Source organism: Panthera uncia, chromosome B4 (genome assembly GCF_023721935.1).
Source record: "Panthera uncia isolate 11264 chromosome B4, Puncia_PCG_1.0, whole genome shotgun sequence".
Taxonomy (NCBI): domain Eukaryota; kingdom Metazoa; phylum Chordata; class Mammalia; order Carnivora; family Felidae; genus Panthera; species Panthera uncia.
Window position 1 is genome coordinate 53,790,394 of NC_064809.1, and position 240,523 is coordinate 54,030,916.

The 240,523-nt window shown below is 36.5% G+C and overlaps 2 protein-coding genes and 1 pseudogene across 3 annotated transcripts; 1 reads left to right on the plus strand and 2 right to left on the minus strand.

Annotated features, from left to right (window-relative positions):
• Window positions 1-16,760: 16,760 nt before the first annotated feature.
• KCNJ8 (potassium inwardly rectifying channel subfamily J member 8) lies at window positions 16,761-24,441 on the minus strand. 2 transcript variants are annotated; one of them, XM_049625178.1, is made up of 3 exons: window positions 23,928-24,441; window positions 22,638-23,079; window positions 16,761-18,455 (listed from the first exon to the last, which is right to left on the minus strand). In XM_049625178.1, exons 2-3 carry the CDS (start codon window positions 23,009-23,011, stop codon window positions 17,555-17,557), a joined length of 1,275 nt encoding a protein of 424 aa, XP_049481135.1. In that variant the 5' UTR covers window positions 23,012-23,079; window positions 23,928-24,441; the 3' UTR covers window positions 16,761-17,554. The 2 variants fall into 2 exon arrangements, with proteins under 2 accessions (XP_049481135.1, XP_049481134.1); XM_049625177.1 differs by having other exon boundaries at window positions 22,638-24,441.
• A 15,748-nt stretch (window positions 24,442-40,189) lies between these two features.
• Window positions 40,190-169,223, minus strand: ABCC9 (ATP binding cassette subfamily C member 9). The gene is made up of 41 exons (XM_049625176.1): window positions 168,238-169,223; window positions 167,783-167,897; window positions 165,215-165,275; window positions 163,507-163,668; window positions 160,993-161,134; window positions 155,078-155,199; window positions 146,290-146,456; window positions 145,053-145,295; window positions 142,959-143,153; window positions 140,958-141,110; window positions 140,328-140,483; window positions 137,144-137,278; window positions 134,941-135,103; window positions 130,518-130,558; window positions 129,477-129,619; window positions 120,468-120,576; window positions 115,665-115,772; window positions 109,768-109,840; window positions 108,770-108,875; window positions 100,696-100,734; window positions 99,214-99,315; window positions 97,457-97,541; window positions 96,167-96,247; window positions 85,635-85,772; window positions 85,175-85,300; window positions 81,239-81,335; window positions 78,928-79,157; window positions 78,116-78,264; window positions 77,813-77,882; window positions 75,631-75,788; window positions 71,678-71,770; window positions 66,984-67,086; window positions 57,625-57,726; window positions 56,927-57,047; window positions 55,489-55,619; window positions 54,688-54,766; window positions 52,686-52,794; window positions 50,623-50,726; window positions 47,886-48,019; window positions 45,838-45,900; window positions 40,190-40,856 (listed from the first exon to the last, which is right to left on the minus strand). Exons 4-41 carry the CDS (start codon window positions 163,646-163,648, stop codon window positions 40,719-40,721), a joined length of 4,650 nt encoding a protein of 1,549 aa, XP_049481133.1. The 5' UTR covers window positions 163,649-163,668; window positions 165,215-165,275; window positions 167,783-167,897; window positions 168,238-169,223; the 3' UTR covers window positions 40,190-40,718.
• Window positions 169,224-181,914: 12,691 nt separating this feature from the next.
• On the plus strand, window positions 181,915-226,636 carry LOC125919822 (cytochrome c oxidase subunit 1-like; annotated as a pseudogene).
• The last annotated feature ends 13,887 nt before the right edge of the window (window positions 226,637-240,523 follow it).

Here is a 240,523-nt window from a genome sequence, read left to right on the forward strand (position 1 = left end):
AAAATCAATGATAAAGAATTTTCCTTTTTGTTCTTGGAGTCAAATAAATGGTTCCATGCATGTGAGTATCTAAGAGGTCTAAAAGGACCATAGTGTGAACTTGACTTGAATTTAAAAAGTAGAAAGTGGTAAATAGTATCTATCTAAAATTAGCAAAATATCAAATTATATTCAAGTATAATTTGTGAAAATCCCATTAGTGCCTGTTTCCAGAAGCATCTCTTTTACATTGATATAATTCATCTTATTTCTGCCATTTCCCACTCTCTGTTTTATGTATTTATTTTTTGTATTCTTGACTTTAACTGGATTTGTTTAGTCTTTTCTATGTTTATTTATTCATTTTGAGACAGAGACAGAGAGAACATGTGAGTAGGGGGAGAGGCAGAGAGAGAGGAGAGAGAGAGCATCCGAGGCCCTGTGCTGTCAGCATGCTGTCCAATGTGGGGCTCCATCTCACAAACCACAAAGATCATGACTGAGCTGAAGTCAAGAGTCAGATGCTTTACCGACTGAGCTACCCAGGTGCCCCTCCTTGGCTAGTCTCTACCACTTATGGTCTCTTGATGGGCTAGATATTCTATACCCTGCCTAATAATTCTAATCTTGTTGCTACCTTGTAGTGTTATCGAATATATATAAACTTTTCTGTCAGTTTTTATTTCTAATTGCCACTGAAGATAAGCATTACCCTGGCTGTGGCAATGCTAATTTTGGAGCATGCTGATGACATGAAGACATTGTTGTTAGTTTTGTTCTGGGTGTGATAATTGCTTGTACAGATTCCATATCTTTTTAAAGTTTGTTTATTTATTTTTGAGAGAGAGAGAGAGAGAGAGAGAATCTCAAACAGACTACGTGCTGTCAGTGAGGAATTCATGAACAGTGAGATCATGACTTGACCCAAAATTGAGTTGGACTACTTAACCTACTGAGCCACCCAGGAGCCCTCCATATCTTTTTAGATATGTAGTAAAATATTTATAGATAAAAGTATATGATGCTGGGAGTCCTTCAAACAATGAGAGAAGGAAAGAAGGAAGCATAGGAAGGTAAAAGAGGAAAAAATGATTGGTCCGTTAGTCATTACTGAGGTGACTGATGAATAAGTGTAGTTCATTATATTATTCTCTCCACTTCCACATATGTTTGAAATTTTCTCTACTAAGTTAAAAAGAAAAAAGAGTCACAATTTCCCCCAATGAAGTATAATTGACTTTACCGGTAATTTGCAAAAGGAAATCGGAGACAAAATAATTTTATTTTGAATAAGCACACAGAAAATCTTTGATTCAAATGCCAGAAATTTTATTTAAATTTGATAAATTCTGTGTGTTAACTGAACAGTTGTTCTTTGTTGTATTTATGATATTTGCCATTCCAGCATTCCAGATTAAGCTCTCTATATGTGTTTCTCCGTAACGTTGCTTCTATCATGACGCACATTTCCATGGCTACTGCAGTGTCCTGCACAGCTTAGTTTTAGTCTTGAAATCATCTTGCGATTTCTCCAAAATGCAGGGTAATACCATTCAACTGCAAAAGAGCAAAGTTACCCCAGAAATCCTTTCTGCCTAATGTAGATCCACCTAGAATGGAAATATAGTAACTTGAGTTATGTTCCTGGGTAATTGTTTAAAAAGGTTTAATGTCTGTACCAAATGTAGTTTCTTTAGAAAATGCCAAAATTGTGATCCGTCAAAAAGTGTATCAACATACATAACCTTTAAACATAAGTTGTGACCAAATGTTAGGAAACTTCAAAGGGCATTGAATAAAACTTTTAATCCTTGGATTAAAAAGATCCTCTTTCTCTCCGTATCACTTGCGATGGCCTAGGTTATCTGCAGGCTGAAAGCCCCTGTGGCCTCACTTGAAATTTACCTGAGGGTAACGGATGCCTAGTTACTTGCAGGACCAATCAATCATCACTGTCTGTCTGCAGAGCATCACGCATCTGCACAGCCCCGCACTGTCCCCACATCATTGTCTGCTCCTGCTTCTGCTCCCAGCCCTACGGTCTATGAACTTTGGATATTTCCTGACCTTTGTGAAAAACTACTTGTCTAGAGACTCTCTACCTTCTTTTTGGTGAATCTGGGTAATATGACTCAGCTCTGACTGATTTTTGCAGCAAGTCCGTTTCATCTTCTTTACATTTTCCAGGGATTCCTCGGGGTTTCTCTCCCACTGATAAAAAGATCTCTTATTTATGGGACTTCAATAAATTACTTATGATTTAAAAAATTTTTTGGTTTTCTTATGTCAGTGACAAGAGGACAAGCTTTAGGCATAGCTTATTGTTTTTCCCTAAACATCCTACTTGTACGCACTCAGTGTTTTCATGCTTCTCTGATCCTAAGCCACTTAACCTCTGTATGTGCCTGTTACCTATGACATAAAGATGGAGATTAATATGAGAAGAGAGTTTTGATAGCCTCTTTCTTTCCTTTCTCTGCTTTTAAACACTCATGTCTAAGATATGTCTGTTTGTGAAATTAGACACACAACTTGGGGAGGAGGAGGGACTTTAGGAGTTGATAGCCTGGTAGCAATTTTCAGTGTCTTTGGTCGAAGATGGGATTTACCCTTCATCGTATTCCTGTGCAGTCACAGTGGATATTTTAAGAGCTTGGGAGATGATCTAGAATAAATCTACTGGTCTTCCCTTTTCATGGTTTCTTATTGCCTTTTCTGCTAGATATTCTTTTTTCATTTCTGCCTTTTGGTTAACACTACTGTGGGAGCATCACACCATTCCAGTTACTGCCAAAATAATAGTAATTATAATGATATGCTTAAGATTTACTGAGGGTTGGGGCATCTGGGTGGCTTAGTCAATTAAGTGTTTGACTCTTGATCTCAGCTCAGGTCATGACCTCATGGCTGTGAGATGGAGTCTTATGTCAAGCCCCATGTTGACCGCGGAGCCTGGTTAAGATTCTCTTTCCCTCTCCCTCTGCCCTTGCCCTGCTCATGCACCTGCACACATGTGCACTCTCTCTCTCTCTAAGTAAATAAACAAGAAAATAAATGATTCATTGAGGACATAAACTGTGTTGAACACAGTTGAGTGTTCTAACTCCTCAAAATATTAAATATGTTATATAAAATAAATAATTGCTATATTGTAACTATATATAATGGTATATATGATATAATTACTACATATAACTATATATACTATACAGCATTATAATACATATGCATTATGTGTCTTATATGTTATATGTATTCTATATGTTAAATATGTTATATAAAATTATATATAATATATACATAATGTATGTGTTATATGTGTATTATATACACAATAACATAGAAATAATATAATTAAATGTAATCCGTTAGACTGTAGGCATCTTGCGATGACTTTGTTATCATTTGTGTTCCCACAGTTTAACACAGTGTCTGACACTGAGTAGTTGATAAATAAATAATAAACGAATGATTGTATTCAGGCTTTAGCATGAGCTGTAAATCTAATAGATTGTGATACCAATGGAGTTAAGTGAATTTTAAATAACATTAATTTTATAGGATCTTTTGATAGTCAATTTAGAAAAATTCAGTGCATTTATCACATAATTAGAAAAGTAGAATTCTATCAGTGTTGATTAGTTTTAAGAGATTCGTTTTTTGCCTCTCATTCTTTTTCTCTTTAATGTATTTTGTGTGCTGAAATTCTTTTAAATTTCATTCAATGGAACTGTGGTTATAAAAAAGTGCACAAGGGATGATGTACAGCTCAATAAATTTTCCCAAGGTAAATATACCTAAGTAATTAGCACACTGTTCAAGAAACAAAACCTTAACAGAACCATGGAAGCCCCCCCATGCTGTCTTCCAGGTACGATCCTTTGCCCTTTGCCTTCTGAAGGTAAATGACATCCTGACTTGTAAACACCGTGGAGTTGTGTTGGCTGTTTTTAACTCTTTTGATTTGCTCAACATTGTTTATGAGATATCTTCCAATGTGAGTAGTTGTAAGTTTTTTATTCTCATTGTGCTATAGAATTTTATCATATAACTGTACTGCAATTTACATATCCATCTTATAGATAAACATTTGCGTTGTTTTCCTATTTGAGGCTGTAATACTGATACTATAAACATTCGTACACAAGCCTTATGAGAATATACCCAAAGTGGAATTGCTGAATCGTAAAGTTTGTTATATTTAGTTTTAGAAGATCCTATGAAACAGTCCTTTAAGGTGCTAATGGCATAATCGCCTTCGACTAGTAGTATATGAAATTCCTCATCTTCCCCAACACTTGTTTTTTGTTTTGATATATATTTACTAGTTTTTATATAATAAAGGCTCCAATAAAGGATACAGATGAGTGGCTAGATGAAGGGTTGTATTATATAGGGTAAGGACTTAAAGGGTCCTCAGGAGCTTCTGTCCCTGTGAAGTTGGGATACATACCTCTCCAGCACATGGATGTATTCACCATCCTGGAAACTCTTCTAGCACTGAGCCCGATACTAACAGAATTTTGGGGGGAATTTGCATATCACTCATTTAAAAAAATTTTTTAAAGTTTTATTTATTTTTTTTTTGAGAGAGAGAGAGCATAAGTGGGGGAGGGGCAGAGAGAGGGGGGAAGAGGATCCAAAGCAGGCTCTGCGCTGACAGCAGCAAGCCTGATGTTGGGCTTGAACTCATGAACTGCGAGATCACGACTCGAGCTAAAGTTGGACACTCAACCGACTGAAACACCCAGGTGCCCCGCATAGCACACATTTTTAAAAACATTTCTTCCAGTTTTATTGAGAAATAATTGACAGAGCCTACTGTATATGTTTAAGGTATATAGCGTGATGGTTTGATTTACATATATTGTTAAATGATTACCACAATAGGTTTAGCTAACATCATCTTTGCATCTAGATAATTAAAAGAAAGAAAAAAGAACAAAGAAAGAAACTCTCAACTTGTGATAAGAATTCTTAGGACTTACTCTCTTAATAACTTTCCTATATATCATACAACAGTATTAACTATATGTTATACATGACAACCCTAGTATTTATCTTATAACTGGAAGTTTGTACCTTTTGACTACCTCCCTTCACCCCTGCCTCTGGTAACCACAAGTCTGACCTCTTTTTCTGTGAATTCGCTTTTTTGTTTTTTAAAGATTCCATATATAAATAAGATCATACAGTGTCTGTCTTTCTCGGTCTGACTTATTCACTGAGTGTGATGCCTTCAAGGTCCAACAATGTTGTCACAAACGGTAGCATTTCCTCATTTTCTATGGCTGAATACCATTCTATTGAATGTATTTACCATAACTTCTTTACCCATTCATCCATCATTGGACATTTAGATTGTTTCTGTGTCTTGTCTGTTATAAATAATGCTCTTTGATCATGGAGATGCAGATATCTTTTCAAGTTAGTATTTTCATCACCTTTGGATATATTTCCAGAAGTGGAATTGCTGGATGACATGGTAGTTCTATTTTTAATTTTTTGAGGCTCCTCCTACTGTTTTCCATAGTGGCTGCACCAGTTTATAATCCTACCAACAGTGCATGAGAGTTTCCTTTTCTCTACATCTACTCCAGCATTTATTATCTATTGTCTTTTTGATGATGGCTGTTCTAAAAGGTGTGAGGTGAAATCTCATTGTGATTTCAATTTGCATTTCTCTAATAACTAGTCATGTTGAGCATCTTTTCATGTACCTGTTGATTTTTTGTATTTCTTTGGAGAAATGTCTACTCAGGTACTTTTCCCATTTTTTAAATTGGGTTATTTGTTTGTTTTCTACTGAACTGTATGAGGTCTTATCCAAAAAAATCACTACAAAGACCCATGTCAAGAAACTTTCTTCCTATGTTTTCTTCTATGAGTTTCATAGTTTCAGCTCTTTTACTTAAGTATTTAATCCACTTTGAGTTAATTTTTGTGAGTGGTATAAGATATGGATCCAGTTTCATTCTTTTACATGTGACTATCCAATTATCTCAGAACCATTTATTGAAAAGACTGTCTTTGCTCCATTGAGTATTCTTGGGTCCTTTTCAAATATTAGTTGACTGGGTTTATAGTGGGTTTATTTCTGGGTTCTTGATTCTGTTCCATTTGTCTATTTTTCTGTTTTTGTGCTAGTGTGATATTGTTTTGATGACTAGAACTTTATAGTAAAGCTTGATATCAGGAAGTATGATACCTCCTGCATTGTTCCTTTTTTTCCCCCAGGATTTCTTTGGCTATGCAGGAAACTTTTGTGGTTCCATATTGATTTTAGGGATTTTTTTTCTTCTGTAAAAATTGCCATTGGAATCGTGATAGGGAATGCATTGCATCTACATATGACTTTCTGTAGTATTGACATTTTTATAATATTAATTCTTCCAATCCATGAACACAGGATACCTTTCCCTTTATTTGTGACTTCTTCGATTTCTTTCATCAATGTCTTATAGTTTTCAGCATGATATTTTTTGCCTCCTTAGTTAAATTTATTCCTAAGTATTTGATTGTTTTTGATGCTATTGTAAATTGATTCAATTTATTTATTTATTTTTCAGAAATTTTGTTTTTAGTATATAGAAATACCACTGATTTTTGTATGTTGATTTTGTATCTTGCAACTTTATGTAAGTCATGGCTACATATAACAGGTATTTTTTGGGGGTGGAGTGAGACTTAAGATTTTGTATACATATTCTTTATATACGGATTTTTTAATAATTTATTGTCAAATTGGTTTCCATACAACACCCAGTGCTCATCCCAGCAGGTGCCTCCTCAATGCCCATCACCCACTTTCCCCTCTCCCCCACCCCTCATCAACTCTTGGTTTGTTCTCAGTATTTAAGAGTCTCTTATGGTATGCCTCCTTCCCACTCTGTAACCTTTTTCCCCATATGGATTTTTTATATATAAAAAGATTTTAAAGATTTTTCTGTATATAAAATCATTTTGTCTTCTAATAGTGACAGTTTTACTTCTTCCTCTTTGATTCTGATACATTTTATTTCTTTTTCTTTACTGATTGTCCTAGCTAGGACTTCCAGTATTATGTTGACTAGGAGTGGTTAAGAGTGAGCACCTTGTTTTCTCCCTGATCTTAGAAGAAAAACTTTCATCCTTTCACTATTGAGTATGATGTTAGCTGTGGACTTGTCATATATGGCCTTTATTATGTTGAGATATGTTCCTTCTATGCCTAATTTGTTGAGTTTTTATCATGAATGAATGTTGAATTTTTTCAAATGCTTTTCTCTGTTTATTGCTTATTGAGATAATCATGATTCTTTTCTTTCTTTCTGTTATTAATTTGATGTATCACATTGATTGACTTGTGTATGTTGAACCATTCTTGCATCCCAGGGAGAAATCCTACTTGATCATGGTGAATGATCCTTATAATATGCTGCTGAATTCAGTTTGCTGTATTTTATTGATAACTTTTGCATCTACATTCATCAAGGGTGTTGGCTTATAGTTTTCTTCTCTAGTACAGTCCTTTTTTTGGTTTTGGTATCAGAATAATGCTGGCCTTGGAAAATGAATTTTAATTTTTTTAAGTTTATTTATTTATTTTGAGACAGACAGAGACAGCATGAGAGGGGGAGAGGCAGGGAGAGAAGGAGAGAGAGAAAGAATCCGAAGCAGTCTCCTTACTATCAGCACAGAGCCTGATGTAGGGCTTGAAATCATGAAACTGTGAGATCATGACCTGAGCTGAAACCTAGAGTCTGACGCTTAACCAACTGAGCCACCCAGGTGCCCCAGAAAATGAATTTTAGAGTGTTCTCTCTTCTTTGATTCTTTGGAAGAGTTTGATAAGGAGTGGTGTTAATTTTTTTTTAATATTTGCTAAAATTCGCCAGTGAAGCCATTTGGTGCTGGGTTTTTCTTTGTTGAGAGATTTTTGATTACTGATTCAATCTCTTTACTAGTAATTTGTATTTAGATTTTTAATTTCTTCCTCATTCAGTATTGATAAGTCTGCATATATATGTATGTATGTGAATATATATATATATATATATCAGAGAGAGAGCACAAGTGGGGGAAAGTGGCAAAGGGAGAGAGAGAGAGAATCTTAAGCAGACTCCACTCTCAGTGTGGAGCCCAATACAGGGCTCAGTCCCACAATCCTGGGATCATGATCTGAGCTGAAATCAAGAGTCAGACATTCAATCAACTGAGGTACCCAGATGCCCTTATAAGTTATATATTCCTAAAAATTTTTCCATTACTTCCAAGTTGTCCAGTTTGTTGGCATATAGTTGTTCAGAGTGGCCTCTTCTGATCCTTTGATTTTATGTGGTATAAGTTGTAATGTCTTCTCTTGCATTTACAATTTTATTAATTGGGGTCCTTTGTCTTTTTTTCCTTGGTTAGTCTGGCTAAGGGTTTGTCAGTTTTGTTCATCTTTTCCAAGAACCAACTCTTAGTTTGGTTAACCTTTTCTATTGCTTTTCTTTTCTCTATTTTTATTTATTTTGCCTCTCATCTTTATTATTTATTTCCTTCTGCCTACTTTGGACTCAGTTTGTTTTTCTTTTTCTAGGTCCTTAAGGGGTAGAATTAAATTGTTTATTTGAAACTTTTTTGTTTCTTTTTTTTTTTAACTTTTTTTTTTTTTAACGTTTATTTATTTTTGAGACAGAGAGAGACAGAGCATGAACGAGGGAGGGTCAGAGAGAGGGAGACACAGAATCTGAAACAGGCTCCAGGCTCTGAGCTGTCAGCACAGAGCCCGACGCGGGGCTCGAACCCATGGACCGCGAGATCATGACCTGAGCTGAAGTCAGCCGCCCAACCGACTGAGCCACCCAGGCGCCCCGAAACTTTTTTGTTTCTTAATATAGATGTTTGTTGCTATGAACTTCCCTCTTACAACTGCTTTTGCTGTATCCTATAATTTCTTCTATGTTGTGTTTCCATTTTCATTTGTATCAAGAAACTTTTATTTCTGGGGCACCTGGGTGGCTCAGTCGGTTGTGTCACTTTGGCTCAGGTCGTGATCTCATGGCTAGTGAGTTTGAACCCTGTGTCAGGCTCTGTGCTGACAGCTCAGAGCCTGGAGCTGCTTCAGATTCTTGTCTCCCTCTCTCTCTGCCCCTCCCCTACCTCACGCTCTGTCTCTCTCAAAAATAAACAGTAAAATTTTTTTTAATTAAAAAAAGAAATTTTTACTTCATTTTAAATTTCTTCTTTGATCCATTAGTTTAGGATATTGTTGTTTAATTTATATGTGTTTGTGAATTTTCCAGTTTTCCTCTTGTTATTTCTATTTTCATGCCACTGTGATAAGAAAAGTCTGCATCAGTTTGCATTCCCATCAGCAGTGCAAGAGGGTTTCCCTGTCCCCACATGCTTACCAACTTGGTATGATTTCAGTCTTCTTAAACTTGCTAAGAGTTGTTTTTGACCTAACATGTAGATTATCCTCAAAAATGTTCAATGTATGCTTGAGAAGAATGTGTATTGCTGTTGTTGGATAGAATGTTTTGTATATGTCTTAGGACTGTGATGTTCAAATGCTGTTTCCTTATTGGTTCTTTACCTGTATAATCTATCCATTGTTGAGAGTGGGGTATTAAAGTTTCTAACCATTATTATATTACTGTTTGCTTCTCCTTTTAGCTCTGTCTGTTGTTGCTTTATATATTATATATTTATATTACATTTATATATTATAAACTTATATACCCAATGTTGGGCACATAAATATTTACAGTTGTTTTACTTCTTGATATACTGACCCTTTTATTGTTACATAATAACGATTTTGGTGTCTAACACTTGCTTTTAGGTTTTTAAGATTAAAATTTCTGTTGATATAAAATGGTATTGAATTGTGGCTATTTGCATTTTTTAGTTACTAGTGAAATTGCACATGTTTTGATATATATGTTGGCACTTTAGACTCTCTTTTGTGATATGCTTTTTCATGTTGCTTGCCAATTATTGCTGTTTGGCTGTTTTTTACTTTTTATTGTACTTTTTTATTGATTTGTGAGAGTTCTATATAAATGACAGATATGACCTTTTGTAGCATATGAGGATGACAAATGTCTTTTGCTATTCTGTGGGTTGTGAGTCCATTTGATCTAATTTAGCATTGTAGTATTTAGGATAAAATTTAAGCTTGAGTGTAGTAGTAAAATATACAAACAAGCAAATTTTGAAAAACTAAAAATACCCCACTAAAATTATATATATATTGGGGCGCCTGGGTGGCTCAGTTGGTTGAGCATCCGACATTGTCTCAGGGAATGATTTTGCAGTTTGTGAGTTCGAGCCCTGCGTTGGGCTCTGTGTTGTCAGCTTGGAGCCTGGAGCCTGCTTTGGATTCTGTGTCTCCCTCTCTTTACCCTTCCCCACTCATGCTCTGTCTCTCTCTGTTTCTCAAAGATAAATACATGTTAAAAAATTTAATATTATATATAATATTAAATATATATTTTTATATATTAAAAAATATATATTTAATATTATATATGTGTAATATATATATATATTTCTTTATTGCTCATGTAACTAACTGTCTAAAGGTAGACAGTCCAGGCTAGTGTGACTCTATTCCACAAAGTCATTTAGTGTCACAGGTTTTTCCATCTTTTTGCTCCTTGGGTTTTGTCATCATTAGCCTGGTGAAAGCTGACCTCCACCACATACGTGTCTGGTCCATGGGAGGGAAAAAGAAGGTGCAGAAATATAAGCTCAGGACATTTTCTTATTATTTATTTAGCTATTCATTTGAACATTAAAAATATTTACATTTCAATTAGTTAATGTACAGTACAATATTGGTTTCAGGAGTAGAATTCAGTGGTTCATCACTTACACACAGCACTCAGTGCTCCTCATGACAAGTGCCCTCCTTAATACCCATCACTCATCTAGCCCACCGCCGTCTACCTCCATCTTTCAACCTTCAATTTTTTCTCTATCTTGAAGAGTTTCTTGTGTTTTTCTTCTCTCTATTCTCTTTTTCCACCTTCCCATATGTTCATCTGTTGTGTTTCTTAAATTCCACATGTGAGTGAAATCATATGGTATTTGTTTTTCTCTGACTGACTTATTTTGCTTAGCATAATATATTCTAGCTCCATCCAGATTGTTGCAAATGGCAAGATTTCATTCTTTTTGATGGCTGAGTAGTATTCCATTGTGTGTGTGTGTGTGTGTGTATACATATATATATATATATACCACCTCTTCTTTATCCGTTCATTGATTGATGGACATTAGGGCTCTCTCCATAGTTTGGCAATTTTTGACAATGCTGCTGTAAACTTTGGGATGCATATACTCCTTTGAATCTGTATTTTTGTATCCTTTGGGTAAGTACCTAATAGTGAAATTGCTGGATTATAGAGTAGTTCTATTTAGTGTTTTGAAGAACCTCCATACTGTTCTCCAGATTGGCTGCATCAGTTGCATTCCCATCAGCAGTGCAAGAGGGTTTCCCTGTCCCCACATGCTTACCAACACCTGTTGTTTCTTGTGTTGTTAATTTTATAAGCTCAGAATTTTTAAAAGATTTATTTATTTTTGAGAGAGAAAGAGAGAAAGAGCAAGTGGGGAAGGGACAGAGAGAGAGAGGAGGACAGAAGATCCAAAGCAGGCTCTGTGCTTACAGCAGCAGCAAGCTTGATGTGGGGCTGGAACTCATGAACTGTGAGATCATGACCTGAACCAAAGTTGGACGCTTAATCTACTGAGCCACCCAGGTGCCCCTAAGCTCAGAAATTTTAAAGTCAAGAAAGGGAAGACATCCATTGACCTCTGTCCATGGGCTGTTGACCCCAATTAAGCATGTGACCACAACTAACAGCAACAGAGTCTGGGGAAGGTAGTATCACTAGCTAAACAAATTTGTTGCTGTGAAAGGAAGAATAGATTTGGGGGAAGGTAACTATCAATTTGCTGTTACCATTTATTTGTGGTAAGTAGTTTGGGAACAGACAGACTTTTAATCTAGTTAGGAATATGAAAATATGATATCAAAACATTATATAGTACCAGTTATTATGAAATGACCAATAAACAGGTACACATTATGGGAATGAAGAAGTACTTAAGGTGGAGGATTTGAAAAGGCTTTGTAAAAGCTATAGTTATGGTGGATAGAAAAAGCACAGATTTCAACCTCAGAGACTTGCAGAATTGTGTGAGAGACTGAATGGAGCATTCAATAAACTTGAAGCAGTATAAGGTATTGAGGAGAGGGGCAGGATTGCGGACGGAAGCTGGGAGGTGAGGCTGGAAAGATGTGTTGGAATCAGACCACAAAGAGCCTTGAGTATCATGCTTAAAGAATGTGGGCTTTTATCAACAGTCAATGAGAAATAACTGAAGCCTTTTTTTTCATGAAAAGTCTATTTTAACTTCAGTTTTACAGATAGCTATTTTGTCTTCTACATTTTCAAAATTTATTTAATGCAAACCAAAGTAATCCAATAGTATATAGAAATCCAGCCTTAATATTTTTGCTTTTTCAAGTGATTAAAATAAACACTGTGCAAAGTAATAGTTTCATTTAAATTACCCCAGAGAGTATTAGAGTTGGGGGGAAGGGTGTCATACTGTACTGCCAAGAAAATCTTCATGAGAACTGGGGCAACAATCAAAAAAGAGTGCTAATGAATATGTGAATAATCTGACATGAAATTTGGCTCCAATGTGATATTTTGATCTGAAGTTAAAGACTGATTAAGATTTTCATGAACTTAAACTTGAATCTGTGCAGTAAATTATCAAGGGGTGTAATTAGAGTCACTTCCTTCCTAGGTCTACGGGGAAATTCCCATCACCATTGATGAGAATTGTGCGTAAAGATCATGGGAAGAGCATGGCCCTTGGGTTTCCTCTTAAACAGCCTGTAGGATTTGTTATGGTTATTTTAATGCACTGGTCCTTAGAGACACTAATTTCAGATCTGCCTCTACCTTCGACATGCTGAAAATGACAAAAGTTGGAAGTGCGAACCCCAAGAGACATAGATAACTTGTCATTCTTCTTCATCTATAATTAATTTACTTGTAAAGAGGAAACTTCTTGTTTCTTAAATGCCAAATTATTAAACAACAACAACAACAAAAATGATTCATATCAATGGAGGGGAAAGAATACTGCCTCGTGTTGACTAAGTGGCTAGCAACTTCTCTGGGAGTTAGACTCTGGGAACTGAGGTTATTTCTTTAAGTCACTGCTGGTTCTGAGACACTTATGTGCCAAAACACTTGGCCAGGGGTATTTAGAAATGTTTGTGGCTTGGGAAACAGGATTTTTACTCAGGAAAAGTCTTGAGACAAATGGCAAATGATGAGAAATTATAGAATAAAACTGATATTGGGATAAGGTAAAGCAGGAAAACAATGGTAGTTCTAAGGATTAACAATGTTCTGGTTTCTCATGCAGCTCTCAGCAAAACCATATGTGCAATGGCCCTGGATCTTCTGTTGTCTTCCCATGCCCTCTTAGTACTAAGGGTAGGTCTTAACTTTGATTTTGAGATGGAAGTGTCTTTTTGGTAATTCTTTTTTTAATGTTTATTTATTTATTTTGAGAAAGAGAGAGCAAGTGTGAGGGGGAGAGAGGCAAAGAGAGAGAGAGAGAGAGAGAGAGAGAGAGAGAAGGAGAGACAGAATCCTAACCAGGCACGCAACCAGGACAGAGGCCAGTGTGGGACTCGGTCTTATAACTAACTGTGAGATCATGACCTGAGCTGAAACCAAGAGTCAGACACTTAACTGACTGAGCCACCCAGGCACCCCTCTTTTCTGTAATTCTGATACACAAGCCAGTGTTTCTTCATACTTTCCATCTTAGATTACTTAAGAGCAGAATCAGCACCTACCTTGCCTATAAATATCTGGTCCTTTTTCATAAAGCGAAACACACCTAGCTATTTTTTGCCAGATGGTAAATGTCAGACATTGAAAATATATTACCAGATGAATAAACGAATGATAGATATGTAAAACCAGAAATATCCTCTGTATATAAAATGTTTCCTTTTATACATTATAGTGTTTTATACATTATACTAGTTGATGATAGGCAAGTGGCAGGTATCAAAGAATCAAGAAACATAATAACTGGAAGTGGGCAGATATAAGGTCTCTGGTGCAGATTTAAGAGATTAGATTTACACTGCAAAGATCTTTTGTCTCTGTCTTAGAGAACAAATGTAATGCATTGAGTTACTCATTTACTAAGAGTGCAACTAATTTCAAGGCAGTCCTTCATTTCAAGCTTTTGTTCTGGGCAAAGAAATTAAATTCTTCTGAGCCCTTTATACATGTTAACTCACTCTTTACAAAATCTTATGAGGTAGGTACCATAATCATTCTGCTTTTATGCATGGGGAAAATGAGGTGCAAAAATTAATTTGTCAAGACCTCACAGATGCTAAGTACGGCTGCAGTCTATTTCCTTAACCATAATATTGTATTGTCTTATGAGACGGCACTCCAGTCACTAACTAATGACAGGAGAGGCCCGTGAGGCTTTCTGGGGATAATGCTCCAGGTACAAGCAAATCCATGATATAAGAAAGTATGTATGGTTCCTTTTCAAAGAACACCAAGGCCAGTGTGGTAGAGAAGGGAAAGAGTGATGAGACGTAGTGGCTTACGGGCTTTGGGAAAGATTTGGTTTTCATTGTTAGAAAACCGGAAAGCCACGGGAGGGTGTTAAGCAGAGGTGCGATGTAGTATTACTGCGATGTAGTATTACTTAAAACAATATTGAGGCTCAGGGTGTTTGGGTGGCTCAGTTGGATAAGCATCTGACTTTGACTCAGGTCACGTGATCTCATGGTTCGTGGGTTCAAGCCCCGCATCAGACTCTGTTGAGAGCTCAGAGCCTGGATCCTGCTTCCGATTCTGTGTCTCCCTCTCTCCCTCTCTCTATGCCCCCTCTCCCACTCGTACTCCGTCTCTCTCTCTCTTAAAAATAAACATTAAAAAAATTAAAAAAAAAGAATATTGTGGCTGCTGTATGAAGATTAGGGTGGGAGTAGAGACTAAATATTTGATATAAAATAATACTTAAATTCAATACATAAGTCAAAATTACCCCCCCCACACACACACACATACACACAGAGTCTTCCTGTTTTCTAAAACTAAATAGTTCCTGAAACTTTTTAGCCAGTTAAATATATTTAAAAAAAAACATAGGTTCTCAAATTCTTGTAGTATTCTAAAACGTTTGTATATTTTTAGGAATTATTACTGTGATCTTTTCTTTAATGTGGACGTCACCAGCAAAATGATGTCCCTGCCTGAGCCATGACTTGACATAGGAGGCCCCATCGAACTTTTTGATTGACTTCCCCATTGAACTGATGGTCGTTAGGTGTTTGGCATTTAGTATTTGGTTGCAGCTGGAAGGGGGATGGAGGAATTGCTCATGCTCCATAGCTAAATTTGCCCCGGTGCCAGGGAATTCTGTATCACTTGGACTCAAAAATCCTGCATTTCAGTCCCACTGACTGTACCCAACACTACCTACCCTGTAGCCTGTGTCACCTCCGCTAACATTGGCTTGTTATGGGGCAGCAGGCAGGCATTATACACAGTCTTACTGTTGGTGTGGCAGCTGCCTTTCTAGGGTCTGCTCAGCTGCCCCGGGGTGAGAGTGGGGGACCTGCACCTGTACCAGAACTGCTACGAAGTCTGATACCAACCTCTGAAACCTCCGTTGGGTGGTCTTAAGATCTATTTTTTTCTTTGGCATCCTTTTCCAAAGATGGTTTAATATTCTAACAATTGGTAGAGCTGCATCTATATATTCTGGGTAATGAGCACCCAGCTTGAACTATGGAGGGAGAGGTAGAGAGAATTGGTCATACTCTGGATGTATTTCCACCGCAGACCTAACAGGTTTTGCTAATGCATGGCATGTGAGGTATGAAAGAGAGGTGTCAAGTATGATTCCCAGGTTTTGGCCTGATTGGAAGAAAGCGTGGGGATAAGGGGTAGGTTTTGTTAGTGAAAATGGAGTGTTTGGTTTCAGGCACGTTTTAAACGCATATGGGGTAACCAGGTGCAGCTTCAAGTACCTGCTTGCTACATGAGTCTGGAGTTCAAAGGAGTGGTTAGAACTGTTCAGAAATGATTAACTCAGTAACTCAACAAACAATTTCCATTCATCGATTAGAATCATGAGTCTTTTGTTTAATTTAGGATTTTAATATATTCGTGATTATCTGCCTATTTCAAATGTTCATAAATGAAGTAAAATAAAATCTCCAAATCTGTGTAAAAGGCTGTACAAGAGCTCAGCTTTCTGATGTTTCTGATGTGAAACAGAGCAAACCCAGAGCCTCTCAACTAAGTGCTTGTCTTTGTGCCCTCATCCCTTCCTTGAAGAAACAGGAGCTCAGGATGATTAACTCAAGCTTTGATAGAAAATATCACTTTAGCAAGTGAAATAAAGCTAAACTTATGTATGGTAGGCCTGAATTCAGGAAGGAAGTATAGTTTTAAGACGGAAGGTTGAAGATTCAAAGAAAAAAGGTTGTAAGATTTCCATGATACACCAGGCTCAGAAAGAAGAGCTAAGAAAACATCTCAAATCTTGGAAGGAAATAAAACCAAAATGAAAGAAAAAGATGTAGTGCCCTTGGAATAACCAATTGCAAAGGCAAGAAGATCTGAGAGGTATCATCACTGTATATCTCTTTCACATGCCTCTAAAAATGCTTTTTTTTCCCCTTGAGCTTTGACTAGGGATACTATTGTGAAAGAGAAATCACAAAACTACAGTGAATACAAAGAAAATATTTTAATAAAATATTCAATACAGTATTTCCCTATGGGGCCTTGTAAGAAGTGAGAAGCCAAAAAAGTAACTGTCACTTTTGGCAATCCAGTCCTAAATGAGACAGGAATGCTCTTACTTTTCTCTAAAGCTCCTTGCCCAGTTCCACCAATAGGCTGCCATCAGGAGGATGAGGAAACCTGCAAAGGTCATTGTGAAGAAGTGACTGAACAGAACCTGTTTAGAAGCAACTAGAGACCAGCAGGTTTTGCCTCAGGCCTCTCACCAGGTACAGTATCTGGGAAAAAAAACAAAAAGAAGGCAACATAACATACTGGTTGATATACAGAAGGTGTTAACAACAAAATTTTGGGTTTCCGCCCTTCATCCTATTCGCATTTCCAGAGTGACCAACAGAAACAGAGAAATCTGTTTTAACCTCTTTTAGTGGTTTTAACCTCTAAGCATTTTGAACAAATCATTCCTTGGCCAACTTTTATATTCAAGGTCTATTATGCAATTCTTGGGTTTCAAATGGAGAAAAATGAGAACATACTGTTTCCTATACATAATATAGCTGCAAATACTGCATGTATGAAACAAGTGTCAGCCATGAATCCTCTGCCTTGTGTGTTACTGTTTATTGACACAGAAAGTGCTGTTGCTTGAATATGAGTATCATCTAGTGCATGAAGATATAGAAGGACAAATTACTGTGTTTCCATTCTGGAATAGTCTGACAGTGCTTTGCACAAACTATCAAAACTTGATAAAAGACTTTCTTGAGGTTGTCTTGCTGTCATGATTCCGATGTGTTTTGATTTCCTTCAGGAGTCATAAATTGCACCTTTGGCACAATGAGGGATGAGTTGTTCCTTCGGATAGAGTTGTTTCTCCTCATAGAATTGTTTCTTCTCATGGAATTGCGCTTCCTCAGAGAATTTTGATGGGATAGTTCACTCTTTTGGAGAGTCTGAATAAGGATGGAAGGCTTCTCATCCAGCTCTCGGGCACTGCACCTTGGAGCAGCTACTTTAACAGTGTTGCCAAATTTGGAGTAATCCACAGAATACACTCCTTCCTCCTCAGTAACAATGGACACAAAGCGATGGCCCCATTGTATCTCCTCGGCGATATAGGAGGTTCTTGCTTGTGTGGTAATGCCAGTAGTCTCGACCACTCCTTCGAGAATCACTATGACCTCTAGGTCTTGGTTGGCAAGATCAGTTGCTGAGATATCATACAAGGGGCTGCGCTTGTCAATCACATGGCAGATGATCAAAGGGGCTACCAGAAAAATGTTATTGCTCTCAATTGGGTTATCAACAGGAATGTCCAGCTGGTGAATAGGCACCACCTCCCCTTCAGGTGTGGTTGTTTTCTTGACCACCTGGATGCGCACTGAGGCACTAATGATCATACTTTTCCTTAGGTCACCCACTCGGAACATGAAGCACAGCTTGCCATTTCTAACGGCAATCACAGCATGGCGGCTGAAAATCAAGGTTTCCGCCCTTCTGTGAGCCTGAGCTGTTTTCATGAAAATGCAACCCAACATGACTGCGTTGATTATCAAACCCACAATGTTCTGGAGAATCAAAACTGTGATGGCCAGGGGACATTCCTCTGTCATCATTCTCCCTCCAAATCCAATTGTCACTTGAACTTCAATGGAGAAGAGGAAAGCAGAGGTGAAAGACCTGTAAGGAGTGATATCAGAAAACGGTGCCATCAGATCAAATTTTGAATAATGAAATAACATGCTAAGCTGAATTTTCCATTTTCTTCCTCCAAAAGCTATTCAATACTTTTGGAAACACCTGGCAACTTAACTTGTCAAATGTCTGATTCTAAACACAAGCACTTTCTCTCTCCCCCTCTCTCATCATAATGCCTCCACTTTCATACTTCTGGGATACAATTCTGTTATTTTCTACATCACATAATGATGGGCCTACTTACATGAAAGCATTAAAAGAATAAGTTAAAATAATAAATACATATTTGTATCTACAGGCATATTTTACTTTGTGAAATACTTTCACAAAGGCATAGTTTACTTGGTGAAACTTTCTATGTTTATTATTTATTGCATATCTGTGTTTAAGTGACTTGAGTCATATGGGAAGGTATTGAGTAATAAATGAACATTTTATTATTTACAACCCTTAAAATCATATTCATTGGCTAACACTTATTGTATACCTTATACAGACAAAGCATGGTGCTTAAAGGTGGTACAAAACACATGACTCAAAAATATTAGTATTTTTAATAAAAAAAGAATGTCTTGCCATTCGGAAAGAAAACTTTTTTTAAATTGATTGTCCCATTTTGTTCTCTAATTCTAGTGAATACTGAAGCCATTAAAGGAAAAATTTGAGAAAGAGATTTGTAAGTGGCTATGTCAAGATCACATAATTAATGAGAACTTGAATTCTGTCACTTCTAGCTTAGTGATCTTTTGAAAGAAGCAAAAGGAAAGAGTGGACAAGTGTCAGTATTTTCTTGGGAAGTTCTTTCAAATTGTACCTCTCTTCCATATCTAGTGCAAACACTGATTTGGTAAGTTCAAAGTTGACTGGGCAAAACTTACAAAAAGCTCTCAGGTAAGTCTGATTTGTTCCCCTGGTTAAGATACACCACATTTGGTTATTCTTAAGGTTAATTTATTCACTTACCCACATAACCTATATTGCCATGGCTTCTTTACATAAACAAGGTTAGTCCTATGTGTGCCCCCAATGCCAATTCCAAAGTCCTCTAATTTTATAGATTAACCATGCGTAGGCTATCTTCCAGAGTATTATCTATCTATAAATGCCATGCACAATGAGTGGGCAAAATGCTTAAACATTTGAATACTGAGTATCCGCACTGCCCTTTGGTGCAACACCATGAGGGGTAAGCATATATGATGCTGTTGATTAGCTTTCCAGTGGAACGTGAAAAATTGCCCTTTTACCCCTTTTGCTGCTAAAAAGATTCATGGAAACCACAATAATTGCTTTGTGCACTAGCTACACAGAAGATGTGTTGTATGATACAAAAACTCGTAAAGATTAAGAATGGACCCCAGGGGAGGAACTTGGATACAGCACTGATTTCTAATTATGTATATGTACTTCATGGAGCAGACTGACGGTGAATATTCCCACGTTTCATTTTAATGGCTTGGGAGATTATTCATATGCTGTATTTTATGTATTGTTTATTTTATGAAAGAATTTAATTCTAAATATTACGTGGTACAAGACCCAGCCTTTTATGGACACCTGTCATGCTAAACACCCTCAGAAGATGAAAGTGTTCAGCTGTTCATTTGTTCTGGTACAGAGGGAGTTAGGCTGAATGAAAGAAAACATGTTGGTTTATTTTCTGACTCATGTTGGAAAGTCATCCACATGAAAGAGAAAGTGAGCCATCCTAAAATGAGAATGGTAGAATGTTATTTGGACATACTGGTGAGTAACCATCACTCTAAGTTGTTTCTAATTTTGATGACATGGTGGGACATTTAACTTACGAAAGGTAAGGAAATGTAAAGAATAAGAAATATTATCAGACATCTTTTAATCCCCTTTGGGAGAGAATGGAGATTTTCCAGTTCTATATTTTTGGTGAAAAAATTTTTATTATGTGCGGTTGGTTATGATTAAACTAAATGTTGAGATGAAGTATAAACAGTAGGAAAATGTTAAAAATAAAATTAGTAAGATTTTAACCTTAAAAGATTTCAAGTTATTTTTTTAGGTAAGAAGCAAAACTAAAAATCAAAAATTGTCATGCTGAGGAGATCAACTTTGTCTCACTGTATTTGAGACGTCATTTCTCACAGTAAATGGAATATTCCTACCAGCAGGAATACATCAGGGTAATGAAAATGCTTCAGAACACATCTTGTGAAAAATAAAAGCTAGCAGTAAAACAGCTTTTAGCAACCAGTGCACTCTATAAAGTTCTTTTTAAAAAATCATCAAAAGGATGTTAGTTTTGATGCTATATCTTTCTAAAATTTTTTTTAACATTTATTTATTATTAAGAGTCAAAGATAGAGCATGAGCATGGGAGGGGCAGAGAGAGGGGGAGACACAGAATCCGAAGCAGGCTCCAGGCTCTGAGCTGCTAGCACAGAGCCAGACGCGGGGCTCAAACTCACAAACCGCTAGATTATTGACCTGAGCCAAAGTCGGGCGCTCAACCAACTGACCCACCCAGGCGCCCCAATGCTATATCTCTAATAAGCTGCTTCATGACTTCTTTTTCACAGGAAAAGCCAAAATATTTGTCTTGTAAATAAAATCTGCCATTTATTTTTGAGGTTTATTGTTTTTTAATCTCTTTTTATGAGTATCTACTGCATGTTTGTTAAAAATTTATCTTGATATGAAATTGGTTCACCAATATCAGTGTCCATAAATTTCTTAAAGAGAAATATTATAGAAAATGATACTTGGCCTACAAATACCTGTTAAACACAATGTTTTGTTTCTTTTATATCCGGTACACTGATGATCACCGACATTTTTCACCTATATTTTCTTTCAGAGAAAAGTTTGTGAAAAGTTCAAGACACAATAATATCTACTTGATGATAAAGGCAATGGATCAATTCAGTATATTTTTCTCTTCTCAAAATCTGAGCTGAAATCTGTGATGTGTGATCTCTGCACACAAATGTTGCATCTCTTCCTGATACGCTGGCATTGAAGGTACTTAGGAAATGGAAGGACGGACAAGGACAAGTTCAAAGTGGGTTTCCGCTTCTGGCAATGGTATGCTAAGTTCAGAAGATTTCAGGGTCAGCAAAGGTCTCATTCTTTACAGCTGCCTGGCAGAATGGTGCTTGTTCAAGTTGCTTTGCTTTGTACACTACGCGAATTTGTAATATTACTCAGAAAATGTCCTGGCAAAGTTTCCAGTATTATTGCCATTGTTTCGCTTCAGAGTGACTATTTTTGCAATCGATATACATGATCTCTTTGCACCTTCCAACAAAAATTAAAGGACAGATCACCCCATCTAATTGTTCTTAGGCCATGTGAAAATATGTTCTTAGGCCAAGTGAAATGAAATTCACTTTACTTACCATTGAAACACTTACAAGAGAAAGAAGCAAAAGCTAGGCAGTCTGAGGAAGGTCTTGTTTTTACTCTATTAAAACTTGTAAAGAAAATCACAACATTAAGGTACTTCTGTATAATCCCTTCCATGAAAAACTTGGATCAATTTCCATTAAAAGTTAATTTTTTTCTAGTTCTGCATCTTAGCATAACCAATGCTAGCAACCAGCTACTATATAAGATACTCTTGATAAAGAAGGGCTTGTAGCTACTTATTTCAATTTTAGTGGATTTTTAACCTAGGACACCTCTCTGCCAGTGTTTTCCCATTTCCCTCACTATTGCTGGAAATGTCATGGGCAAGAGAAATATTGGAACAATATTGCTAGCATTGACACAATATTTTTTGTTGTTCAGAGATATTTACCCGTGGACACTAGAACTATAGCCAGCAGCTTTTTCATACTGAAAACTAAATATGTGCTTTTTCTGAGTGAGGCATTCTGGAATCCTCTGAATCATAACCATTTTTATAATAACCAGTGCAGTATTTTTAAAGCTAGCCAGAGGGATTGAAGCTCCACGTTTGCAGAGACTCCTCATCCATAAAGCTTCCTTTAAAACGATTTTAATGTGTCAGATTAGTTTTTTGTTTGTTTGTTTGTTTGTTTTTGTTTTTTTACTTCTTTGTGCCCAAAGGTACTAAAGGAATGCTTTATTTCACTTTCCACAAAAATAACTGTAAGAAGAGAGCAAGGGCAGTTTCCTATTTTTTCCCACACCGTTTTCAATCCCTGCCTCATCCCACTGCATTCTTACCTGACGTTAGTCACACAAACAGTGGACTCCAAACCACTTTTCTCCATTCCGCTTTTCTCCATGTAAGCGTAGATGTCCCCATGGGCAAAGGCCACGAGCCACCACATGATGGCGAAGAGCAGCCAACTGCAGAGGAACGACATGGTAAAGATGACCAGCGTGTGGCGCCATTTCAGGTCCACCAAGGTAGTGAAGATGTCCTGAAGGAATCGCCCTTGCTCGCGGATGTTCTTGTGCGCCAGGTTGCATGCCCCGCTCTTGGCGATGAAGCGGGCTTTGGGGAGGCGGTCTCGGACGCGCGGCTTGCGCAGATTCTCCGCGGCGATGCGCGCCAGCACATACTCCTCGGGGATGATGCTCTTTCTGGCCAACATCGTCCTGTCACCATAGCCAGCTTATTCACCTGTCTCTGACCTGACTCCTCTTCCCTCGGGACGTCCTCCTGCATAAGGCAAACGACGATTTTAAAACTCCCCCCTCCCCCATTTTCTCACCTCTTCAGTTCTTGCATTCAGGGATATGTGTATACGTTCCAGGTGACCTGCAAAGCTAAGGTATGATTTTATCAATCCCAACACGATTCTAGTTTTTGCGCTTGAGTTCTGGAGTCGCGGAAAAATTATTTGGTACGAATCGGAAGTGTTTCAATTTTCCGTATCGTTATGAACACGGGCAGAGCCTTAGTTAAACAAAACCAGGAGCCGTCCTGTAAACAGCAGGCTCAATGATAATTCCGAGATAAACCGCGTCTGTAGATTAGTGCAAAGATACAAACACGCGGCGTCTATGGTGGAAATTAAAACCAGCTGGGTATTACGATCCACTTATTATTTAGACGATATAGCAATATGAAAAGTACAGAGAGGAAATTCTTCCTCCGTTATTTTTAGAAGTAGGCAGAGAAAAGGCCGTGGCCTCTTGCGCAGTATAAATAACATGTTTAGTGAAATTTGACAAAATAATAATAAGCGATGTGCTATGTAACTTGAAAACGATGAAGAAGTATTTTAAATGTTAAACAAGTATGAACTGCATTAAAAAAAGAGAAAAAAAATCCCATTGGAATTCATAATATTGTAAATTGAAAACTTTACAGCGAAGGCTTCAAACATACAAGCCGCAGGAAAAACCCGGACAATAACCTGCGGATTGCAAGATAGAGTTAGAAGAGTGTGCCCCGAAAAGTCTCTCTAATACTGTAAAACTTGTGCTGTGTTTGGCATTTTAAATCATTTGCGGGGGTGCGAGCAGCCTCCCCCTCCCCTCCCCGGGAGGAGCGTTGAAACTTACAGACTCTGGGCAGCGGGTGCGGCAGCTGCACCTCCCTACACAGGCCGGCCGACCGCGGGCAGGTCCCTCGTTCTCCCATCCCGGCGCGCGGGTGCGGGGACCGCGAATGCCGGAGGGACAAATCCGGGGACCGCGTGTCCTAAGGAGAAGAGTTAAAATAATAAAAGGTGCAACTGAGTCTGAACGCGGGAAGGCTAGAGGAAGGGGGATGGGTGTAGATCTTCCCCTCCCCCGGTTCAGCGCTACTCCCCTGGCCGTTGCAGTGCAAGGAGGAGGGGCTGGGGGAAGAGAACCTTGGGGCTGATGCTCTACAAATCAGCCTCCCGGTTCAGGCTTTGACGCGCGCCAGATCTATGAGGCCGCCGGAGTTGGCGAGATAGAGAAGGGAGGGGAGTGGGGGAAGGCGCAACCCGCGGAGGTAGGGAGCTGGCCAGGGGAGGGGCAACCGGGAGGGGGGGTAGGGAGGGCGGAACCTGTAGGGCCAGTTCTCTTCCTGTAGCGGCGACCCCCCGGGCCTCCAGTTTGACACGCAAGTCTTTAAAAGGCTCCCTGCTCAGGAGGGAGAACTTGCTGAGTCCAAGTTCACTGACGTAAAGAGAATTTATTTTTTATTTTGTAATGTGGGTAGATAACTGGGCTACTTAAGATTGAATAAAACCAGGTATAGAAATCAGAAAACAGTTTTCCGAGGTGTTCACGCTGTGTGCACACATAATGTGCACACACATTAAATTTCGAACTAGTGGGGATGATACAGGTGGAAGATGTTCTGAAACCCAGTAAACTGTTTCTTCACCAGCCAAAGCTAGTTCTCAGGAAGTTAAACGCGCACGTGCACACAGGCACACTAAGACACCCGCCCCCACCCCACCCCCCAACCTACAAAAACAAAAACAAAAAAACATTTGGGGTTCCTTCCAGTGAGAAAGTTTACCCCCAACAAAAAATCGCTGTCAACACTTAGAACTCAGATGGCCATTTTTCAGTAATTGGTTGCTTTCTGAAATGTTGCAGCTTCTCTATCTTGTCTAGATGGTCTGAAAGATAAAACAGAGCAATTGCGCACAAGAAAGATTATACAGTGAATATCTTTCTATAGCTTTTTGAATAGGAGCCAGCAAAGACAAATGTGCTTTGTCCCATAGATCAGGCCTCCTGATTTGGCACTTGTGTTAATGGAAACTTTAATTCTTGGAAATTTCACGTATTTTCCAAGACTCAGGACACAAAGTGTATGGAGAATAAACAGTATGTTCACTTAATTTCCAAAAGACCTAAAATTAGTGTTTAATAATGGCAGTGAAGAACTTTTTCCCATTGTGGATAGATCTTAGCGTCTTTCAGCCTGGGGATGCTGGTCTGTTAGTGGTAGCTCTCCTCTCTACTGATGTTAATTTTTCCAGTAATTTATGTCATAGATTTACTACAAGTGTGTGGGGATCTATTTGTATAGTTAATCCCCTCATTGTTCTATTTTACAATTGAGTTTGGTGTACAACTTTTTCCCTATTATGATTTTAGCTCAGGGAATATTCATTGAACACCTATTTTGTAAAGATTTTTTGGTTTTTTTTTTTTTGTGTATATATATATATATATATATACACAATCATAGTTGCTGTCTGAAGAGGCAAATGGTTGTAGTGAGAGAAATGGGAGTTTGATAATAAATTCCAATACAAGCAAGGATGTGAACCAAATGAGAAAAAGAAATACAACCAAATTGCTATAGGAATTCAAATGAGAGATAGTAAGACAAAGACAATAAGGAAAGCTTCATGGATGAATTGACGTCTGATCCAGTCTTCAGACAACGTATATTTGGGGTATGCAGAAAGGCAAAGATAAGACATTCCACAGAGAGGAAACATCATGAACAAAATTATGAAGTACTGGCAGGAGTGGGCTATGATTTAGTAACAGAAGCTAAATGAATTACCATCGATGAAGCAAGGTCAACAAGATGGCAGGATTAGACACTTGGCGTTCAGTGTTGCCTGGGCAGCCGTGGTCACCACTCTTCTCAACACATGGGTTATTCATGTACTTGTCTCCATGCCACTCCCCCCCCCCCCCCCCCTTAAATGAGAGTTACTAGAGGGCAGGGCTGGGAGTCCTTTACCTCTGGGTCCTAACTAAGCCTCTAGCTTACCACAGCTCAAATGACAGAGGTGCTAACAAAATACTTTGGAATCAATATGTGGAAAAGGTAAGGCTGAAAACCGTATTGGGGACTTGAAAATAAATGCATTGATGGCCTTAAATGCTCAACAAAGGAGTCTGGGCAGTTTTCAATGCATAAGGGTAAGCCATGGAAAGATTTTGATTAGAAAAAACACAGTAAGAGTCTGATTTAGTAGGGTTGATCAGGAAGCAGGGGCTATGATGGCTTTGGGAAGTGCATTTCTGAGTAGAGTCCCTTGGGCTCCAAAACTCTGTGATTGGCAGAGGGAGATACTGGAAACTATTATATTAATTAAAAAAGGAATTGCGGTCTGGGGCTGCTAAGCAAATATATACAAAAAGAATGTTACATAGAATCAGTAGTGGGAGAGGGAAAAGTCAGAGCTGACTGTGATATTTACTGTGGTGACAGAAAAATACAATTGACACTTGAACTGCATGGGTTTGAACCACACAGGTCCACTTCTAGGCAGTTTTTTCCCGATAAATACAATACAGTACTGTAAATGTATTTTTCTTAATAACATTATTATTATTTTCTTAATAACAATTTATTTTCTCTAGTTTACTTTATTGTAAGAATACAGTATATAATGCATATAATATACAAAATACACGCTGTTTGTTATCGGTGAGGCTTCTAGTCAAAGTAAGTGATTAGTAAAGTTTTTGGGGGTGTCAGAAGTTATATGTGAATTTTCAACTATACATGGGGCCGGCACTTCTAACCCCCAAGTTGTTCAAGAGTCAGCTGTATTTATTATTGATCGATATCTAGTTTCTCTCCTTTTTGATCTTCCTATTCTCATATTATGGCCCAAATAGTGAACATTTAAATTTACCTTTGAGAAGCTTGTTAAAGAAATCAATGTTTTAAGAACACATTTACTACTTAAGGCTTATTTTATTGGTCTACTTGTTTAATCATTATTTTGCTGTCATCCACTAACAGTTACATGTGTTTTCTTTACTCTTCAATAATTTTCCTATTTGTTCTTCGATTAGTGAAGACTAATTTGTGCTCCACTCTTGAGGAGACCAGTAATAAGTTTAGAACAGAGCTAACTTTTAAAATCTTGTGATTTTCTTGACTTTAAGATGTTAAAAATTCTGTTAGAATCTGCTCATGTTGCATACCAGAGGAATTTATGTGACTGGGAAGCAATTCAAGGATATCTGTTCACTTTTAAGTAAACATCTGTTAGGTTCCTTTTAGACCCTATGAGCATTTTATTTGTGAATAAAGAAGTTTATGCAATTCCTAATTTTTCTGAAAAAAAAAGTTTGTCAGGTGCCTTCAAACAAGTGGAGAAAGTATTAGGTTGATGCTTTTCCCAGTTGTCTATGGCTTTGATTATCAAATATAAATCGGTGAAATCCTTGAAAGTACTCTCTAGATAAAGGGTGAAGTCCTTGCATTTAATGTGCTTGCCTTTGACTAGACTTGTGAATATCAAACTCTTGGATTTCCTGAGCCATATTAGACGTAAGAATTTGGAGAGTCTTCAACATGACAATGGAAAGGATTCATGTTAGCAGCCCAAGTAACAGTTGGTCTATTTGCTTGGTATGCTGCCTTATTAGTGTCCTCATATAAACCACTTTGGAACACATTGCTTGGGAATCAGCTTAATAAAACTCTTACATAAACTAGTAATCAAAACAGCATGTTATAAACTCACTTTTTTTTGAGTTATCATGAAATGGCAATGACAGTATAACTCTTCTTACTTATCTGTTCCAATGAGTTTAGAGACCATTTCTTTTTGAGATGTGTATCTATTTATGTACAAAAAAGTCTCCCTGTCCTTGAAATTAGGTCACCCCATTTCTTCAAGGATATCCATCAGCACCATTCATGAAAAAGAATCCACCCAGCTTGCATGCTCAGCTCCTCAAACTTAAGGCAGCTCAAGGTGTGGATCCACAAGTCAGGAAGGGAGGCATTCGTAGTAATCACTACCTTTTAGTACACATCTAGGTGAACAAAACAGCCTCTGTGCCAAGGCATTCTTGGGGAGGAAGCTGTTAGCAAACAAGTAACTGAGTAATACATTGTGTAGTTATCAATGGTGTCAAGATTTATAAGGAGAATAAAACAGAAAAGTATTGAAAGTAACTGGAGCCAGAAATGGACAATTTTACATACGGCTCAGAAAAAGCCACTTTAAGAAGGGGGAATTTGAAGGAAGGATTAGCCAGCTGATCAACAGGGGGAAAGAGTGCTTCAGGCAGCTCAAGAGCAAGTATAAAGGAAATGGTTTGGTGTATTCAAAGAACAGGAACAAGATCAAATATAGAAAGGAGAAGAGGAAAAACAGACAAGTGGGGGGAAAGTGGCAAGAATATTCACTTATCTATCCACCCCTCCATTTACCCAAAGCATAGAGAGTCTGCATATACTAGGCTCTGAAAAACATTGACCTAATCCTTTATACAGCTATGCTGGGTTGTTTTCTTCCTTTCACACACAACTCTATTAAAGTATGGCTAAATAACTTACCCCATATCAAATACTTAGTAGATGAAAAGCTGCAACAAACTCAAAACATCTGAACCCAAATCCTGTGCTTTTCTCACTGGACAGTATCTCAAAGGGATGGTTGTTATTCCATCATCCAGCTACATGAGAAATACCTGGTTAACATTATTTTATGCCCCTCTAGGTTTTTGTTGAGCAAGAATAGAATAAGATATAAAATCTTAGGCCCCCACATGAAAATATCTTTAATGAGAATGCTTAAATACTCTAATAAAATAGAGCCTATTTAAAGGTTCCCCTGGAGATTCTCTTGCCCACTCAGGTATAAGAAGCTCACAGAATTGTTATGAGGGCAAGATGACACAATCCATATCAAGCACTCAGATAGTGACTAGCCTGTTAAAAGTACATATTAAATGTCGGTTCTTATTAATGTAGCAATGCTGATTTTGGTTTGGTGATGGTTGAAAGATCTCAGAGCTGGGTGTGGAGGTGGGAAGGGGGGAAGGTATAGACCCACAGATTCCTAATAGTTAACTACTAGTTAACTATCTTCCCTAACCTAAGACTGAGAAAAAAAGACATGACCCGTGTCATTTTATAGACTTGAGTATTATTTTTGAGAACTCACTGACCTTCGGAGTGTTCACTAACCAACACTTGCAATGGTGTCTCCTCAACTCTTGAATTTAATCAAGACACCAGGAACTGAAAAGAAGCCAGCCAAGACACTAATAAAATAAGGACCCAGGAAATCAACATGTCTGCTTTACTATAATAGTGTTTCCAAGAGAAAAATGTTTCCTTCAGTCAAGTGGAGAGTACCTGTGGTAATTATTTTCTGCTGGTAGGGCACAAAATTCTAGTACTAAATAAAACGGGTAGGGTCTTTTCCAAGAGAAGATGAAGAATAGTGACCTTGAAATTATGCTTTGATATTCTTGTGCCAAGAAAGACAAGTTTGCATGAGCCTGGGATCTGTCTTGCTATAGGAACTCTTTGCAGGCTTCTCTGAAGCTCTTAGGGAAAGAGCAATTCCCAACAATGTCCTGATCTGTTGCTAAGCTTTCACGTCACAATGTTTTGAAAAATCAGTGACTCATATGGTGCTTGGAAAGGGAAATCTGACATTTTCCAGAACTCTCAGTAGGGTGACTCCTTATTGCCACCTTTCATAAATGCCAGTTGCAGAAGGGATTATAGAAGTTGAAAGTTTTAAAATGATATTTAGACTCCACGATTATTTGCCACGATTTTTTTCCCTGCTACTAAATGACCTGGATTTTCCTTTAGGTAAAAATTATCTGTGCCAGAAAAGCTTTCACAAAGTCATTTTTCTAAACAGGTTCATATCAGAATTAAATAGTTGGTATTTGTTACTAATTTAAAATGCCAAGTTACCTCATTTATTGTTAGAATAAATGGGGTAAGGGGTGGCTGGGTCAGTCGGTTAAGTGTCTGACTCTTGGTTTCAGCTCAGGTCATGATCTCATTCATGGTTTGTGGGTTTGAACCCCGCATCTGGCTCTGTGCTGACAGCACAGACCCTGTTTGAGATTCTCTGTCTCTCCCTCTCTTTCTGCCCCTCCTATGTTAGCTTTGTCTGTCTCTCTTTCAAAATGAATAAGTAAGCTTAAAAAAATTAAAATAAATGGGGTAATGATATAATCTTTCTGTAAACCTACAGAAATTTATTAGGCAGTTGGGTAAATCTTTTTTTAATAAATTTTTAATGTTTATCTATTTTTGAGAGAGAGAGCATGAGGAAGGGAGGGGAAGAGAGAGAGGGGGGGAGAGAGAGAATCCCAAGCAGGCCCTGCACTGTCAGTGCAGAGCCTGATGTGAGGCTTGAACCCATGAACCGTGAGAACGTGACCTCAGTTGAAATCAAGAGTCAGATGCTTAACTGAGCCACCAAGGCGCCCCTGGGTCAATCTTTTTTTTTTAAAAAGTGAAGAACTGGGGAAGACGCATGAAATATACTGTAACCTTTTGTTTAAGTTCACATAGTTTTAGAGTCAGAAAGATGTGGGATCAGTTGTCAGTTTTGCCTCTTCCTTAGTTGGTGGCTTTGAGCAACATACTCTATCACTCTGAACCTCATTTCCTGTTCTGTAAAATGGAGACACTAACGTCTGCCTCTCAGAGTTGTGGAGCTGAAACTAGGTGAGGATGTAAGGGATTTAGCACACACCAATATACTTAAAATGTAATGTGTTCTAAAAAAATCATAACTTTGAGACAGCTTCCTTAATTAGTATTTAATTATCACTATAACTATTTTAATATTTTCTTAACCTGCATTTGTTAATATTTTTGGATCAATAGTGGATAATAATGATGGTAACAGGCATGGTCTTCTCCTTAGTGATTTTGAGACAATGCTTCCAGAATATGTAATTTACATAGTTATCATTTCAAGGTAGATAGGTGTTCTTTCTACTTTTCTAGGTTTTTAAAAATTAATAATGGCTGGTGAATTACATAAAATGCCTTTTTAGCAAATGTCAAAGTTATTTTTTTTTGTTTCTTCCTTGGCCAATTAACTTAGTGAATTAAGTCACTAGATTAAAAAATGTTGAATTATTTTTACATTCCTGAGATAAACTGCACGTGGTCATGGTGAATTATTATTTTAATATAATGCTGAATTGCATATACTTATTTAGGATTTTTGCATAAATATTTATAAGTGAGACTGGTCTGTATTATTCTCTTTGTGTTCTCTCTGCCTGGTTTTGGATGAATGTTATGAGTCTTTGTAAAATTAACTGATGCATTTTCCTTCTCTCTGGATCAGAATAGTTTAAATAGAATAGGGATTAGTTCCTCCTTGAAAGTGCAATAATTTTGAAATCATCTGAGTCTGATTTTTTTTTAGGAATAGTTCTTGGCTCTTTAAATCCTCTTCATTCTTTGTTTGTTTGTTTCCCCTCTGAGACACCTGTTTCAGAACTTCTAATACGTTCTCCATATTTTCTTATTATGCTTCATATTTTTTATCTGCTTGTTCTGTGCTGCATTCTGGGTACCTTCTAGATCTGTGTCCAATGGAAAAAAGTCCCTCATCATCTAAGCTTAATTACTATTTAATTTGTCCATTGAGTTTTTAATTTAATTCAATTTTATTAAAAAATTTATTTAATGTTTATTCATTTTTGAGAGACAGAAAGAGAGCGTGAGCAGGGGAGGGGCAGAGAGAGAGGGACACACAGAATCCGAAGCAGGCTCCAAGCTCTAAGCTGTCATCACAGAGCCCAGCGTGGGGCTCAAACTCAAGAACTGTGAGATCATGACCTGAGCCAAAGTCAGACACTTAACCGACTGAGCCACCCAGGCACCCAGAGTTTTTAATTTTAATGGCTCTTTTTTCTTTGCTAGTTCTATTTGGCTATTCTAAATTAATCTACTTTCTCTCACCTTGTAAAAACCTGTGCATACCACCATTTAACCACTGCATGGATCACAGATCAAGACATAAAATATACCTATCACTCTAGAAGATGTCCTGCTGCTCCTTTCCAGACTGTCATTGCTCCCTACCAGAGCTAGCACTATTATGACTTATTTCATCATTAGTTTGTTTTGTTTGCTGTTGAGCTTTGTATATGTGGACTCATAGAGTAGGTACTCTTCAGTACCTGCCTTCCTTTACTTAATTTTGTGTGAGATTTGGCTGTGTGGTTTTACATGTATTTCAAAGTGCTACTAAACCACCATTTATTTACCCATAAATAAATTTTTGGGGTTTTCTTTCTTTTTTTTTTTTTGTTTTGGGTTTTGTTTTTTTTTTTACTATTATGAATAAAGTTGCTATGAACGTTTCTGTACAAGTCTTTTTGTAGACAGAAGCACTCATTTCTCTTGGATATACGCCCAGGAGTGGAACTGTAAGTCCTGGTATAGGCACATATTTAGCCTTAGTAGAAAAAGCCCATTTTCCATACAAGTTGTGCCATTTATACTTCCTTAAGCGGTGTATGAAAGTTGTAACTTCACCAACACCTGCTACGGTTTGTAGTTTTAGTCTTTTTATTGCTAGTCTTTGTAGTTTTAGCTGTCTTTATTTGCATTCCTGATGAAGAATGATGTTGAGTACATTTTCACATCCTCATTGGCAAACATACATATTTTTAAATCTCTTATAGATTGTTTTAATATTTTTAGTTCTTAGGGCCCCTGGGTGGCTCAGTTAGTTAAGCATCTGACTCTTGATTTCCACTCAGGTCATGATCTCACAGTTCATTGGTTGAACCCCGAATCAGACTCTGCACTGAAGGTGTGAAGCCTGCTTGGGATTCTCTCTGCTCTTCCCCTGCTTGTGCTCTCTCTCGAAAGAAATAAATTAAAAAAAATAGTTTAAAAAGTATTTCTAGTTCTTGTGCTAATATTTCTATTTGTTGTGTCTCTTGCTTCTCCTCATGGTGGTTCACTTTCTCATGTGGTTTTAATTTTGAGTGTGAATTAATTTTATTGTTTGTTTTTAATTTCCAGGAGATCTAGGTTATACCCCAACAGACTGATTTTGCATTTGCTCTTTCCAGAACCCCATGGCTATCAATATTCTAGAGCTATTTTTATATAATATCTCAGCTTGACTATATCATCTCACCATTGTAAAGTTGGAAGCATATCAATTTTTTAAGAGGGAAAAAGCTTATTTTGTGACTTAAAAAATAATCCCACATCATACTATTAAGATATGGTATATGTAGTGGATTCTCAAGACTAATATCATATCAGAATGTGCTTTTCAAATCATTAAATCCTTTTACCACCATTTAATCAGAGATTCACAAAAACTTGATGAAGCCGACAGAGCAGTTATCATGCCTTTTTGTGTTTTTTGTTTTTGTTTTTGTTTTTGTTTTGTTCTGTTTTGTTTTGTTTTTTGTGAATGAATACTTGGAAACTCAGGCTTAAAATGGTTAATCCAAGTCCACACATCCAATATGTGATAGACCCAAGACTAGAACTCAGGTTTTCTAATTCCTGATCCAATTCTTTTCAATATATTCTCCATAGGCTAACATATTATTCTTTTATGTATCATAGATCATATAAATCATTTATTTCCAAGAGAAGTTCATAGATTCACTAAGTGAATCCTCAGTCTAGTATAGTGCATGGCCAGGAGTGTGGGCCTTGAGGTCAGATTGCCTGAATCTCTGTTCCACTAAACCTGGGCAAATTAGCCAATCTGAACCTCAATTATAAAATAGTGATAATGTTTACCTTGTAGAATTGTTGTCAAGATTAAATGAGATGATACTAAAAGGCTCACGTCATATCTGCTCAACCTGTTCATTGTAATTATCCTTTCATCAAATTTTTAATGAAATGGTTTATGCGATACGCATTCTACTGATATCCTAATTGATTTTACATTGCTCTTTTCTTCTTTCCCCCAGGGATTTTGCTTCTCTCGTGTTGTTTGATACAAGATGGTACTAGACATTACAGAGATATGATGTTTAAATCATAAGTCATTATGTCATCTCTCTGCTTTATTGGCACACATAGCTAAGCTTTATTAAAATATTCTTTAAGCCAAGAATTTCTCATGAAATATTAGGCTTGCTAATTTTTTCCCTACGTTTCTGGCCAAAAGCCTAGATGCCTTGTGTTTCCAATATAATATTTTACTGAATTTAATATATGCTAGAAGTCCAGTGAAGTGGGAACAAAGAAAAGGAGCTCCTATTTTCAGGTGAAATCTTGTCCCAAGTCATAGTCTTTTGCTACCTCTCTTTTCCAGTTTGCCAATGACATAGCAAATTCAGTGCCTGGGCCAAGTGCTTGGCATTTGTAAGTGTCTGAGAGTGACAGGTCACTGGGAGGACTTGGTGCCTCTATCTAAAATATGCTAGTAATTGTCATATGTGTTGAGGATCCTAAAATGGATGAGAGAGTGCAATTCTAGGTGGGTGTTACTGCTTGTTTTGAATGGGTGGTTGTGAGAAAGCGTCTCACAGGCTGTGAGCTATGCAGTCATTCCCACAGGGAAATAAAACTTGGGCTTAAAAAGTCAATGTTTGGAGGTGATTACTTATGGCAGGAGATTTTGTTTTGTTTTCTTGGTTAAAAGAAAATTACATTCTTTTTTGGACTTTCCCTCTCTCTCTGGAGCAAAGGTAGGGTGTGGGACCATGTAAAGAATGTCCAAAGGGTTTAGTCAACCAGCTCACTCTGCTGCTCATGTGATAGAAGAATGGGTCTCCCTCCCTTCAGTTTTTTCTTTTATTCCAAAGGAAAATAATCAGTAGCCAGCTTGGTATCATCACTCTTTTTCTGAAACTACTGGTTGTGATTTTGGTTTGTATTCTTGCTTTCATGTCACTCTCCAGACTGTGTTAAATTTTCCTCAGCATAAGCTATTACTTCCAATTGGCATATACTGCCTGGCTACAGCTTTTTAGGTCAGAGGTCAATCCCTGACCCAAAGTGAAGTAGTACAAAGTGGGCTGGTCATGTGTAAGATAGAAAGATGAGCTGGACAAAGGAGATTCCTTGCTTGATACTTTGAAACTGACAATCTGAGAAGTGGAGATAGTTGTGGGCCCCGGTGCTAGAAGCCTTCATCTGAGATAGGAGTGGTTGGTAAAGGCTACATGCAAAGTGAGAAAGAAGTGGACAGAAGGATAGAATGCACAGAAGGGTAGAAGGAAGCTGAGAAGCTTGAGACAGAGAGATGGAATTAAGGGAGTGGACTGTCTTTAGACAGGCCATTAGACCTGGCCTAGTCGTCACTTCTGAGATCTGACAATTCTGCTTTCCTTAGATTCCAATGCAGAAGTGTGTTTTCAACACATCCCTGTCTCCCACTCCCATCCCCTGGTGCTTGAAGTGCCATCTCTGGAGATAGATCAGTGATTTGGGGGTGATACACTTAAAATTTAACCTCAGATCCTTACCTGTAAAATAAGTAAAATAAAGATAGTTATTTCAGAAGATTTTATACTATTTTTAGGGGCACCTTGGTTAAGCGTCTAACTTCAGCTCAGGTCATGATCTCTCAGTTTGTGGGTTCCAACCCTGCAGTGGGCTCTGTGCTGACACCTAGGAGCCTGGGGCCTGCTTTGGATTCTGGGTCTCCCTCTCTCTCTCTGGCCCTCCCCTGCTCACTCTCTGTCTCTGTCTCTTTGTCTGTCTTTCTCAAAAATAAACATTAAAAAATTAAAAAAAAGATTTTATACTATCTTAATATACAGTAAAGCTTTGTGTTACTCTGAAAAATAATCTCCTTGAATAATAGTTTTTTTACTCAAAGGTGAACACATAGCAGATATTCATAACAGTATTACTCAAGATGAAAAACCAAAGTTTGTTTTCATGTAGCATCCCTTAATAAGGAGATAGCCACCTTTCTTTCATAGATGCCCTGCTCAGTTCATTACCCTTATGACAACCATTATCATCTCTTTGTTGAACTAAAAAAAGCCCACTCAACATAACCCAACAATATGTTGCCATTGTTATTTTTTAAAATAATAGAAAAAAAAGTTGAATTTCATATCACTGGAAACACATTTTATGATCTATCCGTAAGTGAAATGTCCTCCTAAGGTGGCCTTAGGGCTAGAAGATACACTTATAGATTATTGTGATTATAAGAATTTCTCTTTATGCTAGCCATTGTACGCTTATCTATGCATTTGTATTAATATGTGATGCAAAGGTTAATTCAACTTTATTCTTCTTTAGGACAGCAAGATAAAATGTGAACATATATGTGCATGTGGAGGGTGGCATGCACATGTACTGAGGAGTTGGAGGATAGGATGTAACCTTTGAAAGAGGGTTAACAGTACACCTTAAGAATTTAAACAGTTGAGAATTCTATTTATGTCTACATTCAGACTTGATAAATATTTTGGGTGTCTGAAAGATTAATTTTTTTTAATTGCTCCTTAAACTAGTGTTGGAACAAAGCCCCGATTACTATGGGTCAAAGAGCAAATACCTAGATATGGAAGAGCTGGTCTAAATCCACTTGACTCTGATAATATTAAAGGTCAATAGTCTTTCACTTAACAATAACTGATAATGTGTATAAAAAGTGCATAATGTGGCTCTAAGAGAAAAATGGGAATGGAATGGCATTAAGTAGCGTTGTACTATTGCTGCATATAAACACATTACTTATTTTATGCATTGGGCAGATTAGGTAGGTGATAAAAAAAAATGGTCAGAAAACAAAGCTCTTTGTCATTAGTGTGTAGTGTATAATTGGACATGATCTGTGATGGTTGGTGGCACGAAGTTCACAGAGAGCATTCTCCTTAGAGTCAGCTAACTTATTTAGCCAGGTATGACTCCTTTGACTTTTTGTCAATTTAGGAAGAAGGCACTGGTGACCATGGTGTGAACGGCAAAGGGAAATTTGCTACTGCCTGTAGAAAAAGAAATAATTTAAATCCTATGTAGTAGATATATAGAATGAATATATCAACATTTATGTATCAGTGATGATGACAAACACCTGTAGAAAAAAATGTGAAGATGGAAAGGTGAATAATCATCGCAGATAACTCACCTTCATTCCACAGTGTGAGGTATCGACAGTGAAACTTACCCAAACCCCTCACATTTATGGACTGTGAACATTTGGAAATATGATTCCAAATTCATCAGAATAACATACAAATGATTCAACACCTAACTCAGATGTGGGCAGGGGAAGCTTTGTATTTTTGTGAAGACATTTTCCCCTTAGATTCCATATTGCTGATTAAACCACAAAACAAAAGAAAATACATTCAGAACCCATCTTCTTGGGTAACATTCAGTTCATTTAACTATATGTTTCAATGATGGAACTAAGGGGTTCACTCAATGACACTGAAAGGCTTGTTTTAGACATCTGGAGTAAGGTAATGTCAGGAAAGAGAGCAAACATGTGAAAATCACCTTCACTATTCTCTGACTTCACATTATGCATAACAAAAGGAAACTACAGTGATGAGTGAGGTGGGTCAGTGATTCCCAAACTTGCCTAGTTATGAATCTCATCTGGAGACACTTGCCAGAACAGAAGCCCTTTCACTGGAAAGTTTGACCCAGGTGATCCTTACTAGTGCTTGAGAAAAACCATTGTGAATGATGTGTAATTACTAAAGAAGAAATCAAACTTAAGTTATAGGATCCATCCTCTTGACTACTGTTTCTTATGCTAAAATGCTAAGGTTAGAAGATTGCCTTTAACTTTAGATAAATCAATAGGGATTTATCATAGTACTATAAATCACAGAACTCCAAAGAATGTAGTACAAAATAAGTGATAAAAGATACATTGGAAGACAGCTATAAAAATTGATCAATAAACCTTAGGGAAAAGTCCAGACATCTAGCCATTTCATTAGAGATGTCATAAAATTTATCCATATAGCTGTTTCACTTAATGGAAACTTCCACATAGGACCTATATATAAAACTAATGAAGTGCATGACTGTGGCAAATGTGAAACAAAATTGTCAAAGCAGGGTATTATCTCAGCAATTGGTGTTAATTTACATCTATTGATCACCTTGGTTGATACCCAATGATACTGTAAGTGAATGAATAATAACCCTATTTAATCAAGCAAAGAAAAAGAGTAATTTATGATATAATACCAAGTCAGTATAATTTCACAGTAGAATAAACATAACACAGAAGGTGAAGGGAATAATCCATAATACTAGGCACATGGCTAGTGGTAAGATAATCAGTGGATCAATAATCTACACTTATTAGGGCCTACTGCAAGCTAGACACCATTAAATGCAAAGGGCAGAAAGACAAAACAGACATGGTCCCAGATCTCAAATATCAGTTACTTGAACTCAAATACCAGTCTTCTGGTATCTAATCTAGCGCTAAGCTGACTTTTAAATGGATGATGAGTAGTAGCATAAAAATAGAGGATGCACAACCCTTTAAGAGAAATTTTTTTTTACCTCTCAGTGATATTAGTTATCTTGTTGGTTTTCACATAAATTTTTATGCATTAATTGATTTTATCAAATATTAAGGAATTAAAATTTATAAAATTAAGTTTGGTTAGTTAAATGTAAAATTTGTGAGTGTAAAATTTGATTTGGTTAAGTCTCATCTTTTATAGATATGCACCTATTTAGTAAAGAATTATTTCAAGATGAGTCATTTCTATATTCAGTAGATCAAACATGTGATATAATAAATGATTAAACAGTTAAAAAATCATCCCTGACTTTATTCAGTCAGTTTAGTTTTGTAAACAAACACTCAACTTAAGTGACTAAAAGTTATGAGGGAACCAGTGACCACTCGGGTGTTAGAATGATAAACGTGATTCTAGGTTTAGTGTAATTAGCTGCGGATCTGTTGACATTGCTGGTACAGAAGTATAACTTACAAATATTGTGAGGAATCACTCTTATGGGTAAGTCCCCATTTCTCTGTGAGAATGAGCTATAAGTTGATAACAAGCGTCATGTAAATGCAGCCTTGTAAAACATTCGCATGCCAGAAATACTTGGAGGAGATTGGTAGAAATTTTAGAAAATATTTTCAAGATTGATTTAATAGTTATTGATCCCATTTTGTTTAGCTTTTGGGGAACAGTAAGAGGATTTTTCTCCCAATGAAGTTCTTTATATGCAACAAAGAGTGACAATTCAAGCAAAATAACATAGGACATTGTGTCCGTCCTCGTGGAACTTACTAGGTAAACATCAGGACTCTATATTCAGGTAAAGGCCCAGTCATATATTTTGGATAAATAAGTATTACATATTTCCCAAGAGTGAGTACATAATATAATAAATGGAACACAAGAACTATATGGAGGAAGCATAAATTCTCTTTTTCCATCAGTCATAATTCTTCAAAATCTAACAATGCATATGGATCCTCATATGAGAATCAATGGTATTTATACAACGTGGGCACAGAATTATAGTAGAATGCTTTGGCTGCTAGCATGACAAGTGCAGATAAATTTGGTATTTTAAAATTTGTTAATTTATATTTAAGCAAAATAGCATTAATATTCCATACATTTTTGATGCACTCCTAACACACATAGTAATACTAAAATAACATTTTGATTCCTTTTTACATGTACGTTAAAATTAGAGCAAAATGGATACATGTGTGACACCACTGTGCATAAAAAGAGGTATACTCTCCCATCTTGAAATAGACACTTGTTATATACATACTTATATAGGCAAATATAAATTTGAATCTTGAATAATGTGGAATTTTAGGGCTCAAAATCATAAACACATCTAATGATGAGTTAAATCACAGAGAGCATTAGCTGGCCTGCCACTGAAGGATTGAATCTATTTATTCTTTGAACTTTAGTCTGGAAAAACCACATTATGCCTGATACCTTAAGAACTCTTTCCTTACTAGACAGGGAAAAACAGAAGCTTGAGTATACTTTTTCAAATATCCAAACTCTTTTTATGATCTTTCCAGTTAAGGCTTTGGCTTTACAAAGCTACTATAAATGTGGTGACTTCTTGGTAACAGAAAACAATTTAGATGAGGGAAAAAAAAACCGGTTAAGGAAGCATCAGTATTACTAATACTAATGAACACAGAACATTCACATTCAGTAGATAATGAATTTGAGTGTTTTATTTTCTCACTGATTAGAAAACCTGTCCTTTTAATCCTCTTCCAATAACAACTGGAGACACCAACAAAAAGGAAAATATATTCTTACAAATAAGAGTACAACAATACTGAATACTCATGATAACCTCTATACCTGAGAGCTATTTAACAGACTTAAAATTATGAGAAAATATAGCTGTTGACTTACCACTTAAAGTAGCTTACATGTTTTAATGCAACCTGCTATTCTTAAAGGTAAAGTGGCTTAATCATTAGAAAAACATCAGTAATGAACCTATTTAAGCAGTAGAGTCTAGGAAAGAAAAACAAAAAGGAAGTATCCATATAGGAAATACAGTAAAGTGTCATCGGTAAAGTGACATTGTTGCTAAGTACAAAGTCCCACAACACAACAAATAAGCTTTACGAAAGAGTAAAAATTTAAGAAGCCACTTTATGAAGGTCAAGCTGATGATCCATTAAGTAGGTTATGACTGCATTATTTTAAATCCATGTATTGTTTCAAGACATCCCTTCACATGTCTGCACGGACAAAAGAAGCAAAAACTCCATCTTCTCTAGCCAAGAGGCTTTCTGGAGTGTCATATTCTAAAATATTTCCTCGCTTCATCACAATAACTAGGTCTGCCGTCAGAATAGTGTGAACCCGATGCTGTGAGTGAAAAAAAAAAAGCATGTATTTGTTACAGATTTCAAGGTACAGGCAAAGCTATGGAATATGCATATTTCATCGATTATTCAGGGACAATTCTTTATCTCAGGGCACTAGGAGGTGCACAAAACACAGCCTCTTTTTTTTATTTAACATATCATTATTTACATACTTTTAAATGCTGGCCAGTGTAACTGGGTTTGGGATGGGCTGTATTAAATTGAGTGTAGCTAATATAGTAGTTTCAGTACTGTCATGGATGTGTAAGGAGGCTAATTTTGTTTGTCAAATAATTAAATGATAAGAAGAACTATCATGGACCAGTTGGGTTATCATTTAGTCTAGACTAAAACGATCTCTTGTGTGGAGTCAACTAATTTGTGGGCTAACACACATCTGAAGAACCTTGGAAGGTGGTTCAATTCTGGGAACACAATATGAGGAAATCCATTCTGGCATGCAGTATTAGAATGAATTATCCGGGACTTTAGACACGCCATGTTTTAGTCTTTAGACATCACTGCCACACACTTATTCTCTCTTTCCACCTAGTACCCTTTGGAGAGAAGCTTTGGGATTAGTAACTAATAATAATAAAAACTATCACTTACTGAGCATATGCTATACATTAAGTGCTCCACACACATACTTGTTAATCATCAAAACATTCCTCAAATGTGGGTGTTATCTCTCTCTGCTTTGTTTGCAAGACCACTGTGGCTCACAGAGATAAAGCAAAATCAGGAGATCACATAGATAATAAGTAGCAGAACCAGGATTAAAACCAGACTTATTAACTTCAAAGCATGAGATATTTCCACCCTGCTATCAAACTGTTTTGTAGGGAGTATCTGGTACCTTAGAGGATTGTTCGCCTACCATTATTAGTGTTATGGTTAAGAGCATGGACTTTGAGGTTAGACTGGACTTGTATTTTGGTTTCATCATGTTTGGTTGTGCGATCCTGATCAACAAACTAAATTTTTGTATGTCTCAAGTTCCACATCTGTAAAATGATGGTAATAATATAGTACCTGCCTCACAGAATGGTGGTGAGGATCAAATGAGATTATCCATGTAAAAAAAAAATCAGCATCTTGTCTGACACATACAAGCAAATACTAAATGTCAGACACTATTATTTTTTTTTTATTTTTAAAATTTACAAGGGAAAAGTCTGTGCTGTGGGCTTTTCACTTCTCTTGGTAAGATAAGTGCTGAGAAATAGAAATATAATGTGAACCCCAAATGTGAGACACATGTAATTTTAAATTTCTTAAAAGCCACATTTTAAACCACAAGTACACAGGTGAGATCTATTTGAAGTTACATTAAATCCAGTTGATTTTTTTAAGTAAGCTCTACACCCAGTGTGGGGTTTGAACTCATAACCTTGACATCAAGAGTTGCATGCTCTACAGATTGAGCCAGCAAGGCATCCCATGAAATCCATTCTAATGATATATTTTAGCCATTAAAATATTTCAATATATAATCAATTTAAAAATTATTAATGATATCTTTTACATTTTTCTGTAAGTACTAAGTTCTTGAAATCCTGTGTGTTTCACACTTACAGTATCTCTTAATTTCGACTACTCACATTTTGAATGTTCAATAGCCACGTATGGTTCAGGGCTACCATACTGGATGTGGACTATGCAGGTCAAAACATCAGAATGCTGATGGGAGTGACGGACCCAGAAAAACCATCTGTTTATCTGATACACAATTTTCCAAAGTTCCTTCTCCTTACAACCCAGCATCCAACCTAAAACCATCCCCGGGACAAAGGCCTATCTTCTTCCCTGGGCCATGTAGATGGAGTAGTCTCAATGCTTATGCTCTCAGAAAAGCAAAGAGACATAGGTGGACAGCTAAAGGTGAAAAGAAAGACATATACGGAGTATAATAAAGATGCCAGCTTAGAACATGTACCAGTATTTCCAATATCCATAACAAACCTATCATTTACTGACTAGTAATGAATGATATAGGGGCACCTGGGTGGTTTAGTCTGTTAGCATCTGACTTCAGCTCAGGTCATGATCTCGCAGTTTGTGCGTTTGAGCCACGTGTCTGGCTCTGTGCTGACAGCTCAGAGCCTGGAGCCTGCTTCAGATTCTGTGTCACCTCTGCTCTCTGCCCCTCCCCCGCTCTGTTTCTGTCTCTCAATAATAAATGTTGAATGATATATATTTAGGAATTACCAAAATTTGTAGGATACTGCTTATTTATTTTTGAGAGAAGATCAGAATCACTTGTATACCCATGCATTTAGAAAAAAAAAAACCTTAAGTTTAATGAATTGTTTAATATCTGCTGTGTATTTTCCCTCCAAAAAAGATTATTCTTCAATCATCATATCATAGATGCTAAAAAAGGAATTTGGCCTTTAAATCCATAAATAGAATATAATAAACATTGCCTTGTTTTACTAAAATAACATTTACTTAAAAAATAAAAATAAAAACATGGAAAAATCTTGGCCAATGAAATATGTACGTGGTGTCTATTCAATTAATCAAAAATATTTTTTGCTTGAGAAACTGTGGTGTCAATTATAATAGCATTGATGCAATTTTTGAAATGCTCTAGAGAAATTAATTAAGAGTGAAGAATAAATCACTTTCATAAATAAATGCCATGCACTATTTTCGTGCATGAAGGCTTACTTTCAGAACCCAAAGACATTTGTCTTTTGAAGTTCTTTCACTATTTTCAGTTTCAGTCAACAAAATTAACAGAACAGCTTTTAGCAGGGAAGAAAGAATAGTAACTGTTAACATAGCTGAGAATCATTCTACAAGGGTTCTGTCACAAGTTGGTGGTTTTCTCTTTCTGTTAAGAGCCTGTTAAGAGAAGTTGGTCCCACGGTAATTCATCCTACCCATGGCTTTCTGTGTTCCAATGGGGAGGTATCCTAGTGACTACATTAGTGGTCTTGAAATGAAGAATGGGTGAAAGATACAGAAGTCTATGAAAAGTATTCAGTGAATGTAGGCAGATAAGAAAGAGAACATAATTTTTTTGTTAAAAATAGAAATTTTGCTATGGGGTGCCTGGGTGGCTAGTAGGTTGAGTGTCCGACTTTGACTCAGATCATGATATCGCGCTTTGTGAGTTCCAGCCCCATGTTGGGCTCTGTGCTGACAGCTCAGAGCCTGGAGCCTGCTTCGGATTCTGTGTCTCCCTCTCCCTCTGCCCCACCCCTGCTCACACTCTATCTCTCTCTCTCTCTCAGAAATAAATAAAGATTAAAAACAAATTTAAAGACATACAAATTATGCTCAAGTAATCTAGGTGTGGACTAAATGGGGCTACTCAGCAATACCATGCTTCATGCAGAAGACAGAAAACTAGTCTTTTGAGTAGGCAAGGGTCTGCTTCCCCCACCCCTTTACCTGCTCATTTAGGGGCAACAGGAAGTTCTTTCTCCCCCCAAGTATCTCCCTACCTCCCTACCTTCTCCAGGGAGAAAATTCTTGAAAATATTAGAGAACTGTTTTTCAAGTTAGCTAATTCTCTCACCCATTAAATCCTTCACACTCCAGTGTGAATGACTTAATCAGGTAACTCTCCTCCAGGACAGAGTTCATTGGGAAAGTGAGAAAAAAGTGGCTTTTTCTTTACCTAGGCCCAGTGTATAAAAGGTGGGCCCTGATGGGAGTCATTTCCTACCACTTTAAGAAAAGCTGCACTTCAAAAGGTGCTCTTTCCCCATGTATCAGTCACAAAAATGGAAGCATACAAGCACTTCATACATAGCTCCCAGTACTCAGCGGTTAAACATAAATAATTCTGTAAATTAAATAATGAAATCTTCAGGGCACATAAGGAACATGTACAGTGTTTTTAAGGACACTTACAATATATCCTCAAAGAATAGTGAAATTGGTCCATAGGACAGAGGTAAATCTGATTCTCGGGTTTTCGTAAATACTACCTCCTGCATATATACGTACTTAAAATTATGCATGTGCTTCATTAAGTATTGAACATAACTGAAGCAGCAGGTTGAGCTGGTTTGCATGAGAATACCCCATAGGCAGTTCCTTCACCATATCCCCATCCCCTTTAATCCCTGCATTAGTCCTGCCTGACTGAGGGGATGCCACTAGATAACTACCAGAGAATGGGCTAGTTGGCAGAGGAGCTGATGACGGTCTACTTGTTGGTCATCACCAAAGTGGAAAAGAGGCCATTCTTGTGGGCGAGCAAGTTTGGAACATTATCACACTCCACTAAAATACCCTCAGAGAAGACTAAAACAAGACCTGCATCCAAAATAGAAGAGACACGGTGCTGGAGAGAAAAGAGAAATGGAAAGACAAGAGTCAGCAAGACGGAAAATGTCCAGGTGATTCATTTAAAAAAGTTATTGTTAAACATTAAGCCTAAATGCGAGCAAGAAACCATCCATCTGCAGACAGGAAGAAGAAAACCATGGCCTACATTAAGTAAGCTATGACAAATACAAAGATGTGAGCGATCCTTCAATTTGGTGCTCAGAGAAAGTATCTGCCTCAGCTGTATCTCATTGATTTCTTTCTTGTTTAAACAGTTAAATGAATAGAGACATAGAAATTAAGTGTAAGTAGTAGCAGAATTGGTAGTCATTTTGAAGAATTTTGCTTCTGAAACTGCTCATCAGATGATCAGATTATCAAAAAGAGAATTACCCCATGTGAATTACCATCTGTGTCTGGTGAAAAAACACAGGCATTCCTGCTGGAATCCTTAGATTTAGGATATCACATCATTAGGGGAGGTAGGCAGAACAGACAGTTTGGGGAAAAACAATATAAAGACTTTTAGAGCATAGCTGTGTGTATGTGTGTGTGTGTTTCACACACACAGAAGCACTGGCAGAGAAATATATCATTCAACGTGCGTATACTTGAATTGCCCAAAAGTTAAGATTATTGAATCTTGGAACAAAACCCAAAGAGGAATAAATAACCCTGTCTCCAATACTTACAGCTATTGTAACAACAGTGCGGTCTGCAAAAGCCGTCATTACCACTTTCTGCAAAATGTTTTCCTGTCAAAAAATAAATAAATTAAGTCTGAATTTTCTCTGGACTTCTTTTTCTTGCCATACTATTCCTCCCTAAGACCAAAGACCCCCAGGCTTCTGAGAATTCCCGGCTCTTGTCTTCTGAGGAAGGTATGACAGCGGGCAGTGCCAGCAGCAAGCTTATGCTGGGTTCTGTATGTGTCTTCAAAAGGCCAATAAAACTCAGTGATCAACCCAGAATGACTGATAGACTTGTTAACCAGGGAACTGGAAGGGGAAAATGAAATTAAATGGGCATGGAAATGCTCACTTGAGTTATACCGAACAGTATGTATTCAAAACTAATAAAACCCTAAAATGGTGTTAATCTTTGGGTTAGAAAAGGGAAAAAGTAAAAATACATGCCCCAATTCAGATTTTGACCCATAAAAGAAGAACCATCTAGGCAAAAACCATTTTTATCCTCACTACAAACTGTTACCATTATACCCTGAAAGATGTTTTGGGTAATGATTCTCTCTCTCCTAGAGGAAAACTTGATTCCTAAGTCTTCTTAAGTTTATTTATTTATTTTGAGAGAGGGAGAGAGCGAGCGATCAGGGAAGGGCAGAGAAAGAATCCCAAGCAGGCTCCATGCTGTCAGTGCAGAGCCTCATGAGGCTCGATCCCACAAATCATGAGATCATGACCTGAGCCCAAATCAAGAGTCAGACACTTAACCGACTGAGCCACCCAGGCAACCTGATTCCTAAGACTCCTAAGTCTTAATATGAAGACTTCCTTCCAGTTAAGGTGGCCTATCGCCCATTAATTCATTCTCCCCTTCTCTCTCATCTCTTTTAAGGCTATATTATACTTACGATAATCCCCAATATTATAAGTCATTAGTAATTAATACTAATTTTGATGTAGTTATGTTTATTTAGTGAATTGGCTTAATTAGAAACTATTTTATATGCTTCAAATTATGTTAACTTTGAGAAGGAGATACAACTTTCTGTAATTGATTAGAATTACTAGAAAGAACTGATGTCAAATTAGCATCTCCATGTATAATTGACTCTTAATAATCATGAAACTGTTTCATATGTCTGGATATTTTTTACCCAACCTAAAGTGTGCAGCAAGAGAATACCGTATGTTTGTGGATGTTTTTTATTTTTGTCCTTTCTGATGCCAAATGTATAATATCAAGTTAACTTGTAAAAGAACAACATTAATTGCTAGCTCATACAGTTTGTGGTTTAATGTGACATTTTCTCCACTCCATCACATTCTTCTAGACAGATCCTTCTTGGGTGTATTTAACAGTTTTAAATAATTTCTTTCAAAAGCTAAAGTTTCTGGCTTGTTCCTGTGATCACACTGAGAAGACCACTGTCAGTTCTAGTGAATCCTTCTTCTTCAAATTGCTTTAGAAAATAATGATTGATTTTGTTTATCAATTTCTATTAAATAGAAATTTGCATACTTTATTTTACAACTTCCATGGCATAAGACTTGAACACTTGAATACAGTACAGTACTGTTGTCAACTGAGCATTGGAATTTTACTGCTTTAAGAATTTATCAAAAACTGGGGTGTCTGGGTGGCTCAGGTGGTGAAGTGTCCGACTTCAGTTCAAGTCATGATCTCATGGTTTGTGAGTTTGAGCCCCACATCGGTGTTGATAGCAGAGAGCCACTTCAGATCCTCTGTCCCCTTCTCTCTCTGCTCCTTCTCTGCTCTCTCTCTCTCAAAAATAATTTTTTTTAAAAAAAGAATTTATCAAAAAGTGATGGCAAGTTTATTTTATGTTTACCGGTCGTAGGAATTGCTTTAAAAGTGTCATGTCTCCTTTATCATAATTTTCAATGTGCTATCATCCGTTGATTAAAGAAATGAATGAGAAGACACTCAAAACAACAGTACTGAGGATTCTGAACCCAGTTGGGGAAAAATAAGTTGTAATTTTTACGTGTGTCTCTCCAACTCTTCAATTTAAAAAGCGAGCACATTATCTACTCACTGTGGCCATGTCAATGGAAGCTGTTGCTTCGTCCATGATGAGAATGCTGCTTTTGCGGACAAAGGCCCTAGCAAGGCAAAACAGCTGTCTCTGTCCAACGCTAAAGTTCTCCCCACCTTCAGTGACAACTGCATCTACATCAGAGAGAGAAGCAAGGATTTCACTAAAGAAATGCTACTAACATTTTCCTTGAGCAAAGTAGGGGAAAATAGTTATGTCCTACAAGAGCACGCTGGACCTCAGTGTACTGCTGCGAAGATTTCATAGTGGGAGGGCAAAGAGGAATTTTACTTTGGGAAAATGAAGATGATCCTGGGCCATCCTATTTTTGACAACAGATTGTAAATTACCTCCTTATACTAGGATATAAAATACATTCGGCATCTTGAAGACTGGAAGACCTTAGAGGTCATTTAATTACTGAACATAATTATCTAAGGAGATTATTTATTATAATTATCTAAGGCCCAGAGAAATGAAGTGGCTTGCCCGTAATCACATAGCTAATTTGTAGTAGATGAGATGAATGAGAAACAGAGTAGAGAGTAGATGATGAGAAACAGAACATTCTTGACTCTAGTATCCATTCTTTTTTCATTATACCATCCCACTGGACTGTAAGGTCCATGTGGTTAAGGACTGGGTTTTGTTTTTGTCCATCAGTGTGTCCATCTGACATAGTGGCTGAATAAAACATTGTATGGATAGATGAATGTTACATCCTCATTATCATTTTTGTTTGCTTTCATCCATATGTCATAAACTGTCCTACTATGAAGTTAAGATAAATTCTGTTTCCAAAACATCTCTTTTATTAGGTTTCAAACACTTCTTCTTAGGGTCCTGGAGGTAAATTTCTATTGATCATATTCTCATTGCATCAAATTTTTTATAATTTTTCATGCTTGGGGGCTATGCCTTTATTCTCCAAATTTTAATTTACATAATAAATAAGGAGGGTGATGGAGGTGATGAATATTCTTCATCAGAGTTGGCCTGAACCAGATCTTTATCAAGCAGTTGATATAATCTTTATGGGGACAATGAGCATAAACAACACTCAATTACATTGTGTAAATACAATCTCCTGTTGCTTACACTGTACCATAACCCTTGAACACCATGCCCATGATTCAAAACAGGTGCATGCATCTTTCATGTGAGTGAAGAGGACTATAAAGTTTTCATTGCCTGTATTCCAACTACTAACGGTGTGAGTGTCTCTACCACAAGAAGGGTATATATGCATTATCAATTTCTCAAGTAGACTTATTGGGCTTACCATGAGAGACGTCAAAAATTATGATAGGAAAGTTCTTCCAGACCTCTGGAATTGCTCCCACGGTCTAACACTGGCAAGGTCAATAAAACTACCCTTAAAGACATGCTATCTCAATTTCTCTTTGTGGGATGCCTTCGCCTTGGAACCTAATTAAAATCATATTGTTTTTGAGTAGGTCCTCCTAACCAAATAAACTAATAATAAACATGGTTTTATTTTGGAGGCTGATTTTCTTTCTAGATGCCAATATAACACAACCAATATGGGAACTACATGTTATTTATTAAAATTAAAATTTATTAAAACAATTTTATTGAAATTAAAATAAAATAAAATTTATTTATTATTCATTAAAACAATTAAAATTATTTATTAAAATCTAATTTAATAAATGTTTAATTTATTAATACTTAATAATTAAATTAAATTAATATTTAATTTATTACTATTTAATTTAATCAACCAGCTCTGATCTTTCTGATTACTTTCTTAAATGAGTTCAGATTTTTTAAAAATGTTTATTTATTCTTGAGACAGAGACAGAGCATGAACAGGGGAGGGACAGAGACAGAGGGAGAAACAGAATTTGAAATAGGCTCCAGGCTCCGAGCTGTCAGCACAGAGCCTGACGCAGCCCTCGAACCCACGAACTGTGAGATAGTGACCTGAGCTGAAGTCGGATGCTTAACCAACTGAGCCACCCAGGCACCCCATAAATGAGTTCAGATTTTAAGTCCAAAACAATAATTCATTTTTATGAGTTGAAGACTGCATTGTACACTTTGTTGTTTTGGTTTGTTAATCACTTTCTTTCATTATTCAAGTTGTTGTTTTATTCTGTCATCAGTTATTTGCCAGAAGTTGTCCACCTTACTCTTGAGCTAAATTTATATCAGTGATTGTTTGAGTACGTGTTTTATCCTTTACACAGGTGGCTAAAACTGATACTGCAGCAAGGTCATAGAAAATGATGTCTTCACAAAATTATGTTACATAAATATAAGAAACAGTCCCTCCTGGGAACAAAGAAAATGGTTGCCAATGTGGAGAACTGCCTGCTCCTAAATGGTACCTCCACTTTGAACTTAGTAGCCTCTTCAATCCTTTTACTCATTTACTGAGGGTTAGAGGTCATGTATATCATGTGAGTAGAATGATCACAAGGAAATATTCTGATTAAAATGACCTGTACCACTAAAGGTGAAAAGACTGAAGAGTTAAGTGTATTAAGAGGAATATTTTAGAGTGTTCATATAGAACAGAATTTGTTATAAGGTTCATCCTTTTGCATCCCATGCAAATCATTAGATTTTAAGTGTACTAATGACCTTTTGGAAATTATTTTAAATATAAGGGGATTTAATATGAATTATGTAATTCTAGCATAAAATATAGATAGAGATATATAGAATTAATTGCATATATTAAAATAAATGTATTCTTTAGAAAATATACCTAGACCTCCTGGCAGGGATTTGACCATATTCTTCAGCTGAGCAATTTCTAGAGCTTCCCAGAGTCTGTCATCTGTGCATTTACACTCTGGATCTAAATTAAATCTGTAGGGGAAGAAATAAGTTATTTAGTCAATAAATAAAAATAAAGGAATTTTTACATATGCTTGCTTATTGTTATTCTTTCCTGAAAATGTAAATCCTGGGGTACCCGGGTGGCTCAGTTGGTTAAGCATCCAACTCTTGAAATCAGCTTAGGTCATGATCTCAGGGTCGTGAGATGGAGTCCCTTGTTGGCTCTGTGCTGGGCATGGAGCCTGCTTAAGATTCTCTCTCTCTCTCTCTCTCTCTCTCTCTCTCTCTCTCTCTCTCTTTCATTCTACCCCCGGCCCCCTGCACTCACATACGTGTGGTTTCTCTTTTTCAAAAAAAATCTTAAGTCCTGTTTGTTTTGGTTATTATTATATCCCTGGTACCTAGAACAGTGCTCAGGATAGAGCAGGCATTCAATTCATGTTTGATGAATAAATGAATGACCTCAATGTTATGAACAATGTTTTTTGATGATACAGTTAGTATATTTATATGTGAGACATGACATGGTAAAATTCATTATGTGGATTTATCCTGTTTCATATTATATTTAATGTAACTTGAATAATGTCTAGCAAAGTGTTTCCACAGAACTGATGATTATATGGGAACATATAATGATATCTTAGATGAGCTGTGCTGCACCAACCACAATAGTAGTATTCATCATAAATATATTCAGAGATAGAAATTCACTATGGTATCACTAAATAACTTGATACATCCACAACTTTTATTTATTTTCTTAAAATTCTTTTTTTTTAGAGAGTGTGAGTGGGGGAGGGGCAGAGAGAGAGGGAGACACAGAATCTGAAGCAGGCTCTGAGCTGTCAGCACAGAGCCCAACGTGGAGTTCTAACTCACAAACCATGAGATCATGACCTGAGCCAAAGTTGGACTCTTAACCCACTGAGCCACCAAGGTACCCCTACACAACTTTTAATTAAAATGATTTTACAGCTGAATATTGAGCAACCTTAGATACATTTTCTCTTCAAGACAAAAAGAAGTGGCAAATACTTCTTTGTAATTAAGGTAGAGGAGGGGAGCCAGAGAGAACAAAGGTTGTATGGAATGAGAGACATGACCCGGCAGATAATGCCATGGTGGGGTTTGGAGTCAGACGAACATTATTTGGAATTGGAGTTCTACCACTTACTAAGTGTATAAACATGGACAAATTAGAGCTTCTCTGAGGTTTAAAATTCTCGTATGTAAAATAAGGATAATAACATGTATACTAGAGCAATGCTTTGAAGATTTAATGAGACAATATATTCAAAGCACTTAGCAGATAGTAGATACCTAGATACTGCCATTCTTTCTTTCTTTCGTTTTCTTTTTTTACTGTGGGAAACCATAAACTAGGTATTGAGAAGATTGTAGCGGCTTCTTAAAAGCAATTTTGGCTGAAAGAGTAATTGTGAGGGATAGGGGAGCCAAGGGATTCACTGAACTTAATATCTGCTGAGCCCAGGCCAGACGCATAAGCAATAGGCAGGATATCTGTAAAGGCAGAACACCTTAGAAATGTCTGTCAACAATCGCTGCTCCAAGTACAGAAGAAAAAGTAGCTTTTGTGGAGTCAAACTTAAAGAGCAGAGCTCCTAGAAATATATAAGGGACTGGCTTCTATAGGTTAATTCAGCAACTCTAGGGTTTCCCAATCCAAACTGTTGGTCAGAATATTTGATCTTATCATCCTTATTTTGTTTGTTTGATTGCTTTTTTATTTTTAATTAAAAACAAAATTGTATTTTAAGTAGGGCCACACCCAATGTGGGGCTTGAATTCACAGCCCTGAGATCAAGTGGCTTGCTCTATCCACTGAGACAGCCAGGTACCTCTCTGATCTTATCATCCTGATAACATCATTCACACCTACCTGAAAAACAGTTCTGAGTAAAACCCTCCCATGAGCCAAAAGGTAAATCCTGAGGCATACAGGTTTCTGTTGAATACATCACCTACCTAATAGAACCACTGAATAGTATTGGATCCTGCAAAATGATTGAAAGTCTAGAACGTAGTGTGTGCAGTGGTAGTTTTGATATGTCTATCCCATCAATGACAATCTTTCCTGTTAAAGAGAAACAAAAATTATAAGCACGTAGGAAAATCAAAAGAAAAACAATATTATTTACAAATTGAAAGTACTTGCCGGGTTCAGGGTTGAAACTCAGAAGATAAAGCTTTCCATTTAAGTATTAAAAACATCATTATGCATCTCTAAGAAAAATATACATTTTGGTGATATTTTATCTTATGTATTTTCCCTTAAAGAGATTCTCAGTTTCTATTCAATTTCTGTGGTTCATACAAACCAAAAGTACTTTTTCTCCTTAATGGGTCTTCTTTCTTCTGATATTCCTTTACCCTCCTTCCCTGTTTATTTTCCTTCACAAGATATTCTATATACATTTACCTATCTGTTTTAATTGTCTTTTTCTCCTAACCACAATGATAACTCCTTGAAGACAGTGATTTTTATCTAAATTATTTACTCTTGTATTGATTGAACAGAACATTGCTTTGCAAATAAGAAAGGAAATTCTATGACATACAAATCAAATTTTAATGAATTTCTCCATACTGTGTTTAGACTTATCAGAGACTTGTGCAATCTTGATGTTTTTTCCTCAAATTGATAAGCTATTTTATCATATCACTTTGTGTAAAGACAGTATTGCCCTATGAAATGAGTGGCCAGGTGAAAAATGGCAGGTGGGAGTCTCTTTTCCAGCTAGATTTAGATTCAAGAAGAAGCAAAGTGATCAACTTAAACTTTCTTTTGGGAGTACCACATTATCTATTAAAATCTTAATAGCTTAATGCTAAATAAGAGAATCAGTCATTGAAAGTACACATGGAGCCTAAAATCATGTTTCTGGATTCGTGAGGAAGGAAAAGGCTAATCTAATATGTACAGTTACAGCCACAGGTTTTTTGTTTTTGTTTTTGTTTTTTGAATGAAAAGTGTCAATCAATTGTCTTTGGATTATGTCATTGACTTACAATGCAAAGCCACTGAAAGTCCTCAAAGTACCTGTGTATTATTACTTGCCATGGAAGGGCAGGCTGCTAACCCAGTGGCTGATGCCTACTCTGCTTCTGAGTCTAAACCCTGAAGAGACTTCAATTCCTGTTCATCTGCGCTGTTCATAAACTGACCTCTTTATCTCACAAAGCTGTTGTGTAGATTACATTAAGTAATATAAACTGTCAAGTATAATAAAAATGTGAAGTACTATAATTGTCAGCATAATCATTTCAGATAATAATAGGAAGCACTTCCTTGAGCTCATGATCAAGCACATTGCTGGATCCCCTTTTATTCAAGATTGCTTATGTGCTGGGCTATTTATAGGCCACTTGATAGACTAAATAATGTGACATATTTTTTCTAAAGCAAAGATTAAATTATTTCCACGTATCATATTATTAGTAATTTTGTGGATGCATAAATATTTTTGTATGTTTTCAACATGTGCTTGGCAGTTTGCAGCTTTGCTGCCTCACAAAATGTTCAACATCATTAAACCATGTTACTAAGATGATAGTAAGAGTCATGCAGCAAAATTAATAATGTAGATTACTTATCTCCTTGCATTTTTTTCCTTTGATGGGAATGGATATATTTTTAGTTTCCCCTATTCCTTTCTCTTAAAATGCGACCTGAATCTACTGCTGTTCAAAATGGATGGTACTGTTTTCGTTTTACCAGTTTATTAGAATTCTTCAATAACAGTCTCTAGAGTTGAGTTCAAGGCTAATAATTTTATTAGCAATTCTATGTTCATTCTTTACTTCTAGAGTGTTTATCTGGGACACCTACCTCAAGCCATGGGTTGCAGGACACAAAGTCCTTATAAATATTCGCTTGTTATTTCTGCAGGATTAGGTAAGTTGATGTTGCATTTTTTTAAGGAAAATCACCACATAGTCATGAAAAAAAACTGAGTTAGTAACTCACCATCAAATATATCAACCATTCTGAAGAAAGCCAGAGATAATGATGATTTCCCACTGCCAGTTCGGCCACATATGCCCACCTAAAAAAGCAAATGTCACCCAAAGAGAAGAGGACACAGAAAATGGGCAAAAGTAGTTTTAATTTAGACAAGATACCATGGTGAAACTGCATTTCTATTTAAATAGTTATAATAAATCATTATTCTTTTCCTAGGGTTCCTTTATGTATTATCATTAAGATGAAAACATAGAATCCTCACCAATCTTCAATGACTTCATTCTAGCTCTTTTTATGTGTATGTGGTTGTGTTGTTTTTCCTTTATGGCTTAATTTTTGTGTTTAGTGTATTGTTGGTCTAATAAGTAAGTATTCAACTTTATCTTAGAAGTGATGATATTATAACAAACAAGACTGATTCAATTTTTTTCTGCACATTTTCTCTTTTTAAAGTAACTAAAACAAACCATTTTGGGACTAGAGCTAGTACAAATGCAAAATTTCTCAAGGGGATGTCCAATATGGCTTTGAGCCAGAAGCCAAAAATTTAGAAAAACACATGTATTGTTGATTTCCCTGATCTTCGTGGGAGACTAATGAATGGCAATATAACTTAGAGAACATGTATTTTATCCTGATCCTATCTCCCCTCTCTTTTATGTAGATAATTTGATCTGTAAAGTACCAGGAGTGTTACATGAGCCCAGTGAGAATGTACTTGGCTGGATGTCTGAAGAGTTTAGGTAGTGATAAAATGGCTCCATCAAAGGTTTTGTATGAAACAAATGGCAATGAATTCCATACCTTTTGCCCAGGTTTGATGTAAGCCTTGACGTGTTTAAGAACAGGTTTCAGATTATTTTCGTATCTGACACACAGATCATGAATCTTGATCTCCCCTTCCTGTGGCCAATGTTCTGGAACTTGAGAAGGGTCTGGGGGGTGAGGGTGGAGTAGGGGAAGTCAGAGAGAGAGGAAGAGAGAGTGGAATGGAGGGAGGGAGAAAGGGACAGAGAGAGAGAGAAAAGGAAGGAGAGAGTGACAGAAAGAAACATACGCATACTGATATACATTTATACATACAAACATATACTTTTTTGGTAAATTTAAAGTAATACTGAACCAAATGCTATGTCTTTTTAAAATTAAAATTACATTCAGAGTAAAGGCCTATTGATTAAGAACTTCCAAAATAGTTATTTTGTGTTTGTTTTGGAGCATGAACTATCATGTTTTTTCTGCATTCCATAACTTGATTCTCTTTAAGATAGTTATTCATTCCTTTGTTCAGTCAGTCAGTCATGAAACATCTGAGTACTTAAAATGTGAGAGGTATTGTGCAATGTGTTGGAAATATGGAGATGAAAGACACACCTCATGGTGCTCACTGTGTCCTGGGGGAAGCATACAAGTAAGTTGGTGTCTGCAACACTGCAAGGAGAGTCAGTGACGGAGGCCAACCCAAGGTGCTCTGGGAGCACAGATGGTGGTAACCTGAGAGTTCCGGGAGGGTTTCCAGAGGAGATGGTGGCTGAGATGAGTCTTACAAGGATAAGGGGTGGTGAAATTTGTTTCAAATATATATAAAGAGAAAAAAAGATAAAAAGAAAACCATAGAAAGGAACCATAGTATGTTGGTATGGCCAGAGTAAAAGGTGTGTAGATAGATGATGAGAGATGAGACTAGGGTAGGTGGGTAAGGATCGACTAATGAGGAGTCTAGTGATCTTAGCTTAACTTATCTGGGTTCTGTCCTTGAAGATCTGGATAGCTATTGAAGTATTTAGGCAGAAGAATGCATTTTAAGCATGAAATTAAGAAAGATCATTCCGTCTTCAGTATTGAATTTCCTGCCAATTTTATTCTAGCAAAGCTGAGAATCTCAGTGAGTAGTTTTAAGATCCAAGTTTCTTGACATCTAAGTTAAATTGATCTTGAGAAAGAAAACACAATAGTACATAGTTTAGGCTGGTAACTAATGTAATAAAGTCCAAATACTTTTTATAATTCTCTTTAAATATTACTAAGTAATATCTATTTGGATTCTGGTTGTATCCAAAACTTTTCAGGCCTAAGTAGTCATATTATTTCAGGTATACCTTATAAAGCAAAGTCAAGATGAGAAGGGATTCTCTGGATATTAAAGTGGAAAACAAAAGCAAAAAAGACAGTGTCTGACACACAACTATCATTTATATAAAATAAACACTTAAGTGAAACAAAATAATATTCAGAACAATACCCATGGTGCCTTCATAGTTCTCAGACTCCATAGTTAAGAAACTGTTCACTTTCTTCACTGCCCCCATTTGGACCTCCAGGTCAGCCAAGTTCCTCACAACCCAATTCAAATAATTGGTTATCTGTGTCAGGTGACAAAAAAGTTAACACGTTTAAAATAAAGTAGCAATCTTTGTAATCACTGGATATTTTAGGATAGGATGACTTGGACAGTTAGTGTACATCATGTGCTATGACTTATAAGTGCTGCAAGATATCAGAGACCAGGGAGGGTATCATGGGATAAAGCAGGCAAAGAAAGTGTCCACTCTTCTTCAAGTGTCCTCAAATGTCAGTGTTGTGTAAACTTGTGCTTCCCTGCACAAGTTGTATTACCTGTTTGTACTTCTCTCATTTATATTCATATTCATTTTAGTTTCTCAGAATGGGTTGTGAACGACTTAGGACAGGGACTTCACACCTCGGGAGTGCTATCACCATAGAGTTTGAGCAGTTTCTAAAAACTGACTCACAGTATAAGAACTGAATCCACACTGTCCTAAAATGCTGAGCTTGTGCCCCATCCTACCATTATTTGCAAGATGTCATTTCATTATGAATTTCAAACTGCTCCTCTAACATCCATGAATAAGAACTGACGATGACTATAGAAAGCACCTCCAACACTACATGAAAAGAGACATTTTCATCCATACCTACCGTAAGTGCATACAGAAGACCCAAGCCCACCAATCCAGAATTGGAAGACCCGCTGATGGATGCAATGGAAGCAGTGAGGACAATGCAAGCTCCCAAATAATCCTAAAAAGGAGCAAGTAAAAAAAAATGCTAAAAGATTTTCGTCGAGTTCTCAAACAAAAGGTACCAATCAATTTAGAGAGGTGGGTACTAAGACAGTACACATAAATTTCAGGGGAAGGTTACCTAAGATGTGGATGAATGACAACTCACAATATTAGGGCTGGAGTGGGAGTAATTCAGCACTCTCATTGCATCTGTGCAGAAATGGATTCATACAAGTTAACTTGCCGGAAATTAAGCTGCAGTTGGTGGCACCACCAGGATCAGACATAGGGTTTCTTTTTCTCCTCCCCCACCCTTGCTATAGCATTGTGTTGCCGGACAAGTAATTATTTCGAAACTTGATTTACTACCTTCAATTTCATGTGTGCTTATGTCAGGGTTGTGATCTAGCTCCCTTGTGCTATATAGTAAGGGCTTGGCAGAAATTTGCATCTGGTTAACTTTAGATTCTTGTCTAAACTGTTTGTCAAATATCTAGGCTTAGAGTTTGGGACATTAAGTCTCCAGATTCCATGTAAATAAGGATAAGGGTTTATATTTGTTCTTAAATGGGAAGTGTGGGCCTGTCTTAGAGCATCTGGATGAGCTATGACTCAATGGTAAACTCTTTTGTGAAATTTTTAAAAGTTCACTGAGGCCAGTCTTTATCTCAAATAAGAAACAGGGCACAACCATCCATTTTCAAACACCTTGTTCCTTCCCATTTCCCAGCACTCTTAGTCATTGTTATGTCTTATCATTTGTAAAAGAAATCTTCCAAACTTTTCATGCTGATGAGTCACATGTTCCAGAAGCAGGTAGCATTTCAGGCATGAGCACTTCTACAGTTATTTTAAGTCTCATCTCACTTGTGACCTTTCAAGTTGAGATATGTCTCTGATCCCTCAAAAAAAAAAAGCCAAATAACTAGATGCTAAGACATTAATGACAGCAAAAAAAAAAAAGACTTTAATGACAGTAATGGACTGCTTAACATGCTGGAGTAACAAGTGAAGTTACTCAAATCATCTCCCATGTGAGCTTTCCTAACTCTTTTTAAAACAGTTCCAAAGACCTAGTTCTTGAGGAGCAATCAGTAATCCCAGCCTTGAAATCAGAGATCTGGGCTCAGACCCTGACTTTGCCAATTACCAGACAAATAATTTAAACCCCTTTAAAACTCAGTTTCTGTGGAAAATAGAAATGATACCTAATTCAAAGACTTTGAAAGGACTAAAAAAGATTAAATGCCCGTTAGATTTCACCACCTCCATGTATCAGGATGTCTTTTTTCCTCTGGATGATTTTCAAACGTTTGAAGCAAGCTTAGAAGTTTATGTGCATCATAAAACATCAAAGGTTAAAAGAGGCACTAAAATTTAATTCCATAATGATTCCCATGATCTTTATAAAGAATAAAGAAAGAAATCATGCAGAGTTACTCTCTTGAGGCAGTAAACTCCAAAGAGGTAGTAAATGCTCCTTGGATTGCTTCTTCCAATGGGACCATGTGTTAACAACTTGTCACATCCCAATTAGACAGTTCTTCTTCATTTTCCCTTTAGTTGAAGCAACAACTACATGGATGCATAATCTAACCAGTCTGGGCCACTCTTACATCTTACAAATGCCAACATGCTCCCAAAATACTTCTAAAATATTTACAGCAATATGAATTTTTCCTTCCAGCCCTCTGTCTAAAGTTAGTACTTTTGAAGTTATGCTGTAAATTTGTAATTTCTATATTATCTTTTTAAAAAGGACTTATAAAAAGTTTCTGTGATAAGTACCAGAAAGCAAGTTAGTATCAGGGGATACTTTGAGCAAGGTCCTCCTTCTCAGTTTGATATAAATAAATACACCATTCAGCTTCTGAGAAATTTCTGTGGGTAATGTACACATTAAGGCTTTGAAACAAGGCACATTTTTATTAATTTCTATTCTCTACTTTCTCCCAGCTGGCCTTATTGGGAAGAAGAGCCTCATTCATTCATCTATTGATTTATTCATACATTCATTCATTTATTTTCAAGTCTTAAATTCCATTTAGTTAACATATAGTATAATATTAGTTTCGGGAATAGAATTTAGTCATTCATCACTTACATACAACACCCAGTGCTCATTACAAGTGTCCTCCTTAATGCCCATCACCCATTTAACCCATCCCCCCAACCTTCTCTCCAGCCACCCTGTTTGTTCTTTATAGTTTACAGTCCGTTTTATGGTTTGCCTCTCTCTTTCCCCCACCCCTACCATATTCATCTGCTTCATTTCTGAAAATCCACATATGTGTGAAATCATATATGGTATGTGTCTTTCTCTGATTGACTTAATTCAGTTAACATGATACACTCTAGCTTCATCCATGTTGTTGCAAATGGCAAGATTTCATTCTTTTTTATGGCTGAGTAATATTCCATTATATATGTCTACTACAACTTCTTTATCCATTCATCAGTTGATGGAAATTTGGGCTTTTTCCATAGTTTGGCTCTTGTTGATAATGCTGCTAAAAACATCTGGATGCATTTGTCCCTTCGAATCAGTATTTTTGTATCTTTTAGGTAAATATCTAGTAGTATAATTGCTGGATCATAGGGTGGTTCTATTTTTAATTTTTTGAGGAACCTCCATATTGTTTCCCAGGATGGTTGCACCAGTTTGTATTGCCACCAGCAGTGTAAGGGGGCTCCCTTTTCTCCACATCTTCGCCAACATCTGTTGTTTCCTGTGTTGTTAATTTTAGCCATTCTGAAGGTATGAGATGGTATCTCGTGGTTTTGATTTGTATTTCCCTGATGATGAATGAAACTGAGCATCTTTTCATGTGTCTTTAGCCATCTGGATGTCTTCTTTGGAAAAGTGTCTATTCATGTCTTCTGCCCATGCCTTAACTGGATTATTTGGTTTTTAGGTGTTGAGTTCGATAAGTTCTTTATAGATTTTGGATACTAACCCTTTATCTTTCTGCTGTGCAGAAGCCTTTTATCTTAATGAGGTCCCAACATTCATGTTTGCTTTTGTTTCCCTTGCATCCCTAGACATATCTAGTAAGAAGTTGCTATGGCTGATGTCAAAGAGGTTGCTGCCTCTGTTCTCCTCAAGGATTTTGACAGTTTCCTGTCTTATATTTAGGTGTTTCATCCATTTTGAATATATTCTTGTGTGTGATGTAAGAAAGTGGTCCAGTTTCATTCTTCTGCGTGTTGCTGTCCAGTTTTTCCAATACCTTTGTGGAAGAGACTTTTTCCATTGGATATTTTTTCTTGCTTTGTCAAAGATGAGTTGACCATATGGTTGTGGGTCCATTTCTGGGTTTTCTATTCTGTTCCATTGATCTGTGTGTCTGTTTTTATACCAGTACCATACTGTCTTGATCACTACAGCTTTATCCAGAATTGTGATGCCTCCAGCTTTGCTTTTCTTTTTCAAAATTGCATACATTCTTTTAAAAATATAACAACAAAATAATCACTGAGTCTCAACAATGGAAATTAGACAGTAGCCCTAATATAAACATTATAAAGGAAATGCAAAACATTATGTACTCAATCGCTCTGTCTCCTTCTCTCTCTTTTTCTCTTTCTCTCACCCCTCTCCCCTTCCATTAAAATGACTATGGAATCGTTATACTTTATATTGGGGCTTAGATTCACTTGTTATAGAACTAAATGGTAAATGCAATTAGATGATTATTTAAATTATTTTCTATTACATTAAAATGGTAATTCTGGTAATAGATAGTTTACCCTGGCAATAAAGCCAGCAAGAGAAGTAAAAACAGATGAAGGAGGGAAAGGAAAAGGCTGATCAATAAGTTTGAGTTAATATATATTTTCTGGCTCTCTTTCATATGGCTAATGTTTTTAAAACTGCTTGTAAGGTTTCCAGTATGATAATTAGACACTATTATTTTAATTATTATCACAGTAAATAAAATATACCAAAATTTACTTATAAGAGATAATGTTTTTGGTTTTTTGGTTTTAAGAGATAATGTTTTTGACATCTCAGTGATAAGGCATAGCTTCTTAAAGTACATTTATAGCACATTTTCAGTGGATGAACCCATTTTCAAAATCTACAGTCCACTAAATTCGAATAGATATGAGGGCTTAAAAGCCAGGATGTCTGTACCTATATCAAAGCTATATCAAAGTTATTTTATTTATAATAAAAATATTCTTTATCTTTTTTTTTTTAGAAAGTACTATCCATGTTGTCTTCTGGTTAGACCAAACTAGATATTTTCAGTTCACTCCTAGATTATTTCCACTGCTCAAAGAAATTTTTTTGTAATGAATTTGGAATTTTTTGGAGGCATTTGATCAGAATTTTACCTTGATCTGCATAAGAAAGGAAGCTGCTTTGTGCACAATGTTTATAATGAGAACTCATAGCAAAAATACTAAATTCTATTAACTTCCCTTCAAATAGGACAAGAGTATAGATGTGTGAAATTGGTGGATAATGTAAGAGTTTATGCTAGCTCCCTACTTTTTGTTTCTTTACCATTAAACTTAAGCAATGTAATGAATTACAAAGTGATTGTACAGTTAATACCTTCTTTCCTTTCTTCGCAAATATGTGAACAACAAAATGGCTTCAAGGCAATTAATTAAGAAAGGAGAAGCAGCTGGTCTGAATAACTCACACAGGAGATCAAATACTTAGCACTTAGTGGTCACTAGGCAGCATTTATTCTACTGCTAAGTCCTTACACATACTAATCAATCAATTCACTGAATAAAAGCACCTGTGGTCAAAACGATACAATGGAATGACAAATTCAGTTTAGGAAATAGAAGCTACTGCTTATGTGAACTGCCAGTTCTCAAAGAGGTCCCCACCAGAGGACCTTTTATCTATCTAGTGATAAATTATAACTTCCATCGAGTTTGTGAATTCAACACTTCCCTCCAGAAGAGAAGCCTTTGATTTTCAAAGCTAAAAGAGAGGCCTCTTCTTGGATTTCCAGTGATTCAATGGCATCTATCTATCTTTTCTATAGTGAAAACTATAATTCTATAAAACAGACTTGCAAATAGTTAATAGAGATTCAATCTCTTTCCTTTTGTAGCCCTCAGAAGTACTGGTCTATGGCACCACTGAGTATCTGGGGGAATATATCAGGGCCTCCAAAGTATAAGATCAGTGCACACCTGTCTGTTGTGGAGTTATGAACACACAAAACAGCTCTGTGCTGCTTCATAAAACAGGCTCTCGTGCAAGCTCACCCTGAATACTATTTTCACTTCAGTCTGTTGATTCTAAAGACTTTCTTTTTGGCTTCCTGATGTGAATTTTCTTTTATCCTTTCACCACACAGCAAGACAAAGCCTTGGAAAGACAGCCTTTAGATAGAGTTACACAATTTTCGCAAGTGGAAACACCGGTGCCAAAGAACTGGAAGTGTTTAGTGCAGAGGGCTGAAGAGAAAACGCCATGTCGAACCAGAGAACATAAGCAGCATTCAAAGGTTAGGCTGTAGTGACACTCTGCACGTGATTGTGGCCCCCTCCACTTGGCACCCACAGGAAAAGTGCTCCCCTGTCTGCCAAAGCAACCTGGGTGGTCACGGTCTTGCTAGTTTTCCTCCAGCCAATTATTTTCTTTTAGACTCTTGTCCTTTTTCGATGTGAGTGTATGGTGACCTTTATCTATTTTTGCTAATTCGGAAGGAGTATGAAATGAATACAGTGGTCAGGGCTACATCTTCCATAGGGAAAGCTGTTCACTCAGAGAAGGGGAATAACTTGTGATTGTCTTAACTCTCACTTAAGTTGATGAGGGAAAGAAATGAGAGCCATATATTTAAAATAAATTAGAGAATGGACAAAAATTGGATGGGGCTCATGGATCTTCCCGAATCCCACAAAAGGTGGTTTTCTCTGGTTTCCCTTCCTTTCTTCTTGAGATTTTCCGTCCAGGGAATCCAGTGACATTGCTTTTGAAAGCTCAAATTGAGAATGAAGAGAAAGGGAGGCAAAAATAGCCACAGAAGACCACAATAAATTTTCTCCCCTTTCTCTTCATTAAGGTGATGAGTGAATTAGAGTTGGTGAAATCCCTAGATCTGCATCAGGATCTCCCCTCACACAGGAGAGCAAACACTTGCTTCTTCTGATTCATGCCCAATGCCCCAACCTTCCTTGTACCACTTTAGTTGTGTTTCTGCTCTGAGAACTCCAAGAATATTTGCTATAAGCAAATATTTTTCTTAATTTGCTGAGTAATATGGCAAAGAATAGAGAAAGGAGGAGTTATGTCAATACTGTGGGTTAAGTAAGATCAAAGCAGATTCACTGCAACAAATAGAAGTTTTCATTACTTATTTTTTTTTTTAACGTTTATTTATTTTTGAGACAGAGAGAGACACAGCATGAACGGGGGAGGGGCAGAGAGAGAGGGAAACACAGAATCGGAAGCAGGCTCCAGGCTCTGAGCCATCAGCCCAGAGCCCGACGCGGGGCTCGAACTCACGGACCGCGAGATCGTGACCTGGCTGAAGTCGGACGCTTAACCGACTGAGCCACCCAGGCGCCCCTCATTACTTATTTTTTTAATGACTTACAAGAATATGTCCACAGCTGTCAGGGTCAGAGAAGAGTTCACACCCTAGTCTCCAAGGTCCTATATCTCAACATTCATGTTTCTGACAAAAGGTCCATTTATTTCAAGCTGAAATTGTGTCTCCAGTGATGTGGACATGTCCACAGGAGGACAGTAGTAATGAGTTCTTTATATGTATACAATTCAGAGAAAGGTTATTTCCTAATAGGAGTTATCTAGTTAATTTATTCAATACTCCTACTGTAGCACATGTTCTTGGATTACAGCATTTATATTCAAATAAATATTCTGATATTTACATACTCTAAATAACATCCTGGTTCTAACGAACACTCTCAATGTACTCAGAGAAAAAAAACAGAAAGAGAGTGAATCTGACTAGTTTTAAGTTGGATCACTGAGGGCTGTCTAGAGGGGTGTGTGTGTGTGTGTGTGTGTGTGCGTGCACACCTATATAAACCTATATAATCCTATATAAACTTATTGACACACACAATTAGGCAAAAGAGACAAATCATATACAAAAGACTGTGGAACTTGATTTCTGTCTGCAGATATGCCTGGAAGTTTGCAATGAATCAACAAGTTCCTTACAAAATTTACTTTTATCCATAAGAAATAGAAGCCAAAGATTCCTTATTTATTTTTGTATTGGTTTTTAAGGGAGAGCTCTGGTAATGAGATTAGACAGCAAATGTTGGAAGGATTATAATACACAGAAAACAAAGACAAGACATACTAACAAATGTATTATAAAGGAACAAAATAGATAGCAAAGTCTGCCCTTCCTGTTTCAAATACCAGTATTTTCTTTCAGTTTCTACAGTTGGAACTAGAATTCTTTTACATTCAGGTTGGTCTGCTGCCTTTTCACTTGGGGGTTAAAGTAACGGGCCATGAGTCAAACTGAACTAAGCCATTCTGAATCTGGCCACTCTTCCTCTCTAATTTTTCCTGACTTCCCCTTTTTTGGCAGTCTGAAGGCTCTAATATCTTGTCTTCTGGCTATGAGAGTAGAACATACGGTTTGCTTGAAGATTCTTGTTAAACACTTGTCCATTAACCTGACAGTAGGAAGTGCGAAAGAGCAGAAACAGGAGTCGAGTCACACATTCACCTCAAATCCAAAGCAAACACACTTGCCCCTTAAAAAACATGCTTGATCTCCAAGTTAAGAAAATCAGATAACAAAGGTAACTACTGATATTTTCCCTTGTGGTTTGGGGACATTCTTTCATTAAGCTATTTCATGATTAATTCTGTTATTCAGATATGATTGGGTTTTTTTCTTCCTTAGAGAAAACAAATTTAAACAAACAAATAGAAGCTTAAAACGAGGAATTAGGGTCTGGATAGGATCTAGAAATAAGGTCTTAGTCTGGTTATAAATCCTAAGCAATACTTCATCTGCTTTCATGCTATCTATATATAGGTAATTCAGGAGACATTTTGTCCTGCCCCCAGAGCTACCTGGAAGGAATTTCTTACCAACAACCAATCTAAAATTTGTAAAATATAATTGTCTTATGTCACTGAATAATTTCTATATTATTACCAATATAGTGGAAAAGAATCTCTAAACCAGCGGAAAATCATGACAACTAAAGCTCACAGGGGGCTCTAAGAATCTATATCAATTTGTATCCGTCTATCAACAACTCACGATTATAACCTAGCTTCCTTCATTTTAACCTCATCAAATTCCTTTCACTATCTGCCCTCTCTGGTCTGTTGAGTTTTGAAAGCCTGCATACAGTAGGGATGCTTAATTAGTAGACGTGATGTCCTTACAATAGCACAGATAAACTTACTTTTCCTTTTGACAAATGGACAAGTAATTATTTTTTTAAAAGTTTACAGACAACTCATCATTACCACAAAAATAGCTTATTTATAGTGCTGATTATGCAGACTAGTCTGCAAACTACATTTCCTTCCTTTTTGGAATTTGTATCTCATTCGTCTCCTGGTTCATACTCCAGCCGGTTGGCTTATGAACCACTTACCAGGGTAGGTGCTGTTTCCACTCATTTATTTATTCATCCATTCATTCAAAAGTCATCTGTCGAGTGCATTTGCTAATCAGTGAACTAGGGGACTTATATTATTATTTTTCATCGCAACACCCCCATATTCTTGTTTCTATTTTACAGATGGGAAACAGGACTCAAATAAATTAATTAACTTGCTAGATTCAAGTCTGTATGATGCCAAAGCATGTGCCTGTTCTCCTACTTCATAAAGGAAAGAAGAAGGCAACAGATGATTAATTGCAGTTTTTTATGTTTTGTGCAAACGTGATCCTCCACTGGCTTAAAACATAGAAAGTCACCATCTCTTCCAGGCTTGTCCTGCTCAATGAAGGAAAATGAGTACATCTGTTCACTTGTCAAATTTGCTTTTTTGAAAAAAAAAACCTGAAGTTATACAAACATTTGCCATTCCATTAACTTATGTAATCTAGAGACTAAAGAACACAAAATGAATTTTTGCTTTTTGGGCTATTTGTCTTGCCATTAGCTAAAACATTATGACAAATTTCATCTGTAACATAAACAAACCTGAGCTATTTTAATGTCTGGAAAAGTGAAGTTAGTGCTGAATCTCAGCGCAAGACTAATTTTTACAACTGTCTCCCTCTTTGCATCAGCCCCCTTTTTTTGTTTGGTTTCCATTTCGAAATCATGAAATGAACGTACCGTTCTGACCTCTAGCCATCTGTTGGCTGCTGAGAGAAATAAGTAGGCAATGTTGTTTGTGTCTGTCAGTTCCAGCATACGTTGCTTAAATCTGGTTTCGTGCCTGTAGAAAACAAAATTATTATCATGCTAGCCACACAACAGGAGAAATAATAAGAAACAGTCACACTTACTACTACACTATTTACTCGACAGTGACAAACTGATGGGATGGAATGACTAGTAAATGGACTCTGACTTCAAAATAAAGGCCAGCTGCTACTGCTTTGCTGTATGCTTGCTGGAGAGGGTGTGGTTCGGTGTTTCCTCCTTTCTCAGACCTCCGCTATGAAAAAGAAGCTTTTGGATAACAAATTCCTATTAAAGATCATTTCATAAATTTCCACATAATTTTGTAGCCACAAAGACAAGGCATGGCCTATGTTGCAAGGGCCTTACAAAAACCAGAGTAAGCTGTACAGAAATGCAGTATGCCTACTTTTTATTGCATATTTTACTTTTCCCAATGACACAGAGTTGGGTGGGAGGTGCTGGATGAGGACCAGGAAAGACAGGAAACTATGCACGTGTAACAGGAAAATACATACTTTTAAATATCTACTGCTGCCCGGTGTTTCTGGGAACCAAAGAAGGAAACTGGGTGGCAAGAAGTGGAGGATGGAGGTCCTTGGAGATGGCAAATGTTCTTGCTAGATGTGGTATCTTACGCTCAAGATTCTAAAATATTTGTAAGGATGGCCATTGCATGGAAGGAACTCTTAGTCTATGGTACCTACAGGGTTTTATGACATATACAGTTTAGATATTGTTTCCTGACCAAATTAAGTTCATTCTTGGCAACCAATGCCATCAGACCAAATTCTGTGTAATCCATGTTATAAATGAAACTTCTAAGAAAAATCTTATCCATTTCAACATGTGAGCTACTCTCTCACAGAACTCATGCTACATGGTGATAAATCTAAATAACAGAAATAGTCTCTTTTCATTTTCAATTATTTTTCCCTGAATAACCGAAACAATGGAAAGCTGGATAATATAATCAAAATAACTGGTTTGAAGGTTGGAGGAAATGCCAAATCAAAATGTGGTCTATCTACCCTCTGTTCTTATATGGACTGCTTGACTACATGTTGCATTTGTGAGGAATAGCCAAATTTCATTTGACAGCCCAGCAATGATTCCTGTTTGATAACAGATTTCCCAAAGTTTCCCCAAATCTGCAAATCAAGTTGCAAAACTTTATATTAAACCATCACTATATCAAAGAATGAAAAAGTCCTGGATGGGGTGTTCCCTTGGCCCATGAAGCCATCTATACAGGCCAATATAAAGCAGATACTTGATATTTGTCCAATTGATCTGATCATTCCAATATGCCAAACCAGATAAATCAGATAACTGAGTCAAACAGCAACATCTGATCTACAGTAATCAAAGGATTTGGCAATCAGAGCCAAATAATTACCTCACTTTGAGTTATGAGTTTGCAGCCTTGATCTAAATGCCATGTACAGGGGGACCTGCCCTGAACAGCAACACATTTGAAGGGGACTGAGCAGTCAGAGAAACATGGCTACCTTGTCCTGTGATGACCCTTTTAGAGATGAATAGAGTGAATAATGAAAAGGTAGAATGGCTCACAGGATTATAGGATTTACTGAGATAGTGGATATGAATTGTAAAGAGATCTATCCATGTAAGGGCCAATCTTTCTGTGTGCAGTGTTATGTCGATTTTTCATCCACTCATTCAGAAGCACTTAGGAAGCACCAACTCTAAATGAGACATTAGAATACCTACATGAACGAGACATAACCTCTCCCTTGAGGAGCCCATTCTTTAGTGAAGGAGGTAAACGTGGTATTAACAAACAAGGATGGCACAGCACAGAATCTAGTCATAATGACTCCGTGCACAAAATGTTACTTGAACATTAAGGAAGGGGGTGATTTGTATTGATCAGAGGGTCGGGATGGCAGGGAATGAGGTGAGGAACAGGGGGAGAAGGAGGATTAAGCAAAGTTTCAAAGAGCACTGTGGGGATGGTGCGAGTGAAGTTTTAAAGGATGAGCTGAATTCTTCAGGTGAACAAGGGAGGACAAACCACTGGAAGCAGTAGGAACAACATGAGCAAAGGAACAGAAATGAAAAAACTCATGTTCTGGGGCTCAAGACAGTGTTCTCTCTGTAGAGGACAGTGGTAGTGGAGAGATTGGAGGTGGGGCCCATTGGACCAAAGCCACTGGGCTACATTTGAGATAAACATCAAACACTTTATTCTGACAAAGTGCTTTGTCTGGGACTCTTCTTACTCCTCATTTAGTTTTGGGATATTGTTTCAGATACACTCTTAAAGAGTTTGTAAATGGAATTGGCAATGGTCTGAAGCAGCAGCGAGAGGGGAGGGGTGGAAATGCAGTGAACATTCTTTCTGTGTGTTTCTATTTGGCAAGAAACCTTCTGTTTTCCTAATGGAAACTTTGACACACTCAGTCTGTATCTTTTCATCCACATCCAGCTCATCTTCTGAACATTCTTAGACCTTTATTCTGTTGGACAAAAAAAAAAAAAAAAAAAAAGGAAAGGTCCCTGAAATCTCAGTCTAATTTAACTGTGATGCTTTCGTGGTAAACTACTTGAGGGAGTACACTGCTGTGTGTGAGTACACCATGATCCCTGAATGCAGGGGAGGAAAAGCAGCCTAATCAGTAAATAATAACTTTCCAAAAGAGCTGAAGACTCTGGGGATCCAGGGAGCCTGAAAGGAAGGAAGAAATGGAGGGAAAAGAACATGTTTGATTCTTGACCACAAGCACCAAATGTAAAGACTCTAGAATTTTATTCATGGCAGCAGGACTAGCCCCACATTTTGAAACTCCCTTTGGCTTAAAAATGCTGATACTTGTGGTATTTAATATTTACTTTAGAAAGGAACCCTGGAAGATGTAAATCTGGGTGATTATGATGCAGATACTTCTACCCAAAAGTTGTCTTTTGTTTCTTTCAATCATAATTCAAGCGTGAAGGTTTAACACGTAATATTTGGTTCTTTTTACAACTACCTAGACTTCTCCTCATGTAAAATTAGGAATAGTCATGCTAAATTCTGTCCTTGTGTCTAGTGACAAACGTAAATGAAAAGCCTAAACCTTGACTCTTGGTCAAGTTTCTCTCATTTTGAACTGTCATTTCCTTCATGACAATTTACCTGATTCTAGTCCTCTCTCTCTTAGAAAATAATCTCAACTTGTTCAGAGAGAAAACAGAGCAGGGGCTATTATATGTCGAACCCATCAGTATTCTGTTGTCCCATTGACCAGCTTGACTGAATCCAGTAACTTCTTGCCCCTCACTTGCCATACTATCTTGTTTTCTTTGTGGTTTTTATCTGGGATGGAAGTGGAAGGCCATGTCTTTTTCATCTTTAAATATCCACATCAAGAGTAGTACCTAGCATATATGCAATACTCAAATAAATAACTTGAAAGGACTTATTTGGTAAAAAATGTAATCTTTAATATGATGCACTTATGACTACCAGTGGTCATTGCTGGCTACAATGTCAATAAATAATTTTACCATCTCCAATAAGAGGCACTCTGATGGGAAAACACACCACTGCAGAAAATGTGAATGTTTCATGATGAAGTCTATGTAGACTTTATGTAGAAATTCTGTGATACACGTTGTGGATGGTTATATCTCTATATCTCTATATTCTACTTTTTTAAAGTTTATTTATTTATTTTGAGAAAGACAGAGAGAGAGAGAGAGAGAGAGAGAGAGAGAGTGTGTGTCTGTGTGAGCGAAGGGAGGGGCAGAGAGAGAGGTAGAGAATCCCAAGTAGGTTCCACACCATCAGCACAGAGCCTGATGCGGGACTCAAACTCACGAACCATGAGATCACAACCTGAGCCAAAGTCAGACACTTAACCAACTGAGCCACCCAGGTGCCCCTCTATATTCTTTTTAATTCAAGTTTATATATGTAAAATAATATAAATATGTCTTAGGTTAGAAAAATCTCTAGTTGAAATCATTACATATTTGCATTTAGGGTTGCGAGAAGACTTAATACTTTAATATGTCAATTTCCAAGATTAAATGAAATATTCAGTGGTACCACCTTCTTTAGTGAGTTTACTTCAACAGGGTAAATAGGGCAGATAATTTTTTAAGTGTTAAGCAAACACTCTTGATCAAAAGCTTGGATTATCACTATTTACCAACATTGAAGAAAATGGATTAAATCCTGAAATAACCTTGATTTAATATTTCTTTTATTATTATCAATAATACATTCATTTTAACTTGTTTATTGGGTGTTTCTTCACTAATCACTGTGGTTAATACTTCACACGCATTTTTCAATTAGCCCAAGGACCTAAGAAGCACAGTTGATTTCTCCATTTCACAGATGAGTAAACCGGGGCTAGGGTTTGCAAAGCATGGTCTACATTATACAGCTAGTGTCTTCTCAATATGCTGTTTCATTCTTTCTTTATTTTTGTTAAAATTTTAGGTAATTAACTCTGAACATTTATTGCCATATTTTTCATTCTTGTAGTTTAGAACATTGCCATGCACACAGTGGGCATACAAAAAATGGTAGCAGTTATCAGTTATTTGTAGATAAATATTTGTTGATGATGTAATGGCTTAATCCACAAAATGAAAACATGTTTACTCGCCTAAATGCCCGAATGGTGGTGAGTCCTTCAGCTGTTTCTGAGAAGTGGCAAAGCAGAGGGAGCTGGGTACTGTCATCAAGTTCCTGGAGGTCCCTAGAGCAGAGAGAAGTGCAAAATTAATTTCCTATGCATTCATGCTCAGAGACTACTGTATTCATCCTCAGGTAGGTTTTTATTTGTCGTTGCAACTTATTTTTCTAGAATCCAGTTAACAAAAACTTTAACAGCTTATAATCTAAAGAAGAAGAGAAATATGGGTACATAATGAATTTCTGTCCAAGCCAAATATATGTGTTGTTAAAAAAAAAACTACTCATAGGGCAACTGGGTGGCTTAGTCGGTTAAGCATCTGACTCTTGATTTCGGCTTTGGTCGATCTCAGGGTTGTGAGATGGAGACCAGCATTGAGTTCCATGCTGGGCACGGAGCCTGCTTAAGATTCTCTCTCTCCCTCTTCCTTTGCCCTTCCTTGCCTGCACATCCATGTGTTCTCTCTCTCTCTCTCTCTCTCTCAACAAACAAACAAACAAACAAACATTTGCTTGATAAAACAACTAAAGTGCTGTAGGGACACAGAGGAATGGATGATTATTTCATACCTAGAAGATGGGTAATATTTTTTTTTGAGGAGGTAGAATTTAGGCCAAATCTCATCAAGCTTTGAGGAGGGCTTCAACCAAACAGTCAAGAAGAAGTACATTCCAGCTAATGGGAACAAGAGCAAACACAGGAGACTAAAGAACCTAGCAAGTTCAGTCTGGCTGGGGTCCAGAGTCCTTTGTGAGTGCTAAGGTGGAGAAAGTTTGTATAAAGGAGAGGTGGGACTAGACAGTAGAAGATCTCGGGTGGACTGGACAAAGTCACTGAAGACTAGAAATCATCAGGCTGTGCTTAAGCAACATAACTTGGGAGGCTATAATGGATGAAAGAGAAAAGTGAGTTTGGAGAGTCTATCTCAGAGATTTTTAAAAGTTCTGAATTACTGTGATACTAGTGGGGTTTAAAATAGGGGGAGGATTGTGAGATAGTCTTCCAGAAGTAGGCTTCTAAACTATAACAATCAGCAAGTTGTAGCAGGGTGAGTAAAAGAAAAGAGTCAAATATGGCTTAGCAGACTTGACAGATGACAGTGTTATTTGTCAGGGTGAGGGACACGGAACAAAGCAATTTGAGGAAAAAGACAATGAGTTTGCCTTTGGCCACAATGAGTTTGAATCTCTGCCTTCATGGAACTTTTATTCATAGGTTCTCCAAGGACCTATATAATATCCAATGTATGTTTGGTAGACAAACGCCTGATCATCCCTTTCACAAAGATGCACACTACTCATGAAAACATTTCCTTAAACCATGTAAGCTAGCATTTCTCGAAAATAGGCTAAGAGTTATACTATATGTTTCAAAACATCCTTCTTTTTTCTTTCAGTCTTTTTTTCTACTTTTTTTTTGTTTGTTTTTAGGTTTGGGGGATTGAGGATTTAGAGTTGTGGCATCAACTGTCACCTTCCAGAGTCAACTGAATTATACTGTTACTTTAATCTTCAACAATTAACTTGGGCCATACTGGGCAGCCTGTCTCGTTCCAAACAAATGCAAATTTATTTCGAGTTTCTACAATGGATTTATTCACTTTAGAAAATGCAGAGGAGGGAAGAAAAAGAAAGAGGGAAGGAGGAAAATGAATATGAAGGAATGTGAGTCATTTGCTACTTTTTAAACATAAAACTAAGTGGCTATTTGTAAATTTGACACAACAACAGGTGGTCACTACATTTGAGGTTTGTTGTGAAGGGAAAAAATTAGGAAGGAGAAATATTTGTTTATAGGACTACATTTTGTGAAACCAAACAGGTGACGATATAACTTGACCTTGTATTCTTGTAAGAAACACTTCCTTACAGAGCTAACCACACATTAGATCTTTGATTTCAGATATTCTAAATTCCATGACATTTCCTGTCTCCCACTTTAATTCCTTGTGGTGTTTAGAAAGCAGTCTGTTAAGCTGCTTGAGCTTTTCAACATGAGTGAGTCTGGTGGAGCCTCAACATCTAGAAGGGATTTTTTTTTTTTGTCTGTGAAATTGAATGTCATGTGGCCATATTTACTCACTTTCAAAGAATTTCAAATAAGTATGGTTCATAATCCATTATTAGTGTTAATTCTTTAAAAGTGATCATCTCCTCTATATTTTGGTCACTTACTACCAATGCTAATAACAGATTATTCCTTCTTAAAATAAACAGAATTCACAATTCCAATTTATAAATGACTAGGAATATTTGCCTGGCCTTTGCACTCAATTTGTATTGTGAAGGGGCAATAATAAGGCCAAATGAATATGTGACTGAAGTAAGACATGACTGTAATATTTAATTTAATAGTGAGAAGATAAGGACAGATTTGGAAATAGTCAGCAGAAATGCAGTAATTAAACTTTTTGCCCCTCTAGGAAGCAGCATCCGCAATAGTACTGTAAGAAATGAAAGAGTGAACTGATGACTAACTTCGCCCTTTCGGTCTAAATTTGCTACAGGAAAATAGGATGAGGCTGGTAATGAAAAAATACTTAATACAGATCTATAACATTTGAAGAACCCTAACTCATAACCCCTAGGGAGAAATAACTATATTTTTTAAATTAAAAAATGTTATATGATATATTGAGAGCCAACTATAATCTTTTTTTTTTAATTTTTTTTTTAACGTTTATTTATTTTTGAGACAGAGAGAGACAGAGCATGAACGGGGGAGGGGCAGAGAGAGAGGGAGACACAGAATCTGAAACAGGCTCCAGGCTCTGAGCTGTCAGCACAGAGCCTGACGCGGGGCTCGAACCCACGGACCGTGAGATCATGACCTGAGCCGAAGTCGGACGCTTAACCGACTGAGCCACCCAGGCACCCCAAGAGCCAACTATAATCTTGGCTTTCTTGTTGCTTTCCCCAAATTTTCATCATCATCCTTGCACTCAAGTCTTATTAAATATTTTCATTTTACTGAATAAACTCAATATCTACCTTCTTATTCCAGCACTTAATCCACATACAAGGATTAATATATATATATATATATATATATATATATATATATACAAATTTTCTTCTCCAGATTCTAAGTTTCTCAAGAACAGGTTCTTGTCAGGTGGATCTCTTCATCTGCCACATGGCTTACACAATTATTTTTCAACACAAAAATGCTTGATAAGTGTTTGTTGAAATAAAGTGATTATTGCAATGATATAAAATTTACTATTTATAGCAAGACTTCAAAACTAAACTGGAAATTTTAAAACAACTGGTACTACATTTCATTTAACTATGATGCATCTCAGCAAGTGATAAATCTTACATTAATAGAAGAATTTAAGATTCATGGCTACTTTTATTTATATTCAGCTGGGTGCTCAAGTACATGTTAAATGATCCAATTTGAAAAGTTCCAATCTCTTAAAGTTATAGCCCTTCTATCAGACACTCAGGGTTATCTACTTTTCTGGTCATCACTCTGACTTACCACTTTAACCTTTTAAAATTCTTCTAGTTTTTTACAGAATGCATTTTAGCATTTTACAATATTTTATCCCTTTTTTCCCACTTGTGGAATAGAACAATATTAAATCACTTACCCTTGATCTTACAGGTTTTCTGTCAATGCTATGTTAAGCAAAAGGACCATATAATGAAAAATTTGGCGTAGTTTGTGGATTCAAAACTCAACAGGTCAAATCCACATGTTAATATATATCCAGAGCTATGGAAGGTTTACACAACCAATTATAGAAACAATTGTAATAGATCTCCAAATGAAGCATAATATAGGTTTCATCATGTTAAAAATAGGTTGCATTTCCAAATTCCATACCTAATCTTGAAAAACACTACAGCAAATCTGGATCACAGTAAATCAAATGTATAGGTTTTTGAAAATGAACAGAACTTTGTTTTACTTACTTGGAGGCCACTCGAAAGTATTTCTGGATAAAATAAAAGGCGACCCCAAGAGGCACAAGAGCAACCAGGAACACAGGGGTAGCATAAGAAATCATGCCAATGGCAGACAGGCAGAGCAGCGTTGAGCGAGTTAGAGATTCCAAAGTTGGAGGGATGTGCTATTAAGAAGGTAGTTTGAAAGGAAAATGTTTTAGCTCAAAGAAAATTTTGGTTACAATGCAATAAAATATTCATTTTATATTAATGTTATGTAACTAGTTACAAAAGTAGTATATGAATCTTTTCATTGTAAGCAAGTCTTCACTCCAACTTCACTAACTTCCCATAGTTTAGTATCCATTTATCTACCTATCTACTTATCAGTCAGTGTATCAGTCTATTTATCTTGGGAATTTCATGTAAATGGCACTATACTATAAATCTTATTTGTCCATGTGTTCTTGTTTTATTTTACTGGACAAGATAGATTATAAATCTTCCCACATAACCATATACAAATCTCTTTCTTTAGAATGGCTGATACTTTTAAAAAAAACAGCTATTTCTCTCCAGTAAGACATTTACATTAATTTTCTGTAACTGCTTGTTCATATCCTTTGCATGTTTTTGATTGGATTATTTACCTTCCTTTTGATTTTTAGATACTCTTTATAGATTACGGATGTTTTCCTCTTGCTTTATATATGTTACCAGCTTTCTCCCACTTAATCTATTATATTTTAAATTTGTCTTTGATGCTTTTAGCTCAATAGAAATTTAAAATTTTATATAGTCATTTCTGTTGGCCTTTTTCCTTATTCAGAGTTTTGTGTCTTACTTAAAAAGCCCTTTTGTACCCCAAAACTCTAAAACTACTCTCCCACGTTTTATTTATAGCTTTATGTTTTTATATGGGTATCTTTATTCCACATGTCTTTGCTTTGTATTTTATGGATAGCTAATTGTCCCAACATCCTTTATTGAAAAAAAAACAATCCTTTCTTACTGATTCCAGATACCACACTTATCCTATGTTAAATCTCTCCATATGCTGGTGTTTCTGAGTTCTCCATTTTGTTCTTTTGATCTATTTGTTTTCTGTGATCACCAGAGTATTTTATTTTTATACTGTTTTCTGGGTATCTGAAATGGAAATTCTCTTTCTCTATATAGGATTTTTAGGATTTCCGGGATTGTTGGATCTCTTTTGTTCATTTAAGGTTTCTAATTTTGTTTTTGTCATTAGTATGAATAGAATTTATTTTTCACTTAATTTTTCACTTAGTGTAGAGAAAGTTACTGAATTTTATTATACACCTTATGTAGACACTCTTCTGAACTTTCAAATTGGGTTTTCATTGTACCCATTGTCTTGGACTCTCCAAGTGGCAAAATCATGTCCAAATAAGGACTATTTTATCTCTTCTTTCCCCATATTCATTCCTTATGAAGAATTTTAGATGCATTGTGACTGACACCAACGAAACATGAAACATTTTCAACATACTTATAGTCAGCTGCATGCATCAAGCATTCTTTTTCTAAATTGAGGATAATTTAGTTATTCCTAAAGCAACTCTGAAAAATCAGAAAAGACAAGTGCTAGATTTGATGGGTTCTTTTGTCCAGTTAACCTAAGAGGTCTCTTCTTGGAGTGATCCAGTTTTAGAGATTAAGGACTTTAATTTCTGGACCAACTTCTAGAGACATAAGGATCTAAAACTAAACTAGGTATCTCTGCAATATTTTCTAAAATATCACACCATTGCCTCATGCAAGAGCCCATCTAATTGAAATAAAGTACCTCTAAGACGCCTTGGCATTCTATCCTTTGCTTATGGAAGACACTCTGCATCAATATTAAACTCTTAAGAACTTTACTATGAATGGAGATACAACACTGACAAAATTATTCCTTTTTTAATAAAAAATTATATGTTAGTTTATTCTTTGCTATTTTTCTTTATTTCATTCTGATCCCCTAAGTATCCTCTTCCCACATAAATTATTTTGAATTAAGGTTTCCTTTAAGTTTTGATTCTAGAAATCATTTATGCATATAATATTGATATAGATACATATAGGCTTTCATTTAAGTTTTAGATGTTCTCTATGGCTAACAAGAAACATGGTTTATCTTAAATGTTACTTTGCTTATACTGAAAAAATTATTTTTGAACTTGGAAGTAACTCAGGCACTTACCTGATCGATGATATTTGTATCAGCTGAGAAGCGATTGAGAATCAGTCCCAGGGGGGTGGTATCAAAGAATCTAGGCAATAAACAACACACTGGAATGTATAATACACATACATTGGGATGTATAATAATACTAAGCTATCTGGAACCTAAGCAACTAATGGACATCTTGGAGTCAAGTAAATGAGAAGGTCCCTATTCACTTATTTAAAGACTGAACAAACTCACTAAAATTTCACATTTCACTTAAAGATGCATGTTTTTATGATTTTATGTGGGGAAGTAAGAAATTAGTTACTTTTTTACCTTATTGGTCCAAGAATTATCTTATTGAGGAGATTGTGGTGAAGATTTTTGGCAGCTGTGAGACCCATCCATTCTACAGTGAGAGATGTCACAAGGCAGAGGAAAATACCTGCTCCGCAAAGTATGCTAAATCCAGCCACATAGTAGGTCTAAAAACAACCAACACACAAAAAGACACAGCTTTTTCTTACTAGAATGCCAAATATCGAAGTCAGACACTATCTTTAACTTCATTATCTTGAGTCAATTTAAGCAGTTGAAGGAGAGCGGTTTTTGGAGAACTAAAGATAGTACTGCAACCGTAGCCCTAAAGCCAAGTCCCCCACCTATTTCCTTCACTCTCTTCCAAGGGCAGATGAGACATTAGAATCTGTTTTCAGGTTTGAAATATTCTTGGCTTTCTACACTGTAGAGCTCCTCCTTCCTATCCCTAATCTCAGAATGACCAGCTAATATATTGGCATAGGTAGTTAAAATCAATACCATCAAAACAACAACAAAAGTGCTGTGTATAAGTTACACACACACACACACACACACACACACACACACACGAGTGCATATACCTCCCCTAATCCAAAACCAAACATTATCATTAAATGTTTCTTACAGTAAACTTTGAAACACAAAAGTTATCATAATAAATTCCATTTTGACAGTTCATTCTATTTCAGGTCCTGTTCTAATTAACTTACTGAGTCATTATAAAAATCCTATGGCATTTGGGATTCTAATATCAAACTAAATAAAAGGGTGTCACTGTTAATCTCAGCATTATTTCCTTGATGATTTAAAAACAGAATTCATTATACCTGATCAGCTTTTCCAGTATTATTTATACTGTACTCTGAAGTCCATGTGGCCAGCCAGTAGTCTATAGCCACAATGACTGAATGTTTCAAAAGCTTAGAAAAAATCATCAGGAAGAGCAAGAAGAATCCTCCAGAAGTAAGGTACCGCCAGCAGGTTTTCCACGGCATTTTAGTCCTGAGCCTCATTACAGTGGACATATTATCATCCTCATCTTCCTCCTCTTCTTCCTCTGCAAATAAAGTATTAGTTTAAGCTTTATTCAGTCAACAGTAGATAGAATATGTATCATCCTACAAAAAAAAGCATACAAAAATATGCCTCAAAATTCTAGAAATACAAATGTTAGTCTTAGAAATTGTGAATGCTCTTAGCAGGGAAAAACTTCATTTAAAAATGGTGAAGAATGAATGAATGGGCAAGGCAATAAACAACATCTATATCTAGATGAGATAATTTGCCAATTTATTACACACCAAATTGTCAGAAGTGTAGACTAGAAGTTTATAAGGTTACTGAAACAATTGTGTTGCCAATAAAACCACAGCCCTGTTATGCAAACACAATTTTTTGTACTCTAAATTTCTGGATTCATAAAACTTCACCAGAAGGAAACAGACTCTGAAATTTGTAGATACCCAAAAGGGCATAATCTATAGTCTCTATGGCCCATTTTAGATGCAGTCATGGAGGAGCATGAGCAAGAAGAAACCTTCCAGAGGGCAGAGGACAGTAGGCAAGGAGTTCCTCTCAGATGTTTAAACCACCTGGCAACTCCAAGATGGCTGTCCTAAGAACACACTTCATTATGAAGACAGGGAATTTTGGCATTTCCTGATTGGCAAAATGTGATTATTTGTGTGGTCCAGGGGCTGTTGTGCATTGCCCATCACTTCCTTTTCCAGAGATAGTTTTCATTGCAGTTGTCTGTTTATATATTCCACTACTGTATATTGAGCAGGTTGTGGGTAGGAAAGATGGATAACCTGTCTTTGGTTTATAGGTTCAGACCACACAGATCTAAAAATGGACACTATGGGAAGACTGAGCATCACCAAAGATCCTAATATTTTGAGCTGGATGCAGTAAATGAACAGATCTCAGATAATCTGTCCTTTGGTAGAGGTAGATTCAATGTGTGGTGGCTGGAATGGACATACTGACCAGGACCTGGAACAGCAACCTAGTGGGAAATATGTACCATACAGGGCTTTTGAATATTCATTACCTCATTTTATTCTGTAAGAAAGTAGTACTGTCTTCTTTTATCCTTGAGAGAATGGATTAACACAGGAAGCCCAGGGTACAGTACCCAGCCATATACCCACCCCTGGAACACTGGAGAGAGTAACATGGCATGACTCCACATTTAGAGTGCATTAGAAATAACTGGTTTAAAATTCTAGAGGCTGATGTCTGTTTACAGCACCATACATTCTTTAAAAATATTTTTAAATCTAAGGAATTGAAGTGCAAAATCAATTTATTCATTGTTCATTCATTCATTCTCTCCATGAGTATTTGCTGAAATACTAAATAGTTCTCATCTGAAATGTAAAGGTAGCACATTTTGGTGTTCTTTGGCCTGAAATTACAATTTTCTCTGTTTCTTAATTGGCCTGTAAAAATGCAGTCTTAAGCAAAAACTGTATAGGAAACATGAAGTATAGTGTATTTACCTTAAGGACTTAAGTGCAATTTATCTTATAAACTTCTTGGCAACAAATGTCAAGGCAATGTAATTATTTCATCTCATTCCTCAATTTTCCTGGAACTCATTTTTTTTCTCTACTGTACCTTATTGGTCCAGACAACTGAAACATAACAAACGGCTTTTGTGGAATTCTCTTATTCTTCATTGTTGTATTGTCATGAAAACTCCACAAAGACTTACTGAATGATTCAAATATAAGGATTTCAAAATGGTACTTTCTTCCTATTCCCTATTTATTGTTTATTTCTGAAGGACTGACATTTTATTAATAGCTTGATTTGGTCATTCTACTAGACCTTTCCAACTTCTATGAACAAGGGCCTAGATCTATTTACAAATACTGCCTTTTCCTTTCTGCTCTCTCTCATACAGCACAAACACCCTGAGACACACTTAGAAACCGCTCATGATGCCTGTTGATGGATTATGTACACCTTTCCTTTGCTCCTTTTCTTTTCATTTTCAGTATTATGTATTTGGTTTAGGTCTTTCCCCCCTGGAAAGTGGCTCATTATTCTTCACAGCCACACTCGTGCTTCAGTTCAAGGAAGAACAGTCACATCCCACTTAAATGTTTCAGATACAAAAGAAAGATCTACCTTCATCTTCATCCTCCATTTGGGCTTTGGCCTCTCTCGAATACATGGCTCTTCGGAGGGTTTTCCTCTCTAAAGTTGTTTGGTCCGCTTCCATATCCTACAGCAAACATTGTACTGTCATTCAAGAAGCTCACAACCACAGGAAGATCTTGACGTACCAGTCAGTGACCCACAGGTACCAGTCGTTCGTTACCTTTGTCAGTCTCGGGCTCTCTGTAGAAGAGCCACAACTCCTAACACAGGAGTACTTGTGAGTACTTCGTAAAGCTTCAGAGCTTAGAGGTGTTGGGCAGTAAGAAGCCAGGAAAAGTAGCAACAACACAATGGAGCTGACCCCAGAAAGAGGGACACCTCCTCCCACCTTAAAGCGCAATTCCACCAGTGCTACTTCTTCTATCTCTACATCATTTTCATATACTCCCTGTAATTCTCTAACTAAAGATTTATTCATGGTAAAAAATATCTTCCTTTAAAAATGCATGCAGTTCTAGACTGGTTCAAGTACTATCACTCATCCCCTCTTATTATAAATTATTAAATCAGAGTGAGTTTCTTTAGCATCTCACTAAGGTAGCTGCACAAAAGAAAAGGACTTCAATAGGCATTGAAGGAAGGTAGGTAATTTTGAAGCAAATGAAAAATGAGGGTAGTTAGGTGCCTAGAAGTTTAGGAGGAAGCCCCAGGAGGAGAAAATACACAGAAAGAGAAAGGAAATGTGCACTGAACAGACTTTGTCAATTTTTCAGGGTTGCTTCAGACTTGTTCTGTGTTCAAGAAAGGGAGGAGAATTTCATTTTCTCCACTCCTCTGCCTCGAACACCCTCGTCCCTGTGGCTTTGGAACTGGACTAGTGGTATCTTTCTGATACACTGTGGGTTAAGTCAGCTGCTGCTGGACAGTTTGGGAAACTAACCATATCCTTGTTTCTACGGGAAAATGCATTCTGAGTTCCAAAAAACTGACCCACAGACTTTTGGAATCTGGTAAATTGAGGGCTTTCTGTATATGTGCTTCCTCCCCCTCTCTGACACCCACACACACCCACACACACAAATTGCAGTTTGACTGTTACATCAATAAACTAATAAACCCTTACTGGTCAGTCTCTAGGTAGTGATCATGGTTGTTGTTGTTATTGTTTTGGCCTCTTACACAACATGTGTGATACAGGATACTTGCTAGAAGGCTCTATTGCCTCCAGATTCTTGGTTAAAAAAGAATGAAAACTAAAGTGTCTCTTGAATAGTGTTTCTTCTTTCGGAGACAATTTCATATCAGCTTTAATTCTGCCTAATGATATGAAAACTAATGCTTACAAATGTGATTAAACACAAAAATAAAGATGACTTGTTCCTTCATGTGTAACGTGATCAAATTGGGAAACAGAAGATGTGGTTCTTGTTCAACTCTCCATGCTGTGTGAGTAAAAGATTTAACATCTAAGATGCTTTAAAAAAAATCTTTACTCATTTCTCTTATAAGTAAATGCACGTATTAAGCTCATTACAAGTTAAATATTTTAAATTATGTTGATATTTGGTTTAAGTATATGTGAATTTAGTTTAATTTATCTAATAAATATTTATTGAATACTTGTTAAGGATCAGATCAGGGTGAGGGCTGGAGACTGGGGGAGGAAACATCAAATGATGCTAGTTTATTTTGCTTAATATTATGATGAAGATAATGGTTGTCATCCAAGCTAGAATTTTTGATAACATTTAAGTCAGCTAAAAGTGTTAACTCCTTCTCCTTGTTGTAGTTTTCATTGCTATCCTTTTAACATATTCTTTTGTTTCCCCCTTACCCCTTATTAAACTGACAGTTCTGTCCAAAGCTCAGTGACAGGATACTTTGTTTTGCCATCCTTCTCTGCCTGCTTGATCTGCTTTGGCTCTAGGTTTGTCTTTCTCAACCGTGGCACTATTTACATTTTGACTAGACAACTCTTTGTTGTGGGGGCTGCACTGCAGGATGCTAAGCAGTATCCTTGTCTTCTACCCACTAGATGCCAGAGGCACCTGCCCCTCCACTGTGACAACCAAAAACATTTTTAAATGTTGCCAAATGTCCCCCAGAAAGCAAACTGGGCCCTGGTTGAGAACTGGTGCTCTAGGCAAACACTCGATCCTGCCACACAACAAAGTGAACAAGAGACTGTTTTCCCCATAGTGTGATTCTCCCTGCTTTTGGATGAATTTCAGGTGCCTGCCCTTCCTTAGGTGGCGGTAACCACCCTCTATCACCAGGTGACGATTCTGGACAGGTGCATGGTTCATACTGGCTTTTACTGGCCACTGTTCAACCTCACAACTGCATTTGCTCTGTCCACACTCTAACTTGCTCCATATCTCCACCAGCTGATTTATAACCCTGTAATGTGTCTTTAATTATAGAGCTATGCTATCTCAAGTGATCTCTTCATTTCTAAATACAACTTAATGGACTTTCTTCCTGGCTTGTTTAATAGTCAGTATTACTATAAAATCAAGCCAACAACTTTCTCCCTCTTTTTTTTTCCAGATCTTTTTTCCAAAGTAAACCATAAGTGGCCCCACTCCTTAAGTTTACGTCATATCCTTTTGTCCCTGGCATCTAGGTCACCATAAAAAAAATGTCATTTGGAGCCATCCCAGTAAGTTTATAATCAAGTTTCTCACAGTATAATTCTTAAGTGGGCTCTTGCTGATTGTACCTTATATATAGTTTTTGATGAATATCTCCATTGGAATGGTTCTGTGATTTTTCCTATTCTACTTAAAGATTTTTACTTGCATCTTTTCTTCCTTAGGTAATTTGTTTTTGAGATCTTTGGCAAATCCGGAGAAGACAGACAAATGCTAGGGTCTGTCTGACTTTTTATCTTCCTCTCTCTATGGAAACATAGATCCTTTTATTCTTTTATAAAATAAGTCATTTTAATTTCTGGATATTCTCAGAAATTTGCTGATGTAAAAATTTCATTTTATAATGCTCATTCCATGCCAGGAGTAACAAATTCTGGACACTTCCTAGGCTCGACTCAAAAGACACTTCAAAAATTTACTAATGTAATTTATAATTTCACCTTTCAAGTACAAGTTGTTCTTTCATTGTAATCAGTCTGGTTTCTGACTCTGTTATCATCTCATTCAATGTAATATAACATCATACATAACACTATACTGGAATTACATTGACTACGGACTTGGGTTTAAATCCAACTAGTACCACTTATATGTACTACCCAACTTACAAGTTATGTAACCTTTCCGGGCTTCAGTTTTCTCATCTCTAAAAGTGAGATCATATTTTCTTTACTTATTTCCCATATTGTATTTGCTTTTTTTCTGGGGATTTGTGAAAATTAAATGAGATTGTGGACTTGAAAAACTACATCCACGTAAAAGTTAATTGTTATTTCCTCCTGATCACCTTCCTTCACTTCCCAGCCCTATTCCAGACATGCTTGGCAATTTCACCTACAGCTCACAGTTCTTCCTTCTTTCAAAATCATCTTGGATTTTGTTTTGATCACTGCCCTCCATTTGTAGGTGGTGAGTGAAAATTTCCTCATATTACAGATGAAGAAAATGAGATACACAGAAGGAAAAATAAGATAAAATAATGATATGCCATGCTTTAGAAAATTGTTTTTTTAGACGCATAATTGTAATATCATTCAAATTCAAATCAAAATCCTCTAAAAACCTGAGACTACTTCATCCAAAAATATCATTAGAATTTTATAGTTTCAAAGTAACCTATTTATTAACTATATTATTAATTACATACATATACATATACACATACAATTACTTTGGGTTTCAAATGAGGACCATTATATCATCAATATTAAATAATAATACTTCTTTAGAAGAATTTTTGATAATTATACAGTATATTTATGACTTTTCTGGAGTGGATTCTGAACTCTTCTGAACTATGAGCAGTTACCTTTTCTAATTCTTGATCTTGCCGATTCATAAGTGTTTTCCAGTGTTCATAAAGCTCAACATCTTTGGTTTGAATGTCCTTCAAAGTCCCTTCTCTTAGTACACTTCCATCCTTCATGGCTATGATCTAAGCAAAGCACATATTAGCAGAACTGTGACAAAAAGCCCTAATTGGCCAAATGAATTACTTTTACCTCAGACAGGATTTCTTAATGTGCCTATTTACTTATATGACTATAATATTAAAATTAATGGTTTTTATTTTCTTTTCTTTCTTTATTTAAATTTATTTATTTTTAATTTACATCCAAGTTAGTTAGCGTATAGTGCAACAATGATTTCAGCAGTAGATTCCTTAATGCCCTTTACCCATTTAGCCCATGCCCCCTCTTACAACCCCTCCAGCAACCCTCTGTTTGTTCTCTGTATTTAAGAGTATGACACTTCTTTTAAATTCTTACCCAGTCAGCATGTGTTAGATACTGTAATTTGTGAGTTACAAGAACAAGTGTCCTTTTGTCATCTTGGAGAAATTTCAAAATCCCTTCCTGCATTAAGTGATCACTCAAGTGAATGTCCAGGGCAGAGAATGGATCATCCTACAATCAGTAAAATGGAGAGAATATGAAACATTTTCTATATTCTGGATGTAATTCAATTTCTCTAGAAAGTAGAAATACAAATAACTAAGAGCAAATTATCCTTAAAATATTTATAAAAAAACAGACTGTATATGTTTAAATTGTTGGGAAAAAGTATTAAATTAAAAATGAAGCTTTTATTTTCTCTTTTACCTTAAAAATTATTCAAAAAGTGAATAATAATATCCAAAGTGGTTTACATTATTATATCTAGAATCTTCAAGCTCAAAAAACAACACTTCATGACAACCTTTAGCAATAGACCAAACAGGGGTGCCTAGGTGGCTCAGTTGGTTGAGTGTCTGACTCTTGATTTCAGCCCAGGTCATATATCACAGTTTGTGGGATCAAGCTCCACATAAGACTCTATGCTGACAGCATGGAGCCTGCTTGGGCTTCTCTCTCTCCCTCTCTTTCTCTGTCCTTCCCCCACTCACATACACTCTCTTTCTCTCAAAATAAATAAATAAACTTAAAAAAAACAAAAACCCCACAATAGACTTAACAAAAAATAATTCTACAGTTGAAATTTAGATAATAAAAATAGGCATAGACTCCACATCAAGATGGCGACATAGGAGGCTCCTAAATTTCCCTCCTCCCATGGATGCTTTGACTATGCAGCTACACACAGAACAATTCCTTCTGAGAGAAATCCAGAAACTAGTTGAGTGACTTCTACACATTGGAAAACTGAGAAAATACCCATTTAAAAGACAGTAAAGGCTGAGACGACTCTCACCACAAACCTTACCCTCTGCGCAGCACCATACAATTGGAGAGAATCCCCAACTCCCAACTTCTCTTTGAGGAGTGAAGGGTTGGGACCACACAGCTAGTGCCTCAAATTTTATGGCTGCTATCCAAGGGGCAGGCCCCCAAGTCACTTAGCTTTGAAAGCCAGTGGGGCTTGCATTGATAAGTCCCACAGAAATACAGGAAGCAAAAAAGCAGTTGTTAACACACATGTGAGCACTTACTACATCTATCCCTCCAGGGCTCAGAGCCAAAGGGGCAGGCAAAAAACAAACAAACAAACAAAGAAAAAACAAAAAACAAACCCAGTCTTTTCCTGAGCAGAGTTTGCATACTTTACAAGCTACTACCTGAGGGCACAGCTTCTAATTAGCATGAATGTGGGTGCTGATTGTGATCCTCCCAGTAGACTGAAAGAGCTATTGGAAGATTGCTCAGGTCATGATGTCATGGTTCGTAAGTTCAAGCCCCCCACATCAGGCTCACTGCTGTCAGCACCGAAGTTATCAAGGCAGAGCCCTCTTTGGAGGCTCTGACCCCTCTCTCTCTGCCCCCCTCCTGCTTGTGCTGTCTCTCTCAAAAATAAATAAACATTAAAAAAAAAAAGAATGAACTATAGAAAGGTAAATTAAGAAAAAAAATCCCATTTACAATCACTCAAAAAAATTAAAATACCCAGAGTGAATTTAACCAAAGAGGTGACTATCCATCCATATACTGAGGACGTTGGTGGAAAAATTAAAGAGATGAACAAATGGAAAGATACTCTGTGTTCATGAACTGGAAGAATTAATATTAATAATAAAATGTCCAGCTAGTTAAATCCTTAGCAAAATTCCAATAATATTTTTCTAAGAAATAGAAAAAAATCTTAAAATTTATATGGAACTACAAAAGACCCCAAATAGCCAAAAAAAAAAAAAAAAAAAAGAAAAAAGAAAAGGAAAAAATCTTGAGGAAGAACAAGGGTAAAGACATCACATTTCTTGATTGCAAACTATGTTACAAAGCTGTAGTAATCAAAAGTATGATATTCGCATAAAAAGTGACACATAATTAATGGAACAGAATAAAGAGCTTAGAAGTAAACCCATGTGTATATGGCCAATTAATTTTTGACAAAGGAGCCAAGAATATACAATGACGAAAAGATAGTTTCTTCAATAAGCTGTATTGGGAAAATCACAAAAGACTTGACGAAACTGGACAACTTACACAGCACACAAAAATCAACTTAAAATAGATTAAAGACTTAAATAAAAATCTGAAACCGTAATAGTCTTAGAAGAAATTATAGGAGGCAAGCTGACATTGGTCTTGGCAATGGTTTTTTTGGATTTGACACCAAAAGCAAAGGCAACAAAAGCAAAAATAAACAAGTGAGATTACATCAAATTTAAAAGCTCTGCACAGCAATGGAAACCATCAACAAAATGAAAAGGCCACCTATAGAATGAGATAAAATATTTGCAAACTACATATTCAGTAAGGGGTTAATATTCAAAACATATAAGGGACTCATACAACTCAATAGCAAAAAAGCCCAAATAACCCAATTTAAAAATAGACAAAGGACCTGAACTGACATTTTCCAAAGACATAAAAATGGCCGACAGGTATATGCAAATGTGCTCAACATCACTAGTCATCAAGAAAGTGCAAATCAAAACCACAATAAGGTATCACCTCACACCTCTTAGGACGTCTATTATCAAAAAGACAAGAGATGACAAAAGCTGGTGAGGATATGAAGCAAAAGGGAACTTTTGATGGGAATATAACTGGTGTAGCCACTATAGAAAACAGTATGTAGATTCCTCAAACATTTTAAAATACAGCTACAATACCATCCCACGTCTTCATATATGTCCAAAGGAAATGAAATCATTCTCTCAAAGAGATACCTGTTCCATGTTCTTAGCAGCATTATTCACAATAGCCAAGGTATGGGAGCAACCTAAGTTTCTGTCAAAGATGGATAAGATGTATGAAGAAAGAAAATGTTTCTCTCTCTTTCTCTGTCTCTCTCTTTCTCACACACACACACACACACACACACACACACACACACACAGATACACACTTGAGTATTATTCAGCCATGAGAAAGAATACCCTGACAGGTGCAATAACATGTATAAACCTGTAGCGTATTACGCTAAGAGAAATAAGACAGACAGAGAAAGATAAATACTGCATGCTATCACTTCTATGTGGAATCTAAATTAAACAAAAAAAGAGTCAAACTCACAGAATCAGGGTAGAATGGTGGTTGTCGGGCTGGGCCTGGGAGTAATAGGTAAAGTTGGTAAAAGAATATAAACTTTTAGTTATGAGATGAAAAAGGTCTGAGGATCTAATGTATAACATGGTGACTATAGTTCATAACACTGTATTATAAAATTGAAATTTTCTAAGAGAGCAGAACTTAAGTGCTTTCATCCTGCCTTGTCCAAAAATGTAAAGATGTGAGGTAATGGATGTGTTGATTAACTCAATGATAGGAATCCTCTCACAATGTATACATATAACAAATTATCATGCTGTACATTTTAAATATGTTACAAATTATTTGTCAAATATACTTCGATTAAAAAAGAAATTTCAGGTGGCATCTGACTCTAGCTAAGTTAACTTCCTTTGCTAGAATAAATCAACACTCATCATAGGAAACTACTAAGAATGTAGAGTCTCTACAATATACCACTTACAATATCCAGGATACAGAAAACAATTAACACATATATAAAGTAACAGGAAAGTTTGAACCAGAGTAAAGAGAAAAAGCAGTCAGTAGAAATTGACTCTGGCTCAATATGGCTCAGATGTAAGAATTAGTGGCCTTTTGAACAGTTATTACAGATATATTCAAGGACTTAAAAATATATGGTAAGGGGTGTCTGGGTGGCTCAGTCAGTTGAGCGTCCGACTTCAGCTCAGATCATGATCTCACAGTTTGTGAGTTTGAGACCCGCACCAGGCTCTCTGCTGTCATTGCAGAGCCTGCTTTGGATCCTCTGTCCCCCTCTTTATCTGCCTCTCCAGTGCTTACTCTCCCTCTTTCTCTCTCAAAAATAAAATAAACATAAAAAAAGAAAAAAATATGGTAAAACAGGCATAAAAATATTAATTGGATTAAATGAGATAATACAAATCATGTACTTAGTATATTACCAGCTAAATAATAGACACTAGGTAAATGATAGCTTTATTATATTATTGGTAGTAATAGTAGTAATGACAAGAATACCATACCTACCACTGACCTGACAATTGTCTTGGGAAGAAAGGAAGCTTTCATGTACCAAGTGATTAAGTCACTTAGAAAATGATTTAGGGAATTATATTAATTGGCTGGTGATGACATTCCTATTATTTATTTTAACATACATTTTATTTCTATAATGTTACATACAGCATCAAAGTAGATGCTTGACATTTTGGAATTCTTAAAAGAAGAAAACTAGAAACTATTAGAGAAAACTGGAATCTTTCCAGAAAATAATGAATTATAAAGCAAAGTTACCTGCAGAGAGCATGGTGAGCAGATAATGTAATTACCAGTTGGAAGTGCTACTCATGGCAGGGGACTGAGAGAAACTCAGGGAGTGCTAAAGGGACAAGCAGTAGAAAACAGTAGAGGTTTCTGGTAAAGAATTGGGAAGAGCGATTGGAACAGGGAAAAAGGAATTTCATAAATGTCTTCTTCATCACACTTATTTCTTTTCTGTTCTTGCATATTGCACTTGCATGCAATATGAAACAAATTTGTACTTTGTCTTTTAGGACCAAAAAAGAAGTCTACTCATTCTACTACACATATGCTACATAGCGAAATAGTTAAAAACTGTAACTGGGGAAAATTTTCTAAACAATTGAGAAAGCATGGTTATAGTATATATACAGATAAATTGTATTGGATAATTATCTGGACAATGAAAAGTAAAAGCAATTTCTATTGAGATAGAAATTGTTATCTGGAAGTTAGAATAAATGCATGTATGTGATCATTATACCAGTGATATGATTACTCAATAATTTCACAAAAGTCTCCACCAATCTCTGCCTGCATCAACAGAAGCTATAAGCAAGATGGCTTTATTATAGTATTTAGGAGTAGCCTGTATGAAAAAGAAATATTAACAAGGCATTTAGATAGCTAAAGGGTGATTTAAAATTATAACAGTTTTTAAAAAATCAGTTTACTGATTTCATAATTACGAATAAAGAGGTGATGTAATTAATGTCCTCAAACAGCTTTTATAGGAATACATTTAACAGGGGAGACATGCTTACTGTAATCTCATTTGTTTAGATCATTTAAATAATGCAACATTTTGAACAATGTAATAAGTTGACAAAGTGATATCAACACACACGTATATACACATATACATACATATATTAATGTGAGTATATATATTTTAAACACGGTAACTAAACACAATGCACTTAATGACACAATTATCTTGACTGTCCTGAAATTTCTCTGGATGACATAGGAGATTTTTCAAAATCTTTCAGAACCTATGGATCATCCTAATGAACATTAATTATTTCTGAAATGTTCCAAGATGTATGCATAGGAGATTGAATTAGCTTTCTACTACTGTCCAGTGAGTTTCTTTTTTGAATCATCACAGACATCAGCTTTTTGTCACTTAGCTTCTTTTAGTAACAAGAAGAAAATCTCTTATTTGAATTTTCTAATTGTTAGATTTTGGGTAAGTGATAGAAAGATCAATTACTATTATATGGAATTTCTTTTAACATAGAGAAGTTCTGATGGCACTTAAGAATTACTTTAAAAAGGAGAGTTCAGGTATCAGTATAAAGTGATGTAGAATAGGGGCACCTGGGTGGCTCAGTTGGTTAAGCGTCTGACTTTGGCTCAAGTCATGATCTCATGGTGTGTGAGTTTAAGCCCTGCATTGGGCTCTGTGCTGACAGCTCCTAACCTGGACCCTGCTTCAGATTCTGGGTCTCCTTTTCTCTCTGTCCCTCCCCCACTTGTGCTCTGTCTCTCTCTGTTTCTCAGAAATATATAAATGTAAAAAAAAAAAAATTAAGTGATGTGGGATAAAGCAATGTTTCCACAGCAGTGGAAAAAATACCATTAGTATCAGGGTTATACTGGTGAAGTTTTCTCTATCTCCATTTCCAATAAGGTAGCAAGGATATAATACCAAGACTTAGCTACCAGCATATCACTGATTTTCCAAAATCAGATAATGATTATAGAGGTAATCTGATTGTTTCTGAGACAACCTCCTGCCTCTGATTCCAATAAGAACCGTAAGACTCCCTTGTGATACAAACTATTCCAAATGATTCTGAGAAGTTTTCACGTAGAAATAGCACATGAACTGGAAACAAGTTATTAATAATAATTCAGCTTGGTTTTCTATAAAATTCTGACTTTAAACGTATAAGATAGTAAGCCATAATGTAAAGTCCATTATCTCTAAATTAAGAGCCTCAAATTTTAGTCATGACTCCACCTCTCTGACGCTGGGTAATTTTCCAAACTCAATTATTTCATTTGCAAAATGGGGGTAATAAAGAGACTTTTCAGAGAGCATATAAACTTTTTGCAAAGATCAAATAAAGTAGCATGGGAAAAGTTTCTGCGGAGTGTTGTAGAAGTGTTATTTTATTATTACTTTCTTATAAATAGATTATAAATACTTTCTTATAAATAGATTCTATACTTTCTTATAAATAGATTAATACTTTGCTAATCCCTTTCAAGCATCACAATGAGAGTTTATTGACTTCTAAGAATCTCTTAATAAGGAAGGTGGTTAAAAACATAGGCTATGAAATCAGGTTATCTGGGTTTGTAACCTTGCTCCACTATTACTATCTATATGACCTTAGATAAATTATCCCCCAAAGCCTCAGTATCCTCAACCATAAATAGCAGTAGTAATAACGATAACGATAATAATAATAATAATCGTAATAATGCTAAACCTAATAGGGTTATTCTGAGAATTAAGTGAGCTAATATGTATAAAGTACTTAGAATCATGCCTACATCACAGAGATCCCTTAAGAATGGTTGCTATCATTTATATGCCATAGCTTCATTAAGGAGCATCTTGGTGTTACAGTCAAGTGTAATCTTTTATACAACTTAATAAAAATCTAGGTTATATGGGTTGGGAATCATTTCTCAAGATTCAGTTTGTATATTGACATTTTGGATTTAGGGGAGATACTTTTTTAAAAAAATTATTTATTTATTTTTGAGTGGGGTGGGGAAGAGCAGAGAGAGGGAGACAGAGAATCCTAAGCAGGCTCCACATTGTTAGCGCAGAACCCAGTGAAGGGCTCGATCTCACGAACCTGAGATCATGACCTGAGCCGAAATCAAGAGTCTGACGCTTAACTGACTGAGCCACCCAGGCGCCCCAAGGGAGATACTTCTTTTAAAGAAAGTAAAACAATTTGTCAAAAGCCAATTCAATGAATAAACGATTCTTCCTTTTTTCAAGAGCATATTATTATTTTTTATATATGTACATACAGTTCTCACTAGTGTATTCTTATTATATTCAAAGAATATCTATAAATAGTATGAATTTTTTGTATGGATGTATTTTTGGAAATAACTTGTAAGTATATTCACTGATACAGCACATTTGTATATGCCATAAAGCTTCAAAAATAACTAGTATACTTCATACACCATTAAGATGTTTCCATTTGGCTTTGATATTATGTAAAGGCTAATGTGATAAAGTTTAATTAGAGTAAAACAAAACATCATCTAAGTAATTATTTGTACAAGTAAGATCCTGAAAGATAGGGGAAAAGTCTTTTTCTCCTTTGTTTCTTCTGTCTAACACAGAAGTTGGCACTGAGGACATTCACTAAATATTAATGGATGGGAAGATGGAAGGAAAAAAGGGTGGAAGGGAGGAAGGGGAAGGGTTTGGGAAAGGGAAGAGAGGGATGGGGAAGGGAAAAGAGGAAGGAAGGAAGGTAGGGAGATATTGGGAAAAGGCAAAAGGAAGGGGAAAAAAGGACAATACAGGTGCTAACTTGACAGTAATAATTTTTTTTTAATACTAGAGATTCTTAGCTGATCAGAAAACAATACTCAAAAGGCATGCAGCTCTAGCCCAGACACTGCCAATCACTAGTCATTAGTCCTTGGGTAAGGCACTCTATGCATATGTTTCTTCATCTAACATGAGGATACCATCTACACTCACAGCACAGTCATAAGATCAAATGGGATAACACTGTGGTTCAGAGTACCTTGTGAATTTTTCTACAAAGAAATTATAGGATATAATTCTGAGGTAATTATTAAAACACATCAATAATATTTTTTGCTGCTAAAATATTCAATTTCAGGTTGCAATGAAGTAAATATTTAGATCATAAGATCCAATAGTTGTAAGGTTATCTAAGCTGATCAGAGTGCATCTAGAACACACTTTTTCAAAGGGACTCTGACAAATACTATTATACCCAGGATTAAGAGAAGTTATCAAAATTATATTATTGTGGAAGAATTAAAAATACTAAGCTTGCTTAGCTTAAAGTAAATTAAGACAAGTTATGAAAATAATATTAAAATGTTGAATATGACTGCATAAAAGAAATATATTTGCTGCTGTAGAAGCAGAAGGAAAACAAATTAATGAAAAATCCAAGGAAGTAGATTTTAATCACTTAATAACTTCCTGATAAGAGCTATCTGTGGTAGGCAGAATAAAGGCCCCCAAACATGTCCATGTCCTAATTCCCAGAACCTGTAAATGTTACCTTATATGGCAAGTGGGACTTTGCACATATGATTAAGATTAAAAACCTCTAGATTGGAAGATTGTCCTGAATAATCCAAATAGGTTCAAACTAATTACATGAATCCTTGAGAGAAGAGAACTTTCCTAGCTGTGAAGAGAGGAAGATGTGACTAGTAAAAATGGTCAGAGATAGAAAGTTACTGGCTTTGAAGATGAAGGAAGGCAGCCATGAGCCAAGGAATGTGGGCAGCCTCTACAAGTTGGAAAAGGCAAGGAAATGGATTGTCCCCTAGAGCCTCCAGAAGGGAACACAGCCCTAACGACACTGATTTTAGTTCAGTGAGATTCATTTTAGACTTCTAACCTACAGAACCATCAGATTATTTAAACCACAAAATATAGCAATTTGGTATGGCAGCAATAGGAAACGTATACAGTGACCAAAAAGGCCACCTGGAAGTGAAGCAATCTGTCTTCAGAGTCATCAAAAAGCTGTTGAGGCAATATGAAAAGTAATCCTATAATGAATGGATGGGAATCTACAATAAGTTAACCCTATGAATTCTTTGAATAAGTTAACCAGACACCAATCTGGATATCCCAACTCTCAACACCCCAACTCTCAACAACTCTCAACTGATTCTACAATTGTAATAAGTAACAGTCACTAAATTGAAGGCAGTGGAATGAACAGGGATAGAATACTAGACCCATAAGACCTTGGTCTCTTTCAGATTTCCAAGTCACTTCGTCTTCAGGTGGTTCAGCTATTAACTGATCCTAAAATTCAAGAAGTCATTTCCAGTTGTAGGTCCATCCACTATGGAAGGGATTTACAAGTACATAAGTTACTGCTAGATCTTGCTATGGTTTTTGTGGTGTAGTTTTTCTGGAGAATTTTGGTGACAGGTACTCTTAGGGAGATTCACCTGAAGTGAATTTCCAGTATGTCCAAATTCTACTCCTATCCCCAGCAATAGATCCACATTTCGTGAGAGACTTCAAAACCAACCCACTTTTTGAAGAGCTTATAGATTTTAGATGGAATGAAAATTATAAAGAAGTCTGGAAACCAGAATTACAGATGGTTAATAATTGCACAGAAGGAGAAGGCAGGGGAAGGATGCATTTACATACTCTGCTGGTGTCTAATATACTACTTAAAAGTTCAGTTATTTTGGCTACCTCCTGCTAGAGGAACCAAACTAGGGCAAAATTCATAATCAATATAATCATCAAAATCTGTTTGTGGATCCATAGGTAGAACAAGATTTTTTACCCAGTATATACAGGAGGGTCATCCATGTAGCTTTTTTTTAAGACCCAGGCTCTAGACTCTGCCCTTATAAATTATGATTCAGTAGGTCAAGGGTGGTACCAAAATTTCTATAGCTTTAGAAAGCTTCTCAGTCAAAGCTTATGCACAGTCTGAGCTGCACACCACTGTAATGGAGTACTATGCTTACTTCCCCCTATATCCACCAAGAGTGCATTTTCTAGCCTTTCTTTCTTTGTCATCCAACATAAATGAGAAGGCATATGATCCTGTCCAGTTGATCCAACACTATACAGACTTTTCCATTAATGATACTCATGGTTAAGAAACTCACATAAGCAACAATTTAGGGCACCTAAGTCACTTGGACACCAATCTGGATACTCCAACTCTCAGCCTTATGGGTTGATCTGATTTGTACTTTGAGATTTTGTTTCCCTTATGTTCTTTATTATTTCAGAAGTTAACCCATCTTTCCTTGAGTAACCTGACTTGAATCTTTAAAGTCTCATTTGTCCAGAGGGAAACATGAAGTAGAAACAAAGATCATATTCTCACCAAAAAGACAATGTTGGTATTTTGATAGAGAGCTCGTGCCACACAGATTCTTTGCCTCTGACCTCCACTCAGGTTGATGCCCTAGAGAAGAATAACCGTAAATATCCAACCTTTCCAAAAGCAAATGATCTGACGGTGAAGAATTCTCTTTAAAATACAAACTTGTTTTTCAAAAATTTTAAAGTAATGGTAATTTATTGATTAAACTGTGATAGCACTAGTAAGATAAAATCAAAATTGTCTATTAGTCAATACTTGAATCATAGTTAAGAGAATTTTTGAGTGGTAACATGAATTCTTCTTTCACTCTGATAGACAGCTCTGCTGTACAAAAGCTTTAATAACCAAACACATGGTTAGCACTAAACACTGGCAGCAATTCCAAAATTTTTACTAGTTTTGCAAATTGTATCTCTAGTTTACTTAACATATACCTCTTAAAATTTATATTGCCAATTATGTTCAACAGTCTATACAACAATATGTTTTTATAAACAAGTACCAATTATAACAACTTTTAAACTAGTATTTATTGACCACTTAGTATGTGAAGACTTGTGTAAATGCTTTTACATTCCTTATTTCTTTTATTCCTTATAGCAATTCCAATGTCTAGGCATTATTCCCTTTACTTTACACACGAGGAAACTAAGGCTCAGAGAAGTCCATGCTCTTAAACAGTATATTATGCTGCAAATAAGAACAGCCATTAAGAACACTGACTATAGGAGTGCCTGGGTGGCTTAGTCAGTTAAATTTCAGATTCCTGATTTCAGTTCAGGTCATGATCTCATGACCATTGAGTGCTCTCTCTCTGTCTCAAAATAAATAAACTTAAAAAATTTAGCCAAAATTGTTTTAAAGATTGTATGCAGGCATAAATATTTTTTAGCTGCTCAGAACAGTATGACATCACCACTAAACATGTTTACACAAAGAAAAAAGGATACTTTAACAAGAATAAATAGATGTTGACAAGAATGGAAGAAGTCGGAAGCAATCTCAATTTCAACTCCAAGTATGTAAAAATACATTTGATCAAAGGCAGGAACTGCTTTATTTTCCTTGAGAACTCTCTAGTAGCTAGCACAATGTTAAGTATATGGTGGTTACCCAACAGATACTGAAGACTGGCATTAAAGCTCCTGTGCTCCTATTTCCGGAACCTGCCACTAGGACAATGCACAGCCCCTAAGCTCTCAGATTTCATTGTGCTCCATTAAAGGTTAAAGACAACCAGAAGACTTTTTTAGATGTTTGTTTTATTTAATTAAACTATACATAGCTCACCCTCTCTCCAATTTCAGTTTGGTCTCCAAAAGGTAGTAAGTCAATATCTGGCTGAAGAGAACAGGCATCCGTAACTGCTTTGTACCTTTGGGAGAAATTGTTTTCAATTTTTAGATCACTATTAATATACTACCCATAAAGTAAGTCCCAACTTCAATATCTTGGAAGCCAAAATACAACATTTGTTGAACAACTTGGTATATATTCGCCTCTACATTGGGTTTGTGGAAACCAAGATAAATAGATTTTGGTTTCCACTCTTATAAAACTAGTAAATGGAGAAGGCTGATAAAGAAACATATAATAAAATGGATCTTATTAGGTGCTACAGCTGATGTAGGTGGAAAATGCTTCTAACATACATAGAAAGAAATGGTTGACCACTCTAAGAAGTCTTTGCAAAGGAGGCAACATGTAAGCTGTATCTGGAAGATGGGTTGTAACTTGTTAGGAAGAAAATGATGGAAAGGAGGGAGACTTCAGGAGCTGCATGAAGGTGAAAAGGCCATGGTGCATCTCAGGGACAACAGGAGGCTCACAAGAGCTAAAACACAGGTTGTGGGTGGGTGTCTGTGCATATTATCATGCATGCTGAAGGGAAAAGAAATGGAAGGTGTTGAGGATTGATGATACTCAAACAGATTTAACGCCTGGACTGGAAATGATAAATTGCAAGTATAGGAGACAGGAGCACTAGGGAAAATATCAATAATTTCATTTTCTCAATCACCTAGTCTTAAAATATTAAAAAGTCATTATTGATTCTTCCCTCTTCTTCTCCCTGCTCTTATTTTTCCATTCTTATTCAAGAATTGTTTTTTTGTCAGCCGTCTCTTCTTTTCTATTTCTGCAGTCACCCCCAAGGGCAGGCAATGAACACTGCATGCCTGGATAATTATTCCAACAAATGTCTAAATGTCTCCTTGCTCCTAGCGCAGATTCATCCCTATGTATCTATCATTACACTTTCAGATTAATCATCACAGTTACTTCATTATTCCCCTTTCTCAAACTTGCTGTGCCTCCCCAGAATGCATAGAATTATATCAAATTGGCTTTTAAGACATCCGCTACCTCATCTCAGCTTTCATTTAAATCCATTTTGCCACTGTGAATATACATAAATCCTTTTCTGTCTGGTTTGTTCCCAGGGTCCCAAATGATCCCATGTAACTTAAGTTCTTCCTCCCACACTATCTGATTTCCTCTTCCCTCCCTTCCCTGTGCCTCCCCCTTGAACTAATTCTCCTTAACTTTCAAGGTTTGGCTTAGGGTTTTAAGACCTAGCCTTCTGAGGCTGGCTTAAGGGTCATGCCTTTGTACACTCTGGTGGTATTTAAAGACGGTTGAGAGATGGTGTATTCTGGCTGCTGTTTGTAACTAGAACCTCTCAGATCCCACATTCTTCCTTTTCTTTCCACAGGTAACTTTCTTTCTTCCTTGGATTTTTCCTTCTATTTATCAATAACCTCAGCACCCTCGCAACCACCAGCCCCTCCACCCCTCCACACTCCACCCTCCATGATTCCATTTCAGCAGCTTAGTTTTGGTGTACAATAAGTATACAGGATGGGCTGAAACGTCCAGTCAGACTTCTATTTAAAAAGTTGACTCAAAAGACCTGGTGATGAAGATGGAAGCAGGGCATGCAGGGAAAAAAGGAAGGCATGGCTCTGCAGGTTCCAGAAACCATGGACCAAACATAAGCATTAGAAATAGTTGCTCATTTTAGTTCTAAATTTTACATTCAAAATTACCTCTGTTTGTTGAAAGGACTTCCAAAAGTAATATTTTCTTCTACTGTAGCATTTAATAGCCAAGGTTTTTGAGCTGCGTAAGCCACAGAATACCTGTTCCTACTGGAAAATGGAAAAGATAAACAAAACACCGAAGGTATAAAAGGATGTTGTGCTGTATGTGTATTTTAGTAAAACTAAGAAGAACAAAAGTTGATGAAATATCTTAAACACAGAAATGGAAAGCTTCTAAGAAAGAATATTTTAATAACCACCAAACTTACTATTTATGGTTAAGTATTTCACCTAAATTAGAAAGATTAGAATTTAATCAAAATGTTCCTCAATGTGCAAAATTTGATTTTGCTATGCTAAAGAAGTGTTTAGAGGTATAAACTATAGGTTGAAAATTTATTTTGTAAAATAACTACAATTTTTGAAATAATTAAAAGGTCAATAGCAATACACTCTCTCCAATAGCCACTGATATTTTACTTTATATTAAAAGCACCTTACATAACTCTGAATTTTATATGCAGACCTTAGAAAAAGACATTAATTGGTACTGTGTCTGTGGCTTATTCATGTTAACAATGTTTTAAGGTAGTAGATAATATATAATTATTTCAAAGCAATAATACATTGAGGAATCCATTTCAATGTTGAAATAACTACACATTTAAAAGCTACATATTTCAAAACATATTGAAATAGCTTATTTCCTAAAAATTATAGCCTCTTCTTCCTCCCCATTTTTTTTTTTTTTGGTTTACACATTCTACCAGATGTCTATACATCAGACTTTAATTTGCAATCACCAGGAAAATACATGTGAGTTGAAGATAAAGAAGATGATGGAATTGGGGTAGGAAAGGGGTCAGTTTAAAAGTCACACTTCCACAGTTAGTTCATTCTGTAAGTACTAATTAAGGAATCACGGTTAAAAGATAGTAAGGTTAAGAAAAAGAGTAATTAGAAATATTCAATGATCATCCTGAAACATGTCTTAGGAGTTTAAAAGATATGATGATATAGAGTATGCTAGTAGTCTCTAAGATAATTGTATGTGCAGTAGAACAGTGGTTCCCAACTTCTGACATGTCTTCTTCTTCTCCCCCTGGTCTTTCCATCTCTAGCTTATGGACAGATCCCATCACTGTTTAACTCATAAACAATATACATATTCTTGTACTTTTATTTTATGAAATCCCAAATACAATTTACTAAAAACAGTTTGAGTTTCGGCCAAAGTTGAGACATTTATGACTCATGGAGAGGAAAACTGTTGACACAATGGGACATTTTGTTCGGCAAATTAATTTTTTTTAGCAGTCTGTAAATGTTGGGAACCACTGCTATTGGAAATATGTTGGTACACTTTAATAAATAAATTGGTACATCATGAGAATGAATAAAATGACTAGGAGTAAGAGTCTGAGTATTAGGTAAAGTCTGAGGAGGAAAGTTATTCTTATTAAATGCAGATTAAAATAGAAATAATACCTTCTGGTTGCTTCAAAAGAAGGTTCAGATTCATTTACACTGCAAGTATGGCAAACAATGTTCATTAATTATGAAATATAAATATAAGAATGATTGTGTGCATATATCAGATAAAAATAAAATAAACATTGGAAATATTAATAGCTATGTTTCCCAAATGGTTTTTGATATTAATTTCAAAGACAAACCAGACAAATAATAATTTTCTTTTATGTCTTCATCAGTGAGGAAATAATTGCTTAGTAAGCTTCCAAAAGATAGATAGCACTGTTCTGTTTCATTACAACATCTGGGTTCATACAGTGACCTGGGTTCTACACCACCTCTGTTCTATCTAGCTGTATAAATTTAGGTAATCTTCCTACAATAGTTTCCTAGTCTGTATAAGGATTTGGTATCTCCAAAGTCTCCCTACCTTTAAAATTGAAATCTAATCTGTTTAGATTCCTAATTAGCCATCCTATGGCATGAAAAAAAGAACTACTTTTGGGGCTCTAAACTTGAAAGGTTTAGACACAGCTTGGTCCTTAAGGAATCCTAAGAGAGACAGACATGTACAATAGGTCAAACCACAACATTTGGGTATGGTTATTGTTTGATATGATTTATGTACAAAGAGATGTTTTCCTAATAACATTTAGTTACATCTATATTATGGGGGAAAAAACACCTATTCATTTTATTGTTCTAAATTTGAATAATGTAGTTGAATTCAAGACCTGAATTCAAAAACTACACACAAAATTAAAGTCCAGTGGAACTCTAAAAGTAGATCTCATTTGGCTCTGGAAAGCACCATATGCTTTTATGGAGAAAATATACCTAAGTATGTTGTCTAGTAATACTTAGCTTAGAGCTACTAATGATAAGATTTTCACGCTTGCACACTGCTAATGACATCCTGGTAAGGTTAACTAAGGTAGGAAAAAACAATTTCAGACTAAAAATCTCCTCTCAATAATGATTATTCTCTGACCCAAGTTGCTCACATACCAAAAATAATGAAATCTACATTTTACCAAGTGATATTTGCTTATATTATGCTTTAGTATCAGGAAATTTGGATTTTCAAAACCACACTGAGATACCACCTCACACTGGTCAGAATGGCTAAAATGAACAAATCAGGAGACTATAGATGCTGGCGAGGATGTGGAGAAATGGGAATCCTCCTGCACTGTTGGTGGGAATGCAAACTGGTGTAGCCGCTCTGAAAAACAGTGTGGAGTTTCCTTAAAAAATTAAAACTAGAACTACCCTATGACCTAGCAGTGGTACTGCTAGGAATTTACACAAGGGATACAGGAGTGCTGATGCATAGGGGCACATGTACCCCAATGTTTATAGCAGCACTTTTAACAATAGCCAAATTATGGAAAGAGCCTAAATGTCCATCAACTGACAAATGGATAATGAAGACGTGGATTATATATACAATGGAATACTACTTGGCAATGAGAAAGAATGAAATCTGGCCATTTGCAGCAATGTGGATGGAATTGGAGGGTATTAGGCTAAGTGAAATAAGTCAGGCAGAGAAAGACAGATACACTATGTTTTCACTCATATGTGGATCTTGAGAAACTTAAGAGAAGACCATGGGGGAAGGGAAGGGGCAAAAAAAGTTACAGAGAGGGAGGGAGGCAAAGCATAAGAGACTCTTAAGGACTGAGAACAAACTGAGGGTTGATGGGGGATGGGGTGAGGGGAAAGTGGGTGATGGGCATGGAGGAGAGCACTTGTTGGGATGAGCACTGGGTGTTGTATGGAAACCAATTTGACAATAAATTATATTAAAAAAAGAAATTTGTAGTTTTTAAATGTTTATTTATTTACTTTTAGAGAGAAGGAGATAGAGAGCAAGCAGGGGAGGGGCAGGGAGAGAGGGAGAGCAGGGAATCCCAAGCAGGCTCCGTACTGCCAGTGCAGAGCCTGACACAGGGCTTGAACCTACAAACCATGAGATCATGATCTGAGCCAAAACCAAGAGATGGACGCTCAACTGACTGAGCCATCCAGGTGCCCCAAGTAATTTGGATTTTTTTTAAATGGTAAAAAGTTAATGAATGACCTCAACGGTTTTAGTTAATTTGAGGAAGACAGAAAACAGATGAAAAGAAGCAGGTGTAGAAATTAATGGATTACTCTGTAGCTTGTTTCATAATAGAAGAAAGGAACGGGACCAAATAGAGAAAACTAAATTCATCAGAAGTTATCTGCTTGTCCGGAGAGTATACATAGAGGCAGAAAAAAAGGGGACAAAGTTGGAACCTGAAAGATATCACTATTTAATGAATGACTAAGGAAGAGAAACCTGAAGAAAGGACCAAGAGGAGCAGGCAAATGCTTTGAGGTAAACTCACCTGTGAGTCAAAATTAAGCAAGGAGGCATTTTGAAGCAAAACTTATGGGCAACAATGTCAATGGACCAGGAGGTCAATTAACACAATGATCAAAAAGTACACAATGAATTTAAAAATTAGGATGCCACTGATGGACTTAATAAGAATAGTCTCAGTGGAGTGGCAGAGGTAGAAACCAGAGTGCAGTGGACTGAGACAAGAGGAGAATAAGAGGAAGGGGAAAGAACTTGTGAAGATTTTTCTCATCTACAAAAGGAAGGGGCCAGGGTGGTACCTGGGGGTGGGGGTTGAAATTAGAAAGATAGAAACACGATAGAGACAGAGACAGAGATGGGAGAGTGCTGTTTTTCCACTAATAAAAGTAGAAAAGAGCCAGGGCCTGGACTAGATGTAAAGCAGATAAAGAGAAAAAGAACATGCTTTGGATATAGGGTGTATCAGTCTACTAAGGAGACCAATAACACACTAGTTACTTAAACACAGTTCAGAGGGATCAGAAGAGACGGTACATTTCAATCTACCTAGGAGAATGAGACAAGGCTCTGTCAAAGAGATAATATCTGATTTGACACTAGAAAAAAAGTGAGACTAACTATCTAAGGAAAGGAGTTACACAGGAGTGTGTGCATTTGAGAAACAACTTGCAGTTCAGGGTTATTGGAACACAGTGCTAAGGGTGGGGGGATTAGACAGGGACCAGATCATGAGAGGTCCTGATATAGTATGCAAAGGTCTTTGGAATATTTCTTGGCCAGTCAATTGCAAAAATTATAAGCAAGAGGTAAGTAATTAGATTTTCATATCAGAAAGGTACATCTCATAACAGTATGAAGAAAGGTGAGGGAATTATTACAGTGAATAGTTCACATATGCAATTCTCCTGAACTAGGACAATTAATATAGGCATAGAAGTGTTAAGGACAGACATAAGAAAAGTGACTGGTTGGACTGTGTGGGCAATGGAGAGAGAGAAGAATTCAGGTTGGATCTTTGAGCTTTGACTTGGGCATCCACAAACAGATTTCAGTGGGTGGGGACACATTCCTGCCAAGATACAGGAGAAGTAGGTATTGGAGATAATGAGGGATATGAGCTCAGTTTAGATGTGTTCAACATGCAGTTTATACATAAAGACTTTTTGAAGGAGCTATTAGATCTTCAGAAGAAAGATGTTGGCCAGAAATGTACACTGGTGTGTTGTTAATACTTAGGGAGAAACTGAAGTCAAAGATATAAATTAAAGGCCAAGTAAAGGAAGAGGGTCCTACAGTAGACCACAGAAAGACTGAAGGAGAATCAGAATATTCTTCTTCACCTTCTATCTCCATTTGTATTACAGCTCTTTACTTTTTGACTCATTAATTTTGGTTTATCCTTAAAATATAAGTTCAAGTATCATTCATTCATGCATCTCCCTAAAAAAGGCTTGTTGACCCCATAGACTCAGCTCAGTGAAGTTACCTATTATTTGCTCTTATAAAACTCTGTCCTTCTTCCTAGCACTTATAAAAATTTGACCAAATAATTACTTATGAAATTATTTTCTTACTTCCTTGTGGCCTTCCCTGCTAAGCAGTAAGCTTCATGAGAACAGTGTGTTCAATTATTTCCTCCCCAACAACTACCACAGTGATTTGCATGTCAAAGATATACTAGTATATACTGAGATATGCTAGTCTCAGAGTAAGGAAGATATGGTAGATATTGGTCCGTTTGTAGGTAGTCATCCTCCATGAACAAATAAAAAGAAGCCCTATTCTTTCATTTTTAATGAGTAATATTAGAGTTCTTAACTTGTAGAGACCACCTCTATAATCTTCTCACACAACAGCAATATGTTTAATCTAATTCAAAGGATTTCTTTTTCTCTTACAAAATAAATACACTTATTTCTGAGTTTAAACATCAGATCTTAACGATTACATGAAAATCACTGGGTCCATGTCCAGACCCATCCTCCACCATTCACTGTGGTAGTGAATAGCACTGAAAGCAGCAAGAGAAAACAAAGAGGCCAGATGGAAAATCCCCTTGTGGAAAATAGATTTCCATTCTGTATGCAGGACTTTTGTGTATTTTCCTTCAAGAATAAAAATTAAACTTAGTAGCTAGCAGCTTTCAGGTATTATGGCTGATACCTTGTGGAATGGGAAAGAGTGACTTTTGCAAGCTTACATCAGAAATAATATTTAGAAGAATGGGAGCTAGATGTGGGCCCAAACACACTACACTGCATCTAATCCAGGAAAGCTGATTCAGTGTGTTATTATTCCTTTATGCCACGTAAAGTCACATGAAAAGGAGTAACTCCTCAATTCACCTGTCTTAGAATAACTGAACCACTATTATAAAGCTGATTACGCCAAGATGTTAGAAGATAGAACATCAGCACATATGAGGCCTGACAGGAGGACTGTTGACAGGCTGGGCAAGAGGGAAAGAAAAGAAAAGGAAAACAAAAATAAATGATGGCTGTGTCTCACATGATTATCAAAATTATTACACAGTGTAGACTCTGTCACTGGAACCACTTGTCAGGTAGAGCATTTTAGTTCTAGCTCCTAAGATGTCAGTAGGAATTATTGTTTATCAAGACAACTTCATTGTTGTATTGTTTATCAAGACAAATTCATTCAGGTAGAGCATTTGCTTTTCAACAAATATAGAGCACACCCAGATGCAGAAATAAAAACCCTGGCATTCTAACAATTCTGGGGAATTTTTTAGTCCCTTCCTCCTTTCTCTGACTTTTCTCTTCTGAGGCTACAACATGGCTGACTAGGTCAAAGGTAGCAATTTCCAAAGAAATGTCTTTAGAGGTCTTTGTACACTTGGTTCTACTCATGTAGGTGTGCCTTGGGTGAGCAGCAATACCTTCTTTCCTGCCTAAAGTAAATATTTATCACCACAAGAGGACCGAGTACTTATTGGACTTTGCTCATTCCAGTCTATGAGGGCACATTTAAAAATAAAATTCATGCAGCCAGAGATACATGCAGTGGTGAAATAATGGCAGCAAGGCACTTGACACCTTATGCTAACATTTAGTTTATTGGGGTTTTTTTTTTTTGAGCTTCCAAAAAACATCAAACAATTCAGTGTGTTGAAGTAAAGCACTTCTTAGGTTTTGTACTTCATCAACCAATCAATATTGGTAACTTCTAAATTAACTTTGCTCTAATAACATTTCTCTGCCTTTCTTTATTGGATGAGGCACAACAGCCTTTTATGGAATCAAGAGTAATTATAAATAACTCTTTAAAAGAAGATCAGTATCTTCTGAATATTACCAATAGGAAAATATGTTTTATCAGATATTAAGGATTCCATAGGAGAAAAAAAAGTAATTCTTGTAATTAAAGGAAAATAGAATTTGTGTTAGCTTATCCAATCTTTTAGAGGCTTAGTTTTTTAAGCCATGTGTGCCTAAGCCAACACAAACATTTTTTGAAGAAAATCTTAGTCCTTCTGCCATTAAGAGATGGGAGTATAGTGAATGAAGGCAATGTTCATAAAAAGATGATTTTTAAGTTATGAGGATTTTATAAATACTTAGAATTATCTAAAATCCTTTTACACACCTTCATCCCTTTGGCTCCATCTCTAAGACATAATTTTTTATTAGCTTTATTGTTGGGATCCATGAGATTTCTTTCTTTCTTTTCTTTTTCTTTCTTTCTTTCTTTCTTTCTTTCTTTCTTTCTTTCTTTTCATGAGAGAGACTTCTTAACCTCTGTTGAGTAAGTGTATGTTTTTATCTCTAGTTTCCTCTTTGCTTAGCTTCAATGAAGCTCAGAGTGGAATCTGTGGTCCATATTTTATCAATACACAGGACTCCAGAGCATGCATTTCTACCTATTTACTTCTCAGATTATTATTTAAATATTAATTTTTCTTGATATCTTTATCTTTATTTTTCAAGCTTTATTACACTATGTAACTTTAAATAAAATAATTCCCTACCTTTGTGAAATGAGGTAGGAATGCAAAATAAAAAATACTAGATTATGTAAAATACTTCCCTAATTCTCGTATCATTTATTTATCAGTTAGCAAAATGATGAAGATTATTAATGATAATATTGGAAGTTGATCTGGCCTAAGTGGAATCCTAAATAACACAAGGGAAGACTATAGTAGAAGAACATCCTAGAGGTCTGAAAATAAATCTCAAGCTTCTTGAGCTTCTCAAGCTGTCACTGATTCCCATTCTTTCTCTCTGTTTTAATGACAAACAAAGGTGAAAATAAAACCCAAGTAACTTGATGATGGCTGTACATGTCACAAAATAGAATTTAATCCAGTAAAATCTGTTTCTCAAAACCTCTAGTCATCCAAGATGGAAGGAGATAGTGGCAGGGCAAATTGCCTGGTGCCTGATCTTAGTGATCAACAAGAACTTGTCATGAAGTAAACTGCAGGTGGCAATTATTTACCAAGCTCTCTTCTGGATATTCACTAAACAGTTTCATGTCTACTGTCTTTTAGATTGGCCCAGCAGGAATAAAATGTACACTCAACATTTCCCAACCTCCTCCTTTCACTCATGATACTTAAAATAGGATGTTTCCCATTCAAATTTCACATCCAAGCATTTCCATCTCTTGCCTGGAGTTTAACATAGACTCTATTCTAAAAATGCTCTTAAATAGTCTTTACTCATTCTTGAGACATACCTGTGTATGTGAACAGCAGAGTAAGCAACAATAGAGTTCACAGTGGTAGGGGCAAAATATTAACAAACGTCTATAGATCTAGAGCAAGGTTTCCCAACCTTGACACAACTGACATTTGGGGTCAGATGATTCTTTGTTGCCGGGGCAGTGGGGAGGGGGTCATGTGCATTGTAGGATGTTTAGCAGCATCCCTGGCCTATACCAACCACATCAGGAAAACCTGTTTCCCCAGTGTGACAACCAAAGATATCTCCCCTGGGAGAAAAATCATACTTTGTTGAGAAACACTGGTCTATAATCCAATTTCTTAGATAAGCTATAGCCAATTTCTTCATAAACTGCTTATGGGGAATCTACTAGGTAAGCCGAACTGAGTAAATTGGTTTAACACTTTATTGCACAATTATATGATATTATGGTTCTGAGTCACTTCATTACCACAATGTTTTTCAAAGACCACCATTCGAATATTCAGGAGAAGCACCATGCTAGATACCTCCTTTTTCATGTCTTTACAGTGGCATAACACACCACTTTGACCTATCCATGTACCTCCTACTAGATATTTCCAGCGCCTACTTTAAGTTGGGTGTGAAAAGAAATGGCTGATTTCTCAGCCCCTTATGAAGATTTTTTAAAAGATTATTTGGTAGTTCTTCACTGAACAGTGAACCATTACAGCTCTTTTGCATTTAAGCTTTATGAATAATGTAAGTTTTCCATAACTTCTTTTAATATAGGATAAGTTTTTAAATTATTTCTTTGAATGTTATTCCTTTTAACTTTGAAAATCTATCTTTACAAAATCCCAATCATACTAGTTTATACCATGATAACCCTCTGTAAGAAACTGTTTTCTAATTTTTAATTTATGACATTTAAGGTTTCTACTAATTTAATTTTTTAGAAAGCTGCACTTATTTCTGAGGGGATCCTCATATTCCTAATGTAGGAATCAATTGCTCTCATTTCTTCCCTTTGTAAGATCATCGGATGGATGATAGAGCAATAGAAACCAATTAAAAATACACATACTTGCTCCAGTGAACTTTGCCTTCCAGTGTCTGCATCTCACCAAGGATAGCAAGGAGAAGAGAAGACTTCCCACAGCCCACCTGGCCCACAATCATGGTCAACTGACCTAGAGAAATTAGATAAAGGATAACAGCAAGAGGACATGGAATTCTAGTAAAATAAAACCAAAATACATTTAGAAAAGGCTGAGGCTTCAAAATCAATAGCCCACACTTGGTCTCCAGCAATAAGTTATTCTAAATAGCTCCTCTTTCTGATACATGAGGGTTTTTTTGACAAAGGAGAGAAAAATTAAAAGATATAGGTCTTGATTTACTGTTTCCAACTATGAGAATAGCTGACATTAGTGAATAGAGCAACGAAATAATTGCCTAAATAAACTCAATTAGTTTTAACTTTTTTATTCAATTCATTCAGGTGAAGAAGGCAGTTTTGACTCAACTTGATTAATTGAGATGAAAGGGATTGGGCTGGTATTAAGCCGACTTCTCCAATTTCTTACTTTGATACGCATGTAAAATAGAAAAATCTCAATCTATTGACCATCAGGCCAGATCAAAACATTTTTTCTATTCGGATATCTAGGCATCTTAACCAAAAATTATTGGGTATTTGAGCCTAAAATAACTTGAACACTTTAGTTGTCTCAGGGATAGAAAATAATTTTCTTATATAGTCTTTATTTAAATCCTTTTTCAAACAACATGAAAAATCAGCTACCCCATTATTTAAATGGACAAATCAGCAACAAGCTGTTATCAGCTTATTTGGACAATAAATAACTTGTCCAAATGTCTACACATTTTGTAGTGAAAGGCAAGTCTTATTTCCAATCACTTCCATGATGATACAGTGGCTTATGAGCTACATGATGCAAATAAACAACTATAAATAACGTTAATAATGTTTAAACAATCTTTTTTTTGTTAAGATCAATTACCTTGGAAATCCATACTTGTCATAATTAAAAATAAAAAATAATAACAAATGTCTCTCACCTGTTGGAATTCGAATATCTATATTGGATAATGTAGCTAAACCACTGCCCCATGAAAAGTAGCCATTTGTGACCTAGAAAAGAAGAATACATAAGTTAAACTATAAAATTATGTATTTTGTTTTAGAGAATAATTCCATTAAAATACATTTTGTCTTTAAGACACTGGAAGACTTTCAATATAAGGTAGAACACACAGTGGTGAAATTCTAATTTAGAGTTAGCTAGAATTGTATTGAGAGGTATATATGAAAAAAAAAAAGAATGGAAATGAAAGGAGGGTCTTTGAAGAATTAGTGATACTATGAAAAGGCTAAAAATTACAATTTTCTCTGAAAATCTGGGATTACTAGATCATTTACTAAAAAGTAATCACCCCAAATATTTTCCAATGTAACACCAGCATTGATTATTTTCTCACTGCTAGGCAATTTCCAGAATCCTAATGATGCAAAGTATAGAGTGGAAATCATGTCAAATTATTCCAACAAAATGTCTCTGTTAGCCAAGGAGGAAGGTTTTGTAATAAGGTTTTGAAGTGTGTGGATTTAGTGCCATTTAATGAAGTTCAAGGAATGAGTAAAAGGAAGAGAGGAATAAAGCACAGAAATGAGGTAATATATCTTAGTGGGATAAACCTCAACAAGCAGCAAAGATCATTAGACCTATAGTCACCCAAAGCAATCTATTTGTATTAAGAAGTGTGAAGTGGACTTGATAGTTTTTTGTTTTTAGTTTTTATATAAAGTTTATTTATTTATTTGGAGAGAGTGTGTGCACTCCACCATCAGTGTGGAGTCCGATGCAGGGCTCGAACTCAAAAACCTCGAGATCATGACCTGAGCCGAAGTCAGACACTTAACTGACTGAGCCACCCAGGAGCTCCTGGACTTGATAGGTTTAATAGTTACAAAAATGGGAAATGAGAGGTACAACAAAACCCCTGGATTGAAGTTGCTTGAAAAGAGTAAATTGTAACTTTCCATGTAGGTTTTCTTTAGCTCATAAGATGTGTGACATTTAGTACTGTCTATCACGTAGATGTGCAAGATATTAGCCCTGGAGGAGGGTGGCATGGAAGGGTTGAATTACTGATTGCTTTACAAATTTTGCTGAGCACCCATTCTGTGTGAGGTGCTGTGTTAGTATTTATGTAGACTACAAAAAAGGTATAATGCATCCTCCCTGCTTGCTTGGAGCTTGCAACCAGTTGAGTAAATAAACCATGGACAAAAGCAAATACAACACGACAGACACAGATGGAGGTGAGAAGACAGAGCTACTGGAGACTGAGGAGTCTCTAGTGCTGATGGGCGGCATGTAAAGGATCACCAGGAACTACTGAGGGGCAGTGGAATGGGGAGGTCATAAATGTGTGTGGCTCTGCCAACTGGTACATTGTGTCATTTCCTCCATAGAGTTCAGCAGCCTGTTCTAGGAGCATCAAAGGCACAAAGTTGGATTGCTTACAGAAAGCGCTGAAGGACTGAGACAAAAGGAAGGGGCTCAAGTTGCTGGAGGTCTCAATAAGGTTAAAAAAGCAGTGTCAGCAAAGGTGAAGCCCGAGAGAGTTGGAGGTAGGGTTGTGGTGTCAGTGACTGACTGACATAAAGGAGTTTATGATTTTGGAGGAGCAGCAGTTTCAGGTGGTGGCCAGGTGTGACCATAGGCAAGGTTGTGGAAATGGAGTGAAAGCAGAGCAAGAAATTTCTGGGCTAGGATATTAGATAGCTGGGCCCTTGGAAGTTTAAACCACATCCATGCATGGCACCAAATAAGCTAGAGAGATGAACAAGGAAACGGGCACCCAAATCTTCAGCAATGGTGTGGAGGTGCTGATGAGGTCCTTTGATAATAGATGTGATAAAGGTAGACAATGCCAAAGCTTCACAAGGATGCAGGAGAAGAAAATATATGGTCTGAAAGCAGCAGAGAAGAGCTAGAAGAATGCAGTGTCGCCTCTTGATTTGGTGCTACACAGACGTAAAAGAGAAGAAGCTTCCTTCAAGAGGGATAGAGGAGGAGGGTCAACATTAATCTCTCCTGCTGCAATCTGCACTTCCACTCCCTCCTGCCTTTTACAAAATAGTCTCATGTGTCCACCAGGGTTAAAATCCTGGTTCCCCTAACTAGTTGTTTGACCTTGGAAAATCAGCTAACATATAAATCTTTGCAAAGGTTCAGGGGAGCCTGGATGGCTCAGTTGGTTAAGCGTGCAACTCTTGATTTGGGCTCAGGTCGTGATCTCACAGTTTGTGGGACTGAGCCCCGCATTGGGCTCTGCGCTGACAGCAAAAGCTTGCTTGGCTCTCTCCCTCCCTCTCTTTGCCCTTCCCCTGCTCACAGGTTCATGCTTTCTTTCTCTCTCTAAAAATAAATTAAAAAAAAAAATAAATCTTCGCAAAGGTTCATAAAAGGTTAAGTACAAAAATGATCATCTTAGCATGGTTTGTGATAGAAGGAAGATGGAGGCAAATCCAGTGTCCATCACTAGGGGATAAGGAAAATGCAGTGATTCATACTATAGAACACAGTAGTGCTGTGAGAAGTAGCAAACCATCGTAAAAACATTTCAGGACACCAAAAGCACATGGATGCTTATCACATATTTTACAAGGATATGAGTATATTTAAGCATAAACATTGAGCACATTACAACTGGTACCATAATGGCAGGGGAACGGTACAGAATAGGAGTGAGGATCAGGGACAAGGGGAAAATGTATTAAAAGTAAAGGAAGGGAAAAAAAAGGAAGGAACTAGATAGATATGAGTTACCTATTACATGACCCATTTATATAAAATACCCAGAACAGACAAATTCATAGAGACAGAAAGCAGATTGGCCACTGATAGTGGCAAGAGAGCAGGGTAAATGGGGAGTAACTGCTTAACATGTATGGGGTTTTCATTTGGGGTGACGAAAATGTTTTGCAATGGAAGAGAGGTGGTGGTTACACAAGATTGTGAATGCTCTAAATGCCACTGAATTGTTCACTTTAAAGTAGTTAATTTTATGTTATGTGAATTTTATCTCAATTAAAACAATTTTTAAGAATTTAAAGGCAGGGTCTTACACAGACCATTGTTCATTTCCTCCTGCTGAAAATAAGTAAAAATAAGTAAAAATGCTGAATAAAATGTAGTGTATAAAAAATCTCATTAAAGCAAGGAGTAAGGAAATACCAAGTCAAAGTATAAATAAAAGGACAAATTCAGAGCTGTAAGCCCTGAAACATGTAAGACGTTTTCCCACAAAAGGGATAAGAGAAGCTATTTTAGAAGAGAAAGAGTAACATGTAAGAACACATCCTAAAAGATGCCAATGTTTATTAGAAAGTTGTAGTGATCATAGCAGTGGAATTTGGGACAAAGAAACAAATGAAAGAAAAATAAATAAAGGTCAGCAATCAATCCAGACATATAAGATCCCTGATGTGTGTATAAGACTACACTGACTGTTGGTGGGGACAGTGACCAATATGTGGGATGAGGGCAGCCAGGTATCATATACAAATTAAATCAGACCTTTCTTACTACTAAATGTAGTAAAATTACCACCACTGAATTTACTACTGCTAAATTTACAACCCAAATTACTTGTTACTGATTTCCCTACACATCACATCCCTACTTTTTACCAAACACAAAAATGTATCCTAGGTTGATTAAAGAACTAAAAGTGAAAGGTGTAGCTTCAAAGATTTTAGGAGCTACTATAAATCATCTCTATGACCTCTGGAAGGAAAACTTGTCTTGAATGAGACAAAAAACAAAGCATAAGCCATAAAGGAAAACACTGAAATGCTACACAGTAATGAGAATGAATGAAGTACGACTTCACAGGACAATCTGGATGAATTATACATACATCATGAGCAAAAGAAACAAAACACACACAAATACACACACATAGTTAAACTTAAAACAACTACAGTGTGTTTTTAAGGAAGTGTGCATAGCAAGAGTAATCAAGGAAATGATGACTATAGAAGTCAGCATGGTGACTGTTTCTTGGAGATGTGAGAGAGAACAACAAATGTGTGTGTTGGGAGGCCCTTCGGAGGAAAATGGCGATGTTCTTTTCCTGGTGTAGGTTCCATAGGTGTTCTCTTTTTTACTTAATGGTGTGTATGTATACATATATATATACATATATATATATACATATATGTATATACATATATATATTTATGTATATACATAATATACACATATATATTTTATGTACTTTTCTGAAGGCATGCTTTATTTTTATGTAATAAAAAATGATTCAAAGCAAATGAGTTATTACCAACTTGAGAATTTCCAACAGGAATAAAAACTGAAAAGCTTGCTGGTGGGCCTGAAACTGTAGTATCCATTGCTAAGCAGTTTTTCTGGGTATTTTTGTGGTTTTTTGGCAGAGTTGTTTTTTTTGTTTGTTTGTTTTTGGGGGTTTTTTTTGGTTTTTTTTGTGCGTGAAAGGTCAACTTTAGAAAAAAATAATAGCCTCTATTTTTTTTTACATTCGAAATAAAAACAAATTTAGCAAGGCACATGGAAAAGATGCATTTTTAGATTCTTACTATATTGAACAGAAAATGTTAATAGAAAAAAACTGACCCTGTTCCTTTAGTCATGCATGCATTAGTTGCTATCTGGGCATAACTGGAAGTAGAAGCACAGAGGACCCTTCCTAGTCTCTCATTCCATACTTTGTCATGGCCTAGTACTTCACACCCCATCACACATTCTAATTGTCTAGGGAACTACTAGAACTATTTTTTTAAATAGTGCCTGGGAGATATATATATACATATATATGTATATACATATATATGTATATATATATGTATACACACACACACACACACACACAGCTTTCTAAGAGATTCTAATGTATAGCCAGGGTTAAGAATCACTAAAGCTCTTTAAGATTCCCATGTGACATATTTTAACCTCGAAACAACCATACTAAAATGGCATCTCTACTTCAAGATGGTAAAACCATAGCTCAGGGAGGCAAAGTAATTTGCCCAAAAGGCACACATCAAATCGAAGGCAGAGGTTGGGCTAGGTAGCATTAGCTTATTCCATCCAGTAACACATTTGCTCCAATTGCTAAGTGCCTATTGTGGGACAAGCATTGTGTCAGGCAATACAGAGAGAGATATTTAAATGTAGCTTTTGGCTCTGTTATACTCCCCAGTGAGGCTCCCCCACTCTCTGACTGGCCTGGGCAGCACAGGGAGTTGGATAGCCCCGCAGTCAACGCAGCTAGTTTTCTAAAAGGGCTAATTTCCAGAACTCTGGCTGCACTAATGTCCCAAAGCCCTTGACTGCTCAGGCATCTGTTCCTGAACAGCACTGAGCCCTCCTTGGACCTTATCCCCACTATCAATCCTCAGCCGCTGATTCCCTGGTGGCCTGTTCTACCTAAGCACACTTGCTTGGGAGAGTACAAAAGGCTGTTTGAAATTAGATAAAAGACACTTACTGGGAAACTGGGTGAATGCATGCAACACTGGTCTAAGCCTCTCCTAGTTGAAGGAAATTACTATCTATTTCCTTAAAAATTGGATTTATAATATTGGTGTTCTCTATAAATCAATTTATTAGGTAGAGGAACATAAGAGTATGAAAGGAAATAACGTTGGATGCTAGCTTCTAACACAGATTCAGAAGAAAGGCTCACCCTCCAGTTATTAAAACATACTGCTGGAGCAAGAAATGTGGTTTTGAGGTGACGAAGAACTGAGAAGTGAACTCATCAGAACACTTTGAAAATGTTATGAGGATTAGTGATCACTGTAAAGAGACTTTAAGGGCACAATTTAGGACACTTATACAGAACTTCACCATAAAATAGTACCATAAATGTTTCTATTCGTGCAAGAATCCAGGAAATAAAATAACCTTTATTGCAATGTCCTCTGTCTCTACAGGACGTAGGCGCCTTGTTGATTGCTCATAGCTGTCCAGGTGATATCTCCCAGGCTGCTTCCTGTTTATAGTTTTCGGCTGCTTCATTCCAAGTGGGAAAAAACACAAATTGAAGTTTTATGCAAAAAAAAGAGGTTTTACTAAACATTAAGGCATATTGCTACTTCTCCACTTGAATTCCAAGAAAAAGAAATAAAGAAAGTGAGCATGATATTTTAATTATTTCAATAGCTTCTCCAAATAAAAAAGCAAATAATAACAAAAAGTGTTAAGCTATAATTTTAAACCTAATTCACAAGCCTTTTAAGAAAAATTAAAAATACAAAAATGTGATACTTGCAACAGATGGAATTTAAAGTGTGGAACCCCAAACTAGGTTTTGGATACTCTTTCTCCAGCTCTCCGGGTAAATATGCCTGGGCAGTAAAAAAACTGCATGCATGTCAAAGCCAAACAGACTAACTCAGGTTAAACTAGAATCTACGTGTAAGACCATTTGGCTTGTACATGCTCCAACAGTACGTTTTTGGTCACCCTCTGAATCAAGAGGATTTTGAATCTCCTACACTCATGTAACTCAGATCACCCAGGGATCCACTACGGAGTGAGAAAAAGCATAACAATCTAGGATTTTTTTTGGTCCAAACATGCATGGATATTGTTTCATAAGTATATAAACATTATATAATGCTGATGTAAGCATAACAAAATGATCCAGTCTTTCCCAAATGTTATAGCATTGTTCTTTGTCAAAGGACTAAAGCATTTCATTATACAGAGGATGCCAGCCGAGGTTGGACAGTCTTCACATACTTAAAATGAACTTGAATTAGGTCATAGAAGTTTGTTATTCTCTTAACTTGACTTCAATTCTGTGTATATTGAGACACATGGCTAAAGAGAAGGTAGAAAATTCAGTTCTGTAAACTTCTAATTTAGAAAAATTTATAAGCTCAAAGTTTGATCTAGTGAACAAGTATTTCAAAAAAAATTATCCGTCTTACTTAACTACCTTATAGATTTTATGAAGGCTAAATAATAATACACTTTAAAACTGTTAAAATTACTGGGGTGCCTGGGTGGCTCAGTCACTTGAGTGTCCGACTTCAGCTCAGGTCATGATCTCATGGTTCGTGAGTTTGAGCCCTGCATTGGGCTCTGTGCTGACAGCTCAGATCCTGGAGCGTACTTCCAATTCTGTGTCTCCCTCTCTCTCAGTCCCTCTCCCCCTCATACTCTGTCTCTTTCTCTCAAAAATAAATAAATGTTAAAAAATTTTTTAAACTGTTAAATTACCTATAAGAGCAAAGTATTCTAGAACTGTGAAACTTTTTTTTTTTTTTTTGGCCTGGAATTGCAGGTTTAGTTTTTTGAAAAATCCACTGAATTCTACTATGGGAATTAAAAATGTCCTTAAATAATCAGTAATTTAATCCAAACAAGATACTGCTCTTCCAATTTCCATCAATTGTTATATCAACAGAACATCAAATTATCAAGTAGTACATTGCTAGGCTACATGCAAATAAATACACAGATTAAAAAGGTACTGAGCAGAGCGAGCAGTGATTCTGTCCCACAGAAAATACTGAATGCATTTAACTTAAAAAAATAGGGATTATTCCTGAAATTTTATTTTAGTTTTGTTTTTCTTTTCACAATCTCACAGATGACCCTGGAAGTATGTCACATGAGATACATAAAGTCACTATCCTTTAAGCTAAGTGTATCTTCCTCACGAGACAGGTCTATGCCTTTCCATAAATCCACTGTCTTCTAGAGTCTTTAATTCTATAGTAGTATTGCCCCAGAGGTCCAAAAGGAACGACGTCATGTTCTTCACAAAACCAAGGAGAGGGTGGGAGGAGGAGATGTGTTGACAGAGATTTGAGTCGGAGTTCCACAGATGTAATTTGAAGAGACTTTGGCTCTAGAATGTCACTAATTCTCCATGGAGATTCTACAGCCAAAACCACTTAACTCTAAGCTTTTACAGAATACATAGCATCTTAAGCTCTCAAGAAGAAGTTTCCATTAGTGTTATTTTCAAACACACAGCTTTTTTCACTCCATTTAAAAAAGTTTGTCGTTTGTGGTTTGGCCCATCAGCAGTGATGAATGACCCTGAAAGACATCAGAAGTCCAGTCTGGTTTCAATAACCCTGAAGATATTGAATGCACTTGAAGGGGATTCTTTTTTCCTTCCAGCAACCTTTACTCAGTTCAATTTTTCTTCTATCCCTCATCTCATGCAAAAAGGTTCTTCAGATTTCCCTAACTCCACAAACATGACCTACCACATCCCCATTCCTGGGCTCATCGACTCTGCTCATCCTCACATCTCTGAGAGATGATCTAATAAGTTCTGTGGTTATCTCCTACCATCTCAAAGGATGACAACGCCGGTTCTAATCAAATACTTGACTTTCCTGCTGCCTCAAAGGAAACCTTTTTCCTACACTTTTTCCTCCACTCTATAATGTGTTCTTGTTTTTGTGTCCATGGCCACACAATAGCAAACAAGCATTTTGAAGCACTGTTACTCCAGTGTATACAGGCATGGGTGGTAGTTCCTTCTCAGACAAAATCACACTCGCTCAATAATATAACTTAATGGAGTAAAGAATAACTCCAGAAAAGCAGAAGAAAACAGCAAGTCTAAATATAGTTGAGTGCTCATCTCAACTATTTTTAGTAGTTTTAAACATGATTTAAAGAAAAATTTAATATAGCTTGACTTCCTGGTAAGAGGACTTTCCAAGCCTCAGTTAATTCCAGTCAAGAGATGGCATGTGCGATTTTGTTTGCTTATACAAGTAGTAAATATATTCATATTTTGTCTCATAGTAACATGAATAACTAATATTAATTATAACATGACTCTCTCTAGAATATAACATCTTTCTATATTTTATTGTTAGGAAATATATACATATAATTACAAAGAATTTCTTCAGAATTATTCCGACATACCTTTCAAGAAAGTGGTTTGATCAAGTCTCATTGATTTAAATATTAATTAATGGCTAATGATTCTAAAGTTTACATCTCCAAAGCTGACTTGTCTTTTTAGATGTCAATCAGTATCTCAAAATTACCATGTGCAAATATGCCTTTCGATTCTACCTCAATTTCGACCTGCTCACTTCTCAGCCTCCTTATCCAGTCGATCAGCAAGTCTTTATCAGCTCAACCCCAAAAAAGGTACACTGAATTTGATCACTTTCTCACAATGTCCACTGTGAGACTCCAATTTGTGGCAAGTGCCACAAAAACTAACTCTAACCATCATTTCTTGTTGCCTATGTGATTATAACAATCTCCTCACTGATCACTGGTCTAGCTGTTCTACTCTTGTTCCCACTGATTACTGTCAACCTAGTAGCCTAGTAGCCAAAGTGATCTTTTAAAAATATAACCAAAATTATATTAGTGCCTACTTTAAACCCTCCAATGGTTTCCTATTGCATGTCAGTACAGTCCAGACCCTCAATCCTTGTTCTTACGTTGTCTTGTCTCTGCATTCTTCACCAGGCTTCAACAATAGTGTCCCTCTGTTCCTTGAGCACACCGAATTCATTCTCACCTTAGGGTCTTTGCAACTACTAGTTCTCTGCCTGAAATGCTTTTTTCCCCCAGATCTTTGTTGAGAAGGTCTCAGCCCAAATGCCAGCTCTTCAGAGGGGGCTTTCTGGGAAATGACCACTCTACTTCCAGTATACCAGTCACTCTCTCATCCGTTATTTAATTTTCTTCAAAGTGAAATTATCTCATTTTTTGAACGTATCATCTGACTCTTGCCTTCAGAAAGCAAACTATGACAAGGATGAGGTTGTCTGCCTTGTTCATAGCTACATCCCTTGTTCATATCTATATCCCTGAAATCTATAAACACAGGCAAATACATGGTACATGTCACATTACATGTAACAAATACAGAACAAAATAATATTGACCATGTTTCCAGGCTGTGTAGATATTGAGTAAATATTTGTGTAGTGGATAAATAAACTGGTTTAAGGGTTACAAGACTCAGGTTTTAATCCTTGCTCTGCTGCTTACTAATATGGCCATATTCAAGCCACACAATACACACACTCAATATATTCAGTTGAAAAATAAAAATAGGTAATATAATGTTATATTAAGTGAGTCAAAGATATAATACATCAAAAAGCACTTCGTAAACTAAAAAGTGTAGCTCAAAGGTATTGGAAGAATATGATATGGGAGTTGTTAAGCTCATTTTGTATTGTTTTTATATAAAGTTTCAGGTAGACAGCCTTTTTTTTAATGTTTATTTATTTTTGAGAGAGAGAGAGAGAGAGAGAGAGAGAGAGCATGTGCACCTGCAAGCAGGGGAGGGGAAAGAGAAAGAGGGAGAGAGAACCCCAAGCAGGCTCCACACTGTTAGTGCAGAGCCCAATGTGGGCTCGATCCCACGAACTGTGAGATCATGACCTGAGCTGAAATCAAGAGCCAGATGCTCAACCCTGAGGTTAAGGTGCCCTGGGGTAGACAACCTTTTAATTTTTTTTTTCATTGAACATGTTCTTTCCCTCTTGGGATAATTCTTAGATGATTTCTAATATCAAGCCTTATACATATGTTTATAAATTTTAGACTTTTGAAGTTTGTTGTAGAAGCAAGTGGCAATTTTTCATCATAAAGGTTAAAAGTAAAGCTTACAATTTCTTCTAACTGCACTCACTGAAAATCATCCAATATTGGGACTGTTACGTATTCACAGCTTCAGTAAGAAGAAAAAGCACCTACCACTGCAGTGTGTTTCTTACAGGACTCAAAAGGGAGAGAACCTTCACCAGTTCGCCAGCTATCCTCACCAATCTCATCACTCAAGAGAAACTCATTCAGCTTTTGAACACTGCAAAAACCAAACAAACACACAAACAAAAAAAAGGGGTTAAAAATAAAAGTGCCAATGATGAAGTTCTACCAAAATAAACAAGCATCTCCTTTACCAATTATCATGTTGAGCAAGCCACCTCTGAGAGTCATTTCTCAACACCAACTGGGAATTTAGCTCAGAGGAACAAACATCCTAACTAAAATGCCCAAGAATGATGGGCTCCCAGGACTGGGGACTTTCAGTGCTAAAACTAGAAAAGTATCAGAGAAATTAGAAACAATTTGTCACCCCTTTGAATTCAGTTAACTTTTTCGCACCTTTTTTTTTGCAATTCTGTTTCTTGTCAAAGCCAGTAGAGTTGAGGAGGAACTTGAAACAGAGAGGTTAAAAATAATAATGCCAATGAGGTAAGGACCCATTATTCTAATTATACAAATGAGGGGAAATAAGTTATAGAGAAGTTAAGTAGCCTGCTTAAAAGCATTTAGCATATAACACACAGATCTGAGGTCCATGACCATTCTGCCATCTTGCTTCATTACACATATTTTTTGAACCTGGCAATAAGAGGGGCCTCTAGACAGTTGTTGCTCAGTATTGGCAAAGGACCAGAAGCATCAGCATCACCTAGAGCTTACCAGAGATTCTCTGGCCCCACCCGAAACCTACTGAATCAAAATACTCATTTTCACAAAGTTCTAAAGTGCTTCATAAGCACATTATGGCTCTAGAAGAGTGGTTTGCAAACATTCTTTATGATGGTCTTCTTGGGTACGGCACGAGGATCCTTGGCCTGCCTAGGAGGCATTTTTTAAAACCACTGTTACAGAATCAGGAGCAAAAAGAAAGAACCAAATAAAACAATAACATGATTTGGAAGCATCCACCTATAAATAAAATAATATGCTAAAGAAAATTCTGTGAAGCTGCAGAGGAAAAGAAATGTTCCTTTTAGCATGCTAGGTTGCTAAAAGTAGATACACTGGCTTGGCACATGCAGCATCAGCCACAGGGGAAATATTGCCTTTGGTAGGAAACTAAGAAATAAAGATTTGAAACAAAAATTAATATTTTTTTCATTTAAGCTTGTAGTCAAGTGCCTCCAAATAGGTCTGCAAAGCTTGTGGGGTGTGTGTGTGTGTGTGTGTGTGTGTGTGTGTGTGTCAGACTAATAAAATGAAGAAAAGTAAATTTATCTCAGTCTGTTGCCTATCATCTTTAAGCCCGGTGGCATTGAATGCCAAAAACAACTGCTTCTTTTCATTGGAAACATAAAGGTAAATAAAATCCATTGTGCTGGTCTAACTATTACCTTCCAAAATGCATTTACAGAGAACTAAGAAGGATAATTGTTGAAGAAGAATTTTGGCTGAATAATACTCCATTGTCTGTATATACCACATTTTATTTATTTATTCATCCATTGATGGATATTTGGGTTGTTTCCAATTTATGGCTACTGTGAATAACGCTGTTGTGAACATGGGTGTGCAAATATGTATTCAAGTTCTTGCTGCTTTGAATTTTGGGGGGCATATACCCAAAGGTGGAATTGATGCATTGTATGGTGATTCTATATTTAATATTTTGAGGCACCATCATACTGTTTTCAATAGCACCTGCACCAGGGTTCTGGAATTCCTGACTCAATGTATTAGAGTTATGATAACAGGGATGAACCTTGAAGACATTATGCTAAGTAAAATAAGCCAGGCACAAAAAAGCCCTCACAAATACTGTATGATTCCACCTATATAAGGGACCTAGAATAGTCAAATTCATAGAGACTGAAACTCAGTTGTGGTTTCCAGGGCTTGGGAGGAGAGGCAAACAGGGAGTTATTTTTTGATGAGTAGAGATTCAAATGTAAGGAGCTGAAGAAATTCTGGAATGGACTGTGGTGATGGATGCATGGCAATGTGAACATACTTAATACGATAGAACTATACACATAAAATGGTTTAACTGGTAAATTTTATGTTATGTATACTTTACTGCTATTAAAAAAAATAATTTCAGACGCCTCAGAAAGAAAAAAAGAAAAAGGAAGAAACAAAGCAAGAACGAGAAAAGAAGAGCTTTAGTTTGTGTACTTTCTTTAAGTCTTTGTCAGCAAATACTGACCACATAGAACTTATAGAAAGATGCCTTAGAAATGCCTTATGAAATGGTAGCTTATAAATCTTAAATGTCAGCCTTTTCTGTACTTTTTAAATTGATGTATCATTGACATAAAACGTTTATATTAGTTTCAGGTATACAACATAATGATTCGATACTTATATATATAGCCATCTGATCATCACAATGTCTAGTTAACATCGTCACCATACATAGTTAGGATTTTTTTTCTTGTGATAGGAACTTCTAAGATCTACCTTAGAAGTAGTAGTAAAATATCTTCTTTACCTTAATAGAGTTTAGTTGTCATTCTGTTCTTATATTTTGAAGAGTGGATTTTAGGGAGCTCAGCTTTGCCATTCAAAAAATACCTTTTAGGGGCACCTGGGTGGCTCAGTTGGTTGAGCATCTGACTCTTGGTTTGGGCTCAGGTCATGATCTCATAGGTTTGTGAGATCCAGCCTTGAGTCAAGCTCCGAGCTGACAGCCTGGAGCCTGCTTGAGATTCTCTCTCTTCCTCTCTCTCTCTCTGCCCCTCCTCTACATACACACACACATACACGCGCGCGCGCGCACACACACACACACACACACACACACGTGCTTGTGCTCTCTCTCAAAATAAATAAATAAATAAATAAATAAGCCTTTTTTTTAAGAACACCTTTTAAACAATCAGACATTGTGTCTTTGCACACTAAGGAAGTCCAGAGACCAGGCTCATTTGCCTTTGTAACTATGTCTAGATGTTCCTGGCATATATTGCTCAATGAATGCTAAATAAATCAAAGAAGGAATAAACCAATGATTCAGACATTTAAGTCAAGTCAGTTGATTCAATTCTCCATTTCACTTTTCTAGTAGACACACAAATCTTACTGAAGCTTTCATGGAATTAATGAGCCCCATTCTTGCTAAACATCAGAAAGCAGTGGTCTCTGAGTGTAACTGAGGCATGGAGAGAACCTTCTTTCCTCTCTGTAACACCTCACTTCGGAACTCCAATTACAATGAATATCAGAGGATCCCAAGATGAACACTTCTCTGAACCTCTCCTTCCTTTCCCCGCCCCTGGCCCCATCATTCTAGGCTGAGGGTCCCTGGCAGTGCTGTTTTATAATTTTTTGTTATCGTCTATCTCTCCCATCACACCGTGAACTCCTTAAGAGCAAAGATTTTCATCTTCAGAATCTAGCCCAATGCCAAAAATACAACATAGTAATTTCTCAAGAAATGTCTGGTAAATGAATAAATGGGCAATACAAAAAGCATTTCTTATTCATATGAGGTCCTTTCAGAAATCACTGAGGCAAAGCAATTATGGAAAATGCAGGAATCCTGACCAAGGGTCAAGTAATTCCCACCATGCTGCCAGAGTTATATATTAAAAATCCATTTCTCTCCTTAAAATAACAAATGGCACCCCTTTGCCCTCAGTGTCCTTAGATCATTTACAGGCTGATCAGGATCTCACTCTCCAGCTTCATCCCCTGCCACTTTGCATATTAGAAAGTTTCACCAATTACACTCAACTAAATTTAGTCCTCTGAATGTACCAAGATTTCTCACCTACTTACTCACCCCTTCACCGTGAATATGTGTTCTCTCAGATTGAACATGTTTTCCCTTTTTCTTCAACTGATCGAGTCCTACCTATTCTTTAAGATCTTACTAAGGAACCACTAACTCTTTTAAATCTTCACTGACCAGACTGTCTGCCTTCTCTCTCAATGAGCTTTAGTGAGCCTTACATATGGGCCCATGGCATTCTGTGTAGAGCTCTGTAATAGCATAACACACCATATTGTACTTAGTTTCCCTTCTTGGTCTCTCCAATTGGACTGTGGGTTCCCTGCAGATTTCATTCTACCTTTCATCTTTGCAATTCCTAATACCTAGCAATGTACCTGAAGTATTAACGAATGCATGTGGACCCACAGAAGATATCTCTCTGAAGCACAAAGTGGGGATTAATAAAATGTGCGTAAATTAGTAAAATAGAAATGGGTAGAGTACCTAAAATATTTAGGCAATGTGCTGGGCACTCTTCATATACTATCTCATTTAATTATCTCAATTACCATAAGTATAAGCTATTGTGCTCATTTGATAAGTGAGGATGTTGAGCTACGAAGACACTAAATAACGTGCTTGAAGTTGAACAATGTGTATTCTATGGCAGTACTAGGATTTGACAGCAGGTGTATTTGATACCAACCAATTTCCTAGCTTTCCTCCACCATTTTTATAGTTCAGTGTTTTACTAATTTTTCATGTGTTTGGATAATTCATGCAAGTATTTAAGGTTTTAGTTACACATGTCACTTTTTCACTTTTCAAGCTTCATTTTGGGTGTATAAAGCTTGAGCACCTTGGACAGGTGCTATTAAGTTCACTGGGAATAAATTATTTTATACTGGCAATTGTGCGCTTTTCCTGTAGGAACTATGAAACTTTTGTAAACAGGGACAAGGTATGCATGCTCCATGATATGCATGATGATATGCATGTATGCATGCTCTATGATCAATATCAGTAACAATTTATTTGATCAAATGTAACTGTAGTGGACTAGCCAAGCTTACATTCCTTTCTGAGGTACATGAGAGAAAAGATACAGAGTTATTTTCCAACACAGCAAGGGATTGGTTTTACACATTTTTCTCTTAGCCAATAATATTTTTAGACATAGATATTGCATGATACATCAAATACCAGAAACCTAAACTGAAATTATTTATAAAGGATACAACATATCAACTTATGTTCTCCTCCAGAAAAGCAAAAAACACACAAATTATGTCCTTACAAATAAAGCAAAGTGGAAAAGTGAGGCAAGCATCTTGGAAAATCACTGTTACTCAAGTGTTTTAATACTTTGTTTTATTTTATTATTATTTTTTAAATGTTTATTTATTTTTGATAGAGAAAGAAAGAGGGAGACAAAGGATCTGAAGCAGGCTCTGCACTGAGAACTGAGAGCCTGATGAAGGGCTCGAACTCACGAACCGTGAGATCACGACCTGAGCCAAAGTCAGATGCTTACCTGGCTGAGCCACCCAGACACTCCAAACTAAACATTTTTATTTTTATTTTTTAATGTTTATCTATTTTTCAGAGAGAGAGAGAGCGCACACAAGCAGGGGAGGCATGATGGGGGGGAAGGGAACAGAGGATCTGAAATGGGCTTTGGGCTGACAGTAGCGAGCCCTGTGTGGGGCTCAAACTCACAAACCACGAGATCTCTACCTGTGCTGAAGCCCTAAGCTCAATCGACTGAGCCATCCAGGCACCCCCCCAAACTAAACATTTTAAAAAGAAAGTGTAGAATTTTCATGTAGGAATGAATTTTACGTGGCATGGAATTTTCCTACAATAGAGAAGTATATAAGTCTCTTACAGGCATGTATAACACGAGTTTGGGAGTATGCTGTGCTCCATTCTAACCCGCTGAATTTCAGAATGTATTTAAGAATGCAGCAGAGAACTTATGACTTCCACGGTCCTGAACAGGAGGTTTCAAAATCAGCTCACCAAAGTCTCCAATTATAAACAGGCTGCTCAGCTCGTTGTGGGCCAACTGGCATCAAAGACAGGTCACGGGCTCCCAGGCACAGAAGAAAATGCCAAACCCAGTCAAAACTGGGAAAAAGCTCATTGGGGTTCCCAGAACCAGCACACAGGGGGGAAAAGGCCTGGCCTCCCCTGTTGGTCGGTCATCTCTGTAGGACCCACAAATCAACCACTGAGACTCATTTTAGAGAAGCAAGTGTTTATAAGCTGATTTTATTCGGCCTATGGCTTGGGAAATCTGGAGCTGAGCCTTGAAAACAGACTGGTCTTTATCAAACTGGCAAATGCCTTTCCCTGAGACATAACGAAGAAAGAGTGCTATGCAGAAATATATAGCGAATATTATCCACTCTCAACTTTACCGGGATTTACTACTGCAGGATTGTATACTACGAGTGGGAAGGAACTCCTAGGTTTTTTGATGGTTTTTTTTTCTGTTTTTTTTTTGTTGTTGTTTTTTGTTTTTTGTTTTTTTTTTCAAATACACTCTTAAAGTCCTTTTGATGCTTGGTAACCTCCTGACTTCATAGAAGTTATCTGTTATAAGTTACCAACTAACTGTTTTCTATCCCCACTTGTGGTACAAAGTCAAATTCCAATTAAAAATGAAACCATGAGAGGGACAGCGATTAAATGGAGAAAATGAAAATAAGGACCAAAATAGCAGACTTTGGCCATTTATCAATTTTATTGTTTGAAGTAGCTTCCCTTCCAGAGCACTGCCTAATTTGGAAGTGGTGCTACAAAAATCAGTCAGTGTTCGGTACAACTGTTTCAGAGTCAGAACAGAAAGAAAAGAAAATGAGGCAGATGAGGCCAGAGGGAGTGATCTTTAAACTCTAACAGTTCCAGAATTGGTTACTAATGACACATCTTACAGAAGAGGATTATACTACTGTAACCAATCAGAACTTGAGTTTATAATAAGATAATGCATATGCATTTGAATGTTGTTTGGTATTAAGCCATTGTTAAACCAATATAAACTATTGCCTAAAACTGAAGATTCTGATATTTTAAGTATCAGATACCAGTTTTCTTAGTAATACATAACCATTGGGAAAATTATCTCATTTAAAAGACCTTACAAGAAATGTTCAACATTTATATCAATGACAACACCAGGCGTCATATATTTAAGGCCTCCATTTTCCAATTTTTCTCAGTATTGCAATATCTTGACGTTCTTTCAAAAGCCAGACATGATATGACTGTTTATGAAACATGCTGAGGTTTATAAGATCTTATACAATATGCAAAATACTACTTTAAGACTTTCTTGCTTGTAATGCAGCATGAGATGTAGTAGATTGTGGCACAAACAGCATTATATGATATAGTTTGCTAACATACTTATTTATACAATACAAGAAAAATGGTGGGAAATGGTCATTATCTTATCACATTTATTTTCATTGTTGTGCATTGTGGGGAACTGTAAATCTGAGACAAACTATACACTGGTTAAAAACACTAGAGAGCACATTTAAAATGAGAAAAATGTGGAGTGGTTTTGCAGAGTCTTTCCATTTGCAGAAGCCATGAGCCTTACTTAAATTTTTTTCCAGATTAAATTAAAATTAAAATAGTAACTATGGATTGATGGGAACATTGTCCATCACTGCTAGTGCAAATATAAACTGACACAGCTTCACTGAGAAATATTATGGCCATTTTCATTAAAAAATCTTAAAAATGTGTACACCTTTTGACCTATCACTCTGTAAATGGAAAACAACATAGCAATATTCATTAAGGACCTTAAAAATATTCTTACTGTTTATACAATTGAACACCCCCCTCCAAAAAAAAATAATAATCTAATTAAAAAAATGGGCAGAAAAAAATGGGCAGAAGACATGAATAGACAGTTCACCAAAGAAGACCTACAGATGGCCAATAGACACATGAAAAGATGCTCAACACCATTCATCATCAGGGAAATGCAAATCAAAATCACAATGATATTATTATCTCAAAGTGTCAGAATGCCTGAAATAAAAAACACAATAAACAACAAGCGTTGGTGAAGATGTGGAGAAAAAGGAATCCTCTTCACTACTGGTGAGGATGCAAACTCGTGTAGCCACTATGGAGGTTCCTCAAAAATTTAAAAATAGAACTACCCTACAAATCCATTAATCCCACTACTGGGTATTTTCCCAAAGAATACAAAAACATTAATTCAAAAGGATATATGCACCCCTATGTTTACTGACGCATTATTTACAATAGACAAATGATGGAAGTATCCATCCATAGATGAATGGTTAAAGAAGATAGATAGATAGATAGATAGATAGATAGATGATAGATATAAAGAGATATATACATACATATGCACACATACACAATGGAATATTATTCAGCCACAGAAAAGAATGAAATCTTGCCATTTGCAACAATGTGGATGGAGCTAGAAAGTATTATGCTAAGCAAAATAAGTCAGTAAGAGAAAGACAAATACCATATGACTTCACTCATACGTGGAATTTAAGAAACAAAACAAATGAACAAAGAAAAAAGAGACAAACTAAGAAACAGATTCTTAACTATATGGAACAAACTGATGGTGGGGAGGGGTAGGGGTGAAACAGGTGAAGGGAGTTAAGAGTACACTTATCTTGATGGACATTGAGTAATATATGGAATTATTGAATCACTATATTATATGCCTAAAACTAATATAACACCATATGTTGACTATACCGGAATTAAAATAAAAACCTTAATAAAAATTTTAAAATTATGCATACTGTTTAAACTAGTATCCCCACTTCTAGAAATCTGTCTTAAGAAAATAATCAGAGAAAAGTTTAAAGACAAAAACAGACATTTATCTCAGTGTTAGTTATATTATTTATGTTAGGTATAAAGTAGAAACATTCCAAATGCCCAATAAGGAAGTAATTGTTAAATAAATTAGAGTACAGGACTTCAAAACAATAGACTATCGCAGAGCCAATAAACATCATGATCTTAATGAAGAGAAAAAATAAAACCAGTAAGTGAAATAAGGAATCAAAAGCTACATAAATTCAAAATTTTTACTTTAAAATCATAATTCTTTTCATCTAAAAATAGTTGTAAAAGACTGAAAAGTAGCATATTAAAATTTTAACAATGGGCAGTGATTTGAATGTTGTTCTTTCAAATTTACTACCATGAGCATATATTACTTCCATAATCAGGCAAAGGACTCCAGACATTCCAGTGCATACCTTATGATGGCTTTGACTGCAAATCTGACCACTGTAGAGAGCAGGAACAGTGGGGTGACCAGGATATGAAAGAGAGACAGTGAAGCAAAGGCCTCTGCAGGTTTTAGATTGTTCCCGCTAGCATACGCGTGGGTAACAAACGTCTGTGCAAAGAAAGAAGTTCTTTAGAGAAAGTTGGAGAAAGTTTCACAAATGCTTACATTCAATTTTAGAAACCTAACATATTCTGCTACCCCAATATGTCCATTACAAATATGAAAACAATTGCTTTATCCAAATTACTCCTGAGGAAAAATAATACTTGTTATTGGTAGAGTACATAATGGTTTACATGCCATCTTAGCAAGAAATTTGTGAGAAAGGCAGAATAGATTCTATTTATAGATTAGGAAACTGACTTCTGTCAAATTACTGAGTAGGGGGAGTAACTGTGAAGTGAACCTAGGGTTCTTAACAACCAGTCAGGTTCTTTCCAAGCAATACTAAATTTTCTAAGAGCAAACTAAGATATTCCATTGCTTTAGGGTCCCTATTGTGTATCTTTACTAAAATTGCCAACATTAGTGTTTGATGCAGATGTATTTACATTTCTAAATAAAATACGAGTTCCCAGGTTTGTCCTTTTAGTCTGAAATATAATGTAATCTTCTGGTTGTTGATCTAGCATGATTCTGATGTAAGGATGTCTGGGAACCAGGTTGTGGAGATGAGAACAGTTTAGGTCTCAACTACTATTAATTTTGCTCCCCAGGGCACATTTGGCAATGTCTAGGGAGTGTTAATGGTCTCTAACTGGTAGAAGCCAGGGATGCTGCTACCCATCCTCAGGCAGAGGAAAGGCCCTAACAACACTTATCTGGGCCAAAAAGTTCATAGTGTCACAGTCGAGAAACCCTGGATTAGAACTATTATGATGGGGACTGTAAAGAGAAAACTGGCAGAGGTGAAGTAATATATATTACCACCCACACATTTCTGCTCATGAATCATTTCTAAACACTGACTCTGTTCCATGTTCAAAAGCAAGAGAAAGTTTCTTACAGCAAGAACAGCTGCTATGGGGATTGCTGCGTTCATGAAGACTGTGGAGAGAAATCGAATATATTAGGTTCGTTCAACTATGAAACATTTTCAGTAACTTTAATGCATCATCTATTATTACTTTAACTTCCCTTGAAGACAGAGAGGACCAAGTGCCTTTTGTCTGGAGTCCACAAACGTTTCCCAGTTGGTATTTCCTTGTTTGCAGGTGTATGAGCCCCCCCCCCACATGAGTCTTAATCAGAAAATATTTTCTATTACTGAAAAGCTGTTTTTAATAAAATGTTATAAACCGCAAAATTCAGATAAAATGCTCCTTTAGTGGTGCAAATTATTAGACTTTAACAAATGTGCATTCTTGAGGTGTTCTCTGTCCGTATTTCACATGGTCCACTAAACTAACTTAAATGTATGAAAATTAAGCTATTACACTGATAAAAAAAAGAATTTGACATCACTTCACATTCTGCCTCCAAAAGTGATATTTATTTTCACGTATAGACCTTTTGCTTAACAAAACAACTCCATATCCTGAACCCTCTGCTAGTTTAAATGTCTCTCCAGAAACATATTGCACTAATACTTGATACACATGATATGCATAACTGAAACAAAAACTCATAATTTAGTCTAAAATACTAGTATTTGGAGGTCACAATAAAATTACAAAGTCAAATTGATAATTTGTAGTTATATTTTTTATAAACCATAAAAGTTTAGGGGCTGGGGCTAAAAGATTAAGTGAATTACTGACAGAGTGAGAGCTAGAACCTAGTTTTCTTGACATGCAGGACAGAATCTACCCACAAATAAATCATTATCAGTCCTCATGATCCACTCTCATGAACTACCCTGACCGCTGAACACAGAATCAGATTGTGATTTTGCAGGTCCAGATGTGGCTTGGTTATCAAATCCAAATTCTTGTATAATACTGGGAATCCAAACACTGCTCTGAGTTTTATAACAGCACAGATGATGAGCCACATTTCTGCCTCCATCTTGTTTCTCAGGCTACTGTCACCCTGTTCTCTAAGTGTATTTCTTTCTTTTCCCCCATCATTGTTTATAATTCATTTTACAGTCCGCATCTTTGAATAAGTAATCCCCCCTTAATGAGGAAGAGCAAGAACAACTGCTATTTGATTGAAAAAAACATTTATACAGCAATCTGCACCGGGTACATGTAGCAGGTACCCTTCCTATGCCATTACAAAGATGAGAATGAGAAGCTCCAGGTCACACAGTAGGGATTCAAACCAATAAAGACTGCTTGCCACCACCTTGCTCTGCTGCTGACAAGTCACCATCATTGAGGTATGATAAAAGAGTGCTTTACATAGTTCTCATATTTAATGATTACAACTACCACACACAATAATAAGAAAGCAGCTTAGGTGCTTAGGGTGTTACTTAGGTGAGTAACATGCAAGATTCCAAACTAGGAGGTGATAGAGCTTGGATTTAAACTCAGATCTATTAAAGAGAAAAAAATTTAATACTGTCTTCTCGTCTTTTACCAATGGATTAAATCTATAAATAGCACACGACCATTTGGCAATGGAGACTGGGAAATTGATAGAATTTCTCTTCCCTTCAGATATTATCTTGACTGGCAAGAACACTGATTCACAAAAGCTGGATCTTCTGTTCTACTAGTGAGTGTCCTGTTTAACTGCTTTTCAATATTTTCAGATACCACTGATTGAGCGCTTTTATGTTTCAGGTACTGTTCTAAACACTTTATCCACTTTATCTTATTTAATTCCCCAAGATCCTCTTAATACTTCCCAGCTTCTTGATGAGAAAACTGAGGTTTTACCAAAGACTGACCAAGGCTGTAGAGCTGCCAAGTTGCTGAGGCAGTCTTTCATTTCAGGTCAGTTTGCCCTGTAAGACCCAGCAGTAACCACTTTGTTAGACAGTTGACTTCCTGCTTTCATTATCTTTGTCTTCTTACGATGCTCTACAAATACTATTTATAAAATGTTTTTAACAGTTACTGAACAGTGTCACATTCACTGCCTCATTTGATTCTCACAATATACCTGTGATAAGGATGAATTATTATTACACCATTTTAAAAAAATTTTTAATGTTTATTTTTAAGAAAGAGAGAGAGAGAGAGAGAGAGACAGAGTGTGAGTGGGGGTGGGGCAGAGACAGAGGGAGACACAGAATCTAAAGCAGGCTCTGAGATGTCAGCACAGAGCCCAATGTGGGGCTTGAACCCACTAATCAGTGAGATCATGACCTGAGCTGAAGTCGGACACTTAACAGACTGAGACACCCAGGCACTCCTACACCAATTTTTAGATGAGGAAACTGAGGAATGGAGGTTGGTGAGCACCAGACCATTTGCCAGGTGCTTAGTATGAGGTAATGAGTATGAAGCACTTGACCTCGTGCCTGGAATAGAATCAACAACTCAGTCAACATGTACAGCATTCATTATTTTAACCTTTACTACAGTCCTACATGGTAGGTATTATTATCATCTCACTGTCCAGATGAAAAATATTGAGGTTTGGAAGACATAACTAACTTGGTGAAAGTCATACTGCTATGAAACGGCAGAGTTGAGATATATAGCCAGTTCTATGCATCAACCATATTTCAAGTTCCTAATCCCCAAGAATACTATATTTAACCATATCACAAAACTTGGGGGAGCCTGCGTGGGTCAGTCGGTTAAGCACCTGTCTCTTGGTTTCAGCTCAGGTCATGATCTCACAGTTCGTGAGTTTGAGCCCCATGTCAGGCTCTGGTTAACAGCATGGAATCTGCTTGGAATATTCTCTCTCTCTGCCCCCTCCCACTTGTGCTCTCTCTGTCTCTCTCAAAATAAATAAACTTAAAAATGGTTCAACTGGAATTTTACACCATTGACTCAAGAATTCCTGCTGCCTATAATATACACATGCTTCTGCATTTTTACTTTCATGATCTGTTGTTTTTCTCCCCTGTGATGGCCTCTTCCGTCCTCTCCTTTTGTATCTGACATTCAAAAAACAACCCAAATCTCATGTCTGGAGACAAGCAAACTGGATTAACAACCCAACTCTGCCATTTAGTAGGTACATGATGTAAGAGAAGTTCAAGTTACTTAAACTCTCTCCACCTCCATCTTTTAATATATAAAACAGAGTTAACAGTGGAATCTAAATTATTGGAATGTTGGGAGATTAAATGGGATGATATGTATAAAGCCACTTATGCCAATAATTGGCTGGCTATCTCACTGTATTTTTATTATTGTCATTATTTCTGGCTGCAGCCATCCTTATCATGAGTATTTCAGTCTATTGCAAAAAGCAATGTATTGTCAGGGTCAGCAGCTTCAAGTACTATTATATAAACAAGTGGATATCAATCATTTCATCTTCTAGCATTTTGACACCATATTAGCAGTGGTGCAGAGCTGGAAGATAAATCTCCTTCCCATTTCATTTCTAATGCATCAGGCATTAGGGTAGAATAAATGAGCTATATAAACCAAATATTTTCTCTAAATTTATTTCACAAAAGAAGTATTTGTAATGTCTAAGAACTAAGTTAGTTTAGAATTTGAGAGGAAACAATGTATAAATCTCCAAAACTTTAATTTGTTCAAGGTCTTGGGAACAATAGAGATAAGCAAAACTGACACATAAACCAAATCAAATGTTGGTGGTAGTAGTTCAGCTAAATTTGTAAGAAATGTACTAACATAAACGTAATTATTCTTGAGAGTACTCAGTGTCACTCTGGGGGAAAAAAAACAATTTTTTAAATGATTGCTTTATAAAAATTAGAATTGAAGATAAAAATGCTCCATGTTTAAAAGTTCTTGAAAATGTATTGGAAAAGAGGGTTTTATGTGAATGTAATTTGGCTTCTTTTACTTGGAAGCATTGACATTTTTTTCCGTCGATTTTCAAAAATAGCATTCTAAGTATAATTTTCAAGAAAATATAATATCATAAGCTTCCAGAGATATAGGTAAGACAACTGCAGATAATTTTTGAGGATCTCTGGGGATAAGAAGGTCAATAATAATACAGTCAAATCAACTTAAATAAATGAATTTTTACTGGAAACCTATTCATTCCAACTGTAACTGGTGATGATTTCAATAGCAGGTACTGTACTCATCCCATCCCATTTTACAGATGAAAAAAAACCAAGAATTTTAGATGTAAAGTAATATGACAAAAACACGCATCTTATAACGAATCAAATTTAGGTCTACCTGACTCTAAGCCTATGCTAACTCTGTTCTTTAATTTAAATTTAAATAGACTCATGTGGCTAGTGGCTACTGAACAGCACACATGTGGAAAATAAATGGGCTTCCTCTGATGAGTAGAATGTCTCAGTGATCACCACCTAAGCTGAATAGACCACATGTTTTTTGGTGGTCCTTCTCGCCATGGCAACTTACTGGAGAGTGACGTATAAAGTGCAAAGGTTTTGAGACTGGATAGTTCTTTCATTCTTGTTTCTTCTACACTTTTACAAAAGATGTGCTCCCAGGCATACAACTTTAGAAGTTTGATGCCTTTCAATATTTCGTTTGTTTTCTTCAGTCTCTCAGTAGAATAATCCTATAAAACAAAGAAATAGAAAACAATGCACGCTGCATCCAAGTGACTCAAACAGGCAGGACCATATATATAACAGACAGGGATGGACCAGATCTTGATTTCTGCCTGGCTCTGCCACTGATTATGGCTTTGAGATCCCCGGGAGAAGGGGTCAAATCCTCTGTGCTTCCACCTCCAGGTGTAAAATGAAGAGTTGAATGAAATGGCTTCCAATTTCTTTCCACCTAAAACCTCTCACGCTCCTGTTACTTTGAGTTAAATAAAAGCAGTTTCTTAAGTCTCACGTGATTTCCTTGAATAATGTCTGCAGATAGTAATTATAAACATTTATGGAAATGATACAGAGACTTCCAATGCTTCCTTCTAACATCAAACTTGTTTTATTTTCTTTTCAGCACTATCACTCATACTTAGAAGAAGAGAAAACAATGAATGTAAGAAAAGTTAGTTTGCTTCTTATTTGGGAATGTCAGGGTTGTGTATGCTCACACTGTGTGTGTTCACATTGTGTCTTCATAATACACTTTGTGAAACCAAGGGTATTCCCTTTAACTTTGAGAGATTTCCACATACTTCTTCATAAGCTCTTGTTTAAGGCCAAAATTAGATTTACTGATTACTAACAGTTTGGGTTAAGTGTAAAGAGATTTTTAGCAGTTACAAGAGCCACAATTTACTCAACCATTGCAATTTCCACTACCACCAAATACTAGAATTTCTAGTAAGGTACATTATGACCTATGAACTTTCAAAAGGAGCAGTGCAAGTGGCCAAAAGGCAGATAGGAGGGAGCAAAAGTAGCAAATGGCTTGGTTTTTATTCACCTTCTGGTCTCTACAGGGTCTTAGATGCCTATCACATGATTGTTACATGAGTAAATGAGTACAGTATGACCAGCTAAATGAAAGACGGATGTTTGAGGAGAGTCCTGTCTTCACTTTGTGCTCCTCTTCCTCACCTCTCTGTATTCATGTCCTAAAGTAAAGACGGGTAGATGGCTCAGACAGAAATAATGAGTAACGTCACCAGAAGCAGCAGAAAAACAGTGATGAAAACCACCTGCATGACATGCAACTTGCTTGTCACAGTAGAAACCAATTTGGGCAACAATTCCATCAGTGGCAGCATCCCTATATTTTACGCCTGATTTACAGGCAGCCTTGCTCATATTTAATCAAACTTTACTTCTGAACATGCTGTCAACAATTTTATTATTTACAAATATTTCTTTAAAAGAAGCCAATTCTTGCTCAAATGAAATGATTTCATGGAAAACTGAAGCCAGAAGGGGTCAATAATTGGGCTTTTTCTTGCTTGCCAAGTTGACCATGAGCATACTCGGCCAGAGCAGCTGCCTGAAATACTTTAGTGTAACTCTGTAGATCATCACGTGGTTTGCTTCAATTCTAGGGATATTTCACTTCAGAAGCAATAAACCTGATGCTTTATTTATTCTTTGATCCAATTCTCCCATGTCAATAATTAACATGCAGGGGGTTCAAAATGGATGTAGATACATTCTCTAGACCAATGATCTAGAAGAAGTTCAAAGCCTCATGGCACAAAACCATCAGGAATTGTGATTCTGGCATTTTGAGTTTAAGATCATCAAGTCATACATTTCAAATCCACTTTTAAAAAGTGCACTTGCGGGGCACCGGGGTGGCTCAGCTGGGTAAGTGTCTGACTTTGGCTCAGTTCATGATCTCATGGTTCGTGGGTTTGAGCCCTGCCCCTGACTTTGCACTGACAGTACAGAGCTTGCTTCAGATTCTGTCTTCCTGTCTCTCTATTCCCCTCCCCCACTCGTGCTCTCCCTCTCTCTCTCTCTCTCAAATAAATATAAACATTTAAAAGAAAAGTGTTTTAAACATAAATACTTAAAATAAAAATGTAATACACATTTGCTGCCTAAGAATTGAAATGAAACATACTAATTTCCAAATTATTCTGAGTGGCATGTATTAATTTCCTATTATTTTGAAAATGAGACAGCTTACTAGATTTTCCTAGTAAAGTTTCCAAAAGATGTTAACTTACAAGAGTGCTCTTCTGAGCCTCTGCCAATTTTGTTGCGATGAAGTACTGAATGGGTGCCAGAAGCACAATGACAGCTGCCCCAACCAATGCGCTTGATCCAAGTAAATTATAGAGCAGAATCACTCCCATTATGATCTAGAAAGGAAAACATATGGAAAAGGGAAAATGAACAGGGGCATGGCCACTGCAGCATGAAAGGCAATACATTTTGGTGAAAGCATAGGATTTCTTAATTCTTAATTAATTAACTAATACATCTACGTGGAAGTCAACTCAACTATAACAGCTAGGTTTTACTATGATTTATTTGGGGAAAGCTAAGGAGTCAGAATTTGTTGTTAGGATGATGTTCTGCGCAACCGGTGTCAAACCAATTTGCTGCATGAAGCTACAGACTGGTCCTGTGATGCTTCCGACCTTTGAAGGCAGTCTTCACATTTTTAAAAGGACATGAAATGTTTCTTGAAAATGTTACCACCCACCGTAACTTTGATATTCCATGTTTTCATGGAATTGTACCAACTTTTCCAGGTGAGAAGGATGGAAAGCTGGAGGTGACATCATAATGTGAGTACTGGATGGTTGTTTGCAGACTAAAGGAATAATCTGAACTCCTCACATCCTCAATGATCCCAGAAGTCACTTGATGACATGAAACCTAGGCTCAATTAAAACTGTGGAGAAGCTAAAGGTGGCACCCCATCATACCTCACTTCCCTTTTAAAATTTATTTCCCTTGGGCGCCTGGGTGGCTCAGTTGCGTAAGCGACAGACTCTTGGTTTCAGCTAAGGTCATGATCTCAGGGTTTCGTGGGTTTGAGCCCCACATTGGGCTCTGAGCTGGCAGTGCAGAGTCTGCTTGGGATTCTCTCTCTCCTTCTCTCCCTGCCCCTCCCCTGCATGCACTGTCTCTGTCTCTCTCAAAATAAATAAGTAAACTTTAAAAAAATTAAAAAAAAAATATTTCCGAAAAGCCAGGGCTGACCCACGTAAGCCAACCCTCTCAGGTTTGTTACTTTCTTCTTCTTCTTCCTTTAAAATTTAGGATTTGACCCTGCAATCTTCTCTCCTTGCTTTTCCCCCACAATAGCTCAGATTATCATGGCTAAAAATGTCAACTAATGAACTATATTCATGCAGTTAAAGCATTTAACTTTTGAGTGTATGCCAATGGTAACAGCTTAATAGTGGCCGTTTGGAGGCAAGCGCACATATTTACTGCCCAACCAATTAGGCTTTTTATGAATTCCAATCAAAATGAAAGTTTCCTTAACGTCACTCATGATGCAATCATTCAGAGGCAGCCTTTAAATTGTACCACGTAGGAGGCTACTTACTTGACTTGTATATAAGTACATTTTGATAAAATGAGACTGAGCAGATTTTATATCCCACTTTGTGTCAAGCACTGCACACTTTTGATTTGATACACACTTTTGTTTGACTTGGATTTCCATTTAGAACTAAAAAGGTGGGGCGCTTGTGTGGCTCAGTCACTTTAGTGGCCAACTCTTGATTTCGGTTCAGGTCATGATCTCAGGGTTCATGGGTTTGAGCCCCACGTGGGGCTCTGTGCTCACAGTGCAGAGCCTGTTTTGGATCCTCTGTCTCCCTCTCCCTGCCCCTCCCCTGCTCATGCTTGTTCTCTCTCAAAAATAAATAAGCATTTACAAAAAACAATTTTTTAAAGATAAAACTAAAAAGGCAAACAATACATTTAAAAACTAGCATATCTTCTTTATTATTGAATGCATTTTAATAAACACGGTACACAGGGACATAAGTGACAGACTAGATCAAATAAGATCTACAGTTGGGGCACCTGGGTGGCTCAGTCGGTTAAGCATCTGATTCTTGATTTTGGCCCAGGTCATGATCTCATGGTTTGTGATTTTTAGCCCTGCATTGAACTCGGCACTGACAACACAGAGCCTGCTTTGGATTCTCTCTCTCTCCCTCTCTCTCTGCCCCTCCCCTGCTCTCTCTCTTTCAAAATAAATAAACTTAAAAAAATAAGACCTACAGTTTAAGCTCCATCTACAGGATGCAAAACTCAAGGTAAACATATTCACCATCACACAGAGGAAAGAGCTAAAAACATATCTTTTGCTATTTTGACCCAATTAGGGGGAAAATGCATCTTTCCTAAAATACTATTTTCCATTAAAAAAAATAGCTAAATAGCCCTCCAGCTTGTTAGTGTTCCTACCACCTTATAAAATTTGGCATTGTATAATACATCAGCTATTGAAACAATGGGATGGATTACAACTGTTTTACTTTAGAAATGCTATAAGAGAGTCTGTCAAAATAAAAGGGGTCAAGACTTGGCTCCATGACTTGCATGGATTTGGTCAACAATGATAACAACTAACAATTACTAAATGTCCATGAAGTACTAGGCACTGTGCTAAATGTGCTACACATACTAACTTATTTAGTCTTGATGATGCCAACAATTCTACAAGGCAGATACAGTTATCATTCCAATTTTAAAGCTAAGGAAACTAATATTTTGAGGATTTAAACACTTGTGCAAACAGGGTAGAGCAGACATTTGAACCTAAGCAGGAGAATTTCAAACCCCACTTTCTTAACCTGTCAGAGCATTTCTGAGTCTCAGTTTTCTTCTCTACAAAAAGGGTATAGGGGGCACCTGGTTGACAGTCGGTTAAACATCTGACTTTTTAATAATTTTTTTAATGTTTATTTTTGAGAGAGACACAGAGTGTGAATGGGGGAGGGGCAGAGACAGAGAGAGAGAGAGAGAGACAGAGACAGAGAGAGAGAGAGAGAGAGAGAGTCCAAAGGAGGCTCCAGGCTCTGAGCTGTCAGCACAGAGCCCTATGTGGGACTCAAACTCATGAACGGCGAGATAATGACCTGAGCTGGAGCTGGACACTTAACCAACCGAGCCACCCAGGCGCCCCTAAACATTTGACTCTTGATTTCAACTCAGGTCATGATCTCACGGTCGTGAGATAAGGCCCATGTCAGGTGCCATGTGGGTGTGGAACCTGCTTAAGATTCTCTCTCTTCCTCTCCCCTCTCTCTCTCTCTCTCCAAAAAAAAAAGCATAATAACATTAGCAAGTTCAAAAAGTTACCTTTTACTGAGCTAAATATTTCATACTCCTTTTGTTTTGTTTCCTCTGCAAATGAGAATATTACTTATATTGATTTACCTGAACAGGCATTGCCCATAGATTGGGACACAGGAACAAGAACCACATGAGCTGATTGGTTTCAATGGCAACCAAGTTATTGATCTGTCCCAGGGTCATCTCACCCATGGATAAATTAGATGTAGACAGCCTAAGAATTTTATTGTATATCATGGCCTGCAAAAAAAGAGTGTATTTGAAGCTCTAAACTTAATCAACATTATGTTTATTTACTTCCATTGAAAATATTACATTTTAAAAAAATTTTTGGAAAAAAAAATCCCTGTAATGACATCTTCTTCAGTCAACCACTATTTTCATTTTAGAATTGTTACTTTCAGTCTTTAGCTAAACACAAACCTAACTGGCCATATGATCAAAACATATATTTGACTTTAAACATATTGAAACAGAGATCATCAAATGAAAGATTTCAAAAGCTTTCTTAATATATTACTACAAAACTTTTTAAAATTCAGTGGGTCTACTAATTAGTTCTGTTTTTTTTATCAAGTAGCTCGTAGAAGTGTTGAAGTTGTAGTGTCAAAGTCAAACAGAAAGAGAAACAAAACTGAGACCCCCTACCCTTCCTGTCATTGAATGGCATATGGCATTTTCAAGAAACAAAGATCATTCAAAGCTTGTACATACCAGCAGAGCTCCACGGAGGTTAATGCCAGTCTCTATGGTTACATAGTAGGAAGCCTGCAAAAATGTCCTTTGCAGAATAAGGGCCAAGAAAAGAAGAACTGCTAGTACATAAGCATTTTCAAGAAATTCCTTTGATGAAAGGGTTTCTGAAATCTTGTCCCAAAAGAAAAAGACATAAATTAGAACTGGTCTTTTCATATGCCAGGTGTACAGATCACATTTATCAAACGATACATAATTCTTAAATATAAAAACTCAATGTCTTTATAATGCAGCAGTGGAATGAGCCAAGGTAATTTTGGTTTTTCTTCATCATGTCCACAGATACAAATTCAAACTAGTTCAATGCATAAAATCCCAAATTGATCATTAAGATTGCTGGAAATGCCTGATTGCAGTAAAAAGGTAAATTTTGATTTAAAAATGTACGTACATTTTCGGAAAAGATATATTCCGTCTTGAGAAGTAGTAATTGAAGATCAAAGTCAATTTAGACTGTAATTTATTTGACTTAGTCTAATATTCACATAATTTATATTAACAAGATAAATGATAAATGTAATTTGGCTATCGATTTCACCATGTTGACACTTCCAATGACAAAACACAATTTATAAAATTGTTTCAGTAGGAATATGACTGAAGTCATCATAAGGATATACAAAACTGATTGCTTTTTGTTTGGAACCATACTATGTGGTAACTTGGTTAGAAGTGAGGGAAAGGTAACACTCAAATAAGGACATCATGTCAGTTTGGGCAATACTGTTGTGGGTTAGATCCATTAAATTCTACTTCTGGTCCCTTCCTTTTCTTTCATGGGGATACATACAAATGTGTAAGTTCTTCCTTCTCAGAAAAATGTGTGATTAATATGTGTAAGGGAGAGGGATGATAGAAAAATTCTATGTGGAACTTATGGAATGCAATGAGGCTAGTAGAGACAAAACATCACAAAAGTGCATTCAATGGTGAAAATATCTGGTTCATTTCAAAATAACTGAACACTACTATATGCAAGCAAATGGGCTACACATTGTGAACACAGATATGAACAGTTCACAGTCATTCTGTTTAAAAAGCTTACCACCCAGAGAGATAAGCGTATCCATAAATAACATGCTTCCTTATAAATAGCATTTACAGCAAGTGCCAAGGTGAAATCAACAATGTGTTGGAGAGTATGAACGAGAGTCAAATTCCAACCAGAACAATCAGAAAAGCTTCACTGAAGAGATGGCATTTAATGTAGGCTTTGAAAAATGCATGAAATTTTAATAGGTGAAGAAAAAAGGACAGGAAATCAGATTGAGAGAATAGAAAAGGAAAATTGATTCATCTAGACTAGATTTTTCTATCTGTGAAACTAGGGAAATCAATTCTTATCTTAGAAAGAAACTAGGAAGTTCATGATGAGATTTTCTTAAGAACAGAAAATAAAAGACTATATTTACAACAGCAAATATATAGTATCTTATACCATATAGCCCCCCAAATATTAGCATAATATCTAATAAAAATATCATAATGTGACTTGCCCTTATCATTGTGAATCAAGGTGATGGTGTTTATCATATAAGAAAAGAAATATGTATATAGTACAAATCGCATTGCTAACATGATCGGTCACAGGCCTCTAAAAAAATGACTCAGCCATCCCTCATGTACTCATGCATGAAAATTCTTCTAAGGGTTGCTAAAAAGATCAAAGAAAATAATCAACGTGAAATTCCTGAGCATGGCTTCTGGCACACAGTAGATACTTATCAAATGCCTGTAGGCTTTGAATCTGAGAAATAATTTTGTTGAACAGATCCATTCAATGAATACATAAATACATGATTTTCTCTACAAGGAAAATTGTTTTCTTTGTTTTAAATGCATTCAATTCTCTGTAAATAAGACTGTAAGAACTGTTCATAGAACTGCATTAATAAAAAGTAACAATTACAATAAAATCTGCCAATAATATGTTCCCCTTCAAAAGCACCACAGACTTACTCCTGTTGTGTTATTTGTCCCATTCTGGGTTTCATTCACACGCTGAACTATTCCAGAAATACAGAGAGGTCCAGCAAAACCCAGTAAATCTGCAAGATAACGGAATGTGCTACTAAGCAGAATTGGTCGCCCAAATGCTCTGTACATTGCTAGCCATATAGATGGAGTCCGGTTTGGATGATCTGCTACTTTTTTCTGAAAGAAAAAAACAGATGAACCAAAGATAAAATGACTGGAGCGGCATTTAACCTCACCAACTATGGGCAATTCCTTCTGATATTTCTGATGATATGTTAAGTTTATAAGTAAAGTTTATAAGTATAAGTTTATAAGTAAATGTCCCTTTAGTATAGTATGCATAACCCATATCCTTGCACTCTATGCAAACAGTAGCCACTGAGTATGGAATAGAATGAGGAGTAAAAAGGCCATTTTCAAAGACTTTGCCTTATTTTTAGTTGTCAAAGGATAACCCAAAATTCTTAAGGCCAAATTAATTTTTTAATTCTCTTTGGTTTGGAAAATGTATTTCTGTCATGACTATTACCAAATACCATTGTATGGAAAAGAAGATAGTAAAATACTAAGATCAAGATTATTGAAAGATTAGTCAAGATTTGTGGAGTTATTAGATCACAAGAGATCTACTACAAGCTAAAGATATTTTACTCCAGATATTTTACTACAAGCTAAACAAAACAGATCATCCTAACTTCAAGTTGTTTCTCTTTCAGGTATTTCCTGTCTCCATGAATAGTAGTCAGTACTTTTTAAAGTTGTGTTATACTTGTGTTTCCTAGTTATTCAACAAAGAAATGCAAAATTGAAGAATGGCATATATGCTTAAGCCAACTCACGGCTTCACACATATGTTGTTGTTTGTTGAAAGGATTTTATGACCTTAATAATCATAATTAAGTCTTAGAGAGGAGGTAGATAAAGTTTTTTCACTGTGGCAAAGAAACCAAGTCAATGGAAGATAATTCAGTTGTGTCTCATATTCATTTCCCTGTTAGACGAACAATACAATTATTTTTAAAAGTTTATTAATACAAGACATTAACACACCAAGTTCAAGCTGATCTTTGTAATAAAGAGTACTAGGAACACTTAAAATATGTTTAGGCTATACTCTTAATCTTTACTTTAGCAGAGAAGTTTAAAAAATATTATGCAATACTTTTCCCAGAGGTGAAACCAAAGAGATGACTCAAGTTCATTTGTAGTAACCATTTCCTGCAATATTAATTTCATAACACACATTTTTGACACAAAACAGAGGTCATTTTCATCATTTACCATAAATGCTTTGTTGTCTTGATTTAGAACAGACAAAACTCACACCGATTCACCATACCCTACTCCTTTCCAATGTTGTTGTGAATACCAATAATTTCAATTATGATAATATTTATAGATGACTGCAATATAAAATACATCTACCACCATGTATGGTGTACATGACTGTATAGAATGATTATAAGACAAACTGAAAATATCCAAAAAATCTATTTAAGGTGTTTAAAGTAATTATAAAGGCTCAAAGAAAGTACCAGAAGAGACCAGTTTTGACAAACATATAGGAATGGTAGACAACTTTATTTAATTCAGTTTCACAAGTTTGGAATACAGACTCCAAAATATAGTCAATAATTAATTTAAGGACTTTGGTTTCTTAAATGTGGTTATTAATGATATGATCTATTTTACTGTTATATAACAAAATTATTGACAAGATACTTGGAAAAGCTTCATAACAACAATTCCATGAATTATTAACATTATATGGGAATAACGATCATATATACATGACCATTAAGCTTAATTCTAACTTTCCAGTTGGTTTCAGAAAAAAGACAGTGTTCCCTCTATCCCTCCTCAGGTATGAACTGGGCAACTACCACAATATAACTTTATTTCATTGGCCCTTCTGGTATATTCTCATTGGCCCAATTCACATGACTCAAAACTACTGGGAAAGACAGATGAAGAAAATCTGCTCTTCCTTAACCATAGATATTTAAGCTTAGTGACTTTATATTTAATAGATCTATTTTCTACAATTATGGGCATGAAAAACAGATACTAAATTACCTTTTGTTCTTCATATGCATCTTTCAGGCAAACATAATTTGTTACTGCCCTCATTGCTATTGGCAATTTTCCAATTGCCTTCAGATCAATAGGCTTTTTATGAGCAGATATGATAAGCGTGTTCATCCACCAGTATGTTGCTTTTGACAATAAATTCACAAACGGTTGAAGAAATCTCACACCCAGATCTTGGAGGTCTTCAGGAGGCTTTACTTTCTGAGGATTCATGAAGAATACATATCTCTGTGGCAAGAAAAATTCCACAGAATGATAATTAACCCAATGCTTTTCCCACATATTAAAATAAAATTTTAACCTTTTCTACATTTTCATTTCAACAGGCAAAAATGTTTATTTTACTAAACATTTTCATTCCTTTGGAAATATTCTTTGAAATACTTTCCTTTCACTGTGACTATATTAATTAGTTAAATACCAGAATTTCACATTTAATCCCGTTTGGAGACAATTCTAAAATTATAGATTATCCTTTTAAAATATAGTTATTGCTAAGAATCAGTCTTTCATGATATACTGTGATAGGGTCAATTAAATAAAGATTTTTACATTACTTAGATTTTTTTAAATGTGTTGACACCATTATTGAGTCACTCTTTGATAATTCATCGTTTGGCTGATGTTCACTAACTATACTCCACTATTCCTTGCAGCTTCTATCTTGACATTCAGAGCAAACTCAAAGTGCTCTGGTAGAAATGAATATTAAAAAATTATTCACAACTATGTCACACAACATAACAGCATTATGTGATGCAAACTACAACAGGTTTGTAATAACAGACCAGGCATGACTCTTGGCTATGCGACTTTGGATATAGCTAGAGTTATCACTGTAGAAGTTTCTTCATCAGTGGAATCAGTAAACATATTATCTTCTTTTCATTTTGAAATTTCTAGGAATACAATAGTTTGCTTAATATAGGTGTGCTTGGGACACATCATGGATGATGTAATTTTCTGATGCAAACAGTTTCATCTATAATATGAACTGAGATTAATGTTTGGCACACAATCATTCAATCAATATTTACAAATGAATAAATAGATGCTAGGGTTCTGGAATACCAATGGTCTGAAACTTAGTGATTAGTTCAACTTTTATACACATAGATGATACACATTTGTCTTCTTAAATACAAATGATTTCTGGCTGACTGTAATCTCTAATATTCAAGTCTTGAATTCTGGTAATTAAAAAAAATGATTAGATACTTACTCTGACCCGAATTACATTGATCTCCACAGCCATCAGGAGTCCATTCAAGATGACCATCATGCCAGTGATGCAGAAACGCAAGTCTGATACTCCCCAACCAGACTGCCAGTACTTGACTAATTTTATGGTTTTTGTAATAAAGGCCATTACCCAATACAGAAATAGGGCTGGAAAAATAAAAAGGAAAAGGAAAAAGATGCATTTTTTCCCTGATTTTAAAAAACTTCATTGAAATTTCAATATAAATATCATGCTCTTTAAGAACAAATATAATTTTAAATATTCTATTTCCACATAATTTTATTTTTTAAGAAAACAACATATATGGAGTTTTGAACTAAAGGTATGGTGATGACTTTAAAATGCTAGTGCTTCTGGACGCCTGGGTGGCTCAGTCAGTCCAACTTCAGCTCAGGTCATGATCTCAAGGTTGGTGAGTTTGAGTCCCACATCGGGCTCTGTGCTGATGGTGTGGGGTCTGCTTGGGATTCTGTCTCCCTCTTTCTCTTCCCCTCCCCTTATCCCTCCCTCTCTCTCTCAAAATAAGTAAATAAAACTTTTTTAAAAATGCTAGTGCTTCCACTCTGATTATATGTAATAGATGGACAGATGGAAAGAGACATGTAAATAGGAATAACCTACACTCCGGAACTTATGTGTAATTCTGTAGACTTTAAAATTGCTTTGATCTCCTGGTCTTGTTTTTTGTGTTTTTTTCTTATGAAGCCTCAATTATATTATATGAAGAATTCACAAGTTGTTATCTGTGTAACCTATCCAATAGGTAATCTAATGGTATTATGCTGGAATTATTATGGAATGCATATAGCTTTATAATGGGGTTTCTGCTCTCCAGATAGCATTCAAGTAGTAACTCATCTCACCCAAATGGTTTAAAATACCACAGGCCTCCACAAAGAGAAGAGAAGAACAATGATCCTACAGAACAAACTCGACCTTAAGTAGTGGGATGAGAAACGTAGGCATCTATACCATCTCATACCCACAGCCGGCCTTTTATAGCAAATATGAGATGGGCACAGAGACTTTCCTAGAAATAAAAGGTTCAGTATACTTCACACTTTAAATAAAGGTCAGTACAAATAAATATGGGATGAGAAAGAAGAAATCCAAAACACATATGAGACGATCCATTGTACAGCACTTATCAGAATTATTAAAGTTTAAAGGTGGTCACAACTTCCTTAGAAAAAGAATTGAACACTGGCATATAAGCTCATCATCTATCTTGTTTTAGCATAAAATGAAAAGTGCCAGAATAGATTTAGAAAGAAAAAAAAAGACTACATGCTAACTAAAGATATTCATCTTAAATATAAAGAAACAGATAGTAAGTAGATGGAAAAAGACATACAATGAAAACAGTAAACATGAGAAATCTGAGTGGCTATATTAATATCAGATAAAGTAGACTTAAAGACCAAGAGTATTATCATAAAAAATACTAACCTAAAGGGATACATGCACCCCAATGTTTATAGCAGCATTAGCTACAATAACCAAATTATGGAAACAGCCCAAATTTCCACTAGTGGATGAACGGATAAAGAAAATGTGGTATATATATTCAATGGAATGTTACTTAGCCACAAAAAAGAATGAAATTTTGTCATTTGCAACAACATAGATGGAGCTAGAGAGTACTAATCTATGTGATATAGCTCAGTCAGAGAAAGACAAATACCATATGATTTCACTCATATGTAGAATTTAAGAAACAAAACAAACAAGCAAAGGGAAAAAGAAAGAGAGAGAGAGGCAAACCAAGGAACAGACTCTTAACTACAGAGAGCAAACTAATAGTTACTAGAAGGGAAGCGGACAGGGGAAGGGGTTAAATAGGTGATGGGTATTAAGGAGGGCACTTGTGATGAGCACCGGGTGTTGTATGTAAGTGTTAAATTACTAAATTGTACACCTGAAATTAATATTACACTGTATATTAACTAACTGGAATTCAAATAAACACTTGAAAAAAAGACAAAGTGTATTACCAGAAATTTTGAAAACTTTTAATAATGACAAAGGGTCAGTCGATTTTTCAGAGAGACACAACAATAAAAAAATACACATATGCCTAATAAAGATTTAGAAGATCTGGTAGCTATCAACCACTTTGAACTGTTTGATATTTATAAAGCTATATAATACTTAGTATTATAAAAATACACCCAAACACCTGCAGCATATACATTCTTGTTAAGTGCATGGTCCTGGCATAGGCTACATACTTAGAAAACAAGAAAAAATAAACTTAAAATGACAGAAATCATATAACATATGTTCTCTGATCACAATAAAAATAAATTAAAAATCAAGGACAATAAGCATATTGATTTTCTATTGCTGCTAAGCAAATTATGACAGGTTTAGTTAGCAGCTTATACCAACACACAATTATTTTCTCACAGTTTCCATGGGTCAAGAGCCTGGGCATGGGTCAAGTGGGTTCTCTGCTTCAGGGTCTCACCAGACTGCAATCCAGGCCTTGACTAAGGCTGGAGTCTTTCAACAGAAGCTCAACTAATTTGATGTCTTCATCTTTGCCATACTCTATTGGCTAGAAGCAAGTCACAGGTCCCACTCACACTCAAAGGTAGAGAATTATACAGGGTATGAACACCAAGGACAGAGGTTATGAAGGTAAACTTCAAGTCTTCCCACACAATAGGATATCTATAAGTCTCCAGATATTTGGAAGTTAAACAACATAGTTGTAATTGACCACATGTTAAAGAAGAAATCGCTAGGGAAATTAGTATTATAGCTAAATTATAATAAAAATACTACATATTAAAAATTTAAGGATTGCAGCTAAAACAACACTTAAAGGAAAATTTATGGCTTTAAATATTTATTTTAGAAAAAAAAGATCCAAAATCAATGATCTAAGCTTCCATCTTAAAAACTAGGGAAAGAAGAAGAATGAACAAAATAAAAGGATGAAAATGATAGAGATAAGAGTAGAAAGCAATGAAATAGAAAAAAAAATAATTGAGAAAATTAACAAACCCAACCAAGCCAAGAAGGTTGATTTTTTTTTAAAGATCAAGAAAATTGCTAATTCAGCTAATTCCCCAGCTAGACTGATTAAGAAAAAAAGGAAATCATAAATTGCCAGTATTAGGAATGAAAGAAGAATTATCTCTACATATCCTGTATACTTAAAAAGGATAATCAGCGAATATCTTGAACAACTTCATGACAAATAAAAAACTTAGATGAAAGGGAAAATTTCTTGAAACCTGTAACTTACCGAAACTGACATGAGAAGAAATACTCTGAAAAGTCTATGTCTAATAGAACAGTAAGTGTATAATTTAAAATCCTCATTTAGATGACTAGGCAGGCAAGAAGGACATATGCCCATAATAGAGAGTGTGTACTCTGAATAAAAGAATCAAGATTAAAAAGAAAAAAGAGAGAAAAGGATTTCTAAACCCTGGAAAGACTGAATCTAGCAGAATGCAATTTACTGTGCATAAATGCAAAGCTTTATGTTTAAATTAAATATTGTATGTGTGTTAATAAATAAATACATAAATAAATAATAAAAATAAATAAAATCCTCACTTAGTTAAAACTCCAGGCCCAGGGGCACTTGGGTGGTTCAGTTCATTGAGCGACCGACTGTGGTTCAGGTCATGACCTCATGACCTCATGGTTTGTGAGTTAGAGCCCTGAATCTCGAATCTCCTTGCTGTCAGCCTATCAGTGCAGAGCCCTCTTCAGATCCTCTGTCCCCCTCTCTCTGCCTCTGCCCCGCTTGCACTCTCTCAAAAATAAACAAACATTAAAAAAAAATCTCCAGGCCCAAATGATTTCACTGATGAATTATTTTGAACATTTAAGGAAGAAATAAAATTAATCATACAAAATGTCTTTCAGAAAATAGAAAAATAGAAAAAACTTTCCAATTCATTTTCAGAAGCCAGTATAACCCAGCATATGAAAACCTGACAGACATTACAAGAAAATAACAGACCAATATGCATCACAACATGGATCTAAAAAAACTTAGCAAACAAAATCTAGCAATATATAGCATGGATAATATATCATGACCATGTGTAACATAGCCCAGGAATTCATAGTTACTTTATCATTTGAAAATTCAAGTAATTAATTTAGTACATTAACAGAAATATAATTGTCCCAATGGATGCAGAATAAAATCTTTAATAGAATTCAACATCTATTCATGATTTAAAAATACAAAAACAAAAACAACTCTGAGAAAGCTCTGAATAGAAGAAAACTTACTCACCTGATAAAGGTCATCTACGAAAAGCCTATAAATAACTTTATAATTAATTATGAAATGTTGATGCTGTTTCCCCTAAAATTGGACACCAGACAAAGATTTCACTCTCCCCATGTGTATTTTTCATTTTACTGGAGGTCCTAGCTAGTACAATACGATGAAAAAAGCATAAAGTTTGAAAAGAAATAAGTAGAACTGTATTATCAGATGATATGTTTGTATATATAGAAAATCCTAGGAAAACTATAAAGCAATATTTAGAAGAAATAAGAGATTTTCCAAGGTTTCAAAACATAAGGTCAATATACAAAATCAACTGTATTTCATAAACATGACAAACAACTGGGAAATGAAATTTAAAATACAAGTCTATTTATAATAGCAATGGGAAAACAAAAAAAGCTAATGATAAATTTAGTAAGACATGGAAGACCTCTACCCTGAAAAATAGAAAACATTGCTAAGAGAAAAAAAAGAAGACTTAAATAAATGAAGAACTGGTTGTGAAATTCAATATTGTTAAAATGTCAATTCTCCTTCAAACTGTTGTAAACATTCAGTGCAATCCCTATCATAATCCTACTGAAATTTTTTGGGGAGAGAGTAGAAATTGACAACCTGATTCTAACCATATATGACAATACAACAGAACTGGAATATCCAAGGCAATCTTGGGAGAAAAGCAAAGACAACAAGTTGTATGGTATACTATATGATTTCAAGACCTCCAAAGCAATAGTAATCAAAACAGAATAGTAATCTTATAAAACTCACAAATACATCAAAGGAACAAACTATAGAAGCAAGAAACAGATCATACTTAAATAGTAATTTGATTCAATATTTTACAAAGGTCCCAAAGCAATATAATGAGAAACGGAAAGTCTACCTCACAAATTATGCTGGAATACATGGATATCCGCTCGGGGAAAAAAAAAAAAAAAGACTTGGCACCAACCTTACACCACAATTAATTTTAAATGGATCATAGTCCTAAAAATAAAAACTAAAACTATAAAGCTTCTTTTAAAAAAACACACACAGAAGAGAATGAGGGAAACATATTTAGAGCAGAGGCAAAAATTTCTTAGGACCCAGAAAGCAATAATTAGATGTGAAAAAATGATAAATTATGCTACATCAAAATTAAAATCTGCTCACCAAAAGACCCAGTTAAGTAAATGAATGTGCATGCCACAGACTGGGAGCAAAATATTCTCAAAACATAGATCCAATGACATACTAGTATCTAGTATGTACAAAGTACTCCTGCAACTCAATGAAAAATGCGCAAAATATATCAAAGAGACACTTTATAAAAATCACAAATGACTAATAAACGTATCAAAAAGTGCTCAACATCATTAGCCATCAGGGAAATGCAAACTAAAACCACAATGAATTATCAGTACATACCCACCAGCATGGCTAAATTAGAAAAATTAAATCATCAAATGTTGGTGAGCATGTGGAAAAACTGGAACTCCTACACATTATTAGTGAGTATATAAATTAAGCCACTTTGAGAAAAGAACTTGTGGGTTCTTAACAAAACATAAACATTTACCTACATACCCTATGACCCAGCAATTCCACTCTTAGGTATTTACTCAAGAGAAATAAAAGCATATATCCATGGGTGCCTGGGTGGCTCAGTTGGTTAACTTCTGACTCTTGATTTCAGCTCAGGCTATGATCTCATGGTTTGTGGGATGGAGCCCACATTGGACTCTGTGCTGACAGCAAAGAGCCTGCTTGGGATTTTCTCTCTTCCTCTCTTTCTGCCCTTGCCCCACTCATTCTTTCTCTCTCTCTCCCTGTCTCAAAATAAATAAATCGCACATGAATGTTTATACCCGCTTTTCTTCCATGATAGCCAAAACCTGGAAACAGTCCAGATACTTACTGTTAAGAGAACGGAAAACTGTGGTATATTTATACAATGGAATAATACCCAACAATTATAAGAAAAAAATACTGATCTGTAGTACGTTATGAATGAACCTTAAAAAATCATGCTGAGGGGCGCCTAGGTGGCTCAGTTGGTTAAGTGTCTGACTTCAGCTCAGATCATGATCTCATGGTTCATGAGTCTGAGTCCTGCATCAGGCTCTGTGACAGCTTGGAGCCTGGAACCTGCTTCGGATTCTGTTGTCTCCCTCTCTCTCTGCCCCTCCCCCACTTGTGCTCTGTGTGTGTCTCTCTCTCTCAAAAATAAGGAAACATTAAAAAAGAAGAAAAGAAAAGAATGCTGAGAGAAAGAAGTGGTTACACAAAAGAATTTATACTGTATGATTCAATTTATGTGAAGTTCTAGAATAGGCAAATCTAATCTTTGGTGGAAAAAAATCAGATTAGATTTTGCCTCTGTGGAGATGAAAATGAGAATTGACTGGTAAAGGGACACAGGAAAACTTTCATGGATGATGGCACTGTTCTGTATCATGATATGGTTATACAGGTGTGTGTATTTAGCAAATTAAAATTTCTATACTTAAGTATGCAAATTTTATCTCCCCAAAAGAACTATAGAAAAATTTTAACTCTAGTTAATGATATGCATGCTGAAATAATTAGGAGGTAAAGCATATTAATGTCTGTAATGTACTTTAAAATGTATCCAAAAATAAGATGGCTGGATATAGGGATGGAAAGATGTAGACATGTGACAAAATAAACAGAATAAATTGTAAACTGAAGAATCTAAGTACATGAGTATTCTCTTGTTTTTGTTTTTTTTTTCAACTTTCTGTATATTTGGTGATGTTCATAACATAATGTTGGGACAAAATCAGTAGTTTTGTGATCTGAAAATAAGTGTAATTTTTCTGGGCCCAAATATTTCTCTCCTAAAATAATGAGAAACTTAGACTTTTATCTCTGTAAGTCCATCCAACAATATGATCAAATTGTGCCCTCTGTCTTGTATCTGCTCTGATCTCCAAGCCAGACTCTGATCACATCTCCTTCAAAATATTATTAAGATGCATATTTCCCTTCTAATTATATCTTACAACTCTTATATCTTATTCATCATCAGTTTTTCAAAAAGTTAAATGTCTAGCATATTGGATATCCAATAGTACGTATATATATTTTTGCTATTGCTGTTAAAAATTTCACTCTTTTTCTTGGCATCCTCATAAAAAGATTTCTGTGATAGCATCTGCTTATCATGTTGTACTAGACGGCCTTCTATTAAGATAATTCAGACTTTGACAAGTCTTTTAAATTAATATTTAACCCAGTCTACTTATTTGTGTTAGACTGCCTTTGCCCAATCATCTGAGGTGGTGCAACACAATTAAATAATCAGTATTTCCCACTAATACATTTAAAATTTTAATGTCCTCTGGACAGGCAAATAAAATATTTGTGGGGTTTAATTATTATTTTCACAAATTTCTATATTCATCATTGAGCAATCAGGTGAACTCTCTGAAACTTATAAAATTGTAAGCATTCATTCACACACAGATAGGTCTGCCTGCTATTTTAGGATATTCACAGGTCCTTGAAGCCGAACCATGATCCATGTTCTACACCTTCATCTTAGCTCTCTTTATGCAAATGTACCCTGAGCTCCTGGGTGGCTCAGTCGGTTAAGTGTCCAATTTCCTCTCAGATCATGATCTCACTGCTCGTGGGTTCGATCCCCACATTGGGCTCAGTGCTGACAAGCTAGGAGCCTGGAGCCTACTTCAGATTCTGTCTGTCTCCGTGTCTCTGCCCCCCCCTTACTCACTCTTCTCTCTCTCTCAAATATAAAAAATAAAACATAAAAAATAAATAAAAGAAAAAGAAAATGTACACCGAGGAATGCAAGGATTGGTCAAAGTATTAAATACCACTAATTGGATAAGTGATACTATTTCAATGTGAGGCAAAAATAAAATTAGAACACCTTAGAGAGGCTCTTATTTCCATAGGACAAGGAAGCAAGAGAGGCTAAAAAAGAAAAGGTTAGGCATGAAGCAGATCTGAAGGGCCATGCTTTGGGGACAGTACAGTTTTCAGCATGCTGTGAAGCATACTCTGCTGCACGAAGTCCCCTGATACCTCGGCAGCAACGCTATGAAGAGTGTGACATTGCCCCTGCCTCAGTGAAGGCTGAGACCTTCCGAAAATGCCTCAGGACTCCAAGCCAGGGGCAGAAACACACAACTAGACACACCAACTTGCTGCTGGGGCAGGATGGTGCATGGGTTCAGATTCTTAAGAGTACAGCCTCTACTAGCCAGAAGGCTAGCACACCCGTCCACTTTGCTCCTGCCTCACACTAACACATCACAAGGGGCATCTGTGAATGGATGTCCTGGGGGTCGAGAGTTTTCACAGCCTAGAGCACTCAGTGTATCTTCATCTCCCCATTCACCAGGAGACTAGAGAAGAATAAACTACAGTGTTTTTCCCATGCTTCCCAGTCCCAACCCCCCACAGACAGAGTGTACTAGGAGGAAAAAAATAGTTCTGGGGTTGAGGGGGACACTTGATCATACTTACCTAAAAGCAATTTAGGAAAATTTGATGTTTCAATATTATGATAATATACTATTGATGTTGTAGTGGCGACAAATCCCATCACAGCTGGCATGAAGAGGTGGAGATGCCGTGACTCCCGCCGTCTACGGAGAGCGGTACAGTATCAGTATCTAGAGCTGATGGTTCCAGATTCTCATTTTGTTTCCATTTGTTCTCTAAAACTTTCTCTTAATAACAAGATATTTAATATACAGAATGCAGTAGCAGTGGCTACGAGAACATGCAAAGGTAGACTCCATTGGGAGACATAATTCTGCTCAAAGGGTTTATCCCAACACAGAGGAGCAGGTACCACAGCTCAACAAGATCTTAAATACTCACAACAAAAGTAAATATGTAACTACTCCTATTCTGAAGGGCAGAACTGCTGAAATAATTTAACACCTAAAGCAAGTAAAAACTACCGGATGAATGTGAACTCTAATGTATGTGAGAAGTACACTTATTCTTTTGATGGCTTTCCTAAACTATATGGCTGTTAGCGATTTCTCCATTTCTATTAATTCGTTCAACACAAATGTGTTTGCTGTGCCCAGGCATGATTAGTTGTTGAGATGCAATAGTGAATGTGACAAGATATAGTGTCCATAGTCATAAAGCCCAGAGTCTGTTGGTGATACCAAGAGTAAGTAGGAAATTATCGTTCAGGTGAAGGGACTATAAGTGCATGCAGGGTTAGTGTGTAAGGAAGAGAAAGCTGTGTGAAGGAACCTGCTTCTGAATTGAGGCCCTAAGAATGAGGAACTGCTGTTCAGAGAAGGAAGAGAAGAAGACTGTTCCAGGCAGAGGATCCAGACATGTCTAACACAAACAACTCAATATGATTGAAAAGAGACCAGATTTCATTCTGAGGGTAGTAGAGAGCTTCACGCAGATTAGAAATATGACAGAACCGGATTTACGTGGTGGACAGCCCTCAACTCCATTTACATTAATAATGTAAGCTGGTAAAACATTTAACTGTTCTCAAATTACTTAAATACATTCAGACATAAATGGTATAGGGAGTGATTAGTTTGAGAGTGGGGGAAAAAGGAGCATTTGGGAAAGTCGCTTCAGAAGAAGTACAGTTGACAGTGGAAATGGAAATATGAAAAGGAATCCACTAGTCAGGAACGTGGAAGAAGAGCATTTTAAAAAGAGAGAACAGAATGTGTAAATACATAGAAGGAGGAAACTGTGTAACATGTTCAAAATTCCAAGTAGTTTAATATTCTCAGAGAGTTTGAAACAGGATATGTGGTGAAAGGCTCTGTATGCCATGGTAAGGAGCCAGAATCTAATCTTTTGGAAAATCTAAATAATTTAACAGGTAAGTGGCATGGTCAGATTTTGGGGGGTTTTAGACAAATCAATCTTGTAATAATGTGGATGATGCAGTAGGTAGGTAGTGTGTGCATCTGAGGAGAGGGGGAGAGACATACAAGGAAGAAAAGCAGTTAGCAAACTGTGGGTATAAACCAGGCAAGGGATGACAGAAGCCTGAATTAAATTTCAGCAGCAAAAACATGAAAGAAATACAACATCTGGAAAATATTCATTGTTAAAATGGACAGGACTTTAATAGTGTTAGGGTATGAGGGTGATGGTGATGGAGACGTAGAGAATAATTACCAAGGAGCCTGGATGGGGGGTGGGTAACCAAATAAGACTTCAAGAGGATGAGCAGATTGGAGAAAGGAAGCCAATAAGTTCTAGCAAGGCCACGCGGGCTGTGAAGGTGTCTAATAAACATGCAAAGGGAGTTGTCTAATAAGCCAAGTGTATGCAGAGATTTGGAACATGACCACTGATATTCCTGGAATCATTAATATAGACATGGTAATGAAAATTTTAAAGTACCATGATAGCGTAAAAGCTGGTTTAAAAACCACCTACCACCCCCAGAAATACTTCAAAACAATCAAAAAGTAGGAAATAAATATTTCATCACTACAGAAATTAAGAAATGCTTCCAGCATTCTTTTACTACTGAATCAAAGAAAGAATTAAAAAATCACTTACATAATATTTAGGAAATTTAAAAATGAGCATACTACATATCAAGGCCTTTAAATAATGTTGTCAAAACCATATTCAGAAAAAGTTTATAACCTTAAACATATTCAATAAGAAAACATTATAATAAATAAATTATGTAGTCAATTCAAGAGGAAAAAGAATGACAAAACATCATTAAGGAAAACAATGGTAAAGGATGAATGAATAAAGACAGCAACAGCCACAGTAAGGTTTTATATTTATGTTGTGGCATTTCTTTATTAGGGATTTGATGTGTGATTTAAGCATGCTAGTATCTGTATTAGGATTGCTATTATATTGTTAGTTGTTTGCTTACAAACTTGTACAAGTTTTGAGTAGTGTCCCAACCCTATTCTTTTCTTAAGCTCTGTTATTTTTAGAGTATGACTCACAGACTTCAAGGTTCTGGTAGACGCACATATATCACATTATAGCAGAAAATCTTTACTCAGAAAGTAAGAAAGAAAATCAAAATGCATTGATTTTGTCCTCATCATGGAGGAGAAAAAATGATTTCAAAAAAAAATACGAAAAAAATAAAAGCTTAAATGAAAACAATAATAGTGAATATTTTAATACACACTTTTTAAAAAAATAATACACATTATTTAATTTTGAAGAATTAAATAATACAAAAATAATCACTACACAGGACTTGAGTAATCTAATCAGTAAACTCAATAAAATTTTATCTCCAACAAGGAAAATAGAAAATTATTTTCTAATTCTCATTAAAAACATATGAAATAATCAAATATTTAACTATAATGAAAATGTTAATAAGTCCCAAAATGTATTTAACAAATTACATGCTTTAATAATATATCAACCATATTAGACTAAAAAGCAAGCCAAAAATGATTCCTAGACCAAGGAGAGTAAATAAACCAGAACTACAAGCTATTTAGATAGAAACATAAAAAATGACATTTCTTATAAAAATCCATGCAAAACAGATAAGGATGTTTGTTTCAAAAGAAAAAATGAATAGCTTCAATATTGGTATTACTAAAAAGAAAACCAAATATTCAATTTGGATAGTCTTTGCATTGTTTCACTAATTATAATGAGCATTTGTTATATTTTAAGAAAAGAACTGTTCACAAGTATTTTCTTAAATAAGAAGGAACGAAGGATCAGCAGTGTCAAACGTAGTAAGTATGATAAGGAAGAAAAGGTGTACATCAAGGTGTCATTAATGTTCACTAGGATTCTTGTGGAAGCAGTTTCCAGAATAGGACAAGGCAGACAAGAAAAGAAACTAAATTTTGGAGGTCAGGAATCATTGGAAAATGACTTTTTGAGAAGCTTGGATGAAAATGGTAAGGGAAAGCAGTCTGCAGCTAAAGAATGGGAGGAGGTAACACAAAATCAAGAGTGCGTTTCTGCTTGGTTTCAGGATGGACCTCTAATATCACCACGTCAATAAAACAAGTTTCTTCCATTAGCATACATCTTCATCATTGTTAGCTCAGCCTCTGTTCTAAGTCTCTGACTGAATCTACCCACCAATCATGAGGCTGGAAAGAAGGAGGCATCCTTGCCTACATGGTGTCAAGTTTTTAGGAAATATTGGACTAATCTATCTTTCACTTTATACACACACATAGAAACACATTGAGTTAGCTTGTATGTTAAGGCAATAAAAAATGAAGACTAGAATTGGCTATGTTAATACAATATAATACAAATACACTGAAGGGTTTTAAACAGTAATCAATAATAGTCAACTAAGCTTCTTTTTAAAAAATATTTATTTATTTGTTTATTTATTTATTGAAGGGGGCAGAAAGAGAGGGAAAAAGAGAGAGAGAATCTGATGCAGGGCTTGATCCCACGAACCATGAGATCAGGACCTGAGCCGAAATCAAGAGACGTGTAACCAACTGAGCAACCCAGGCACCCTGCCAATTAAGCTTCTAAATGCTTGGAGGCATGCGATATCTTCAGAGTCCCTGATTTTTCTTTTTATCGGAAACTAAGATGTGCATATCTATGAAAAGAACTGTCATAAAACATTACAAAATAGTTGGCTCTCTGACGAAAGTTTAGAAGTTTCATCCCTCATTAATTGCAACAGAAAAACATAAACAGATGTCAGGGAAGGTCCTGATTAGATAAAAGGAAAATGATTTCAGGGCTTTCTTTAAAAAAAAAAACAAAACACTTTCATATCAATTCTTTAATTAAAGGTGTACCATTTAGGGGCGCCTGGGTGGCTCAGTCAGTTAAGCACAGACTGCTGATTTCTGCTCTGGTCATGATCTCACTGTCATGAATTAGAGCCCAAAGCCTTGCCTCAGGCTCTGCTCTGGGTGTGGAGCCTGCTTAAGATTCTCTGTCTCCCTCCGCCCCTTCCCCATACACTAACTTGCTCGCCTGTGCTCTCTTTCTCTCTCTCTAAAAAAAAAAAGGTGTACCATTTAGCATAATTTCAAAATTCTATTTGATACTGCCTATCAAAATTATTTCCTATTTTTTGTTAGTATGTGATAAAAATATCTTCCCCACATTATGTTTAAATTTATAAGTAGAATTCACTATATTCTAACTGCCAAATGCAAACTGTTTTTTTTCATTCTCATAAATGACAAAATTCCAGGGCACCTAGGTGGCTCAGTTGGTTAATTTGCACACTTTGGTTCAGGTCATGATCTTGTGGTTCATGGGTTCCAGCTCCACGTCAGGCTCTGTACTGACAGCTCAGAGCCTGGAGCTTGCTCTGGATTGTGTCTCCCTCTCTCTCTGCCCCTCCCCCTCCTAGGCTCTGTCTCTCTCTCTCTCTCTCTCTCTCTCTCTCAAAAATAAACAAACGTTTTAAAAAAATAAAAAAATAAATGGCAAAATTCCTTCAAAAACATGAGCTTTATGAGAAATCCTGATTTTAAGACAGTTTTGTGTTTTGCCTCAATTTGTGGCTATATTCTCACTGGTTCTCAGACATCTTTAATGCCTGCCTCATCTACCTTTGCTTCTTTATAAAATAAACTGAAACACTTGAGAACTGGTTATATATTTATATGTAAATATATAACTCTTAGAGCTATACGTCAATATAGACAATCTTTCTATGTATATCTATGTTGGTAATATAAACATCAAACTGTTTAAAAGGAGAGAACTTTCTGCAAGGGCTACATAAGTGAAAGAACAAAGAAATAGAAAACACATGAATAAGCGCAAGCCACAGTGATCTGAATTTTTGTTATCAGAGAAATTATGTAGCAACATAAAAACACAGACAAAACACATAATTATCCAAGGCAGCAGTGCCCCCTTATCTGTGGGGAATACGTTCCAAGATCTCAGTGGATGCCTGAACTCACAGATAGTACAGAATCCTATATATACTATGTTTTTTCTTATACATACATACCTATGATAACGTTTAATACATAGATTAGGCACAATAAGAGATTAACAACTAATAATAAAATAGAATAATTATAATAATATACTGTAATAAAAGTTATGTGAATGTGATTTCTCTCCCTCTCTGTCAAAATAATTTATTGTACTGTATTCACCTTTCTTCTTGCGATGATGTGAGATGATAAAATGCGTACATGATGAGGTGAAAGACATAGACACTGTGACGTAATGTTAGGCTACTACTGACCTTATTGACCTTGTGACAGTACATCAGAAGGAGGATCATCTGCTTCCAGACTTCGGTTGATCAGGGGTAAATGAAATCATAAATAAACAGGACTACTATGAAATGAGTGACAGCTGTTGTCTTAATAAGTCATAACTAAAAAAGTTAAGCCTGACCTGGTGTTCTCTTAACTCCCATCCATATCAACATACTCACTAGTATAGTGTAATGATAGTAACTATGTTGAATCACTTACGAATCAGAAACAATGCCTTCTGCTATTTCACAAACATGCACAAAGAGAAGAGCAAATGTAAGAATCCATCTCAGGTTATGTCCAGGAAAATGAAGCCATGTGTTGTGATGAATTTGTACTTTCGAACTTTGACTTCCCCACCCTGGAAAAAAAGAGAAGAAATAGAAAGATGAAAGTATTCATTATAATCATGGAAATAATTCACATTGTGATATCATTTGGGGGATGGGTGGTTCCTCAAACAGGAACGAGATGTGCTTTCTAGGGTAGCAATGAAAATCCTGGTCTATTTTCATTATGTTAAAAAACTAACAATTTCAATTGTTATGAGACTGCCTCGGTTAACACATTGACATTTGCTGCACTGCTCAAGAATAACACCAACTCTGGGTGGTAACATGGTTAACTCATGCTAATCAAAGCTCTTACTGACAGGTCCCTGATTCATTCAAAAGGAAACTGAGTTAATGATGATGTTAATAAAAGCAATTTGGTGTCTAAACTCTTTCAAAACATGGGATCTGCAGGGGGACTAATGAAAAAAGCCATATTTGGTAATGAAATGTAGAACTCATTACTTGAGTCAACTCAATCATATGCATATCATGTGAGAAAAATTATAACCTATGAGTAGGCCAGCACTATTCATCAGTGGTAGTAGTTTTTCTCAAAGAAATTTTTTGTTTGTGGAGAAGCCTCACATACTTCAAGAATGAATCGGGGTTTGCACTCAAAATATTGCAGGAAGCAATTTCTGCAAAAACAAATGGGACCCCTGAAGCATTCTTTGAAAAGCAAATTTATTCATGTCTTAGTTGTTCCCAAATGAACTTCATTATTGAAAGATTAGTTACATTTAAAATATTGAACTGGAATTTATGCTGTAAACTCTTGCAGGCAAGCTTTCCTTATACCTGATACTTCTTTAGGATTTATTTATGATCTCTCACTAGCTCAAGGAGCCAATATTATAGATGAACAGTCTGTTATTTCTCCCCACCTCTTTGACAATGTTCACTCTGATTCTACTTGAGTCAAATACTCTTTCGCCAGCCTGTGTTTGAGGCTCGAGATGCAAACAGACAAGACTGTCACAGTAATTGCCCTGAAGAAGTTGGATGAATGTCAAAAATGAATAATTAACTGTTGTATTGCAATAAAAAAATATATAGGCTACTTTTGGCCAAAGGGCATTGTCCTACCAGCAACACCATGTAAACAACAATTCGTGTTTTTATATATGGCCATCATAGTCCAAATATTTAGTGTCTATATCAAGAGTTGCATTGGCCTCTGCATGATAAGATATATAACAGAAATTCTTTGATCACTGTGACAATGCCAGGTACATAGTAGTCTCTCAATTAACATTTGTTAAATTAAGAAATAAAATCATACAAATTATTTTTAAACCTCCTTTTAAAGCAGATTGTTAAACTATGCTAATTTTCTTAAGAAAATCAGTCTGGTAGCTTTTTCATTTATTTTTATAAGCAACATTGTGCATGGGAGTATCAAACACTAAAATCAGATAGTGGTTACCTCTTGAAGGGATAGGAACATAGGATGTGGGAAGAGTAACAGGCTCAGGAAATAGTACACAGAGGGATTCACTTATATTCTCACCATTAGATTCCTTAAGATGAGTGATGATAGACTCAATAGATGTTTATTATATTAGTCTTTGTCATTTTTGTACATGAAATGTATTTTAAAAAAATTTAAGTTAAAGGTCTATTTTGGTTGTTTTGGGGAAGTGATGCAAATTATATATAATTGCTCTAAATAACTGGATTTTTGTTACATGTAAGCTGAAAAATAGTAGGGAAAACTGTATTTTTAACTCCTTTCCAAATAGTTCACATAAGTATTCTTTCTACCTGGAATGCACCCTTATCACTCCTACTTGAATTTGCAAGTTCTGTGTCCTCAGGTCCCCAAATATGTCACTTCCCATGCAATCTTTCCCACTAGTCCCAAGAATTAGTTGTTCTAGCAAGTTAATGCCCAGGAAAATGTATTCCTATATCTGCACATGGGCTTACAATGTGGGATAGTCATTTTTCTCTTGACTTTGATGTATCTGTTTCACTGAACAAATCCAGTGAATATTCCAGGCCAAGTACTATTCCAGGCCACTTCTGAATAGTGCTGGCCCACTCATAAGCATTTTACCCATTTTCCATTCTCTTCAACCAGCACAAAACAAGTGCTCAACAAAGGATTTAGATCTATCTCATATAATTCTCTTTCCCCCTTTTTAAAAAAACTGCTGCTACTATTTCAAGTCCATTTCTAAGAAGGCATCTGACTTCTATTTTATCTACAGAATATCCTATGCCACAAATATAAATAATTGGGAAGCACAAGATACTTGTTTGTTCTTTTCCTACAGATTTACGCATAAGTTTTCATGTTGGAAAAATTAAATAAACATTATACCAAATCTCAGCCACTAATAAGCCTTTTAAAATAAATATTAGATGATGAAATATAGGACAGTAGATTACTTACCAATAAACAATATTGGAAAAGTGATAAACAACAGGAAGACATGAGGGACCAGGTTGAGGGCATCCACAAAGCAGGGGTTTTGTAATACACCATGACAGATATTATATGAAGAAATGTTGTTACCACAGAATGAAAGGCTCATTTCTTCTTATATGGTTTACTCTAAAAGGAAGAGAAAAGAGAAAGAGCCTCTTATTACTAAATTCCCTTTTATAAAATCATAGCCCTAAGAAAGAGGTTTTATTATAAAATTAACCCCCTTTATTTTTGCAGTTGTGGAAACAGGAAACTGTATGCCAAAGTCATTTGAGAGTTTCTTAGAAAGGCATGTGCATTCTATAGATCATTCTCTTTCAATCTTTTTTTTTTCAGAGAAAGATATTTTATTTTAACTTGGGAGATATGTCATTATTAATATCTACCAATGATGGTACCTTAAAGAAGCGTGTGTTTGACTTAAATGATTTCAAAGAACAAAAATAGTCATATCTCAAGAAAAAGAAAGAAAAAATGAAACTATTCACTGATATTACAAAATAGTGTAATATCAAATCCTTTTTCATCTTCTCTCATTGAAAATGCATTAGCAAACAACTTAGGTTTGGTAAAATTTACCATCCCTTTTCACTGCAGGAAATACGAATACACAGAGACCAATGTGGCTGCAAACAGCAATCAGCCTTTCTCTGAAGGATATTAAAACCAAGTGCTTCAGACAAATTAAATATAACTCAAGTGACAACTTAGTGAAATTACTCAGGTCCCACAGTCAGAGAATATTCTTACATGAAATGCACCCTATTCAAGTTTTAAAACAAAAAAACATGTCTTTTAATTAGAAATCAATATTACATTAGAGTAGAAGTAGACAGATTTAGAAAGGAAACGATAAACCAGAGGTTTTGCTAGCTATTGTTGAGACTTTGGCTTCTACTCAGTAAAATGGAGCCACTGGGGGTTTTGATCAGAGGACTGACATACTCTGACTCACATTTAAAAAAAAAAAAATTAAGTTAATTTATTTTGAGAGAGAGAGAGAGAGAGAGAGAGAGAGAGGGCACACTTGCGAGCAAGTGGGGGAGGGGCAGAGAGAGAGGGAGAGACAGAGAATCCCAAGCAGTGCAGAGCTTGATGTGGGGCTAGAACTCAGGAACCTCCAAGATCATGCCCTGAGCCAAAGTCGTACGCTTAACTGACTGAGCCATCTAGGTGCCCTCTGACTCAAATTTTAAATTAATTCCTCTCATTGCTGTGCTGAAACAGATGGTATAGGAGCAAGGGTTTGCTTCATCAAAATACTACTATGAAATTCTGAAAAGTTTTAGCCTTCTGAAAAAATCTTTTATAATGCCTCCTATTTACTTAGTCTCTGCCAAATTCTGGGCACTTTGCATACACTATCCTTATAACAACCGTGCGATGTTAATTATTTGTATTTTACATAAGAGCATCGTGAGGTTCAGTAACTTGCCAACCAGTAGAGAAGTGGTGATCCATATCCATGTGTCTGACTTAAACTATTTTTCTCCCACTGCATCATGCAGCCTCCAACCTATTTTTTTAAACATCTTCTCTACTGTCATTAAAAAAGTAGAGTTTAAGATTTTAACCTTTCTGGACTTTGGAAAGAATTTACACATATATGTCACACTGGATTCTGAGTTAGATTATCAAAGGTTGGCGAAAGTATAAATGAGTTTATAAGTACCTTTTCTCTCTTCCCATTCATTGAGAAATGAGTTAGCAATGGTCACAAACAATATTTTTTCCTAGGAAAAAAATAAAGAGTGTTACACAGTAAATACTGGCAACAGTAGGTAATCTATTGGAAAAACCAAATTTCAAGCACAAGTTTTATAAGCTTTATATTACTAGAACTAGCTAAAATGCCTGTGCTTACAGTCTGTAGATACTTATATGGAATTCCTCTCACATATTGTTTCTGTTAAGCCCTTTCATTGAACATCATTGATATGATCTCTAGTTGAGACCTTTTCTCATTGAAAAAATTATATTAGAAACAACTCAAGATGAGGGTATATACTTGGCAAATTCTTAGCAACTATTAAGGCTCTAAGCCTCATAGAATAATTAAAAGCGGTGTGAGGTTTTTAAAATAACAGTAAAATGGAATTTGTAGCTATATGAGGTGATGGATTTTAACTACACCTACTGTGGTAATCATTTCTCAATACATCTGAATTAAACATCATGCTGTACACCTTAAACTTATACAGTGATGTATGTCTGTAAACCTAGAAAAAACAAACACCTAAAAAATAATAGCTACTAATGGAACTTCTAAGACTATTTCTTTTATTAAGTAGAAATGATAAAAAGAAACTTGATCTCACTCTTACTGAAAGACATGTATAAACTGTTTCCTAGAATGAACGGGAAATAATTTTTACTTTTGCTAATTTTATAATTTTATTCAAAATTATGCTATTCCAATTGGTCACATTTATAAATCTTGACATTTAATCATTATCATTGCACCAGACACTAAAGTATAATTTGAATTTGCAAAACATATATTTCATTGGCTATAGTAAGTCTGCCTGCTATGTTTAATCAATCCTCAAACCTACCAATCAAGTAACCTCTGGATAAATGTGTAACGGTGGAATGAAAGTATCAGAGCACTACTGCAAGTTGAAAAAGTCAAAGAACGTTTCCAGTCGTGTACCTGATGTCTGAAATTCTGGGCCATTACTTAACTATAAAAATACTTACTGATGCTAAACATGTGCTAGGCACTGGGAAACCAAGAGTGCATATGACAGAAACAGTACCTGTGGTCTTAGACTGTATAAATCAGACTACACTAATCCCAATAGTTCTTGGTATAATGTAAAGGTTATGATCTACCAGACAGGGAGCTATACAATGATATGATCATACTAAAGCATACACTTCAGATTAATAAAGTGAAAGCTTTAGAATGATTTCTTCCTTCTACCATAATCTCTAACCTCACATTCCCTGGGGCTCCCAACCTGTTCTCTACCTCTCACCACATCTCTCCTTTTGTTTTTGTTTCTGTCTTTTCCTCCTCCATCCATTTCCCTTTGACCCTTAGCTTCTTTCTCCAACATGCAGTGCACATGTGGCACATCCTAACAGTCAGCCCATATTATTACAACTCAACATGGGCAAAAAGAGGAAAGGAGTAAACTTATAGATATGTTGATAATTACTGTGTTTACCAAAGGCATTTTATTCAATCAGGACTTTTAATTAATGTTTAAATCTCTGATTGTCATTCAGGGTTTTCCCTCCCAGAACCCTGATTAAGTCAGGGACGCTTTGGAAACAGTGTAACGTGCTGCTGCTCTTGCTGGCTAAACGCTGTCACGTGACCCCCCTGAGTCCTGCCCCTTCTGGAGCTGTCTAGTTCAACTAAGCACGGACAGAGGCCCAAGCATCCAGGAGGAGGGAGAGGAAAAAGAGGCCAGATGGGAAGACATGACACTTTTCTCCCCAGGAGCACACGTCTACTGAAAGATGTTCAAGTGTTTATGACAGCAGACAGGGTCGAAGAACTTGACTGAATGAATCTTAAAGACAAATGTCAAAAGTGAAACTCTGATTACAGGGATGGTCTGCAAAACAGAAAACACAGAAAGAAAATACTCCTTGAGGACCAAACTTATGATTTCATCACAAGAATCCTACCCTCAGTATTCTTTGAAATGCATTATATGAAGTTCCACACCCTCAGGAGTTATAAAATTGGGATGTAGTTGATGACTATAAAGTAAAGTAAGTAAAAACTAACACTCTTTCCTGTTCACCCAGAAGAAAGTGTCAGTTTTAACGGAGCAACAGCCACAGGGAACTTAAACATGCTGGAAACACCTGAAGAAAACATGCTAAAAGCAATATAAAAACTTAATTCTTATATACAACATAACTCGTTCTTTAGTTATTCAGAGATTAACTATACACTATGAGAGAGAAACATGGCATTATAAAGAATGTGGGGAATGTAATCTAATAACCTCTGAAATTTCTCAGTCAGTGGTTCACAAAATATGACTAAAAGATGTCTATCTATCTATCTACAAATGACAGATCCAAGTAGGAAAATCACTAGCAAAAATGACCACTGATTCCTGATTTAGTGCCTGATCTCAATGCACCCGTTGGAGTTCTATCGCACACTAAAGGAAATGGTACTCAGAAGATAAGATTCACACATGCCAGTGGGATATATATATAGATATATATTTTTTTTTAATTCCAAACTTAACAAAAAGTTAAAAGAAAATACCTTGGGCGGTCGCTTGATGCTGCTTCAAACCCCTACTCGTGCACTTGCACTACCTTCAAAACACCGGCTTCCTACACTGTTTTAAGTGTAAATTTCAAACCCAGACGCAGAACTCCTAAAAAGTAAAGAGTAACAAAAATTAAGCAGAAAGCAACCTCATGAACAATACAGGAGAATGTCTCAGAGAAAAAAAAAAAATTAGTAATAACTCTCTGCACTATTCCTGGCTGGTTTTAAGTAGGAGTCGGCAAAGTTTTGTAAGTAAAGCTGGAAACCTGATCCCCACGCCCTCTCTTCCCCGGCTGGGGCCGGGTGCCTTAATCCTAGAAATAGCTACCCTGAAGTCAGAGCGCCCTGTGAGCGCGCGGGCGCCTTTTGATTGCCAAAATCGACAGTTTACAGTTACTCTTAAATTTTTTAAATCATGTTTATGTAAAAAATACAGACGCACTTACTCCGAAGGCAGTTTTCCTCCCCTAGGCGAAGCACGCAGGGCGACGGAGCGGATTATTTTTAGGGTGGTGGGAGATCAGCTGCTGCCTCCTATCGGGTTTCTAAATTGCACAAACTGCTCTGAGCTGGGGCGGACACGACAACTCCGAGGCAGGAAACTGGGCAGAAGCCCCGAGTGCAGCCGCGCCTGGGACTGGAGACCCTCCCCACCCCCGCTCGGCCCTGCTTTCCGTACCGGAGCGACAAACTTGGGGTGCGCGATGCGGCGATCTCACAAACACAAGTAATATGTGTGCCCCAAACTTCATTAAGCACGGAAACTTGCAATGTATGAGTCAATGATTCTCTGGAGTCAGGTTTTCAAACGTCAAAACATGCAAGGTACTCAACTTGCACTTGTAATTTCCCTCCAGGTTTTATACGCCTTTTATTAACCACAAAAGGAAGCGGATCTGGGGAGTTCACCTTTTTCCCCGCAGGCGGACCTGGGAAACGAGGGGCTCATTCAAGGCAGAAGACCCCGCTGCCAGGCTGTGTGGGCGCGTGCAAGGGTCTCACAGCAGCCAGGCGGGCTCAAATCTAATATTTGCCCCAGCGACCGGGAAAACTTGGTTCCTCCTCCGGACCGGCCGCGGCGCTTTTCCGAAGGGCGACCGTCACCCTAGCTCCCCGAAAGTAGGACTTCGGCTTCCACATCTGCACAGTTCCCCCACTCTTGCTCCCTGCGTGCGAGAGAATTAATTCTCAAGGAGAGAACGTGTTTAAAATACACTCACCCCACAGTAAATAACTGCCCCCAGGGCGCAAGCTGTAAATTTTGTCCCCGGGCAACCCTCTTTAATTAACACGCGATTTTCTGCGGGGCCAGCCCTCGATCAGCTTGAAGTCATCATTGTTCTCAACCATTGTCCTAATATGACACAGGATGGTATGCAGGCGGGCTGGTGCCCCCCAGGCTCGGTGCCCAGGGGCACCGCTCCAGGAGCGCGGGCACCCGGAGCGGGTCCTCGGACCTGCGCCCTAGCCCGGGCGGCCACCCCACCTCCACGCTTGGCGGACAGAGACTGACCTCCGCCCTGCGAGCCCCGGGGATTTCCCGCGGACGCCTCACTCTCGGGAAGGTCGCTGCGTTCCCTCGTGAGAGCCGGGCCTCCGCCAGCGACTGAAGCTTGTACTCGCGGCCGCTAGAGGTCTGCGGGGCCTTGCGGGGCGACATCTGGAAGGGTCCCGAAGACCGTGGTCCTACAGCCCCTGGAAGTTTGCCAACTGCACCCCGGAGCGGTCTGCCACGGCGCAAGCGCACAGAGAAACCGTGCTTCAAGAATGGGGATCCGGATACTGTGGGTGGATCCCGGGGAGACCCGGTGAACTAGCCGGAAGGGGGGCCTAGGGCTCCGCAGGCGGCTGGGGAGAGACACCTGGAAATAGTAGGTGCAAATAATCCCCAGATTTAGACTCTGAGTGTCACTACAGATAATCAGGTTGACTCTGAGACTTTATATCTATATCGATATCGATATCGATATCGATATATCACTATTATTAAGACGATTTTTAAAGATTAAAAGTCATGCTTATTGTAGAAACTGGAAATTATGGAAGAGTATAAGGGAGCCCAAGGAGCCCCCAAACCTATAAAACTGATAACATTTTGTTACATTTTAATGGTGAGTTAAAGCAGGGACCTGAGGGCGAAGCTGCTATCAAACCCTGCTACCTGACTCAGGTCAAACACTTTGGGCAAAATACTTAATCTTTCCTTGTATCAGTTTCCTCACCGGTTCAATGGGGAAAACTGAAAAAATATATATGGCTTCATAGTCTTGAAGGGTAAATGGGTACATGAGATAATCCCTTTAAAGTGTTGAGAGTGTCTGCCCTTTCAGTAAAAGCTACTATGTATGCCAACGTTATTATTTTTTCTATCATATTTTATGTTGTTCCAATCACAAAATAATTTGTCTCCTCACAGTACCTTTTAAAACAATTATTTTCTGATAGAATTTTAAAATCTTTATAGAAATCATTTAAATGCCTGCATAATGCCTTGTCTGGCTATACCATAATTTAAAATCCATATTCCTGGATTATTGGACATACATTTGCCGATTTTCCACTACCATATTTAATCTTTTGATGAGCTTTTAAAATAAAGTTTCTTCTTTCTTTGCAACAGATAATTTCTTTAAGGTACATTTTTGGAAAAGTAAGTGCAGGGTCAAAAGTAGTATTTTTAGGGCTGTGATATAGAATGTGAAATTACCTTTCTAAAAAGTTTGTGTTAACTACCCCCAAACTGTATGAAATGACCTATTACACTTATGCCGAAACCAACATTGAATATTCTTATTTTTAAAAAGCCTGTAATTTGGGGTGCCTGGTGGGCTCAGTCAATTGAGAGTCTAACTCTTGATCTCTGCTCAAGTCATGATCTCAAGGTTGGTGGGATCAAGCCCAGTACTAGGCTCTGAGATGACAGCACGGAGCCTGCTTGGGATTCTGTCTCTCCCTCTCTCTCTGCCTCTTCCTTAATGCTCGCTCTCTCTCTTTCTCTCTCAAAATAAATAAACTAAAAAAAAATCCTGTAATTTGACAGATAACATGCAATTCTTTGTTATTAATATTAACTTTTTTTCAAATGTTCGTTAATCTTTGTTGTATTCCCTCTGTTGTTGAATAGTTTGTTCATATACTTGTCCATCTAATGGGTCTTAACGAAGTTTTTTATTATTTGCATGAACTTTTTACAAGAGTATATTAATCTTCACATCTACATGACAAATATGTTTCCCAATTTGTTGTTTAAGAAAACGATTGTGGTGCTGCCTTTACAAAAAATAAAAACAGTTGTTTTTATACATTCTATAAAGATTTATTAGCACATACACTGGCTAGATCTCCTGGAGGTCACAGAGGTTAGTGATGAGTCAGACCTCCAGGGTCTCTGCATTCATGATGCTTTTTTTTTTCTAAGGGAAAGTTTACTTAAGCAAATTTGGTGCCTTTACTATTGCATTGTATTCCAATGCTTTAGTTAATAAATACTAACTTTTTATTTATATCTGTTTAAAAGGGTTTTTTTTCAACTTTTTAATGTTTATTTATTTTTGGAGAGAGAGAGAGAGTGCGAGCGAGGGAGGGGCTGAGAGAGAGGGAGACAGAACCTGAAGCAGGATCCAGGCTCTGAGCTATCAGCACAGAGCCCGACACAGGGCTTGAACCCACGGACCACAAGATCATAACCTGAGCTGAAGTCGGATGCTTAACCAACTAAGCCACTCAGGTGCCCCTTAAAGGTGTTTGTTTGTTTGTTTTAATTCTGTTCTAGAATTTATTTTGGCATATGCTATGGGATGAGAACTTAAGTTAATATTTTATTTGTTACACAATCACCATTTAATCTTTTTCCTCTGCTCTGATGTGTAATACCGTCTTTGATCTTTGTCACTTACTTACCATTATTTTATAATAAGATCTGTTTATGGGCCACCTATTCTGTTTAATGAATCATTTTTTTCATATTTTTTAAAACTATATTACGATGATCTGATGAATTTGATTATTATAGCTTTAAAGTATATTTTAACTCTGCGAGTTCCAGTCTACTTTTCACTCCTTTCAAAATTATCTGTTGACATTTACCCGAGAGAAATGAAACAGCTATTCTCTGTTGGGCATTTTGTTGGAACTTTATTAAATTTAGGAAATAATTTACAAAAAAAAAACATATTTTTAGTCTTCTTTCTATTTGAAAACATGGTTTCCCATTTACTTAAGTCTTCTTTTTATCTTTCTATCAAATTTATATAGGTTTGTACATTTCTTGTAATGATCAATCATACAAATTTCATATTTTTATTTCACATTTTGTACTCCCATTAGAATGCATTATTTGTTTATATTTTCTGATTATATATTTACCTTATATTGAGCAATTTTGCTAAGCTTTCTCAATAATCTCAGTGTTGTTTTACCATGTTACCTTGACTTTGCAGAAAATATTTTATCTGCAAATAGTGTTACACTTGTATTATGGAGTATATGTTTGCGTTCCCCCCAAACTTCACATGTTAAAATAACCTCCAATGGGATAATATTAGGAAGTCAGTCCTCGATAATTATATTTAGATGAGGTCATGAGCCCCATGATGGGATTAGTGTTCTTATAAGAAGAGAAAGAGACTAGCGTTTGCTCTCTCTGCTCTCCCCTATGTGAGGACAGAGTGAGAAGATAGATATCTGCAAACCAGGATGAAGGCCCTCACTAAGGAACAAATTTGTTGGTACTTTGGTATTAGACTTCCCAGCCTCCAGAACTGTGACAGATAAATGTTTGTTGTTTAAACCGTCCAGTCAACAAATTACTACTCCAGTAATTTGTTACAGCAACCCAAACTAAGACAACTTACTTACCACTTTCAAATACTTATAGTTTATTTATATTCTATCTCTAATTTTAATCAACTCCAAATTCCAGAATGCTGTTAAATAATAAAAGAAGACAAATCTGTTTGTTTTCATTAGAAATATGTACATTATATTTTAAAATCAACTTTAAGTATAATTTTCATAAAATAGAAACAATCCACTATACATGAAAAATCTGAAATCTTTTGGGCATAAAAATGACCACCTAAAAGATACAGAATATTTGTTATCTCCCCAGGAAGTTCTCTTGTGCTTCTGACTAGGCAATCTCGCCATCACCCACCTACAATAACCACTGATCTGAAACTATCACTAGAGATTAGTTTTGCCTATTCAAAAGTGTCATGTAAATGTAGTCATACAGTATATATTTTTGTGTGCCTGGCTTTTTTGGTTAAGTATTATATTTTTTTGACATTCATCCATGTTGTTACATGGATTAGTAGTTTATGCCTTCTTATTGCTGACAACTCCATTGTATGAATACACAACAATTTATTAATTCACCTGTATATTATATTTGGGTTATTTCCAGTTTTTGATAATGATGTATAAAGCTTCAATGAAAGTCTTATAAATATAGTTTTCATTTCTCTCGGGTAAATGTCAAGCAGTGGACTTGCTGGGTCATGTGGTAATTACACATATAATTTTACAAAAATTGCCAAAATATTCTCTGAAGAAATTGAAACGTTCCTTCATTCCTTTCAGAAAAGTATGAGAGCTTCAGTTCTTCCACAGACTTGCCAATACTTAATTTTATTACGTTCCTGATTTGATGTGGATAGTTTCCTGATTGTGGTTTTAATTTGTCTCTCCCTTGTGACTAATGGTTTTGGGAGAATATCTTCATGGACCTGTTCGTTCACATATCTCCAGGTGATAGGCATAATTCTAAGATAGCTGTCATGACCTTTGCTCTTGGTGTCACTCCCGTTGCATTACGTTATATTATGTTACTTGGCAAAAGGGATTTTGCAGATGTAATTAGGGTTACAATAGGTTAAAAATTAGATTATAGTAGGCAGATAATCCAGATAAGCCTAATTTAATCACATGATCTCTTTAGAAGCAGTTTTCTGAGGCTAGTGGTAGAAGAAAAAGTCAGGTAGATCTGAAAAATGAGAAGGATTTGATTTGAGGGAGGTTCTCCTTGCTTAGGTGAAGAAGCCATGAGGCAAGAACCTGAGAGTGGCCTCTAGAAAATGAGCACAGTCCCCAAGCCAACAACCAGCAAAAAAATGGGAATTTCATTTCTACAACCATGAGGAGCTAAATTCTGCCCACTGCCCGAATGAACTCAGAAGTGAATTCTTCCTCAGAGCCTCCAAATAGAGCCCAGTCAGGCCAACACCTTTTATTTTGTGTTTGGGAGAACCTAAGCAAAGCTCCCAGTTCAGCTCACCTGGACTTCTGCCCTATAGAAATATAAGACAATAAATGGGTATTGTTATAAGTCACTTAGGTTTGTGGAAATATGTTATCCCACAATAGAAAACTGATACAATTCTTCTATGAAGTGTCTATTCAAACTTTTAATTTGGTTATTTTCTTATTGCATTGCAACTTTTCATCTATAGATCTGCCTTAGCTTGCAATGGGGTTATGGCCTGATAAGCCCTTTGTAAACTGAAAATATCATAAATAAAAAAGTGCATTTATTACACCTAACTTACCAAACATCATAGCTTAACCTAGCCTACCTTAAACATGATCAGAACCCTTACATTAGCCTACAGATGAGCAAAATCATCTAACACAAAATATATTTTATAATGAAGTGTTGAATATCTCATGTAATTTATTGAACATTGTACTGAAAGTGAAAAACAGAATGGTTGAATGGGTACAGAATGGTTGTAACTACACTGTTTGTTTTTGCTCATGGGTGTGGCTGACTGAGACATACGGCTTATTCCCACTGCCCAGTATCACAACCAAGCACCATATAGCATATTGCTAGCCCAGGAGATCAAACTTTAAAATTCAAAGTTAAGCTTCTAATGAATTCATATCCCTTTTGTATCATCATAAAGTTACAAAATCACAAGTTGAACCATTTTAAGTCAGGGACTATCTGTATATTCTGGATATGTCATTTGTCAGCTATACGTGTCAATATTTTTTGGATTGCTTTTTCACTTTCTTAATGGTGTTTTTTAAATGTTTTAATTTTGATCAAGTCCAATTATTGCTTTTTGTTTGTTCACTATTGCTTTGACTTTCTTCTTTAAGAGATCTTTGTCTACTTTAAAGTTATGAATATGTTTCTCTAGAAACATAAAATATATTCATAGCTTTTATGTTGGGTTTATGGTCTATTTGGGGTTTATTTTTGTGTATGGTATGAGATGGAAGTTGAAGTTCATTTTTTTCATGCATAAATTGTTAAAAAAAATAGTTCTGTTCTCCCACTGAATCATGTTGGCACCTTTGTCAAAAATCACTTGAACAAATATACATTTCTTCCTAGACTTTCTGTTCTGTTCCATTGACCCATATGTATCCTTTTACCTTTACCACTCTGTTTTTGTACTATAGCCTTATAGTACATCTTGAAATCAGGTATGATTAGTTCTCTAAGTTTGTTCTTCATTTTCAAGATTATTTGGACTTTTCAATGCAATTTTCATTTCTATATAAAAGTTGAAGTTAGCTTGAGAATTCCTACAAAATTCTGATAAGAATTTGATTTTAATTGTGTTGAATCTATAAATAAGTTTGGGGAGAATGTACATCTTAACAATATTGAGTCTTCCAATCCATGAACACAATACATCTTTCTATCCAGGTCTTCTTTTATCTCTCAGCTGTATTTTCAACTTTTCAGTGTGTATGTCTCACACATAGTTCATTGAATCTACCCTACAATAATTTATCATTTTAATGCTACTATAAATGGCATTCTTTGAATACCATTTTTTAATTGTTCACTACTAGAATATGGAAGTGACTTTGTACCCTGGAATATTGCTGAATTCACTTATGACTTCTAGTGTTTTTGCAGATTCCTTAAAAACATTCTACATTCATGATCATGTCATCTACCAATAAAGAAAGTTTTACTTTTTTCCGGTCAGTCTCCTGTTTCCTTTTTCTTACCTTATTGCACTAGCTAGTATCTCCTGTATGATGTTAAATAGAAATAATGAGACTGGGTATAATTGGCTTGTTCTTAATCTGAAAAAGGATTCAATTTTTCACTATTAAGTGTGATGTCATCTGTAGGTTTTCTGTATATCCCTTTTGTCAGATCAGGGACATTTCCTGCTGTTCAGTTTGTTGAAAGAGTTTATCATAAATAGATGTTGAAATTTGTCAAATGTTTTTTATGCATCTATTGTGCTGATTGTATGCTCTTTCTGCTAATGTTATGTTTTCTGTAAATGTTATGTTATTCTGTTAATATGCCAAAATGAATGGATTTTTTAGTATTAAACCAACCTTGGATTCCAGTGATAAATTCCTCCTCGTTATGTCATCATCTCCCTTTTATATATTCCTAGATTTAATTTGCTAATACAGTAAAACCTTTGTTTGGCATAATTCATTCTGTAAACATGCTTATAATCCAAAGCACTTGTATTTCAAAGCGAATTTCCCTATAAGAAATGATGGAAACTCAGAGGATCCATTCCACAACCCAAAAATATTCATATAAAAATGATTACAATACTGTAACATAATACAAAATAATAAAGAAAATACAAAATATGAGGAAAAATAAACAAATTAACCTGCACTTACCTTTGAAAACCTTCGGGGCTGATGTGAGGGAGACCAGAGAGAGGAGGGTTATTGTGTAGGATGACTTTCACTATCACTAGTGGAAAAACTGCTATCTATTGCTTCAATGGAATCTTTTTCTGCATGAGGGTCATTGTATACACCCACACGGATGTTGACTACAGTACAGTATTAACAAATTCTTGTCATATGCTATATTTAATGTAACTGGCAATAAGGCAGCAGAGGAAAGGGTCTATATCTGCAGGCAGTCTGAGCTAGAATGAAGGAAAACATTCCTTACTCTTGCATGAAAAAGCAGAGGACTGTCCATAGGTGCTTTGAAGTGACAAAACATACACTAGTGCCAGTTGTGGGCACTTTCTAATGTTCTGAAAAATCACTGATTTCTGCCAAACACCATGGCCTGAGACCGAGTAGCCAAGCATGGGAGATTATCACCTACAATCCTGAAGTATGCACGCACGTGTGTGAGAAGAACCATTGGCTTAGTTGTGGTCATGTGACATTCAGTGTCATATACTACTCCTATTGTAACACATCACTCATTTACCAAATTAAAATTGATTAGATACGTTAACTGTTCTTGCAGAATACTCACAGGACAAGTTACTCACAGGGCATGCTTTTGCTCCACTTGTCTTAAACGCTCTTCCCCTCTTTGTCCAGCTATTGAACATGGCTTGTTAATTATAGTCTTTAGGCTCTATAATTGCTGGTGTCTATATCTTTTAGTGAGCTACATTTGCATTATACTTATTTATGTGTCTCTCTTCCAATGCGATTTTAAAATTTTTGGAAGCTTGGACCATGTCGTTTTCAACTCTGTAGCTTCAATATCTATTGCATTACCCAGCAAACAATCAATGAAAATGTGTTGAATGAAAAGTGAATTGTTTTACTCTTTATTTTTCTATGTGCTACTTTAGGCCAAGTGAAGCAGAAAGGAATAGAATGCAAAAGTATGTCCCTGAGGGACAACAAAGAATTGCATTGCATGTAAACCTTAAGTCTAAGTCTCCTCCAAACTGGAGGATTCCTCATTCTAGATAGGCCACAGTGACCCCCAAAGTTCAGGTGCATGTCTATAAACAATCAGAGACACATCAGGAAGCAATAACATCCACTTTCCTGCTAAGATTCTTTTCTAGAGCATATCTATTACACTGTCTTTTCATTGGCTTGGTAGTAAATCTCAGTAACATTAACTTTATGAGTGATTTTTTTTTTAATTTGGCCAAGCAAATCTAAATATTCTGCTTATATCTTGGTGCAATTTTGACATTGACTTGATGACACAAATAAACAAAAATTATGTAAATGATACCAAGGATTAAAAATAATGTAGATTCAGAAATGGGACAGAGACTTCAACTTTATTTGTCAAAGTAAAGGGACTGGGCTGGCTCCAACATTGTTCAAATTTAGTAAAGACAGGATTGCTAGCAAACCTAATTATCTCCACAATTAGTAATTCATACTTTTGTCATTAGTTAAATGGAATGCTTAAGGAAACTATTTCTATTTACTCAAACTGAAAATAATAAAACTTTTTGCTTCTAACAATAATAAAAATAAATAAATTTAGACCTTGCTAATTTGAGTATTATAACAATTTTGATGACATGATTTACATTTGGAGTATTTTTGACAATAGCTCATCAGATTAGTATTGTAAACATTTCAAGGCTATTAATTACATGACTCAAAAAAATAACCTGATATACATATTTTAAAAGAAACCTGTTAATATGATATGCTACTTCTATGTATTTTCTATATAATCCTTTAAACAGACATTCAGAGATGTTATATTAAATTAAATCACATTAAAGGTCATGTAATTGCTTTCCCTTTGTGAATTCTGTAATTAGTTATTTTTATTAAAACTGACCTCTTTAATATGTTAAATTTTTTTTAAGAATTTAGCAGGCAGAATTCTAGAAGTAATTTCTTATTGTGCCATATAGTATGTCTGATTAACTAAATCTTACAGAGCATATTTAAGTATGTCTAATTTTAATACTTTTCTGAATTCATCTAGGTATACGTAAAACTCCAGATGTGCATTTTGTTTTGTTATTTTTTCTTAAAATTTTTAATGTTTATTTTTGAGAGACAGAGCATGAGTGGGGGAGAAGCAGAGAGAGAGAGGGAGACACAGAATCTGAAACAGGCTCCAGGCTCTGAGCTGTCAGCACAGAGCCAGATGCAGGTCTCGAACTCGGAAACAGCAAGATCATGACCTAGGCTGAAGTCAGACACTTAACCGACTGAGCCACCCAGGCACCCCTCCAGATGTGTATTTTGTGTGCATGTGCCTATCTATACCATATACGTTACATGCAGTTTCCAAAATCAAATAAAGCGTATTTAAAAACTATTAGTATTCTTCTGTATATTTAACAAGGCATTCAATTCAGGGTAAGCGTGCAGAAAGGTAAAAAGATATTTCCAGCCCTTTTCAACTCTCTATTTAAACTCAAAACAAAGAGAAAAATCATTCTTGCACCACTAGTGTTCAGGGGCCACAAGAAGTTTCTTTGGGCCAGAAACTGAATTTAGTTTCAATGAAGACAATATCTACTTCCCAGACATTGTGGAACTTTCACAAATATGGCCACTCAGAGACAGAGCAGGAATGTTAGACTGTTGTGCCTGCCCCATGAAGCACCTCACGGCACGTTGCTCTCACACTTCTACAGCTTTCCATGCTTACCTCCCCAGCTCTTCCCAAGAGTCACCCTGAGCACTTGAGAAGAGTGAATAATACCTTCATGGACATGATGGTTCAATCCGAAGGAATCCACTTCAAGATCAAAATTTCTTGTGGTCTTATGCTTCAACTTAAAAATACATGCACTTTACCCGATGGACCTAATACCACTACCAAATCCATTTTCTAAAATTTTTTTAACATTTGTTTTATTTTTGAGATAGAAAGAGACAGAGCATGAATGGAGGAGGAGGAGGGAAAGAGAGAGACAGAATCTGAGGCAGGCTCCAGGCTCCAAGCTGTCAGCACAGAGCCTGACATGGGGCTCGAACCCACAAACTGTGAGATCATGACCTGAGCTGGAGTCAGACACTTAACTGACTAAGACACCCAGATGTCCCCAAATCCATTTTCTAAATCAATACTTCCCAGAATCTGATATTCTGCCTGAATGCAATAAGTATTTATTGAATGGCCAAATAATATATGCAAGTTGACCTCAGTGAAAAAAAAAAAAGCATATCTTCTCAAATCTTCCAGTAAAATCAACACACTAGGAATATGCTCCATGATTAGTCTGTTGTGTCAAGGGACCAATGCCTATATCCCAGTTTGAGAAACATCGTGGTAGAGTGGCTTCACAACTGATTGTTTACCAGGAAAACTTCCAGAAATATTTTTGCATACAGGTAATGATGCTGAATCATGGTGCCAAATACAGCTCTTGGTCTAAAGTGATTAGAATTTAACTGTATATCTTTATTCGGTTAACAATGGGCTAATGAAATCACTATTTAAATAGTCAAACCTAAATTTTCTGTTGCTCAGGTGGTTAGGGCCTCTCTTCTTTCTGTGTCAGCTCTTTCTTTGTCCAAACTGTGAAGTAGGAAGCTGAGTAGCCATCCTCATAACTTAGGTAATAGCAAAGTAGTGGGAAATAGCGAAATTACAAGATTCTTTGGGAATATAATAAGGAATATACTGGGAATATAATAAAGATTTTCCCGGCCTCCCTGAAGACTAGAGAACACTGCAGAATAAAGATAAGTAAACAAGCAATTGCAATAAGGGTTAGACATAATTTTGGAGGTCAGTAGGGAAAACCCAGAACATCAGTGTTGGTCGGGAAAAATTTCTCCATCTCTTTAGGACCTTGGTAAAATCTAAGCTCTCTTTTCTGAAATAAAGGGTATATTTTTAGAGCTTTGTAGTCATAATAAAAATGTAAATATCTATAGTATATTAGTATACTGTATTATCATTATATAGTATACTCCTCTTTCTCTGTGTCTCTTTCCCCACTCCTAAACTAGCCACACCTCCCAATGCTTTATTTAATTGCACTGGTAATCAGATTTAAAGCCTTGGAGTAATCTTGAATTCATCGCCCACTTTCTTTTACTCTTCCTCCTCCATCCTCACAGCTACTAAATCATTTATGTTACACTTAGCAATGACTTCCATCCACCTCTTTTCTCTCTCTGCCTCCCTTCTCTCTTCGAGTCTCATTATTTATTGTATCAACTTCTTAATTGATCTCTCTCTGCCTAAACCATTTTACACATACATATTACATTCATCTTCCTTATTATCGTGATTCTAAATTCTGGTTCAGACATCTTGCTTGTATCTGTGTTGGTTATGTCCCTGGCTGTCGTTTCTTCCTGCTCTTTCTTTGGGGGTGAATTCCTTCATTTCATCATTTTGAAGGGAGAAAAGGAATTAATGAAGTAGAAAAAATTTAAATTAAAAAAATTAAAATTAAAAAAATATTAAAATTAAAAAATAAAAAACAAACATACACACACAAAATAGAATAAATTATGCTAGATCCTAGGTGTGTTTTGGTCTGGGTGTTGAAAGTGGCTTGATAGATTAGAGAAAAAAGGGGAAAAAAGAAAAAAAAAAAGGAAATGGCTTGAAAATTTGAAAAAATGAATACACTGAAGTAGACTGCTGAATTCCGTGGTTCAGGTTGTGCAGATTGTTGTGTTAATCCTCAGATCAGTTTTCTAGGTGTGCAGGATGGTTTAGTGTTGGTCTGGCTGTATTTCATGGATGCAAGACACACAAAAAACTTCCATGCTGTTCCACCATCGTGGCTCCTCCTCACATTCATCTTCCTAAAACTCATCTCCAAACACTTCGCCGCCACACTCACACATCTTTCATGACTCCTCTGTCATTTAAGGTCCTCCCAGTGACCCCTTCTCATCCTCAGTGACCCCTTCTATACCAACCAAACTCTACTACTTACAGCTTTGATACACCTCCTGTACTAACCACCTCAATATCCTTGCTTTTGCTCATCCAACTGCCCAAATGATCTCTTTTATGCTTTTCCCTCTCCGAATCCTTTCCTGCTTCAATACTCTCCCCAAACAACTCATTTCCTGTATCACCCAACTGTGGATCTAGCACAGCATTTGCCACATTGAGGATATAAAACTGATTGCTACAGAGGGTTTTTTTGGTAATTGCGGTCATAGTGCCCCCTCCATGGTGGCATTTGCAGTGTTTCCCCCATGAGGCACAGACTCAAGTTCCAGCCAGCACACTTGTCCCTAAGTCAAGGTAACCTAAAAGGCAGAGGTCTCAGTGGCTGCTACTCCTTCTCTTCTCCCTTCAAGTGCAAAACATATATTACCCAGAGGACAAATGAGAAAAGGCTGGTGGACTCTAGCCAAACAAATAGTCTTCTATCATCTCTTAAATCATGCCTTTGCTCACTAGCTCATAGCAACCTTCATAGACAGCTGGGTATTTTCGTACCTTAAGCCTTTTGAATATGAGAGCAGAGATTCACCTGGAGAGAACTGCAGAAGGTAAGGGCAATGAGCTGTGTTCTTGGAGGGATATCAGTGAGGACACTTGTAGGTGTGAGCCCAATAGGATTTTGAGTCAAGTATATTGTCTTTAAAGCAATGAACTTTGTTCCAAATCATTCTATTGTTATGTGAGTCTAGCAATAGAAACCAGAGAGCAGCTCCTCCAAAGATGGTTTGTAGGAATGAAGGATACTCACAATGTTTATACAAAACAAAAGCATAAGTAAGATCTATATCTCCATTACTATGTGTCCTATAAATCTGGAAATACAGACTTATACACATGCATTTAATACTGAATATTCAATGGCTCTTACTGAGGATGTGAATGTAGACAAACTTCCTTAGGAAATGCTATAAAAGGACATAAGGTTACAGTCAAAATTAAAAAACAAAACAAAACAAAAAAAAAACCCAACAACATGATGTTGTTCCTGGAACAGCAGATCACAGAGGCTAATATGGGAAACGGATCCTGAGGGCATTTAATAAACTTAGATAAGCCCTAACGATTACATTGGCTGAGTCACGTAATAACATTTTTTTTTATTCTGCAAATGTGAGCCTTTTAAAGAGTGCATTTCCTTTTTTAATGATTCATTTGGGAAAAAAGATATCCGTGTTAAGACAGAGAAAGTACAATTCATTGGTCCTTGGTGAAAACAATGTCTTGAAAACCAACAGGTTGATCTTGCTTCCACCAGCTCCAATGAGCTATTATTTCTTGTAACGAAAAGTACTGCGACTTGGATTAATTTATTCTTTCAACAAATACTTACCACCTACTATGTGTCTCATATGTGGTTGGAGAAAATAGCACTACAGAAAGTAGACATACCTCCTGCTTTTCTAGGACTTTAAGTCTAGCAAGGAAGGAAACTGTTAAATAAATAAGAATCATTATTTAAAATAAAATGGTGTTCTTACAAGGAAAAAGTATACAGCATATAATTGCCAGACCAAACCTAGACCAGAAAGTTTCCTTATGTAAATTAAATTTAAGCTGTAGCTTGGCGGGTGAGAAAGAGTATACCAGGTAAAAAGCAAGAAAAGTTAGGGAAGATAATTATGTTTTTTCTTTTGTTTTTTTAAAGGTTTATTTTTTTATTTTTTATTTATTTTTTAGTGTTTATTTTTGAGAGAGAAGCATGAGCAGGGGGGAGGCAAAGAGAGAGGGAGACAAAAGATCTGAAGTGAGCTCTGCACTGAGAGCAGAGGGCCTAATGAGGGGCTTGAACTCACAAACCATGGGATCTTGACATGAGCCAAAGTCAGACGCTCAGCTGACTGAGTCACCCAGGTGCTCCTTATGTTTTTATTTTTGAGAGACAGAGAATGAGCAGGGGAGGGGCAGAGAGAGAAGGAAGCATAGGGTCCTAAGCAGTTTCTGAGCTGACAGCTGTGACCTGGATGAGGGGCTTGAACTCACCAACCATGAGATCATGACCTGAGCTGAAGTCTGGATGCTCAACTGACTGAGCCACCCAGGTGCCCCAGGAAAGATAATTATGCTTTAAGACAAGAAAGCATGTGCAAAGGTCCTGAAGTATAAGGGGTTGTGTGCCTATTGAGGCACCAATAGAAGATCACCCACTGAAGGATGATGGTAAGTGCAAGGAAGAGCAAGGTAAGATGACACAAACACGCCCGGTCTTGGAAACTCATGGTAATGAGTTTAAATTTTATTCTAATATCAATAGGACACCTGGCAGCAGGCAAACATTTTTTTTTTTTTTACTTCAACGTATGTAGAAGTTTTTTATACTCATCTCATTTCTTGTGTTGAATTATTTTTTCATATAATACTAAATCAGCTTACTGATTACATGGTAGAAATATCTTCATTTCTCATATTATATATTAATATCATATGTACTTATAATATATCTTTGCAAAAGCAATACCTGTGAGCAAACTACTATCACTGCAACCTTCAGCATTATGATTTTTCTTTTACACATTTTGCTAAATTATTGAGTATGTTAACGAAGGTAATGCTAAGCTGCTCTGTCAAAGAGACCCCACAACCTTATTCCTTATTTATATTACAGTTCAAACCTTATGTTCCTGATGAACAGATAGTTTTCCTCCATGTGGTGACTCAAGACCTCAGCTTCTTCCAACTGCTTGCTGTGCTATCCCTTGGGATAGAGATTCCCAAGCTTTGCTGGAAGAAGGTGATTAGAATCACCTGAGAGCTTTTAAAAATCCTGATGCCAAGGCTGTACCCTGTATAAATTAAATCAGAATGTCTGAAGGTGGGAGCAAGACATCCAGCTAGTGATGGGAAAAAAGAGTGTGGAAAAGGCATACATGCTTCCTAAAAGTCTCGTGTCAGAAGTGACACATATTCCACTGATTGAAGCCACGCACACAGTCATGCATTATCTGTAAATAAAGCTGGGAAAAACAATCCAGCTATGTGCCCAAGAAAGCAACAGTCAATAGATTTTGTTATAGAAAGTATAGAAACCATCTCATTGTGGAGGCTGCTTTTAGGCAACGGGCTTCAACAATGGAAACTTGAGCAAGGCAAAAGGGCCCATGGTGCCCTCTGAGCTGAAAGCAAACAGCCTCAAAATAGCCAGAAGCCCTAACTGACCAATGACAGCAAGGTACAGTTCCTAGGATTACCAAAAAAAGGAAAACTCCATATGTTCCCATACTTCCTCACTCTGCCTTATAACTGTGGTCCCACCACCGTCTTTTGGCCATTTCTCCTTTGCTGTCCTGTCCCGCTGCTCCCTTGCAGTGTATTCAATAAACTTCCAACTCTTTTGTTCTTCTTTGGGTGAATTCTTTCACTGCCTGTGCTGCCAGCCCCCACCCAACTGGGACACCCAACATTTTGTGCCCCCCCCATCCTATTGTAAAGGCCCACACTCATGTGTTGCTATTATGTTAAGTCCCATTTTTTAAATTACTGTTGAATTTGATTTTTATTTTTCTACCCCTACATATCTGAAATTATTTCAAAAACCTTTGTTTCTTTAATTTTTTTCTGGGTTTGGCATCTAGAAAGCCATAAGTGAATATTTGCTGAATTTTATTGTGTTCATTGATATTTAAGTAGACATGGAAAAATCTCGAGTGACGATCTCATAACATGTGAGCCCATTTGTTTAGTATCAGGGATGAATTCTGAAGTCAGAGTCACTGATTTTGGTAGAGAATCAGCTCTCATGGCACACATTTATCTATGCAAGCTGTGCACGTGTGTTACTGTTTTTCAAAATTTTATTTGTACTTGGCTTTCAAAATAGAATTTTGGGCTAAGACCAGCAGATTTCAGATACCAAAATGTGGAAGAACACCTTGTAGCACTTGGAAAAATTAGCTAGCCAAAACCAATCATGTAACTCTTAATAGTTCCTTGACCACAGGAGTCAGGAGTTAGAGCATAGAAGGGGATTTCTGAAGGGGACTTTGGGAACAGTCTTTTAAAAGAGCCCCCCTAAAGAGGAAGAGTATGAGGAGTTTCCTCCTAAACCCAAGTCATGGGAGAGGGGATTTAAGGAAACCAATTGTGGAACTCTATGTGTGCCTCCTGTAGTTTGAGGGACAGAGTGAACAGACATCACATCATCCGTGGTAATTCTACAAGGCGAGAGGCTAGATGGAAAGGTGAAGTGTGAGATATAGTAGAACTCCACTCCCAGCAGTTGTACTTGCTGGGCTGTGATTTGTGACTGCTCTCAAGTCTCTGAGCTCCCCAGAAAGTGGGGGAAGACTGTCCTGTACATGTTAGGAATCTCTGGTCTCTGTTGTCTTAAGGTCTCAAGCAAGATTTCCATTTTCACACTCTATTACACATCATTTTAATCTTCTTAATACCATATAAACAGGATTCTGAAAAGTCCAAAAGGAGCAGTTCAGCTTTTGGGGTATTTTTAGACAAGATTAAAAGAAGATAAAGTGAAAGCCCTTCGCAAACTGTAAAACACCATAAAATGGTAAGATGTTAGTGTTATTTGGTGCTCATTTATTATAAATACTTATTACACTAAAAAGATCCCTTATCAAAATATAATATAGGGATATGTAACCATACTTGAACCAGGTTTAGTTTTTTGGGGCTTTTCTGTACTTAGTATTTAGTCAAGACTTCATGGGTTTAAACTTGGCAAGGAAAATGAAAAGAAGAAAAAAAAAGAAAGCTAACTTAAAACATTTTCCGTAATTCCCCTTGTCTTTTCGTCCTTCTCCCAATTTTTTGTTTCTCTGGAAAAACACCAGGGAAAATATTTCAAGTAGTTATTTTAAAAGACAAAGAGGAAGTTAAATGGAGTGAAACCTTTCTTTCAAAACACAGTAAACAACACAACGGATGTAATTCTAATCCAAAAGCTGAACTAGTAATTATAAAAACCAAGAGTTAATACCACTTGTCATAGGAAAATGGCAACAAAACTTAGTCAATAGATAGGAAAATATACCAAACTTTAAGGAGAGAAGATTTACTCCAAAGAGAGGCAGAAGATGAGATATGATTAAAACTAGAAATTCTGAGGAGAAAGGGAAAATGTGCAAGCAAATTTTATAGTGCTGGGGATTTCTTTTTAATAGGAGGAAGAAAAAATAATGTGTCATCCATTTTACACATGTTACTGGTAAATTCTTCTTATAAAGGAAAATAAAATCTTGACATAAATGTAATTAAATCCATGCTGTCCACAGTGAGCATGAAATGCGATCTCTGACTCTGGAACTGTTGGGAGGATGTCTAATTGTTTCACACATAAGTTATATATATCCAGGTTTCCATCCAGTGAGGGATCTGTTGCTAGCTCAGTCCCATACTGGAAGGATGAAAAGATAGGGGCTCATAGAAATTTATAACTTGATCAAGTTACTATTGTTAAACATAAGGCAAGGTTGGGATTCAAACCCAGACCTAGTCTGAATCCAAAATCGGGTCTCTTGTAACAGTACCCAATTCACTGGCTGCATAAGAAATAATTAAGAAGGAAGGTTCTGGAAGAGAAGGATTCTGTGTTGCACAAAATATCATAACACAGAACTGTATGGAATGAGGACAGTGTGGGATCCTTTTCCTTTTGGACTCTAGAAAACAGGTACCGAGATGAGTCAGGAGTGCAAACTGTTGATTGGAAAGTATAAGACCTTAAAAGAAAGAGGAGGAAGTAGGATTGGACAAGGGGAACTGTCAGACCATGACACAGACCTGACAAAAGCTCTGCCAGCCTTGTGACAGGAATCTCCAGAGCAAAGCCATGCCCCTGAGCCCACTTTGCTCAGTCATGGGCTGGGGAGCACACTGAGAAGAATCTTGATCTTTGTTCAAAAACCTATGCAGATCATAAGGAAACCAATTGCTGGAGAATTGTCAGCTCCCACCCCCATCTCCTTGTGGTGGGGTAGCAGGCCCTTTGAAGGGGATCTGAACAGCTCACCTCAGCATCTGCCACAGATACACAGAAGAGGAGCAGAGTTTGGATGAGTCAGGAAAAGAAAGCAGAACAGAGATCATTCTTCTGACCATACATATGTCCCCTACGTTTCCTGAGTCATAACAGTTTGAATTTAAGAACAAGGTGATAAAAACAACTATTAAAAAAGAAAAAGCCAATTGCTTGGGTGGCTCAGTCAGTTAAGCATCCAACTTCGGCTCAGGTCACGATCTCACAGTTCATGAGTTTGAGCCCTGCATCGGGTTCCTGCTCTCAGCACAGAGCCTGCTTCAGATCCTGTGTCCCCCTCTCTCTCTATCCCTCCCCAGCTTGCTCTGTATCCCTTAAAAATCACTAAACATTAAATAAAGGAAAGAAAGAAAGAAAGAAAGAAAGAAAGAAAGGCTATCTATCTATAATCCTTCTTACTCCTCAAGAAATACAGCATCCAGAAGAACTTTCCAAATAAATTTGAGAATATCCAGTGGGTTTCTCACACAAGTTTTGTTTTTTAATGTTTAATTTTACTTTTGAGAGAGAGATAAAGAGAGAGAGAGAGACAGAGCAAGAGCTGGGGAGGGGCAGAGAGAGAGGGAGACACAGAATCTAAAGCAGGCTCCAGGCTCTAAACTGTCAACACAGAGTTCAACACCGGGCTCAAACCCACGATCCATGAGATCATGACCCAAGCCAAAGTCGGATGCTTAACTGACCGAGCCACTCAGGTGCCCCTCACATGAGTTTTAATAACATTCTGTTGACTACCTTGGGGAAACCTACTACTTTTCTTAGATCCTGGTCCAGATCATTGAGATAATGTGTCTAATTGTGCCTAAGTTAAGAGTAGCAGCTATGCCATTGTTACACATTGATAGTATCACTGCCCAGACACTGCCCACTGATGATGCCAAGTAGCCCAAGACTTGATATCTAGTCAGGGCTCCTATTGCAGAGAATAGAAGGTGTTGAAACCACCTCTTTCTTATTATCCACACCACTAGTGCAGCTAACATTCTGTCGATGTGTACAGATTCCACCATTTCCAGAAGACTCATTGTCTCATGGAGGTTGTAGAGAAACAGCTTTCTGAGATTTTGCTTACTTTTTTACTGTAGCTCCCATGCTGTCAGGCTGAGGATGGCTGGGCCAATTGATAATCTAAGTGACAAATGCAAATACACTCCCTTCTGACAATAATATATTGGATTTGATCAAACTTCTGTACTTCTATTTTCTCTTGCCTGGGGAATTCTTTCTTGGTTGGAAAACAGACCCTTGTTGTGTTTCCCATTCCCAGTTTTCCAGACTTATGCAGATATTTTTATATCTGAGGATGCAATCTGAGATAACTACAATATTTGCTTAAGAGTTTTCTCCAGTTCCTAGGGAATGGGAAACTAATATTAGAAAGGAATGGAGTAGCTGATAATTTTTACAGCATGATTTCTGTAAGAAACTGAATACAATTATCATCTACAGTGTAAGTCCAGTTATTCTCAGCAAACCCTTTTTATGTCTTTATAAAGAGTTAAAGAGCTCTTCCTGACAGAATAGCAGGCCTCACATAACCATAATTTACAGGTCTGCTGGCCAAATTGGGCAGAATCAACACTCCTCACAAATAGTCTTGAATCTTATATTTGATTTTTCCATGTGTTACACAAATACCAGCTTAGAATGTTTTCAGCCCAGCTATTTGCATGTGAGGAAATCAAGATAATGCTTAATACTTTGGAACTAACCTTGAAGTTGAGCATCAATCCTACAATCTACATTGGAATCATTTGTTAAAAGTGTTCCTCGCTGGAAGCCTAAATGCCCTAAAATGCACACCTTTATCTGGGTTGCTACCTTATAAGACAACGTTAGGAGGGGCAGTATTGAGTCAGCACTTTTAGGAAAGTACTGAAGAAAACCATTAGCATTCAAGACTTTAAGCCCACTTCTTGTCATTCATTCAGCATATGACAGTTTTTCAGTTTCCTTGGGGTAGAAGAGAAACTGAGGCAAGTAGCATTTTAGTTTTTCCCCCAGCTCTCTCAGAAACCTCCAATTATTTTCTAAGAAAAAGACAATAAAAGAGAGGATTCCTTACCAATCCTTTTCATGCTACAGAAATCAAACACATCTGTAGTCCAGAGAGCACACAACTATGTTCACTTCCTCTTCTGGTTACAGTGGTGACATGTTCTTCCTGTCTATCCTTCTTGAGGATATCAGGATTTCCACACTTCTGTCTCTGGAGCTCTTTGATCTCACAGCTTTGTCTACACTCTCTCTCCAATTTTTTTCTGTCACTGATCTTAACAATTAAGGACAATTTAGGACCCTACTGAGCACCTAATACTACAGGGTTCTTAACCAAGACTAGAAGGATAAGAATCTTGCTTACAGTTTGAATTTGAAGTTCTCTCCACATAAAACTCATCTGCAAGAGAAAAGAAACAGAAGATCCACACTGAAAGATTAAGAAAAAAAATTTAAAAATTAAAAAACAAGGAAACAAAAGAAGAGTAAGAGCCATTTCATAGACACAGCCCCAAGTCTCTAACCAGACTAGTGTGCAAACATGTTTGCAGCCCTCAGAAGTGGTAGGAGAGGGGTGTGGAAGGCTAATGAGACCAGCTAATACCTGGATCAGATTTTAATCCTTACACAGAACACAATTAAGGTGTAGAACTGAATGCAACCTTGCTGAAAGTCCTTTCCTGGAGAAGCTGTCCCTAACGTAGATCTAGGAAGGGAAAAAAGTGGCTCAGCAGCCAGGGCACTGACACGCAAGCTCATCGAGGTTTGCACTTTGGGAGAAAACAAATCTTAAATGAGAAATCTATTCCTTTGGCCTGCACTTTTCAGAATAGAAACCTGCATGGTATCAGAGAATCCTCTAACTGAGAAGCAAACATAAATATTGGTCCTCAGCCAGTTGTACTCTTAAGTGCTAAATCGGATGTAAAATCACCCTGCAGAGACATCTTGGTGGATAATGTCAGTGTCTGGGCTTCACCCAGACCCCCCAGATCCATTTTTACTGTTTCTTGAGGCAGGGACTCCCTCTGGGGTATGCTTTCCCAGCCAGCACCACTGGACCTCCTGTTTCAGAGCACTGCCCTCCAAGACACATTCTCCCATCCGATTTTCATAGCTCTCTAGTCTCAGTTGCAACAACTTGGCAACATAAATTAAACTCCAGAATCAGGCTGAGATCTTTTTCTATGGGACTTTGCCTGAGGTCACACCCTTGCTCAGACTCCTCCTCTTCTCCCTCCTGTTTTCCTCCACTCCCTCACCAGCTTGCCTAGAATACTCCTTTAATACACACTACCAGTGAACCCTCATCTCAAATGACTGGTTCTAAGGAACGTGACCCAACAAACTCCCATGAGATTCTCTCAGGAAAATAAACAAGCACCTCTAAAGACACACTCTCTAGAAAAAAATTACAAAACATACATCTGTCTGAGACAGAGTGTGCAGAAACAACAACAGAAGTATTCAGTGCTACTAAGCACTTCATGTAACAGAAAAACAATTTGACAGAATATATAAATTATCCAGGATAGAGATGGAGAGAACTAAAAATGGAAAGTATGACAGAGAGTTTAAGAGATACAGGAAAACAATGAAAAGCTTTGCCATACTTCTCATAATTCCCAAGAAGAGAATAGAAAGAATGGTGGAGAGGAAACATCTGAAACAATAATGTCTCAATAGTTTACAGAAGTCATGAGAGAGAGGAAACAACACAATTCCAAATAAGACAAAAAAAAAAAAAAAGAAAAAGAAAAGGAAAAAGTAGATACATCTGAAATAGACATTGCAAAACACAAAAGCAGAGAGAACATCTTAAAAGTAACCAGATAGGAAAGACAGATTAACCATGAAGAAAGAATCATTAGACTACCAGGACAGCAATGACAGAGGCCAGAAGAGAGCAAAATAGTGTTTTCAAAGCGTAAAATGACCATCAGTATAAACTAAACCAAATTAAAATATCACTAAAGAAGGAGAAAATAAAAACATTTTCAGACAGTGACTGTGAGATTTTATAAGGTAGTTAATAGATTTTCGCTAAAGAAAGAGATTGACCCCAGGAGGAAGGTCTGAGATGTAAGAAACAGTGCAGAACAGAAAAAGAAAGTGGGTAAACAGATATGGTTCAACTAATTAGCATAGACCCTGAAAACTACCATCCCTGCAACAAAAATGCTCACTGTGGGGAGGGGAGGGCTTAACAGCAAGATGAATTTCAGTAACAATAACACACATAGATCACTGAGGAGATTAGAGTTAATTCATTCCACCAATTTTATATAATCTGAGAGGAGAGTAGAATGCTAGTCATCTTTACACTTTCTATGCCATATATGAACATTGTGAACTTATCCACTTAAAGGATAGAAAGTGAATACATTTTTACTATATGATATTATAAGAAGAACAACAGGATATTTTGAAAAAAACATGATTTGTGCAGTAGGAAAAGAGAAGAAAAGATACAAAGTGAAATATGGGAAGCAGAAAACTGGAATGAGATGACAGTGCCGGTGAATGTGGCCATATCGGTATCAGATGAGAGACATTTGGGTGGGAGGACAGCACTGTTATATTTTGAAAGGGTTGTATAAAAGGAGCAATTCATTAGGAAGATGTATCACTGTTGAACTTGTACATGCCCCTAACAACATATATGAATTACGATTATGACAGGATGAAAAGATTGAGATTTACTAAAAATATAGGTGATTTGAACAACACAATTAACATACATGATATAATACACATATAGAGAGACTTGTATCTAATAATTAGAAAGAAATTATTTTGAAGCACACATGGATATTTACAAAATTTGACCTCATATTAGGCTACAAAGCAAGTCTCAACAAATACCATGTGACTCATGTCTATATAGACCCATGTTTTCTCACCATAAAAAATTAAAAACAAAATACCAAACAGCCCATATGTTTGGGAATTTAAGAACATATTTCTTAATAATTAAATTCTCAAAGAAATACAAATTGGGATAAAACAGTTATATATTTTAAAAATACTGCTTATCAAAACTTATGGAATAAAGTCAAAGCAGCACTTAGAGAAATTTTATAGTGTCATATTCATGTATTAGTGAAACTAGTAAAATTAGCAAAAAATATTGAGTAAACTGTAAAATCAAGAAGTGAAAAAAAAAAACCCAAAGTAGAATAAAAGGAATAATAAAGATAGGAGAAGAAAACAATAGCAAAGTTTCCACCTGCTTTTAATGGCTTCCTACTGTACCCTAGACCAGAATCTATAAAGTCCTATCTTCCTGTCTGACTGCACTTCCTACTGCTCTTCCTCTGGCTCCCTGACCTACTTTGTGCTCCTCAAACATGCCAAGCTCCTTCCTTCTGTAAGACCTTTGCACTTGCTTTTTCCTCTGCCCGGAACACTCTGCCTTTGAATTCCAAAAGTATCCATTGCATTCATGGCTGTATCAAAAAATGTTTATTGAGGATCAGTTATGTTCCTGACACTGTCCTTGGCCCTGGGAACACAGCCATGAAAACATACAAAAGACTCTGTTACTATAGAGTATATGCCCTGGCAGTTTTATGATTCAGAAGGTCTTTCCTCATCAGTGACCTAAATGTCAATGCTATTCATTTTTTTTGTCTTCCTATTTATCTGTCTCTTCCTAGCAGTGTGCCACTTCTTTGAGATGAGGGACCTTGTCTAACTTTGCTCATCACTGTACTCCAACGGCATGGAATGATGCCTGACACAATTATGTTTTTGGGAAATATTTGTTCAAAGAATGAATGTTAAAATGAATGTTGAAAATTAATGAAAATCAATGTTGAAAGAATTCATGGAAGGTATTTCAGAGGAGGAAAGTGTTATAAATACAATTGAGCAAAACAGAAGAAACTGCCTATAGCAAAGAGATCATGTGTGTGTGTGTGTGTGTGTGTGTGTGTGTGTGTGTGTGTCTACAAGCAGAAAAAAGACTCTGTAAAGGCAAAAGAATGGACATCATGACTGAAGAATAAGAGGTTGGATGAGCAGACAGGTACCAGATCTAAAGTCTCTATGCAGAACAAAGGAATTAACATTTAATCTTACAAAAAGCCGTGTGTATGATGGCCATCTATTTCAACAAAAGATGGGAATTTTAAATCCATGTTTTAAGATTTGATTTAAAAAGTAAAGAATGTTTCTATTTTGTTTGAGTAAAATAACCACTTTAATGGTTATAATTGTTTATTTATTTTTATGGACTCAATTTTAACTGCATAACTATATAATTGGTAAAAGGATATTTAATTAATAATTAACTTTATATTGTGCTTCATATAAACATAAACATTGAAAGAGGTGTAAATCAAGCACTGGAACTCAGTTATGTGCAAAATTAGGATGTATTTTCCCTAACTGGTACCAAATTTACGAGCCTACTTGTATCTGGGTGGTGACTTTGTCATCATCACCATCATTATTATATCTAACATGTATTAATTGTTTCTTATGTCCAAGATACTATTCTAATTCATTTAGTTTTTTCAAAAAACTTTGGTGCAGGGACAATTAATTGCTTTAGGTCAGATAGCTAGTGAACAGAGTAGCCAGGATTCAAACATAGCAGTTTGGCTTAAAGACTGAACCACTACTCATGCTGATTTGGTCCTTCCTGATGAATTCAATCCTGCCCACTGAAATGTGTCCCTTAATCTTTTCATGGAAATGTATACTGTCCAGCTTTAAGTCATATTCTCATGGCATCCTTCTCCACCTCCCTGATTTTCTCGCCCACCTCTTATCTGTTCCTCCTCAGAGGCATCTGCCACCAATGTTACCCTCTGGTTTGACCACTGGAATTGGCCAAAGACAAAGTCACAGTCAGGTGCTTTCAGAGGGATGAGAGGAGGTCCCTGTCCTCCATCGGATTCAGTGTGATGTCATTGATTCCAGTGACTTGGGAGTCTCCATGTAGACGGCATCTGGGGTTTACTTAGCCAATGTACATCTCCCCAAACCCTCATCTGTGGTATATATATGTGTGTGTGTGCGTGTGTATATATATATATATATATATATACATATATATATATATACATATATATACACATATATATATGTATATATATATGTATATATATACATATATACATGTGTATATATATATACATACATATATATATATACACGCAGAAGGGTGTATACTGAGTATACGTTCTGAGTATACATTCTACTGAACAATAATCTAAGGGGCTCCTGTCTCTCTGCTCAACTTTGGGCTCTCTCAGGTGGAATCTTGAATATTAACTTCTGTGCCCTCTAGGAATAAGGGTATGGTGGCCCTTAATGTCTCCTCTTTATAGGCACTCTATGCTACTTTCATGCCCTGCTGGCCTTCTGCTTCTGTGAACCCACTTACAAGTGGGCTTTCTGTCTTCATAAATCTCCAGATAAAAAGTCAATGGTATTCCTCAATTTTTAGAACCCAAATTTAGGAACATGCAAGTCTAGTGCCTCCTCCAATTTGGGGACTAGGGGCTGGTTAGATATTTCAGTAACTATACTCTCAAGAAGGTGACTATTTTTCTCTTTCCCCTCAGGGTTCTGTGGGAACCCACCACTTTGTAAATTGAACAATAGGGTGCCCCATTAACTTAGGAGTAAGAGAGAAGGGACATTCTTTGTGCTTAAAAGGTGAATTCAGTGTCTTTTGTTCTCAGCTGTGAGTTTAGTATGTCCTACTCACCAGTCACTAACACTAGGGGACACTGGAAGGGATCTGAGTTGGTACATCATATCCTCATGTCCACATCAACACATTCGTGTTATGAAACCACTGAAAGACAGTGACATCAACACCATCTAAATCAGCATAAGGAATTAGAGAGAGTTTATAGGGTATTAGTGACTTTTGATAATAAACACATCCTCTTGATATATTCAGCTCAAATAAGTTAAGATTAAAACCACCACTTTTAAAAGTTAAGAACCATATGGGCTGAGCTTCCTCTTTTGGTAATAAAATATATGGTTTACTTTTGAAGAATTTATTTTTCTGTGGAATATCAAATACCAAATACTACAAGTTTTTCTCAGATAACATGCACTTTCAGTGTTTGCATTCAACTTTAAAATAAAGTTAACCATGTCTTTCTACTGTATTTTAATAAAGTCTTCATCTTCTAAAGCTATTCGTTAGGGTAAAAATAAAATTAAATTAAAATTAAATTAAATATAAAATAAAGTTAACCATGTTTTGTATAGATTCTGATCATATTTATTATGTAAATATATTATAGTGAGAAAAACAAATAATTAAGTATTAGTGTAATGCTTAGCTCATACAGAGCCTGTGTTCTAATTTGAAAAATATGGTTGGCATAACCAATCTCATTATCATCCAAGGGAAGCCTAAATGACAACATATATAAAGCATAAGAATAGGCACTTGGTCCAAGGGTGCTATTTTTCCATCCTCAGTATTGCAATCTATTTTTCCCATAATTCTTTGTTTTCGACTCAAAATTTCTTGAATTAAAAAAAGTTCTTACAAGGAAATAACATAGTATGTTCTTTGCATTATAAAATTATCATTCATTCTAAAAGTCCTTCGTTTTAGGGACTTAGTTTTAGTTTTTGGCCAAGACCAGGTCATAACTGTATTGCTCTTGGCCAAAAACTGTTCTACCTACTTATCCTTGCCTTATCCCTGCTGATTAGCAAAACTTGGCAGCACAGTCTTTGAAAGTGTTATGTTCTAGTTTCCTGGAGACTGTTTTATGTATGGACTCAAAAAGTTCCAGTCTTGGAAAAGCTTCCCTTAAAAAGATTTCAGTAACCCAAAGCAGCATAGTCAACTTCCACCATCTAACCTCACTTAGAAAGTATTTTCCTGACTGGTTATGGAAGTTGCTCACCATCACAAATCTGTGATTAGACATCCTACCATTTCTCAGCCATTCACTTCTGAAATTTTGTAATTTTCGTTATTCCTATAATGGTTGTGAAACTCAAATTTTGTTTTTCTTCTGCAGTGTTGCTCCCCCTAGTGCTGAGTCAAAACACTGAATATTTGTGAAACAACCTAAGCATTTTGCTAAATGAACTAATAGAAAAGATAACTGCAGAAAGAATTCTAGCATTTACACACTAAAAGTATTTTATATGCAAATCAGGTCCTTGTCATCACCATATCTCCATCTGGGAGTGCAGCATTGACTCCTAACAAATGTCCTTTCAACCAAACTGCGGAGAGAATACATAGAATGGGGAAAAAATTAAAACCGTTTCTACCTTAAATTTTTAAATTTAAAATATGCCTTGTATAATGGCACCTAAATTTTTAGAAACATCTTATCATACAACAGCATTATTTTACTAGCTATGAAAACATTGAATAACTAATTCTTAAAAAATGTTTCCACATTTTTCAAAGAATGAAGTACATGCTTAAAATACACTCAGAAAGAAGCAACTTAGCACTTTCCAACTTAGCAGTGAAGTGACTCTGATGGTTGGACATTGTGTCCATAGACTTTTGAGGAATTTGTCTGTATGTCACAGGCTAGAACTACTTAATAGCCATGAATCCCATGATCCTTTAGGGCTAGTGATAGCTTCTCGCAAAACTTATTTTACCCAGTCAGATTTACCCAATGAGAGTTCTCCTGCACTCTCTCAACAGCCTGCCATTTGCTCCCAGTCTTTTCTTTACTTTTCACCTTTCCTACCCAACTCCCCTAAATCTATGTTCCTCCACCCTCTGGTTGACCAAACTTTTTGACTTGCATATTGTTGACTGAGATCATTGTAACTGCCACTTCAGATTGGATCAAGGACTTTCCATTTGAAGTAACAGTGTTAGTAAAGATACACAATTGGCCTATGAACTACTCAGGGGCTAGGAGAGCCGACCTCCCCCAGGCGAAAACCAGTGTAGAACATTTAACCTCCCAAAACATAACTACTAATAGCATACTGTTGACCAGGGTCTTACTGATAGCATATACAGTTGATTAACACATATTTTGTATATTTATTACGTTGTGTATTCTTACAATAAAGTAAGCTAGAGAAAAGACAATGTTACTAAGAAATTGTAAGGAAAAGAAAACACATTTGCAGTACTGTAATGTATTTATATATTAAAAAATCCTCATATAAGTGGAAACCCATGTTATTCAAAGGTCAACTGTATTTCTTATGTTAAATAACACATTTCAAAAATATTGAGGTGCAAACATTTAGGAATGGCATACTTCTCCATGTCTGGATATCATATACATAGCTTACACTTCAACAAACATGCTTTCTGTACTGAAACTATCATATTAATCAATCCCAGAAAATTTTGGTTCACTAATGCTCCATTTCATATTTCTAAATACAATTTTTTATGTAGTGCTAGTGTAAGGAGCGCTTACATTTTTTCAGGATGAAGGAGCTGCTTTGGAAGAGGTAGTTTTCCTACTTGTAAGATACAACAGTAAAATATAATGAATGTGCATATGAAAGAATCTTCCAATGTACAGTAGAAAGAATCTTCTGCACCACTATCTTCAAGATCCTGCTTCAGAATGTGGGTTCTGCCTAGCAGTCTGCTGCTGGTTTCCTGTGCCTTCTGATTCTTAAAATAGTTTGGCATATAACCAAGAGAAAGAAAGTGTGTCAGTTAAGACTGGAGTCAGTGCATATAACAGAGACCCTACTTACTAGAGAAGCTAAAAAGCATAAGTTTGTGCTAATTTATGTTCAGTAAAGATCAGAGAGTGCAGCCCAGGCCTGAAACAGTGCCTCCATGGAGTCACAGGGATTCCAGAGAAGCACTGAGTTCTCCCATCCATCATGCTCCCAAATGTGTTACCTCTGCCTCATAGGCAGCAGGAAGGAAGAAATGGCAGAAAGACCAAAGGGTGCACACCATCTGTCTTTTAAGAAAAATTTCTGGTAGTTACACACTTCCATGTTCACATTATTGATGGTTATGAATAAGACTGAAGTAGAAAGAGAGGGAATAAATATTGGAATAGGTAACCGGTAGTCTCTGCAGCAGAAGGTGGTAACGACACAGCATAAAAAGGCACCTTGAAACCTGTAGATGAGTCATGGGAAAATATAGTAGTATAAGCACAGCAATAATCATCTTTCTTTAGTGTAGGAGGATGAACAACGAATTCCTTTCCATTACTCTCAATAAAATATGCGAAGGATGTCACCATGAATCAATAGCAACATGGTTTAATGACTAGGATCTGGTTCCTCCTTCTCAGAGGCAAAGTGCTTAATTAGAATGATGTGTCAGGAATTTTAGAAATCTGAGAGTGCACATTTTTTTTCTTTATTCTCCTCCCCTCCCAGTTTTCTTTCTTTCTTTCTTTCTTTCTTTCTTTCTTTCTTTCTTTCTTTCTTTCTTTCTTGGCTTTATCACCCATTTACACTTCCATATACATTTTACAGTCATTTTTTAGTTAAAAAAGTAGGATTTCAAAATTGCACTTTCTTTTTTGAAATAGATTAATAAAAAATCTTGGCTCATGACACACTCTTACTATTTGTTTGTGAATGGTCTGCTCCTATGCATTTAGTTAACTATTAATTTTTAACAATTAAATAAGCACTTGCAAACTACCACGCAAAACAAAAGCTAGCATCTTGACAACAATCTATTCTATCCTTGGGTTTCTCCCACCCAAAGCCACCATTGTATTTCTAATTACATTCAAAGATATTTTTCAACTTCAGTAAAATTTAATTTGTTCAAATCTTATTTTATATGCCCAAGAACAAATCCTCAGTAGTGCTCAATATTATGTAATTCTAAATGCTATTTATGGCAGTGATTACTACTTGCCAACACTAATATTCATTGTCCTTTTCTTAACATTGATTTGATTCAAGATGGCAAAGTTAAAAGATGGCTTAAAAGATGGTTAAAAGAGTCAAGATGGCTCTGTTAAAAGACTATATTTCCTTGTCTTCCTTATAGCTAGGTGTGGCCTGTGGCTAATTTCTGGCCAGTGGGACAAAGTGAAAGTTGTTAGATGACATTCTTGAAAATTTCTATTAAAGTGGAGACATACAGATAGGATGCATGCACCATGTGACTTTCACTTTCCTGCTTTTTTGGTACTATGAGTGTGATGGTTGGAGCTCCAGCAGCTATTTGAAACATGGAATAAACCTGATATTGAAAAGCTGCTCTGTAAGAATGACAGACAGAAAAAGATAAGCCTAACAATTGTAGAGCCATAGCAACTCTGGGCTACCTATCTCTAGGCCTCTTTTTAGTGAAAGATAAAGAGACTCTTGTCTTATTTATTCAACTTCTATTTTCAGTCTCTGTTACTAGCAGCAAAATGCATCTCATAACTGATACAATATTGTAAATGTAAGACTTTAAAGTTGTATGTTATAGGTTGTGATGGTTCTATAGGAAAATTAGTTTATTATTTAAAAATTAGACATTTTAACAAACTGTTGTTAGCAACAAAATGCGATACCTAACCCTTATACTGGAATGAATAGAACATCTTGAAGTTGTATTTTATAACTTCTGATTTTTATTTTTTTAACATTTTTTAAATGTTTTATTTATTTCTGAGACACAGAGAGAGACAGAGCATGAGTAGGGGAGGGGCAGAGAGAGAGGGAAACACAGAATCCGAAGCAGGCTCCAGGCTCTGAGCTGTCAGCACAGAGCCCAATGCAGGGCTCGAACTCACAAACTGTGAGATCATGACCTGAGCTGAAGTCGGATGCTCAACCACCTGAGCCACCCAGGCGCCCCTATAAATTCTGATTTTTAAATTTAGGAAATTAATGGCTTTGTTTATTTGTAATGAAACTGGAGAACTTACTGAGCTTTTGCTGTTGTTGTTCTAGTAGATTCACTGTTGAATCCTTGAACTTTTTTAAGTTAGTCATCTTATCATTTGTACGGGAATGAATGAGATCCTGACACAGAGATGGGATCATCTGAAATTCTTGAATCCCCAAATTCCCCTGCCATGTGAGCCTCAGAAATAGCTTACTCCTCCCCACGAAGGGGGGATCTACCCTCACTTGCCCTCCCAGCTTTTAGGATAGCAGTCACTCAGCCAAGATATATTAGACCTGATAAAGGAGAAAAGGCACTCTACCCTAAAGGAGCTGTAGAATCTACATGGAGCTGAATTCAGAGGGTGGGTCAAAAGGGGTGGGACGTAAATTTGAATTCTCTAGAGAACACTTCCCTGAGACACAGGATTTAAAACCCTGGCAAAGAGGAAAGAAGATGGTGCAAACATATTAGGATGGCTCCTTAGAAGCATATGAAAAGTGATGGCCCACACTACCTGAGGCCCACACTATATGATGGCCCACACTACTAAATATATTTAGGAGAATTTTCTTACAGCACTATAAAAATAAGATGACTACCTATAAAAGTAATAAATTCTGTGCAACTGGAAAAATTGAAATTTATAAATTGGTATTATGTAGTCATTTGCATGAATTTGGTTTTGCCTCTTGTAGTAGACTTAAAACTCCATGAAGTCAGAGAGTATTTGTTTTTGTCAACAGTCGATAGACCCAATGCCTAGCAGATATTAATAGGCTCCCAATAAATATCTCTCAAACAGATAAAAGAAGGAATGTAATTAAGGAGAATTGTACATCAAACAAGAATAGACCAGAGAGAGAGAGACACGAGATAGCTTTGAGAATTTTTTCTAGCTAATCTTTTAAATTTTTAATTACGCAAAGAACTTTCTAAAATGTTAGTCAACATCTCGAGACACTTACATAGAATGCTTTTGCTAGGCCAACTGTCCCTTTGCCTTTTGTGAAGCATACTTATTTTGGGTACAATACCACAATGTGGTGTTTAAAAGGATCCACAAGACTTACATGAGTTTTGAGCAGTTTGAGGAGAGCTCTTGTTCATGAAAGTAATCAAGAACCTTTCTAAAAAGAACATATGGACAAAGTTAGTTCTGTGGTGTTTGCCCTCTTTCATTACTTCTCTTCATGAAGGAAATGAGTAAAAATTTATATCAGTAGGAATGGGAAATATCAGCAGTTTTAGCCTTTGAATGGCTGTAATAGTGAAAATAAGTGCTTTCTCTGGTTACAGACAATAGCTTTCAGCACCTAGGTTTATCCTGTACTAGAGCTATTAAGGAAAAGTTTTTGTCTTGCCACATTGCAAAGACCCATTAATGACAATAAAGACTGAATCTGAAAGGCTCCTTCCATCTTGAGAGAGCCCCCAGAAAGGGCAGGAAGATGGAGAAGAGTTAGTTGAGTCTTGTCTCAGAATAACTGATGTGCTGCTATGGGTTGGTTCTTCTCTAAGGTTTTCAGTAAAGAAGAATCTACTGTGACTAATGTACCCTTCTCACATTCCTCCCCACAAAATAAGATTTATATTAATTAATCAAAGTTTTTTTTCTTGAATCCAAAGATTTTACAAGTTGTTGTTTGTTTCCCTCAATTCATGTGTTTCCATTACATTCTTCATATGAAAAAATCATCAGTTTTGCTACCGTGGGAATGTCTTGCTGCTTAAAACAGATGTTAATGACAATTTTATTATAAGGGAACATCAGAAGAGTCAAAATAACTGTGGGAAAGAGTGTTAATACTCTTTGGGGTTAGAAAAATATAGCTATGTTTTATTGACACACTTGGAGGACTAATGTCAAAATTCTTCCTTTAGTTGTCTATGTGAAACAAGCTTGTGAAGCAATTCAGAAGCTTTCTATGCCCACAGACATTTTCCTAAATGATTGGTTTTGAACTTTTTCTGGGGAGGGATAGTAAAAATATTCTCTCCAGTTACCCTGGGCTATTCTCTCCCACCCCGTTATATTCTACACTTGTAGTATCAGAGGCTGTACACCGGTGATAGTCTGGGGTATGGAGAAAGGATGGGAGAAAACCCAGATGGGGCTGAATGAAATATTTGCTAAGGACCTAGATTCTGCTTGATCTTCCAAGATTCCCTTAATTATCCTACATCAGAGACTCTTACATCTAGTCAAGGTGTGACCTCTCTGGGTTGTGATTCATTTTCTCCACCTCAGCTCAGTGCCATGGAACCTCTACTGAGGTCTTCTTTTTTTTTTTTTTTTTTTTTAATTTTTTTTTTCAACGTTTTTTATTTATTTTTGGGACAGAGAGAGACAGAGCATGAACGGGGGAGGGGCAGAGATAGAGGGAGACACAGAATCTGAAACAGGCTCCAGGCTCTGAGCCATCAGCCCAGAGCCTGACGCGGGGCTCGAACTCACAGACCGCGAGATCGTGACCTGGCTGAAGTCGGACGCCCAACCGACTGCGCCACCCAGGCGCCCCTCTACTGAGGTCTTCTGACGGGATGCAGGGATTTCCACTCTCGACAAATTTTGCTTGACCTATATATACATAGATTCTTTTCTTGTACTTTCTTCTCTTTCCTTAGCTGGCTTCTCACCAAGCTGAAGGCTGTAAGTGGTGTTTCTCAGGGTCTTATCAGTTCCCCCTTTGCTTCTTGGATGAGGCTGCTGAGAAAGAAGCTCAACCACCTCACTCTTTGGCTTCCATTATCGACAGATAAAATTTCTGACATTTTAAAATGTATGCCCCAATCTGTTCTGTGATTGGTTTGTTTTGGTGAATCGTTAGCTTTGCCTGTCATTATCATTTGTGCCTAGTCTTGTTTGGGTATTAAGGGAGTGAGATTCGAGACCACTACATCACTATACTACCTTAACATACAAATGTTCCCACTTTACTCTTCACATGCAGGAAACCTCCGTGGAGAATTCTGGCTTTGTGGGGAAAGTTTAAATAGGGGATACAGGAGAGAACCTTGAACCAGTGATAATCTGCCTGGACCATAGTTCCTCTGGAATAAGATGATAAATTGAGGTGTCTATCTAATTAAGTCTTCTTACATGGAAGGGAAGAGTAAGAGCAAATTTGAGTGTCAGAATGTCTTGGACTTTCTTTGTCAGCAATATATTTTGGTACAGTGGGGTCAAATTTATATTATGTAAACAAAGAAAAACAGTTATGAGCAATTATCAGTTGAATTTAGGCAATGAACAAACTATCTGCTAATTATCAGCCTTAGCTATTTCCTTTGACTAAATTCTTTGGAAAATTGCCCAACACCCTCCTACATTTAACTTGCCACGGATTTCCAAATAATTAGAGTCCAATTTCAATTTTAAAGGTCTGATGTTACACACACATTCACAGAGAGAGAGAGAGAGAGAGAGAGGATGGGAAAGAGAGGGGAAAAAGAGAGAGAGAGACTTTGAAACTAGGAAGAAAAGTGAAACTATATAGTCTTTTTACTTCTTTAGAAGATAAATTTTATCCTAATTCCTTGCTTAATGACATGCAAATTATAATAAAAATAACTTAATCCTTAAAACTATTAAATTAGGAAAATATTAGCATATTAAAAGCTTTGTTTAATTTCTAAAAAAGTTCTAAAGATCCATTCAGCATGTAATTTTTTATTTGTAGGTCAATGAAAGGATAGGATTGACAGAAGAAAACACAAAGAACTACCATTACATTTTGAAGACCTGTTAGAAAGAAGATTTTTACCTAATTATTACAGGCAAATCTAGTAAACTGAAATATAGTCATGGGGTGCCTGGGTGGCTCAGTCAGTTGAGCATCTGACTCTTGATTTCAGCTCAGGTCATGATCTCACAGTTTGGTTCACAAGCTTGAGCTCCGTGTCAGTCTCTGTGCTGACAGCATGGAGCCTGCTTGGGATTCTCCCTCTTCCTCTCTCTCTGCCCCTCCTCCACTCAAAATAAATAAAATAAAAATAAAAACATTAAAAATAAATAAATAAATAGAAATATAGTCATAATTATGGGCAAAGTGACACCCAAGCAGCCCCTGAAATAGTAGCCCTGCATAGAAAAGGGGTTCCTAAATTTAACCAGGAGTTCAGCCAACAGCTGTTTTTCATTCTTTAAAATTGCCAGGAGCCATTTGCAAAATAATCTGTATCAACAAAAAGAACTGTTGCAATTATATTTAGGACCCTCTTAGTGAAATCTCTGTGCAGGTATTAATTACTTTTAGATGATCCTGCACAAGTTGATGAAAGGACTGACAACATTTAAAATTGCTAATTAGAGTGCAGCAGCCCTTGAAAGATATTCAACATCCATCTAGTAACCCATGGAAATCCTGTCCTATTTGGCTCACAAGTATTTATTAAACAACTGTTATACAGAAGGAACTTAAGGTTTAGTCTTCCTATAATATACCTATAATAATATAGGTATTATTATACCTATATTTATTTCTCTCACATGAATGTTCTATTCTTACTTGTCAACAAATAAATCATTCACAAAAAAATACATATTTTTGGGGCCTAATATCTTTTCTCTTTCCAAGATGCATGACCAAACTTGGAAACTGAAAACATGAAACAATTAATAAAAGTTACTGATTTAAATGAGTGATTTATAATAAATGCACAAATTACAGCTTACTTTATAAAATGGTTGTCTTTGGGCACATTCTTCTAAAAATAACAACTCAATTTTCAAGTAGATGCTGATTCTCCTTCAGTAGATCATGTCTCTTGGTTTTCATACAGTTCGTGATGATAAAAGTCAACAAACATTTTCTGTAAATTACATATCCTTCATGAGTTATTTGATAATTGGAAATTAAGTATTTGACTTTTCAGTGAATATGGACTCTCGTGGTGACAGCTTGGAGCCTTGAACCTGCTTTGGATTCTGTGTCTTCCTCTCTCTCTCTCTCTCTCTCTCTGCCCCTCCCCTACTTGTGCACAGTCTCTCTCTCTCTCTCAAAAATAAATAAAACGTAAAAAAAAAAAACAACCCTCTGAGACAGACGCTAAGCAGACCGGAGAACATGACCATGGGTGTAAATTGGGACTTTTCAGGTAAACCAGAATTTAGCACTATTACCATGGAGACTTCCAGGCTTTTTGATGTTTAGCCCCTGAAAACTATTTCATAGGCTGGACCAATACCCTGTATAATCCTTTGCTTCTTGGTCACAGAACAGCTCGAGTTCAACACTTGGGATGATAACGTTCTTATATGCATAAGAGCTTCTGGTTGCAGAGGACAGAAACTCCAACTGAGCAAGCTTAAGCAAAAATCACAACACACCAGCAGCAACAACAGCAAATGGAAAGCCATACAGGAGACCTTACTAGGAAGCTGCTGGTGTAGCTTGCAGAATTAAAGATGGGAAGCCAGGCTGCAGGAAACCAGGAGCCAGAACAGCTTGAGGACCCCCAGGGATTAGAATCAGGAATTCGAGGCCATCAGTTCTCTCTCAATCTCTCTCTGTTTCCTTGTCTCCCTGTCTCTCTGTTTCCATCTCTCTCTCTCTCTCTCACTTTTGTGTCTTCCTGTGTGTTGGATTTATTTCCCCCATTGTGAACCAGCATCTTCCACATGGCTGGGTCATGACCTGTGGTAGCTACATATGTTACATCCTCCCAGGTTCACTACCAAAGCAAAGACCTTCTTCTCTTAAACATCACAGGTAAATCGTTAGAGATAAAGTAGCCAATTATATTAAAAAATTGTTATCATTATCATTAAAATGATAATAAATACATATTTTCTCTATATCTTGCAATCCCATATGTGTTCATAGCTTTATGATCTCAAAGGGAATTGTTTTATTTCTTCTAAGTGTTACAGAAGCTATAAAATGAGATAATGAACTAACTGAAGAGCAGATAAATAGATCTCCAGAACCAGAGTTCAGAGACTAAGCTTATTTTCAGCTATTCTCATCCCAACTTTAGGAGAGATTAAAAACAGAAAAGAGGGGCACCTGGGTGGCTCAGTGGGTGAGTGTCTAACTCTGGATTGTGGCTCAGGTCATGATCTCACGGTTGTGAGATAGAGCCCCTTGTTGGGGCTCCACACTCAGTGCAGGACTTGCTTAGGATTCTTTCTCTCTCTCAATAAATAAATAAGCTTAAAAATAAAACAGAAAAGAAAGTGACTATTCAGGACAGGCAGGAAGCTGATTTGTTTTTGATATTCTGTCTTTTTAAGGATTGTTTATATGTGTATGTGTTTTTAAATAAATTTTATGCTCTGTAAGATTTTATCACTGTATTAAAAGTTAATTCTTATCTACATTTTTACTAAACAAATACTTTCTTCACAGTGTAAAAGCAATTTACACAGTGGAAAAAAGAATAAAAAAGAATATTAAGGCATAACAAAAGAAAAGCATGTTTAGGCTTTGAGGCTAATTGAATCACATTATCTAACACTATTTTGAAGCCTGATTTCCTGTTTCCCATTCAAACACCACCACTAAAGTATCCCCCTTCTCTGGCTACTCTATAGAGCATATATATTCTAGATATATGGTACTTTTCAATGTCTTGGCAGAAATTATATCAACAAGACAACATTGGTTGATTTCCCAGAAAAGGAAGGATTAAAAAAAAACAGATTTTTCTTAACATTCCAGCCTTCTCCAAATCATTCTTTTATTTGAGAAAAGTATTTGACCTTAATTAGTACATTGATACAACCCTGTTCTTTCAAGTGGAATTAAAGCTTTGTTAAATTCAAAGCCACTCTGGCAAAAGCAAAGATATTTTCATTTAGCAATTATACATAAAGCAAAAATGCTTGTTATTAACAAATTATATCTTATCATTTTTGGTCTCTGTTTATACCTTGGCTCAGAATCCCAATATAACCACTTAATTGATGAGTAACCTTGGGCAAGTTGGTTAATCTCAAATAATTTCTTCCTCTGAATAACAAGAATAATATCAGCTTCTTTAGAGAGCCGTTACCAAGCTGATAAAATGATATGTGGACAGGCATTTGATATAGAACATGGCATAAAGTAATATTCAATGCATTTCTCTGTAGGCTTTGTTGTAGACTGAATTTTATCAGAATTTTATGTGAAGTAGAGTGAATCCCCATAGCATAAAAAGAATGAGGTCTTCCTGAGTCCTTGAGATATGAGGGCTGCAGGACACTATGGGGGCTCTGATAGTATAATGACTAAAATAACAACAACATTTATCAAAGAAACAGAATGCCTCCCTGAACCCTTCCAATTTCACTCATACTCCATTTTTTTTCTGTTTGGAAAATGTCATAATTTGAGTTTCATAGGAGTAAAATGCAGTTGCATGACAATATAAATTATGTCCTGGAGATAGGTAAACCATTTCTCTATTTCAATTTGCTTTGGATGGCTTATTAGTCTAGCCAGTTCATTAGCTAAAATTGCTAATGCATTTCATCCCTGTGATTGAGAGTGGCTCACAGGGATAGCATCATTGTGTTGAAAGTGATTGTAAAGTAATCGATCATAACTACTTGTTGTAGGTATTATCCTTGCTTTTGGTTTGTGAGGTACCATGTTTAAATTCTAGCCCATTTTTTTCTGTTTAGATGGCAAAGCTCATGGCAGGGACTGAATGTAACTCACCTTTGAATCTCCCACAACTAGCTTATTTCCTAGAATATGGATCTTAACATGTGGCAGTTGACCTGAGTTACGCCATAATATATCTCAGTATATCTTGTATGAATGCCTATACCTATGTAATTATATCTCCTTACCTTTTCTTTTGTATCACCAGGCAAATATGGCATGAAGATAATGCCAAGCCAAATACCACACAGCACAATCTTTTCTCAACTCATAGAGATTTGCATTTATCTTTCGTTTCCTTCCCTTCCCCCACATACTGGCATAAGAGGACTTCTAGGGTTAAATTACTTAGACTTAAATTGGCCCCTCAGCTGCCAGAAAATTGAATTGAATCTCTTATAAGCAAGGAAGCTGTTCGTGTGAGAAGTGTCATTCCCATGGGATCTTCTGTACAACTGTGCAAATTTTAAACAATATATCTAGGGAAAAGAAAGAATGTGGGAAAAATATAGTAAGTTTTCTTGTGTGTTTGTATAATTTTGACTTTTTGGCCAAAAGGAGTAATATGTAATCAATGGTTACACATTTTTCAGTACTTGGTCCGAAGCCAAATTGAAAAATAGCTCCTCTCCCACTGAGGATCGTCCCAAGGCTTTAGTGTCTCCTTTGTGTTGTGAGAACTACTTCCCAGGATGTTTCCCTTGTTCTGAAATGGGAAGAGTGGACGTGCAGACCTGAGCACTGGGGCCTGGTCATTAACACTCACCAGCTGTCTCAAGACGTGAAATCCCAAAATAAAAGGGACATGAAACATCCCCAGGCCTAAAAAGTCACTTTACTAACACTGGGGCATGAGAGAGGAAAGAACTTTCTGTGACTCTGAGCTATAGTTTAAGTGCCAGGAGAACACTTTTCCTGATGGTGTGGCTACAGAACGGGTGTGGAGACAACATGGGTTCTGTCTGATCAGCAGCAGCCTCCAGAGGTCTGGGGGTGGAGAGCCAATGTGTGAGCTGGGCAACCTCATTTCACTTCAAAACAGCATATGATCTTTGCATGTACTTTGCTTGTGATTTGCCCTTGGAGTCATTATGAGCCAGAGTAGGTACCCGAAGAATGTACTTCAGAGAAAAGTATTTTGTCCTATTATCATTTTCCCATCCAAATTTAGGTCAGGTAATAGGTTAATTGGGGGAGGGGAGTCAAAAAAATTTATAGTGGCTGTTAAAGTGTAATCAGGCTGATTGTATCCTTCTCAGGATAATTTTACTATACAGATTAAACCGCTTTGTTCTTTATAAAAGGACTAAAGGGTTCAATGTATAACATGACTTGAAATAGTGTCCCTCCACTTATCCAGATCTAGGGTATATACATAGAAACCTAACACCAGTGTTTCATTTTCACTTATTTTTTTCTCAATTAAAATAAAATAAAATAAAATAAAATTCATCCTGGAACTAGGTGGGAACTTGAGGTAAATCCAGAAGCTGAGGTAACTCTTGGCTATAAATATTCAAGAATCACTGGACAATGTGATTTTTTTCACATACCTGGTCTTGGTATAATACATATTTAAACATATTTCCCTTTAAAAATATTAAAGAGGCAAGGTAGCTGGTGTCCTAAAAGACTGTGAGCTTGGGGAGCAAAGCTGGGTTTGAATCCCAGCTGTGTTACCAGCTACTATGTGATGTTGGTCAAGTAATTTTAAGTCACTTTATCTTCCTGAGCAGAAACCTCCATGTCAGCAAAATTAAGGCAGCATGTTCCTCACAGAAATGCAAAAAATAAATGACAATATATAAGTGAAAAGCCTATGCTGTCATATGTATGTTGACAACCCAGTTAATGTCCATGTCCTTCCTTACTAAACAACCTAGATATTAAACTTCCCTTACATATTAGGCACCTACTTACGAAACCTTAAGTTGTGCAAGTTATATTTTTAACTAGGACATTGCCAATTACTTTGGAATTTCATTCTAGTGAGTCCACCATTGTTTCAACCAGCATTAAAAGAAAAAACAAACTATCATAACAATGAGTCATTCTTCAAAATGAGTGATAGTTGCTATGTGAAAACCAAGTGATATTTAGAGATCCCAAATACTGAAAGGATTGTGGTGTACTACCTTCTTCACCACTTATTCATGTGTTCATGCATCATTTAGCAAATATTTATTGGTTATCTACAATATGCCAGGCATTGTTCTAGGCACTGATAGAAAAGCGATTCAAAAAGATAATAATGTCTGCTCATATGAAGCTTATATTTTAGTGCAACAAATAAATAATACAATAAATATTTTATCAAAGGTGACAGGAACTTTGGAAAAAAATAATACGGTAAGAGAGATGGGATTCGGGGGGAGGGATAAAGTTTGAAATTGTAAACAGGACATTCAATGTACTCCTTGGTGTGAGAGGTGAAGAAAGCAAGGAGGTAAAAGAGCAAGACATGTAAATACTAAGAGGAGGGGCTTTCAGGAAAAGGGAATGGCCAGTGCAAAGGTCCTGAGGTAAGATTGCACCTGTTGTGTTTGAAGAAAAGCAAGGAAAAAGCCAGTAGGACTGGAATGGACTGACAGAGAGGAAAAAGAGTAAAAGAAGAACTCAAAGTTGTATTGAGGGCCAGATCTTATCTAACCTTGTAGTTCGTTATAAGCACTTTGATTCTATTCTGAATGAAGTGTGGAGCCACTGCAGAGTTTTGAGAAGCAGAGTAACATAAACTGACTTACATTTTGATAAGACCACTCTGGCTGCTCTGCTGGATATAGAATGGAAGGCAGTCAGAGTGGAGGCTGAGATACTGGTTGGAAGGCTACTGCAATAATTCACATGAGAGATGATGATTGATTGGACAAGTGTGTTAACGGTGGAAGTGGTGAGAGATGCATTGAAGTTAAAGGAGCCAACAGGACTTCATGACAGGTTGGAAATAGAGGAGTCAAGAAAACTTTCAGTGTTTTTGGCTTCATCAACTGAGAGGATACAGAGTTGATGTCAACTGAGATAAATAAGATCATGGTGTAGGAGTCTTGGAGATGGGAAGAAAATTTGGGCATATTTGAGATTTTTAGTAGATATTGATAAAACTGGCAGATGAACAGTTGACTATATGTCTGGAATTCAGAGAGTAGGTCTAGGCTCGAAATACAAATTTGAACATAGTCACCACGGAGGTGGTCACTGCACTCAGATGACACACAAACTCACAACAACACATCCCATAATTTTTTAGAATGTAAATATCACTCAATTAGTAATCACTCCTCTTCTTTTGCATCACGCTAACCTTAAAATAATGCAGCAATTCCTTTTATACAATTGAGTCTTTTGGACTCCACCTAAAATGTGGACATTTTACTTGCATTTAAAGCGGCACACCTGGATAATATCAGTAAGGAAGTGAATGTAGACAGGAAAAAGAAGTTAAACCAATATTGGGGCCCTCCAACATTAAAGATTAGAAAATGAGAGAGAAGACACAGCTAAGACAGAGAAGGAGCAGCCAGTGGGGTAAAAGGAAAACAGGAGAATGTGGTGACCCGAAAGCCAAGAAAAAAAGATGTTCTCAGAAACAAAAAGTGATCAGCAGTGTGAAATGCTGCTAAAGGTCAAACAAAATGAGGCCAGAGAAAAAATATCTTAGCAACGTAAAGGTCTTTGGCAACTTTTCAAAAACACCATAAAAAATTCAAAGTGAAAGAAAAAAATCATAACATAAGTTGAGAGAGACCAACAAAATTCTGATTTTGACGTTGAGACTTCTTTGATATTTTTTTAAGTATCAAAATATTTTTAACATGGGGGATGGGTAGTCTATTCATTGGTACTTAAGGAATATATACAGTCCGTGTTTTAGATAGTCTACAACTGAAAGGATTAACCTATCAAAATTACTCACCGTGCTGAATTAAAATGTGAAAGTGTAGACTTTGTATCCATAACATCATCTTTATCGACATAAAAACCTTTAGTAATGACAACTAGTAGTATTTCAAATAAAATTGAATAGAAATTCTGAATATACCAGAAATATATTTCTAGACAATGGTCCATTCCTCTTTGAACAGCATTAGGCACAAAAACTTCAAATATTAAATAATATAAATTACATGTTGGAGTTTATTAGAAATTAATTTGGCTTTTAATGAGTGTATACTTATAGTGCCATCTACTGTTTGGTAGTAAAATCATAACGTGCTGGCAACTAGGAAAGAGAAATAAAATACAGGTATCTTCTTATTATCAGTAATCTCTTTCTGGAAATCAGGTATTCTGTGTAATAACACTAACTTGGAGAATACATCGCATTATTTGAACAAAGAAGAATTATAACTAACATGCTCCACATCAACCCAGAAGTCAATTTTATAAAATGAGTGAGTTTTGTTAAAACTCACTGAACCATTTGTGTGTATGCACGTATGCATATATCATACATATGTATGTACCAAACTATAGCTTAAAACATTACTTTCTGATTACCAAACAATTATCAATATGGTTGTTTAACAAACAACTGTTTTGCACGCAGTAACATTTGTTGAACACAGATATATTTTTCAAAAAGTTTATAAGTGATTTCAATTTTATTTGGAATGCAAGGCCAAATCTTTTCCCTAATCATCCTGTTTAATATATTATATTTCCTTTAGAACTGTCTCTGGGATATATTGTTAAATGAAAAAAGTAAGGTAGAGAAAATTGTGTATAATTTATCATTTATCTAGGAAAAGAGAGAGAGGATATTATGTATTATCATATTAGGTATTATCGTGTTATAATTTTTAAAATGGACAAATAAAAAAAATGAAAAGTAATACCTTGCAGAAGAAAGAAGAGATTAGATCACAGGAAACAAGGATAGAAGCAAGGCTTCCTTAAATATACCTTGCTGAGTAGACTCAAGTACATAATTATAAACCACAATTAAGTATTAAAAGGAATTCTAATAAAAAAAGTGAAAAGAATAAAGTTATGTTCCGTTTTAGTAGTATGAATAAAAAGTTTATACTTAGAGAACCATTGTAATGAGAGATACATATATTCTATGAAGTTAAGGTGTGAAAAACCAGAAGTCATTTTTGATAGGAAAATATTAAACAGGGAGAGTTCTGTGGGGGGGGGGGGTGGCCTGTAAGCTTTGGCCTACTGAGGAGACTGAGGACCAAATTCTGTAACTAATGTGTGTTATACACACTCTTCTCCTCCTCTTTGATAGACAATGACCAGACCTGAATTAAAATATTATCATTAAATTTCAAATATTCATAGACCTCAACCAAATTTGATATTCAACATCTTTTCTTTTTATTCTCCCCTTATTTTTACTTCCTTTGGAATCAACACAAAATATTATATTCATTTCATAAGATTAACTTATAGACTCTAGCAGGACATAGGTCTTTGTGTTTTCATAATAACAGAATGTCATTGTTTTACTGTTTTGTTTTCTTCCCTCTGTGCTTTAAACACTCAGCATCTGTTAGGAAATCAAAGATCATCTCATCTGTCAATACTTCAATTATTCTGTAAGTCATTTATAGAATGGTAAATGGTGAACTTTAAAGATGAGGTTAATAAGTAAAATGAAGAAATTATAAATGCAATTATCTTGATGCTTTCCTCCCTCCCTTCCTTCCTCTCCCCTATGCTTCCCTTGTTCAGTCACTCAACAAGTATTTATTGGATTTCTGCTGTGTGCAAGCTCTGGGTGTGCAATGCTGAGCAAACTTTGGCCTCATGGAGCTAAGTGTGTACTATAGCAATAGGAATGGCGAGGAGGAAGCCAAGATAAACTACAAAAGCTGATGGTCATAGTAACCATAATATACAGTAATATGTACATACGCAATATACACATGCTATTTATAAAATGGTAAGATAAATCATTAAAAAATTAAAAATTAAACTAAATCACCAAAAAATTAAAACATTTGGAGTGTCTAATAGGTAGTGTCCTGTCAGGTCCAGTCCCTCTGTAGGGCTCATTTCAAAAGGCCAGGTACTCCTTGAAATTTTTCCTTATACTCTGAACTGAAAGTAATTTGTTTTTCCTTTAAAGACCCAAACTCTAAGGGTATCAGGGTGGTTCAGTCAGTTGAATGTCTGACTTTGGCTCAGGTCATGATCTCACAGGTTTGTGGATTTTAGCCCCTCATTAGGCTCTCTGCTGCCAGCATGGAGCCCGCTTTGGATCCTCTGTCTCCCCTCTCAGCCACTCCCCCACTCGTTCTTTCTCTTTCTCTCAAAAATAAATAAAAGATTTAAAAAAAAGACCCAAACTCTATTACTTGTCCTTTGGTACTCACATTCCTCCACCCACTTTCTGTTAACTCTACTCATATAACATCCTTCAGTAAATCTTTGAGGACAAAACTTGTCTCTTACTCATTCTAGCATCTTCTACATAATAAGAGTTTAAAAAATACTGACCAGACTGCACCTTAAAAAATCGTAATTTGTCTGCCTACAACTAAATGTTACACAAATCAAGTGGCTTATTTATCTGTTGTCTTTTAAAGGTGTGGAAAAAAATATACTCAATTCAAAAGCAAGTGTGCATGTATATGTGTGTGTGTTTGTACATACACTCATACATCATATAATCATTTGTGTTTTGTACAATTATATATTTCATCTGACGAAATGTTCCAGTCAATAAATTACTCACAGTTTATAAATGGATCCCTTTGAATTTACAAAGTCACTTCTTGAGCACCCTCAAACAGATCCCACTTGAACAAAAAAAAATCCGTTTTCAAGTTACTGAGTCAATTTGTCATCTTCAATTTATAAACTTTTATGAGGAAAAATTAAGTTGTGATAAAAAATTCTTTGGTTATCTGAAACCTAGTAGAAGGTTGTATGGCCAAAGAGTGTGAGGTATACAAGAGTGATGTGTTTGAAAGACTGAATCAAAAGTAGACAAAAAAGATAAAAGATTTGCACAATTTTGTTTACTTGGCAAACTAAACAGTGTTAGAAAATCTGTCACACCATCTAGAAGTTGAAAATATTCAATAATCACCTTTTGTAGTCCTCTCTGCAAACTGCTTATTCACAAATTTTCTGCAAGAAATGTCTGTGAAGTAAGGTTAATAAAAACCAAGGAAAGTGGCAGGTTGTGAAGAACAAGGTGAGAGAAATAGTCCAGACTATTTTTTTTAATGAAATTTATTGTCAAATTGGTTTCCATACAACACCCAGTGCTCATCCCAACGGTGCCCTCCTCAATGCCCAACACCCAGTTTACCGCCCCCCCCCCCACCAACCCTCAGTTTATTGTCAGTATTTAAGAGTCTCTTACGGTTTGCCTCCTTCCCTCTCTGTCACTTTTTTTCCCCCCATTATCCTCCCCCCTGGTCTTCTGTTGAGTTTCTCAGGATCCACATATGAGTGAAACATAATGTATCTGTCTTTCTCTGTCTGACTTACTTTACTTAGCATAAAACTCTCCAGTTCCATTCACGTTGCTACAAAAGGCCAGATTTCATTCTTTCTCATTGCCAAGTAGTATTCCATTGTGTATATAAACCACAATTTCTTTATCCATTCATCAGTTGATGGACATTTAGGCTCTTTCCAAAATTTGGCTATTGTTGAAAGTGCTGCTATAAACATTGGGGTACAAGTGCCCCTATGCATCAGCACTCCTGTATCCCTTGGGTAAATTCATAGCAGTGCTATTGCTGGGCCATAGTGTAGATCTATTTTTAATTTTTTGAGGAACCTCTACACTGTTTTCCAGAGCGGTTGCACCAGTTTGCATTCCCACCAACAGTGCAAGAGTGTTCCCGTTTCTCCACATCCTCGCCGGCATCTATAGTCTCCTGATTTGTTCATTTTAGCCACTCCGATTGACGTGAGGTGGTATCTCAGTGTGGTTTTGATTTATATTTCCCTGATGAGGAGTGACGTTGAGCATCTTTTCATGTGCCTGTGGCCATCTGGATGTCTTCTTTAGGGAAGTGTCTATTCATGTCTTCTGCCTATTTCTTCACTGGATTATTTGTTTTTCACGTGTGGAGTTGGTGAGTTCTTTATAGATTTTGGATACTAGCCCTTTATCCGATATGTCATTTGCAAATATCTTTTCCCATTCCATCGGTTGCCTTGTAGTTTTGTTGATTGTTTCCCTTGCAGTGTGAAGCTTTTTATCTTGATGAGGTCCCAAAAGTTCATTTTTTGCTTTTAATTCCCTCGCCTTTGGAGATGTGTCAAGTAAGAAATTGCTGCGGCTGAGGTCAGAGAGGTTTTTTCCTGTTTTCTCCTCTAGGGTTTTGATGGTATCCTGTCTCATATTCAGGTCCTTCACCCATTTTGAGTTTATTTTTGTGAATGGTGTAAGAGAGTGGTCTAATTTCAGTGTTTTGCATGTTGCTTTCCAGTTCTCCCAGCACCATTTATTAAAGAGATTATCTTTTTTCCATTGGATATTCTTTCCTGTTTTGTCAAGGATTAGTTGGCCATACATTTGTGGGTCCAGTTCTGGAATCTCTATTCTATTCCATTGGTCTATGTGTCTGTTTTTGTGCCAATACCATGCTGTCTTGATGATTACAGCTTTGTAGTAGAGGCTAAAGTCTGGGATTGTGATGCTTCCCACTTTGGTCTTCTTCTTCAATATTACTTTGGCTATTCTGGGTCTTTTGTGGTTCCATACACATTTTAGGATTGCTTGTTCTAGCTTCAAGAAGAATGATGGTGCAGTTTTGATTGGGATTGCATTGAATGTGTAGATAGCTTTGGGTAGTATTGACATTTTAACAATATTTATTCTTCCAATCAGAAGAATGGAATGTTTTTCCATTTCTTTGTACCTTCTTCAATTTCCTTCATAAGCTTTCTATAGTTTTCAGCATACAGATCTTTTACATCTTTGGTTAGGTTTATTCCTAGGTATTTTATGATTCTTGGTGCAATTGTGAATGGGATCAGTTTCTTTATTTGTCTTTCTGTTGCTTCATTATTAGTGTATAAAAATGCAACTGATTTCTGTACATTAATTTTGTATCCTGCGACTTTGCTGAATTCATGTATCAGTTCTAGCAGACTTTTGGTGGAGTCTATCGGATTTTCCATGTATAATATCATGTCATCTGCAAAAAGCGAAAGCTTGACTTCATCTTTGCCAGTTTGGATGCCTTTGATTTCCTTTTGTTGTCTGCTGATGCTAGCTCTTCCAACACTATGTTAAACAACAGCGGTGAGAGTGGACATCCCTGTCATGTTCCTGACCTCAGGGGGAAAGCTCTCACTTTTTCCCCATTGAGGATGATATTAGCTGTGGGCTTTTCATAAATGGCCTTTATGATGTTTAAGTACGTTCTTTATATCCCGACTTTCTCAAGGGTTCTTATCAAGAAAGAATGCTGAATTTTGTCAAGTGCTTTTTCTGCATCGATTGACAGGATCATATGGTTCTTACCTTTTCTTTTATTAATGTGATGTATCACATTGATCGATTTGCAAATGTTGAACCAGCCCTGCAGCCCAGGAATGAATCCCACTTGATCATGGTGAATAATTCTTTTTATATGCTGTTGAATTCGATTTGCTAGTATCTTGTTGAAAAATTTTGCATCCATATTCATCAGGGATATTGGCCTGTAGTTCTCTTTTTTTGCTGGGTATCCACCTGGTTTGGGAATCAAAGTAATGCTGGCTTCATACAATGAGTCTGGAAGTTTCCTTACCTTTATATTTTTTGGAACAGCTTGAGAAGGATAGGTATTATCTCTGCTTTAAATGTCTGGTAGAATTCCCCAGGGAAGCCATCTGGTCCTGGACTCTTATTTGTTGGGAGATTTTTGATGACTGATTCAATTTCTTCATTGTTTATGGGTCTGTTCAAATTTTCTATTTCTATCTGTTTGAGTTTTGGAAGTGTGTGGTTGCTTAGGAATTTGTCCATTTCTTCCAGGTTGTCCTGTTTGTTGGCATATAATTTTTCATAGTATTCCCTTATAATTGCTTGTATTTCTGAGGGATTTGGTTGTAATAATTCCATTTTCATTCATGATTTTATCTATTTGGGTCATCTCCCTTTTCTTTTTGAGAGGCCTGGCTAGAGGTTTATCAATTTTGTTTATTTTTTCAAAAAACCAACTCTTGGTTTCATTGATCTGTTCTACTGTTGTTTTAGATTCTATATTGTTTATTTCTGCTCTGCTCTTTATTATTTCTCTTCTTCTGCTGGGTTTGGGGTGTCTTTGCTGTTCTTCTAGTTCCTTTAGGTGTGCTGTTAGATTTTGTATTTGGGATTTTTCTTGTTTCTTGAGATAGGCCTGGATTGCAATGTATTTTCCTCTCAGGACTGCCTTCACTGTATCCTAAAGTGTTTGGATTGTTGTATTTTCATTTTCATTTGTTTCCATATATTTTTTAAATTTCTCCTCTAATTGCCTGGTTGACCCATTCATTCTTTAGTAGGGTGTTATTTAACCTCCATGCTTTTGGAGGTTTTCCAGACTTTTTCCTGTGGTTGATTTCAAGTTTCATAACATTGTGGTCTGAAAGTGTGCATGGTATGATCTCAATTTTTGTATACTAATGAAGGGCTGTTTTGTGACCCAGTATGTGATCTATCTTGGAGAATGTTCCATGTGCACTCGAGAAGAAAGTCTATTCTGTTGCTTTGGGATACAGAGTTCTAAATATATCTGTCAAGTCCATCTGATCCAATGTATCATTCAGGGCTCTTGTTTCTTTATTGATCCTGTGTCTAGATGATCTATCCATTGTTGTAAGTGGAGTATTAAAGTCTCCTGAAATTAGAAGATTCTTATCAAAAAGGTTGCTTATGTTTGTGATTGTTTTATATATTTGGGGGCTCTCGAATTTGGTGCATAGACATTTATAATTGTTAGCTCTTCCTGGTGGATAGACCCTGTAATTATTATATAATACCCTTCTTCATCTCTTGTTACAGCCTTTAATTTAAAGCCTAGTTTGTCTGATATAAGTATGGCTACTCCAGCTTTCTTTTGACTTCCAGTAGCATGACAGATAGTTCTCCATCCCCTCACTTTCAATCTGAAGGTGTCCTCAGGTCTAAAATGAGTCTCTTGTAGACAGCAAACAGAAAGGTCTTGTTTTTTTATCCATTCTGATACCCTATGTCTTTTGGTTGGAGCATTTAGTCCATTTACATTCAGTGTTATTATTGAAAGATATGGGTTTAGAGTCATTGTGATGATGTAGGTTTCATGCTTGTAGTGGTGTCTCTGGTACTTTGTGGTCCTTACAACATTTCACTCATAGAGTCCCCTTAGGATCTCTTGTAGGGCTGGTTTAGTGGTGATGAATTCCTTCAGTTTTTGTTTGTTTGGGAAAACCTTTATATCTCCTATTCTGGATGACAGACTTTCTGGGTAAAGGATTCTAAGCTGCATATTTTTTCTGTTCATCACATTGAAGATTTCCTGCCATTCCTTTCTGGCCTGCCAAGTTTCAGTAGATAGGTCTGCTGCTACCCTTATGTGTCTACCTTTGTATGTTAAGGCCCGTTTATCCCTAGCTGCTTTCAGAATTCTCTCTTTATCCTTGTATTTTGCCAGTTTCACTATGATATGTCATACAGAAGATTGATTCAAGTTACATCTGAAGGGAGATCTCTGTGCCTCTTGGATTTCAATGCCTGTTTTCTTCCCCAGATCAGGGAAGTTCTCAGCTATGATTTGTTCAAGTGCACCTTCAGCCCCTTTCTCTCTCTTCTTCTTCTTCTTCTGGAATTCCTATGATACGGATATTATTCTGTTTGATTGCATCACTTAGTTCTCTAATTCTCCCCTTGTACTCCTAGATTTTTTTTATCTCTTTTTTTCTCAGACTCCTCTTTTTGTGTAATTTTATCTTCTAATTCACCTATTCTCTCCTCTGCCTCTTCAATCTGCACTGTGGCCGCCTCCATTTTATTTTGCACCTCGTTTATAGCATTTTTTAATTCATTATGACTATTTTTTAGTCCCTTGATCTCTGTAGCAATAGATTCTCTGCTGTCCTCTATGCTTTTTTCAAGCCTAGTAATTAATTTTATGACTATTATTCTAAATTCTTGTTCTGTTATATTGCTTAAATCAGTTTTGATCAATTCGTTAGCTGTCACTACTTCCCGGAATTTCTTTTGAGGAGAATTCTTTTGTTTAATCATTTTGGCTAGTTTTCTGTCTCTTATGCATTTTAAAAGCTTGTTGTGTGCTCTGCACCTGTAAGCCCTGCTGTATTAAAGGAGGGTCATACACTGTCCAGGGCCTGGCTCTTCAGGAGGTGTTTTTCAGGGATTTCAGGGATTTCTGAACACTGGGTTCAGGTTTGCAGGACATCGTTCTTAGTTAAACTAATAGAATTTTCTATCTCATTTCACTCAATTCTGATTTTTTAATTCAAAATGTAGGTTATTGTTGCCTCTTAGGAATTCAAAGCACTCTATTGAAGAGTTTTTAAATGTAGGATCCTTAGTTATGTTTGTATCATTGGAGTTTCTTCTGTTGTGATCAGGGCTTCCAACAGCAAATCAAAATTAGTTGATAGCAGATCATGTTGGTGATAGGATCTGACATAATGAAATATAAAGTCTGTATATAAAAAGATCTATATATAATTTATAAATATAAGTAATACTAATAAGTTTATAATTTGATTTAGGTAACATAAATTAAAATGATTTTTTGTATCAACTTGTTAATTAAACTCTAAGTACTTTATCATCTTTATATTGCTTACATATCTTATATACATTCTCAGTAAGTGCACATTGAATTGAATTGGTTTCTACTTAAACCTTAAGCAAACAAGACTCCTAATTTGGTTGTCTTTTCTTACATATGATAATCAAATAATTCACACATATTTTTGGCAAGATTTGTGAGAAAAGTATAATCTGGCTATGGGATTACATTTTACATTCCTCCAGATTTGTATTATCTCATGAATACTAATTTTTTTCAGTTTACTTTTTATTTTGTATCCCTTAAAATTGAAATAGCCGATGACATTTATGACATTCAAGGTCTTGAGATTATGTATTATAAAAGAAAAAATATATACAGACATGGTCATTAAACCCCAGTCTTTGGAGTTTTGACCTTTATGCCACCTGGTATATTATCAAGACAACATAAAATATCTTTTGAAAACACTAATGTGATACTAAAATATATTGACGCTGAAAAATATACATTTGATGCATCTTTTTGATATAGTGATAAGCAAATGTTAAAGTTATTAGCTGTATTCATTATTTGTACATTCAAAGAGGATATTTATCATGGATTTAAGTAGTCAAGATTATATAAACCAGGCAGAATAAATTTCTTGAAGTAATCCAGTGGTTTTCTGTGCCTCATCACTACTAGGTTAAGAGCCAAGGCAAAGTGTTAATTGATGTTAAGGCAATGAAGCCAAAAACCCAATACTCCATTGACACTAGTTCTCTTTCTGATTCTTACAACAAGAAAAAGGAAATTTGCCTGATGAAAAGGAGACAATTTTAGGGGCTTCTGGGCGGCTCAGTCAGTTGGGAGTCTAACTCTTGACTTTGGCTTAGGTGCTGATCTCAGGGTAGGGAGATTGACCCCTTTTGTCAAACTCTGTGCTGACAGCATGGAGCCTGCTTGGGATTCTCTCTCACCCTCTCTCTCTGCCCCTCCCTTACTCACTGTCTCTCTCACTCTCTCAAAATAAATAAATAAACTTTAAAAAGGGGGGGCACATGGGTCGCTCAGCCAGTTAAGGGCCCAACTTGGGCTCAGGTCATGATCTCACAGTTCATGTGTTCAAGCCCCACATCGGGCTCCCTGCTGTCAGCAAACAGCCCACTTTGGATTCTCTGTCTCCCTCTCTCTTTGCCCCTCCCCAGCTCATGTGCCCATACATGCATGCTCTCTCTCTCAAAAATAAATAAACATTTATAAATAAATAAATAAATAAATAAATAAATAAATTGAGTAATTTTAAAGACCTAGATATGCTCTCACTAAGACCTTGCAAAATTGAAGACAAATTAAAAATTAAAAAATCATAAGATGGAAAAAACATGTTGTGTAATAGCTAATTGCTGCAGGTTGAGCTGATGAGCCCAAGAAAGCAGAATTCCTCACAAAACAAAATAAGCAAACAAAAAAACTGCACTTCTATATTGGTATGATTATAAAGATGAGTTTCCCCCATCGATCTTTTTAGGCAGAAAAAATTTAAAGAACAGAAAGTATTAAATTGTAATGCATAATGAAGTATGCAAGCACTATTGGTTGCCTATACAAAATTAATTCCCTACTTCTTCCATGCTTACAATATTTTGAGAATTTGAATTCCTATGCAAAAGTGGGCATATCCCTAACTCAGAAGTAAATCTTGCCTATCTAAGTCAGTGATGCATGAGGGCTGGGGCTTCCTATAGGTATGTGAGGGAGTTCTGAGTGGAGGCTTCTGGGAAAGATTTCTCTTCCCTTAAGAATAAGAAACTGGAGGAGACAATCTCTCTGTACTTCTCAATGTTGTGTTTAATTATGATGCTGAGAACTGCTGCAGATATTTTGTGAAGAGAGGTAGCCTGGGAAAGGAACCAATACACTAAGGATTGTAGATAAGAAAAACAAACTCTAAAGAACCAGGGTACTTTATGGTGTCATTAACCTTTAACTCCAGCTAGAACCTCCCTACCTCTGTACTTCATGTATGAGGTAATAAACATTTGTGACTTAAGCCATTTTGCATAAGGTTTTCTGTACCTACTAAAAGCATCTTGGAGCGCCTGGGTGGCTCGGTCGGTTACGCGTCCGACTTCGGCTCAGGTCATGATCTCATGGTCCGTGAGTTCGAGCCCCACATTGGGCTCTGTGCTGACAGCTCAGAGCCTGGAGCCTGTTTCCGATTCTGTTTCTCCCTCTCTCTCTGCCTCTCCCCTGTTCATGCTCTGTCTCTCTCTGTCTCAAAAATAAATAAACGTTAAAAAAAATTTAAAAAAAATAATAAAAGCATCTTGATATATAAAGCAACAAGAATTTTGAATCTTTTCCTGGAAGGTAAAATAGATAACTACTTTGGGAGTTATGGAATTATGGAGAAGTATCTTGCAAAATAGTTGAGGATTGGGAGGAATAGATGAGCAAGAAATCAGCAAGGAGAATCCTAAGAAGGTTGTGCAGTGATAACTTCCATATGGCAGAGGTGGCTGGGAAGTTTTTGTGCTGAGCACTCTAACAATGTTCTATAACCCCAAACTGTCATTAAAACTCAGGAAATCTACAACAACCTTGTGCTATTGGTGATTTGAGAAATAAATGGAAAGAATACCTATCAATTAGTAATATGTTGCAGAGGAAGGACAGTAAACACCACAACAAGTTAAAAAGCATTAAATCTCCTGATAACCAGGATACATACACCTCAACCATGCAAATTTTTCAAACCATTGGAAAGGTAGATGCAGGGGTTTTTAAAAAATATATACTGGAAAATAAAAACTAAAGGAATACTAAAAGATATTGTATTAGTACATAAAAATTCAAACAAATTTTAAGTGTATGTTATATAACACAATAAATAATATTGATAATTTTATTATATATCATAATATATTATCTATTTATAAATATCCAAGGGCAAGGATCTCCTTTCCTACACTCTCCTCAAAGGCTTTGCCCTCCTACCCTGATTCTCCATTTCCCACCATTGACTTCCTTATCATGGGAAGCCTTTCCCTAAACCAGCTGCCCCAGAGGCCACAGTCCACTTCTTTTGGAAATGAGGATTTCCTAAAACTGAAACCAGTTCACTGGAGACCTGGAAGTGAGCTGACAGTGAAATGTTTTTTCCCCTTAATTTTATCAGTTCCACATGATTCCAACGATCACCTTGGACCACCAAGCCTTGAGTGGTGTTGCCAATTGGCTTCCTTCCAGGCAGGGATTTTGTAGCTCTTTGAAAGAAAGAAAATTGTGTGTGTGTGTGTGTGTGTGTGTGTGTGTGTGTGTATGCCTGTCTATCTCTCACATTCATGCTTTGTCTTCTATTATCTTTGTTGAAGCTACAGGATGGGCAGGTTGTGGGTAGGGGAAAAGAGGAGCGAGAAGATTTTGTTGTCTCAAAATGAGAGCTCCCTTCTACTCTCTTTTATTTCTTCTGAGAGCTTTGGATTTGGAGGCCTGACCACTAGGCCATGGATTGCCTGAGCATAAAACCTGGAGATAGTTTTATATTGCTTGGGTGATGCCCAAGCAACACTTTTTGTCTCTGGTCAACTGCCTTCCTCAGAGAGAAGTGAATTGGTTGTTAGCTTCTGAGTTTTACCAAATAAAGTAGAATCCAAGAAGAAAGAAAGAAAAAAAATACATATATATAATACATATTATTATATATAATATACTATATTAGCAATATATATAATTATATATAAGATATGTATATAATTATTGTATATAAAAATAAGTTTTGTATGTTTATTCACTAGGATATACTACAAATATCTGTTAGCATAACTTATTTAAATTCAAATCAAGAAATTACATTCATTATGCAAATACTATATATTATGTGATATGGATAATATAATGTGAAAAAGGCACTGTTCCTGTGTTTCAGGAATTGATAGGAATGGGGAAGGCAAACACATGCACAACATGCAACAATGTGTGCAAAAAATAAGTATAAAAAAAAAAGAATTTTAAGAGTGTAGAGAAAGGAGCAAATAACTACAAGTGGATATTTTGAAATTGCCTCATTAAGCAGAACCTTGAATATCAGCAAATGAGGATGAAGAAATAGACCTACCAGGTAAAGAACAAAAGATAAAGTTATGTAATAAAGGAATGAAGAGTATTCATAGGAAACAATTTTATGTTGGTAGACAGTCCAGATGTCAATTTAAGGAAGGTCAAAGAGATTTTTATGTGTATGTTGGTAAGCCATGGGGGTTTTTGAGGAAAAGAATAACACAATGAGATGTATTTAAGGAAGTTAACTCTGACACAGTGTATGGTTGAATTGGCATTGGATAAGGCATACAAGAATAATAGTTTGCAGTATCTACGTGTGGGGTCCAGTTTAGAGTGATAACAGTGGAAATAAAAAGAAAAAGATGATGTAGGAAAAATTTTGAATATAGAATGGACAAAAAGAGGCACACAAATTTAATTCTAGGATTTTCAGCTAGATGACCTGAGAGAACTGTGATGCCATTGACTAAGATCAGGAACATAAAAGTATAGAGAAGGACAGTAATATAAGGGATTTCTTAGAAATATCCATGTGAAGATGACAATAGGCAAAGGAGAGAATAATCAAAAGAAGAGAAGCCAGGGATAAAGATGACAATTTGATAGTAATTCATTCAGATGAGACTATGAACTCAGATAAATTACAAAGAGGAAGAATGTAAATGGGGGGAGGAAAGCAAGGATGAGGAATGTCTAAATTTAAGATAGAAATATCCTGTTTGAAAATAGTGGCATAAAATTGGCATTTCTGCCTTCCTTTCCTGGAAATCATCCAAAACCAATGAAGAAAAAGAGAAACAAAACACTAAAGTTGTTTTTGGCAAAACTAGAAGACAGTTAAAACTCCAAACCATAAAATAGGTTAAAGAGCTTTCAAAATCAATGAGGATCAAGCAGGCAAATGCTCACAAAGAAACAGAGGGGGTTGGGGCGAATGCTGCAGCTGTATAGCTCAAAAGATCCAAAATAAAAGTACATTTCCTGGAACAGAGGCACACATACAAAGTTACAAAAACTTATATCCCAGGTCTACAATAAGAGTTAGAAGGAACATGCATTAACTGCAGGAATTCAGTTTGGTTCCAAATATTGTTGAAGGCAAAGCCAAATGAGAAGTCATAGAAAGGAGCCATTTTTAATGAAGCAATCTGTCTCTACAGCAGTGGAAGAGAGATTTTATATTGTTAAACAAATAAACAAAACTTATGGTTACCTATCCAGCTATTCTGCCACAAAGTGTTGGTCCTCTCTCACTCCCTAAAACTCCTGCAAATAACTGGGGAAATGATCTGTTTCACTGATAAATTTTAAAAAATAAATTTGTTCAGGAGTCACATAAAGTACTAGATGGAGAAGGAGAAGAAGCAGAAGAAGAAAGGAAAAGGAAAATCAACTAACAAGTTAAGAACACTCACTAGAATAATGTTACCAAGGAGCAAACAAAAATTACCACCAGATATTTAACATACATGAGCAAATCTTAACTAAGCAATTACCTCTATAATACAAGAACATGGAGCAGTGATAGGAATAGTCTGAGCAATAATATCTATTGGCTTTCTAGGTTTCACTGTATGAGCTCACCACATGTTCACCTTGGGAATAGACATTGATATATGAGCATACTTCACATCAGCTACCATAATCATTACTATTTCCACAGGAATAAAAGTATTTAGCTGACTCACCACCCTTCATGGAGTCAACATTGAATGATCCCCTGCTATACTATGAGTCTTAGGCTTTATTTTCCTATTTACCATAGGAGGCTTACCAGGCACTGTATTAGCAAACTCTTCACTAGACATTGCTCTTTATGACACATACTAGTAAAACTCACTTCTACTATATACTATCAATAAGAGCAGAATTAGCTATTATAAGAAGGTTCATCCATTGATTGCCCCTATTTTCAGGATACACTCTTTGATAACACCTGAGCAAAAATCCACTATACAATTATATTTGTAGGTGGTAACACAACATTCTTTCCTCAACATTTCCTCATATTATCTGGAATACCTTGACGTTACTCTGAATACCCAGACACATATGCGACTTGAAACACAATTTCTTTTATAGGCTCATTTATTTAACTAACAGCAGTAATATTAATAATTCTTTGAGTTTGAGAAGTTTGGTGAAGAAATAGAAAGTGATAGAATATAAGCTGGGAGAAATCAGAAAAGAAGAGAAAATATAAAATCATTCACAAAACAAAATGAGTTGAAAGGAGCACAAGGGAAAATAGGTACTGCTAAAAATACAGTTGAAGACATAGAAGATAAAACTAAAGTGTGTCAGGGCACCAGGATAGCTCAGTCAGTTGAACTTCCAACTTCAGCTCAGGTCATGATCTTGCAGTTTGTGAGTTGGGGCTCCACATTAGGGTTGCCTCTCTCAGACAGTCAGCGCAAAGCCCGCTTCAGATCCTATGTCTCCCACTCTCTACCCTTACCCCACTTGTGTTCTCTCAAAGATAAATAAACAAAAAAAATTTAATTCTTTTTATTATGTTTATTTTTTGTAAATTTTAAAATTCTATTTCATTTTATTCTATTTTATCATATATATATTTTTTTAATTTTTAAACTTTTTCTTACATTTTTTTCTTTTCTTTCCTTTTTTTCTCTATTATATCAAGCTTTTCTCAACAACCAGACCAAAACACCTAGGATCTTGTTTCCTTTATTTGATTTTTTGTGTTGTTTTTAAGTTTTTAATTTTAATTTTGTATTTTATTAATTCTTTTTCTTTCTCCAAAATGACAAAAAGAAGAATTCACCCAAAAAGAAAGAACAGGAAAAAATGATACCCAGGGGCTTAATCAACACAGATATAAGTAGGATGTCTGAACTATAATTTAGAACTACAATAATAAGAATACTAGCTGGGGTTGAAAAAAAAGCATAAAATACCTTTGTATGGAGATAAAAGAAGTAAAATGTAGTCAGGACAAAACTAAAAATGCTATAACCTAGATGCAATCTCAAATGCATGCCATGGCAGCAAGGATGGATGAAACAGAGCAGAGAATCAGTGATATAGAAGACAAAATTATGGAGAATAATGAAGCAAAAAAAAAAAAAAGAGGAAAATTAAGGCAAAAGAGCATGATACAAGAATTAGAGAACTCAGTGACTTATTAAAAAGGAATAACATCTGAATTAGAGGATTCCCAGAAGATGAAGAGATAGAAAAAGGGTTAGAAGGTTTATGTGAGCAAATTATAGTGGAAAACTTTCCTAATCTGCAGAAAGACAGAGACATCAAAATCCAAGAAGTACAGAGAACTCCCATTAGATTCAACAAAAATCAATCATCACCAAGGCATAGCATAGTCAAATTCACAAAATACACAGACAGGGAAAGAATTATGAAAGCAGCAAGGGAGAAAAGTCCTTAACCTATAAGGGAAAACAGAACAGGTTTGCAGCAGCCTATCCACAGAAACTGGGCAGGCTAGAAAGGAGTGGCAGGATATATTCAATGTGCTGAATTGGAAAAATATGCAGCCAAGAATTCTTTATCCAGCAAGGCTGTCATTCGAAGTAGAAGGAGAGATAAAGAGTTTGCCAGACAAACAAAAACTAAAGGAGTTCATGACCTCTAAACCAGCCCTGTAAGAAATTTTAAGGGGGACTCTCTGAGGGATAAAAGATGAAACAAAACAAAAAATACCAAAATCAACAAAGACTATAGAGGACAAGAGAACATCACCAGAAACTCCAACTGTACGGGCAACACAGTGGCAATAAATTCCTACCTTTCAGTACTCACTCTAAATGCCAATGGACCAAATGCTCCAATCAAAAAGACATACTTATGTATACATATATATAAGAAAATAAGATCCATCTACATGCTGTTTATAAAAGACCTATATTAGACATAAGGCACCTTCAGATTGAAAGTAAGGGGATGGAGAACCATCTGTCATGCTAATGGTCACCAAAAGAAAGCTGGAGTAACCATACTTATATTAGACAAACTAGATTTTAAAATAAAGACTGTAACAAGAGATGAAGAAGGGCATTATATCATAATTAAGGGATCTATCCACCCAGAAGACCTAACAATTGTAAACACTTATGAGCCCAATGTGGAAATACCCAACTATATAAATCAATTAATCACAAACATAAAGAAACTAATTGATAATAGTGCCATAATATTAGGAGACTTCAATACCCCACTTACAACAATAGACAGATCATCGAAGCAGAAAATCAACAAGGAAACAATAGCTTTGAATAATACACTGAACTGAATGGACTTAACAGATATATTCAGAACATTGCATCCTAAAGCAGCAGAATACACATTCTTGTCAAGTGCACATGGAACATTCTCCAGAAAAGATAACAAACTGGGACACAAATCAGCCCCCAACAATCACAAAAAGATCAAGATCATACCGTGCATATTTTCAAACCACAATGCTATGAAACTTGAAGTCAACCACAAGAAAACATTTGGAAAGACTATGAATACTTGGAGATTAAAGAACGTCCTACTAAAGAATTAATGGGTTAACAGAAGAAATTAAAAAGTACATGGAAGCCAATGAAAATTATAACAGGACAGCCCAAAACTTCTGGGATTCAGCAAAGGCAGTCATAAGAAGGAAGTATATAGCAATCCAGGCCTTCCTAAAGAAGGAATAAAGGTCTCAGATACACAACTTAACCTTACATTTTAAAGATCTGGAAAAAGAACAGCAAATAGTGCCCAAAACCAGCAGAAGACAGAAAATAATATAGAGCAGAAATCAATGATATTGAAATTAAAAAAAAAACAAAAGAGTAGAACAGATCAATGAAACCAGGAGCTGGTTATTTGAAAGAATTAACAAAATTGATAACCCCCTAGCCAGACTGATCAAAAAGAAAAAGAAAAGAATCCAAATAAATAAAATGAAGAATGAAAGAAGAGAGATCACAACCAACACTGTGGAAATACAAACAATAATAAGAGAATATTATGAGCAATTATATGCCAACAAATTGGGCAATCTTGAAGAAATGGACAAATTCCTAGAAACATATAAATTACCAAAACTGAAACAGGAAGAAAACGAAAATTTGAACAGATCCATAACCAGTAAGGAAATTGAATTAGTAATAAAAAATCTCCCAAAAAACAAGAGTCCATGGCCAGATGGCTTTCCAGGGGAATTTTACTGAACATTTAAGGAGAGCTAACATCTATTCTTTTGAATCTGTTCCAAAAAAATAGAAATGGAAGGAAAACTTCCAAACTTATACGAGGCCAGAATTACCTTGATTCCAAAACCAAAGTCCTCACTAAAAAAAAGGAGAACTATAGTCCAATTTCCCTAATGAACATGGATGAAAAAATTCTCAACAAGATACTAGCCAACTGGATCCAACAATACATTAAAAGAAGTATCACCATGATCAAGTGGGATTTATACCTGGGATGCAGGGCTCGTTCAGTATCTGCAAATCAATGTGACACATCACATTAATAAAAAAAAAAAGAATAAGGACCACATGATCCTCTCAATAGATACAGAGAAAGCATATGACAAAATACAGCATCCTTTCTTGATAAAAACCCCTCAAGAAAGTAGAGATAGAAGGATCATAGCTCAAGATTTAAAAGCCATATATGAAAGACCCACTGCTAATATCATCCTCAGTGGGGAAAAACTGATAGCTTTGTGTCAGGAACACGACAAGGATGTCCATTCTCATCATTGTTATTCAACATAGTGTTGGAAGTCCTAGCCTCAGCAGTCAGACAACACAAAGAAATAAAAGGCATTCAAATCGGCAAGGAGGAAGTCAAATTTTCACTCCTCAGAGACAATATGATACTATATGTGGAAAACCCAAAAGATTCCACCAAAAAACTGCTAGAACTGATCCATGAATTCAGCAAAGTCGCATGATATAAATATCAATGCGCAGAAATTGGTTGCATTTCTCTATACCAATAATGAAGTAGCAGAAAGAGAAATCAAGGAATCAATTCCATTTACAATTGCACCAAAAACCATAAAATACCTAAGAATAAGCCTAACCAAAGAAGTGAAAAATCTATACACTGAAAACTATAGAGAGCTTATGAAAGACATTGAAGAAGACACACACAAAAAATGGAAATACATTCTACGCTCATGGATTGGAAGAACAAATATTGTTTAAATGTTGATACTACACAAAGCAATCTACATATTCAGTTCAATCCTTATCAAAGTAACACCAGCATTCTTCACAGCGCTAGAACAAACAATCCTAAAATTTGTATAGAACCACAAAAGACCCTGAATAGCTAAAGCAATCCTGAAAAAGAAAACCAAAGCTTGAGGCATCACAATCCTGTACTTCAAGCTGTATTACAAAGCTGTAATCATCAAGACAGTATGGTACTGGCACAAAAACAGACACTTTGAACAACAGAACAGAATAGAAAACCCAGAAGGGACCCACAAACGTATGCCCAACTAAGCTTTTACAAAAGAAGAAAGAATACCCAATGGAATAAAGACAGTCCCTTTAGCAAATGGTATTGGGAAAAATGGACAGCAACATGCAGAAGAATGAACCTGGACCACTTTCTTACACCACAAACAAAAATAAACTCAAAATGGATGAAAGACCTAAATGTAAGATGGGAAGCCATCAAAATCCCAGAGGAGAAAGCAGGCAAGAACCTCTTTGACCTTGGCCACAGCAACTTCTTACTCAACGTGTCTCCGTAGGCAAGGGAAATGAAAGAAAAAATGAACTACTGGGACCTAATCAAGATAAAATCTTCTGCACAGCAAAGGAAACAATCAGCAAAACTAAAAGGCAATTGACAGAAAGGGAGAAGATATTTACAAATGACATATCCAGATAAAGGGTTAGTGTCCAAAATCTATAAAGAACTTATCAAACTCGACACCCAAAGTACAAATAAACCAGTGAAGAAATGGGCAAAAGACATGAATAGGCACTTTTCCCAAGAAGACATCCAGATGGCTAACAGACACAGGAAAAAAATGCTCAACATCACTCATCATCAGGGAAATACAAGTCAAAGCCATAATGAGATACCACCTCACATCTTTCAGAATGACTAAAATTAACAATTCAGGCAATGACAGATGTTGACAAGGATGTAGAGAAATAGGAACAATTTTGCACTGCTGCTGGAAATGTAAACTGGTGCAGCCACTCTGGAAAACAGTATAGAGGTTCCTCAAAAAAAGTTAAAAATATAACTACCCTATGACCCAGCAATTGCACTACTAGGTTTTATCCAAAGGATATAGGGGTGCTGTTTCAAAGGGGCACATGCACCCCAATGTTTATAGTAGTGCTGTAGACAATAGCCAAATTATGGAAAGAGCTCAAATGTCCATCCACTGATTTATGGATAAAGAAGATGTAGTATAGATATACAATGGAATATTACTCGGCAATCAAAAAGAATGAAATCTTGCCATTTGCAACAACGTGGATGGAACTAGAGTGTATTATGATAAGTGAAGTTAGTCAGAGAAAGACAAATATCATATGACTTCACTCATATGTGGAATTTAAGATACAAAACAGGTGAACATAAGGTAAGGGAAGCAAAAATAATGTAAAAACGGAGAGGGGGACAAAACATAAAAGACTCTTAAATACAGAGGACAAACTGAGGGTTGCTGGAGGGGTTGTGGGTGGGGGAATGGGCTAAATGGGCAAGGGGCAGTAAGGAGGACACTCATTGGGATGAGCACTGGGTGTTATATGTAGGTGATGAATCACTGGATTCTACTCCTGAAATCATTATTGTACTACATGCTAAGTAACTTGGATGTAAATTTTAATAAATAAATAATTTTTTAAAAAGAACCCTTGTGACTACACTGGCCCCGCCTGAATAATCCAGGATAATCCACTCAGCTCAAAATCCTTAAATTAATTGCAGCTGCAAAACCGCTTTTACCCATGTATCATATTCACAGGTTCTGGGGATTAGGATTTGGCTTTGGCAAGCTTATATTCAGCCCACTGTGCCTTCCTTCAGCAGAACACAAATGCCTTCATGAAAACACAGATAAATGAGTACTTCAAGACGCATCACCATTTTTGTCAATCATTGACCAATATGATTAAGTTTGGAATCAAACTAATAATTGTAACCTAAGTATCAGCTGTTTCTAAGTCCTCAGAGTCCTTGAACCTGCTGTGGCTACCCAGTACTTCAAGATTTAAATAAAATTTGCTCAAACTCCCATTGCACATGTAGTTGGATATCCATTTTCCTTTTGAGTGTCTCCAAGAACTCCTGGGAGGCTTGCATTTCTCCTGCTCATCACTAGCTCAGATTTCCTGCTTTTGCAGCATTCTCAATCCCACTCTACACATCCCATCTTGTGCATTCTATCCACTTTACACTCTTTTCCACATGCCCCACATGGCCCTGAGGACTACACTCTCCCAACCCATGCCCTGGGCCCTCACAGAGGCTGTGTGAGTAGCCGACTCTAGCTGAAGACAGGAAGGCACAGAAGGTGTTTACAGAACAGCACAGATAGCACAGCAAGCATCTTAAATATGCTCTAACTCCAGCTCATCCAGGTCATGCTATTTACCTTTTCTACCCGAAATTTCATCTTTTTTACTCAATGAGCCTCTTGAGGCATTGTGCATTTAAAAAAAAAATGATCAATAATGTTCTTATAAAACACGAAACATTGTGCCAGTTCATGAACTAACATTTTTTTCTCTAATACATAAATATTTCTATAATCCCCCATATAGGACCTTTACCATATGCTATTCACTGTGGTAAATGTTTTCTGTATGTTGTGACTTAGTCCTCAAAATAATCTTATGATGTAGTCGTTATTATTATCAAGCCTATCAGATGGATGGGAAAATTTAGACTTGTAGAAGGTAAATAATTTCTCAAGGTCAATCTAATAAGTGGTAAAAGGAAGATCTGAACACATAGACCACTGAGCATACAACATAGACACTGTGTTCTCTGAAGAATATTTCAATTCCACGCAAAGATCATCTGCACCCCACCCACACATAACATTGTGGCAGTTGGAGAAATGGGCAATGTGTTAACTGGGGCATTCTGGTATTTCTGGCTTCCTCTCAGGGTCATAGACTCCTACGTGCTTGAAGGGAATGTGCTGGTCAGTCCCATGCCCATGCAGAACAGAAGCAGTGCATGTGACCAGGAAACTGGGCAACTTTGTGACATCTTCTGTAGATTACTTATCCTTGTCCATAGCCTCCTTTTCCCCATAATGGACTCCTGCAGGAATGGGGCTGGACCTACAGGCTGGGTCCTATTGATTTGAGCCTATGTGACCTGTGGTTAGCAGCTATCTTCTGCTCAAGGCATATCCAGGGACAATGATCTGGTCAGACGATCCACCCTTTTCATATTTTCTGATCAGGGTGACATTCTGATCAGGGTGTCTCTACTTGCTGGGTGGCTTCTTTTGGAATACCTCCTTCTTGCCATATCCCAGACTTAGTGCCTTTACAGCAAGTGCACAGTGAATAGTGGAATTCTTCATTGGCCCTATTTCAGTGCTGATGTTTTCAGCACTACCTCACTCTTATGTTCTCATTATTTCCATAGCTTTTCACCATTTTGCCCTCAAAACCCCCTATACCAGAGAAGTGACCATGCTACAGACACGTTTGTTGCTAGATCCCGTCTATTCTGAGTCTGTATGTCCTCTGTTCTTTCCTTTCCCCAGCAGGTCAGACTTTAACTACTAAATCGTTACAAAAAAAAAAAAAAAAAAAAAGTCATTCCAGACTGTTCTCATAGCATAGGGGTTTGAATCCAGTTTGGAGGGTTTGAGACTGCATTCAAATCTCCCCCTGCCCACTTGCCAGCTGTGAGACTTTGAACAAGAGTTAAAGTTACTTGGAGACTTCAGTAAGGCTCAGTTTTATTATCTTCAGTCAGAGGTGATGTTAAGTGGTCAAGAATAATTGTAAGGATGAAATGAAATAATGTATACAAAGACCAGAAGTCTGCATGACACAGAAGTTCTCAGTAAATGTTAATTATGATTAAGAATACATTCCTGGGGGTGCCTGGGTGGCTCAGTTGGTTAAGCACCAGACTTCGGCTCAGGTCATGATCTCACGGTTTATGGGTTCGAGCCCCATGTCAGGCTCTGTGCTGACAGCTCGGAGCCTGGAGCCTGCTTCTGATTCTGTGTCTCCCTCTCTCTCTGCCCCTCCCCTGCTTGCACTCTGTCTCTCTCTATATATCAAAAATAAATACACATTAAAAATTGAAAAACAATACATGCCTGTAGAGAACGGCCATTTTCCATTAACATTATCAAAGTGATGGTCAGTTTTAATTCACTGCATTGCAGAGTATTGTTCCAGAAGATTCTCCTTTCAATGCTAGGCAAAAATTTCTCTTATTTTGTAGGACTTAAATTTGGTCTTTGAGGGGCCAGGTCCATAGCTTTATGGAACACTAAATCCTGATTGCTTCCTGACCCACCTGACATTCTTTTTTTTTTTTTTTTAATTTTTTAAGTTTATTTGTTTATTTTTAAGAGAGAGAATGGGCAGAGAGAGAGGGAGAGAGAATCGCAAGGAGGCTCTGCACTATCAGCACAGAACCTGGCACGGGGCTGGAACTCACTAACATCGAGATGACAACGTGAGCTGAAATCAAGAGTCAGATGCTTAACAGACTGAACCACCCAGGGATCCAGCCCTGACATCCTCTGTAACAGAGGATGGCACCTCTGTCAGTTACAGTTCACCTGCTTCATCTCCCATCCCCACCTTCTATCCTACGCCAGTCACAGAACAATGGTTGTGTGTGCCTGTAAGGATCTGATACTTTGTTTTTAGTACCGCAAACAGCTGTACTACCTCCAGGCCATACCCTATCAACTCTTCCCACAGAGCTCTAAGACTGAAGTAACTAAAGTCCTTCCTGACTCTGAGCTCAGCATTCTGAGGCATCTCCCTTTCTTTCTCCTCCTAAATCGTTATCAGTATGAATTTGGCAGGGAGAGGCAGATAAAGGTCCAGAGAGTCCTTCAAGTCTTACAAATAATCCAAGTTTCCACAGTGGCATTTCCCCGCAGATTAAACTTTCTCTCGCTTGCTCCACAGAAGTTTTCAAGTTTATTTTCTGCAGTTCCTTTCCACCCTGCTTTTTGGAGTAATTTCCTTGGCATTAACAAATCCATGTGTGTGTTTAATCATTTGATTTAAATTCAAAAATGGATATGTTCATTCGAGGTATCAAATGCCAATTCAAATCTTAATAATTACAAGGCCGTAAACACCAAACCGTTAGCAATTTTGTTTACTGTGGAAGCCCTCTTATTCAGGATTCTTTCACACTGCTTATTATCTCTTCTCCTCAAGGGAGGCGCATCCTGAGTTATGTGCCAGCAATAGGGTCTGGCTATGGTTGAAATTTCTCCCCTTCAGGCACTGTCATCACACTATCTGGGAACTCCTATGATTTGAGGACCATGTTGGTTCTATCATGGGCTTATGAAAATTCTACCAATTTTTTGCCTATTTGGAAGTTTTAATCTAGTCTTCTGGGGATCCTTCTCAGGAATCTGAGGTCAGGGTGGACACCCTCTTTTCTTCAACAAGTAAAAAGAATGGGTAAGGAAGAAAAGAAAGAAGGAAGGGAAGAAGGAGAGAAGGAAGAAGGAATGGGAGGAAGGAAGAACGGCCCAACTCCTAGGTTATGGTGATTTTAAAAATATGCCTACAAATTCTTTGATGTGCCACCCCAAAATTGGAGTCCAGTTTCCCTCCCCTTGAGTGTGGGCTGGACTTAATGACTCACTTTTAACAAAAAAAAAAAAAAAAAAAAAAAAATAGAACAAAAGTGACAGTGTGCAATTTCAAAGACTAGGCCTTTAACAGACACTATCGTTTCCACCTTGGTTGCTCTGTTTCTCACTCTCTTGAATCACTTGCTCTGGGGAAAACAGCTGCCATATTGTGAGCTGCTCCAAGGAGAGATCCATGTGGCAAGGAACTGAGGGAGACCTTTGGCCTTTGTCAGCAAAGACCTGAGGACCTTGGTCCAATAGCCCACAAGAAACTGAGGCCTGCCCACAGTCATGTGGGTGAACCATGTTGGAATTGCATTATCTAGCTCTTATCAAGCCCTGAGATGACTGTGGCTCCATTTGAGATCTTAAGTGAAACCTCATGAGAAACTCTGAGATAGAACCCAGCCCTTTGACCCTTGGAAACTGTGAGATATAAGTATTTGTAGTTTTAAGCTGCTATATTTTAGGTTAGTTTATTATACAGCGAGAGATAACTTAAACATAACTAGTAATAGTTGCCAGAATACCCAGATAGCACTGAAATTTAATTTGGATTCAAAGGAAGATAATCAGTACATTTTGATCAAGTAATTTCATTTCTAGAAATCTGTTCCAGGAACTATCACCTACATAATTACAAATTTATATGCAGTTACTAGGGATTATTACCTTATATAAAAATTTCAGCAATAAGGGATTGTGAAATAAATTATATTCTGTCAACTTACAGTGATTTTTAAATAATGCTTAACAATAAGTTTAAAGAGTTTATAATGCAATATATATAAACAAAAACAGAATATAAAACATACATATATTGTAATTATAACTCAGTAAAAATCTATACATTAAAACTCTAGTTACAAAGTGTTACCTTTGCTCCAGCAATAGAAGTAAAGTCTCCAGGAGCTGTAGGTCTCTAGCAATTGCAACTGTAAATGACAGCCAGGAATTTCATTTTCATGAGCATATATTCCTTAGACACTCAAAGAAATACAAACAGAAAGGGGAATTCTTACAGGACTGGATTCTTTCATCCCTGGAGACTGACTGATTGCTAGATTTAGATGTTTGTGTGACTTCATTCCTACCCACTTGCTGGTGAGATTAAACAACATTAAAAAATTATAATGAGTCCTACCATTCACCAATCTTTTATTATGTGCTAGATTCTGGGCTAGGCACTTTTATGATATCTCAATTAATTCTAGCATTAAAAAAAAATGGTCCCACTTAAGCCAGAACTGAAATTTATACCTGGCTGTTAGATGGCACCATGGTACAGATTAGGTATAGTGCATGATATACCTTCCACAGTTTTTATACAAGTTAAACTAACCTACACAGAGGCAGAAGGAAGCATCTGGTAAAATAATTCACCTAGTGTCTGTGGTGGGGGTTCATTTACATACACATGCCTGGGGGACTGAGAGGGAACTCTCAAAGGGGATAGTTGGGCCCCTGAAACAAAATTCAACAGAGGGAAAGAATGAGTCTGGAATTAAGACGTTGGATTCTCTGACAGCCCCAGAGAGATGTTATCTTACAGGACAAAGACTTTCCAGGTGTGATTAAATTAAAGACTTGACATGAGAAGATTATCAAGGATTATCTGAGTGGGCCCCAAATTCAGTCATAAGTGTTCTAATAAGAAAGAGGCAGAGAGAGATTACAAACAGGAGAAGAGAAGATAATATAACCATGGAGGCAAAGTTTGGGGTGATGCAGCCACAAGGTGAAGAATTCAAGCTGCCTTCAGAAACTAGAAAAAGCGAGGAATGGTTTCTCCCCTAGAGCCTCCAGAGGAGCCCTGTCCTGCTGACACCATGATTTTAGCACGGAGATACTGATTTCAGACCTCTGGCCTCCTGTACTGTGAGAGAATAAATTTCTGTTGTTTTCAGCCACCGCGTTAGTGGTAATTTATTAGGGCAGCCATAGAAAACTAATACACTAGTTCTCTTGAAGACTTTTGTGTCCATATTTACATGGGATATTGGTCTGTACTTTTCCTATGATCTCTTGTCTGGTTTTGGTACCACATTAACCCACACACTGGAACATGTGCCCTTAAAGTCCATCTTCTCTTCTATTAGCCAAAGCCAGTCCTGCCACCTAGAATTAGATCACATCTCCTGTGGTCTACTAAAGGACAGGCAGTAATTCTTCCCTCTTTCTTCTGCGTCAATATTTTTTTCCTTTTCCAATTCCCCTTATCACCATGCAAAGATGCTGTTATTTCCCACCTCTTAAGGAATAAAAGCCTCTTTTGACCCCATTTAGCCCTTCCACTCCTGCCCTTTTCCTCTTTTGTCCTTACCCCAAAATTCTTTAGTTGCCTGTACTCACAATCTCTGCCTTATCTCCTCCCATTTCCTCTTTCATCCACTCTGGTTGCGGGTTTGCCACAACCAAGCCTGTGGACCTGCTTTCCTTAATATTACTAATGACTCCACATTGCTAAATATAACAGCCTCTGTTTATGTGATCATCCTGGCATTTGATATAATTGATCACATTTTCTTCCTCCAACAATTTTGCTCATTTTGATGCCAGGCTACCACACTGGTTACCTTTCTAAATTTTGGCCATTCTTTTCATTTCTTGCCTCCTTTTCATTTCTTGAACTTCTACATGGTAGAAGTCCCCCAGGCTCAGTCTTTGGACTTCTTTTCTATCAACTTTTCATTTTACCTGATCTCATCTAGTTCCTTGTCTTTTCTATCTACCATCACCTGCTACATCTCATCTAGTATTATGGGTTTGAATAACTGTATGCTGATAACTCCAAAGTTACATTTATCCCTTAGACCTCTCTTGTGAACTCCAGACCATATATTCAGTAGCCCACTTTTATATCTCTTGGATGTCTAACATGCGTTTCATAATGACATACACAAAACAGAATTCCTAATTTTTCTCTTAAATTGGTCCTTTTATAGTCTTTTCCATCTCAGTTAATAACAGCTCCCTCCTGCTAACAGTCAGGCCAAACATCCTGCTGTCTGTCAGCAAATTATATTAGTTATACTTTTAAGATATATTCAGATATTAAACTCTTTACATCATCTTCAGTTTGTTTTTCGAATGTCCAGAAAAGTACCTGACACACAGCAGTCATGCAATAATGATTTGTTGAAAGAATGAACAAAGTCATTTATGTCATATCCCTGCTCTTTATCAATTCCTTAGCACAGCTTGGCCCATAATACCTTGATGTGCTGTAATGGGGTCCATGTGTTCGTCTCTTCTTGCACATTTGTTTTTGTTTTTGTTTTCTGTTTTTTGTTTTTGAGAGAGAAAGAATGAGTGGGAGAGAGGCAAAGAGAGGATCCCAAGCAGGCCCTCCACCATCGGCACAGAGACAGATGCAGGGCTTGAACTCATGAACTGTCAGATCATGAACTGAGCCAAAACCAAGAGTCAGACACTTAACTGACTGAGCGACCCAGCCACCCTGCATGTTTTGCCACTAACCAGCAAGCATCATCGCTCCAATTATAGTGACCTACTTAAAGTTTCCCCATTTATAATGCTCTTTCATTCCTCTGTGCCTCCCACAATGCTGTTCCCTCAGCATAGAACATTCTTCTGCTTTAACAGTATTTCAAGAGTTATCTTAGCCAAGAAAAATCTCATTTTCACCTAAATACTTCTTGGCCTACCTCAGCACATGCACTTCCTTCACTATACAAACCACACTCTACAGGGTTTGCCTGTCTTCCCATCAGAATTCTAAGCTCTGTGTCTTGGTTGTCTTGCTTTGGTATTTCTAAAGTCCAGCACAACACCCACCTTACAGAATGCAATGAATGTGAACAAGTAATGAATGAAAGGACTCCTCTGTGCATTATGTTCACATACAGAACCATAAAACAAGAGTTAATATAAAAATATGTTCTTTCACTATAAATATGAATGAATTATTATTTGGCAACAACACTTCACACTCATCTCTAAGGGAAGGATGAATCCGAATATTTGCTTTGAGGGTTGTTTATTTTTATTCCTCCACACTAATCTAAAGGCAAGCTAACATTTTTTCCCCTGGTAAGTCATTCTTTCTCTTAAAAAAAAAAGTTATTGTATTGCGATAAAAATACTTAACCTGAGATCTATTGTGTTAAATTTTTGAGTGTATGATACATTATTGTTGACTATACGTACAATGTTGTAGAGCAGATCTCTAGAGTTTATTCAT

What these genes read in the sequence shown, in the direction of transcription:
- KCNJ8 (XM_049625178.1), bottom strand. Translation starts at nt 23,011, where the DNA reads ATGTTGGCCAGAAAGAGCATCATCCCCGAGGAGTATGTGCTGGCGCGC. An exon ending in GTTTGTGTGACTAACGTCAG is followed by an intron (nt 18,456 to 22,637) that starts GTAAGAATGCAG and finishes CACTCCTTACAG; the next exon opens with GTCTTTCACCTCTGCTTTCC.
- ABCC9 (XM_049625176.1), bottom strand. Translation starts at nt 163,648, where the DNA reads ATGAGCCTTTCATTCTGTGGTAACAACATTTCTTCATATAATATCTGT. An exon ending in AGGCTCAGAAGAGCACTCTT is followed by an intron (nt 135,104 to 137,143) that starts GTAAGTTAACAT and finishes TTTGTTTTATAG; the next exon opens with GATTATTCTACTGAGAGACT. An exon ending in GAACTATGAAGGCACCATGG is followed by an intron (nt 55,620 to 56,926) that starts GTATTGTTCTGA and finishes CTCACCCCCCAG; the next exon opens with ACCCTTCTCAAGTTCCAGAA.